This window comes from Dama dama, chromosome 26, assembly GCF_033118175.1.
Source record: "Dama dama isolate Ldn47 chromosome 26, ASM3311817v1, whole genome shotgun sequence".
NCBI lineage: Eukaryota > Metazoa > Chordata > Mammalia > Artiodactyla > Cervidae > Dama > Dama dama.
In genome coordinates this window covers 44,961,470-45,241,645 of record NC_083706.1, presented here as the reverse complement: position 1 = coordinate 45,241,645, position 280,176 = coordinate 44,961,470, and the positions used below count along the sequence as shown (strand labels likewise).

At 39.9% G+C, this 280,176-nt stretch overlaps 2 protein-coding genes across 4 annotated transcripts; one reads left to right on the top strand and one right to left on the bottom strand.

The window, feature by feature from the left end:
- Window positions 1-41,425: 41,425 nt before the first annotated feature.
- IPCEF1 (interaction protein for cytohesin exchange factors 1) lies at window positions 41,426-202,499 on the top strand. Of its 3 annotated transcripts, XM_061130183.1 has the most exons (13): window positions 41,432-41,565; window positions 62,051-62,157; window positions 83,223-83,266; window positions 110,507-110,559; window positions 125,320-125,359; window positions 125,979-126,148; window positions 157,259-157,332; window positions 158,762-158,833; window positions 165,536-165,594; window positions 166,905-166,993; window positions 175,737-176,109; window positions 189,578-189,771; window positions 196,333-202,499. In XM_061130183.1, the coding sequence occupies exons 4-13, from the start codon at window positions 110,527-110,529 to the stop codon at window positions 196,537-196,539; spliced, it is 1,311 nt and encodes a 436-aa protein (XP_060986166.1). In that variant the 5' UTR covers window positions 41,432-41,565; window positions 62,051-62,157; window positions 83,223-83,266; window positions 110,507-110,526; the 3' UTR covers window positions 196,540-202,499. The 3 variants fall into 3 exon arrangements, with proteins under 3 accessions (XP_060986167.1, XP_060986165.1, XP_060986166.1); XM_061130184.1 differs by lacking the exon at window positions 62,051-62,157 and having other exon boundaries at window positions 41,426-41,565; window positions 125,323-125,359; XM_061130182.1 differs by lacking the exon at window positions 62,051-62,157 and having other exon boundaries at window positions 41,426-41,565.
- A 40,198-nt stretch (window positions 202,500-242,697) lies between these two features.
- OPRM1 (opioid receptor mu 1) lies at window positions 242,698-279,490 on the bottom strand. The gene is made up of 4 exons (XM_061130237.1): window positions 279,198-279,490; window positions 246,742-247,094; window positions 245,351-245,871; window positions 242,698-242,871 (listed from the first exon to the last, which is right to left on the bottom strand). The coding sequence occupies exons 1-4, from the start codon at window positions 279,488-279,490 to the stop codon at window positions 242,698-242,700; spliced, it is 1,341 nt and encodes a 446-aa protein (XP_060986220.1).
- Between the last annotated feature and the right edge of the window lie 686 nt (window positions 279,491-280,176).

Genomic DNA, 280,176 nt, shown 5'->3' with positions numbered 1-280,176 from the left:
CTCTTCTTACTGTAAAAATTACTTTATAATTCTCTGGAAATTTCTCAAATGCTAAGTTTTGACTTAGGGATTTTATTTATTTTTGGCAAGAATTGTTGCTAGAAGTGTTCTGGTGTGTGACTGAGGTTTGGCAAACAAAAGTAAAGGAAAAAGTGATTACATCAAATTTGAATTTACTGGAGGGCCATGTATTTCTCTAGTTTTAGGAACTTGAGGCCTGTCCCAAACCATGTGTGTGTGTGTGTGTGTGTGTGAGAGAGAGAGAGAGAATTTTTTCTTGTTTCTTCTAAGAGAATTTTTTCCTACTACAAAAGTCCTGAAACAATGTCCTATGACCTATTGATTTTGGGAAGAGAAGAGGTAAGAGTTGTCTATAAGCAACAATATAATGTTACTTTGTCAACAGGGTGTCATAGACAGTATTTCAGAACCTTTGGGGCTCCTCTTACATAGAAATGCACCTAGTGCTGGGCTTTTAAAGTCTAGATTCTGGATGTAACCTGGTCATTCCTCAGTGTGTGGTAAAACTCTACGACAGTGTTTATGAAGCACATCTTCTAAGTCAAACATTTACTGTTCATGGGATGCCAGTTTACAACAGCCCACAGGGGTTAAAACACGTGAGGAAACAATGGAAGAAGAGGATGTTAATCTTCATTCTTTCCGGCATCTGACTGCCCTGGAGTCACTATGCAGAGAAAGGCAATTCCCAGCCTGAGGTCTTCATGTCATGCTTGCAGCTGAATATTGCACATGCTCTCCTTTCCCAAGCTTCTTGTTTCTCTGAAAAGTTGTGAAACTGGAACTGTAGGAGAAAATGAAGAAATCAACCTCAAAGGTGTTTTAAAAAGAAGAAGGACTCCATCACCCCCTCAAATCCAGGGATGTTGATAGTCTTATCATTTTCTGCCCCCTTGCGAGGAGCATTGTAAATCCTCAAATGTTTGCAAAGGAATGATTAAAAGGAGAGAAAACATCAGAGGAAAAAAAATCCTATTTTTTCCTTTGTTCTTTCATTGTCTAGACCCACTGAAAGGGATTTCCCATTTAACTTTATTTTTTGGATGACGAAGACTGAATTTGAGGATGCTTCTTCAACATTTTGACGTATCTCCGTGTGAACATTTTGATGTATCTTGAGAAAACAGGAAGGACTTTAAAAATGAACTTTTAATATAAAGTAATATTGTGTCTGAAGTAAGAAATTGTCCATTTTAATTTTGTGAGTATGGGGTTCTGTTTTCTTACTCATCTATACCTCTCTGTCCTTCCAGCTGAGGTCATGCCAGGGTAAGAATGGAAGGATTTCAGGAATTAGTATTAATTTAGAAGTCGCTGACCTTTGGAAGTTGGCATCCAGTAGTTAGAAGCAGTTGAGGGCTCAGCTTTTGAAGTTAGATAATTCAGCTGTCTCACTGTAGTATTTACAAGCTCTGTGACATGAAACAAGTTACTTGTCTCTCTGCTCTTCAGTTATCTATGAAGTGGGGATAAAAATAGAATCTCATTCGTAGGCTTACGGGAATTAAATGAGATAATGTTCGTAAGGCCTGTAGGATCCTCCAGCATCCAGGACTTAGGAGATGTCGACTCTTGTTGGAACACTTGAGTAGCAATGTTTGCTCCATCTTGCATGCATGCTCAGTCATGTCTGACTCTTTTCGACCCTATGGACTGTAGCCCACCAGGCTCCTCTGTCCATAGAATTTTCCATGCAAGAATACTGGAGTGGGATGCCATTTCCTTCTCCAGAGGATCTTCCAGACCCAGGGATTGAACCTGTCTCCTGCATTGGTAGGTGGAATCTTTACTACTGAATCACCTGGGAAGCTCCTTGCTCCATCCTAACCTCTAGGAAATAAGGCATTCAGTCATAAGTCATAAATCAATAGGCTTTTGTCCATAACCAGCAAAATTATGCTATGGCCACACTGTTAGAAGGTTGCTGTGTAGTCTGCAGCCTGGAAATGTGGCTTTTACTGGTACAGATCTCAATTATTCAGAAGTTTTGGATGAGTCAAAATTCAAAAATGATAAAAGTGTATGATTGGATGCACTCTGAATAATAAGAGTATTATTTTAATATTGGCTTGATATATCAGCATATTTTCTCTTTAACTGCACCCCCCCCCAACTTTCTTCAACAGAATAATGTATGAAATAAAGGAAATCTGAGCATTTCCCCATCTCCTAATTGACTGAATGACTTTTGCCTCCCATCCCTGTTTTAAAATGGTACCCCTAAATTTATTTCTGTGTTTCATATAGTTAGAAGAAAAGGGATTGTGTGGAATGGTTTCTGTGTTGGAAATTCTCATGCAAAAGGACTCTTTCATACATATAAAACTAAGAGATTGTGTTGCCTTTGTAGAAGGTGAAAAGGATTGTCCTCATGTGCTACTCCCAACTAATGCTCTGATAGGTCCAAGGAGACATACGGAAAGAAATTCCTTGAGATGGTCAAGGGGAACTAGAAAATGGTTGTTAGGCTTGACTTTCTTTTCTTTCTTTCTTTTTTTTTTTTTTTGCATTTTGCCTTTCAACCATCTGGACGCATGGAATGTATCAGTGAGCACACAGACCAAGAGATGTTAGGCTAATACAGATGTAGCAGCTCCATTCCTGCCCATCCTTGGTTTGTCTCACTCATCTGTTAAGCAGAATCATATGAATCGTGAATATTTGGCCATATTAGAATAAAAACCTACATAGCCAGCAGTCAGTTTGATTCCACCTGGTAGATTACAGATGCCCCAAGATCAGAGATCATGTTTGTTTCTTCTTTTTCAGTTCAGTTCAGTTCAGTCGCTCAGTCGTGTCCAACTCCTTGTGACCCCATGAACCGTAGCACGCCAGGCCTCCCTGTCCATCACCAACTCCCGGAGTTTACTCAAACTCATGTCCATCGAGTCGGTGATGCCATCCAACCATGTCATCCTCTGTTGTCCCCTTCTCCTTCTGCCCCCAATCCCTCCCAGCATCACGGTCTTTTCCAATGAGTCAACTCTTCGCATGAGGTGGTCAAAGTATTGGAATTTCAGCTTCAGCATCAGTCCTTCCAATGAACACCCAGGACTGATCTCCTTTAGGATGGACTGGATCTCCTTGCAGTCCAAGGGAATCTCAAGAGTCTTCTCCAACACCACAGTTCAAAAGCATCAATTCTTCTGTGCTCAGCTTTCTTTATAGTCCAATTCTCACATCCATACATGACCACTGGAAAAACCGTAGCCTTACTAGACGGACCTTTGTTGGCAAAGTAATGTGTCTGCTTTTTAATATGCTATCTAGGTTGGTCATAACTTTCCTTCCAAGGAGTTAGCGTCTTTTAATTTCATGGCTGCAATCACCATCTGCAGTGATTTTGGAGCCCCCCCCAAAAAAGTCCGACACTGTTCATGGATGTTAATTGAATGATACTCTTTAGATAACATAAAATACAAATGATCGTGGTGTAAGCTTTTGTTAGTGTGTTAGTTAACAACTAGTTAATTTTAGTTAATGCTATTCCAGAAATCCCTGCTGCTGCTGCTGCTGCTGCTAAGTTGCTTTAGTCGTGTCCGACTCTGTGTGACCCCATAGACTACAGCCCACCAGGCTCCCCCGTCTCTGGGATTCTCCAGGCAAGAACACTGGAGTGGGTTGCCATTTCCTTCTCCAATGCATGAAAGTGAAAGTGAAGTCGCTCAGTCATGTCCGACTCTTCGCGACCCCATGGACTGCAGCCCACCAGGCTCCTCCGTCCATGGGATTTTCCAGGCAAGAGTACTGGAGTGGGGTGCCATTGCCTTCTCCGTGAAACCCCTGACCTAGCACTTACTTCTGGGTTTTCAGCCTGAGGATGGACTCGTCCTACTAGGTCCAGCCCCCAAGGTGACTCCCAAGGTCATTGCTATGAAGCCTTCCTTGAACTTGCTCTGGACGGAATTCACTGGTCTCTGCTGTTTTTCTGTAGCATTGACTCCTTCTGTTAAATGTTTGGCTCTCCAGCTTGGACTATGAACCTTTCTGAGCAGGATCTCTTTAACTCGTATGGTAGGTAGAGTCAATATTATTGAGGTAACTAGACGGTAAAATTAATGACTGTACAGTTGGGAAAAAATTTTTTTAAAATTAAAGTTTTAGGTGAGAAAAAAGATTTTATATTAAGATTCTTTTTGCATACTACTACATATAGAATTTCATGACATAAGCTCTCATGCCAAAAGGAAAACATTATACCAGGTGTCAGAACTTCATCATATTTATAGGATGAATAAACTTAGGCTGTCAACAATAGCTCCTTTGCTTACAGGATTACAGTAACAGCTGAAAATGTAAGCATTTGCAGAAGTCTACAGAGGACTCATTTAAGAATTGTACAAGCAGTTTCAAATTAACCATAGGAAAATTAGTAGTGGGGAGTTGGGGCAAAAGGACCTTCCTAGAAATTTAGGCAAGATGGAGGCCAATTCAGTTGTGTGAGGTTTGGTCGAAGGAGACTAGTTTGGACCTGAGAAAATCAAGTGTATAAATACTAAAGCTATTGATGAGACAGTGAAATTCTGTCTAGAATTTCATCCTAAGAGATTCAGCGATAGAATTACTGAGAATATTGTTGCTGTGTTTTCGAGACAACCAGCAATGCTGCCCATACTGTCTTCAGACCTGAAAGTCTAGCTTTAAAATGATGTCCTCTGCTTGAGGCTACACCGGACTCACCTGAGCCTGTGGAAATCTACTCTGTTGATGTATGAAGACAAGCAGAAAATATGCTCCCCTCCGGAATCTGACTCTCCAAACGGATGACAGGTAGCAGGAGACATTCCACTAGGATGTAGCTGAAAGACCAACAATGAAGTTAAAAAGGAAGAAGTATCAGATGATTAAATAAACTCCTTTCCAGATCAAAATTAGTGATGGTGCTGATTCCTGGGCCTCTAGAGGGCTGCTTGCGCCAATGAAGACAGCTGTGTACTTTGAGTTGGGAAGATCCTCTGGAGAAGGGAAAGACTACCCACTCCAGTATTCTGGCCTGGAGAATTCCATGGACAGTCCACGGGGTCGCAAAGAGTCAGACACGACTGAGAGACTTTCACTTTCACTTTTCTTTTCTTCCCTTTGATCAAAAGTGCTCTTGTTGAATTAGCTGAAAATGTAGGCTATGCTTATTATATGGGAAGTGGGGTTGGATCCTCTTCTTGGCAGTGGAAAATACTTTGTGTGCTCAAATGACAGTGCCTACTCTGCTTCTGTCTCTTCTTACATGGGGAGCCCCTCCCCCGAGTGCCCCAGGAAACCCTGCTTCCTGCTCTGCTTGCTTTTCTTCCTCTTGCCCTTTTGCTCACCTTCACTCTCTACTTTTGGCCTCTTTTTCTGCTGTTTGTCCTTTGTGTTTTCTTGGTGCAGTTCAAACCCTGGCCACCCTTGTTCCTCGGACTTGCTCTTTTATTTTTTTTTTTTTTGCCAATTGGAAGAACAGGAAACAAGTACTCCAGCCCATTCATTTTCATATATGCAACTCGCAGTATGTTCTTTTGAATAGAGTGGAGAGATGGAAACATGTTTGACAAGGGGTCCAAGGCCAGGGTTGGGCAACAATTACCTGATGGCTTTTCTAAGGCTCAGGAATGAACAGTTGTCCCTCTGCTGAGTCTGCTGATTCTTTGTTTTCCATTTCATTGCTCTTTGCTTTTTTCTTTTCTCCTTCCATTTCCTTTGGGTTTTGCTGTTTTTTTTGTTTTTTTAATTTCTTGTTTTAGATTCATACTGTAACACCCCCAATATCTCACTGATTTAACACACCAAGAGTTCACATTTTCTCATGTGCAAAGTCCACAGTGGGTGTTCCAGGATGGAAAATACTCTACCATGGCCCTGCTCCAACCAGTGACTCAGTGACTCAGGCCACACTTCTGTCTCTGCTTTTTCCAACTTGGGGCTTCAAGCTCTCCCTGGCATCCTCCATCTGTTAGACTGGGGTATGAGACACGAGAAAGTGAAACTGAGTAGTTAACCGTGTTGGCCTAGAAATGACATTCGTGGCCACCTTACTACAAGGGAGATTTGGAAAGGGATATTGGTGAGAACTAATGGTCTCTGCCATGTTCCCTAAGTTGGATACTTAGTTCATTAATATATGATTTTTCTTGTCTCATGTTAACACTCAAGGCTATAGATTTCCTTCGAAGCATTACTTTTGCTATATTTTATAAGGTTTGGTGTGTAATGTTTTCATTATCATTGAATTCCAACTAATTTAAAATTTCTGTTATTATTTATTCTTTGGTCCACACATCATTTTTAGGCTTATATATTTTTATGACATTGAGATAAGGAAGGATTTCTTATACAAGACAATAAAAAGGTCAAGTATAAAAGACAACATTGAGACTTCCCTGGAGGTCCAGTGGTTAAGACTTCCAAAGCAGGGGCTACAGATTTGATCCCTGGTCGGGGGACTAAGATTCCACATGCCACACAACTTGGCCAAAAATAAAAAATTGAGGGAAGATAACAAATCTTAAAGATTCGTCTAGAGTATATAAATAATCCTTACAAATTGGTTAGAGAAAGACAAATCAGGACAAAAATGAGCAAAAAACATTTCACAAAAAAACCCACAAATCATCCATATGCACATGAAAAGCTACTCATTAGTCATCAAAACCACAGGGAGATAGTCTTCCGTATTTAACTGATTATCAGAAATGAGGTAACTGAGAAATATTATGGGGATCCGTGGATGTGCTCAGAGGGTCATTGCTGGTACGAGGTTGAATTAGCAGTGAATGTTCATACCGTCAGCTCTAGCAGTTTCATTCCTGGGAATATATGCTAGAGAATAAAACGGTAATGACCTGAGATGTAAATGGGCTTCCCAGGTGGCCCAGTGGTTAAGAATCCACTTGCCAATGCAGGAGACTCCAGAGATCTGGGTTCAATCCCTGGTTTGGGAAGATCCCCTGGAGGAGGAATTGGCAACCCACTCCAGTGTTCTTATCTAGAGATTCTCATGGACAGAGAGCCTGGCGGCCTACAGTCCATGGAGTTGGGTTGCAAAAGAGACATGACTGAGCGACTAAATGTGCACACAGGAGACATAAATACTAACAGGTCAAAGATTGATTCTTTATAAGCTCTTATCCCCGTAAAGGAGGTGGGCTCCTGCAGAGCTCCATAGAAGCTAACTATGACCTGTCATTTAGGGCAGTAAAATCTGATCATGTGCAAGGGTTCGAACCTATTTACCTGGGTCTACCAGGGGAATGAATGGCGGTTTGTTTCCTGACCCCCGATGGTAAGGGAGCAACTCTGCGGCTCAGCTGCAATCCTGCACCCTGATCATGCCAGGGGAGGGCCTGCTGCTTCCTTAAAGATGCAGCTTGAAAGCCCCACAGGTCAAAGGACTCTCTTCCAGAGACCGAGGTTGGGCTCTGTAGGACCTCTGTCTGCTGTTCTCTGTGAAACTGACAGAAAGACCCGTGTTCCTTCTGCTGCTTTTTCTGAGGGTCCTCAACACGTGGTCTCTAAAAGGCCTCTTTGTGCTTGCTTGCCTTTGTTTGCTTGCCTTCTGCTGATGTCTATCAGCAGAAAATGTTTATACTGTGGCTTATTCTTAAAATGGAACAGTCTGCAGCCAGTGAAAATGAATGGATGATAGCTGTTCACATCAAAGAGATGGAATTTTATCAATGTAATGTTGAGTGGAAAAAGTACCAGAATGCAGCATATAGTGTAACACTCTTTATCACATTCTAAGACAGGCAACACCAAAGAAAATATTATTTAGATATAACATATAAGTGAAGAGAGAAAAGAGAGGGGATGAAAACACTCAGTTTGGGCTGTTGGTATCTCTTGTGGGATGACAAGAGCATAGGAAATGAAGGAACCCACAGGCAGATATACATAATGAATTCTCATATAACTCAGCTCTCTCTGGAGTCAAGGATGAAAGTATTGATGCTTTATTTGCAAGTTAAAGCTCAGGGCAATTGGAGTGAGAAGAAAAGGAAGGGAGGCAGAAGATGTGAAGCAACAGAGTGTTATGGGCTGAATTGTGTCTCCCCCACAAATTCATGTACTAAAGTCCTAACCCCAGTATCTTAGAACAGAACTAGATTTGGGGGTCAGATCTTCAAAGAAGCAGTAAGGTCTTACTCAGTTAAGGTCCAAGTAGGATGGCCCCTACTTGGATCAATCAATGCTGTGTCCTTGAAAGAGGGAATTTGGACACAGACATGTATGTGCACAGAGAGAGGACCATGTGAAGACACAGGGAGAAGACAGCTGTCTAGAAGCCAAGGGGTGAGACCTCAGTTAAAAAACAACCCCGCTGACGCCCTGATCTCCTGGGCTCCAGAACTGTGAGACAATAAATTCCTGCTGCGTAAGTTGCCCAGTCTGCGGGACTTTGTTAAGGCATTTGAGCAGGCTAAAACACAAAGAGATACCCACGGTCACTTCTCAGATTAGCTCAGAAGACACACAGCGGGTCTCCAGGCAACTGTGTTCCACTCAGTGAGGCTCATCTGGAATCTCCAAGAGGGGAGGCTGAAGGGAGGATTTATCTTCTGGCTCAGGGCAGCCTGTGGGAAGTCCGTGTACTGTTTTGTTGTGTCACTTACTTCTCTTTAGTGACTGCTCAAAATGCCAGCACCCATGCTATGCTGCATAGCCTTTCACCCGAGTCCAGAGAGGGCAAGAATAGCTGGATGTGCAGGAGGTTCGCCCGGTTGACCGTGGTCGATGGTTAAGGAGATGCCCTGCCCTGACTGGCCCTGGACAGGGGACTCCAGAAGCCCAGCTGGGTTGGATTTGTGACTCATCAGTCATATTCTAGCCCTTGGTTAGCATAGTGGGTCTGTAGGTATTCGTTTCATTATTTTTAAAATAAAATTTAATGTACAAAGAATCAAAGGCTAAATGATGCTTAATTCAATCCTGTGTTTCTGAGGATGTGTGTTTTTCTGTTCGAAAGAGAATAGCAGCTGCTTTTCAATTCTGAGAATCCCTTGCTCTTCCTTACATCCAGGAAATTAGTTGGTTATTTTAAAAAAGCAAATTTAAACCTATTTGGGGGACAAAAGGTGTCAAATATCCAGTAAAAATTCAACTCTTACGTCTCGGACCAGTTTTATTCATGAGCTATTATTTCTTTTTTTCATTTAATTTTATTATTTTATTTTTTCCCAAAGTTTAAATTTTTTATTATTGAGATGTAGCCAGTTGACAATGTTGTGGTAGTTTCTGGTGAACAGCAAAGGGACTCAGCCATACTTTTACATTTATCCATTCTCTCCTAAACCCCCCACCCAGTCAGTGTTAAAAAAAGAATGTACAATGCATTTGATTATAGAAAATATTTCTCATTAAATAAGGCATAATAAAGTAATTGAATACATATGTTTCTAATTTCCACTGCTTGCCAGGTTCTTAAGTTACATTAAAAATGGAAGAATTGTTGCATGTGCATGTTCAAGTCTGTTGTGAATTACTCATGCGCCTTCAACAGGCAACAATCCATGGTTATCACGGATCCTGAACATGGCAAACATTCCTACTTTTCATAACATTCCTTTCCTACTGCCTCGATTAGTAATGTACACAGTGAAACAGCTTTCTTTAATTTTCTTTGCAGCAATGCCTTCGCTATTTCACGAGTTATGTAAAGTTGTGCATCCTGCGGTTGGCCTATTCTTTTCTAACTTACTCTCCTTTGTAAGACAGTGGACTGCTTGATGTATTGCTACGAAGGCTAAAAAAGTCATTGATGCCCAGTGCTGGTCATGGTCATTGCAGGAAACAGATGGCACCCTTGAAAGGGTCATGGGTGAGAGTCTCATGAGTGGGTTATTTGCAGTAGATGCGGAGATTCCAGAAGGGGTGGTGAAGCATCCCAGAATCAGCAAGAGGATGGAGGGTTAGGGGAGGGGGAGGTCCCTAGAACCCAGGGAAGATGTGGCAGCTGGAGTGGGGCTTACTCATCAGGAGCCATGACCTTTGGTAGAAGGTCACTGCCAGTGCAGAGAAGGTGGGCAGGAGAGAGAGGGAGGGGAGAATATGAATCCTGACCATTCTCTCCTTCTGTCAATTCCCCCCTGATTGGCAGGACCCAAACAGATGCCAGAGGGCTGAAGAGCCCCAGTGATGGAGTGGTCCATGGAGAGCAGCTTCCCTGGCACTTGGCACTGGTGGGAGGTTCGAAGGAGCGCAGGGTAGATCTGAAGGGACAAGCAGAAAGTATCCGACACACTCACAGGACACTTCTACAGGGCTAAACACATTTTTAATCATTCAAAAAGTACCTTACTCTCCATGTTTTGATAATTGCCATAATTGTTAGGAGACTTTTTTTTTTCCCTTTTAAATTTTAGGTTTTAGTGACTTAGTCCAATTTCAATAGTGAAACACTCCCCAGGGGAAACTTTCCTTTGGACTTTAGGGGACAGCTGTTACCATGTTTGATCCTGGGGACAAACAGGTGGAAGGATGATGTCTGAAATGATGTGCTGTTTGTTAGGGAGGAGGGACACAGGAGGGGGGAATGCTAATAATTTCATATGAATCTTTGTGACCCTGGTACTGGGAAAGAGTGAAGGCAAAAGATGGAAGTGGCTGAGAATGAGATGGTTGGATGGCATCATTGACTCAATGGACATGAGTTTGAGCAAACTCCAGGATATGGTGATGGACAGGGAAGCCTGGCTTGCTGCAGTCCATGGGGCCACAAAGAGTTGGACACAACTGAGTGACTTAACAACAATGACAATATGTACTTTAAAATTACTTTTAAATGGAAGGTTTGGGAATTGCTAGTCTGTAATGCAGCAATCCTGAAAGATGATGCTGTGAAAGTGCTGTACTCAATATGTCAGCAAATTTGGAAAACTCAGCAGTGGCCACAGGACTGGAAAAGGTCAGTTTTCATTCCAGTCCCAAAGAAAGGCAATCCCAAAGAATGCTCAAACTACCGTACAATTGCACTCATCTCACATGCTAGTAAAGTAATGCACAAAATTCTTCAAGCCAGGCTTCAGCAATACATGAACTGTGAACTTCAAGATGTTCAAGCTGGTTTTAGAAAAGGCAGAGGAATCAGAGATCAAATTGCCAATGTCTGCTGGATCATTGAAAAAGCAAGAGAGTTCCAGAAAAAATCTATTTCTGCTTTATTGACTATGCCAAAGCCTTTGACTGTGTGGATCACAATAAACTGTGGTAAATTCTGAAAGAGATGGGAATACCAGATCACCTGACCTGCCTCTTGAGAAATCTGTATGCAGGTCAGGAAGCAACAATTAGAACTGGACATGGAACAACAGACTGGTTTCAAATAGGAAAAGGAGTATGTCAAGGCTGTATATTGTCACCCTGCTTACTTAACTTATATGAAGAGTACATCATGAGAAATGCTCGGCTGGGAGAAGCACAAGCTGAAATCAAGATTGCCGGGAGAAATATCAATAACCTCAGATATGCAGATGACACCACTCTTATGGCAAAAAGTGAAGAGGAACTAAAGAGCCTCTTGATGAAAGTGAAAGAGGAGAGTGAAAAAGCTGGTTTAAAGCTCAACATTCAGAAAACTAAGATCATGGCATCCGGTCCCATCACTTCATGGGAAATAGATGGGGAAACAGTGGAATCAGTGGCTGATTTTATTTTTCTGGGCTCCAAAATCACTGCAGATGGTGATTGCAGTCATGAAATCAAAAGACGCTTACTCCTTGGAAGGAAAGTTATGACCAACCTAGACAGCATATTGAAAAGCAGAGACATTACTTTGCCAACAAAGGTCCGTCTAGTCAAGGCTATGGTTTTTCCAGTAGTCATGTATGGATGTGAGAGTTGGACTATAAAGAAAACTGAATGCCGAAGAGTTGATGCTTTTGAACTGTGGTGCTGGAGAAGACTCTTGAGAGTCCCTTGGACTGCAAGGAGATCCAGTCCATCCTAAAGGAGATCAGTCCTGGGTGTTCATTGGAAGGACTGATGTTGAAGCTAAAACTCCAATACTTTGGCCACCGATGCGAAGAGCTGACTCATTGGAAAAGACCCTGATGCTGGGAAAGATTGAGGGCAGGAGGAGAATGGGACAACAGAGGATGAGATGGCTGGATGGCATCACTGACTAATAGACATGGGTTTGGGTGGACTCCGGGAGTTGGTGATGGACAGGGAGGCCTGGCATGCTGCGATTCATGGGGACGCAAAGAGTCGGACATGACTGAATGACTGAACTGAACTGAACTGAATGCAGCAAGATGTATTTGGCAAATACCGTATTATCTCACTTATATGTAGAATCTTAAAAAAAAAACAAAACACTCAAGCTCATAAATGCAGGGAACAGATTCAGTGGTTCCCAGAGGCAAAGGGTTGGGGGTGAGCAAAATGGGTGAAGGGAATCAAAAGGCACAAATTTCCAGTTATAAAATAAGTCTTGAGATTTAATGACAGCTATAGTTAGTTATCTTATATTGTATATTTAAAAGTTTTGCTAAGAATGTAGATCTTAAAAATTCTTGAGAGAGAGTGAAGTCACTCAGTCGTGTCTGACTCTTTGTGACCCCATGGACTGTAGCCTACCAGGATCCTCCATCCATGGAATTTTCCAAGCAAGAGTACTGGAGTGGGTTGCCATTTCCTTCTCCAGGGAATCTTCCCGACCCAGGGATCGAACCCAGGTCTCCCGCATTGCAGGCACTTGCTTTACCATCTGAGCCACCAGGGCAGTTCTTGAGTCCCTCAAAAAAGTTCTCGAGAAAAAAATGTTGAAACTATGTTGGTGATGGGTGTTAACTAGACTTATTATGGTGATGATTTCAAAATATATACAAATACTGACTCACGTTGTACACCTGAAACTAGTATAAGGGTATATGTCAATTATATCTCAAAGAAGGAAGATGTTGTCTTTAAGAAATTTAGATATTGCGAGGTGGAAAAGACACAGAGCTCTGTTCCATGAACCTAGCTGCTTTTGCATTGTGCATTTTTCTTTTCAAAGAATTCTGAGAGTTAGATAAATGGAAGGAAGTTGATGCATATAAATTTAAGGATTAAAGCATTTGAGTGAGTCTTCAGTTTGGATGGGGTATGATTATATTTCTTCCTCAGGAAAAGAAGAAAGTTCCTAGATGTATGTACCCTGAGGAGTCTGTTTGATGTTTCATCTTCCAAGGGGTCTCCCCAACCCAGGGATCGAACCTGTGTCTCCTGCATTGGCAGGCAGATTGTTTACCACTGGGCCACCTGGGAAGCCCCTAAAGAGTCTATTTGGAAAGACATTGTTCCTGCCACTCATACTCTCCTTTCCCTGGCAGGTTGTCATTTCTGTCACTTGGACAGTGTTCCTTGCAGAGAAGACTGTGGGGGAGCTCTGGACCCACCTTCCTATGTAAATCACCAGGGGCTGAGACTTGCTTCTGGATGCTGTCATATCATAAAACCACAACACTGGCAGGATGAAAAGTCTAAAATCTGAAAGTAATGCCCGAACAGGCTCACAATAGATGTTGAGCAGATTTGGAGTAGATTTAAACAAAATCAGATTCCGAACATCTAAAATTTGAAGGGAAAAATGTTCCTAGAGCCAGCTCTCTCCAGGTGTGCTGTTCCCAGGAAAAGTGAGGGGCATGGTTGGTGGGGTGCATAGAATACAAGAGCAAGGCAGAGGTGTCCTTGAATTCCCTTATCACCAGATTTTATATCTTTTTGCAAGTTGATAAGGGGAAGTGGACATCATGAAAACACATCACAAGGTCAAAGGAGTTTCCCACACCGAGCTGTGATGTGTTGGCTCCTGAAGGGAAGGCAAGTCTTAGCTTTCTTATTATCTCCTGGAATTCTAGAAAATTGTCTGGCACATTCTGGTGGTAGCTTCATACATATCTCTTGAATATGATTATTCAGGAGGAGGAGGGGCTCAGAAGATATTAGTGATGTTGATGTGCCTTGTGGGAAGATCCATGGCTTCTTTATGCATTTGGCAACTGAAGTTTTATGTAAATATTTTATAACCACTGCTTTGTTGAACTTTGGCAGATTTCTGGCTTGGTAACCGAGCAGTGACAAGGCTAACATTGTTTTATAATTAAGTTTAGGACTTCCCACCTCCTTAGAAGATGGCAAGGAAATTCCAAAAGCCCTGCAGGTGCTAGCGTATCAGGGATTCCTGAAAGCAAAACAAGACAAAGAAATGGAGTCGGCCAGATTCCACAATTACGGTTACTGTCAGAAGTAGAAGGGGAAGACAATTTTTTTTTGTTTTCATTGAATGGAGCTTATTATTCTGTGGAAAAATAACTAACCTCCCAAAGCTCTCAAGAGACATACTTAGGAACCTTCCAATAACAACTTTCTGCCATGATCCTATTGTTTCTATCAACTTGGCTGCTCCTCAGTCTTTAGTCATGAAATGTAATTTCATTTCTGGAATCTCAGAAAGACGTAGGTGATAAGCCCCAAAGCTGCGAGGTTTCTTGCAAAAATGTGAAGTCATCATCTTTTGCACAGAAAATGTAACAGCTTACTTTCTGCTCTTTATTCAGCAGACTGGAGTAATTTACAAATTAGCAAGCTTCAGGTTTTGGGGGTCTTTGGCTTTAAATCCCTTTCATAGGAAAAGTATTTGCCAGGCTTGGTAGGCAGCCTAAGGGAGACCTCCAGTGAGGTCCATCACCAAGTGTTGAACCCCATGTGTAATTTCCTCCCACCCTGAAAAGAGAGGACCTGTGATAGCAATAGTGATACAGTGGAAAGGACAGCATGTGGTTTTTGAGGTAGGTCACTGGAGATGCGGAGGCCTCCACCTTCTTTTCTCTTGGACCACTCAACCTGGGGGAGGCCAGCTGCCATGTCGTGAGGGTACTCAAGCAGTCCTGTTACAGAGAGGACCACGTGCTGAGAAACCGAGGCTCCCAGCAGCACTCAGCACTGACTCACCAGCCATGCGAGTGGGCCAACTAGGAGGTGGATCCTCTGACTGGTCAAGTCTTCAGATGACTGCGGGCCCAGCTGACACTGTGACAATAACCCCACATGAGATCCGGGGTCCCTCAACTGTTCATCCCCAGATTTCTGACTAATATAAATGGGATGAGAAAATAAATGTTTATGGCTTTTCCAAACTGTTAGATTTTAGAGGATTTGTTCTACAGCAACGGATAACGGATACCAAGTGATGATTATTAGCTAGGAAATAGAATTAGTCATAAAGAATAAGGAGAATAGGACCTGAGATGAGGCACAAGTTCAGATAAAAAGCGTTTCTTCACTGCATAATTTTTACTAGGATTTTAAAAATCAAGGGAATGCAAGGCTCTTGAGTTTGGGAAGACTGCTTTAGAAGTAGTGCATGAATTACAGCAGGGCTTGAGTGAGTGAAGGATTAGATAAGAAATGGGGGAGGGAGAGAAGGGGCTTCCCTGATAGCTCAGCTTGTAAAGACTCTACCTGCAATGCAGGAGACCGCGTTTCAGTTCCTGGGTCGGGAAGATCCTCCAGAGAAGAGATAGCCTACCACCCCCCCCACCCCCCCCCCCCCCCCCCCCCCCGCCCGCAGGGTACACTCCAGTATTCCTGGGCTTCCCTGGTGGCTCAGATGGTAAAGAATCTACCTGCAATGCGGAAAACCTAGGTTCGATCCCTGGGTTGGGATCCTCTGGAGGAGGGCACAGCAGCCCACTCCAGTATTCTTGCCTGGAGAATCCCCATGGACAGAGGAGCCTGGCGGGCTACAGTCCATGGGGTCACAAAGAGTCGGACAGGACTGAGCAGCTAAGCCCAGCACAGGGAGAGAAGACGTTTGGTTTTTAAACTCTTACAATCTCGTTAGTAACTTGGGCTCTGAAGGTAGATTTAGGTAATCAAAAACTAATCCTTGAAGAGTGAAATACCAACCAACACACATTCATCTGAAAAATGCAGAGGTCGGAACTGAGGCTGTCAAGGCTAAATTCCTGGTGGGCTGTCACTCATTGCATGCCTACTCACAGTAGAAATTGAACATGCATTCCTGAGGGGCTTAGAAAAAACAATCCAAACTCCTCCAAGACAGAATTTCCAGTAACTACTACCAACTCTTCGAAACTGTCATAGATAATAATGCTCTTCAGGGGTAGTAGCATTTGAAGTAGGATTTGTTATAATCCTTCCTTAGAATATAGCCAGGAAGGGAGATTCCATTGCAAGGCCAGAGGCTAGAATTATGAAACCACAGACTTCCACTCATAACCGTTTGGGCTCCTAGCTACTACGAAGAACCCTCTTGCTACACGACAAATAAATCTTGCATTCATCACCGTGAAGATATTTTATAAGATGCTGGAATATTTATAAGAATGCATGAGCTCAGAAGGAGGAGAATGGACAGGGAAGTGTTCCTGAGGGCAAACTCTTAACATCAGTCCTGACATGTGGAACCTAAGCATTGTCCATATAACACAGAGTCTCACCCAGTAGGACTCTGAGGAGGCAAAGGTGGCCCCAAGTCATCACTCAGCTCTTAGCAAATGCAAGCACACACCCTCTTTGGCAGAGGCCTGAAGGAAAGAAAGGAAAGAGGATCAAGCAAGAACACACAGGTAGCTTCAAGGATATTGTGATAGTCTAGCTTTTAAATTGCAGCATGGATTGTGTTTGCATTTACATCATTAGTTACCTAGAGTTTGCACATGTATATGTGTAGCATTTTTATTTAAAGCAAATAAAATGCCTCCCTTACCTGTTCCCACAAACAAGATCATAGGACTGGAAAAGATCAGTTTTCATTCCAATCCCAAAGAAAGGCAATGCCAAAGAATGCTCAAATTACTGCACAATGCACTCATCTCACATGCTAGTAAAGTAATGCTCAAAATTCTCCAAGCCAGGCTTTAACAGTACATGAACTGAGAACTTCCAGATGTTAAACCTAGATTTAGAAAAGGCAGAAGAACCTGAGATCAAATTGGCAACATCCATTGGATCATTGAAAAAACAAGAGAGTTCCAGAAAAACATCTACTTCTGCTTTATTGACTATGCCAAAGCCTTTGACTGTGTGGATCACAACAGACTGTGGAAAATTCTGAAAGAGATGGGAATACCAGACCACCTGCCTGACCTGCCTCCTGAGAAACCTGTGTGCTGGCCAAGAAGCAACAGTTAAGAACTGGACATGGAACAACAGATTGGTTCCAAATTGGGAAAGGAGTATGTCAAGGCTGTCTATTGTTGTCCTGCTTATTTAACTTATATGCAGAGTACATTATGTGAAATGCTGGATTGGATGAAGCACAAGCTGGAATCAAGATTGCAGGGAGAAATATCAGTAACCTCAGACATGCAGATGACACCACTCTTATGGCAGAAAGTGAAGAACTAAAGAGCCTCTTGATGAGAGTGAAAGAGGAGAGTGAAAAAATTGGCTTAAAACTCAACATTCAGAAAACTAAGATCATGGCATCTGGTCCCATCACTTCATGGCAAATAGATGGGGAAACAGTGGAAACAGTGACGGATTTTATTTTTCTGGGCTCCAAAAATCACTGCAGATGGTGACTGCAGCCTTGAAATTAAAAGAAGCTTGCTCCTTGGAAGAAAAGCTATGACCAACCTAGACAACATATTAAAAAGCAGAGACATTACTCTGCTGACAAAGGTCTGTCTAGTCAAAGCTATGGTTCTTCTAGTAGTCATGTGTGGATGTGAGAGTTGGACTATAAAGAAAGCGGAGCACTGAAGAATTGATGTTTTTGAACTGTGGTGTTGGAGAAGACTCTTGAGAGTCCCTTGGACTGCAAGGAGATCCAACCAGTCCATCCTGAAGGAGATCAGTCCTGGGTGTTCATTGGAAGGTGACTATTCATCTTCAGTGAATATTCAGTGAATACTTTGGTCACTGATACAAAGAACTGACTCACTGGAAAAGACCTTGATGCTGGGCAAGATTGAGGGCAGGAGGAGAAGAGGATGACAGAGGATGAGATGGCTGGATGGCATCAGTCTGAGCAAGCTCTGGAAGTTGGTGATGGACAGGGAAGCTTGGAGTGCTGCAGTCCATGGGGTTGCAAAGAGACACAACTGAGCCACTGAACTGAACTGAACTGAACAAGCATTTGCTTCTCAGGGAAATACATGTCCTTCCCATTCATTCTCAAGATGGATTAGATGTCCCTCCCTCTGTTTTCAAAATACACTGGGCAGATCTCTGACACTGCACTCCCTGAATTGGGCTATAATTATTTGCTTGTGTTTCTGTCAGCTAGTTCAAACAGCTGACTCTGAGAAGATCATCTTTAACCTATCTTGACACATCCAATGACTGATAACAACCTTGTTGAGTGAAAGAATGAAATAAACAAAGAATGTCAACTAAGGGGTTTGAACTTTATCTGAGATATTGAGGATGCAGGAGAGGTTTTTTGTTTTTTTTTTTTAAAGGGCAATGATTTTAACTCACTTTTGACGACAAAGCGTTGATGAGAACAAAGATATGGAACTACTAGCTGCAGAGGCGAGGAGAGGGCTGGTCCATGGTCCACTTGGTGGAGGAGGTGGGAAGGCTTCTCGGAGGAGGTGTTGTCTGAGGTGAGACTTGAGGACTCAGTCATCCATTCATTTATTCAAAATGGATTTTACTGGGCACGTACTATTGGCTAGGCTGTGGCAGAGGCTAAGACTGTAAAGATAAACAGACAGGTCTCTGAGTTAGGCAATTGGACAGTGGGGGCAGGGCAGACATTCTAGAGGGGAAATGACTCTGTGACTATCTGGGCCATCAAAGAGCGAGGCATTTGAGTGAGTAGCTGGCATTCAGCACAGAAACAGAATATGTGAAAATGTAGTATGTGAGACTTGACTGAAGGGAGAAATTCACGCACATCCGTTATTTTGAGGCTGAGAATGGGCGTGAAGATGACAACTACGTTCCAGGTATATTCAGCTTGTTATGGGGAAAGATGCTTGAGGTGGGGGGCACCCCAAGTTTTAGCAATCTGTCTTTGAATAGCAGATGATCACCCAGGGGTGGTTACTGAAATAGTTTTCTTTATATGTGAAATAAGGATGATGATCCCCGAAAAAGGGCATTGAGTTTTCACTCTAACAGTGAGTTTGTTGATCTGGAGGAAGGATGATGCTGCTGACCATTAATTTTTTTCTTTTTGGGGAGAACATGTGGCAACACAAGGTAGGCAGGAGGTGATGTTGCCTTCGGAATTATCAAGAGCATACGTATCAATACCTTGGGCAAAAAGAGCAATTTATTTCCCCATTTTAAAAGGGTAGACAGTTCTTGCTTTGTACACTAGTGCAGGGCCATAGGTACGATCTTGCAGACAGATACCTTGCAAGGTGATCTTAATAATCAGGGGGCAAAGTTATAATTCTTCTGTGAACACTCAAATTTCCTTGTCAGAACATCAAATGCTCCCTTTCTGTCAGTTATGAATATATTGTTGTTGTTGTTTGGTTACTCAATCATGTCCGACTCTTTGCGACCTCATGGACTGTAGCCCGCCAGGTTCCTCTGTCCATGGGATTCTCCAGGCAAGAATACTGGTGTGGGTTGCCATTCCCTTCTCCAGGGGATCTTCCCAACCCAGATATCGAACCTGGGTCTCCTGCATTGGAGATTCTTTACTGTCTGAGCTACCAGGGAAGTCCTGTGGCTTCCCTGGGACTATAGGGAAATGAAAAAAAAAATAGTAAAATTGATGTATATATATATATATATATATATACACACACACACACACACACACACACACACACACACACATATATATATATATATTTAGTACCTAGTAATTTCAAATGTTAGAAAGATTGAGAATGAAAATATTTTACTTCTTTGTAAAAGCTATGTCAAAAATAGTTTGTACGGCTTGCCTTCTTTGGATCTTTTTCCCGTCTTAAAGAATTGTCATACTTCTTTTAAAATTGGAATCAGCTCTCAACATTTTATCCTTTGTGTTTTAACGAGGAATAGCTCTCAGAGTTCTTTCAAGTGACGTTGTTTTTTGCCTACATCACTTTGCTTCCCTGTTTTGCGTCTCAACCACGTCCTCACTCACGAGACTAACTTCATCTTCTTTAATCTTCTGGCAGCATGTCTGGAGTCTCAGGAACCAAGGCCACATCCATGTTCGTATGATCGACTCTTTCTTCTCTAACCCTGCATTTGCTTGGAAATTGACTTCCAGCTGTATTCCTTCTTCTTTCTTTGCTGCACTTTAACGTGTGCACATTTCACTGTCCGTTTTGGTACACACTTTGCTGACTCCATGTGACCTGAATAACAGATGCACAGTTAGACCCTCACTGATAGATGGTGGTAGAAGTGAGGTCACTGGTCTTGGTGTGCGCCTGCTAGTTACATAGTGATTAGGGGACTGAAAGCTTAGCTGTGAAGTTTTTGCAATTGCCCACAGTTAATACACTTCGGTACCTGCCATTTGCGCCATGTTATTGTACATCTGATGTCATCTGATTAAAACATAGTAACAGAAGTTTAGGCATATTGGAACTGTTGCATTATATAGTTTCGTGTATATAGAAGATTGCTGTATCTGGATGTGTTTCATTTCTTTATTTTTGATAAGGAAAATCATATTAATACAATAAAACCACCTATATTATCACCTTGGGGCTTCCCCAGTGGCTCTGCAGTAAAGAATCCACCCGCAGTGCGGGAGCCACAGGAGACACAGGTTCGATCCCCTGGGTTGGGAAGATCCCCTGGAGGAGGGCATGGCAACCCACTCCAGTATGCTTGCCTGGAGAATCCCCATGGACAGAGGAGCCTGGCGGGCTACAGTCCACAGGATCGCAAAGAGTGGACACGACAGAAGCGACTTAGCACGCAAGCGCATGTTATCATCTTAATATAAAATTTTAAGTTTACTTACAAAATGCTATCACTGCTGATAAGTTAATCTCTGACACCATTTCTCCTTCCATCCAAACACTAACCAGGACCTACCCTGCTTAGCTTCTGAGATCAGATGAGATCCGGCGCGTTCAGGGTGGTATGGCCATAGACCCATTTCTCCTCGAGCTTCTTTCTCTGGGTCTAAAATGATCCCAGTAGCACTTTTTTCCCCCCATGCTAATAATTTTAAAAACTGAGGTGTCCCTTACAAATGTGACCCTGAGTTCCACATTCAACTTCATGTTAATTTTCTCTTAGATGCACTTTGCTGCCAGTCACAGCCTTATAGTTATAATCTTAGTTTGGACTCAGTTTTTCAAACAGAGCCAGGATTTTCTGGCTTTGTTTTCCTTCTCCCAGTGCCTGCAAGGGTTTCTCTGTAAATTCCCGCCAGGAGCAAAACGTGCAGATTCCAGAGAGAGATGCTTGGACCACCCTGCAGGAGGGCCGTCTGGTGTTGGCCGCTCAGATCCAAGGGGGCTTGTGCAGTCTTTGATGGGAACTGGAGTTATGTCTTTGGCTCAGTGGTGGTGCTTGGGGCGTGTTTTGTGAGCTTAGTCACGCGTTTGGTTCCTTCTCTGTCCCTGCTTGCTGTCTGGAAGGATGATATCAGAGCAGCACAGGCCGGGGGGGTCATGCAAGGCTGAGAACAGTGAGCCTGCAGGAAGATGCCCTGGAATTCGTTTCTCCTTGAAATGTGGAGTTTAGCGTGCGTGCGTGCTAAATCACTTCAGCCATGTCCAACTCTTTGCAACCTATGGACTACAGCCCACTGGGCTCCTCTGTCCACGGGATTCTCCAGGCAAGAATACTGGAGTGAGCTGCCACCTCTGTCTCCAGCAGAGCTTAGAGCCACAGTCAGGATGCTGATGACAAATGGTGGAACTTTTCTATGAAAGTTTTCACTGTAGGAATCGCTGACTTGAGAGTTGAATGCTGTTAAGCCCTGGGTGTTTTTTTGCCCAACTTATAGGGCAGAATAGTCTTTTCAGCATCCAGTCTCTGGGGCTTCTCATGCTTCTCTGCTTTCTGGCTGTTGTAGCGTGAGCCCTAAATCTTACTGGTTTGGCTCTGATGTTCAATTTTTTCCCCCCAATTATAATCAACATGTGATCTTCTCCACTTTACTTGGGTCTGCAGAAATTTAAATCAGAAATGCCACGTTAAAAAAAAAAAAAAGACTCAGCTATATTTTAGCTGGTTTCAGTGTTTGTGGCCACCTAGATTTCCTGGCTGTGAACAACCTGTTTAGAACATACTGTGGTAAAGAGTCTGCCTGCAGTGCAGGAGATGCAGAAGACACTGGTTCAGTCCCTGGGTCTGGAAGATCCCCTGGAGGAGGGCATGGCAACCCACTCCAGTATTCTTGCCTGGAGAATCCCATGGACAGAGGGGCCTGGTGGACTGCAATCCAGTGGGTCACAGAGAGTTGGACATGACTGAGCAGAGAGACAAAGAGAGAGGGAAAGGCAGTAACAGCATAATGATTGAGAAGTTGTAAGTGAATATATTGGGCTTCAGAAATTTCCTGAAATTCCCTGAGTTAATAGCTGTGTTTTAAACATAATTGAGGGATGGCATTTTACCAAGAATTATAATCTAAATATACCACAATATTATTATAAATATTAAAAAAAAATCTCTAAATAGATCCAAACAAGAGAAAGGCAAAGGCAGAAAATAATGGACAGTGCCTGTATAAAAAGGAAAATGAACCATGTTGTGATTCTGATACTAGGCCCATCTCTATGTACGTATTAGCAGTTCTTTGCATCAGATACTTCTAAGTAGCTTAGAGGGGCTATTCCAGAACTCTTCTTTTCAAGAATCTTATTTTCCATCCTGTAATTTTAACTGTCTGAAGAAGTATTTGATCTCAAGTAGGAATGAGAATCATTTAAAGTTTTCTAAACAGGATTCCTAACCATATCTTAAAAAACAGTTGGCACATCAGCTTTATAAAGGTGAAAACATAATAAGACCAATTTGTTTATATTTGTCATAATTAGAGATAATTTCCCTCTAAAGACTGTTGTTTAGCTTGATGCCAGTGGCCACAACCGAGGAAAAAACAGAAGAGAAAGGTCAGAAGTCCACAGATCAAATACAGAATCTTAATTTTTAGTTCCTCAGTGCCACCTTGTTAATTAATGACTGCATATCTCAGCTCTCAAAGTTCTTGGTGACTCAGATGGGTAAAGAATCTGCAGTGCAGTGCGGGAGACCAGAGTTCGATCCCTGGAGAAGATCCCCTGGAGAAGGGAGTGGCTACCCACTCCAGTTTTCTTTCCTGGAGAATCCATGGACAGAGGAGCCTGGTGGGCTGCATGTAGTCCATGGGGTCGAAAAGAGTCGGACACCACTGAGTGACTAACACTTTCGCTTTCTCTTTCAGCTCATATATTCAGACCACAGTAATAGATTCTAGGACACCTGGCCCCTAGTTGCCACTAATTCTGTGAATGTAGTCAAGATGCTTCTTCTTTGTTTCTTTTGATCTTGCGGCCTGTAGGATCTCAGTTCCTGGTGTGGAATAGTCATGGTGAGGTTAGTGGCTGCATCCTGGACACTATAAATCATGAAACATTTCTGTCTTTGCAGGAAAATTCTGTTGAAGGAAGAACCTAGAGGTAGAGGTTTCCTCAAGTATAGCTGAGTTTGGGTGTTTGAGCAAAACCTCTGGCACTCACTTCTTTCTGCCTTTCAACTAGTTTCCTATGGTGTTGGCTCTGTTCTCATTCCAGCAAGGTGGATTACTGACTGTAATCTCACATCTTGACAAACTTAAGTTCAGCATGAAAGAGAGTCTCTTTCCAAGAAGTCCTGTACAAATGCTGGAAGCTGGCTGATTGGATCTGCTCAGATCACAAGGAAGTGTCTGATTGGCTTAGGCCTAGTCACTTGCTCTAGCCCTGGGCCCTGGACCATTAATGAAACACAAAGGAGCAGAAAGCATAAAACAAGCTGACAGAAGAGTAGATACAGCAGTTTTGAGAAACACAAGTAGATATAAAGTCTTCAAGTATGTTTCTATAAAGTATCAGACGATATCCTATGAGCAACAAAAAACACCAAAAAGGAAATTACTTAGAGGTGCAAGGAAAAAAGAAAAAAAGGTGGGCAAAGGTTAGAAAACAGAAAGACCCAAGAAAATGGGAAAAGACAATATTAATTTCAGATAAGATAAATTTCAATGCAAAAGCATTGGGTAAGACAGAATGTCATTTTAGATGAAAGATACAGTCTACAAGGAAGATGTAATACTCAAAAACCTATGTCAGCCCAAGTACATGAATCTGAAACATATTAAACAACATCTACTGGATATATAAGAAGAAATTGACAATACCCAATGTCATCAAAGTTAACAAATGTCCCTCAGTCTTTGACAGATCAAGCAGACAAAGTAAATAAAGGCTTAAAAAGCAGGACATAATCTGAAAGTTGAATTAATAGATGTAAATTATTTACAGTACAAAGAACTGACCTTTTAAAAAGCATTCATGGGACATATATGGTAATTAATCATAAACTTAGATAATACAAATCTATTTTACATAGCATAAATTGTACATCTTACAATCTAGTTATTATTTTCTGGTAGATGTAGAGATAAATAGCAAAACAATGATAGAAAATGATCAGTGCTCCAAACTTAAACATAAAAAAGCAAACCAAGACATCACTGCTAATGACTTTCGGGTTTAATATTGATACTATTTTTAGCTCATCCTTTTGTTTTCAAGGATCAGAGATTCTTGTAATTTATCTCAGGAAAAGGGGAACAGATTGCTAAGCTACAGGAACTGGAATAGGAGGAAAAATGCCTTTGGAACCCGTTCCCTGCTTCTCTCTGTTAGGGGGCGTCTATGTGTCCCCCTCTTCTTTCCTCCTGCCCTGAACCCCAACCCCTGTTACAGGTACAGAAAAGAATAATTAGGTTAAAGCCAATGTATAATGCGTTGCACTTCTTTTACCAAACAAATACATAAATCTGCTTTCAGGTTTTTCTGTGTGACTTGGTTAAGGTGAGTCAGCATCCTTGTATCCAGGAAAACCCCAAGGCAAGCGCAAAGCGGAGTTTCTTTGTCATAAGGATGGGCCTGATCCTGGATGCTGGTGAATTTACAATGTTACAGGCATGAAATTAAAAGATGCTTGCCTCTTGGAAGGAAAGCTACAACATTAAAAAACAGAGACATCACTTGGCCAACAAAGGTCCATATAGTCAAAGCTATGGTTTTTCCAGTAGTCATGTATGGATGTGAGAGTTGGATCATAATGAAGGCTGAATCCCAAAGCGCTGACACTTTTGAACTGTGGTGCTGGAGAAGACTCTTGAGAGTCCTTTGGACTGCAAGGAGATCCAACCAGTCAATCCTAAAGGAAATCAACTCTGAATATTCATCAGAAGGACTGTTGCTGAAGCTGAACCTGCAATATTTTGGCCACTTGATTCAAAGAGCTGACTCACTGGAAAAGATCCCGATGCTGGGAAAGATTGAGGGCAGGAGAAAGGTGGCGACAGAGGATGAGACGGTTGGATGGCATCACTGACTCGCTGGACAGGAATTTGAGCAAACTCTCATAGATGGTGAAGCAAACTCTGGGAGAGCAGCCTGACATGCTGAAGTCCATGAGATCACAAAGAGTCGGACACGACTGGGCAACTGAACAATAGCAGTAGCAGGAGACAGCCCTCCAGGCAGTGACTGGCTTTTCATGGCTGCACCAAGGGAAACAGACACATCATGTTATTCTAACTTCTGTGACAGCGAAGTTAGAACACGATAGATGGTTAAATTGTCAAAATAATTCTTGAAGACACAAACTTGAGTTGCCTTGAAAATAACCTTCTAGATTGTCATATTTCCTTTAATATCAAGAAAACAAGGTATTACTGTGTTTTGCAAGGCTGGATGTGGAAAATAGAAGGCAAGAACTGATTTCTATGGTGACACTCACAAGAATTTTTACTTCTTTTTTCCTGCTGTGATATAAAAATCCCATAAATTGCTGTTCTGGGTCTCAGCTCATCACTGAACCAATGAAGGTCTGAGACATTTCACGACCTTCCTTATGCTTCAAAGGCCTAATGGGAAGAATGAGAGGCTGCCGTGTCTGGCTTGCTGATTCAATGACAGCATTTGCCACATGGTGGCAGTGATCAGACCTGCCTGAGGAGTCGATCACAGACTCCTGTGATTCATCTGGATCCTGAAAATCTAATGTTATAAATATGCAGTATCCACTGTTGTGAATAACATATGAACTAATGGACCACTAACGGGTTTCCTTATAGAACGAAACATGTGAAATCCAATTAAAATAATTGAAATAATAAAGAAGGGGCAGATTCTTGATGATAGGATCTGGTTTTCAAAGAATTTTTTTTTTTTTCAAGTCAATATCTATTATCACCAGTTATGTTCAACAACTATTTCAGCAAATATTTCTTTGGTGTTATATACAACTCCTGGGGAGGGACAGATGTGTGTCTTTAAGGGGTTACTCGAATCAGGGAGGATGACTTGGCGAGACCCATTAGAGGTGAGGGGGTTGGTCGGAAAGGTATCACAGGTCTGCCGAGGACGAGACCTGCACGTGGAATGAGGTGGTTGGCAGAGTTGGAAGGAGATTAAAATGATAAAGTTTGGTGATTTACTCCTAAGGATAGATAGGGATCTGGAAAACAAAATCTAATGTCTCTCTTGCTTTGGCATGTTGTTTAGTCGCTAAATGGTAGCTCCATGGACTGTAGCCCGCCAGACTCCTCTGTCCATGGGATTTCCCAGGGTGGAAAATACTGGAGTCAGTTGCCATTTCCTTCCTAACTCGGGAATTGAAACCGCGGATTCTTTACTGTCTGAGTTGCCCAGTGATGTCCATGTTCTAATCCTTGTGTGTGCTAAGTTGCTTCAGTCATGTCCAACTCTTTGAGACACTATGAACTGTAGCCCGCCAGGCTTCTCTAGAGGTTCGTGGGATTCTCCAGGCAAGAATGCTGGAGTGGGTTGCCATGGCTGCCTCCAGGGAGGAGATCTCCCCGACCCAGGGATCAATGCACATATCCTTTTATGCCTTCTGCATTAGCAGGCGGGTTCTTTACCACTAGCATACCTGGGAAGCAGTCTATGTATATGTTATTTCACCTGGCAAAGGGACACTGCAGACATGATTAAGTTAAGGATCTTGAGATGGTGAGATTATTTTGGATTATTCTAGTGGGCCTGGTGCAGTCATAGGGTCCTTACAAGAGGGAGGTCAGACAGTCAGAGCAAGAGGTGATTTGACAACAGAAGTGGAGGTTGGAGTGATATGGGGACAGTGGGCCAAAAGTGAAGGCAGTCTTTGGGGGTGGAAAAAGCAAAGAAGCGGCTTTCCTTAGAGCCTTCAGAAGGAGTGCAGCCCTGACAGACCGTCCGGAATCTCTGGCCTTCACAGCTGTAGGACAGTAAGAGGGCTGTGATGCTTTAAGCCCTTGAGTTTCTGGTGATTTGTTACAAGAGCAATGGGAGGGACTTCTCTGGTGGTCCAGTGGTTAAGACTTTGCTTTCTAATGCAGGGGGTGTGGGGTCGATCCCTGGTTAGGGAAGTAAGATCCCACATGCCTCAGGTCCAAAAAATCAGAACATAAAACAGAAGCAGTATTGTAATAAATTCAATAAAGACTTAAAGGGGCTTCCCAGGTGGCGTTAGTGGTCAAGAATCCTCCTGCCAATGCAGGAGATGCAAGAGACAAGGGTTCAATCCCTGAGTCTGGAAGATCACCTGGAGTAGGAAATGGCAATCCACTCCAGTATTCTTGCCTGGAAAATTCCATGGGCAGAGGAGCCTGGTAGGCTACAGTCCATGGGGTTGCAACATGCCTCAGGGTCAAAAAACCAAAACATAAAAGAGAAGCAATAGTATAATAAATTCAATGAAGACTAAAAATAGAACACATGAAAAAATTTTAAAAAAAAAAAGCAATGGGAAACTGATGCATCCACTTACATTGTTTCTTTACTTCGTCCATCTTTCCTTCATTTTTTCAACAAATATTTATGGAGTGTCTGCTACGTGCTGAGCATTGTGAGATGTATCAGTGAAGAAGAGACTGGCCTTGGCTTCTAGGAATTTATAGTGTAGAGTGAATTATTATCATAGAAGTACTTCAATTTACTGTATCATGAATTTTGGGACTTGTAGGTTTTGAAGAAACTATCAGTAAGTCCTATGTCTAGATGAAACTTTGTACTTCAAAACTTTCTGTCTTCATTCTATATACTCTCTCTAGTTGCTAGTAACATCTTGAAAATTCAACAAACAATGTGTACTAGAAATCTTGCTGCAGATATATATTTAAAAATATTTCCAGCACCTACCCCATTGCTTGCATGTCCAATTCTTTGATCATCTATTTTGTGAGAGTCTCTTACCCTGCCTCCGCCACTACCCATCCTTTCAGGCTCCAGACTGTCTGCTGGTAGATGGCACTCAGACATGGCATGGAAGATCCAGTGGAGCTGAGCCTCTGAGCCACAACCATGGCTGGAAATGTAGGAGATGGGTAAAGAGTGATCAGGAGTGTTAGAAGGAGTCCATTGGGAGAAGCATTTGTGGCTGAGAGATGCGACCCTCACTTGTCAAAGGCCTGTTTCACTAACCAGCTACTGTGTGCCTTGGGTGGGCCCTGGCCTCACCTACAGAATATTGGCTTTGTCCTGTCCTCAAGACTGAGTGAGGTAAGTGTGGCTGAAATGTTGTGTCTCACCTGGGCATGGTCTTCTTCTTATTGATTACTGCTTGATTCAAAGGTGGTAATACAAGGTTCTCAACCAACAGCATTGCAGACTCCATGGGATTTGTCAGCAGCTTGCTAAAAGGCTAAAATTGCCCCATTTACCAACTCATTCACTGAAACAGGGAATGGTTATTTAAAATTTTTAATTCATAAGCATAGGGGTTTCTGAAAGCTGATAAACAACCCATTAGGTGAGACTGATACGGGGATCTTTGCTGGTTAAGATGAAGACTCCAAAAGAATCATGTTGGAGCTGTTGATTTTCCTATTAAGTAAGTGACTGAGGATTGGAAGGGAGAGAAAGAGAGCAAGGCCAAGCACCAAGCTTTTACATTCAGTCGTTAATACTGGAAAGTATAAATAATTCAACCAACATTACTTGATCATCAGATACCAGGCATTGTACATTGGGGTTTATAGTTAAAAAAATCCATGCCTTTCAAAATCTTCCTTATTATAACAAAGAGAAGATTTCCGTAGAGAAAAAAATAGAATATTAAGAAATTACATTGTATTCAGGATGCTTTTTATTCAAGGAGGCTGGGATCCTTCTATACAACTCATCCCACACCCCTTGGCTTGGCAGGTGAGCTGTGCCCAGTCCCAGCCATCCTTTCGCTTTTATTTCTTGTTACTTTTCTTTCTCATCAGCTTTAATTATCAACTGTGCCACTGATTCTCCTCCTTATCCAACTCAATGCTTTCCTTTTCTTGATAAAATATGTGGAAATGTCCTCTTTACTAGCTTGGAATAAGATCCATAAATGATACAGCTTACTTATTAGCTTAAAAAAAGCATCCTGTGTGTGTGTTAGTCGTTCATTTGTGTTCGGCTCTTTGTGACTCCATGGACTGTAGCCCACCAGGCTTCTCTGTCCATGGGATTCTCTAGGCAAGAATACTGGAATGGGTTGCCATTCCCTTCTCCAGGGGATCTTCCCGACCCAGGGCTCAAACCCAGGTCACCTGCATTGTAGGCAGATTCTTTACCATCTGAGCCACCAGGAAATCCTTTTTTACCTTTAAACTTAAACAAACAAACAGTGCAATCCAGTACAATAATTTGATTAAGGGCGGGAGGCCTAGAGCCAGCTTGCCCAGGTTCAAATCCAGCCTCTGCCATGGGAGCTTGGGCAAGTTACCTTACCTCTCTTGGCCTTAGTTTCTCCTCTCTGAGTCGGGGGTAAGAATACCCATCTCAAGGGGTTATTGTGAGGATCACAAGTGACTCATATGTGTAGCTCTTAAAATACATATGGCACACAATAAGCTCTCTGTTAACTCATAATGTCCTCAGTGAGATATAAGGAGGAAATAAAAGTAGTTTATAATAAAATAATTTATATTTTAATATAAGAATGCTCAGACATGATCACATTAGGAAAACAAATGAAATAGTCAGACTCTTACTCCGATTTATAAGGAGTAAGTTTTTATTTGAGTAAGATATTCAACTGAGTGTTGTTGATATTTGAAAGGATATTTGGCTTTTGAAGAACACCTAACTCACTGTATCCTCATACTTACGTCAAATCAGTGTAACCTGATGGCTACTAATACAAGTGTACACAAGACTGATTCCATAAGCAGGCCTTCCAGGGCTATGGTGATTTTCTAAAATGGTAACTTGTTCTTTATAAACTTCTAAACAAAAGAGATTTATAGGATACATTCGGAAGTAATGATACTTTAATGTATGTTAAAGACATGCCAAAAATACATTGTTTCTAGACTCAGGTAAAAATCTACTATTCATCTCTATGAATATCTGTTCATAGACTGGGCTTCCCAGTGGCCCAGTGGTAAAGAATCTGCCCAGCAATGCAGGAGACGCAGCAGACTTGGGTTCGATCCCTGGGTTGGGAAGATCACCTGGAGAAGGAAATGGCAACACACTCCAATATTCCTGCCTGGAGAATTCCGTGGACACAGGAGCCTCGTGGGCTACGGTCACAAAGAGTCAGATCCTGTTTGCTGCTGTTGTTCCGTCTCCAAGTTGTGTTCGACTCTTTGCGACCCCATGGACTGCAACACTCCAGGCTCCCGTGTCCTTCACTATCTGCTAGTGTTTTCTCAGATTCATCTCCATTGAGTCAGAGATGTTATTTATCCATGTCATCCTCTGCTGCCCCCTTCTCCTTCTGCCTTCAATCTTGAATACTATATAATAGTAATAAATAATAAATAAAGTAAGGGTTATTATGTTGATTAGTGGAAAAGGTTGAAAAAATATTTCAGGTCAGGCAGAAATTAGAGATGATGTCTTATGTTTTGGATGGATTTTTAAAAAAAATCTTGAATATTGATATATTTTCATGTATCACACTAACATTTTCACTTCACTGATATGCAGTGGCTGAGGTTCAGGAAGTTGAGTTATTTGTATATATGTTTTACCAACACGGTCCTAAATCAGTAACACAGCTGAGGGTTGTGTTCAAAATATGATCTTGAAATGATTTGCCTGCTTTTGGAATAAGGTTGTTTCTATCTGAACTGAAAGGATCTAACAAATTCCTATTGGTTCAGGTTCACTAGTGGAGCTTAAAGGCTGCCCTCCCAGAGGGACTGACAGTGAAGAGAAGGAAATGTCTTAAAAAGAAAGGAATAAAACTGTAATTATGGCATTTCAGCCACCCAAGAAAGAGTCAGAGATGCTTTATGGATGGTGTTAGGGTGATCCCTGGCATACTACAAATCACAGCTTTCCTGAAAGATAGATTATGTTCTTGGATCTTAGAGTATAAAATTATAGCCCTCACAAGTAAAATATGCATAAATATCAGTTATGAGAACAGTGATTTACTGAGGGCCTTATGCTAGTTTATGGGGATACAAGTTTAAAAAACAATCCATCCCTGCTTTCAAAGAGCTGACAGTCCAGTTAGGAGGCAAACTTCCAAACAGGGCAGCTGCATAGTTTGCAGGTCCCAGTTCAAAGTGAGAGCAGGGGAACCCTTGTCCATGGATTATTGAGAATTTTGAAAGGGTGAGCATTAAACCAGAACGGGGGCCTTTCTAAGGACCAGGACTTGAGAAGACACATGTCACATGTGCTTATAAACATAATTATAATAAAACCTAATTTGAGATTTTGTACAGAATGCTGTGAGAGCAACGAGGAGGGAATAGCTGTCTGAAGGATGGGGAATGCTTCCCTGAGGAAATGACTCGTGGGCTGAACCTTGAAGGGCGGTAGCTAGGTCTGGCGGGTGATAAGTCAAGGGGAGTGAAGGGACAAGCACTTGCCCTGTTTCAGCCCTCTCCACTCCAACCTGCTGACAGGCTTCCTGCTTAGCTCTTTTGTTTTTAATCCTCCTTGTGATTTCTTTACACCGTGTTCATGGTCTTTCTGTTGTTGTTGATGTCAATTTCAGATGTTACCTTTTGACCTCAGAGGACACGAGGTGAGGGTTTGGCTCACTTGAGAACACCATCCTCAGCGCCTTCCTCATCCCATGATAATACAAATCTCCATTTTTTAGTGTTTTATTGTTGGTTACTTGGGTGACTCCCCCCCGCCACACCCCCGCTCCTTTTTTTGGTGTGTGCGTTTTAGCATTAAAAGAAATTATTTATTTTTAATTGAAGGCTAATTGTTTTACAATATTGGTTTGCTTTCTGCCACACATCAACATGAATTAGCCATAGGTGTATATGTGTCTCCTCCCTCTTGGGAGGAGAGCCTCCCTCCCACCTCCTACGCTTTCCCACCCCTGTAGATTGTTGCAGAGGCCCAGTTTGAGTTCCCTGAGTCATATAGCAAATTTCCACTGGCTATCGGTTTTACATATGGTGGTATATAAGCTTCCACAATACCCTCTTCATTCATCTCACCCTCTTTTTCCTCCCCCACCCTTGTCCATGAGTCTGTTCTCTATGTCTGCATCTCCATTGCTGCTCCACACATAGATTCATCAGTACCATGTTTCTAGATTCCATATATATGTACTAATATACAATATTTGTTTTTCTCTTTCTGACTTCCTTCACTCTGTGTAATAGGCTCTAGGTTCATCCACTTTTTTCCCCCTTTTTTTATTGGAATAAAATTGTTTCATATTGTGATAGTTTCTGCTGTAACTTGGGTGACCTTTTTAAACAATATGCTTACACTTTGTAAAGATGCCTATGTAGCATCTCCTGACTCCTCACATAGTTAGCACCTCAAAGCTCTCCTTCCACTTTCCAAATTCTCCAGTGGAACTTTCTGCATTAGTGGAGATGGTTCATTCCTGTGCTGTCCAGTGTGGTAGTCACTGGCCACAAGTCATCTTGAGCACTTGAAATGCAGCGAGTGTGACGAGGAACTGGAGTTCTAAATTTCATTTCCTCTTAGTTAACTGAAAGTATATTTCAATAGTCAGTGGCTGTTGTTTTGTATAGCTTAGCATGTTTTAACTTTTATATCATCAAGGCTTATTTACTGTCTTTCCTAATTTTATATTTTCTCCATACCTTTATTCTCAACGTTGGAAATCTGCTGTGAGTATTGCATTGTCATGACTATATAAGTATTGCTTACTTTACATCCAAATTATATAGAGTAATCAACATTTAATTCTTTCACTGTTTTTATTTTTGAGGTATTTGAATTACTTTTTCAATTTGTATTTTCAATTCTCTGCTGACCCTTAGCTTGCTCCATATTTTCAAGGATAGTACCACAATCTGTGATTCCATTTTTTTCTCCCAGAAAGTTTGCTTTTGAAGACATTTTGCCCCATGCTTCAGTCTGCTGCACTGCTGTCTACATCAGCCACCTCATCGCTTCTCTTCACTCCATTCCTAAGCTTGGTCTTCTCTTCTCTGGATTCTGCCTCTTCGTTGTCCGGTTTACTCCCCCCATTTGCCAGGCTACATCACCAAAGAATTTCCTAGGAAAGGGTTGTGGGAGGTCATCTTTCTGAGTCACCTTTTCTGGGTCTGAAAATAGGCACGTTCTGCCTTCATGTTTAATTGATAGCTTAGTTCAGGATCAACAAGCTTCTGCCCATGGGCCACACATAGCTGCTTCCTGCTTTTGTACAGCTCAGAAGTTAGGATAGTGTTTGACGTCCTTAAATGAATGAAAAAAAAAAAAAATCAAAAGTAAGAAGAATATTTTGTAACACACAAAAATGATATGCAATTCAAATTCTGGTGACCATAAATAAAGTTTTATTGTGACACAGTCTTGTTCATTCATTGGTATATGGTCTATGGCTGCCTTCAGGCTGCAGCAGAGGTGAATAGTGATCTGTGACCATTTATTACTTAAATATTTACTATTTAACCCTTTACAGACAAAGCTTGCTGATTGCTAGTTTAGGTGGTCAGAGTCAGAACCCCGGTTCTCACTGTGACTCCATGCAACCAAGCCATAACTCTGTATGGCCTTCCTTCACTTTCCTGAATGCTTTTGCTCGACTCTGGTCAAACTCACCTTGCTGCTGTTCCTCTCGCCCATCATCACTCAGGTTTCAGGGTCTCTGGACTTCTGCATCTGCCCTTCCCTCTTCCAGTCATTCTCTTGGCTCAGATGTCTCCTGGTTCTCTCCACTTATTTCAGATCTTTACCCAGAGGTCATCTGCCTTGTGAGTCCTTCCCTGGACACCTCATCTAATTTTTAGCCTGATTCTCTCCCTGTATTCTATGTATTTCTTCAGTTCAGTTCAGTCACTCAGTCATGTCCGACTCTGCGACCCCATGGACTGCAGCACGCCAGGCCTTCCTGTCCATCACCAACTCCCGCAGCTTGCTCAAACTCATATTCCTCAAGTCAGTGATGCCATCCAACCATCTCATCCTCTGTTGTCCCCTTCTCCTCCTCCCTTCAATCTTTCCCATCATCAGGGTCTTCTCCAATGAGTTGGATCTTCACATCAGGTGGCCAAAGTATTGGAACTTCAGCTTCAGCATCAGTCTTTCCAATGAATATTCAGGACTGATTTCCTTTAGGATGGACTGGTTGGATCTCCTTGCAGTCCAAGGGACTCTCAGGAGTCTTCTTCAATGCCACAGTTCAAAAGCATCAGTTCTTCGGTCCTCAGCTTTCTTCATGGTCCAACTCACACATCCATACATGACTACCGGAAGAACTATAGCTTTGACTAGACGGGCCTTTGTCAGTAATGTCTCTGCTTTTTTATTTTTCCTTACCCTGCTTTTTCTTCCCTTTTTTTCCCCCCCTTCTTAGCACTTATTACTACCTAACACATTAGATGTGGCTTATTTTTTTTTTTTTTTAATTTTTTTTTTCTTTTTTAATTTTTATTATTATTATTTTTTTTCCCAGTGGGTTTTGTCATACATTGATATGAATCAGCCATGGATTTACATGTATTCCCAATCCCGATCCCCCCTCCCACCTCCCTCTCCACCCGATTCCTCTGGGTCTTCCCAGTGCACCAGGCCCGAGCACTTGTCTCGTGCATCCCACCTGGGCTGGTGATCTGTTTCACCATAGATAGTATACATGCTGTTCTTTTCAAATATCCCACCCTCACATTCTCCCACAAAGTTCAAAAGTCTGTTCTGTGTTTCTGTGTCTCTTTTTCTGTTCTGCATATAGGGTTATCGTTATCACCTTTCTAAATTCCATATACATGTGTCAGTATGCTGTAATGTTCTTTATCTTTCTGGCTTACTTCACTCTGTATAATGGGCTCCAGCTTCATCCATCTCATTAGGACTGGTTCAAATGAATTCTTTTTAATGGCTGAGTAATATTCCATGGTGTATATGTACCACAGCTTCCTTATCCATTCACCTGCTGATGGGCATCTAGGTTGCTTCCATGTCCTGGCTATTATAAACAGTGCTGCGATGAACATTGGGGTGCACGTGTCTCTTTCAGATCTGGTTTCCTCAGTGTGTATGCCCAGAAGTGGGATTGCTGGGTCATATGGCAGTTCTATGTCCAGTTTTTTAAGAAATCTCCACACTGTTTTCCATAGCGGCTGTACTAGTTTGCATTCCCACCAACAGTGTAAGAGGGTTCCCTTTTCTCCACACCCTCTCCAGCATTTATTGCTTGTAGACTTTTGGATAGCAGCCATCCTGACTGGCGTGTAATGGTACCTCATTGTGGTTTTGATTTGCATTTCTCTAATAATGAGTGATGTTGAGCATCTTTTCATGTGTTTGTTAGCCATCTGTATGTCTTCTTTGGAGAAATGTCTGTTTAGTTCTTTGGCCCATTTTTTGATTGGGTCATTTATTTTTCTGGAATTGAGCTGCAGGAGTTGCTTGTATATTTTTGAGATTAATCCTTTGTCTGTTTCTTCATTTGCTATTATTTTCTCCCAATCTGAGGGCTGTCTTTTCACTAGATGTGGCTTATTTTTTTAACTTTAACTTTTTATTTTGTGTTGGCGTATAGCCAGTTAACAATGTTGTGATCACTTTAGGTGGACAGCAAATGGACTCAGCCATACATACACATGTCTCCATTCTCCCCCAGACTCCCCTTCCATCCAGCCTGGATGTGGCTTATTTTGTGTAGAGATCACACCATCCTGATTGGAAGGCTCCTGAGGGCAGAGTTCTCCTATCGTTCAATCCCTGCTGTAACCCTTGGAATGATGCGCCAAGATGTTTGCTGATTGTATGAATGAATGAGAATAGTGTAAAATTAAGCAGAACTTCAGAGGTTTTATTCATTTGCCTTCTAACCCTTAGTTCTACTTCCAGAGAAGTCTGGAACCCTTCTGTTTCTAGTTTCTGTGGATGTGACTTGTTTTTTCTATTTGGGAGATTTTGGGATTTTCTCTTTTTTCTTTGGTGTTTGGGAATTTGACTGTAAGTTGAAACTCTTTCTCCTGGGCCCTCAATGAGGCTTTTTAATCCAAATACTCTTGAACCTCAGTTAAGGGAAATCTTTCATGCTATTTCTTTGATAAAGTCATTGAGTAGCATTTCCTGAAAGATTTACTTGAATTTATCATCGAAGCCTTCAATTAAAATCTTTATTTTGCAGTCATATTTATACTATCTAAGGGTTCTTTCTTGTTCTCAGATTACTTATCTTTCTTAACAGCCTGTTATTTTTTTTATGGATACACCATCTTATAAATATCTGTAAGGATACCGATTAGAAGGTCATTTTCTCTTCTTTTTTACATTTCTTGTTTACCCAAAAAGGAGATATGCTATGCTCCAGCACGTTCTGAGTGACACTGTCATTCCAGAATGTGGTGTTTTCCCTTTGAAGCACCCACATGCACATAATTGTCTGTATTCTCTGTATAATCTTAAATTTTTTAAAGAAGAATCCCTCATGATATTGCTCAGGGTAGGGTGAAATGCTGCCTGCAGGATTGTGTGTGCTTGCTGTGTAAAGGCTGGGCCGATAGAGGTATTTGGCAGAGGGGTATGGGAGAAGGCTAAGTTCTTAGAGACTTTCAATGAATCTTCCAATTTTCATTCTCCTTGCTTACTTAGATGTTCCACCTTCTCTTGTCTTTTTGAGTTGTGATTCTCTCAGGTATTCTGCATCACAGATGGCCCGTTTCTCCACCATGGTGTCCTGCTCACTGATGGAATTCTGTGACTCCCCTGCCCTCCTTCATCTCTTTCCCCTCCTCCGTCATCACATCTTCCGGAAATTTGTTGAGATCTCTCAAGCTCTAATGCTCTTCCTCCATTTTTGCTTCTGCAGAAGTAGCATTGTGGGCTCATATGTTTTTTCTACTTTTCCTATCATTTTAGGAGTCTTGGGAAGGAGGGGAAAGGGCAAAAAGAAAAAAAAAAAAGAAATCTGTGATAGGCCCATCTTGAATTGGAAGGACTAGAGGAGGATTCCACTTCTATAAATCAGATGATTATGTTTGGAGGATTTAACTGGCTCCAATCCTGGCCTCACAGTTGTAAATTACATGCCCTTTGAGAATGTCTTTGAAGATGGCATTTAAAGCCTGATGAGAAACAAGGCCCTGCTATTGATGTCACTAAATACTTTTCATATCATCTATTACTTTTCACTGCTATTGCCTAATGCAGAGCACTAGAGGACAACTCAGAATGGGGAAAAGATGAGCAGAACTGCCTAGAAATAGATGTTTCTAAAGCAAGAAGCCACTGGGAGAACTTTCATTGTATCCCTGGTCAAAATGTACAGCATCTTCTTATAACCCTGTCACTCCTCCACAGATTTGATTTAATTTTTATCATCTCATGAAATTAATATAAAGAAGTGAAAGGATGTCTGAGACCAGAAACTGAACTAGTTTTCAAACTACTATTTATTCCTTAAAGGCAAAGCTTTGAATGAGGTAGTAACTTGGTTATATATTCTCTTTCTTCGTTCCCTCAACACTTACTTATTTTTAATGCAGTTTTTATTGACATTGGATGGTGAGGTATGGGGGGTGTTGGAATGCAGACTATGTTTAATCTATAAATTAAATAACTTCTGAAAAAACAGAGACACAAACCATGCCTTACAGAGGATTTCCACTTTGCTTTTGAGAATGTTGCCCTTAATCTACTGACAAACTGCAAATCCAGTGACACTGGTCTCTGTCAGCTGTTATCAGCACCTCTTCACATTAGGAAGATCCAAAGTCAATTTAGGTCTTAGAATTATTTACTTCTCCACCAAGAATGACCCTTCTCTCCTCATCCCCAGTGGTTGTGCACCAGAAAACAGACCCTCTGTTTGTCCTGGTCTAAGTAGTTCATGTTTGCAAAGAAAGATGGAAGGAGTGACCTGCTTTTGTGTCTGGGGGCTCCATGCAATAAAACATGCCTTGTTGTCCTTGGAAGGAGCAGATTCATTGACCCTTAAGAGGAGAAGGGCCAGGTGTCAGGGAGTTTTGATCCTCATGGGACAAATGATTAAGGTGACTATATAAACCTATATAAACTTACAGAAAGGTCCAACTCTGGGCTTATGTTGAGGTTTTCTCATGCCTGTGGTTAGGTAAAAAGTTATACTTTTTTTTTACTAACTGAAATTGCTTCAGCCACCTCCCAGATTTTAGGCTAATTTTATAGTGTCATTTAGGATTTTCTCATGTGGTACTTTGTTTCTTGGAGATGGAATGATGGAGATCATTAGGTGTCCAGGGCTGAGCAGTGTGATCTTGGTAATGACTGGAGTGGGCTGCAGGCTGATTTACTGCCTGGATGAAAGTCTCAGATTTCCCGCTTGTTGGTATGTCTATACCGAGGATTATATCTTTAGGTGAGTCTTTCCTTTTGTTAATATTTGGATGGACAAGAACAACTTCAGTTTGGATACAATTTTGTATACTTTATCTAAATAAACCTGTGTGCGCCCCACCTCCTGGAATGAATGCTTTATAGCGTTCTCTCCCCCAGAGTGTGGACTGGATCAAGAAACTAGCTTCTAACAAGCAGAATGTGACAGAAGTATTAGGATATCACTTCTGAGAAAAGGTTACAAGAGATTATGACTTTTATCTTGCTCATACTGTCTTTCTGTCAGGAGGTCAGCTGAGCTGGGCAAGGGAGAACTGAGTTGTCAGGGGTTGGAGTAACAAGCCAAAAAGGAAAGGTCACTCACTGTGAAGGCACAGGTGAGTCTACAACTGGAGGAAGGTCAGAGAAGGGGCATGGTGGAGGGTCAGGACTGGTGTGGGAATCGTCTCATTGTTGCTATTGTTCAGTTGCTCAGTTGTGTCCAACTCTTTGCAACCCCGTGGACTGCAGCACACCAGGCTTCCCTGTCCACCATTTCCAGGAGTTTGCTCAAACTCATGTCCACTGAGTCGGTGATGTCATCCGACCATCTCATCCTCCGTCATCCCTTTCTCCTCCTGCCCTCAATCTTTCCCAGCATCAGGGTCTTTTCCAATGAGTCAACTCTTCGCATCAGGTGGCCAAAGTGTTGGAACTTCAGCTTTAGCATCAGTCCTTCCAATGAATATTCAGGACTGATTTCCTTTAGGATGGACTGGTTGGATCTCCTTGCAATCCAAGGGACTCTCAAGAGTCTTCTCTAACACCACAGTTCAAAAGCATCAATTCTTTGGTGCTTAGCCCTCTTTGTGTTCCAGCTCTCACATCCACACATGACTACTGGAAAGACCATGGCTTTGACTAGATGGACTTTTGTTGGCAAAGTAATGTCTCTGCTTTTTAATATGCTGTCTTGGTTTGTCATAACTTTTCTTCCAAGGAGCAAGTGTCTTTTAATTTCAGGGCTGCAGTCACTGTCCACAGTGATCTTGGAGCCTAAGAAAATGAAGTCTGTCACTGTTTCCATTGTTTCCCCGTCCGTTTGCCATCCCCAAAGAAAAGACAGAGCAGTTTTATGGCCCCGGAGGTGCATGTAGGTATGTGGGAGGAGGGCCAGGAATAGACTGGTCCTAACTGAGTAATGGGGATTTCCTACCTCCCTTTACAAAGAGGCCTCTAGCAGAGGCCTCAGAAGAGAACCCTGCCCCAAAGTCTCAGGTAAAATGACTCTGGAATGTCAATAGGCCAGAGAGCAGGGCTGACAGGCGGCCTGGGCCTTTGACTGCAACTCCCCTCAGATGCTGTGGTATCCTGCTGTCACCAAGTCTGGTGCGGGGAGGGCAGGATCCCTATGAAGCCTTCCAGGGAGAGCCTTCATAATTGCCTGTGATCAGGTCTAAAAGATGACACGTGGGGATTTACGACGAGCTGGGCTCCTCATCCTCCTTCACTCTCACTTATTTGCTCTGATGAGGAGCCGCCATGGCCTGAACGGCCTGAAGGGAGACCCACGGCAACAGCTGGCACTGAATCGAGGCCGTCAGTCCTATTGCCCTTGAGAAACTGAATCCTACCAACAGTCATGTGGGTGAGTTTGGAGGCGTTTCTTTTCCTTGGGATGGTTACAGTCTCTCCTGATTCCTTGGCTATAACCTTGTGGAGACTCCAGCTGAGCTGGGTCCAGATTCCTGGCACTCAGAAGCTAAGAAGTAATAGATGTCTGTTGTTTTCAGCCTCTAAGTGCTGGGGTCATCCATTACACAGCGATAGATAACTAATACACGTGCTAAGGATCTAGTGGCCACATTTTGGGAAATTGCATGGTCATGAGCCTGTTTCAAATGATTTGATTCCTTTTCGTTGAAAGTGGACCATAAGTACAATGAGATTATGTTCTTTCCTCAAGAAGGTTTAAGGAGGCGAGATGTTGGTATTGAAAAAGAGAAGTCGGAAGGCAGGCATTTATTGGTGGTGAGTTCAGGTCTCTCTAATTTTCCCCTGTCATTTTCCTTTTCAAGCATGTGAAAGAAAAGTTTTAAAGTTAGAGAATCTATTAGATATGCTACAGGAGAAAGGCAGGCTGACTTATTTTTAACATAAGATAGTTTTTGCACATTTATCTGTGTCATCTATTTAGGAGTAATACAAACACTAGGAGATGAGAAAGAGGGGAAATGCAAAAGAACATTGAGCCTAAAAGAGGTTGATGATAAAAAAAAAAGTGGCATTTCAACTAAACACACCGGGACCAGCTCTGCAAATGACCTTACCCCACCCCACCCCACCCTCGCCTGCAAATAAACATCTTTACCTCCAAAATGAGAATGCAAAACCATGTGATGTTTCCGACGTGTGTCCTGGAAATGAACATACCGAGTAGTGTTTAGTGATCAATGGAATCTGACAAAGGGGACGTAACTAATTTACATGAACTGTGTCCTGGGTTTTGGAATCAAGGAAGGCTTATTAACAATAAGAAGGAAGAACAATGAGATTGGGGAAGTAGAGATGACACTTCCTCTTCTTTCGAAAGAGCTTTATTCTCTGGCCAGCTTCTAATGGGCGTCCTGTGGAGCTGTCCGAGCTGTGGCCGAATACAGTGGAATCCTCAACCTTGACCTCAGAGTATTATGAATTTTCTGAAATCAGGGATAAAGATCTGGTGCTTGGATTTACTCTCTTTTTATTGCATGTAAGTAAAACCATTCCTTGGCTGATGTATAAAGTCATTGCTTGGCATCTCAAGATGGTGAAGCAATGGATACTCTGGCACTCTCTTTAAAATAGTGAGCTGTGGGTAAGATGTGACTCTTGGGATGTCACGTTTGCTCAGCTCTTCATAAACTTGCTGTTGGGAAGTCCAGTGCTATAGACACTCTAACTCTGTTAAGAGTTTTGAAGGAGAGAACTGTGAACTCCCCTTTCCTCTATTTCTGTAGTGGATGTTGTATTGATAACTGCTGGGACTGCAGACCACGGGTTTGATTTAGAAAAACACAGTTTAGCATGTGTGTGGTTCCTGAGGAATTCATCTGGGAAAACACTCTGTGGACACCCTCTTTTGAGAAAGTGTGTTCTTTGTAGAGAATCCTCCTTTGTATGCAGACCACGGGAGGGGATTTTAGTTTTAGATTAAAAAGTCACAGACTTGATAAGATATCTCTGTATGAAAATGGGAACTTAGGTAATGTTGGTTCAGAGGTTTTTACCCAGGACGTCTGGAACGTTTGGTTTTCTTTGCTTGTGAGTGTGTGAAAGAAGCTTAATTGTAAGAGACAGGATTATAAGCCCCCAAGGCATTGCTGACTGTAGTAGTGGAATTTATTAGTATGTAGGGGCCTCTGTGTTCTTAGGCATTGTATAGTCATACACAGACTCAGATTCCTCTACAGCTAATTAAAATTTGACTTGTAAATAGAAACAGAAATAACATAGGTTTTCTTCTGCTCACATCATGCAAGTGAGAAGAAAAAGGACTTCAGTTTGTGTACTTGTTGAAATACTCATTCTTTATTTTTAAATGCCCCTTTTCTCTCTTTATATATCAGGTGTCTTTTCTGAAGACAGTCCATGTGTGAACTCTAACAGGCAAGCTGTGTTAAGCAGTATGGAAATAGGAAGTTCTTTCCTGTGGTGGCTTGCTGTGGCAATAAATGATAAGAAGTTACTTCATGACTATTGCCTGAGACTTTCCTTTTTACTCGTGCATCCTTTTTGAGCAGTTCACTTCTGCTTTCCATCTGGTGTGGAGGCCAGGCAGAATGAGTTGGGAACTCAAGCAAGTTTAATGGGGTAAATGGTGTTGTTAGAGTGAAGAAAATCCTGTAAGCTCTTCGGTATTGATGAAAATCCTACAAATGGAAGAATTACTGGACGCTTCAGTGCTCAGAACTGTGCCTGTCCCATACTATGCTCTCAGTCATGTTTGTGGAACGGATGAATGAATGATTGGGATTGTTCATAAAATGAGTGTGGTCCAGCAGTATTTGCCTTGTCTCTATGACTCAGGCACATACGGAGTCCCGGTTGGAAAAGGTCAGAGTGAAGCAGGAGAGGAGAATATGAAGGTGGGAAGAGAAGAAAGGGTATATAGAAAAGAGATGATCAGAAACCTTAAGGGTGGCATTATGGTGGTATGTGTGGAGGTGTAGGAGTGGCAGAAGTGGTGGTGGTGGTGAAGGTGGTGGTAATGTAGAGTTTGAGCTGCTGGTAGAGATGATGGTGGAGGTGGTGGCAGAAGTGGTGATGACGAAGGTGATGCAGAGATGGTGGTAGAGTTGGTGGTGGAGCTGATGATGGAAATGTGTGCTGAAAGTGGTGATAATGGAAGTGGTGGAGATGGTGGAGGTGGTGGTGGAGGTGATGGTGGAGATGGTGGAGGTGGTGGTGGAGATGGTGGAGGTGATGGTGGAGATGGTGGAGGTGATGGTGGAGATGGTGGAGGCGGTGGTGGAGATGGTGGAGGTGGTGGTGGAGATGGTGGAGGTGGTGGAGGAGATAGTGGAGCTGATGGTGAAGATGGTGGAGGTGGTGGTGGAGATCCTGGAGGTGATGGTGGAGATGGTGGAGGTGGTGGTGGAGATCCTGGAGGTGATGGTAGAGATGGTGGAGGTGGTGGTGGAGATCCTGGAGGTGGTGGTGGAGGGAATGGTGGAGGACGTGGTAGAGCTGGTGATGGAAATGGTGTTGAAAGTGGTGATAATGGAGAGAGGTGTTGGTGAAGGTTATGGTAAAGGTCCATAGTTGTGAAGGTTGAGATGATAGTGGTAGTGATGGAGGTGGTGGTGGAAGAAGTGGTGAAGTGGAGGTGATGATGGGGGATAGTGTGATGTAGTTGGGAAACAGTCTGGAGATTAGACACATCTGTTTGAAATCTATATGCACCACTTACTAGCTCTATGATCTCTGAACCTTCAAAGTGATGGTTATAATAAAATGACCTTCTTGTGCTGTCATGTAAGGATTAGAAATGCAGTTGCATGGTGCCTGCCATCTCATAGATCTTTACCAGATGGAGTTGCCAACATATTTTCTTCAGTTTTTAAAACCCTATGGTCACACTTACAAATTTAGTCACCAATTTATCTTTTCATTTTTTGCTGTTTTCTAAATTTCATAAAATAAGCATGATTCAAGAATTATGGATTAAAAATAAATGTTGTATGCCTAGTTTTCAAGGTTGTTAAGTACATGATAGTGTATTAAAAAGACCATCAATAAAATGATGTTTATGAAATATTGTGATATACTAAGGTTAAGTTAACAAAAAGAAGAAACACAACTTTCAGCTAAGTTGTGTTTAACTAAACACTGCAGAGAAGCAAGACTGAGGTAAATATGTTACTACATTAACATATAATTAATTTGGTTTATGGGCTTCCCTCATAGCTCAGCCTGTAAAGAACCTGCCTGCAATGCAGGAGACCCAGGTTTGATTCCTGGGTCAGGAGGATCCCCTGGAGAAGGAAGTGGCAACCCACTCCAGTGTTCTTGCCTGGAGAATCCATGGTCAGAGAAGCCTGGCAGGCTACAGTCTGTCCATGGGGCTGCAAGAGTCAGACATGCTTAGTGACTACACTACCACCACCAATTTGGTTTATAGCTGATAGTTTTATTTGTCTTCAAGCTTTTCTATTTTTTAAAAAAAGTTTTCATTAGTGAAGCATATTGAGACTACCCTAATAATCTGAAAACAAAATAAATGTGGAATTAAAAAAATCAACAAAAATTTAACTCTCTTAATCTTCCACTAAGTAGTTTTTAGTTATAGTGTGCTAAAGTTTGTGGTTCCTTGCAGTTGAAATGACATGATTTATATTATTTAATCTTCATGGGTAATCCCTTTGAGAAGTCTGGTGCAGAATTGTGTGACAGCTCTAAAGAGAGAACAGTGAACCAGATCCCCTCTGGGGCTGACTGGTCTCCTTGGTTCCTAGAATCACATGAAAAAAGGCTATTTTCTCTAGATGATTTATAACTGCCTCTGAAGCTGTATTGGGTGACATTCTAGCAAGTTCAACAGTCAGTTGGAGAGTTCTAAATTAAGTATACATCTGCTGTTGTAAGAGTAACTAGTTTTTAAGGGAATATTGACTTGTCTTTTTCATGTTGGTATACCTGGGGAGAGATCAGAAAAATATTTTTGTAGAGTAACAAATACTTCTTCTTAGGATCTTGGCCATCCCACTCAGTACTGACCGGTCACTGTGGAGGAGGCCCTTATCAGAGACTTAACCAAAATCATTTATTTTGGCTTATAGGCACTGGAACAAATCTCCTATCCTTGTATTAGAAATGGTCAAGTGAGAGATTATTGGCAGGAAAGAGGCAAAAAATGAACAAATGTGAGCAAAAAACAGGTTTCTGAAACTGACACAGGAGCTGAAATGGAAAGCATTGAAAGGTGAAAATTTAACAAGTTTAAACTCATCCCCAAATTACTAGAGTATGGAGGAACTCTTAAAAAAATTCTGAATAAAAAATGACCAGTTCTTTAGTGAAAACTGAAATTTAGATTAGGGATGAAAGAATTAAACCAAACAGACAGTGAACCTTCTGCCCAGTTGTAAAAACCAGGTAACCCAGTCAGTATGCAATACAAATTGAACTAGAAGTAGCACCTTGGTAGACTCTGGAACAGATGGTCCATAGCATTTACTGAATGTTCATGTGTGGAGCATTGAATACAAAGCAAAGATATTATTGAACAAGGCACTGTAATCAACATATTTATTTTCACATGAACAATTGTCAAAGCAATATCTTTTCAAAACAACCCTGGAAAATGCTAATAGCATTGATGGTATGTCCACGAAGTTGAAGCTTCAAGAGTTAAAATAGCCTAAAAGCACTCGGCTAGGCAGGTACAGAGACAGGACTGAAGCCCAGATCTTTGTACATTTCTGAGCCAGTGGCGTAACTACCAGTGTACATGAAATTGCATTGATTTCATTTGCATCCAATATTTTCTTACATAAGATAGTGAACTGAAGCCAAGAATTGGGAGACCAAGGGAGAATATGAGCAGGTTCACTTCCTACTTTGAAATTTCCTTAACTGATATTCCTTTCTATTTCTTGGTTGAAGAGTTAATGGAAAGGAATTTTTCTTTTTGGTGGGGGGACTCCCTGTGTCCTGACCTGACGGCATGTATGTGGTTGTCAATATAGCTACTTCCTGGTGGTGGTGTTTAGGTGCTCTTGCATCGACTCTTGTCTGACTCTGGCGACCCCATGGACGGTAGCCCACCAGGCTCCTCTGTCCACGGGATTCTCCAGGAAAGAATACTGCAGTGGGTTGCCATTAGGCTGACCTAAAGGTTTATGTAGGGAGTACTTCTCAACCAAATGGAACGAATGAAGTCTGGAGAGCCAGTGGGCTTCATGACTTTCAGAACCATCCTTGGGTAGTCTGTGACCTTCGTCAAGAGACATAACACTTGACCATTGCAAGGGTCCCTCCTGTTGTTCTTTTGTAACAATGTCCTATTTAATTTGAAAAATAGTGATGATACTACATGTTAGGCCCTGTTTATTAGTGGGAACAGCACAGATGAAGAGGTTAGGAGGCCTGAGTATTCTGCCTGCGGCAGTATAAAGGTTGTGTGCTACCAAGCAAGGCCTTTAACTTCTCTACACTTCAGGTTTTCTCATCCATAAAACCTGAGATAAAAATACCTATCCAGTTTGTTTTGTTGTGTGGACCAAATGCAATTAAGTGGAAATGCTTTGAAGAAAGTGAAAACATTATAAACCAATGGGGCCTTCTGTCTTGGCTCAGATTTTATTATCTTACCATGTAGAGACTCAGTTGGTATATACGAGCTTTATGGGCAAAAGAGGATTGGATGAAAGGTAGTAGGGAGTGTTATGAGTTAAACCGTGCCTCCTCCCCCAAGGAAAAAACCTGCTAAATTTCTAACCTCCAATACTTCAGAGTGTGGTCATATTTGGAAATGGAGGAGTTGTGTATGTGATTAAGTTAAAGTCATAATGAAAGGAGCCCTGATCCAAGCAGACTGATGTCCTTATAAGAAGAAAGCCTTGTGAAGCCAGAGGTAGCCAGGGAGAAAGCCATGTGATGAGGGAAACAGAGATCCGAGTGATGTAGCTGCAAGCCAGTGGTCACCAAGGAATGGCCAGCCCTCCAGATGCGTAGGGGAAGGTGAGGAGGAATTCTCCCCTGTGGGTTTTATGGTGAGCGTGGCTCTGATGACACCTTGATTTCAGACATCTGGTCTCCAGGGTTACAAGAGCGTAAGTTTCTGTTGTTTTAAGCCACTTAGCTTGTGGTCTTTTGTGACTATAGCCCTAGGAAACTAAAGGGAGTAAAGAGTAAGAGTCATAACCTCATCTAATTGCTGGCAAGTGCTTCTAGGGACCAAATCCAGCATGACTCATTTCTCTGACTTTAACTGGTGGCTCTGGGCCTCAGACAGTAGATCCACTTCATCACTGAATGGGAATGAATACAGACACTGAACAATGGGACACATTAACAAAATGGAAATTAGGCTATTGTGAAATCTGTAAAAGAGCCTCCTTTCATCAGTTGAGTCTAGTTGGGGATTCCAGATTGTTATACTGTTGTGGTCATCTACTAGATATGGAACATGAGTGTCCGTTTGAGAGGATGTTTACTTCCTCAAGCTGTACAGCGAAAGAAAAGTTCAAATATTCTGAACTGGAAAATGATGTGATGTGATAGTGCTTTGGTCCCAACATAAAAACTCAAGACTTCAATCTACACATATAGCTAACAGAGACTTCCCAAGTCATTGATGTTGGGTCATTTTAGTTGTTTCAGCTATGGTTGTTGATCCCTTTGATACATAAAGTCAGTTTCGTATCTGCATAGCTGTTTTAATGGCAGCATAAATAGCCATGATTTTAAGTATACTCTTGGGTTTTTCTGCAATTTAAGAATCTCTTACATCCTCTTTTCACCAGTCCAGTTTAAATTACCCTAATCCCTATTACCATAATTATCTCTAGCAGAACAACATTCTTATAGCAGGAAAACATTACTGTAGGTTGGCTAGTTCATTTAATCTATTCAAAACTAAAAATATCTCTTTGTTCCTCCTCTTAATTTATTAATAATCAACTTTCTTTAGACTTGTTATTAATATTAGGTAATTTCTTTCAAAATGCTCAATGGAAACTTGTGACTGGTTAGATTCTTTCACACCAAACAAATTAGAATTTCTTTTTTTTCCCTGACTTTCATGAAGGGAAATACTTCCTTAGGAGTCTGGTGTACTAATCTCTAATATTACATAGGAATAGAACATTTAACCATTTATTGACAAATTTTTATATTGATACCAAACATATCTAAAGTAGGAAAATACAAGACCTCTCAGAAAAAGGAAAGAAATGGAGCTGACTCAAAATTCTTCCCAGGAGTCTCAATTTAACATTATCCACTCCCACAGAATATAATTCGGTGTAAGGTGTCACTTCTCACCCAGAAGACACTTGGCTATACTTATATTAAGTCACGTTTTAAGGAGGAAACCTTTAATTCTTCTAAAAAACTGAGAAAATGACTGGGAACATGAAAACCATGCTTTTTATGGGTATAAAGCTACTTGTTTATGATCATTCTGTTTGGATAACTCGGAGTATAAAACCATATAGGGGATGTTTGTACTCCTTTTTCTGGTCTGATGACTACGTGTTACCTCATCAACTTCTTGAAACTTCTGCGAGTTTAGCAAACTAATGGTTGTGGCAGGAACATTTTATTAAGTCACTTGAAGTACAGGTCAGTTAAAACAACTTAGTTCTTTCTACCTATTAAAAGCCTAAGGCAAATTATGCCAAAGGTCTTATTTGCTGATTCCTTGTTGAACCTTGAATTCAAGCCTCTCTTATGATCCTGATAAAATAGGCAAAGAATTGTTCTCACTCGTGAAAGTAAATATTAATCATATAATATGATGAAAAGGCCATGTTTGAATATTTAACATTCACCAAGAGCCTTTTGGAGATCTCATGTTTTCCAGGGGTTTTATTGCAAGAGAACAGACATGATCACCTTTTAAGTTCCCTTATCATCATGTGAATTAACATTACCTTTCCCTGGTTAGATTCAGCTACAGCCATTCTGTCAAAGAGAAGGCTCTGAACTTGAACTCTCTTGGTGAAACTTGGCCAGGATTTTCCAGCTCGAGCTGCATTTCACCCTGGAACACAAGCCACCAAGCTCCCTGGACTTGAATTTTCAACTTGATTAACCAACTGGAGCCGTTTTGCGTAGGCAACAGGGACTTAGAGGGAACTGTCGAGCAGGGTTGGAGGTAGGCACTAGAGCACAGTTTATTTTGTGGACGCTCACCAGCATTCCAGAGTGAGGTACAGATCAGTTGCCCTGAAAAGAGCGTCAGACCCCCAGCTATCCTGTCCTGAGAAGCCAGCAAGAGGAGAGAGACCCCAGACCACTTAGCGGAGTAAGTGAGCAGAGCAAGCCAGGCTCGGCTGTTCCTTCGGAAGGGACTTGCTTTTCAGTTTGGTGTTCCTGGGAGCAGCAGAGTCCTAGACGTGGGGTCGTTTCCACTTTGCATCAAACACCTACTCCTCTGTGCTCTACGCCGGGCACAGGTTGGCAAGATTCTCCTTTCAGTCCCGGGTGGAGTTCAGATATCGAGCACTGCCGTGTTTCTCACCATGGACCTGGGCCTTTTGCCAATGGATGGAAGCCCCTGGCCAGTGAGGTCTCCTCTAGAACTTCCTGGGCAGTGAGCGCCGCTGAGGTGAGCTTTCGAGTGAAGCCAGAAAATAGGGTTCATGAGGGCCCCTGGTTTCCAACCGTAGCTGCCGACGCAGGCTGCATTGGTTTCCACACCCCCACCTGTGCGTCACGTGTAGTTGGCATCACTGTTGTCACTGACTTAACGTGAACTGTCTACTTGCTGCCTCCCAGGGACGGTGTTAAAGGCAGTCTAATCTGTGTCTGATTTTCTCAATCAAATCACCCTGGAAGGTGCTACCTCCCCTTCACCTGATGAAGAGACAGGCTCAGAGAGTTTAAGAACTTGGCTCAAGGTCACACAGAAAGTGGTGTAGTCGGGAGCCCAACCCCAACAGAGCCCAACCTTTGATTCTGGCACCAGAATTTAACATATGGCTGCCTCGGGGGAAGAGGTAAAAGGATGCTACGAGAGTTCTTATTTTTAGATGAGGCTGATTTGTGCTTCTTGCCCTCTCCTCTCATCCCCGGGCTGGGAGTATGCGTCATCTAACTCCATTTAGGCTTGTTTGGGTGAAGAATATAATGTCAGGAGTGCTTGTCACTGATTTGCCCAAGTGCTGAGGAATATCTCATTTCTAAAGACATTTCCAGATCACAGCTGAGGAGGCTTGGGACAAAGAGATAGGCTCTTTGCTTCTAAGCATTCAGATTGAAAAGGAGAACAAAACAGACATTAAAAGTTAGGCAGGCAGGATTTTGAGGTGTGTTTGAATAGTCTCCTTTCATGATTTCAATTTATTATAAGACCAGAAGAAGTTCTTGAGAAAAAAGATTTGTAAATACCAAATTAGATAAAAGGAGCGTATAAAAAGATTTCTTTAGGCAAATACTTTGCATTCAACCTCATACTAAATTAATATTATCAACTGTCATGCTATTTACTGCTTGTTTTTAAAAATACTTTTTTTTTTTTTAGCACACATATAATACATGTTGATTGCCAAAATGCACATAAGCGAGGAAAAGATAAATATTTCCCATTTTCCTACCATGCTGAACTAAACATAGTTAACATTTTGGTGCAAAAATTTCAATACTTTGTCCTTTTTCTTTATATATGTGTGTACTTGAAAAAAAAAAGAGATACAACTGTACTCTGACATATTAAAATCATATTCCTATTACATTACATGTGTTTAGAATTGAATACTCAATATTCTCTGGCTATTCTCCTTATAGCCTTATGAGAATTCATGGAGAGTTGATCAAAACAAACTTGGTTGGGTATAATTTAAAAAAAATCATCAAGCTCTCTTTCCCCCTCATTCAGGGGTTAATTTTGTTTTGTCAAATCACACTTGTATTGATATTTTCTAGGTCAAGGTAGCTTTGTTGTCTAATATTTCTCTTCCTAGTTATTCAGGCAAGAAAAACTGTCTTCTTTTCCCCTACCTGTTGACCCAATCAGTAGCCCCTAGGAAATCTTGGCTGTGCCCTAGTCTTTTTTCTTTACCCTTACTTCCAGATTTCTGTGCCTCTTTTTCATGATTACCTGGGCACATTGGACTAATCCCTCTGCTGAACCCTATCAATTGCCTCACCTCTCAGCATGTGTCCTGTTTCCTGGTGTAAACCAGAGATTCTCTGACTCTTTTGATTCCTTGAATGTCTTGTGTGGTCTGGGGCTTTGAGTAAGTATGACAAAGACTTGGGTTTAGCAATCTTTTTATCATGTCATTGTTTCCAATGAAAAGTCTGCTCCCTGTTCTCTTGGAGAGCCTAGAGACAGTGAAGTGAAGTGAAAGTGAAATAGTCCCTCAGTCATGTCTGACTTCTTTGTGACCCCATGGACTATAGCCCACCAGGCTCCTCTGTCCATAGAATTCTCCATGGAAGAATACTGCAGTGGGTAGCCACATTCCCATCTCCAGGGGATCTTCCCCACCTAGGGATTGAACTTGAGTCGCCTGCATTGCAGGCAGATTCTTTACCGTCTGAGTCACTGAAGTTTCACCTATTGACATTTCAGTGTCCATATTTTACAAGTGGAAAAGTTGGAAGCGATTTACTCAAAAGATGTTCTTCTATCCTTTTGTTTGTTTTTGTTTTATTTTTGGGAAGGAGACCTTCTTCTAAATCCTAAATGCCTATTCATGTGGAACCTCTGAGCTATGATGTCTTTACAATCACCCAGGGGTGCTTGTGCACATTTTCTTAGATCAACTTTGGCTGTCTGTGTGCAGGGCAGATAGTAATGGACCCATGGAGGAAACTGAGGCTCAGAATGGTGAAGTGACTTGTCCAAGGTCATTTTACTAGTGAGTAACTGAACTGAGGCTCTAGTCTAGCCTATTGCTTCCTACAGGAGGTTTCTGCCTCTGGAGCATCCTATTGCCTTTTGTCAGTCAGTTGTCTCTACTGATTTATCATCTAGGTAAAGTTTGAATTCAAGCCTAATTATCTTCTGTTCCTCACTGTGTCCTAGCCTGGGTCATCCCACTGAGCAAGTATTCTTAGCTTATATTGGATGTTTCAGAAGGCCTCTCCCCACCTGTGTTGGAGGCCTGATGTCAATGCCTACTGTATAGAATCAGACACCAAACCTATTTTAGCTCAGAGGGACTGTGGACTCCATTTGGTCCCCATTTATCACTTTATGGATAGGGGATGGAGGTCCAAAGAGCTTTTGTGATTTTTCAAGTGTGAGCAGCTCGTTAGAGGTAACACTCAGTTCACTGCCTAGATTTCCTGACTCCCAGACTCTCCACTGGGTTAAATCTGGGTTAAAACGAGCACATTCTTGGAAAGGAAAAGTCTTTCAGTTGTCATGAGTTACAATACCATTGTGTGAATTAGCTGGTTCTGACTGGGAGCTAGTTTTGGTTGCCAAACCACTTGGCTCATCTGTCCCACAGCTTCAAGCTGATAAACACTTAGCCTAAACCCTCTAAATGTCAACTGCCCGGCAACAAAGACTGCAGCATTTATTCTTGAAGATTTGTTCAGCTTTTTTTCTGATTTAAAATGTCTTTCAGTATAATGCGGTATTGTCCTGTGTGTGTGAAGATAGTAGATTTCCTTCATTTCATCCTTCCTCTCTCCTAATACTCATCTCTGTCAAGGCTATGCCTGTACAAAGCACTAAGGTTGAGTCTGTGACTGATAAGACATCTAAACAGACTGGCTTATTTGAGGAGCCAACCCGCTACTGGATTTTCAGTAACACTCCAAAGGCCATCAGAAAAGTAAGTCGATCTGGGTTTGGGCACTTTGGATAAGAGACAAGCCTGTATTTCCACAAGGCAGCAGCTAATGCTGGCTTTTTCATTAGAAGAAATTTCTTTCAAGTCTTTCCAACCACGATCCCCTCCAGGGCACCCCCCACCAGACCTGCTTCAAGATCAGCTGAACATGGAGATGTTGTAAGGTTTTGGGGGAAACCTCCTGATTACACAGATCTTTACTGATAATTTTTCTTTACCTTGTAATGTGCTTTTTTTTTTTTTTCAACAGAGCCCCTACCCAATCTCCCTTTCTCTCCTCAGGCTCTCTCATTAAGTGACAACTTCTTTTGGGCTCGGAGGGTATTTGTGCTGACTTTTTGCCTGGTGGTTTCCCCAGTGATTTAGAAAGCTGCACAGATGGGGCTGGGGGAGGGCACCCAGCTGGCAGAGAAGACGTGGGAATTCAAGCAGAACTGGAGACAAAATACTTGAGTCTCCAGTTCTATTTGCCAAAGGAGAGAAATCTCTTCAAAGTTTTCAAGGTATTTTTTTTTTTTTTAAATCAAGAAGTTCTTAAGTACACCCTTAAGCAAAATGACCAGTTTTAGCTTCTTGATAAGCTTAGATTCTCAGATAAATATTTGTCACTCACAGGCTTTCACCAGAAGGTGAATTTGCCTCATAAAAAGTTATCAAATGTGAGGTCAAAGATCTCTCATAAAGTATGAAAATGTCATGGTCCCTGATTTTTCAGTCACGTATGTCCTGCGTGCTTGCTAAGTCACTTCAGTCATGTCCGACTCTTTGCCACGCTATGGACTGTAGCCCTCCATGGGATTCTTCAAGTGGAATGGGTTGCCATTTTCTCCTCCAGGGGATCTTCCCGACCCAAGGATCAAACCAGCTTCTCTTAAGTCTCCTGCACTGGCAGGCGGGTTCTTGACCACTAGCACAACCCAGGAAGCCCATGTTTGTCCTGCATCTGCATTAAGGAAATTGAAGCAGGATTTTCTTGGTGAGAACATCACCTTTAAACAAAAAAAATGGAAACAAAGAATTCTTTTATTAAGGTTCACCTTTAGCTAGTAGACTGTTTTGGTCCAGGAAGCTTTGAAAGCAAGGCGTAGCAATAAAAAGTCAAGAGCTAACAGAACTTTGGAAGGCTTGGATCCATGTCTGAACATACTTGTAAGAGAAAATTCTTGGATTCGTTTTAACATTTCATCCAATAAAACTTTCTTGGGCAGAGTGTTCGCTGAAAGAGAGGCTGTAATCTTAAAAGTCCCATTGGTATTCTGTTAACAGGAAGGTTGTTTCCCATCCTATTTTGTTTTGAGGAAGTGGTTTGAACTGGATCTCTTTTGTTCCATGCTTGAAAAAAATGGGTATTGCATTTGTTGTTATTGGTTATCGCTGTGTTCTCTCAGAGAGGATTATCCTTATGAGGAAGTAATCTGGTAGGTAGTATTGAATTTCAGTTGTTTTAAGCACACACATGTTCAGTCTTCACTTTCTTCTGCCAGGGGACCAAGAGTGAGCTCCTTGTGACAGAGGTATGTTATGCTGTAATTCTTACCAATAGAAGTTGGAAGTTAGCTGTGAGCTAATAAGAACTGACCACAGGACTTTCAGAGTAGGGCCAGGAAGTATGCTAGAGTTTGCTGAGAGGAAAGCAAAGGTTAAAAATGGAAACTTGTCCTGCTTTGAGCACAGATGATAATTTCCTCTGATGGCAGGAAATCTATTAATTAGCATAGAGAAGGAAGAAAGAAACAGAGGCTCAGAGTGAAGCACACTTCTTCCTTGACGAATTTTTTTAGGGGACTAATATGCTAACAGGTGCTGTTAATCTCCAACATGGGGAAAATTTTTAATTGTGGGGAAACTTAATAAGCAGCTTTTTCCAGTTTATTGGCCAAGAAATCCCTTTATGACCAAACACTGAGCAAGCCTTGTGCTCATCCACTGTATTTTAGAATATTGGTCTTTAGCTCACTCCATCCTTTAACAAAAATATACATTTTTAATAAGTGAAGCAAATTCTTAACAGCTATAATTTTACATTTTGTTGGCATAGTTGTTCTGTATCTAGAGAAAAAGACACAGAGATGCAACGGAAATGAAAACAGGCCACTGGTGAAAATTTTATGTGTATGAATGACAGTAAGTCTTTGGGGTGCTTTTTGTCCTGAATCTTGGTGACATAATTTAGGTTTGAATTCTAAAATAATGAATAATAAGCAATGAGGGAGGGAGAGGCTTCTAAACCCTCAATAGATAAATTGCAGAACAAAGGCATAGAGGTTAGAAATGTTTTGCTGCAAGGACAATGACGTTTTCCTGCTGCTGTTGAGTGGCTTCAGTTGTGTCCAACTCTGTGTGACCCCATACATCTATGGGGACCACCAGGCTCCCCCGTCCCTGGGATTCTCCAGGCAAGAATACTGGAGTGGGCTGCCATTTCCTTCTCCACAAGGAAGTTCTAAAATGGTATAAATACATATGGAGGTACGAATCATGTATCTCTTCTTGCTTCTTCTAACTTGACAAAGCCTATCCAACTTATGATGATGACAATTGTGTCAGCTCCACAGAATGCGTTTCTATAGTTACTATTGTATGTAAGACTCAGTATATTCCCTTACATTGAGAAGGGCACATAGCCAAAGAAAACATTTGTCAAGTTGCTGTCAAAAAATAACTAGACTGAACAGAATTCATTAGAGACTTTTATGGTTCTTCCCTCTGGAACATGTTACAGCTGGGGACAGAGGTTTATGTTGGTTTTCCATCACCTATATTCTTAGCATTTCAACAGTGATTGACACAAAGAAATATCTGTTGAATGTATTAATTTAGCTTTTTTAAAATCAACTAGTTATTTTTTCATCGAAAAGGTAATACAGACATCTATTTAAAAATTTAGACTTTATATAAAGCACACAGGATGGAAAGTTATATTTACTACTCACACAAGATTTCCAGGCTTCCAGTATAAAAACAACCACTGTCACCGGTTTATACAATGTTCTTCTAGAAAATTCTATGCATATAGAACATACAGATGTATTTCAATACATATGGAATGTATTTAAGCATAAGGCATATATGTGTATATATAGATACGCATGTAGATACATATTTAGTTATTTAACATGGGTAGAGGTGTACTATATAGATTGTCCTACATCTTAAATTTTTTCCCTTAAATACTCTTAATGATGTATATTTTAAGAATTGCTTTCCAATACATATAACATTTCAATTTTGCTTTTCATTTCTTTATGATTGAAGTTGACTGTCTTTTCATTTGTTGCAAACCTTTTGTGTTTGTTTTCTATGAAGCGCCTCTAAGTTCCTTTTTAATTTTTCTATTGGTTTAATGGTCTTTTATAACTGATTTGTAAGAGGTCTTTTTACATTAAGAAAATGAGCTCATTGTCATATGTGTTGAAATATTTTTCCCAGTTGATCATTTGTCCTTTGACTTTGCATGGTATTTTTTTCTGTGCAGAAAAAAACTTTTATGTCATCACATTCACTCATCTTTTTGGAATCTGGGTTTTGTGTATTGTTTAGAAAAACTTTCTCATCTCCAGAGGGAAATACATTTTCCTATACCTACTTTTAATAGTTTTGTTCTTTTATTTTATGCATTCAAAATTTTTATTTACCTGAAAGTTACATTGGTGAAACAGCTTTTTAAGATGTTTTCCACACAGCTAGTCAGTTGACTAAGCCATATTGCTAAATTTTAGCATATGGACTTTGTGACCCCATGGACTTTAGCCCTCCAGGTTCCCCTGTCCATGGAATTCTCCAGGCAAGAATACTGGACTGGGTAGCCATTCCTTTCTCCAGGGATCTTCATGACTCAGGGATCAAACCCAGGTCTCCTGCATTGTAGATAGATTCTTTACCATCTGAGCCACCAGGGAAGTCCCAAACATTTATTTTTAAAAAATCAACTTTATTATTATGGAAAATGCCCAACATATAAAAGTATATGGTGAACAGTGAGGAAGATGACCCGATAAGCAAGATTTTGACATTATTGACCATATTTAAGACTGGAAATGTTTATTTCTTTTCTCTAACAATTTCAGCTACATAAATAAGAATTAACAAAGATGTTTATTTAAACTGATTTCCTGTATTTCCCCCAAAAGTAAAATAAAACAATCATCTTCATTAGAAAGAAATTAGGAAAATTTTTCATAATTTTTACATGCCAAATAGGATGATTGCAGGGAACAAAATATCAAACAGTATTGTATAATTCCGTTTCCGTGCTTTCTATCTTTCTGTTACTTTGTGCTCCATGATTCTGGGGATGCTTACAATTACCTGAAAAGTCTGACTTACTAACAAATTGCACTGATTTTCTAAGAGTCTAGCTGGATTTCTCATCTTTCTTTAGTATATACGTGAATAGAAGCTATTTCTTAGAAAACAGTACATCTTAGCATATTTTGTTATTTTGTATTTCTGGTAATATATTGATTTTTATCTTATTCATTTTTGTATATACACCTAGCTAGATTTAGTAGACCGAAGGCATAATCAGTATCAAATAAGTGACATTAAAATATAATCATTGTCAGAGAATAAGACAAGCCACAGACTTGGGGGAAATATTTGCAAAAGGCATATCTGATAAAATACTGCAACCCAAAAATACACAAGGAACTCTTAAAATTCAACAAGTAGAAAACAAACAATGTGATTAAAAAATGAGCAAAATATCTGAACACATACCTTACCAAAGATACAGATGACAAATGTGTATGAAGACACTCAGCATCTTATCTTGTTAGGGAAATGCAAATTTAAACAAGGAGATACGTCTACACATCCGTCTGAATGGTCAAAAACCATAAACACTGCCAATACCAAATGCCTGTGAGGATGTGGAGCAATAGGAATTCTTATACATTGGTGATGAGAATGCAAAATATGTACAGCCATTTTTGGAAGTCAGTTTGTCAGTGTCTTACCAAACTAAAATATTCTTACCATATTATCCTTCAGTTGCACTCCTCGGATTTTACCCAAAGGAGTTGAAAACTTACATCCATATAAAAACCTGAATGCATGTTTATAGCAACTTTATTCACAATTGCCAAAACTTGGAGTAAACTAAGATGTCTTTAACAGGGGAATGGATGTATAAACTGTGGTTCATCCAGATAATGGAATATTATTTGATGTTGAAAAGAAATGAGCTATCAAGCCATGAAAAGACATTGAGGATTCTTAAGTGAATTTTACTAAGTGAAGGAAGCCAATCTGAGATTATATGCTATATGATTCCAACTATATTATATCCTGGAAAAAACTCAAGGAACATTTCACTTAAATGAGATCATATTACTGCTCTGTTTACAATCCTCCATTTGAATGTATTTCACACAACTGACTGAGCCTATAAAGACACATGTGGTCTGGCCCCGCTTACCTGTAATTTTGCCTTTTAATTCCCTCTCACTCATTGTGTTCCTAGCTACACTGACCTTCTTTCCATTTCTTAAATTTATGGACACTAATTTCATACTGCTGCTGCTGCTGCTGCTAAGTCGCTTCAGTCGTGTCTGACTCTGTGCGACCCCAGAGACGGCAGCCCACCAGGCTCCCCCGTCCCTGGGATTCTCCAGGCAAGAACATTGGAGTGGGTTGCCATTTCCTTCTCCAATGCATGAAAGGAAAAATGAAAGTTGCTCAGTCGTGTCCCACTCTTAGCGACCCCATGGACTGCAGCCCACCAGGCTCCTCTGTCCATAGGATTTTCCAGGCAAGAGTACTGGAGTGGGTTGCCATTGCCTTCTCCAAAGTTCATACTAGGATGTTAGAAAAAAGAAAAACAGCTTTATTGAGGCACATGTGCTGTGTTGCGCTCAGTCGCTCAGCTGTGTCCGACTCTTGGAGGCCCTCTGGACTGTAACCCGCCAGACTCCTCTGCCCATGGGATTCTCCAGGCAGGAGTACTGGAGTGGGTTACCATTTCCTTCTCCAGGGGATCTTCCTGACGCAGGGACTGAACCTGTATCTCTTGTGTCTCCTGCACTGGCAGGCAGATTCTTACCACCATTCTACCTGGGAAGCCCTGTACTGAGGTGTGATTGATGTTTAATAAATGGCACAATTTAAAGTGTACAGTTTGATAAGTTTTAACATATATCGACACCAATGAAACTATCATCACAATCAAGGAAATGTAATTGCTCTCACCGCCCTTCCTTATTTTCCACATCCTCAGGTGACCACTGATCTGCTTTGTATTATAGATTATTTTGCATTTTCTAGAATTTTATGTATCTTTTTTGTCTGACTTATTTTTCACTCATCATAATTATTTTGAGATATCCCTATTATTACCATGTATTGATACTCAATTTTATTTATTTTTACAATGGTGCAGTATTCCATTGTGGCCTTCCCTGGTGGCTCAGATGGTAAAGAATTTGACTGCAGGTCAGGAGACCTGGGTTCAAACCCTGGATCAGGAAGATCCCCTGGAGAAGGGAATGGCTACCCACTCCAGTATTCCTGCCTGGAGAATCCCATGGACAGAGGAGGCTGGTGGGCTACAGTCCATGGAGCTACAAAGAGTCAGACATGACTGGGCAACCAACACTTTCACTTTTCACTTTCAATATTTCATTGAATGGGTATACTACAATTTTGTTTATCCATTTAGTTATTGATGCATATTTAGGTTGTTTCCAGTGTTTGGCTATTTCAAATAAAGCTGCTACATACATCTGTGTATGTTATCTTTGAACGTACATACACTTTCATTTCTCTTGGGTGAGTATCCAGGGGTAGGATGGCTGGGTTGTAGTTGGTGTATGTTTAACTTTTTAAGAAACTACTGGTTTTCCGAAGTGATTGGACCATTTTATATTCCCACCGGTAATGTATGAGCATTCTATTTGCTCCGTTTCTCCACTGAGGCCTGAGATCAATATTTTTAACTTTAGTCATTCTATTGGATATGCAGGGGTAACATTGTGTTTTTAATTTTCATCTCCCTAATGAGTACCAGCACTGAACATCTTTTCAAATGCTTAGCTGACATTTGTCTTCTTTTGTGATTTTTCTGTTCACATCTTTTGCCCATTTTTTTAATTGAATTGTTTTCTTGAGTTTTGAGAGGTTTTTAAACATTCTGGATATGAACATTTCATCACATATAGTTTGTCATTTTATTCTCTTAAAAATGTCTTTCAAGAAATAGAAGTTATTTTAATAAAAGCTCCTATTTTTTCCTCTGCAAATTTTATACTTTCAGGTTTTACATTTAGGTCTGTGATTCCCTTTGAGTTAATTTTGTGTACAGAGAAAGATATAAAACAAATATGGTTTTTTTTTTCTTTTTTGCACCTAGATATTCAGTTGTTCCATCACCATTTGTTGAAAAGATTATGCTTTCTCTGCTGAGCTGCTTATGCAGTTTTATCAAAAATCAATTGACCGTATATTTATAGATTTATTTTTGGACTTTCTGCTTTTTTCCATTGATCTGTTTGCCTTGCTTCATGTCAGACTATACTGTCTTGATTACTTTAGCTTTATGAGGACTCCAGAATTAGGTGTGTAACTCGTTGTTGTTATTGTTATGAAGTTGTTTGTCTATTTTAGCTCCCTTGTATTTAATAAAAATAATAGTTTATCAGTTAAAAAAATTCTGTTGGAATTTTGATTGGGTGTGATTTGAATTGATAGATCAGTTCAAAGAGAATTAACATCTTAACAATATTCAGTCTTCTGACTCTTGGATAAGGTATGTCTTTCCATTTCTTTAGATCTTTAATTCTCCTTGTAATAGTTTTTGCATTTTATTGTTAAGTCTTTCACATCTTTTGTTAGATTTATCCCTATTTTGAGTGCACGTCCTTCTACTCTGCCGTATTGAACCAATCTCACCCCCCCATTTTATATTTTTTGATGCTATTATAAATTGCATTAGTTTATAATTTATTTCCATTTCCAGTTTTTATTGTTAGAACATAGATACAAAATTTATACTTTATATTTACCTTCTACCCCACCCTTTGATGATTCAGGTAGTTCTAAGAGCTTTTTTGTTTGTTTTAATTTCCATAGCATTTCCTTTCAAAATGTTCATGCCATCTGCAAAGGAAGAGTTTTTCTTCTTCCCTTCCATTCTGTAGAATTTGCTTAAAATTTTTTCTTGCCGCATTGAACTGGGTAGCTTCTTGAGTACCATGGTGAATAGAAGTGGTGAGAGTGTTTCTACCCTCACCTTGTTCCTGATCTTTTCACAGCGTGAGCCTGAGTTTTTGATGCGTACACTTTCTGCATCTATTGAGATGATCATGAGATTTTCTCCTATTATTCTGTTTATATGGTGATATATATTGATTGCTTTTCAGTTGAGCCTGGAATAAACTTCCCACAGTCATAATATAATATACTTTCTATATGTAACTGAATTCAACTTGCCAGTGTTTTATTAAGAATTTTTACATCTGTGTTCATGAGGGGTACTGGTCTACAATTTTCTTTTCTTATAAATGTCTCTGTTAGTTTTTCATATCTGAGTTCTGCTGCCTTCTTTAAAAGAGTTGGGAAATATTCCCTTCTCTACTTTCTGGAAGGTTTTAAAAGGCTTCTTGGGTCGTTTTGATCCTCATTATATTTTAATTCTCCAAAAGTTAAAAAAAAATGAAATGTATGTAGTATCTTTTTTCCTGAGATATTTATCTAGTATGTAATGACAGTTCATGGATAAAAAAGTTGGATCATCTGTAGGTTTTATTTATTCACATATTGTAATTCTTTACCTTCTTCTAAAGCTAGCATAGATATTTAAAGTGTCGGAATGCCAAACCAAAGCCAACATTTACATATATGTGTTTTACGTGTATTATTTTATTAACATATATTATGTAAATATGTCTATTTGTTTGTTTGAGGAAGTATATCCTAAGAGGTGCTTCTCTGAGTATATAGTGTGGTTTCTGGATTTGAGCAACTTTTCATATTATTTCTTAGCAGAATGTCTAAAAATAGTATGTCTACTGTTACACTTTTTAATCAGTGTGACAGGAATTAAGAATATTAAGGATTATTTAAATTCTCAGATGCACCAAAAGCTTTATTAAGCTGGATGTTCCAGGCTTCTTGAAAATAAAGCTTCTCCTCGGGGCTGTTGAGGTCAATTACACTCATTGTAGTCTCATCTCTCTCTTTTTTTTAAATCTCCTTTTTTTTATTCAATCACTTTCTTTCCAGACTGAAATGAGTTATGAAATGGCCAAAAGATAATCATGGAAAAGAAAAGAAAAGAAAAGAAAAGAAAAAAAAACCTCAAGATCTTTAGTTAGACACAATTTGGAAATGTAAGTCGCAAATCGTCGAAAACAGTTATTCTTTTTATTTTTGCTTCTTGACTACATATGAACTGATGTTTGCTTCCAGGATTTATAATGCACTCAAGAGTCTTTGCTTTCATTCTTTTCTATCTTGCTTTGTTATTGCTTATGATAATACATGAATAAAAGTGAGAAATATTTCTGGGTTAAAACCCAAAACAATAGAATGATAATCAGAGAGGATCAATTTATTCTAACAGTGTTCTAAAGAGTAGGCTCTCATGATTTAACTGTACCTTATATTTCTGGAAAAGTGTATGAACTTAAAATATGTTTGACTTTTAAAAATAAAGCAGGGAAGAATTAGGAGACATGTTTGTGTTGTGATTTGAAATTTTGGGGACCTAGGAATGATTGCCTCTTGAAAGCCAAGAATTTTCTCTCGCTTTTTTTTTTCTTTAATTTGGAAAACTCATGCTTGAAGTTGTGCACTGGGAACATGAAACAGGCTTCAGACACGTTTGAATCATCAGCAGCTTTCTTCAGATGAAGTCTTGCTAATCTTGGGGTTAGCCCTGAAGCCAGTTGTTGTTTGGGGGGCTTTTTAACTTAAATAAGATATTTTTGCCTTCATATCTCAACTTAATTTTGTGCTCTCACTCACTGATATAAAAAAGACATGATGCATACTTTGATTAAGCTTGGGACATAATGATTGGTAGCAAGAGAGGACCCTGAAGCCAGAGGAAGGGAATTAAGGAATCAGAGACAGGACATCTTATTTCTGTTTTCTTTATGCAGAAATGTCTCAAGATGAGATTAGAAACAATGTCTTGCACAAATATATTTTAAAAATGTTTAGCAGGCACATTTTCCAGTCATGTTATGATGAGAAACAGATGTAGATGCTGTTAAATCATGTCGAATATGAACTGCCTGTGTACCCCGTGTATATGTGTAAATATTTAACTAGAAAAACAGTCACATGAGAATGACTCTGGAGAAATCTTGGAAGCAGGAAGCCACAAATTATAGGTCTGAAATTTACCATGCATGGCTTAGGAGTCCAGATAAGTAAAACCAAATGAAGAGACAGAAAGTTTTATAAATAGTTCATGTTTTTTTGGGAGGGGGAGAGAAGAGAAAGGATTAGGGAGAATTTTAAAATACTTAACTACAGGCAGTACATTTAATTATAACCAGAGTGCTAGGAATCATATGATTGGAATTCAGTTATGTATTTGAATCTAGAGTATATTACTGACCAACTCACATAGGAAAAATTACTATGGACTTATAGCTTATCCTCTGTTGGTTTCTAAAGCCACTGTATGAGGCAGAAATCATACATTCAGCCTTATCCCTGACAGTCTTCCTGGAAGGCACTCTGCTGGAGACAGAGAGTTCTACTAACACAGCTAGTAGATCTGTTGGAACAGATCTTCATATTTCTGTAGGTTCTGGATGATGAAGTTGGCTTTAGTTCATGGGCCAGAAAGGGGCAGGGGTAGGTAATTACTGATTTTAGAAGCATGTTGTATGGAAAAGTAGAAATGAAGCCAGAATTGCAGCTTTCATTGCACCCATAATCTTGAGTTTACACTCTTTGAGTGGAAGAGTGAAATGGATTTGCCCAATTTTGTTTATTTTTTTAAGATGAAAAAATATAATTTTATGTATTTTTGTTTTTGGCTGTGCTGGGTCTTCGTTGATGCTCGGACCTTCTCTTGTTGCAGTGAGCAGGGGCTGCTTCTCTCGTTGCGATGTTCAGGCTTCTCACTGCAGTGACCTCTCATTGTGGGGGAGCACAGGTTGTCGGGTACACAGGCTTCAGTAGTTGCGGCAAATGAGCTCAGCTGCTCTGTGGCACGTGGGATCCTTACGGATCAGGGATTGAACCCGTCTCATGCTTTGGCAGGTGAATTCTTTACCACTGAGCCACCAGGGAAACCCTAAGGATTTTATTTTATTTTTTTGGATGTGGACCATTTTAAAGTCTTTATTGAATTTGTTACTATCTTGTTTCTGTTTTATGTTTTGGTTACTTGGCCGTGAGGCTTGTGGGATATTACTAGCTCCCTGACCAGGGATTGAACCCGAACCTGCTGCATTGAAAAGGAAAGTCTTAACCAGTGGACCGCCCGAGAAGTCCCTGAATTTGCCCCATTTTATTACTTTATTTGTTTTCAGGTTTAATTTTCATTTCATCAAAATGATATTGTCTAATTATCTCCTGAGCTTTAGGTTATTTGATGGAAGTATCATCCCCACGTAGTGAAATGTGCAGCTCAGAAGGGTCAGAGTTCTGTGAGTTTTAACAGATGCATGTTTTCATGTAACCCACACTGTTACCAAGATATGGAGTATTTCCCCTGTGCCCCATGACAATCAATCCCACATCCTCTCCTCTCCCCAGAGACAATCATGGCTCTGATTTCTTTCCCTGTAGATTACTTTTGTCTGTTCCAGAACTTCTTGTCAATGGCATTGAATGACATGTTCCCTTAGGGATCCAGCTTCTTTTGTTCATCACAGTATTATTATGTGTGGGATTAATTTTTGCTGTTTTATGTACTGGTGATAGTTCATTTCTGTTTGCTGCTCCCCATTCTATCATATGAGTACACCCTAATTTGTTACAGATGGAGGTTTGTACCTTTTGGTCACCTTCACCCATTCCCCCCTCTTCCCACTGGCACTGCCTTCACTGCCCCCTTCCCCTTCCTTCCCTCACCTCTGGCAACCACCAATATGCTCTCTGTATCTGTAGGGGCTTTTTCTTTTTTAAGAGTTTCTCTTACTATTCCACATGTAAGTGAGAACATGTAATATTTTTCTGTCTCTAACTTACTTCACTTGGCAAAATGCCCTTTAAGTCCATCCATGCTGTCATGAATGGCAGAATTTTCTCTTTTATGGCTAAGTAATATTCCACTATGTGAGTGTACACACACACATATACACACACGGTTGACCCTTAAACAACATGGGTTTAACTGCACAGGTCCACTTACATGCAGATTTTTTTCCATAAGTACATGGAGTACTACATGATCCAAGGTTGGTTGAACCTGAGAGGTGTTCAGTTCAGTAGCTCAGTCTTGTCTGACTCTTTGGGACCCCATGAACTGCAGCATGCCAGGCCTCCCTGTCCATCGCCAACTCTTGGAGTTTACCCAAACTCAAGTTCATTGAGTCGGTAATGCCATCCAACCATCTCATCCTCTGTTGTCCCCTTCTCCTCCTGCCCTCAATTTTTCCCAGCATCAGGGTCTTTTCAAATGAGTTAGTTCTTTGCATCAGGTGGCCAAAGTATTGCAGTTTCAGTTTCAGCTTCAGCATCAGTTCTTCCAATGAATATTTAGGACCGGTTTCCTTTTAGGATTAACTAGTTTGATCTCCTTTCAGTCCAAGGGACTCTCAAGAGTCTTCTCCAACACCATAGTTCAAAAGCATCAATTCTTCGGTGCTCAGCTTTCTTTATAGTCCAACTCTCACATCCATACATGATCACTGGAAAAACCATAGCCTTGACTAGATGGACCTTTGTTGACAAAGTAATGTCTCTGCTTTTTAATATGCTGCCTAGGTTGGTCATAACTTTCCTTTCAAGGAGTAAGCATCTTTTAATTTCATGGCTGCATTCACCATCTGCAGTGATTTTGGAGCCCAAGAAAATATACAGAGAGTTAACTAGGAGACTTGAGCACCTGGAGATTTTGGTGTCCTCCCTAGGCTGGTCCTGGAACCAGTTCCACCTGTATCCTGATGGACAGCTGTATACCACGTTTTCTTGACCCATTCATCCATCAGTAGACACGAAGTTGTTTCCATGTCTTGGCTATTGTAAGTAATACTGCAGCGAGCATGGGGGTGCAGGTATTTTTTCAAGTTAGAGTTTTCATTTCTTTTGGATAAATACCCAGAAGTGGAATTGCTGGTTCATATGCTAGTTCTATTTCTGGTTTTCTGAGGGACCTCCATACTGGTTTCTGTAGAGCAGACATTAATGTTAATCACACAAGATAAATACAAATTTGTGAGGTATTTGGAGTCCTGGGTAATTTAAGACAGAGAGCTCAGGAAAGAGCTCTATCTGAAAGACATTTTGGGGGAATGGAAAGGAGCTAGCACAGGATACATAATGTTTAATAAAGGTTAAGTTTTCTTTTTTTGGGGAAATCATATTATTTGGAAGAGACAGTAATGTTTTAGCATACATTAACCTTCTTCCCCATATGTCCCATTGCAGAACTTTCCTCATCTAAGATGACTTGTCATACTTGTAAAGGAGTTCCTTGTTTTTTTTTTAAAAATAATTGTACTTGTTTACACTTTAGAAATGGAAACTATGAAGACTGTGTCACTCACTTTTAATGGACTGCCCCATGTTCCTAAGTTACAAATATCATAACTGATCTTAAGTTGAAAAATATTCTTATACTGTAAAACTAACAACAAATTAGAACCTTCAGAAGTATTACTGCTTTATGGAAATTTTAAGTGCATATTACTGTTCCATTGTATTGTAGTAGGGGCTGGTATATTTATAGTTCTTTTACTAATGTCTTTTCTGAGGAGGTCTGAAGTTAATATGAAGCATACTTTATTCTTTGTTGTATATAAAAAGTGCTTTGGGAAGGAAGACTAATGTCTGATTAAGTTTGGTAAAAAAAGATGAATTAAGTGGTAAAATTAAAAATGTGAAGCACTCATTAAAATATTTCAAAAAGGAATATAAGCATGTGCATCATAGATTTTGGCCCCTTCTCATCCTGCTCTTATTTCTTTCCTCAATTCTCTTTTACTTTTCCCCCTCTCCCCTTAAGAAATGCTGAAGCTTCTAGAGAACTATTCACACTTAAGTGGCAGTTTTCAAAGAAACTCTGTGCCTTTCTTCTTTTCAACAGTAGGATTCTTATGAGAAATTCTTTATTTGCTGGTTGTAATATTTGTCAGTTGGGTGCGTGTGAGAGGGGCAAGTTAGGAAGAGTAACTCAGTATGTGGTGAGTGTATGTACTATGAGTGTAGTCCTTAGCACATAGATGGGCTTAATGCTGTTAGCAGACGTTAATTATTACTCACTGTTTTTAATGAATGTTTGAAGCAAAAGGCAGGATGTAGACAGCAATAAAGACATGGTGCATACCTTTCTAGGTTCTTCTCACTTTAAATTTAGATCTGCAAAAGAGTCTAAACCTTGTTAAATACTAATTTGTGTTATTATTATCATAATTTGATGAAAGAAATTACTTGGTGGGGGAGTGAGATTAAGGATAACAGAAGTAGAAGGTACAATTCTGGACTTCTGTTATGGACAGAATGGTGTTCTCTCCAAATTCATATATTATAGACCTAACCCCTAGAGCCTCAGAATGTGACCGTATTTAGAGATAGGGCCATTGAAGAGGTAATTATGTTGAAGTGGGAATGTTAATGGGAATCCTAAACTAACTGTGACATCTTGATCTTACACTTCAGCCTCAACTACCCTGAGAAAATAAATTTCTGTAGTTGAAGCCTCCCAGTCTGTGATATTCTGTTGTGTCATCCTTAGTAAACTAATAGAACCACCCACATGATGGATCATACACAGAGGGGAAGAAACACAAATGTGGGTTGTATATAGTGTGTACAGGTGGAGGGAGCAGGAAGAGAGAGAAATTAAGTGAGATCTGGGGGTAAACACATTGAGGTCTGAGAACTGAGTCTGGCATTGACTATCTACATGACTTTGAGCAAATAAGTTATTGGGTTGGCCAAAAAGTTAGTTTGGGGTTTCCCATAACATCTTTTGGAAAACTCAGATGAACTTTTTGGCCAACCCAGTGTTTGCCCTTCCTGAGTTTCAGATTTGTCCTTCATAAAATGGTTTCATTGTGAGGGTCAGGGCTGAGAATTGGAACTGGGAGGTGTTCCTGAGTGTTCATCACTCTGCCTCTTCATTGCCATGTATCTGCTTTCCTGAGAGCAGCTGTAGGGTGAGGGTATGGATGCTGAGACCTTTCTGCAGAAGGCTGTCACAGATGGTCTCTGGGTCTTGGTTTCTTGACTGCAAAGAAATAAGGGGATTGCATTGTACTGTTGAGCTTTAACCCAGGGTCATTTCTTTAAACTCTAAAATGTTACATTTTTAAGGAATTTAAGGAAATGAATTTGGATGAGAAGACATGTAAAGGGATTCTAGATAAAAGTCACCATGTATACTGAAACATTATTAAATGATGAGAAAACAAGCACTGATGAGGTTAATTTGACTGTCATGGAGAGCTTCCTAGAATCAGATACCCGAGTGGGTAGAACCGGAAAAGAAGGAAGTTGAAGGTAGTTTCACTGGTTGAAAGGAAAAGCTAGTGATAGAGAACTGTTATTCATTTCTTTTAAAATTAGTGAGATGTAATTTTTGTGAAAGCTCGTCCTAATATGTCTGTGTAAGATGGATAGATGCAGAAAGAGGAAGAAGGTAGAAATATAGGGAGAAGAATAAAGATAGACGGGCCTGGTGATGGTTGTGGAGATGGAAAAATGCTTGATGAAGAGTGTAAGGTAGAAATTACTAAGGAGTGGGTGTAGTAAGTGAAGGACAAGGGAGCCCAAGAAAATGAGAAGCAAGGGTGGTGAACCAGGGTCTTGAGGGGCAACTGGTTTTTTCTCCTAAGAAAGACAGCTGTCTGGGTCAGTGTAGAGATGGAAAGGGCTGAGTAGACAGCCCGGAAGTACCAGCCTTCTCGTTAGTTTTCTCATGACTTAAAAGACTATTTTAGGCATAGACAGACTGACTCTGTCTAGAAATGCAAAAGAGGATTTTTTTTTTTTTCCTTTTCCAATTTGAAGATAGGTGGGAGAGTTCCCAGGTTAATGTCATAACCATTTGTGGTACTAGGAGGTCAGCAGAGAGCCATCAGTAGGTGGCTGTCTATGGATCTGATCACCCTGGCCTGTTGTTTTTCAGGATCTCTGGCTTCTGTTCCAATGACTTACTCTGCTAGGAAGCCCTGATATAAGAAGTACCTCATTCAAGATATCAAAATGGTTCTTCTTTTTTTTTTATTTGTTCAGTGTTTGCTCCCAGTGGTGTTAGTGGTGAACCTGCCTGCCAGTGGAAGTAGACGTAAGAGATGTAGGTTTGATTCCTGGGTTGGGAAGGTCCCCTGGAGGAGGGCACGGCAACCCACTCCAGTATTCTTGCCTGGAGAATCCCACGAACAGAGAAGCTTGGTGGGCTGTGGTTCACAGGGTCGCAAAGAGTCAGACACATCTGAAGCGACTTGGCACGCACAAAGTCCTAGGTGATGGGCTGAGAGTTGCGAAGGAAAAGATAAATACAATGCAAACCCTTTCATCAAGAAAGACCTGGGCTGAGGGCTGACAGACTTGGATATGGACTTGTATATGCTCCTAAGGCAATGTGACTGTGTTGCTACACAGCTGCCTTCTAAACCTTATGAGGACTTATGCAGAATGACTAAAGCTGTTGGGCTGTTGATCAACGCTGACTCCAGATGGTAACTGTGTGTTTTGAAGGTGATCTATATAGTTGCATATTGCAGAGTCAACAAATAGAAACAAAGGAATGTGGGAAAAGAGCAACAACTAAGCATTATTAAGCATCAACAAAGTGCCTGAGACCAACTGGGCAAAGTCAAGGGAATTGTGTTACTTTGTCTTCACAAATGCCCCAGGTCCTAAATTAGAATCACTTAATAGATGCAGAAATTGAGACTTGGTAAGGACAATGGTTTCCCCAAAGTCCCACACAGCTAGTTGGAAGCAGAAGCAGGATTTCAGTGTGTGTCCACAGTCTTTCTACCACGTGGTGTGGTTACAAGTAAATGAGACAAATTAAGCATGGGTGAAAGAGGAAGTGGGAAAACTGAGTTTTGCTGCCTCTGTGAAAATGCGTGTGTGACTCAGAGATTTCTGACAGCAGGACCCACAGTTTGTGCAGTCAAGGTCTGGAAATATTTCAGTTACTAGATGCAGGAGATTTTTAACTCAGTGACAGAGGCTTGCTATCAGCCAAAAGCTGTGATAAGCATTTCTTTGAGCTGGTATAGAGATATACCTATGAGAGCAAGGTGGCCTCTCTGAATGTTTGACACTGAAAACCAAGTGTGGGTGAATCTCATTTATTTGGAAATTATCTATACCAGAAACTCATACATCCAGCATAAAGCAGAAATCAGCAAATCAGTAACACTGTGAATACTCAGATAGATATTGTAAACAACAAATAATAAATCCCATGCACTATAGTTTTTATTCCCTTCAAAATGACCTGAAGCCCTAAATTTCTTTCTTATTGCATATCTGTTTTCCAAATCTGTTGGGACATAGAAGAAATTTTTCACTAGTACTATTGAAAACAGGGAGAAATAATGTCTGACATGAAAGAATTAGACAAAAAATATTAAAAAAAAATATAAAAAGCAGCTATAAGAGTTCAGAGATCTCAGCATCAATTCAAATTATGGTCAAAGACCCTCAATGGATCCTAGGAATTACCCTTTGTTGACTGAAAAACAAAATGAACCCACTAAAAGTTGAGAATTATGTTTCATTCAGTGGACATTCTGAGGACTTCAAGCCCAGGAGACAGGACTCTCGGATCACTCTGAGGGACTGCTCCTAAGAGGCAAAGGAGTAGCCAGGATATATAGGAGTTTTTTTTACAACAAAGACTAGGTGATTGGAGCATCAAAAGATTGCTGTTAATTAAAGAAAACCAGGTATCTCAAGTTAATGAATTTAGTGCTTTTCTATGTATGGGGAGATGCAGGAGTCTGGGCTCACTGAAATATTCCTTTAATGTGCACCTCAGCTATCTAGGGCCAGTATCCTGTGTTTTTTCATCCTGCGTTTCACCCCCCACACCATTGGGGGCAGCTGTAGCAGTTGACTGCTGGATGTCAGGCATTCTGTTTCCATGCTGAGTTCCCTCAGAGCTCCCTGTAGGGGAGGCTGCAATGCGATGGCTTGATGGCTGCAGCATCCTTTGTTTACGGACAGGGCAGATGGCATTGTTAATTCACACCTTGTAATATGCCCATGCAAGAAAGCAGATTTTTTAAAAAATTTATTTATTTTTTAATTGAAGGATATGGTTTTACATAATTTTGTTATTTTCTGTCAAACATCAACAAGAATCAGTCATAGGTATACACATGTCTCCTCCCTCTTGAACTTCCCTCCTATCTCCCTCCCCATCCCACCCCTCTAGATTGTTATAGAGCCCCCCCTTTTTTTCATTTTTTTCATTTATTTTTATTAGTTGGAGGCTAATTACTTTACAATATTGTAGTGGGTTTTGTCATACATTGACATGAATCAGCCATGGATTTACATGTATTCCCCATCCCGATCCCCCCTCCCACCTCCCTCTCTACCCAATCCCTCTGGGTCTTCCCAGTGCACCAGGCCCGAGCCCTTGTCTCATGCATCCAACCTGGGCTGGTGATCTGTTTCACTATAGATAATATACATGTTTCAATGCTGTTCTCTCGAAACATCCCACTCTCGCCTTCTCCCACAGAGTCCAAAAGTCTGTTCTGTACATCTGTGTCTCTTTTTCTGTTTTGCATATAGGGTTATCATTACTTGTAGCTGTCCAGTTTCCCCAGCATCACTTATTGAAGAGCTGTTTCTGCCCCATCATATACCGTTGCCTCCTTTGTCAAAAATAAGGTACCCATAGGTGCATGGGTTTATCTCTGGGCTCTCTATCTTGTTCCGTTTGTCTATATTTCTGTTTTTGTGCCAATACCATACTGTCTTGATGATGATAACTTTGTAGTATAGTCTGAAGTCAGGAAGGTTGATTCCTACAGCTCCATTGTTCTTTCTCAAGACTGAAGAAAGCAGGTATTTTTAATGTTGACCCAGAGTCATTAATAGAAGATTAAACTACAGGTTACTTTTCTAAGTACATAAGAGGTATATAATGCATTCATAATACATTCAGTTGTGTAAAATAACTAACATGAAAAAAAGTGTCATTGCTTAAAAGGTAAGAAATCAGCCATCTGAAAACTTATTAGTTATGCAAAGTGAGGTATACTGAGAGGAGCTGGCACTTTATCATTTAACTATGAACTTTGATTTCCAGCTACAACTTTCACTGGCATAGGGGCAGGTGGCCTGGTGCTAATAAACTCCTGTTGGCCTGAAAGAGAGAGAAAGAGACTGAGAGGATAAACTCCACCTTGGCAGGGACACGCCATCTGCCTCAATTCCTGCTTCTCGCTGTAGTTTTCACGTGGAGTAATGTCTGCTCCTGCTGCTGCTAAGTCGCTTCAGTCGTGTCTGACTCTGTGCAACCCCATGGACGGCAGCCCACCAGCCTCCTCTCTCCCTGGGATTCTCCAGGCAAGAACACTGGAGTGGGTTGCCGTTTCCTTCTCCAGGGCATGCATGCATGCTGAGTGGCTTCAGTTGTGTCCGACCCTGTGTGATCCCATGGACAGCAGCCCACCAGGCTCCTCTGTCCACAGAGGGTGAGAGTAAATATCCCCGGTCAGTCCTTAGTCCCTCTCCTGACCTTCCATCGATGAAATTGGAAAGTAGGAACAAAGCCCCTAGCCCATGGCCTTTGTGGAGTGGTGTCACCACATGTATGCTACCCCCCCCGCAACACACTCATACAATGGCACAGCAGTAACTAATTTTCAAGTGTGCATTGAGTAATCATATTGACAGCCTTTTGTTTTAGTTCCTTATTCTTGTCCTACTCTAGTGGTGCTAAGAGTACCAAAGTATCTGATAAAAATTCAAAAGAAGGCTGACTCACAAGGGAAAAAAAAAATAAAAGGGAGGGGCTTAGATAATTTGCAAAGTGTATAATGAGTCTTCACACAGTACTGATTCTTAAGAGATGTTTTAAATGTCAGTTTTTTTCTCTCTCTGTCAGAGAAATGCTGACCCAAAGTTTCACAAAGCTGTTAAATGTCTTTTTAGAAGTTATAAGTACAGACTTAAGAAATGAATTTATTATGTCGGGGCTGATGGTGACCTTTAATGTCAAGGTGTCTATGAGACTCCTGCAGCTTCTAATATTCCCTTTTATTTAAAAGAAGATGCCTTAGTTCTCCAATTAAGAGAAACCACTATTTCCTAGGCATAGTATAGCTCTCAGAAAATATTTTCAAACACTTTGTAAAATGCTGCCTAAACAATTTGTGTGTATCAGTGTTTTGACTTCTTCTATGCCCTGGAAACCCTTGGCAGTTGGAAGAAGCCAATGGACCCTTCACCTGGGATATTCCAGGTGGCACAGTGATAAAGTATTTTGGGCTTCCCTGGTGGCTCAGATGGTAAAGAATCTGCCTGCAATGTGGGAGACCTGGGTTCTATCCCTGGGTTGGGAAGATCCCTTGGAGAAGGGAAGGCTACCCACTCCAGCATTCTGGCCTGGAGAATTCCATGGACAGAGGAGCCTGGCAGGCTACAGTCCATGGAGTTGCAAAGAGTCAGATACTACTGAGTGACCTTCACACTTCACACACATGGACGCTTATTCAAAATAATGGTTTTAAATGCATAAGACAAAATACAAAGGATTGCAAAGAAATCAGATATGTAAAATATAATAATAAAAATGTGTGATATAGTAATATGTGTGCTTCTATATTAATGCATTAAATAACAATCCAGCAGCAAGTCTGGTGACATTTGAATGGTGGTGAGGAGCATAAGTGATATTTGGAGAGAGCTGCAATAACTCAGCTGGAGACAAGAACACCTGTAGTTTCTATGGGAAACAAAATCACAGACACTGATGATACTTCTGTGGTTTGTTGTCAGTGTTTATATTTGAGGGAACTGTTAAATGTCAGTTAGAATTCAGTGAAACGGAAGGTATGTTTTCCCCATTTGAGTGTATAGAATCCCAGAGTTCTGTTCACAGGACCCTTGGAAGGTCCATGAGGGCCCTTAGAAGACGAAAATCATTCTCATGGAATTATGAGCACGGTTGAGATAGTTTCTTCAAAGAAATATTTGCATATAATTTCCAAAGCAGTTATGAACATTTATATTTTTAATTTTAAAATGAAAAGGTCATTCATTTATTCATTTCTATTCTTTTTTTGGTTCACTTTGTTTTTAATCTTATTTATTTATTTCTGGCTGTGCTGGGTCTTTGTTGGTGCATGAGGACTTTCTCTAGTTGCAGTGAGTGGGGGCTACTCTCTAATTGTGTTACATGGGCTTCTCATTGTGGAGGTTTCTCTTGTTGCAGAGCATGGACCCTAGAGTGTGCAGGCTTCAGTAGTTGTGGCTTCTGGGCTCTAGAGCACAGACTCAGTAGTTGTGGCCCACGGACTCAGTTGCCCCACAGCAAGTGAAATCTTCCCTGACCAGGAAAGATTTTTCCCTGATCCAACCTGTGTCCTCTGCATTGGCAGGTGGATTCTTAACCCCTGGACCACCAGGGAAGCCCTCATTTATATTCTTACTTATAATCTGACTTGTTTTCGAGACCATTTGAGGCAACTTGCAGAGATTCATACAGCAAACTATAATAAAATGGCAAGTTAGTGGATGAGAAAAAGGAAAAGAATGGTATGAAATGTAAATGGTATTGTTTGATTGTACCATCAAACAATGTGTATAAAGTTAATATACACAGTTATATGTGGGAAGTTAATATACAGAGTGTATGCGAGAAGGTTCTGGACCTTTACTAGAGTACAATGGCAAATTTGATTCTAAGTTTAACCTTCAATGTAAAGGGTAAGAAGCAATTAGCTATCAATTCATGATCACATCTCCTGAGATGCCCAGCTCTCTCTCTACTAAAACTAGACAACAATTCTTCTGTAAGCTTTGCCTCATACTCACTGTCTTAGCTTGAGCTGCTGTGGCAAAATACCCTAGACTGGGTGGCTTCAATGACAGACACGTATTCCTCACAGTTCTGAAGGCTGGCAAGTTCCATGTCAAGGTGACAGTTTGGCTGGGCTCCAGTGCAGACTCTCTGCCTGGCTTGCAGACGGCCACCGTCTTGCTGTGTCCTCACAGGGTGGAAAGAGAGTGATTGCTCTCTTTTACGTTCTTTTCTAAGGGCACTAATCCCATCATGAGGTTTCCATCCTTTTGATCTCTGAAAGGCCCATCTCCAAATAACCTTCACACTGGAGGTTAGACTTCAACATCTGAATTTGGGGGTGAGGGGGACACAATTCAGTTCATAGCAACAATACACTAGGGAATGAAATTAACAGTACATTTGAAAACTTCTTTTGTTTTATTGGGTTATCTCTTATAATTTCTCGTGTAAACCAATGACATGTTTCTACTGGCCCAGCTTACTTTAGTAATGGATTTTAAACTTTCCAGTGTAAATTTTTTAACCTTTGGAAGGTATGAAGTGTTGTTATTTATTTTTATTTATTTATTTTTAGTACCACCTCCTTGGTGGCACTTGATGTGTAAATTAGTGATTATTAACTTTCATAGACCAATTTGAGACTCTGATAAAAGCTATAAATGCAGATGCACATTAAATTCCATATACAGTTTCAGGGAATCACAGACCTTCTGAAGTTTCAGCACTCTAAGAGTAAATAACTGCAATGTAGAGTAATAGATAGGCCTTTAGACATATTATATAAATATTGTTTACTGTAACTTAGCATTTGAAATGGATTGAGAACCAGCCAGTTGGATTTAATGCTCTTGGCAAGCATGGGAATGCAGCTATTCCATGCTGCAGATTAAACAAATGCTTCAATAACTTGGAGAACAGGAAAGCTGCAGGCACATTTAACAAAATACAATGCTAATATTTCAAGGTTGGAGGGATATCTGGCTCACACAGACCCAAGTCTTGTGCCCAAGATTCTCATGTTGCTTGGAGAACATCACAAATCTCTGGCTACCACCATTTCGTGGTCCCAGGAGAGGACGACCCAAACATGAACATAATCCTCAACTCCTTCTTTAACCCCTTCTCCCCATCACTACCATTGCCCAACTGAGACCAGGCTGTAATGTGAGAAATTGGAGCTAAACAAGGTGCAAATATCATACAGACTTACAAAGAAAAAGTTCTAAGAAACTCAGTATTGAAAAGACATGTCAGAAATGACAATAAATTTCACATGTTAAAAAGCTGACAAAATACCAGAAACAGCACATTAGTCAGAAAATTAAGGTCATTTAAAGACTAACTGCCTAACAGATCTCTGAAATACTTTGCCCCTACATGTTTAGCTGTGTGTTCTTTGGTTGGCTTGTCACACGATTGTGATTTTAGAGTCATTTTTCTCTAGATAACGTAGAAAGATAATCCAGCCTGTCTGGCATAAGCTGATTGGACTTGTTTTTCATTTTTACTGATTGTTGAAAAAAAACTTCTTTGGGCATCACAGCTTATGGCTGATAATGTAAAATTTTAGGGTTTCTCTCTCCTGTTTCGTTTGACCGTGAGCTTTAAAATTTGGAAGGATTTCCCCCAAACTTGCTTCAGGTTTATTTGAAATCCTGTTTCCCTTCACTTGCCATAGAGACAGAGAGACACAGAGAGACCTATTTACACCATGATATGATCTCTGGTCCTGAGCCATCCTTATTGTGCCAGGTGAGTTGGCCAGTGGAAAGCAGAGTGTTTCTGGAAGTTATTACCACACTGAACAGCTGGCAGTAACCTGACTATACAAAGAAGAGAGTGCAAGCAAAATATATATCCCAGTAAGGACAAAACAAGTACATGCCTCTCTGTATGCCTGCTCTCTTAAGTCAGCTCAACCGTGTGAGAGTCTTTTGCTCTCCTCTCTCCCAGGCGGCTCAGTGGTAAAGAATCTGCCTGCAGTTCATGAAACGCAGGTTCAATTTCTGGGTCAAAGGATCCTCTGGAGAAGGAAATGGCAACCTGCTCCAGTATTCTTGCCTGAGAAATCCCATGGACCTGGCAGGCTGCCGTCCACAGGGTCACAAAGAGTCGGACACGATTCTGAACTAAACAGTGGACAACTCTCCGCCTACTCTAAGGCCTGCCAATATATGGCTGTGGCCATTTTTGTAACACCTCCATAGAACCTTCTAGTAAGTGTCCTTAGAGTCAGGTTCAAGACAGCCAAGCCAAGACAGAAAGACGAGGAAAATTTTTCTCCTCCTGATGATGCTGGTAACCTTAATAGGAATTACTCATTTTCTATTGAAAGGAGAAAAGATGTTCTTCACTCTTTAGAGAAAGGTTGCTGTCCACTTCCTTTGCTTTCTTTGGGCTTGCCTCATTTTTTTTTTTCTTCTTCAGTTGAGTTAACTGGGTACAGTCAGTTTCTTGTATGAACAAATTAAAATGTCCTCTTGATTGGAGATGATATAATTGACTATAATAACTCTTGAAATGTTTGGGAAGTTAGAGTTAAGCTGTTGGCCTAAATTTAGTTTGTTATTAAAATGTTCTTTACAAACCAACTCTAAAAAGAAATTTTGGGGACAGTTTAAGAAATTGTTAAATCAAAGTGGTGTGTACGTGAAATATCATCATAGTATGTTTTCTAATATGTCCTCAACAGTTTTTCTAAGAAAGTTTTTCTATAGTTTCCATAGTTGTCTAACACAGAACCAGTTGATCTTGAATCTGACGTTTTTCAGTGAATTTTGAGTGAAACAATCTTTGCTTTCTGTCATTATGTAGCTTTCTCCCCCAAAGAACACAGAAATGTTAAACAATGAATACTTGATATGGCACCAATCATTGAACCTTATAAGTTATTGGTCTTGTTCTCAAAAGCACTTCAGTGCTTTATGTGCTGGTTTCAAATGCTGAAAATGTCCATGTGGACTTTTACATTGTTCTGCACCCTAGGACCTCCTGCTCAACAACCAAGATAAGAAAAGAATGCTCTTCAGAGCATTACGGCTCATTAGGGTGCTGTCCAAAATCTCATACATGCCTGATAAAGTTAGTGGAATGTCAGGGCCTCTGCTGTGATTAAAGCATCTAAATGTGACTTGTCAAATAGCTCAAATATTAGCTCTAATCCCCATTTGCACAGAGCTCTGAGTTGAGGCTTTGTAGACACAAAGCTGTATGTATAGAACATCCCTTGTTATGTTCCAAATTTTCCAAATGAATAGAAGAAAATGGGGCAGGAATACACAACAAGTTAAGAGTGGGGGTATCTCTGGAGTTGGGCTCATGGATGATTTTTGTTTTCTTTTGTTAATGTTTTTCTTTTGCATTTTAAATTTAAAACAATGCAAATATATATGTTTTACTATCAGAAACATAAAAAGGGGAATTGATGCTATGGTTATTGGCAGAGCCACCTTGGAACAAGGACATGGTGGACAGAGGTCCTGAAGAGACTTTTTCCTTTGAACACTCAATAATAGGCACCATGTCAGACGTGCCTGTCAACTTCAGGATTAAAAATATGCTCGTGGTTGTTGTTTAGTCGCTAAGTTGTGGTCCGACTCTTTTGTGACCTCACGGACTGTAGCCCACCAGGCTCCTCTGTCCATGGGATTTCCCAGGCAGAAACACTGGAGTGGGTTGCCATTTCTTTCTCTAGGGGATCTTCCTGACCAGGGATGGAATCCTCATCTACTGCATTGTCAGGTGGGTTCTTTACCACTGAGCCCCCAGGGAAGCCCAGGCTCTTGGTGTGGGCATGCATGCTTAGTCACTTCAGTTGCATCTGACTTTGTGTGACCCCATGGACTGTAGCCCACCAGGTTTCTCTGTCCATGGGATTCTCCAGGCAAGAATACTGGAGTGGGTTGTCATGCCCTCCTCCCAGGGGATCTTCCCCACTCACCATTGCAGGTGGATTCTTTAAAGCTGAGCCACTGGGGAAGCCCATGCTCTTGGTAGGGATGGTGAATCAGGAGCCTACTCTTGCAAGAAGGACCAAGCAACTAGAAATGAGGTGGCTTTAGATCAACAGGAAAGAGAAGGGGGAAGCTTCTTGTATAATCTACATTTAGAATTTGCATCTCATTCATCCACCCTCCATCCCACCATCAGGAGGTGAGTAGGGGAGGGTGTAGGTGGGAAGGTCCTAATAGCCTCTCCTACTTTAATGTTCCTTCATCTTTAAACCACTGATGCTGATATTCATGAACCAGCCTTTTATGCAGAATACCCGTTGTGTTCAGGGGGAGGTACAGAAAGGGAGTCTTCCTAGGTCAGGAAGTTGACATAAGTGAATCTGTGCTCATGTGAGTTTCTAGGGTGTATGTTGGAACTTTGGCGCTAGTGGTAAAGAACCCGCCTGCCAATGCAGGAGACATAAGAGACGCGGTTCAATCCCTGGGTTGGGAAGATCCCCTGGAGAAGGGCGTGGCCATCTACTCTAGGATTCTTGCCTGGAGAATCCCACGGACAGAGGAGCCTGGTGGGCTACAGTCCATAGGGTCGTACAGAGTTGGACGAGACTGAAGCAACTTAGCATGCATGCATGCATGTTGGAACTTAAGGGAGGGCGGACGTAGGTAAAAGGTGTGATTTCAGCCTCTGGGAGGAGCAGAATAGGGAATGGCAAAGCTGAGAAGTGACTTTTGTGTTTCGTGTTTGTCTGTCTTTAGATCCTCTTCTGTGGCAGCTTCTTTCCCTGACCTCCCATGTCTGGCCCCATGCTGCCCTCTGGCTGGTCCAAGACCTACAATAACTCACTGTCCAAATCGCTCTCTTCCCCCTTCTTTTCTTTCTCCTTGTGCTTCCTTTCATTCTCATCAAGTGTACCCAGAGTACACAGCATATCAAAGCCCAGAAAAGTCTGAAAGTCATGAACTTCATACTTTCTTCATGGGACACAGTCTCTTGAACCATGTCAGGATGAGAGTAGGCCAACGCAAGTGGCAAAGTTAGTCTGTGGCCAACCAATCGCTAATGTATGTGTGCATGTCATAGCAGGGTCACTCCTGGCTGGCAGAGAGCGTCTGGCAAATAGCTGAGCAGCTTCATAAATGACTCAGAGGCATGTCCAGGTGCAATGCTCAGGGTCCAAGAGCCCTGGGAAGGAGGGGCTGAACTTATCTGCAGTTTCGGTTTAGACACGACAGACTCAAGTGATGAACAGAAAGCTTCCAAAAGCAGCTGGACTAGAGGGAACCCACAGCTTCTCCTACTTTAATGTTCCTTTGTCTTCACTCTAAACCACTGATGCTGATATTCATGAGCCAGCAGTTTATATGGAATACATATTTTGGGCAGGGCGAGGTACAGAAGGCAAGTTTTTCTAGGCACAGGAAGCAGACACAAATAAATCTGTACTCATGGGCATTTCTAAGGAGTGTAATGGAGCTTTAGGGAGAGAGAGCCCTGGGTACCTGGATAAAGCTGAGATGAGGGAAGTTTGGCCTCATGAGAGGAGGTGGGGGTGTGGATGCAGAGGTCACTGACCTGGATCCTCCCTGTTCTCTACACCTCCCCACACAATCCCTCTTCCAGGGTATCTGGGTTCTGGAGAGAAAGAAATACGATCAACAGAAAGTTGTGTCCATGTGGAGAGCCCACATCAAAGTACTGATTAGAAAAAGATGTATGTGGAGGTTTGTTAGGGGTTTGGGGCGGCATAGGGAACCGCCTATGAGCATTGGGGTGACAGTTGTTCACAGAGTAGTGAACACCAGCCCAGCCAGAGCTGCACATTTCAGGACATTTGTCTTCATCTGTAAAATGGGAATAAAGACAGCACCAACTTTACAGAGTTGTGAAAACTACATGATGAATGCATGTACAGCATCTAGCATAAACACAAATGAAATAATAATCAGGGCTTAATAAATGTTGGCTATATGATTTTCGGGCTTCCCAGGTGGTGCTAGTGGTAAAGATCCTGCCTGCCAATGCAGGAGATATAAGAGATGTGAGTTTGATCCCTGGGATGGGAAGATTCCCTGGAGGAGTGCATGGCAACCCACTCCACTATTCTTACCTGGAGAATCCATGGACAGAGGAGTCTGACTGGCTACAGCCTATATGGTTGCAAAGAGTTGGACACGACTGAAGTGACTTAGCACACACGAACATTGTGATTTTCCTCGTTGCTTCATTGTTCTTTTTGTGAGATGCCTCCTCTCTGCTTATCTTCAACTTATTTTCAAGTGATTGCAGAGCATTGATTTTATTTGGTACAATAAGATGGGTTTTGGCCATGCTTTTGTTTTTAATCAGAGAAATTACTTCTTGGAATGTTATAGAAAAGGGTTAGATTAATCCTTAAGTAGATCAGATTTGAGCAAAATTTTTAAAATGATTGTGGCATCTCCAGTTTGAATTTTTACTGAATAAAAAAGTTAGGCACTAATGTCATTTTCTTTTTGCTCTAAGAAGATTGTGAGAATAACTAATAACATTTGGTAGAGGTTAATATAGTATTGAAAGCAGTGATTTGAACAGTTTTGAACTCATTTTCAAAGACATAATTGGAATAATTTTCAATAGACATCAGTCCTTATTTCTTAGGAAATGACAATGATTAAATTAACCGCAGACAGCCTCTCTAATTGTTGTTTGAAGACAATGGGAGTCTGTTGAGAATTGGTGGGGGGAAAATGAATGGTACATGCTTTATTAAAGACTTCACTGCTGAAACATTTTTCATCCACTTTTTCTGTCTGGCTGAAACTTATATATTCAAGGCATGGTCTTCAAAAGCAGCTTTCTTTACTGTATTTGACCTACATAATGAATTCAAATGAAGGGTAAGAATAATATATCTTAGCCTTTGCCTAAGGCTAAGATATAGATTTTTCTTGGAGGGGGTGCATGATATGCCAACTCAAAAAGAAAATGATGTTACAATTGCAGCATTCTGTGGAAGTTGAAAGAATTTTGTTCCTTCTTTGGGTATTTTCAGGATTCTCTCTCTGCTTCCTTATGACACTGAGCACTGGATAAGGGTGAAATATCGCACTCGTTATTCAGGCATTTGAAATTACTTTTTTCTTTTGAAATGAGATATTAAAAGCATTGAGTGTCAGAGAAATTGTGCCTGGGTGGAAGAGTAAATGGATCTTAATCTGTCTTCTCAGTGTGAGGCTTTCTGGAGGTGGTGAAGTGGTTTTAACCAGTGGAAAATAGCACCCAATTTCTTTAAGATCTTCCTAAACTCAAAGTGATTTAGTCAGTACATCTGAGTCCAAATACCACCCAGATAAGAATCTGCAGTCACATTTACCTAGACATGGGTGGTATTACTTTTTAAATTTCAGTATTACTATAAAACTTGTCTGGCTCTTACGCCCATGAGTGCTCTTGATGGGAAAACCTGTTTGTGCTCTTTCTGGCTGGAATGTTTACTTAGAGATTCGTTCTTCTGGCTCTGAGCAAGTTACATGCACTGATACCTCAACTTTTCTTGAGTTTCCCTTCAACCAAACAATACCAGGATTGTGTGGTCCAAGAGTAAAAAGAAAAATTTTACAGCCAATTTAATATATCAATACTAAGAAGTTCTTGTACAAATGCTGACTACCACAGCGTGAAAGAGTGCCATTTTCACTGCTTTGAAAAGCAGAAAGAAGTGACATGGAGTCTGGTTGTGGGGAGAAAGATGGCTGGTTTACTGCTAGGTGCACTAAATACAAACATCAACAGAAGCCAGTGACTTGGCATTCAATACAGATAACATTCATCTACTTCTACCTTGTTTCTGGTGAGCTGTTATAATTTCAAATCATTGTACTTGGAAAATATTTAGGTAAAACATAACATCACATTACCTTGCAGTTTAAAATAACAAAGCTAGAAATTTAAGCCACAAAGTGTGAACAATGTGCAGGGCAGGCTGTAGAAGAGGAAAAAAGGATGTATGGTTGTGTTTGATATGAAAATAGAGGACTTTTTACTGTAGTGATGGACTAGATATTGTCATATTAAGTGAAGTCAGAGAAAGACAAATATCATATGATATTACTTATATGTGGAATATAAAATATGATACAAATAAACTTACTTACAAACCAGAAATAATCTCATAGACATAGAAAACAAAGTTATGGTTGTTGTCATTATGATTAAAAAGTTGCGATTTTGTTGCCTTTTCTTGGGGGTTGATGTGGTAGGACTTTGACCTCCTCCCATGCAGTTGTCTTGGCAGAAATCTGATGACCTCTTTCTTGACTTTTTCTTGTACAGATCTGAAGCAACAGAACTGGAACAAGGACCCTCATAACTTTTTGGTATGTAATTGAGAACTCTTCAGAACTAATTCTTTCTTTTAGTGATATTTGTGACTTGAACAGCCTGTACTCCACTTTGTTATTCTAATTTGTGTACCAAATTGTAGTAGCCTAGGTATATTTATCTCTATGGTAGAATTAATGCAGAGAGAAGCTAATAGAATTAATAAATAACCAGTTTTATTTGGTTCTCTGGATTTTCCTGAGGACCTGAAAATGGATTCTTGATAGTGATTACTTTTCAGTAAGATAGCTGTTTAGTAAAGCAGTTTATTTATGGAATTATCTTGTTTGGTCCCTTTAGTGGCCAGGAATGTACCATAACTATCAAATACCGTAAAACTATCATTATGTGAAGAATCTATTTTACAAGCAACTAGCTGTCCACATATAAATTACCACCATTTCCCATAGCACTTTTCATCTTGTAGAGCTGAAACTTTATGCCCATTAATCAATAACTCTCCCCTTTCCCCTCTCACCAGCTCTTGGCAACAAGCGTTATACTTTCTGTCTCATGAGTTTGATTACTCTAAATATTTCATATAAGTGGAATCATACAGTGTTTGTCTTTTTGTAACTGGCTTATTTCTTGTAACATAACGTCCTCAGGGTTCATTTATGTTATAGCATTTTGCAGAATTTCCTTCCTTTTTAAGACCGAATAATATTCCATTGTGTGTATTTTGCTTATCCGTTCATTTCCTTTTTGCTGGCATCCATGTTTTGAGCTTTTGTGGATAATGCTATTATAAACATGCATGTACAAATATTTCTTTGAGATTCTGCTTTCAATTCTTGTGACTACATCCCCGGAAGTCAAATTGATGAATTGTATGATAGTCCTATTTTTAATTTTTTAAGGCACCACTGTATTGTTTTCCACAGCAACTGTACCGTTTTACTTCCCACCAGTAGTCTTCACAGAGTACAGAATGCTTTTCTAATTATTTTGACATATTCTTGCTGGGCAGTGAATATTGTAAAGTTTTGTGTGAATATATTTTGAACACAAATGTGTTTTTTCCTATTCTTTTTTTTTTTTTTTTGCTGTGCCTATGAATATTATCTTCTAAGACCTACTCAATGTTAATTTATGTTTCCAGGTGATTCAGAATTTCAATAGAGTTTTTTCCAGTACAGAAATATGTAGGGCCAAGTCTCAGACTTCTAATGGAAAAACAACTTAGACTCCAAAGATTTTTATTTTAAAATAGACTCTATGTTAAAATCTGTTCTGGCAGTGAAGGAGTAGTTACCACATATGTTTCTTTCTTCTTGAAGACTTGTAATTCTTTTGCACAAAGTATACCATTTTGACCCTGGAGGAGGTCACGGCAATCCACTCCAGTATTCTTGCTTGGAGAATCCCATGGACAGAGGAGCCTGGAGGGTTACAGTCCACATGGTCACAAAGAGTTGGCCACAACTGAAGCACCGTAGCATGCATGCATGCCAGTGTGAACAGGGGTAGGGACTAAATTACAAAGAGAGGAGAAATTACTGAGAAATTACTTACATAGGTGTTATTCTTTGAAACAGAATCTGCAACCTCTTCAAATTATTGAGACAGCAGATTAACGTTGGGGCTGTTATTTTAACTGGTTAATGATATTTGTGCTTTCTTACATTTTGGTTCAAAATATGAACATAGCTTTCTAAGGGAAATCTGATTTTAGAATTTTAGAATCTGATTCTAAAACTGATAGGTATTAGCTGAATATTCTGAAATCTTTTGAGATTACTTGCACAAATTAATGGAGCATTTTCCCAGAAAATGTTCTGCATTTATTGTTTGTAGAGAGTGAGGAAAAGGGGGAGGAGAGAAATAAGCTTACTCAGGAAGCAAAACAGTTCCTATTTCAGACAGTTTCCTCTGAGTTTATGGTCCTCAGTAGAAATGTCAGTGTGTTTGCTAATCAAACACCTTCTACTAATGTGTTCAAGAAAGGAATTAACTACCTTGGGTATATGTCAGTTTACTTTACAAGAGAAAAATTTACACCTAACTTGAGTAAATTAGAGAAGTCTTTTGTTAATGATTAGAAAGGCAAAATAACCCTTATCAGGCCACGCTAGGCTGTGCCATGGTAGCAGATTAACTCTGAAGGCTCAGTGGCTTTACACAAGAAACTTTAATTTCTTATTTACACTATATATTCAATACTGGTTGACATGAGAAGGGGAGGGCTCCTCTACTCCACCCAGTCACTCCGGGATGCAAGCTCCACCCCCTGTGGCATCACCATGGCAACAGGTGGCTTCAGGGTTTGCCGTGACAGTAGAAGAGAGCATGTGGTGGACTTACACTTGTCTCCAGACGGGAGGTGTTGCACATCACCTCCACTAATGGCCAGAACTAGGCTTATGGCCACTCCTCACCACATGGGCTGGAAGTTTCTTGGGGGGCAGAGGGGAGAGGAAAACCGGTTACAGTGAGCACCAGTCATTTCTTCTTTGATGAATTTTGTTGGAAATCCTTGCACTCAGCACATATATGAAACAACTTTCTAACTCTGTCACCTCTCTAATTCTTTATATTTTAATATGCTTTCCTTTGGTGAGCAGTTTTAATCTTTTAAAATTAATTTCATGTTTTTTTACTTGCTGACTTTAGGTTGGGGAAAATAAAGCAAGTATTACTGACAAGGAATTAGGGATGATACAGATATAATCGACAATGGAAAAAAATGGCCCTCAAATGTTTAGATGTCTATAGACTCTATTTGTATTATTAATAATATCTATTATTTCTTCTAAATAAAACCATTACTTGAAATTAAATGTAACTCTAAACACAGAAGTTTGATTGCAAAATCAACTCACGGGACATCAAGCAAGAAATGTGAAACTAAGAAAAGTTTTAATAGATTGTCTTTCATAATTTTTTCCCATTATTCAGCTTTCCCTAAATCTTAATATCATGGTTTTTTCCTTTTCACTTTATTAGAGTATTTTACCAAGCAATACTTTTATATAGGGTACATGGGGAATAAACATGTCTGAGAAGGTATTTTGACCTCATGATTGATTGTGTGTTTGACTAAGTATTGAATTTTATGGAGAAAATTTATTTTCGTTTAGAACTTTCAAGGCAAAGCTCCAATATCTTTGACATCCCATGTTGCATATGAGAAAACTGATGTCATTCTTATTTTGTTTCTGTGTAGATAATACCTTTTTATCTTGTCTATAAACTTTAAGAATTTTCTGTATCTCTTACAAATTCTGAAATTTCTTAAGACATGTCCCTGGTGGCTCAATGGTAAAGAATCCGCCTGCCAGTGCAGGAGATGCAGGTTTGATCCCTGGGTTGGAATGATCTCCTGGAGGAGGAAATGCAACCCACTCCAGAATTCATGTCTGGGAAAGCCCCTGGACAGAGGAGCCTGAGTGCTACAGTCCGTAGGGTCACAAAGAGTCAGACTCAACTTAGCAACTAAACTACAAGATTCAAGTGTACATCTTTGGAAGTGTATGTGATTCAGCGTTTTGTGGCAGAGGAAGCTTTTTTTCCCCTTTTGTGCTCCGCTTCCCACTGTTTTGGTTTAATTCTCTAGTCTCTCTGCCAGGTTACCGAGATGGCCACTGTTAACTTCAGGTTTGTGTTGTATTATGACTAAACTCTCAGGAAAAAAAAGGACAAATCTTATCCTAATACTCCCAGAAGAATTTCCTGATTAGCCTGAGTTGGTTCATGAACTCCTTTCTGAATTGGTCATTTTGTCAAAGAAGTTAAGTATTTGGGTCCATCTACTTCTTATCACCTCTACTGCTTCTGCTTGGGCTCAAGACATTCTCACATCTTCTTGGGATGATCTCAGGGAACTCTTAACTAGCTTCTCAGTTTATATTCTCACTCCCTTCAGTCTCCTTCAGCGTTAGAGTCAGAGCTGCTAATGTGTTTGTCAGATCAAAACCTTCAAAACTTGCCTGTTTAACTGCAAGGAAAGCTGGAATCTTTAACCCCCATCACTTGAAAGACCACCAAGATCTAAAAGATGATACAAGAGAGATGCAGGATACAGCTCATGGAAAGCGACGTTGACAGATTTGTACCATGTCATAGAGTTGATGAGAAGCCTTTGAAGGGTTTTTAATTGACAAGTGACATGATCAGATCTTAGAAAGGTTTATCTGGTAGCAGGATTGAAGATGAAATGGAAACATAGGAACCAAGATAGGGGGAATCAACTAAAGTGGCCCAGGCCAGGTGATGATGGGCTGAACTACCCTTTGAAGCAGTGAGAATGGAAAAGAGATCAATTTCTATCTGTGATGCTAACAAAGGAGAATCAGTTGGTCTTTGTCACTCTATATGACCTTAGTTCAGACCCAGTTCTCACACCTACTAGATTTATGTAATTTACATAATTCTCAATTCAAATTTCTCTTTGACTTTAAAATAAAAATTATAATTCCTAATGCAAAAATAAAAAAAAAAAGACCACCAAGACCTGCATGCTCTGACTTCCCATGACCGCTCTGACCTCATCTGCTGCACTCTCCTTCCGTGGCTTACTCAGCCTACACTGCTGGACCGCTTGTTATGCCCTAACATGCCAGACACACACCCAATCCCAACCTGGGGCCGCTGCATTGACCGTTCCCTAAACCTGGGCTGCTTCACCCTAGAATAGCCATTGGCTGTTTCTTGACGTCTTTCAGGTCTTTACCCGAATGTCAGCTATTTAGTGAGTCCCTTTCTATCCATCTATTTAAAAATCACAACCCTCTATAATACTCTCTACTATTTTATTTTCCCCCATTTATCTCCACCTAATATACCATTTGTTTTACTTACTTATCTTGTTGTTTGTCTACTCCGATGTTTGTAGATCCCATGAGGGCAGGAAGTTTTATCTGTTCTGTTCAATATTGTATCTTCAGTCTGTTAAACTGCCTGGCATATGACCAGCCAGTACCTATTTGCTGAGTGAGTGACTGGTTGGCAAACCTAAGCCGTATACTTGCTCCTGTGTGGGAATGTGGAGCCATATGATTAACAGAGCCACAGTGAAGGGAAAGAGGCAATTTCTTGAAGTAAAAGGTGCTGGTCAGACAAAAATTAATAAATAGTCAATAAAAGATCCTTCTAGTGAAGGATTTGAGAAATGGGGGCCTGTATTTAAAGGGCCTGAGATTAATAGGTGAAAGAAAGCAGCAGATCTGAAACCAGATGGTAATTTGCCAATTTGCTTGATATTGAATTTTACATGATATAATTAGTTTTTAAATGTTAGGTAATTTTGCCTGAAAAAAATTATAGGGAAAATAATTTTCTCTGATTTTATGAATAAGTTATTTCATTTTCAATTATATTTTTACTCCCACTGATCAATGTATGAAAAATGTTAGACTTTGGCAAAGAATATTTTATTTCTCTCAGGAAAGCAGATTCCAAGATGGATTAATTGGGTAATATCTCTACAGTAGATTTCTTTCTTGACTATTTTTCTGCATTTGAATGAAATTTTTTGATGTTACCAATTTTGGGCTGAATAATTGGTAGATTAAGAGTTATAACTCAGAAGCTTTTATTTGCATCTAATTTTCCTCCCTTATCAGTCTTGTTGAATTTCTACTTTACTAATTTTTTGTTTAAAGAATTAGCTTTGTGTTTTATTAGTCTTCTCTATATTTTTCTATTTTACTGATTTCTGCCTTTATTTTTGCTATTTCCTCCTTGGGTTTGTTATTTTGCTCTTTTTCTAGTGTCTTTGTTAAGCTCTTAATCTGTTTTTATTCCTCTTGTGTTTTGATAAATGAATTTAAGGTATAAGTTTTCCTTTGAAAAATGCTTTAGCTGTGTTTCCTAAAACTTGATATGTAATGTTTTCAGTGGTGATAAATTCTAATTATTTCCCATTTTCTTTTTAATCCATTAAATTTTAAAAATATTTTTAAAGTTTAATTTTTATCTTTATATTGGAGTATACTTGATTTACAGTGTTGTGTTAGTTTCAGATGTACAGCAAAGTGGTTTAGTTACGTACATATACACATATCCGTTCTTTTTCAGATTCTTTTCCCTTATCAGTTATTGTATCGTAGAATATTGAGTGGAGTTCCCTGTGCCATACACAAGTCCTTGTTGATTATCCAGTTTTTTGTTTTTTTTTTTTTAGTAAGGCAAGATTTAGTTTCCAGACATACAGACTTTTTAAAGCTATGTTTTCATTATTAGTGGCGTTAGTCACTCCGTGATGTCCGACTCTTTGCGGCTCCATGGACTTTAGCCTTCCAGGCTCCTCAGTCCAGGGAATTCTCCAGGCAAGAATACTGGAGTGGGTTGCCGTTTCCTTCTCCAGGGAATTGTCTCAACCCAGGGATCGAACCTGGGTCTCCCACATTGTAGGCAGATTCTTTACCATCTGAGCCACCAGGGGCCAAAGTTTTCATTATTAATTTCTATAATTAATGCATTGCAGTCAGAGAACATAGTCTGTGTTAAACTGACTTTGTGAAATTTATCCAGACTTCTTTGTAATACAGTACTTTTATCAATTATTGACAAATACTGTGTATTTTGAAAATGAGAGTTTATCCTTTGTTTCTCAAGTATAGAGTTTATAAATTTGCTAATTTGTATCATCTACATTTCTGTTTATTTATTGTCTGCTTAAGCTATTGATATAGTTTAATGTCAATAAACTATGACATTTTATTTTTGTTAAGTTATCTATAACATATATATAATTGTTAAGTTATATATTTCTCTTTCCAGTTCTGAGTTGTGGTTTCTTAAGACAATATATTTATCTATTTATGCTGTTTATATTTTCCGATCTTAGTTTTTGTTATAAATGTATATATTTATCATGAATTTTATATTTTCAGATATTAAAATTGTCATCACAGCTTTCTTTTAGTTTATGTTTGCCTGGATATCTGTTTCTATCTTTTAATTTAACATTTCATATCTTTTTTAGTTAACATATTGCTAATTCTTACTTTTTAAATTTTATTTTGAAATAAAACTTACGTTAAACATATTAATAGAGGAGAGTGCACAAAACTAATTTGAATAGCTTGATTTATCACACAGAAAAAATTCTTGTAACTACTACTTGAATCAAGAAAGGATACTCTTAGGACCCCAGGACACCTTTTGTGCCCCTTCTATTACATAATCCCTGCCTTCCCTTAAAGATAACCACTTTCCTGCCATTTGTGATCCTTACTTCCTTGCATTTCTGTATAATTTTATGACCCAAGTGTACTTTGCTAAACACTGAGGTCGAGTTTTTCCAGTTTTATTATTTTGTATAAACAGATCATACCAGTTATTTTCTTTGATATCTGATTTCTTTCTCTCATTATAAGGCTGTGAGATGAGTTTCCCCCTTTTTATTGCTAAGTAGTATTCCATGTGTGACCAATCCACAATTTACTTATCCACTTTCCTGTTGATAGAAATTTGGATTTTTAAAAACATTTTTGCTATTATCAATAAAGCTGCTAGAAACATTCTTATACACATTTTCAATGTTTGTGTGCATGAATATCTGATGCATGTATACTTAAGAATAAAATTGATGGGTTATAGGCTATACTGGTTAGCTTTAGTAGATTTTGCCAAACAGTTTTCCAAAATGGTTGTCTTAATTTATACTTCCAGCAGCAGTGTTTGATTGGTTTCACTGGCTCTACAATATACTTGCTATTGTCAGTCTTCTGAAATTTCATGATTTTGATGGATGTTTAATGATGTTTCTTTGCAGGTTTGCCTTGCATTTCACTGACTGTTAATGAGGCTTAGCACCTTCCCATACATATATTTACTAGCTTATATCCTCCTTTGTGAAATGCCTAAGACTTTTTTCATTTTTCTTTTGGCTTTTTCTGTGTGTTTCTGATTTATAGGAGTTCTTTATACATTCTGGTATATAACCTTGTATAGGTTATATATACTGCACATATCTTTTCTCATTCATTTTCTTGCTTTTACAGTCCTTAATGTTGTCTTTTGGAAAATAAAAATTCTTAATTTTAGGGTTCCAACTTACCAAGCTTCTCCCTTATGATTAGACCCAACAAGGAAATGACAGTATTTTCAATAAATGATGCTGAGACAATTAGTTATTAATTTGAAAAATAAAACTAACCAGAATCAAAAATCAATTGCAAATAGATTATAGGTCTAAAATGAAAGACAAAAAATAAATAAATAAATAAAATAAAATGAAAGACAAAAACAAAAAATTTAAAATAAAAGGTAAAATAATATCCTATGGCTGTAAGATAATAAAAATAACAGCAAAGAAAAAGTTCTAACTGTAGTCATCTTTGCAATTGAGTCCTCTAATTAATGAACGTGATCTAGCATTCTATTTCTTTAGATCTTAAATTTCTTCCAATAGTGTTTTTTAGAGTTCCTCATAGAAGTATTGCATGTCTTTTGTTAGATTCATTCCAACAGATTTGGGATTTAATGATGTTGCTATATGCATATCTTCTTACAAATTTTATTTTCATGCTATTTGTTTCTGGAATGTAGAAAAGTTATTGGTTTTTACATACTGGGCTGGTATTTAGCAAGCCTTCTATATCCACTTTTAGTGTAAATAATTTGTGTTGATTCTTTTCCACATGTAAAATCATTGTTGTTGTTCAACACGTGTAAAATCATATTTTCTGAAAATAGATGATCTTAATTTCTTATTTTTTAATTATTGTAATTCTTACTATTTTTAAATGAGCACTTCTGACACAATGTTAAGAATCTTTGGTATGGTCCTAATATCCAAGAAAAGGTTCAAGATTTTGCCATCAAATACACTGTGGAGGAAAGAGCTTACTGAAAATGGTAGAGGACCTCATTGGTTTGCCCATGACAGAATTTGGGAAGGGCTTGGCTTGGCTTGGCTTGGGAAGCCTGGCAAGCTGCTGTCTGCTGCTGCTGCTAAGTCGCTTCAGTTGTGTCCGACTCTTGTGCGACCCCATAGACGGCAGCCCACCAGGCTCCCCTGTCCCTGGGATTCTCCAGGCAAGAACACTGGAGTGGTTGTCATTTCCTTCTCCAATGCTGCATTCTCTGGGGTCACAAAGAGTCAGACACGACTGAATGACTGAACTGAACTGAACTTGCTTGACTTGGCTGTTCATCTGTTGCATGTGGTTTCAGCTGGGGTGGTTGGGATGGAGGACCCACTTCCAAGACCACTTTTTCAACCACACATCTGTGTTCTTGGCTTCACCTGGCACTTTGTTCTCCTGGGACTCCACATGACTTGGCTTTTCCTGGTACGGCAGACTCAGAGTGAGTGGACTCTGTAAATGTTGTCTGGTTTCAATGTTGTCTGGTTTCCTCAAGAGCAAGTGTTTCTCTTTCAGAGCTAAAATTCTATAAGTTGGAGTCCATGCATTCACACACATTGAAATTTAACTTATCTATTTAATTAATAAAACATTTCTAAGTGTTGGACATAACCAAATTTCAGTAAAATGGGGTCAGGAATAGGTAAATAATTCCTTGCTTTCTTGTGATGACAAGACTTTTACTTTTGAGGTTAAGATTATCTAGGGCAGTGGGAGGGTGGCAGGTGCATATAGAAGTTGAATGTGAGAAGATGGGTATAAAACTGTGTGTAGGTGAGGTGTGGGTGAGAAGGGAGCATGAAATGAAGAGAGCAGGCAGGCCACAGGAAGCTGGGGAGACCACAGGAAACTGGCTGGAAAAAAAAAAAAAAAGCTTTACTTAATTAAAAGCAAGAATAAAACAACCCAAAGACAATGGAAAATCTCACACGTAAGGTCTGTGAAGAGGTGGAAACCAAAAATAAGCACATCTGTGTTCAGAGAAACACAAGTGGCTGGTCAGTTACATTCTGCTCTCATTTCTGTGTTATTTCTCAGGACTTTATGTGGATGATAGTCTAATTTAAAAAACAATAAAAGAGCAAAAATTTCCTGTAGAAATGAACATAAAATGATATTTTGTAAAACTTAGATATCCAGCTTTATGATTCCAGTAGTTTTAAAAACTGCTCAATTGAAGTCTAAAGCATGTTAAATTAGAGAGTCAGAATGATCTTTCAGTCCGTCTCCGGTTTCAAGCTCAATAGTGTACATATATGTTTGTCCACTAGGTGTCTCTTTGCATATATATTATGATTCCAGAGACAGCTAATCTAGTTCTGAAAGCAACAGTACATGGATTGTGTCAACAAATGTCTCAACTTGGGGGTATTTAAGAATGGCTTTTGGCTCAGCCGGTAAAGAATCTGCCTGCAATGCAGGAGACACAGGAGATTCGGGTTCAATCCTGCTCGGGAAAATCCTCTGGAGGAGGAAATGGCCACCCACTCCAGTATGCTTGCCTCGGAAATCCCATGGACAGAGGAGCCCATCGGGCAACAGTCCATGGGATCACAAAGAGACATGCCTGAGCAACTGAGCACGTGCGCGTGTGCGCGCGCGCGCACACACACACACACACACACACACACACACACACGAGAATGGGTTTAATAATTTAACAACTCTTCTTAGATAGTAAATAGATATGCATCTTGGCAAGAGCTCTAATACTTCTTTAAAAATTTTGGAGACATTAACCAAGAATTTGTCAGCAGACACAAAAATCAGGTACTTGCATCAAGGCTGTTGAGAGACTGATACAGATATTTAGGACTGCAACCAGGAAGTGAGCCCTACATTATTTATGAATGAGGTCTTGGCGAGAGTGCTTAATTTGAAAACAAATTGCGTTTGAGTCTCTGATGTCTCGTTCTAGGTACTATATTCCTTGCTGATCAGATCCTTCAAAATCACCCCATAGCAGCTGATCTGTAGCCCTTTGAGTGCATACTTAGTTGCTCAATCGTATCTGACTCTTTGCAACCCCATGGACTGTAGCCCGCCAGGCTCCTCTGTCCATGGGATTCTCCAGGAAAGAATACTAGAGTGGCTTGCCATTTCCTCCTTCAGAGAATCTTCACAACCCCAGGATTGCACCCATGTCTCTTACGTCTCCTGCATTGGCATGCAGATTCTTTACCACTAAGCCACCTTGGAAGGTCAGCCCTTTGAGTAAAAGATGTCAATTGTGGTGAGTCACATAAAGCTTCTCTGAATTGTTCAAATTTGGTAAATTGTTTAAGTTTATTCTAACTTGTCCTAAAGTAGAGGGAGGGTCAGAATAAGTCAACAGATATTTATTAGGTGCCTACTGTATGCCTGGCCTGGAGTGTCTACAAGAATTATGGCACTCAATTTATTCTCTAAGAATGTGATGAGATTTACTGTTTGCAGAAAAATTAAGCATACTGTTAAGGAGAAGTTGAAAAGGCAAAGTTTATTATAAGAGGCAGCACTGCTGATATCCAAAGGACCCCAAGCTGGGAGTCTGAAGACTTGAATTCAAATTTTGACTTTACGACTTACTAGCTATGTGAAGTAGCTAGTCTATGAGCTCTGTATATCAGTTTCTTTATTTGTGAAAGTATAGGTATTGTTACTTTACTGAGTTGATGTGAAGACTGCAAACAATTTTTGAGAATCCTGCCGAGTGTCACTGTATCTAAGAGAAGTTGCCTTTTTTTTCTTTTTTCTTTTTGGATAAAGGCTGTATCTGTGCTCAGATGCTCAGTTGTGTCTGACTCTTTGCGACCCCATGAACTGTAGCCAACCAGGATCCTCTGTGCATGGCATTTCCCAGGCAAGAATACTGGAGTAAGGTGCCATTTTCTCATCCAGGGCATCTTTCTGACCCATCTTTCTGTGTCTCTTACCACCTCCTCCTGCATTGGCAGGTGGATTCTTTACCACTTTTGCCACCCTGGAAGCCCCTTGGTTAAGGCAGCCTTTCCTATTTTGATGCACAGCAGGTTAGCTCCTTGTGGTCATGACCTCTGCTTTTGGATTGGGCCTCATGCACTATTTTGCAAAATCCTAAGTCCCATTGAAACAATATTTCCCAAGAAAGAATCAGCCAAACAAAAGAGGAATTTTTGCCCAACTCCAGAGCAATGGGTACAAACAGCAGGCAGCTTTTGTAATAGTTTTTCTAGCTTCTTTCTAGCCTGCAATGGTCCCATAGAAGAGGGCACTGCTGCGTGGAGTTTTAGTTACTTTCGTGGAAAGAGGGTTGAATGGAAGGTTGTTGGGTAAAGGTTAATTAAGATGACAGGTTGCCTCAGAGCAGTGTAAACACAGTCTGGATATCACAGTCAGAAACATGTACCTTCTTCCAGAGAGAGAAAATATGCCTGTAAGTCACATGGGGAAATTTAGGGCTGCAGATTGTGGAAAGGGAAGAGTGATCATTTGCCATTCTTGTCTGGCCCATCTTAGCACAGAGCATCTATTCTCTCCCCATACAGGCTGGAGTGAAGTGAATTTAGGGATCAGGTGTTATTACTAGGAGCTGCTACTGTGGACCAACAGGGTGTATTTCGGGACACCCTGTAGTGGACCTAACAACTGATACTTTGCGAGAAGGGCTACCAGTGGCTCCCGTGGCCTTGTCACGGGCCTCGAAGCCCTGTTCCTACTTGATGGAGCATCCTGGGGCTAGTCAGACCTTTGGGGAGGTTCCTTGGGTTTCCATCACAGATCTTATAAATCCAGCCTCAGCACACAGCTAGTTTGAATGCTAGAATGACTGCCTCCTAGAAGTTCCTTCCATCTGTCACTGGTGTAGGAGAGGAGGCAGGTACTTTGCAGGCTTTATCTGCATTGGTGCACGAAGTTGCTACGACGGTGTGTGTTTTTGTGCGTGTATGTGTTGAGGGGGTGGGTGAAAGTATATTTTGCAGGGCCTCTGCCTTTATACATAATTTGAAGAGCCCAAAATCAGTGTGCTAGTCCAATTCTGGAGGGCTGGTGGGATTAATCTGGGCTGGCATCATGGAATTTAAGACAATCACAGGAACAGAATCAAACCCATAGGGATGAGTCCCACTGGTCTCTGGGCATCTGGTTGACCCCGCTAGCTGCTAAAGGGAAAGTGCCTTCTTTGGAGCAGTGGGCACAGGGCACATGTGGGCAGCTCTAGCTACACCGGGAGGGGGATTGGCAGGGCTCCAGTCACTTGCCAGAGCCCTAGGGCATGCTGGGTTGCAGATCATAATCTGTGCATCTTTCGGGTTCTGGAAGCTGCAAAAGGACCTGTACGTCTGAGGTCCAAGATGTAAGGGAGCTTCATGCCTCACTAAGAGGAGGGGCCAGCAGCCTTCTGGGTTGGTGCAGATTCCTCCAAGAGGTAGAAGAGGGGTTGTTGGTCATCGCTTACAGTTTGCCACCTGCTTGTTACTATGGTGAAAATGATCATTCAGGGATAGAGATTGACATTATTGGCTGAAGGAAGGGCTTTTCCCTCTTAGATTTGTGGATTTTTGTGTCTAAATCGTGATTGTCAGGGCTGAAAGCTTTTGTGGTAAGGCAGGATGGAGAAGAAAAGATGAGGGCTGCCAATCTCCCCAGACGATGGATCACAGCATTTCAGTGGTGTTGAAAATAAAGTAATTTTAATTATAGTTTCTATTTAAAAAAAGCTGCGACTCTTAAAACCATCTGTCGGTTTATCCTCTAAGTGGAGAGACCGCAGAAAAGAAATGCAGTGAAATGAGTGGAAGAGTTAATGACAAAAAAGAGAAAATAAATGAAAGAAGAAGAATAAGACTTTTAAAACCTGTAGGAGAGATGGATTGGAACAGAATGACAATAAAGCTAAAAGGAAACAGTTTGCTATAATCTGAATAAATTTTTCCCTTTCGTAAATTTCCTGGGCAAAGTAATAACCACAGACAAGCCCACCCAATACACCCCTGCATGCATGCTCCCGGGGGGCGGGGGTGAAGGGGGGCATCTTGAATTTTGCTCCCTTCTCTCCTACTCTGCCTTAATAAGATATGTCCTGCTAAGGAGCAAAGCTAATGGATGGTTTCATGTCCTTCACTTTTTTTATCTGAGAAAGATGCATTTTCTCTCCTGCTTCCATGGTGTTGCTGCGATGGACAGTCACTTAACAGAAGATGCTTACAGGCCGGTGTCATTACTAGTTAAGTGTCTACTTTGTTGTCACACATTTTCCTTGCTTTTTGATGATTGAGAGTTCTGCCTTTAGGGTGACCAGGGTTTTTTGCTTCCGAAGAGCTCTAGTTTTGGGATTAAGAATGATGCACATTGTTTGCCTATGCTCTTGGATTGTCTATAAATCCATTTACTGTTCTGAGAGTGTCTTGTTGAATGCTAACACTGTAATTTTAAAGGATAAGCCTGTTGTGAATGAATCTGTTGGCTTTTAAACTTTTTGTTCATTACGTTGTTTTCACTTGAGGCTCCCTGGAAAAGAGAATAAGCCTAGCCCATAGTTTCTTTCAAACAGAAAACTAACTTGAGATCATAATAAATTGTCTTCTTTAAAAGGGTAGGCATGGTACTTGTTTTACTGCATCATCCTCAAGATTATAATTAAGACGGTTACTTTTGGATCAATGGAAACTATAACTGCCTTTAGTAACTTTTTTATAAGTTAAAAAATGCTAATTATTAACTGTCTGCTTTATCAATAGTGCATTTGTTGTGTATTGATATTCTTAATTTATTTTCTGGTTTTAAAATGATATGGGGCCAGAATACATATTTCTACTTAACTTGTTTACCAAAAAGTTTCTAAAATAAATTGCTAGAATGAAGTTTTATATTGTTAGGATGAAACAAAAAGGAATAATTCTTCACCAGCATCTTAGCTAGCTTGGGCTGCTGTAACAAAATATTGTAAACAAGCGGGCTTATCAACAACAGAAGTTCATTTCTCACAGTTCTGGAGGCTGGAAGTCCAAGAACATCGTGTCAGCTTGATCAGGTGCAGGTACGAGCTCTCTTCTGGGTTGCAGACTGCTGATTCTTCTTGTAGCTACACATGGGGAGAGAATGAGTCTGGCCCCTTCTTATGAGGGCACTAATTTCATTTATGAGGGCTCCCCCCATACTGCATCGTGACCTAATTACCTCCCAAAGTCCCCACCTCCAAATACTATCATGTTCAGAATTAGATGTCAACATATGAATTTTGCAGGGATACAAACATTCAGTCCAGAAAGCCAATAATAAATTTAGGAACAGTCTCATCTTTGGAATTGTAATGAAATACATTTCCACTTTTCAATTACAGGACTTACCAGAAATACAAATATTTTATTTGATTTCATTTCAGAAATACAAATATTGTATTTGATTTCACCTCACTGACTTAAAAAATAGTAATGACCTTAGTGTTTTTGCTAAGTCTCATGTGGTATTATGTTAAGGAATTGTTCTTTAAAGAAGGTAATTGTCTCAGATATGACTGAGAAAACTATTTCCTTAAACTCTGAAATAAGGTACCAAAAATGTCTCTAGGAGAGTAGGTTAGGGAGTTTATTCAACCTTGAAGTGGGAAAGCTATTTTATTTGATGAAACCTGTTATCTAACTTGTTCAAACGCTTTAGTTGTGTGCTTACTCCATTAGGAAGAATAGTTTTCTATAACAAAGCTATTTCTGGGTAATTGCACCCATTCTAGGTAATTGCTACCTCTTATTGAGCATCCACGTGTCTCCCATGTGATATTTCACTTAATTCTGACAAAATCCTATCAGCTGGTTATTGTCATTTCTGTTTAACAGATGAAGCTCCTACTATTTAGAGAAGTTAGGTGATTTTTTTTTAAAGTTTCCACATTTAAGTGGTGGAGTGAGATCTGTTTGGCCCTAAACCATGTGTGTGCAGTGATTTTAAAATATTTTTTTTGGTTGTGTATCTGTAAAATAATATGGAAACCCTACATACTTCCTCACATTTTAAGTTGTCACCCAGAGTTTTTATCATACATTTAAATAGTTGCAAAAGATGTAATTTGTGGCATATTATAAATCTTGATAGTGAAAAAGGTTATATGTGCATGCTAAGTAACATCAATCATGTCTGACTCTTTGAAATCCTATGGATTGTAGCCCGCCAGGCTCCTCTGTCCATGGGATTTTCCAAGCAGGGATATGGGAATGGGTTGCCATGCCCTCCTCCAGGAGATCTTCCTGACCCAGGAATCAAACCTGCATCTCCTAAGGCTCCTGCTACTGGGGAAGCCTGAAAAAGGTTATATTCTCTTTAAACATAACTTATGCAAAACCTTTGACTGTGTGGATCACAATAAACTGTGGAAAATTCTGAAAGAGATGGGAATACCAGATCACCTGACCTGCCTCTTGAGAAACCTATATGCAGGTCAGGAAGCAACAGTTAGAACTGGACTGGTTTCAAATAGGAAAAGGAGTACGTCAAGGCTGTATATTGTCCCCATGCTTATTTAACTTATATGCAGAGTACATCATGAGAAATGCTGGGCTGGAAGAAGCACAAGCTGGAATCAAGACTGCCGAGAGAAATACCAATCACCTCAGATATGCAGATGACACCACCTTTATGGCAGAAAGTGAAGAGGAACTAAAAAGCCTCTTGATGAAGGTGAAAGAGGAGGGTGAAAAAGTTGGCTTAAAGCTCAACATTCAGAAAACTAAGATCATGGCATCCGGTCCCATCACTTCATGGCAAATAGATGGGGAAACAGTGGAAACAGTGGCTGACTTTATTTTTGGGGGCTCCAAAATCACTGCAGATGGTGATTGCAGCCATGAAATTAAAAGACGCATACTCCTTGGAAGGAAAGTTATGACCAACCTAGATAGCATATTAAAAAGCAGAGACATTACTTTGCCAACAAAGGTCCATCTAGTCAAGGCTGTGGTTTTTCCAGTGGTCATGTATGGATGTGAGAGTTGGATTGTGAAGAAAGCTGAGCACTGAAGAATTGATGTTTTTGAACTGTGGTGTTGGAAAAGACCCTTAAGAGTCCCTTGGACTGAAAGGAGATCCAACCAGTCCATCCTAAAGAAGATCAGTCCTGGGTGTTCACTGGAAGGACTGATGTTGAAGCTGAGACTCTAATGCGAAGAGTTGACTCAATGGAAAAGACCCTGATGCTGGGAGGGATTGGGGGCAGGAGGAGAAGGGGACGACAGAGGATGAGATGGCTGGATGGCATCACCGACTCAGTGGACATGAGTTTGAGTAATCTCTGGGAGTTGGTGATGGACAGGGAGGCCTGGCGTGCTGCGATTCATGAGTCGCAAAGAGTCGGACATGACTGAGTGACTGAACTGAACTGAACTGATGCAATATAAACAGAAATTTTATATGTTAATTTTTTTAAAATAATCTTTGAAGTTTTAGATTTTACATAGCACTCTTCTCCCCCCAGAACTCATATCTTCATTCTGATACTCCATGGATTTTTGTACAATTATATAACATTTTTATGCTTAAAACACTAATAATACTGTAATACATCTCAACAATATATTGCTTATATTTAAAATGAAATTTATTAAAAAATTTTGAAGTGACATAATTCTTTAAACCTAAATGATTTCATTTGGAGTGAGTCATTATAAGTATTATTGGTTTGTAACTTAGCAAAAATATGAATATGTTACACATCTTGACAAATAATGATTAATACAGGGGTAAATATTTTTATTGAAGATTCAGTGTTTAATGACACAGATGAAACTTTCTTCCTAATTATGTAACAATTTTATTGTTCAATTGCTCAGTCTTGTCCAACTATTTGGGACACCATGGACTGCAGCATGCCAGGCTTTCCCGTCCATCACCATCTCCCACAGCTTGCTTCAACTCATGTCCATTGAGTCAGTGATACCATCCAACCAGCTCATCCTCTGTCGTCCCCTTCTTCTCCTGCCTTCAATCTTTCCCAGCATCAGGGTCTTTTCTAATGAGTCAGTTCTTCACATCAGGTGGCCAAAGTTTTGGGTATATAACTATACCCATGGGTATTATTTATTTCTAGTATTAGAGTTCAGAGCCAGTTTTTTATTGTTTTTTTATGGATGTGAGCACCTAAAACTAGTTTTCATATAAATAAATAGGTGGGAACTGAGCACTTTTTGAACTTCTTCCAAGAATATGCCAAATATCACATGGTAATCTATCAAACAACCACTTTTAATGATTAAGAGATTTAAAATAGATTTTTCTTCAATTTTGTTGAAAACAAAGATTTTGAAACTTGATTTATAAATGTTACTTGTTACCCTTGTTAGGCTCTTATATGTTTTTAATTCCTGGGAATTATACAAATTCTTTTTCAAAACATCAGAGAAGTTAACACTTCTTCCTTTAACTTTCACTCGTAGGCACCTTCCTCAAACTATTTTCAGAAAGCTTGGGACTATGGAAAAATTATTACTTCCAAAACACTTTTGCCAGCATTATTATTATTTTCCACAAGCTAATTTTATTGTGTGCTTTATAAATATTTTTATCGAATCTTGGTGCTACCTATTTTTTAGAGATACCATGTACCCTTTAACATCGTTAGCTGAGTTGGTTCTTTTTGTTCAGACTATAAGCAAGTGTATTTCCATGAGTCTTCATAAATATCATTCCACTTCCTAGTTCTTCTAAAATATGGCTATGTGCTTTGTATGGAAGAGGAGAATGTGGATTAAGCTTAGGTTGTTCTGATGATTCTTCTGCCCCACTTTGAATCATTCTGGTGACATTTTGGATTTCACATATGTCAACTACCTCAGGAAATATAGTACCAAAACTCCAAAACCACTACGTGAACTACATAAGTGAACACTCATGTAGCCTCCATAAAGGCACGTCGCCTCACCTGTGCCTCCTTGCACCAGTGTTTGCATATTATTTCCGCCCATTTGCTCTCTGACTCGGGGAGGTTTGACATCACACAGTCTCATTTCCACCTTCTGCAGATTGGGAAGGAGATGTCTCATGGGCTATTCGTGACAGTATTATTCCACTAAATGAAAAAAAATTAGAAATTCATAAGTTTTCTTTATGGAAACTCATCTGTAGTTTAGAGCTTTTATTGTTTGTATTTTAAGTTCATTTACTCAACAAATGTCTATTTAATCAACCACTATACAAAGACTGGGTACAGAGAGACAAAGTAAGACAGAATGCCTGCTGCCCTTGGGTAAGTTATTATAGTGGGTGTCAGATGCTAACAAAGTAATTGCAAAATTAATAATTCTGTGCAATTATGAGCGAGACCTTCTATGAATAAAATATAAGGAGTTATGAGAACATATGAAAGGATATTGACCTATAATAAAGATCATGGAAAGCCTTCTTGAGTAAATGAGAATTGTCCTGAATGTTGAAGAGCATGCACAAAGGTTCTGAAATGGGTAGAAACGTGTTTAAGGAATTGATTCTTAACCCCTGGGCTACCAGGAAAGTCCCATTATACATATTTTGCTGTAGATTTCTTCAGACTTTTCCTTCCAAGGCACTGATGTGTGAGTTGTATCATATGAACCTGTATTTTTATAATAAAAAGTGAATGAAGTTCCACTGCACATGTTTTCCCTACTTTTTCATTAAGAGTATTTTGTAAAACTCTTTGCATGTTTGGTATGGTGCTCAGCTGCTTCAATCACATCTGACTCTTGCGACCCCATGAACTGTAGCCCACCAGGCTCCTCTGTCCATGGGATTCTTCAGGCCAGAATATTGGAGTGGGTTGCCATGCCCTCCTCCAGATGATCTTTTCACACCAGGGATTGAACCTGAGTCTCCTGTGTCTCCTGCATTGGCAAGTGGGTTCTTTACCACTCGTGCCACCTGGGAAGCCCATAGTTGATGGCAGATAGTAAAGATTCAGCAAATGTCAGCAGTCATTGTGAATGTCACCGTTGTCATCAACATCACCTTGACAAATTGCCCTCCAGCAAGGCAATTGGACATCCCAACAACAAATTTTTCAACACCCTCCACCAAACTTAACTTCTAACAATTTTTTTGTGTATGCCAGTCTCGAAGATTAAAAATGGAGTTAGGCTGCTGTTTTACTTTGAGCTTATTTCATTACTAATGAGCCTGAATATTGTGGTTGTTTAGTCGCTAAGTCGTGTTTGACTCTTTGCGACCCCATGGACTGCAGCACACCAGGCTCCTCTGTCCTCCACGATCTCCTGGAGTTTGCTGAAATTCTTGAGTCAGTGATGCTATCTAACCATCTCATCCTCTGCTGCTTCCTTCTCCCTTTCAATCTTTCCCAGTCTCAAAGTCTTTTCCAATGAGTTGGTTCTTTGCATTAGGTGGCCAATGTTAGTCATTTGTATTTTTATGTTTTGAATTTTCCTTCACTTATTAGTTTGCTAATTATTTTGTTTTATAAAATTTTTAATATTTTTATTGAAGTATAGGTGACTGTTCTGTTAGTTTCTGGTGTACAGCAAAGTGATGCAGTTTTATATAATATGTACACATAATATGTATATATACATTTATATAGTTTTTCAAATTCTTTTCCATTTTAGGTTATTATAAGATATTGAATATAGTGCCCTGTGCCCTACAGGAGAACTTTGTTATTTATCTGTCTTGTATCTGTTCAGTTCAGTCACTCAGTCGTGTCTGACTCTTTGTGACCCCATGGACTGCAGCACGCCAGGCTTCCCTGTCCATCACCAGCTGTTGGAGCTTGCTCAAACTCATGTCTGTTGAGTCGGTGATGCCATCCAACCGTCTCATCCTCTGTTGTCCCCTTCTCCTCCTGCCCTCAATCTTTCCCAGCATCAAAGTCTTTTCCAAAGAGTCAGTTCTTCACATCAGGTGGCCAAAGTATTGGAGTTTCAGCTTCAGCATCAGTCCTTCCAATGAACACCCAGGACTGATTTCCTTTAGGTTGGACTGGTTGGATCTTCTTTCAGTCCAAGGGACTCTCAAGAGTCTTCTCCAACACCATAGTTGAAAAGCATCAATTCTTCTGCACTCAGCTTTCTTTATAGTCCAACTCGCACATCCATACATGACTACTGGAAAAACCATAGCTTTGACTAGATGGACCTTTGTGGGCAAAGTTAATGTCTCTGATTTTTAATATGGTGTCTAGGTTGGTCATAGCTTTTCTTTCAAGGAGCAAGCATCTTTGAATTTCATGGCTGCAGTCACCATCTTCAGTGATTTTGGAGCCCCATAAAATAAAGCCTGTCACTGTTTCCATTGTTTTCCTATCTATTTGACATGAAATGATGGGACAAGATGCCATCATCTTCGTTTTTTGAATGTTGAGTTTTAAGTCAAATTTTTAACTCTCCTTTCACTTTCATCAAGAGGCTCTTTAGTTCTTCTTTACTTTCTGCCATAAGGGTGGTGTCATCTGCATATCTGAGGTTATTGATATTTCTCCCAGCAATCTTGATTCCAGCTTGTGCTTCATCCAGCCTGGCATTTGTATACTGTAGTATTAATATGAAGCTCCTAATTATCCCTCCCCTTTCCCCTTTGGTTATCATAGTTTTGTTTTCTGTCTATCTTTGGGTCTGTTTTTGTTTTGTAAATAAGTCCACTTGTATCATTTTTAAAGATTTTGTGTGTAACTGAAATAATATGATATTTGTCTTTCTCTGTTTGACATTTCACTCAGTACTGTAATCTCTAGATTCATACATGTTACTGCAAATGGCATTATTTCATTCTTTTTTATTGCTGAATAATATTCCATTGTACACATACCACAATTTCTTTAATCACTCATCTGTCAGTGGGCACTTAGCTTGCTTTCTTGTCTGGCTACTGTAGGGTGCATGTATCTTTTCGAGTTGGAGTTTTCATCTTTTCTGGATGTAGACCCAGGAGTGGGATTGCTGAATCATATGGTAACTATTTTTAGTTTTTAAAAAAATCTCCATACTATTCTCCACAGTGGCTGCATGAATTTACATTCCCACCAACAGTGTAGGAGGGTTCCCTTTTCTCCACATCCTCTCCAGCATTTACAATTTGTAGAATTTTTGATGACAGTTATTCTGACTGGTGTGAGGCGATACTGCATTGTAGTTTTGATTTGCATTTCTCTAACAATTAGCAATGTTAAGTGTCTTTTCATGTGCCTGCTGGCCATTTGTATGTCTTCTTTGGAGAGATGTCTGTTTGTGAATAGGTCTTCTACCCATTTTTTGATTGGGTTGGTTCTTCCTTTTTTTTTTTTTTTCATATTGAGCTGTATGAGCTGTTTGCATATTTTGGAAATTAATCCCTTGTCAGTTGCATCATTTGCAAATATTTTCTCCCATTCTGTAGGCTGTCTTTTTGTTTTGTTTATGATTTCCTTTGCTGTGCAAAAACTTTTAAGTTTGATTAGGCCTATTTGCTTATTTTTATTTTTATTTCTTTTGTCTTGGGAGACTGACCTGAGAAGACATTGCTGTAATTTATGACAGAGAATGTTCTTCCTATGTTCTCTTCTAAGAGTTTCATGGTGTCATGTCTCGTATTTAAATCTTTTTTATTTTTTAATTTTTACAGTGTTGTGTTGATTTCTGCCATATGACAATGCAAATCAGCCATAATTATACATATATCCCTTCCCTCTTGAGCTTCCCTCCCCTACCCCCACCCGCCCCTCTAAGTCATCACAGAGCACCACACTGGGATCCCTGTGTTAGCAGCTTCTCACCAGGTATCCATTTTACACATGATAGCATATTTGTTGATGCTGCTTTCTCCATTCATCCCACTCTCTCCCTCCCCAACTGTGTCCACAACTCCGTTCTCTACATTTGCATCTTCATTCCTTCCCTGCAAATAGGTTCATCAATACCATTTTTTCTAGATTCCATATACATGCATTAATATATGATATTTGTTTTTCTCATTCTGGCTTACTTCATTCTGTGTAACAGGATCTAGGTTCATCCACCTCACTAGAACTAATTCAAATTTGTTCTTTAATGTCTGTGTAATATTCCACTGTAAATATGTACCACATATTCTCTATCCATTCATCTGTCTATGAATATCTAGATTGCTTCCATGTCCTAGCTGTTGTACATAGTGCTGCAATGAACATTGGGGTACATCTATCTTTCAGAACTCTGTTTTATTCAGAGTATATGCTCAGTAGTAGGGTTGTTAGGTCATATGGTAGATTTTTTTTCCTAGTTTTTTAGGGATTCTCTGTACTGTTCTCCATAATGGCTGTATCAGTTTACATTCCCACCAACAGTGTAGAAGGGTTCCCTTTTATCCATATTCTCTCCAGCATTTATTGTTTGTACATTTTTTGATGATGGCCATTTTGACTGGTGTGAAGTGATACCTCACTGTAATTTTGATTTGCATTTCTCTAATAATTAACGGTGTTGAGCATCTTTTCATGTGTTTATTGTATGTCTTCTTTGGAGAAATGTCTGTTTAGGTCTTCTGTCCATTTTTTAATTGGGCTTTTTCTTTCCCTGTCATTGAACTGTATGAGCTGTTTATATATATTCTGGAGGTTAATCTTTTGTCAGTTGTTTCATTTGTTTCAATATCCTCCCATTCTGAGGGTTGTCTTTTAATCCTGTTTATTGTTTATGGCAGAAGCTTTTAAGTTTAATTAGGTCCCATTTGCTTATTTTGTTTTTATTTCCATTACTCTAGGAGGTGGGTCAAAGAGGATCTCGCTGTGATTTATGGCAAAGTGTGTACTGCCTATGTTTTCCTCTAAGAGCTTTATAGTTTCTAGCCTTACATTTAAGTCTTTAATCCATTTTGAGTTCATTTTTGTGCATGGTGTGAGGGAGTGTTCTGACTTCACTTATTTACATGCAGCTGTCAAGCTTTCCCAGCAATACCTGCTGAAGAGACTGTCTTTTCTCCATTGTATATTCTTGCTTTTCTTGTCAAAGATGAATCAACCATAGGTCTGTGTGTCTGTTTCTAGACTCTCTATTCTGTTTCATTGACCCATATGCCTGGTTTCATGTCATTGCCATGCTATTTTGGTTACTGTAGTTTTGTAGTGTTGTCTGAAGTCTGGGAGAGTCTTGATTCTTATTCTTTTTCTTCAGGATTGCTTTGGCAATTCTGTGTATTTTGTGGTTCCATATAAATTTTAGGACTGTTTGTTTTAATTCTGTGAAAAATGTCATGGGTTATTTATCGGGATTGCATTGAATCTGTAGATTGCTTTGGATAGTATGGTCATTTTAATAATATTAATACTTTCAATCCAAGAGCATGGGGGTATCTTTCCATTTCTTTGAATTGGCTTCAGTTTCCTTTGTCAATGTTTTATAATTCTCCATGTTTAAGTCTTTCATCTCCTTGATCAGGTTTATTTCAAGGTATTTTATTTTTTTGACATGATTTTCAAAGAGATTGCTTTTTTCCTTCCTCTTTCTGACTTTTTTCTTTTCTTTTCTCCCTGTGTCTGGATATGTTTCCTTCTTTAGGTCTGGGAAGTTTTCAGGTGAATTTCTTCAAATACATTTTTGATTCTCTTTTCTCTCTTTTTTTCCTTCTGTTACCCTTATTATGTGTAGATTGGCATGCTTTATATTATCTCATAGGTCTCATATGTTGCCTTCTTTTTTTTCATTTTTCTATCTGTTTTCTCTTCTGATTGGGTGGTTTCTAGGTCACTTTTTTTGTTTGGTATTGTTTAGTTTGCTATTTATTGCTTTTAGCTCAGTTTTCATCTTGGCAATTGAGTTGTCTAATTTTAGCTGGCTCCTGTTTATAGTTTCTAGTTCCTTGTTACAGTGATCCCTATGTCTAAATCTCTTAATTTCCTCAGGATTTGTATTACTTCCTTTTTGAACTCAGGGTCTAGTAAACTGAAAAAGCCTGTTTCATTATTTGGTCTTTCAGGCTACTTTTCTTGTTCTTTTATTGGGGAATAGTTTCTCTGCTCCTTCACTTTAGTTATACTTCTGTGACTCAATTTAGGAGAAACAGTTATCTGTTGTGGTCCTGAAGGACCTGTTGTTGCTGAAGGACCTGAAGGGCTGTTTTTATGTGGGGAACAGTCTATATGAGTCTTAACTGATGCCAGAGCTGCTTTTGGTATGGTACCTGCCACATCGTTCTTTGGGGGTGTGCTAGCCAGTACCCCTTTTAGGGGGTGAAGGTTACGTTGTGGTGACCAGAGGCTGCACTGGGTGTTGGAGGGGTCTCCTCTTTGCTCTGCCATTGTCATAGCTCTGTCAACGGCGGGGGCCGTTCTCCAGGTGTTGGAGTAGAAGCTCTCGGATCTGGTTCAAAGCTGCGGTGTGAGGTAGGCAGGACTGGCGCACTTTTGCTGGTAAAGGAGCCCGTGGGTATTCTTTCGCCAGAGCGATCCACTGGGACATGTTCTCTGTGATATTCCCTGTCACCCTTGTGCATGCTCACGAAGCACGCTGTTGCTGAAACTGCCCTCTGCCCCACCTCAGCAAAGGAAAAGCCGGAAGTCAGCTTGGAAGTCCTTCCGGTGCAGTGCTCAGGAAGCTGCCAGCGGCCTGAATCTTCTGTGAAAGTCACGCGCCCACCAGGAATCAGTTCAGATTTCAGCCCCACCCTGCGTGTGGGCCACCCACACGTGCTTGTGTGTGCCCAGAGCTTGCAGTAGTGGAGCTCTACCCTCTGTGAGCAAGCTGAGGATGAAGCTGCTCTGGGCGGGGGCACGCCACTCCCTTCGCACGTGCCTTGACAAATCGGTTCCGATTGGTCCTGATCACACTTCCGGCGGCCTGGACCATTCTTGAGGCCCTTAGGATTGTCTCTGCATCCAAACCAAATCTTCTCCCTGGGTCTGTCTGCTGCAGTCCTGTGTACCAGCACTCAGCCTCCACCATGCCCTCCACCAGGGATGCATCTAGGGCTGGAGCGTGCAGTGAGGTGGCCAGGGCCTTCTGGACACGTTTCTCTCTGCCCTGATCCTGCAGGCTGGCCACTGCGTCCTCCTCTGAGGCCCTGAAACTCCATATCTGGTTGAGGGGTCCCAGAGTGAGAGATGCTTTCATAGCTCAGGTCCATCTCAAGCGTCTTTCTTTTGTCTGTTCATCCTACCCAGTTATCCGGTGGTCTTTCTTGCAGCGTTGGTTCTATGAGATCTTCAACCAGCATTCTGTGGGTATTCTGTGAGAACTGTTCCACATGTAGATGTATTTTTGATGTATTTGTGGGAGGAGGTGAGCTCCACGTCCTTCTATTACATCGTCTTGATCTCCCAGTCTATTTATTATTTTCTTATTGGCGAATAAGAGAACTCTTTATGCTGTGACTTTTATGTGTTAAATGAATACTGCAAATGTTTTCACCAGCCTGTGATTTGATTTTCCGTTTATGTTTTACTGTATTTTTTAAATAAGTGAGTTAAAAATTAAGTAAATTGGTCAGTCTTTTTTTATTGTAGTTTTTATCTTTGGCATTTTACAAATAAATGTATTATTCATATCTATGTAATATAAATATGGCATTTTTGACATAAAGAAGGGCTATGCATTTTTCAGAATTTGGGAACCATTTGTATAAGAAATAAAGTCACATGGAGTATGGATCTGTCAGTGGGAAGAGGTGAAAGGCTCTTTGCTTTGCAGAGAGTTTCAGCGGCTTGTGGATGTTTAACAAGTTTGTCGCTTATCAAAGTTTGAAGATGTGAGATTTTTTTTCTTAGTCTGAGGATATGAGATTTTCTTCTTTTTGTTTTCATCTTCTTTTCTTGAAACCAGAGTGTCTTGTTTCTCAGGTAATCCACTACAAAGTGCAATACATCAAAGGGGGCTCATCTTCATATTAAAGTTGAGATTTCTGAGGCTGAGGGATTGGTTACATTTTTGAAATTGTTCAGTTAATACCATCAGAACAATAGTAATGGATCAGATATGTCCACATCTTACATTATGTTTTTCATCATTAAGACGAAAATATTTTCACTTTTCAAAAATGTATGTTTATGTATGATACAATATTGTTGTTGTTTAGTTGCTCAGCCATGTCTGACTCTTTGCCACCCCATGGACTATAGCCAGCGCCTCTGTCCTTGGGATTTCCCAGACAAGAATACTGAAATAGGTTTGCATTTCCTTCTCCCGGAGGACTTCCTGACCCAGGGATGGAACTTGTGTCTCTTGCATTGTAGGCGGATTCTTTATCGCTGAGTCACCAGGGAAGCCCATAGTATAATATTAAGTAGATAAAATATATATATAATACATATTGCTGTAGACTTGAAAGAAATACTGACACATGTGCAATTAAAATTCTGGCTTATTTTATGAACTCTGTTTTTAACAGTTGGCTTATTCTGAATTAAAAGGCCTTGTAATGAATTGCTTTTATTGTGAAATCATCAATCAAAATACAAGTGCTTTTCTTCCTGTCAAGAAGATATATACTTTTTAAGAATGATTTACTCCAACATTTAACTGAAGATGTTTTTTTCTCTTCTAGCTTTTGTTTCTACCAATCCGATGTCATACATGGCTACTGATGGCAATGAGCTTGTAAGTATTCTTAGGAATACTCAGACTTTAAGTATCATTAGTTTGATGAATGAGTAAAAAATTAGGTTGATTTTAAGTTTGACTAGCTACTTATTGTCCAGTTCATTAGTCGTAATGGAATGAAAGAGCTTCCCTAGCAGCTTAGATGGTAAAGCATTTGCCTGCAATGCAGGAGACCTGGGTTCAGTCCAGTGGTTGGGAAGATTCCCCTGGAGAAGGAAATGGCAAACCACTCCAGTGTTCTTGCCTGGAGTATTCCATGGACAGAGGAGCCTGGCGTGCTACAGTCCATGGGGTTGCAGAGTCAGACACGACTAAGTGACTAACACACACAATAGAATTAAATGATCCCTTTGTTAGAGTTCGAAAGTTTCTTATGATCACCAAGCATTTGTTTAAGACCCCTAGCTGTTTAAATATCAAGAAACATAACCATGATTTTGACATACTGTACCTAAATTTGTCTCTATTTTCAATTAATTCTGGTATAGTGTAACCTCTCATGCCACTTCTTTGGGAATAATTCTGCTAATTATTATGTGCAAATTATAGCTTCCTTTTAAAATAATTGAGCAATTGAGCAAGTTTCCTCTATTAGATGAGGAAACTCATGCAGGGAAAGTAGAGATGTTGATGTAACATGATACTTCAGATGGAAGGGGATGCACAGACTGTAGCCCACCAAACTCCTCTGCCCTTGGAATTTTTCAGACAAGAATACTGGAGTGGGTTGCCTTTTCCTCCTCCAGGGGATCTTCCTGACCCAGGGATCGAATCTTCATCTCTCGTGTCTTCTGAATTGGCAGGCAGATTCTTTACCACTAGTGCCACCTGGGAAGCCCCCTTAGTGGTTGATTATGCAGGGAAAATAGAGAAGTTGGTATAAGTAACATGACACTTCAAATAGAAGATGCAGTGTAGTGTGGGATTGGATGGTGTGCATCTTTTGGCAAATCTAATGACTTCATGATGAATGCATAGGACAGAGTTTTTGGAGTAGAGCCAAAAGCAGAAGCAGAAGTGGGGTGTTGAGAAAATATAGTATAGACTTCCTGCCACACATTTTCCTGATGCACATTAAGAAATGGATGTCAAGGCAGGTTGTATTATCATGATAGAGAAATTGAGTGAACTAGACATCTCCTGGAAAAGACACCTTACTAAAAAAGCAGGACAGCATATTAATTCTCTTCTTGATAACAATTTCATATTCCAGGGAGAGAGAAGGCAAAGAGCACTTTTGTTTTGATGCTCCTTCTACTTGAGGAAATCCTTGCTAATGATGAAAAATGGTGGATAGTTTGGGAGACAAGGGTGCAGAAAACTAAAAATGAAAATTATAGTCACTTATGCAACCTAGGAAATTCACTATCTAAAACTTGCAGAAAGAGGGAAGTCTGATTTTTTGCACATGAATGGGTATGTGTTTGATAATAGAAATATGAATAATCACAGTGAAGATAGGGAAGAACAATTAAGAGAATGAATGTGGCTGCAATGGAAAATTTTTGTTAGGATTAGATTATAAAGCTGTGTGTACAGGATATTAAAGGAGGGTCTTATGGTCAAGGGCAAAAGCACACAGAGGTCACAGATCTGTAAAGACAGAATCAGGGAGACTCAGGTTTAGAGTAGCCAAGGTTTATGAGAAATTTAAAAAGAAAAAATGCATGTGATTATAAGCGTGTGTATGTGCTTATTTGGGAAAATGGCATGAAAAGAAGGAATTAGGACAGTTGAATCCTTGAAAAAGGTAATGCAGTGTTTAATTCTGATGAAAAAAAAACTGTAATTTTCCAGCTGGAAGGAGTTCATCCTATATGTTTAAGAGGAAATGGAAAGTAAGACAATGAGAGCACCTAAGAATTTCAAATGAATAAACTGATTCATTGAAACATTCATTTAATGTTCACTGATTACCTCTCCTGAGTTTATTATGTGTCAGCCACTGTACTACGTAAGAATTGGAGATTTAATGGTGAGTTGAAACAAGTCAGAATCTCCATGTCTTTAAAAAAAAAAAACATAGCCTTGGATTTTTGAACAAAGATGGCAGATCTGATTACCCAAGGACTAACGTATCATCCTGGAACTCCCAATCTAGGGCTATTACCGCTGTAATATGTAACCAGCTTCCCCTTTTGCTCTGGGCACAAGTGGATTCTGTTCTTCTTGGTGGGAACTATTTTTGGGCCTTTCTCATTTCATGAGCCATCATGCTCCACTCCCCGTGTGTGTCAGTTTACCTGTTATTTTTATCTCACAGCCATCAGTGTCTGGCTGGGAATGCTTAATATCTCTCTCAAGCATTTCTTCCAGCTGCTTTTCAGTGGTTACCCTCCTTTAGCTTTCCATTCAGAAAATTAGTTCCATTTTCTGCTGTCATTTGTTCTCTAAATAAAATGTAGCACCAGAGACCTATTTTTATGCTAGATAGTTTTGGTAGGCCTGACACATTTGACCTAATGACATCCCAAATTACCCTTCATTTCCACTAAACTAATATGCACTGAGCTGCGTGTGCTGAGCTCTCTGCTTGGTGCTGGGGTACTTAGAGGAGGAGCCGACCACCGGTGGGGACAGGGTGATACTTCTAAGGGACTTTTATTGATCCCGACATGATAGGTATCATTGAAGTGGTATGGTAAATAGTGCTAGTTCCAGAAACTAGACTCTATGCATTTGAACTTTTATTATGTGCAGAGTAAAAAAGCACTGTTCTTTTTTTGTTGAATTGTTGTTATCTGATAGTACCCTTCTCTTGCCTCTGATTTTCTCTCCTCTGAAGGGAAGCAGCAGGATTTTCAAAGCTAAAGCTTCACACAGAATCAAAAGGATTAGCTCATTAAGTTCTGTCTGTTTTAACACCTAAATGTTGGGTTGACCAAAAAGTCTATTCGGGTTTTCCCAGAAGAGGTAACAACAACCCAATATTTCCCCATCTTCACAACACTTGCCCTCCCCCTGCTCACTGGGCTCTTTGCCTCTGCCCTTGTCTCCTCCCCAGCCCTCAACTAACCTCTACCTCTACCACCCCAACAACAGCCAGGGTGGATTTGCCTACACGTAGATATGATTTTTCTACTCATCTTTGTCTATCTGTTCAATGGCTTCCATTGGCTTTCCGATGAACTTTGTACTTTCCAGCATAATTTGCAAGGCCCTTCGTGATGTGACTCGGCCCCTCTAAACGTGGTTTCCACCCCCAAACCTGCCCGTCCTCTGTGGTCCATGCCTGCTGACTTGTACCTGCATTTCTGTACCACATCCTCTTATCTTTATCTTTATCTGGAGGGCTTTATCTGGAGGGCCTGCCCTGACTCCTCAGTTCTAGGTAAGCACTGTGATGGGGTGCAGACCTTGTTATCCTTGCTCAGTTCTTTTCTGTTTCCCTGGAAGCTATGTTAAAACTTTCTTGCCACTGAATTGCTGGTCCTTGGCAATGAGTGACTTTGCAGTAAAGGGTGGGTGAATAAACAAAAACCATAATTTACCATATTGTGAGCTGAAAGAAAGTACTGGCATAATCACCTTTAGGATCTGGGTCAGAGATCTTGGGGAAATGTCCACCATTATAATTATATTTGGCGCAATCATTAAACATCCATCGTGTAGTTCTTATAAGGTTTTCTGTACTTTATACTGTGCTTCTTCATGTGGCTCAGTGGTAAAGGATCCACCTGCCAATGCAGGAGACGTAAGAGACTCGAGTTTGATCCTGGGTCGGGAAGATCACCTGGAGAAGGAAATGGCAACCCACTTTAGTATTCTTGCCCGAAAAATCCCATAGACAGGGGGGCCTGGTAGGCTACAGTCCTTGGGGTTGCAGAAGGGTCAGACATGACTTAGCAACTAAACAACAGCAAGCAGCATGATACTGTGGTGATTCAGCATTATATACTAAATCAGTATGCTTTGTTTTCTTTTATGTTTCATTTCTCATTAAAATAAATAGATAAATAAATAATAATGACTAGCATATGAGTCTTAAAGGCTTGATTACAAAGAAAAAAAAGGCTTGATTACTAAACTCTTAGATTTTAGTAACAGCATTTTAGTTAAGGAAGGAAAGCAGCCTTAATTTAAGGATGACAAGGCTCAGAGAGAATGTGACACAATATCTCGTTTACCGTTGTACACAATTCTTTTACCTAAAGCTTTCAAGAGTCGCTTTCGGGGATTGCTCTAGTGGGGAAGAAATGTCACAGTTCTCTTAGATCAAAACTTTATGACAGTGTTTTCTCAAAAATTGTTTAAAATAAATTTCCTTCCCTAAATGTCTCCTGGAAAAAAGAAATGCCAAGTGAAAACTTTTTGCTGAAATGAAAGTCTCTGCATAGAAATCACAGTTGCTTGGCTCAATCTTTCTGCTGATGAGGACAAGCTCACCCAGTGTGAATGGGCACTTACTTCCGGCACTGTGGTCGTTGGGTTTTCTGCTGTTGCTGGGACTGCATCTGTGCAACGATCTAACAGCAAACTGGTCCTTGATGTGTGTGCTTTACAAAAAACCCCTGCATACATCATTCACAGAACGTGTATTGCCTGGTCCTTCTGTGTGCTGGGAACAGCCGCCACGTGATTCCAGCCCCATGGGAACCTGCCCTGCCCCCCACTCCATCTCTGTGCCCATGGTGTGTGTCTCAAGGATGTGGAAATATTCAGAAACGAACCGAGGAATCTCTTTCCCACCTTTTTGATCAACTGGAAAGAGCTGAAATGTTGGCCGCTTGCTTTTTCGGCTCCATCAACAGAACGCTGTGTTGAATTGGCAGGGCCAATGCTGCTTTGAAGGTAGGAAGCTGCTGTGCATGTTTTCTGTCCCAAGTAGGACGTGGAGCGGAGAAGCACAGGACAGCTGCCTGGGGAACAGATGACAGGGTGGGGGCTTGTTGGCTACCTCTGGAAGACTTGTGTCCCTCCTGCCAGCACCTCTTCTCCACCCCATGCATTCCTGTTTCTTGGGTTCCAGATTCTTTGTCTTTGGAGGATATGGTTAAAGCAGGATGCCGAAGAGAGCTACTGTGGTTTTTCAGGCAGTAGTATTTTAGCTTGAAGTAGAGATTTGTCTGCTTCAGTCTCCTGTTGTTCTGAGCTTCCCTGGTGGCTCAGTGGTAAAGAACCCGCCTGCCAATGTAGGAGATATGGGTTCAATCCCTGGGTCAGGAAGATCCCCGGGAAAAAGAAATAGCAACCCACTCCAGTATTCTTGCCTAGGAAAGCCCATGGACAGAGGAGCTTGGTGGGCTGCAGTCCATGGGGTTGCAAGAGTCGGACATGATTTAGCGACTAAACAACAGCAAGAGGTTTGTCCAGCACAAGTCCATTTTACCTTTAAAGAAGCATCCGGGGTCATCTCCCCAGGTAAGTTCAAACTTAGTGTTAGTTGACCCCAGGAGCTTTTCCCTATGTATGTGGCTCTCTGTGGGGAGAAAAATGCAGAGCAACTTGAATGTTGCTTTTCTCTGCTGATGTTCGTGGAGGTATTTTCAGCTCTGAGTAATCAAACACTAGATGGCTTTCCAGATATTTGTTAAGTGTCCCCTTGTACCAAGCACTATCATTAAGGCATTATAGGAAATAAAAGTTGACATAAGGCACAGTTAACCTTTTGTTAAATATTTATCGAGTGCTCCCTGTGCATTAGGCATCAGGCTAGGCACTAGATTTTGAAGTCATGGTGTGTTCAAGAACATGGTCGTGGCGGATCATTCAATCTAAGCAGAGCTGTCATTTAATTATAGAGCTGATAAAGGAATTTGATAAACTTTAAGAAGCACCATTAACAGAGGAAGTGATTTAAGTAATTATGTGGGATGGAAGAAAAGCCTATATAGATTAACCACAGGTGCTGGTTTGGACCACTGGATGGATTGTGTCACCAGCACTTGTTACCACTGAGATTTGTGAACAGATAAGTTATCATACCCATTGGAGAGGAGAGGCAAACCATCGTGGAATAAAAAAGACAGAAGAAGTAGAGTAGCCTTGAGTTAAACAACAGACTTAGGAATCTGAATGGCCAGGTCTAGTGTTGGCTCTATTGCTAGCTCAATGTGATCTGAGGGAAGGTTACTTACCACACCAAGATGAAGTTCCTCCTTTGTGGAAAGGAAGGTAAACATAGTACCTACCATGAAGATCTTTGGGAAATAATAGAAATCAATTCTTAAAGTGACGTGATTGTAAAGCTCATTCCACATCCAGTGGCAGCAACCTCCAACTGATAAAGAGGGAGCCTTGGGCATAATGGGGGAAAGGAGAGCAGAGAGAGAGGGAAATGGAGAGAGAAAGAACATTGTGAATTAAGACCCTTCCCCTCACAGTTCTGCAAACTTAAGTTCCAAAACAGGTTTGAAAAATGCTAAGAAAGGTAGGCTATGAAGTAAAAATTGCAAGTCTAATTTTATTTTACATAAAAGCAAAATTTCAAAGCCTGACAAAATTTTTTAAGTGTGAAACTCAAAGAATCTTTTATATAATTTTGAAAGAAAGTGGGCACAAATGAAAAAGTATAAAACACAAGTGGGTTTTGAAAAAATTAAGAGGTATTAGAAAAGAAAACATAATTTTTGAAATAGAAAGCTCAGTAAATGACTTACATTCAACATTGGATACTTTCTAAATGAGTATTTGTAAATTGAAAAACCTGTACAGGACATGCATGGTACGGAGAGATAGACAGATGAAAAATTAAGACAAAGAAAATTAACAGTAAAACACAGTGGGATAGGAAAAAAACAAAAAAAGAATGGGTAGAGAGATGGCTGAAATTTTGAAAGAAAAGACCAAAACATATTCCAGATTGTAGAGAATTAAAAGTTTTATACATCACATGCATGCATACTAAGTCATTTCAGTCATATCTGACTCTGCGACCCTATGGACCATAGCCTTCCAGACTCCTCTGTTCATGGGGTCTCCAGACAAGAATACTGGAGTGGGTTGCCATGCCCTTCTCCAAGGGAATCTTCTCAACCCAGAAACTGAACTCACATCTCTTGCATCTTCTGCATTGGCAGGTGGGTTTTTTTAACAACTAGTGCTACCTGAGAAGTCCTTTCTTAATTGCAAGGATTATAAGTAGGACACTTTGAGAGCAATCGGGGGATATCCAAAAAATTAAGGATGCATACCATGCAATCTGCTGCTGCTGCTGCTGCTAAGTCGCTTCAGTCGTGTCCGACTCTTGTGCGACCCCATAGACGGAAGTCCACCAGGCTCCTCCGTCCCTGGGATTCTCCAGGCAAGAACACTGGAGTGGGTTGCCATTTCCTTCTCCAATGCATGAAAGTGAAAAGTGAAAGTGAAGTCACTCAGTCGTGTCTAACTCTTAGTGACCCCGTGGACTGCAGCCTATCAGGCTCCTCTGTCCATGGGATTTTCCAGGCAAGAGTACTGGAGTGGGGTGCCATTGCCTTCTCCGATGACCATGCAATCTACTTTCAGGTAAATACTCTAGCCCAGGGACACATGTGCCCATGTGTATTAAATTGTACAGTGAAAGTTATACAAAGTTGATTATTGCAACAATGTTGTGGCAGTGCACAGTTATATATTAAATGTGGGTTAACATGTGAGTCATGTATGAATGTGAGAGCTGGACTATAAAGAAAGCTGAGCACCGAAGAATTGATGCCTTTGAACTGTGGTGTTGGAGAAGACTCTTGGGAGTCGCTTGGACTGCAAGGAGATCCAGTCAGCCCATCCTAAACGGGATCAGTCCTGGGTGTTCATTGGAGGACTGATGTTGAAGCTGAAACTCCAATACTTTGGCCACCTCATGCGAAGAGCTGACTCATTTGAAAAGACCCTGATGCTGGGAAAGATTGAGGGCAGGAGGAGAAGGGGACAATGGAGGATGAGATGGTTGGATGCGTCATTAATTCAATGGACATGGGTTTGGGTGGACTCCGGGAGTTGGTGATGGACAGGGAGGCCTGGCATGCTGTGGTTCGTGGGGTCGCCAAGAGTCGGACATGACTGAGCGACTGAACTGAACTGAACTGAACATGTGAGTGGATAAATAAACTGTGAAATTTTCATTGACTGCAGTGCTGTCTTAGAATTACAACTACTTATCTCAACATGGAAAAAAAAATCTCAAAAATACAATACTGAAAATTAAACACCTCCTTTAATGCTATTTATTGCTTATGGTATTGTTAAATGCTGCTTATAAATACTAAAATTGTATGGGAATGATAAATATCACATTCAGTTTAGTGTAACCTGGGGTGGATGAGAGGGAAATGGAAAGGGGAAGTTGTATATCATGCATTCATATTTCATTCCCTTAAAAATAAAGTGAAAACTAAGAAGGAAAAGAAGGAAGTAAGAAATGTGTACTCAATGAGTTAGAATATGAACAGCTGAGACTTTTGATATCATGTAGTTAAATGGCTTTTCAGTTTCAACATCCCACTATCAGTGAACAAGTGTTTATCTATAGTTTACTGCAGGAGAGATTATAAGCACAGGAGCATGGTTTTGAAAACACATGTAACAATGTCTTTTGGCCCCAGGACTCCTGTTACCATCATGTCTCCTCTTTTCAGTCAAGATTCTGGAGAGACTTTAGTGCCCTGTTAACTTCTTCAATTCCCACTCCTCCCCAACCCACTGAAATTTGTTTTCTAGCCGACACGACGATGACACTGTTTTGCCAAGGTCTCTAGTAATTTTGTCTTTCTCTTTTTACACCCGGCAGTGTTTGATGGTTTTGGCTCACCTCTCCCTTCAGTCTCTCCCTCACTTCCGAGACAACCCCTCTCCTTATTTTCTTGTTTTCCTCTGCTGGTCTGCTCTGTCTCCTGATAGTCTCCATTCCTGTTAGTTCTGTGTAAACGCTTTGGTCTTCCTTTGGATTTTGACTTCAGTCCTTTGACATCCTACACATCTGAGTGATCGTACCCAAACTCAAGATTTCCACTCTCTGTACACTGATGATTTCTCATTTTACGTCTTTATTCCAGACTTCTCCCACATCTCTAGACTCGTAAATACTATATATGCTATTTTCCCATGTGTCTTATATACATCAAACTCAATATGTTTACTATGGATATATATGTACAGATTTATAAATGCTACTGTGTTAACTCGCTTCAGTCGTGTTTGACTGTGCGACCCTGTGGACTGTAGCCCACCAGGCTCCTCTGTTCATAGGATTCTCCAGGCCACACTGGAGTGGGTTGTCATTTCTCTATTCAAGCCATGTTCTCTATCAGTTCAGTTCAGTGACTCAGTCGTGTCTGACTCTTTGTGACCCCATGGACTGCAGCACGCCAGGCCTCCCTGTCCATCACCAACTCCTGGAGATTACTCAGACTCATGTCCATTGAGTCGGTGATGCCATCTGACCATCTCATCCTCTGTCATCCCCTTCTCCTTCCACCTTCAATCTTTCCCAGCATCAGGGTCTTTTCACATGAGTCAGCTCTTTGCATCAGGTGGCCAAAGTATTGGTTTCAGCTTCAGCATCGGTCCTTCCAATGAACACCCAGGACTGATCTCCTTTAGGATGGCCTGGTTGGATCTCCTTGCAGCCCAAGGGACTCTCAAGAGTCTTCTCCAACACCACAGTTCTCTACATTGTTGTCATTTATTCCACTGATTAAGCTAGACACTCTTTCCCTGACACGTTTCTCCCTCACTTTCCACCTTCTAGCCTCCTCCTTCTCACCCGCCCTCCTTTGTCTTCTCTTTCTTCTTTCTCTTCTCCCTAGTTCTTCTTTTATTTCTCCAATTTCTCTTCAATCTAGAAAGTGCCATTGTATCCAGCTTCCCTTCAAACTCCAATCCCTGCTTTTCTGTCCTCTTATTTTATATAACATCAACAACCAAAGCAAATAACCTTAAAGGTTACTACTTTGTGAATTTTATTCTTTGAAATAAATATATGTATTTTACCATTTCCTTTTGTGACTTTGGGCAAAACACTGAACCTTGATTTACTTCCGTTTTCTCCTCCGACCTAAATGGTGGGAAGGAAATCTAAAAAAGAGGGGATGTACGTATACCTGTGACTGATTCACTTTGCCGTATGGCAAGAGACTAATGCAACACTGTAAAGTGATTGTACTCTAATAAAAATTAATTAAAAAATTTTCTTCTCGGTAAAATGTGCATTATAATAACATCTAAGCTGTAAATGTTGTGACAGTTCAGTCCAAGTGTTTATGAAAAGACTCACCCTGGCTATGGCAAACACTATCTAACTGTAAGGTTTATGCTTCTTGGTTATTATTGTTTTCAATTATTGTCTATTGTTATTATAAAGTTATCTATCTTCATTTTTCACTATCAGAGGGTTTCTTTTCATATTAACTTAGTAATATCTAAGGTAGCTAGTCTTCTGAAAAAAAAGTAGCAAGTTTTTCATGTATTTTTACAGGTGAAATTTTAATATTTAAAGCTTGAAATTTCTCTTTACAAAATTGAGTTTAATTTTCCAGGAAAAAGGAGTGATTTTTTTTGGGAAGGGGGCAAAGGTGTTTTGTAGAGAAACTCCCTAGTGGCTTTATCAGCTGGAGCTGGTTTGGCCCTACAAAATGTAGGAATTTTTGTGGCTTGGTTAGTGGAGAAGGAAATGGCAACCCACTCCAGTATTCTTGCCTGGACGATCCCATGGATGGAGGAGCCTGGCGGGCTATTGTCCGTGGGGTCACAAAGAGTTGGACTGACTGAGTGACTAATACTACCCTAGAGCTTTGAGGCTCTTTGTGTCCTTCGGCTCAGGCTGCTGGCCACTTAAAGTATTGGTAGCTTAAAATTGACAGTGCTGTGAGGTTTTGTACCATGGAACTTGGCAAAATGCCACAAATCGGGACCCGTCATAGCATATCACCGTACAATTTTAAGATGAGATCATTGTGAAGTTTGATGTGATGACAAACTATTTTATGGTGAATTTTAATATGTCATGGGCAAATTGTACCTTTAAGATTTAATTGTTGCATAAATTAGTGAAGTGAAGTCGCTCAGTCATGTGTGACTCTTTGCAACTCCATGGACTGTAGCCCACCAGGCTCCTCTGTCCATGGGATTCTCCAGGCAAGAATATTGGAGTGGGTGGCCGTTTCCTTCTCCAGAGGATCTTCCCGACCTAGGGATCGAACCTGGGTCTCCTGCATTGTAGGCAGATGCTTTTACCCTCTGAGCCACCAGGGAAGCATAAATTAGAAATCAGTATAATAATTACCCTTAACTTGGATGTGAACACCATCATTCAATATCAGAGGAGGTCCATTTGTATATTTTACACTGGTTCCTTTGTATATTTATACAGCATGTGTTTTTGAGTGATTAATAACCAAGTGAATTTTTTTAAACCCCACCCTCTAAAAAGTAAAAGAAAAATATTCTTTTTCAATAAAAAGGAAATATTTATTTAAAAGAAAAATGTCCTCAAATTTTAGAGCCAAGTTAGGGCAAATTCAGAATTTTAAGTTTTACTTTTAATATCCCAATAGGAAGAAAATCTTGTGAGAAAAATACCTTGTTAGGCTTCAGATATTTGTTATGAAGAGATACAGGTTCAATCCCTGGGTCAGGAAGATCACCTGGAGCTGGAAATGGCAACGCATTCCAGTCTTCTCTGGGGAAATCCTATGGACTGAGGAGCCTGGTGGGCTGCCGTCTATAGGGTCACAAAGTGTTGGACATGACTGAGCATACTTACACACACATTTGTTATAATGGTTATAATTCCCTATCAAAAAAAATGGTTTCATAAAATGCTCACTGTTTGCTTGGCTTTTTCTTGCTCATCTAGTGGAATAAACCACATGTGAGATCTTTTTGAAACTGACGAGTTCGTGGGTTCCACTTCCTGTTGTGAGGAGTTAGACATATCTCAAACTTACTGAAGTTCTCAAGATTGTTTTCATTCTCTCATGTAAATCAATTTAGGTTTCAGGTTCATGTCGATCAAGTGAAAATGTAATTCCCTCTAATTTATCAATCCTGTAATATGCAGCTCTGCTTCTGGTTGGGGGAAAGTTTGAACACTTATGCAGATTTTATGATCATTTGCCCTAGGAAAAGTTCTGTCTGAGGTGTAGGGCTGACTCAATGACTAAACTCCTTGTCCTCGTTTTTTTTTTTTTTAAAAAAAAAAAGTCTGAATAAAGTCCTCTCAGTTTTGGGTGCTCCCCCTGCTTGAGGTATTGTCCAGCCTAGAGCCCCACTTCTCATTAGTCCAGAGGCAAGAATCTAGCATAGACCGAGGCCTGTTTTGGGGCCAAGTAGAGACACAGCATGCAGTTTGATAGAGGGTTTTCTCTAGAAGCAGCCATCAGCTTGTCTGGTAGAACTGGAAAGACCTTGTCAAACTGTGCTGTGCTGAGTCACTTGAGTTGTGTTAGACTCTTTGCGACCCCATGGACTGTAGCCCACTAGGCGCCTCTGTCCATGCAATTTTCTAGGCAAGAATACTGGAGCAAGTGGCCATTTTCTCCTCCAGGGGATCTTCCCAACCCAGGGATTGAACCGATGTCTCTTATGTCTCGTCTCCTGCATTGGTGACAAGAGATACCTTTATCACCAGCATCACCTGTTAAGCCTAGGAGCCCATAATTGAGGGATGGAGGAGATTCGCCTGCTCCCAGTCAGGAGGGATAGGGATGGAATGTGGGCTGCCTCCCTTCATAGATCCTACAGCCTCCGCTCCTACTTTCTCTTCTTTTCTAAGCTGTTCTTTTTGTATAAGCTAATGTGATTGACTTCGTTCAGATGGGCCAGAATGGTCTAGGACCGCCTCTGCCTACAATTCCTTTTTCTTCCTACTCCCCTGTGGTTCTTAATTTGTCTCGAGAGCTTCCTGGGGTCTCCTGGACCCCAGATTCTCTTAAATTGTTCCCACTGTCTAAAGTGACTTAGTTTCTTCTTTTTTAGTCCTGGTTCTCAGCTAAGTTCTAGCTATCCAAATAATATACATTATCCAAACAATATATTTGGGCTAAAATATTTTGTTAATGGGCTTTGCTGAACTCAGATAATTGCATATAGAAAAAACCCCAGGAGAAAGAACATTTGAGAGAATAGAGGGAATTTTAGCCCAGGATGCAGGTCAGTGTGGGAGATTATCTTACGAAGTGGAAATGACTAGAACTTGCTAAAAAGTGCCTAAATTTTAGTTGCCTGTCTTGACTCTGACATGTCTTCTCTTGCCTAAAGTTTAGGGCAGTTATTGCCTTTGTCATGTTCATTTTTCAAAAAGATGATTTATTTCTTCAGGGATAACATTTTATTCTAATATTTGTAAAATAAAAAGTCAGTATGAGGTTTCTCAGGAAATATAGTTTAAGGCACTTTAACTTCATCACTGAAGTTAAATATTGAGAGAAATATATCTGAGAGAAATATAAATCCTACCTATCTTAAAACTTATTAGGAAATTTTTGGTTATTAGGTATGAAGTATTTGTTTATATCTATAATTATATAATATTACAGTGCATACATACAGAATTTTTAGTTTTTAGTGCAATTTTGTATACAGTCATATTAAATACTTATGAGACTTACAGGATTGGAATTATAAATATCTTGATTTTACAAATGAAGGAAGTTGGTTTTGAGTGCTAAACTGACTTTTCCCTGGGTAACACAGCTACTGATTATAACAACTGTAAGTTGATTTCAGGTCTCTGAATTTAAAAATCCCATCTTACTTCCACTCGGTCATATTCCCTCTTCAAACATATAATAGAACCTTTGTAATTATTAGAGCAATAGTCAGATGCAGAGGATATTAGCCAGGTGCATCTAGAATAACTTTATAAGATCTTGTAATAGGATTGCATACCAATTTTTAGAACTCCTCTTCGATTATATACATTTTTTTTTTCAAATTCTCCACTCAAAAGATTATGTCATTTAACCCTGACTGAATTCAGCTTAGATATCACGGAGGAAAAAAAATCACACACACACACACAGAGCCAGTTGAAAGCATTTTTTTTCTATTTTTGTTTATAGTCTGATGATTTTACATGAATTGTTTAAAATGTACTGTGAAAAATGTGTATTTCAGATATAGCATCTTTTTTTCTAATTTAAATCTTAGAAGAGCTAGTATAAAATAGAAATTGGTAATTAATTTATCTTCCATAAGACAATATGTGAATTAAACCTGGCTGCAAATCAGAATCTCCCAATAAGGACGGTTGATAGGTACTTACACCTCACCAAAAGAGGTTGTGGGACTTCTTTTTCTGGGATGTTTAATTCATGTGGTTTACATGCAACCCCGTGGAGGTAGCAGGACCATGAATTTAGTAGTCTGATGTAAACCTGTAGTCGTGTGAGATTGTAATGGTTGTCTTCCAGGTTTATTTAAATAATTGCTGCTCTTTAGACATGGCACAAAAATGAAGCATGCTGTAAGTTTTTCTTCTCTCACAAAAAATGAAAGGGGAGATATTTTTTATTATTTTTAAGAACTTGAGAGAACACTATCCTGTCATAACTAAAGTGGTAGTGAAAAAGGTGACTGTGGGTGGAAACAGGAAACATTAGTGATAAACGCTGTGTTCAGTCTTTTTTTCAGGTGCAGCCAGATGCCTATTGATTCTAATTAGCACATTTTGTGCCTGAGCTAGTAAGCGCCCCTTTAGCTCTGCTTGGAGAGTTTTTTTTTTTTTTTTTAAGCTTCCATCCTGCTCATAAACACTGCCACCTCCTCCCTCCTTCTCTCTTTACAAATGTTACAACACAATCAGAAATTTCCTCTTTTCTCTCCTTCCTGCATTTCCAGCAGGTTCCCTTGCGTCAGAAGCAGAGAAAGAAAACTCAAGGTAATTAGATCTTTTGTTTCTTTATCCCCTATTTGTGTGTGTGAGTGTCGTGTTCTCCTGGATGTCTTCTTTGGGATCCGATTTTTGTCTGTCTTAATGCTAATACCAGGACGTGGATGGCAGATTAATGTGGGGTTCTTGTTTTTGGATCGATTTTATTTTAAGAAATGATGGCTTGCTGTTCATTTGGATTAATCCCCCGTGGTATGTCAATAGAGCTTACAAAGACTGGCACTGAGTCGGCAAGTGGCTATGTTTCTAGGTGGGCATTAACCCTTTTCCATCTCTTGCATAACTACTGCTATTATTGTTGAAACAAGCTGGTTAGTGCAGTGATGTGCCTGCCAGAATCATGATTTTCATGTGTTCAACTTACTCGATTGAAGAATGTTCTTAGACTTACACCTGCCTGTGTCTCACTGTTTCTTTGATCGTGTCCCTTCTAAGCCCCAAATGAATGTTTAAAAATAAAATCGATACTTTATGTTTCACATTCACTTTGCATAAATCTTGGTACAAAAATCCAACTTCCTGAAGGTAAACAGCGTACAGTTCCCTTTCACTCTGTCTTATAAATCAGGATACGACGTTACCTACTTTTTCATGTACTCATTTGCAGGTTTTTTCAGCATGAGTCGAAGGAGGATATCGTGTAAAGACCTGGGACATGCTGACTGCCAAGGGTGGCTCTATAAGAAAAAAGAGAAAGGAACTTTCCTAGGCAATAAATGGAAAAAGTTCTGGGTGGTCCTGAAGGGGTCGTCGCTGTACTGGTACGGCAATCAGCTGGTGAGTCCATTGTCTTCCTCCTCTTCCCTCTTCAACAAAGGGTGGGTCAGAGATCATGATGGAGCAGGTGGTCCCTATGGGAAAGATCATTTCAAGTTCTGGGACTTGGAATAGAGCAAGTAAACCAATAAGCTCTAGAAACTGCTTCTGTGGTTATGTAGGTTTTTCTGTTGTACTTGGAGGAGAAAACCATCGGGCTTGACTGATCTTAGGTTGGAGAGGAGCATCCCAATGTATACCTGTCTTAAAGAAGGATTTTGGGGCCTGTTAATGTTACTTTTCCATGAGAGATGCTAATCATTTCAGGATTTCCATGAACAACCTGTGCTATGGACACTTGACTTTGCTAAGATCTCTACTGAAAAAAGGGTCTCAACTTTAAGAAAAGTTGAGGGTATAAACTGATTCTGTCCACTGAAGCTGTTTCCATTTCTCCTCCTTCATTATTTTCTTTTCCTCTGACCTCCTCTATTGGGAGGTGTGTGTGTGCAGGGGTTGGTTTTGGAATCTCTAACCTGCATGCCGACATTGTGTTGGTGACTGTCATCTCTTGTTTTTTGGCGTATACACTGATGGCTTTAAACTAATGATCCTCGGACAAGTCTTGATAAGAAAGTTGCCTAATTTATCCTGTAACAGGCAGTGTACTTTTTTGCAGGCGAGTTTTCTGTTGGAAAGGGCTGGAAATAAAGTTATTGTTAAAATGTGTGATGATCAAAATTTTAAAAAAATGTGTGCTTATCTTTCCTGGCTTGAGGCATCCTGAAAACAATGATGTTGTTGAATATTGACCAGAGATCTTTCAAAAAAGAACCCTCTCCACTAACCCCAAGTAGCCAATTGCTGATCTCAGGAGAGCTTGTTTCCCATTTCTGTCGAGTGAAGGTCAGCAATGGAGGTCCTTTAATCTATTAAGGGGAAATCATTTAAAAATTGACCACAAGCCAGAACAGTTCTTTTTATGTGACGCCATTCTTTTAAAACGTCTTGTGTATGCCCATCTCTCGAGCAACAGAGCTTTAGGGCAAATAAATTTATAAATGTAAAATAAGTGCCCTGTGTAGTTTGAAGGTGAAATTTTCAGCTGAGAAATTTACATTCACTGGCCACTAATCGAAAACTTGTGTATCCACGTGACCCAAGGCACCTGTCCTGTAAGGATCTGGTTAAACTGGACTCAAATCCAACCCCAGTGCCCTGGAATCAGCTCCCTCTCTTGTGCCTCTCTCTCTACACCCCCCCATCCTGTCTCCTGCTCCCAAGTTTATTGCTTTGGTTTCACCCAAAACCTGGTACAAAATTCTCCACTGAGTTTTACAAAAATATATATTTTTGAGTTTTAGCAATTTTATCAAAGATTTGGGAGGTTCACAAGTAAGAACCACCTTGCAGAATATGTCGTCCTCCACTGTCTCCTTGGTCTCTCTTTTGTTCTCCTCTCCTGGATACATTCCTCATCTCATCTAGCATGGAATGGTTTTATTTCAATTAAGGCAACCTTGGGCTGGGCTCTCACCTTCTATCCTAAGGGTTTTTTTCCTAAACGAATACAGCTTTCTTCTTTTAATTTTTTTAATGAGAAAGTTTAAGATTTGTTTACTATAAACTTTCAAATATGCAATACAGTATTATTTACTATAGTCACAGTATTGTACATTACATCCCTATGATTTATTTACTTTATAACTAACAGTTTGTACTTTTATTATCTTCACCCCTTTGGCTCACCCCTCAGTCTCCACCTCGGACAGCCACCAACCTGTTATCTGTATCTCTGAGCTTGGGTTTGTTTCTTTCTTTTTTAAAGATTCTACATAAAAGTGAGAGCATACAGTATTCATCTCTGTCTAATTTATTTCCCTTAGCATAGTGCCTTCAAGGTCCATCCATGTTGTCGCAAGCGGCAGAATTTCATTATTTTTATATTTTTATAGCTGAATGTGTGTGTGTGTTAGTGGTTCATTGTGACCCCATGGACTGCAGTCTGCCAGGCTCCTCTGTCCATGGGATTCTCCAGGCAAGAATACTGGAGTGTGTTGCCGTTCCCTCCTCCAGGGGATCTTCCTGACCCAGGGATTGAGCCCAAGTCTCTTGCATTACAGGCAGATTCTTTATCATCTAAGCCACCAGGGAAGCCTGTCATAGCTAAATAATATTCTATTATTTACATATCTCAGTCAGTTGAGTTCAGTCACTTAATTGTGTCCAACTCTTTGTGACCCCGTGGACTGAAGCATGCTCACATCCTTTTAATCCACTCATCCATTGATGAGCATTTGGATTGTTTCTGTATCTTGGCTATTGTAAATAATACAACTTCCTTCTTATGAAGGTTAATAAATTAGGGTTAATATAACCTTCTCCTTCTCATTTATAATATTTTAGGCTTTTTCTTTTGGCTAGTTTTGGCAAGTTATAGCCTGCATCTTTTATGAAATGAGACGGCTTACTAATTTACTTTTTAATAGCTCTTTAGGAATTTTCTGAGACTGTTGGGAGCATTGGGTGTTGATGGAGCAGAGCACATCTGTGGGAAGTAAAAGAGCTCAGAAATAAGCCTGGCATTAATTTCCTCATTCAATCGCATTTTTCCTCAAATATGTTCTGGTTGCTGTTCCTATCTTCATAGAATTGAATCCCCTCTGAACCACACATAGTTACAGAGTTGGCTTATTTGGCCTCATCAGTTCATTTGGCTTATTTCTCTTAAGGGAGCAATGAATTACCTATTTTGGGCATTAGGAATCTCATGCTTCCATAGGGAAAAGCACTGTTGATGGAGACTTGATGAGAAGGAGGAAAAGGGGGGGACCATCAAACCCCCTCGAGCGCCCCTGTCCTCAGTTGCTGCCATACAAACACATAAAGCAACACTCAGGGAGCAAATCATGGATTTGAGTAGAAATAGAATTAGCAACGTTGAATGGAGATAACTTATTGTTATCTGGCCAGAGAATTATCCTATTCAGCTAGTGGTATATAACAGAACAACCCTTTCAGCTCCCTAATTCTATGCTTCTGTATTATAGAGGAGTCATCTCTACACACACACACACACACACACACACACACATACATACACCCTGACGTCTTAATTATATGTTTGTTTGGGGGAAAAAAGGCTACTCAGTGAATACTTAATTAAGAGTCATAGTCCTGCCATCCGTGTGAATATCAACTGTGAAGTAAGAGTCAGACACATCCCCTCAGGCTGAGAACATTTATTTACTTTAAGCCACTCCAGGAATTCAGACTCAATAAAGTAGCTCCCAAGGCATCTATACCGTATGAAGGAACTTCTTTTTCTTCTACCTTCTCTGTTCCCCATTCTTTTTCATACAGTAACGAAGCTGATAGTTTCATAGCCAGAGCCTCTTCTTATCAAAGGCCTGCCAAATGCCAAGGGAGAGTCGAAGTACCTTTCCTACATGCTTTTTTTTTTAAAAAACTCCTCCAAAATACCCTCTGAAGTAGCAGTTGTCACCACGTTTTGAATGTTGGGAGAAGGCTGAGACTCAGGGAACTCACACACATTCTCCAGGTGATCCAAGTCCTAATGGGGGTAAAGCAGATCCCCTTAAGCCCCTTAGACTTCTCAGCCCTAGGCTGTTGTCCTGTGCCAACCTGATCCCATGCCGGGACCAGGATAAGCTTGGTCCTATGTGGTTCCACCCCGCTATTGTCTGCCTTCAGTGGGGCTCAGAAAGAGCAACTCTAGAGGTGAAATGTGAGGCTGGGCTTATGTGCACGTCCAGCTGATGTCGTGGCATCCCTCTGCTTGTCGCTCTTGGTCCCTGACAACCTGAGGAGACAGCACTCTCACCTCTCTCAGGGTTTTGTTATTGTCGTTACCTAGTAACCGACACATGGTGTACTTCCTTCTTCTATCACTCTTTGCTGCTTTAAAAAATGCTACACAGATTTTCTTGAGAAAGGTCAAGTCCAGACATTCATCTATCGCTTTTCACACCCCATCTTATGTGCATAGAATCTCATGCTGCACACAAGAATTTATGCCATGTTTTACAAAACCATATTCAAGTTGAACAGCCTTAAAAATCCAGGCTGTTTAAAATCCTGGATTGAAATCCATACAAGTGCTTTTCCTTGCCCCTAAAGTACCAGTTCATTTCCTGGCTCCTGATAATCTCCTGGCCTATATCTGTCTTACTCTCCCCACCCTCTATATTGCCACCCAAGCTGCAACTGCAGAACTAATTTTAATTCTTTATTAATGGCATGTATGCCAGCTCTCTCTTTAAGCCTTTGCATATGCTGTTTATTGGCTCAGATAACTCTTTGTCTTCACCCCCTAAAGTCTTTCTCCCACTCAATCCCATCAAGCTTACTCCTCCTCCTAAGTCAAATTTTAGGTTGAATAGCTGATCCCCTTAATGTCCTTACCTTTCTTCTGACCCAGATTAGGCCCCCTCTTCTATGCCCATGGCAACCTATACTTAATACTTATTACACTTATCTTCCTCTTTGTACATCTTGTTGTGTGTTTAGTCGCTCAGTCATGCCCAACTCCGTGTGACCCTGTGGACTGTAGCCTGCCAGGCTCCTCTGTCGATGGAATTCTCTAGGCAAGAATGCTGGAGTGGGTTGCCATGCCCTCCTCCAGGGGATCTCCCCGACCCAGGGACTGAAGCCTGGTCTCCCATATTGCAGTTGGATTCTTTACAGTTCGAGCCACCAGGGAAGCCCGTACATGTTGTTGATCTTGCTGTTTTCCATAACTGATAATAATCTCTGTAGAGCAAGATTGCGTATATCTTTAGCACCTTAGGCAGTGTCTGACACTTAACAGGCACTCATGTTGTATTTGTTGGTTTTATAAATAAACAAGATTTAGGAATCACCAGCATTTACCTTACCCATGGGGGTTTTGAGAAATGGGCTGGTGAGTAAAGGTGGCTTTTGATGGAAAATAATTTTCCAGTAAAATTACCTCTATTAAAAATAAAATAGTCATACCAAGTCAAGTCTGTTCTTAAAAATACAGGACAAGATCCAATTTGAGATTTGCTAGAAGGGTTCCATGGTCCCAAATAGGTCCCACACAGCTGCTTGCTCCCATTTTGCTAACATCTTCCTAGAGTTTATTTTATTAGATTCTTTCTAACTGTGGCCTCTGGCTGAAAACAAGGGTTTATTGATCCAGATCACCAGGTTGGGGCAGAAATGTTGAAAGAGGAAGGAAGGCTTCCCAAGGAGTCCCCTCCACTCTAGCATTTCACCTGGATTCCAGGCACATCTGAAGACTGATGTTTGGGATCAGTGTCTCCTCTCTGGCAGAGGAGAGACAAAGTTTTGAATTATTGTTTTCTTTCATGCATGTTGCTATGACAGTGACAGGATAGGTCCTTAAGATGTGATTACTCATTGGTGAAAAAAGTATCTTATATTTTTTCAGCTTTTAGATTTCCCCTTTTGCTATAACTTATTTTTCTTTTCTAAGAATTCTTCATTAAAACTTTGCATAGTTCCTTGAGAAATATGTTGTAGATTTTATTTATACCCAAGACTGATCATGTGGTGAAAGTGAAGTCGCTCAGTCATGCCTGACTCTTTGCGACCCCATAGACTGTAGCCTACCAGGCTCCTCCGTCCATGGGATTTTCCAGGCAAGAGTACTGGAGTGGGTTGCCACTTCCTTCTCCAGAGGATCTTCCTGACCCTGGGATCGAACCCGGGTCTCCTGCATTGTAGGCAGACGCTTTACCATCTGAGCCACCAGGGAAGCCTGATCATATGGTAAATATTATATGTATTATTTTGTTATATAATCCACTTAAAATCAGTGAGGTTCTTAAACGTTTCTACTCACTGAGCATTTAGTCATCTTGGTGGTGTATCTTCTTACTTTATCTAAAGGCATATGTGAGCTATCAAAATTCATCAAGGGAACATAAAATTAGGCTAGTATAAAACTTGGAGGCATTGCCTAAACAATTTAGGCTTTAATTACAAAGCACAGTTTAATATTAATTGCAGATAACAGATATTAAAATTCTCTTTCTAAACGAGCCAACATGAAAAGTTTATCATCTATCCTTCCATTCATCCACCTACCCACCCATTTACATATCCTCCCATCAGTATTTATTGAGGACTTAAAAATAATTTGGACTAACTAGTAGATGTAGATGTTATAAATGTAGAATTAAAAATAAATGAGGGACTGCAATTCTTCCCTCTATTAAGAGCTTACAGACTTGTGGACACAAAAAGACCTGTGTAAATGACATGATCAAGGAAAAATTGGTGAAGAAAATGGCTCTGAGAGTGAGCAATATAGATGAATTCTATAACATTCGGGGTAAAGAGAAATATTTTGGGTTGAACGTGGGAGAGTTCTGCCAAGCAACTGTTATTCCTGGAAGATTCTTTTCCCTTTCTGTCTAGGAAGGTGTGTTTTTCCTTATCTCATCATTTTCCAAAGCTATGTGATTTCCTTGATCAAAGAGGCCAGCCTTCTTTACTGGATAAACACAATTTTCACCAACAAAAAAGGATTATTCCTGTGGATTGCAGTGAATTTAGAAAGTCTTCATGGAGAAGACTTTCTTAAGATCAGCCTTGGAAGACAGTTTTTATTATTTTTTATTTTTTAAGGACAGAGGGTAAGAGGGTGGGCATTCCAGTCCGGGGACTAATGTGAACAAAGGAATGAAAATATAAATGAACTGTGCCAACCCATTGTGTTAGGCATTATACTGAATTCTCATAAACTTCGGCAAGACAGTTTATTATTCCCATTTTTCAAGGCGTTTATTGCAGCTCAGGGAATTTAAGTAACTTGCTCAAACCTGGTTAAGGGGTAAGTGGCAGGACTGGAATTCGGAACAAGATCTACCGGTACTAAAGTCAGGCTACATGACCTCCCCGTTTAGAGGTGAGCGAGGATCAGTGACATGCACATGGTAGGAATGTGGGTTTGGTCAGTAGGCAGTAGGGAGCCACTGCAGATTCTTGAGTCTGAAGATGACCTCATGAAATTGGCTTGTGAAAACACCAACCAAACAGTAATATAGGGGCTATGTGCTATGCTGTGCCCAGTCACTTCAGTCGGGTCTGACTCTGTGACCTATGGACTGTAGCCCGCCAGGCTCCTCTGTCCATGGGGGTTCTCCAGGCAGGAATACTGGAGTGGGTTGCCATGCCCTCCTCCGGGGGATCTTCCCCACCCAGGAGTCAAGCCCATATCTCTGGCATCTCCTGCATTGTAGGCCATTTCTTTACCCAGTTAACTACCTGGAAAACCCATTAACACACTCAGTTAAGTTCAGTTCAGTTGCTCAGTCATGTCCGACTCTTTGCGACCCCACGAATCGCAGCACGCCAGGCCTCCCTGTCCATCACCAACTCCTGGAGTTGACTCAGACTCATGTCCATCGAGTTGGTGATGCCATCCAGCAATCTCACCCTCTGTTGTCCCCTTCTCCTCCTGCCCCCAATCCCTCCCAGCATCAGGGTCTTTTCCATTGAGTCAGCTCTTCACATGAGGTGGCCAAAGTACTGGAGTTTCAGCTTCAGCATCAGTCCTTCCAATGAACACCCAGGACCAATCTCCTTTAGGATGGACTGGTTGGATTTCCTTGCAGTCCAAGGGACTCTCAAGAGTCTTCTCCAACACCATAGTTCAAAAGCATCAATTCGTTGGTGCTCAGCCTTCTTTATAGTCCAACTCTCACATCCATACATGACCACTGGAAAAACCATAGCCTTGACTAGATGGACCTTTGTTGGCAATGTAATGTGTCTGCTTTTTAATATGCTATCTAGGTTGGTCATAACTTTCCTTCCAAGGAGTAAGCGTCTTTTAATTTCATGGCTGCAATCACCATCTGCAGTGATTTTGGAGCCCCCCAAAATAAAGTCTGACACTGTTTCCACTGTTTCCCCATCTATTTCCCATGAAGTGATGGGACCGGATGCCATGATCTTAGTTTTCTGAATGTTGAACTTTAAGACAACTTTTTCACTCTCCTCTTTCACTTTCATCAAGAGGCTTTCTAGTTCCTCTTCACTTTCTGCCATTTGGGTGGTATCATCTGCATATCTGAGGTTATTGATATTTCTCCTAGCAATCTTGATTCCAGCTTGTGCTTCTTCCAGCCCAGCGTTTCTCATGATGTACTCTGCATATAATTCAAATAAGCATGGTGACAATATACAGCCTTGACGTACTCCTTTTCCTATTTGGAACCAGTCTGTTGTTCCATGTCCAATTCTAAGTGTTGCTTCCTGACCTGCATATAGGTTTCTCAAGAGGCAGGTCAGGTGATCTGGTATTCCCATCTCTTTCAGAATTTTCCACAGTTTATTGTGATCCACACAGTCAAAGACTTTGGCATAGTCAATAAAGCAGAAATAGATGTTTTTCTGGAATTCTCTTGCTTTTTCGATGATCCAGAGGATGTTGGTAATTTGATCTCTGGTTCCTCTGCCTTTTCTAAAACCAGCTTGAACATCTGGAAGTTCACAGTTCATGTATTGCTGAAGTCTGGCTTGGAGAATTTTGAGCATTACTTTAGTAGCGTGTGAGATGAGTGCAATTGTGTGGTAGTTTGAGCATTCTTTGGGATTGCCTTTCTTTGGGATTGGAATGAAAACTGACCTTTTCCAGTCCTGTGGCCACTGCTGAGTTTTCCAAATTTGCTGGCATATTGAGTGCAGCACTTTCACTGCATCGTCTTTTAGGATTTGAGGTAGCTCAACTGGAATTCCATCACCTCCACTAGCCTTGTTCGTAGTGATACTTTCTAAGGCCCACTTGACTTCACATTCCAGGATGTCTAGCTCTAGGTGAGTGGTCACACCATCGTGATTATCTGGGCTGTGAAGATCTTTTTTGTACATTTCTTCTGTGTATTCTTGCCACCTCTTCTTAATATCTTCTGCTTCTGTTAGGTCCATACCATTTCTGTCCTTTATCGAACCCATCTTTGCCTGAAATTTTCCCTTGATATCTCTAATTTTCTTGAAGAGATCTCTAGTCTTTCCCATTCTGTTGTTTTCCTCTATTTCTTTGCATTGATCACTGAGGAAGGCTTTCTTGTCTCTCCTTGCTATTCTTTGGAACTCTGCATTCAAATGAGAATATCTTTCCTTTTCTCCTTTGCTTTTCGCTTTTCTTCTTTTCACAGCTATTTGTAAGGCCTCCTCAGAAAGCCATTTTGCTTTTTTTGCATTTCTTTGCCATGATCTTGATCCCTGTCTCCTGTACAATGTCACAGACCTCTGTCCATAGTTCATCAGGCACTCTGTCTATCAGATCTAGTCCCTTAAATCTATTTCTCACTTCTACTGTATAATCATTAGGGATTTGATTTAGGTCATACCTGAATGGTCTAGTGGTTTTCCCTACTTTCTTCAATTTAAGTCTGAATTTGGCAATAAGGAGTTCATGGTCTGAGCCACAGTCAGCTCTGGGTCTTGTTTTTGCTGACTGTGTAGAGCTTCTCCATCTTTGGCTGCAAAGAATATAATCAATCTGATTTTGGTGTTGACCATCTGGTGATATCCATGTGTAGAGTCTCCTCTTGTGTTGTTGGAAGAGGTTGTTTGCTGTGACCAGTGCGTTCTCTTGGCAAAAGTCTATTAGCCTTTGCCCTGCTTCATTCCATACTCCAAGGCCAAATTTGCCTATTACTCCAGGTGTTTCTTGACTTCCTACTTTTGCTTTCCAGTCCGCTATAATGAAAAGGACATTTTTTTGGGTGTTAGTCCTAAAAGGTCTTGTAGGTCTTCATAGAGCCATTCAACTTCAGCTTCTTAAGTGTTACTGGTTGGGGCATAGGCTTGGATTACCGTGATATTGAAAGGTTTGCCTAGGAAATGAACAGAGATCATTCTGTCATTTTTGAGATTGCATTCAAGTACTGCATTTCAGACTCTTTTGTCGACCATGATGGCTACTCCATTTCTCCTAAGGGATTCCTGCCCACAGTAGTAGATATAATGGTCATCTGAATTAAATTCACCCATTCCAGTCCATCTTACTCTGCTGATTCCTAGAATGTCGACGTTCACTCTTGCCATGTCCTGTTTGACCAGTTCCAATTTGCATTGATTCATGGACCTAACATTCCAGGTTTCTATGCAGTATTGCTCTTCACAGCATCAGACCTTGCTTCTATCACCAGTCCCATCCACAACTGGGTATTGTTTTTGCTTTGGCTCCATCCCTTCACTCTTTCTAGAGTTATTTCTCCACTGATCTCCATTAGCATATTGGGCACCTACTGACCTGGGGAGTTCCTCTTTCAGTATCGTATCATTTTGCCTTTTCATACTTTTCATTGGGTTCTCAAGGCAAGAATACTGAAGTGTTTTGCCATTCCCTTCTCCAGTGGACCACATTCTGTCAGACCTCTCCACCATGACCTGTCTGTCTTGGGTGGTTCTACACGGCAAACAAACAAACAAACATACCTCCCCAAACAAGGTCACCTCAATTCCCTGCCCTGCCCCACAGTAAAAAACATGAATATAGCAGTTCAGAATTCATCTTTATCTCCTACCTGCCCCATCAGTGGAAGTTTAAAGTTATGATTTTTTTAGACTTTCAAATTTTTGTATATAGAATATAAACTTGTATTAGATAACTGATTTTTTTTTAAAAATTCAGGTAGAGACAGAAGCAATAACTTTAAACTAACACCTTCTACCTTTTTTATTACTGTTCAACTTGCAAAATTTTGCAAATTTAGCAAAAAGCAAAATTTTCATGGTGTTTACCTCAAATCTTATTGCTTTACAACTGTGGCGTACCCTCTATTAAAAATAAAAAGATGAAACAGTCAATCCAGTGATTAATTTAACATGGCTTTCATTGGGAAAAGGGGGGAGGGGGAAGAGGGGGTCATGACGAAGAGGAGACCAATAGACAAAAAAGATAAATTAAACATACAATGGTTTTCTTAAAAAAAAAGAAGAAGAAGAAGAAGAAGAAAATGTTATTTTCAACAAAAGGGGAAAAAAGCATTGAAAGTCCATGAGTCAAGCCATAGCCAAAACCATATTCTCTTTTAAGTAGCTTTTCTTTTTTTTCCCCTCTTTTTTTTTTTTTCCTTTTTTAAAAGTAAAATCTCTCCCCAAACCATCATCACTTTTAATCTTCCCCAAACTGGGCTTCATCTTCAGTCTGGGGAAGATGATATAGGGGCTATATTGGAGTAATATAGGCGCTCTGATGATATAGGGGCAATATCGGATGATATGTATAGCCTATAGGATGATATAGGGGTAATATATAGAATGATATATATATATACCTCCTATAGGATGATATAGAGGCAATGGCAATATAGGGGCTATATTGGAGAATAAAGGAGCTTTCAGAGGGTCAGTTAGGAGATGGTGACAAAATCCAGTTGTTGAAACGTGAACTCCTAGACTGGAGGGGAAACTAAAAATTTAGGACACACTACACAATAAGTTGGAGAAGGCAATGGCACCCCACCCCAGTACTCTTGCTTGGAGAATCCCATGGATGGAGGAGCCTGGTAGGCTGCAGTCCATGGGGTCACTAAGAGTCGGACATGGCTGAGCGACTTCACTTTCACATTTCACTTTCATGCATTGGAGAAGGAAATGGCAACCCACTCCAGTGTTCTCGCCTGGAGAATCCCAGAGACGGGGAGCCTGGTGGGCTGCCGTCTATGGGGTCACACAGGGTCGGACATGACTGAAGCGACTTAGCAGCAGCAGCAGCACACAAATAAGTGGGGCTTCCCAGGTGGTGCGAGTCATAGAGAAGTGAGTGAAAGTTGCTCAGTCATGTCCAACTCTTTGCAACCTATGAGCTGTACAGTCCATAGAATTCTCCAGGCCAGAATCACTAGAGTGGGTAGCCTTTCCCTTCTCCAGGGGATCTTCCCAGCCCAGGGATTGAACCCAGGTCTCCTGCTTTGCAGGTGGATTCTTTACCAGCTGAGCCACAAGGGAAGCCCAGAAGTCATACAGAAGGGAAGCCAAGGGAAGTTGTAGAGAACCAGCCTGCCAATGTAGGAGATGTAAGGGATGTGGGTTTGATCCCTGGGTTGGAAAGATCACCTGGAGGAGGGCGTGGCAACCCACTCCAGTATTCTTGCCTGGAGAATCCATGGACAGAGGAGCCTGGAGGGCTATGGTCCATAAGGTCACAAAAAGTCTGACACAGCTGAAGTGACTTAGCATGAACACACACAGTAAGTAAGGGAAAGGTATGTGGAGCACTTGATATAGGACACAAAATACTTGAATCTAAAACAAATCCAAGTTTTATAGCATGGGGAGACTAGGAAAATAATATGAAAATTGAGGAAGTACAAGTCTGTTGGTAAAAATGTGAAGTTTCGCTTAGACTCATTGTCAGTGACTTTTCTGGTTTATTTTAGTTTTGTACACTCTGTATAAAACTACTAGGAAACCCGTGTTCTTTCGTAGTAAAGTAACCATTTACTGATGCCTTTTGTGCTGTTGCATCAGTGATTCAAGGGAGCCCAGGGACCCCTGGGCCTCATACAGAAAAAGGTAAATCACCAACTCTTTATTTCATAAACACTTTTGGTAAACTGGTGAGGTTTGTGTGTTAATATAGGGTTTAATGGGCTTCCCTGATAGCTCAGTTGGTAAAGAGTCTGCCGGCAATGCAGAAGACCCCAGTTCGATTCCTGGGTTGGGAAGAGCGGCTGGAGAAGGAATGGGCTACCCACTCCCAAGTGAAGTTGCTCAGTCGTGTCTGACTCTTTGTGACCCCATGGACTGTATCCTACCAGGCTCCTCCACCCATGGGATTTCCCAGGCAGGAATACTGGAGTGGGTTGCCATTTCCTTCTCCAGAGGATCTTCCCAACTCAGGGATTGAACCCAGGTCCTTCCCAACTCAGGGATTGAACCCAGGTCTCCCGCATTGTAGTCAGATGTTTTACTATCAGGGGAGTCACACTCCACTCCAGAATACCTATTATACAGACCTTGCAGTTCTTTGAGAATTCAACCTGCCAGCCCAAATGTGACTGACTTTCCCCCTCACTGCCTGAATGATTCCACGTGTGTGCAGGTTCAAGTAACCATGACTATATCAGATGTTTTCAATATTCAGCTGTATATTCAGGTCATGTGAATTTTGGAAGATTTTAGGTTTGAAAGGGATTTTTCTTAGAATCAGTTTTATGAGAATCTCTACAGAAAAGACTAATACAGAATTTGGATTAAACTGAATATACCTTTGCAGAAAAGTTTACTTGAAAGCCTGAATTTCCCTTTTTATGAGAAAACTGCTCTGAAAGTTTCACTCAATATAGAGCACCTTTTTTTTTTTCCACCATAAGAAAATAAGAAATGGGTTAATTCTCCCTTTGAAAGAGTTGTTGACGTTCTCTTAACTTTTATTAGTAATCACTTATTAGCATAGATTTTGGGGAAAATGTCTGAACAAGTTTAGCATAGGTTGAAAAAAATCTGTAGGAATTTATATTGCAATCAGAGCTTATTATATTCTTTTTTTCCTTTTCCCCAGTATAATAGGAACACCTGAGGGCATATATTTTATCCCTCTGCTTTTAACCGTGTCTCTAGAGACTTCCGTGGCAGTCCAGTGGTTAAGACTCTGGGCTTCCACTGCAGGGGGCATGGGTTCGATCCCTGGTCAGGCAACTAAGATCCCAGATGCTGCCTGGTGTGCTGCAGTCCATGGGGTCACAAAGAATCAGACGTGAGTGAACAACAATGCTGCATGGAGCAACTAAGAAAAAAAAAAGTCAGTGATCAGCATTCAGAGTTATCGTCCTTGAATACTGGTGACCACCTTGGTCTTGGGATATCACTGAATGTATAGAGTAAATGACACACCCAGAAAGTGAGAAAAAAAAGCCAAAAACCAGAAAATTGTGTCCCTGGAGCCTAGAACCAGTAGGCACAGAATAGGCACCAATCATTTTTTTAAATACAGTCACTTAATTATCACATTACATAATTGTCAATTATTTATATAAATCAATTAATCAAAGCATGTTGAACATCTGATTATTCCTGGAGTTCTACCATTCATAAAGGATCTTATGAATGATGGGCTTCTAATTTGTTTGATCTATGTCTTCATTGTTTTAGCCAACCAGCTTCTGAGAATATCCCAAACAAAATTCCAGTATTTAACAATGCTTCTTCAGTGAAGGCAATTCAAACCACTTAAGTAAAACGGATACACTTGTTGCCAACCGTGTTCCTGGAAATTGTATGGGAAGGGAGAATGAGAAGGTGAAATGTGTGGACAGGTCCACATAGGGCCTAAGATTTTTTAGCAGCTGGAAGTGAGTGGTTACCCGCAAGATGATGACTTGAATGAAAAGAGAAAATGGGACAGTTTAGGTACCACTTGAAAGCCTGAATTTAGGAATGACTGAAGACGTTTTGAATTCTTTTCCTTCCCTCATTATAATTCAGGTATGTGGAAAAGATCTTTAAAACGGTTGGTTTTGATTTAATGTATTTGTTGTCTGTGATGCTATCACCGTGTCCTAACGTTTATTTTCCTTGGCAGGCCCCTGAATGCATTTCTAAAATAATGGTTCCCCACCCATAGCTTTATTTATTTGTTAAAAATTTTATTAGTGTCGTTGCTTTATAATGGGCCAGTTTCTACTGTATAGCAAAGTGAAGCAACTAGAAGATATACTTGGGATTGACATATATCCAGTATTGACTCTAGGATAAAATAGAAAACTAATGAGAACCTGCTGTTTAGCACAGGGAGCTCTACTCGACGCTCTGTGGAAACCGAAATGGGAAGGAAATCCAAAAAAAGAGCAGAGACCTTCCACCCATAGCTTTATGACCAGGGCAATCTGTAACGGAGGCAGGCTCTCCTTTATGACTTCTTGTTGCTAAATTCACACAGTGTGGGAACAGTTGCTGACGTTGCCAATATTATTTTCCTTTCAATTCTTTCCAAACTTTGCCGAAGAAGTTGTGAAATACCAGGGCTGTGAAATATTTGACATGTTGTCTTGTTCTCAGAGCAGGTCCATGGTGTTTGGGCACTGCTGCTTTGACGGAGGATCCCAGGGGTCATGATGTCGGTTGGGCTGTCAGAGGATAGTCCTCAGCTCATGGCAGAGACTGGAATGCCCTCGGGAGATCAGCGTTATCTCGTCTCCTCTCCTCTGGTGGGCAGTGCCTAGTGCTTCTGCTGGTGTTTCCATCACCTTTCTCTGTTTTACTTCATCTTTTTTGGGTGGAATCCAGCTTCTTGCTTCTGAGAAATTTAAATAATTTTTAAAATGCCTTAAATAATTAAGAAAATGGCTTAAAATGTCAGACAGATATGGGGAGAAACACAAAGAAATAAGTGAATTGAGATCATTTATTTATTTAAATGAATTATGATCCCATGATCTTGATGCAGTCACTCCAAACATTTTGGTGTATGTGTTTCCAACCATTTTTCTGTATTTTCCAAAAATACAGTTATACCAAGCATGAGATCATAACTTGATTTTCTCACTAAGCAATTATTACAAAAATATTTTCATGTCTATATGCTATATATGTATATATATCCACAGCATCATTTCTAATGGCTGTATTACATACGGATATATTATAGTTCATTAATGCATAGAATTTGAAATCAGAAATCTTGGTTTTTAAAATGCTTTAAAACAGCTAACAGGAAATAGAATTTACAAACACGCATATACTAAGTTGAGTGTAAAGCAAGACGTGTTTAACTTATAGTGTATGTTTAACTTATAGTGTATGTTTATATGGGCTTCTTGGGTGGCGCTAGCGGTAAAGAACCCACCTGCTAATGCAGGAGACGTACAAGATGTGGATTCGATCCCTGGGTCAGGAAGATTCCCCTGGAGAAGGGAATGGCAACCCACTCCAGTATTCTTGCCTAGATAATTCTATGGCTAGAGGAGCCTCGAGGGCTCATGAAGAGTCAGATATCACTGAAGCAATTTAGCATGCAAGTGTGTTTAATATATGTGCATTTATATGGTTATTGATATACATATAAATATATTGATAGGTGAGTGTGAGTGTGTGTGTGTGTGTGTGTGTGTGTGTGTGTATCTCCATTATTCTTTTAAACGAGCAGGCAGGAAGGTGAGTTTTGCCAGCATGGGCAGGAAGGACAAATGTCACAGGGCCCATAGTCCTGCCCTTTCATACTAAGCTCTCTCATCCTATGTCAGTGATGTAACTCAGTATGCATTCATTTTCTTATAAGTACCTTTTGACCAAGAATACCGTCCCTACATAATTCTGAGTGGTTGTGAGAAGATTAAATGCATTTTAAGGCAATATATAAAAGATCAAAGGAATACATATAATGGCAAATTTGTGTACACTTTAGATGAAATGTGTGTGTATAGCATTGTGATTTTAGGATGCAGAAAGGTTGTGCTAAGGATTTTCTTCTTTATATATATATATATTTTTTCATTTATTTTTATTAGTTGGAGGCTAATTACTTTACAATATTGTAGTGGTTTTTCCATACATTGACATGAATCAGACTTGGATTTACATGTGTTCCCCATCCCAATCCCCCCTCCCGCCTCCCTCCCCATCCGATCCCTCTGGGTCTTCCCAGTGCACCAGCCCTGAGCACTTGTCTCTTGCATCCAACCTGGGCTGGCGATCTGTTTCACCCTTGATAGTGTACTTGTTTCAATGCTGTTCTCTTTGAACATCCCACCCTCGCCTTCTCCCACAGAATCCAAAAGTCTACTAGAAATATTTGCTTTTGTTTTGGCAGCAATGGCTGCCGTGTGCTAGAGATTCTAAAAGTACTCCTACTGACCCTATGTAAAGGGTGATTTTTAAGCCATAAAGCAGGAAAGTGAACTAGGAGGCCCTGGGGGGATTCTCCAGCACAGTAGTTCCTAACCTGGAGTAAGAGCTTAGGCAATATGTGATTTAGTGATGAAGGCTGTGTGCACATTTTCCAAACAATAAAATGAGAAGTGACCCATGGGATGAGCTGAACTTTTGGTTAGATTTGAGGATTTTCCTGAGAAGTCATTATTTGAAGATTTATCATCCCCCCCGGAGCAAGCTTTTTAAGGTCCAAGGGACCAGATGCTTCTACTGACAAGTTAGCTGATAAACTCATCTGTCATCGTCCTGCTATGTTTGGTTTTCCATAAAGCGTGTTTCAAGCACATTTTGAAAGGAAGCTATGCAGTGGAAGTGAAAAATATATATATATATAGAATATTTTTTAAAGGAGCCAGAATTTAGAACATGTTTGAAACAATGTCTTCAAAAAGAACAAAAGGGACTTCCATGGTGATTCGGTGGTTAAGACTCTGCGCTTCCAGTGCAGGGGGTGAGGGGTGTGGGTTTGATCCCTGATAGGGGAACTAAGATCCCACATACCGCACAGCATCCTCTCCTCCCCGCTCCCCCGCCCATCAAATAAATAAATGAAAAGGACACAAGGAAATGACATCTTAGAGTTGAAGTTGTCCCTAGAGTCAAAATCAGGAGGATGCTCACTCCTCTGATGCTGTAGCCACTCATCAACTTGGGCCAGCCCCCCACCCTCTCCGGGCCTTCTTTCTTATCTATTAGACTGGAATGGGAATCGCTGGCTCTTCCCGGGAAAGAGGCAGTCTCATGAACAGCGTGTTAACCGCTGATATTTTCCTATTGGAATCTTAGGAAACTTCCTGTGGCAAATGCATTCTCATCCTTCACTGACAAATAATGATTTTCAGAGGAGGATCACCACATTTTTTGGAATTTATTTTTGGAAAATTGTGGTACCTCAAACATAACATGCACTCTCCCATCTTAACCATTTTTAAGGGTATAGTTCAGTGGCATTAAGTACATTCATATTATTGCGCAACCGTATCCAGAACTCTTACCATCTTTTAAAGCCACAGTGCTATATTCACTGAACAATAACTCCTATTCCTTCTTACCTCCACCTCGGGCAACTACCATTCTACTTTCTTTCTTCATGAGTTTGACTATTCTTGGTACCCCATTCAACTGGAATCATACAGTATTTGTCCTTTTGTGACCGGCTTATTTCACTAAACATAATGTCTTCAAGGTTCATTGCATCATACTGTGGCATGTGTTAGAATTTTCTTCCTTTTTAAGACTGAATAATATCCCATTGTATGTGTAGGCCACATTTTACTTACCCGTCATATCTATTGATGGCCTCTTGGATTGTACCCACCTTTTGGAGATGGTGAATAATGCTACTGTGAGTATGGGTATACAGAAGTCTTTTTGAGACCCTTCTTTCAATTCTTTTGGCTACATACCCAGAAGTGAAATTGCTGGGTCATGTGATAAGTCTATTTTTAATTCTTTGAGGAACTGTCACAGTGTTTTTTTTTTTTTTTTTTATGGTGGCCATTTCACATTCCCACCAGTGATGCACAGGGGTTCCCTTTTCTCCGCATCTTCACCACCATTTGCTATTTTCTGGTTTTTTTGTTTGTTCTTGTTTTTGGATAGTAGCCATACTGGCAGATATGAGGTAGTGTCTCATTGTGGTTTTGATTTGCATTTTCCTAATGATTTGTCACCTTGAACATCTTTTCATGTGCCTTTTGGGCATTTATATATCTTCTTTGGACAACTGTCTTTTCCCAGTGGAGTCTGTTTGGCTGTGGCTGAGCAGTAACTTAATGGCACTCAAGAAACTCATGAAAGCAGTTTGAAGAGATTTGAAAGTTTCTGGAGTATTGGAAGATTTAATATGCATGGCGTGAAGGCACAATTATGTGCTATAATAACTGTGATTTTGAAACAAGTTTCCTTATTTTTCCAAAACTTCTAATATTGAAAGCAAACACACCAGACTTCAGATTTTCTTAAATGATGTTCCTTTATTTATTCTTCCCTCACTCCTGCTCTAGCCATGGATGGAAGATGAGCTTTATTGGGAAACAAGACACGTAGCTTATTCTATAATAGTGACATTTAGTCAAATGTCTTCCTGTTCATTTAAAAATTTTCCTTCCTGTTTAGTGCTGTTTCTTCCCTTTTTTTTCCTGACCATGCTGCCGAATAGACCAACTCTAAGTAGGTGGAGGTAATAGCGTCTCTAGGGTTTTAAGGTTTCTAAAAGACTGGTGGGAGTTGAAGCTGGATGTGGAAGATCACAAATGGCCTTCCGTGCTAAGGCTTGTGTCCTGTGGGGAGGATTTTATATTACAGAGTACAATAATAGAAGATTCTTTTATGCTATAATTTCCACCTTGCTCTGATAATGATATTTCAGAAGATAATGACTACCTTTGTATGTCAGACTGCCAGAAAATTCACTGGTAACTTAATTTCATTAAAACCATGATTTCATAGGGAGAGAATGGAAGAATGTAAATAAACATGGCTAGCTAGGGGAGCTGATTTACAGATCATAGAGTGAGATGCCAGTCACTTGTGTGTGTGCGTACTCAGTCACTGAGTTGTATCTGACTCTTTGAGACCCCATGGACTGTAGCCCGCCAGCTCCATAGGATTTCTCAGGCAAGAATCCTGGAGTGGGTTGCCATTTCCTTCTCTGGGGATCTTCCCGACCCAGGGAACAAACCACGTCTCTTGCGTCTCCTGCAGTGCAGGCAGATTCTTTACTACTGCCCCACCTGGGAAGCCCGTGGTCACCACTTAAATATGACCTAATATGATAATAAAAGAGTCATATCCTTGGGCGATTTTTAAAAGGAAATCATGAAGAGGGCTTCAGGTGCAGAGCAGATGGGCTGTTCATGAGCAGGAACCACTAGTAGGAACACTTTCTGTGAAAGGAACAGCATCGTGGTTTAGATTTCCCAGAAGCAGACCCTGAGAGAGAATTTAGGTACAAGTACTTTATTTGGGAAGTGATACCGGAAATATTTGGAAAGGAAATGAGGAAGTGAGAAGAGGTGGAAAGTTAGCTGATAAAGCTCTCTTGAGCATGCAGATCGTGACTGTGGGTAACTAAAGCTTAATTCTGCTGGAGAACTCTGAGAGTATGTGAAAAAGACACACCTCTGAGTTTCCCTCCCAAGGGACAAGGACCCTGGAATATATATACACCAAGTCCCACCAGTCTTTGGTTGAGGGCTTGTCCTGGGGGCAGTGCACCCCTGCACAGATGGGGAGCTGGAATCTGGCAGAGAAGTCTCCTACAAAGAGATGCAAGGGCCGGCAGTGCAGTCTGGCCAGCTTGCCCCGGTGGCCAGGACGTGGCCATGTGGCTGGGTCACCAGCAGTATTCTCTGCAAGTGGTTGGCTTCCTTCTGAGCCCTTTTCTTTGGAGCCCCAGCCTCTTCAGAACCGTCCTGATTATCACCACCAACACCTTCAGTCCATTTTTATAATGAATGACTGCAATCTGTGGGTTCGGTAAGAAATCAGGCCTTTGTGTTGATTAGTCAAGAACACTTGCCAAATGTCTCCTATGTAGGACATCTATTTCTAAGCATTTATAAGAAGAAAAATCTCTTTGGATGAAAATCTCATTATATGCAAAATACAGTGCTAGATAAACCCAAATGCAATAGCATTTAAATAAAAGCATACCCCAGATACTGTATGAAGGATGCAGAGAGCTTGCTAGCATTATTGCTCTCCAAAGAATTTAAAATATTTTTCTACAGCCATTAATTTGAGACAGAGGAAATGAGGAGAGTTTGGACTGAGAAGGAGATATTCAGAGGGCTCGACTGAGAGTGAGCAGAGTGGAAAACTTATTTTACTTCACCTTTGTCTTTTTTGGGTCATTCCTTCTCCTATTTTCTTTCCCGATTCTTCTCACTAATAATAAAATCTTAAATTTTATTTTAACAGTATAAAATTATACAGCTCTGACAACTTTACAGTGTTACATAGATTCATATTAGTTCTAATTAGCCTCGCTGACCCAAGAGGTTAAATGCTCTGCCTAGGATTACACAGTAAGTGGCTTGCTTCAAGATACTCTGATTCAAGTCCAGGATTCTTTCTTCTATGACATTTGTCAACTGCAGATTCTCTTCTATGATATTTCGTCTATGGTTGAGACTGAAGAAATTGTTGTCTAGAATTATTTAACTGACTTCTGGGTTCTGGTCTGAGTTCTGTCACTTTAATGAACCATATAACTTTTCTGTTGTACAATGCCAATCTATTTAATGGTTGTGCTGGGTCTTAGTTGTGGCATCTGAATGCTTAGTTCAGGCATGTGGAATCTAGTTCCCTGATCAGAGATTGAACACAGATCCTCTGCATTAGGAGTGTATATCTTAGCCACTAGAGCACCAAAGAAGTCCTGAATGCCAGTCTAGTTTCATGTGTAGGTTAAGTAGTGATCAATTTTGTAAATTCTGTGTTTGAATATGATTACTTTTTCTCTAAAGACTAAGATATTAGTACCTAGATGTCATGTGCTTAGTACTCAACAAAAGTTAGGTTTTACTAGATTTTACTCAAGATTATTATAATTACTATCCTTCTCAACAAAGGTCTGTCTAGTTAAAGCTGTGGTTTTTCCAGTAGTGATGTATGGATGTGAGAGTTGGACTATAAAGAAAGCTGAGCGCAGAAGAATTGATGCTTTTGAACGGTGGTGTTGGTGAAGATTCTTCCGAGTCCCTTGGATTGCAAGGAGTTCCAACTAGTCTATCCTAAAGGAAATCAGTCCTGAATATTCATTGGAAGGACTGATGCTGAAGCTCCAATCCTTTGGCCACATGATGTGAAGAACTGACTCATTTGAAAAGACCCTGATGCTGGGAAAGATTGAAGGCAGGAGGAGAAGGGGACGACAGAGGATGAGTTGGCTGGATGGCATCACCGACTCAATGGACATGAGTTTGGGTAGGCTCCGGGAGTTGGTGGTGGACAGGGAGGCCTGCTGTGCTGCAGTCCATGGGGTCACAAAGAGTCAGACATGATTGAGCGACTGAACTGAACTGACCAATACTTCTCACTGCCAGTCTTGCTTCTGATATCTAAAAGAAGAGAGAAGATCATTCTTTCTTCTTCCTTTGCAGTGCTTATCAAAACCCAGTGCTAACAATGTCAGCTGTCTGCCGGCAGGCCCACATGACATTAGCAGACTGGAGACGTCTGTGGTGTATAATCTTTCTAGTTCCTTTCCTGAAAGGAAGAGGGAGTGGAGTTGACTTTTCAGAACAAAGCAGCATCACATAGTCTGTCATCTAGAGAGAAAAGCCGACTCCACCCCCTCTTCCTTTATATTTCAAGGAATTTTTTGAGGGGAAGAAAAACTACTAAAACCACCTAAAAATACGGACAGTGTCACTACTAAAAGCTTTTAGACTGTGTTCCACTAACTATGTTGTAGCCAAAATTCTGTGCTCTGTTATTATTTGTGTGGGGTTCTGTCACCATGTTTATTATAGTCAATTAAGTTCATTTGTTTCTATTTGTTTTTAATTTTGGTAACTGCTTCTTTTTTGTTTGCATTTTTTAAAAAAAATATAAATCATTTATCCAATTTCAAAGTCAAAACTATATAACTAATTATAACCAGGTAAGACTTACTTTTGTCCCTGTTTCTCTACCCTTTTGCCTCCCTCCTTTTATGTTTGTTTTTAAAATTTTTTTTCTACTATTTCTTTTTACAAATAAAGATGAGTATGTAGGCATGAGCATATCCTATCTCTTTTTTCTTGCATGAAATTAGCATACTGTTTCTATTGTGCTATACCTTACTTTTTCTCTTACCTTGTCCTGGAGATTACTCTGTATGTATATATGTCATTTTTGTTAGTTATTCATTGTATGTGGATGCCGTACATACTTTATTCAACTGTCCCCTGATGACAGACATTTGGATTATTTACAGTCTTTGGTCCTGCAAATAATGGTGCAATTCAAGTGCCATTCAACATACTTACATTCAGGACAGATCCCAGGCGTAGGGTTTCTGGGTCAAAGAGTCAAATACATTTTTGCTAGTTACTGCTCAGTTTCCTTCCAGTGGCTTCCATTTTTGCATTACCACCAACAGTGTGTGAGTTCATATAAAGTTGTTATAAAATATTGGCTATATTCCCTGTGCTGTAAAATATATCCCTGCAATTTATCTATTTTTTACCAGGTAGTTTGTATCTCTTAATCCCTATCACCCATTTTTCTCCTTCCCCTACACCTCTCTCCACTGGCAGCCACCAGTCTGTTCTCTGTATATGTGAGTCTATTTCTGCCTTGCTGTATTTTTGTTCATTCATTTTAGTTTTTAGATTTCACATATAAGTGAAAGCATACAGTATTTGTCTCTATCCATCTGACTTAATCCACTAAGCTTAATACCCTCTAGGTCCATACATGTTGTTGCTAATGTCAAAAGTTAATTTTTTATGGCTAGGTAATATTCCATTCCATTATGTATATGTATACCACATCCTCTTTATCCAGTCATGTTGGTGGACAAGAAAACTGGGCAGCAATACTCATATCAGGCAAAGTAGACTTAAAAATATATAACAAAAGACAAAGAAGGGCATTATATAATGATAAACAATTCAATCCAAGAAGAGGATATATCATTTGTAAACATAAATGTATCTACTTTAGAAACATCTAAATATATAAAGCAAATATTAACAGACATAGAGGAAGACATTGACAATAATATAATAATAATGCAAGAGGACTTTAATAGCCTACTTATATCAATGGACAGATTATACAGTCAGAAAATCAATAAGGAAATAGTGGCCTTAAAAGACACACTAGATCAGATAGACTTAATAGATAGCCACAGAACATTCCATCAAGATCAGCAGAATACATATTCTTTTCAAGTGCACATGAAACTTTGTCCAAGATATATTACATGCTAAGCTACAAAATAAGTTTCAGTAAATTTCAAAAAATTGAAATTATTTCAAATATTTTTTCTTACCATAATAGTATGCAACTAGAAGTCAATTTCAGGAACAAAAATGGAAAAACCACAAACACATGGAAACTAAAAAACTTGCTACAAAAAAACCTAATGAGCTAATGAGAAAATCGAAGAAGAAATCAGAAAATACCTTGAGACAAATAGAAATACAACTTTTCAAAATCTATGGGATGCAGCAAAAGCAGTTCTAAGAGATGTTTTTAGTGATGTAGGCCTACCTTAAGAAATAAGAAAAATCTCAAGTAAACAACCTAAACTTTCCATCTAAAGGAATTAAAAAAAGAACAAAGCCCAAAGTCAGCAAAATGAAGGAAATAATAAAGATTAGAGAGAAAATAGAGACTAAAAAAATAGTTAAAAAGATCAATGAAAGAAACTAAGAGTTGTTTTTTAGAAAGATATTTTTAAAATTTGGTATACCTTTAGCCAGACTCATTAAGAAAAAAATAGAGTGAGACCAAATAAACAAAATTAGAAACGAAAGAGGAGAAGTTGCAACCAATGTCACAGAAATATAGTCACAAGTGAATACCACAAATAGTTTTATGCCAAAAAATTGGACAACCTAGAAGAAATGATTAATTCCTAGAAATGTACAATCTTATAAGATTGAATTAGGAAGGAATAGAAGATCTAAATAGACCAATTCTTGATACTGAAATTGAATCAGTAATAAAAAAATCTCCCAACAAATAAAACTATAGGACCAGATGGCTTCACGGGGGAATTCTGCCAAACATTAAAAAAAGAGTTAATCCTTCTCAAAGTGTTTCAAAAAATTAAAGAAGAGGGAATACTTTCTAGCTCATTCTATGAGGTCAACATTACCCTGATACCAAAATCAGACAAAAACACTGCAAAACAAGAAAATTGAAGGCCATTAGAATTTAGTGACAACTGTTCCCAAAGTGACATGAGAGTGAGCTGCTCTGCTTAGAGTTTAGACTTCACTTGTTTCCAACATACTGGGAGTTTCAGGGTAGAGCTGAGAAAACCACAGATTTATGTGGAGTACTAAAGTTTTGCAAATTTCCTGCTTTTGATATTCACTGGATAACTTCACTGAAGTTTATTTAAAGTAATTTCAAGAGTGTCAAATTCATATTCATGCATAACTGCAAAAGCATATTACAAAGAAGTCTATATTTTGTTTTCTAAACTATTTTTCTCTTGAATTTAAGATTCTATTCATTTAAAGACCTATACTTTATTGAATAACAGGATTTTGAGGGAAATGGTACAAGGAAAATACACATAGATTCTATGGTGCCTCTTGATTTCAGAATTATTGAAATGTTAAAAATCAGGCTTCTTAGAATCAAGGAAATAGGGTTCCACTGAGAATAGACAGATAATTATACTCTTTATTTTTAACCATGAAATACATAATAGTTTCCTATATTATACTTAATTTGTTTCTGGCTTGGTTTTCTTTGACCTACTTAGTCCCTGGGATATATTTATAACATTCTTATTTTTCTAGGTCTGCCCTTCTACTTTTCTGACATATGTAGGTCCTTAAGAACTGATTTTGTCTATTTTGTAAGGTTTTGTATTATGAAAAAGTCAAGCTTTATTGATGGCAATGAACACTTATTTTGCATTTAGATATTAAAACTTAACATCCTATTTTAATTAATTTAAAAAATATGTCTGACTGCAGCAAATTCCATGTAAAATATTTTTCACTCTAAAATTCCTATAGTCCAAAATTAAAGCAAATGAGAAATATTAACCTAATTTTGTGTCTAAAGTTTGAACAAGTCATATTGAGTTAGCAGCGGAGTCATCAAAGACATACTATTTTGCCTTCTTTTAAGTCTTACTGGTAGACGAACAGGAAAAATTTCATTCATAATTTTTTATTCCCCAAACTTTTCCTGCATCTCATATTTTTAAAAACAGCTTTATTGAGATATATTTTACATATCATAAAATTACACTATTCAGATTTACAACTCAATGATTTTTGGTAAATTTACTGAATGGTGAGCCATCATAAAAAATCAGCGTTAAATAATTTTCATCATATCAATAAAATCCTCTATGCCTATTTACAGTCAATCTTCATTCCCACACCAGGCAACCACTATTCTACTTTCTGTCTCTATAGATAGATTTGCTTTTTCTCTATATTTTATATAAAAGAATAATACAGTATTACATGATTTCTTGTGCCTGTCTGTCTTTTACTTAGCATTGTGTTTTCAAGATTCTTCTATGTTTGAGCTCATGTCAGTTGTTCACTAAACAGTATCCTGTTATATGAATATACGACACTATTTATTTACCAGTTGATGGCTATTTAGATTGTTTCTAGTTTTTGGCTATTATGAATAGTTCTGCTATAAATGCTTGCAGGCAGATCTTTGCATGGGCATATGCTTTCACTTTTCTTGGGTAGATATCTAGGAATGGAATTGCTAGATTGTATGGTAATTATTAATACGTGTTTATATTTTTTAGAAACTGCCAAACGTTTTTCCAAAGTGATTTCTGCCTCTCATTTTAGCACTTTATTGACTGAGGAAGAAGACCAAGTTTCTGTCCTTCCTTCATTCATAAAGCTCATTTCTTTATTTCACTTGTGTTGAACACCTTAGCTTATCTCAATAATTGATGATATAACTGTAAACAACAAAATTATTTCCCTCAAGGTGCTCAGTCTGTTGGAGAAACAGGGATACCTTGATAACTAAATACAGAAAGAGAAGTATGGTAAGCAGAGCCCACTGTGGGGGTTGGGACACAAAGTGGAGAGCACCAATTCTAGGCTTGGAGGAGCAGAGGAAAGTTTTGGTGAAGGTCACACCTAAGATGATTCGTGGAGACATATCTAGTGAAGTGAGAGAAGGGCTTTTTAAGCCTAGGAACAGAAGGCCTGCTGCCCTGCTTGCAGTCAGAACCCCTTTACCCAGATCAGTTTTACTTTTCTCCATAGTAATTATTGCTTAGAGTGTGCTATGTAATTTATGTGCTCATATGTTGAGCTATTGTCTCTTTTCTCCTTTAAAGTAGATATCTCTGTCTGTTTTGTTCACTGATAAAGCCCAAACATCTGACACAGTGCCTGACACAAGAAAACGTATTCAGTGACTATTCATTGAATAAATGAATGCATAACATGAACAGTTTTGATAAACATGTGTATTTCATGCTGCTAATACACCAACTGCAGATGAAACTTCACTAAGTTGAACAACATCAGAGTTGCTAGAAAAAGTAGAAGGATGAATACGTGAGATTTAAGACTGTAGAGCATCATATCACAAAGTGAAAAGCAGTGTCTTGTTTCAGAATGTTAAGTCTAGATCTGGCAAGACGAGTTTGAACAGTGACCAAAGGATGGTGTGATACTTCTGGTAAGAGAACAAGATTTTTGTTACATTAGAATCCAGGGGGAAAAATGCAGATACCAATGAAGAACTTTCAAGTAACTTTTCAGAAAGTTAGAAATGATTGAAGAGAAAGGATGCTCTTCGAGAAAGTTATTTCAGTTAATGCAATAAGGAACAAGGGATCTGAGGGGGTGGGAGGAGGGTAAGGAGGAGAAAACTGTCATTTCCTTAGGATTTTCCCACTGTGATTGTCATTTTTGAGGCATTTTTTGCAAGTCAAATAAGCAAAGACAATTTTTGACACAGTTATCTGTGGTTTTGAATACAGTTTGAACATGAAGTGAGAAATGCCTTTGCTCATAGAAGAAAAATTTACTGGGGAAATATTAAGGTATCTTTTACTCATTTTTATTTAGGCTCTTATTTGAAGAAATCTCAGCCATTTCAGTTTTGCCAGAAAGAAATCCACCAAAATGAAGATTCACAGTTTTTCTCTTACATATATCTGTATTTAGTTTTTTGTTGATTGATTTTTGTGTTGTTGTCATTTAAGATGGCCTTCTTGTACTGATAGCAGGTTATCTAGAGAGTAATAATGCTATAAATTTGGTATCAATTCTAATTCAGCTCAAGAGAAGTATTTTTTCTGTGTTTTAATTTTTTCATTTACTTTTGGTTGAGTAAGGGATAGGGACACTAGAAAAGATGAAACTATATAATTGTGAAAGTGAAAAAGTGAAAGTGTTAGTTGCTCAGTCAAGTCTGACTCTGTGATACCATGGACTGTAGCTCTCCAGGCTCCTCTGTCCATGGGATTCTCCAGGCAAGAATACTGAAGTGGGTAGCCATGCCCTTCTCCAGAGAAGATGAAACTGTACAATTAATCATGGCGTAATTGTGAAAGGCCTTTTATACTCTGCTTAAACACTTAAGGAAATGGCAACCCATTCCAGTAATCTTGCCTGGAAAATCCCATGGATGGAGGAGCCTGGTAGGTTACAGTCCATTGGGTTCAAAGAGCCAGACATGACTGAGGGACTTCACTTTAAACACTTTGACATTGTCCAAGAGCAATTGGGAACCATGCAGGATTTTAATGAAAGAAGAGGTTTGTGGAGTGAAGATTCGCTGTGATTGTGATTTGGACACTAAATCAGAGGAAAGAACAGAGCTATGGAGAGGGATAAGGGTTAATGGTTTAGAGGACTTCTGCAGTAATTCAGGTGAAAGTTCATGGTGGTCTGAAGGAGGTGTGGGTAACAGAAGCTTTGAAGAGCTGTGGCAGATACAGCAATGTTACAACTTAATGGTTACTTGCACAGATGCTGAGAAGGAGATTGAAGTGTCAAAGATGTCTCCCATATTTCCTGTTTTTGGACAACTGGATAGAAAGTGACATCATTCACTTCAGAGGAGAACACAAGAGAAAGAGAAGCAGGCATTTCATGGAGTGAGATGATGAGTTTGGTCTTGGATTTGTCACTCTTGGGGAGAATCTTAGTCAGTTTGTGATGCCACATAGCAAAATACCATAGTCTGCATGGCTTAAACAACAAACATTTGTTCATCAGAGTTCTGGAGCCTGGGAAGTCCAAGATCAAGTTCTGGTGGATTCCACACCTGATGAGAGGTTTCTTTCTGGTTGGAAGACAGCTGCTTTCTTGCCATATGTTTAGATGGAGGAGGCATGGGGAGGAGCGGGAAAGCACTGGTGTCTTCATCTTTTTATGAGGACACTAATTCCATCATAGGAGTTTCACCCTTAGTACTTCACCTAAACCAAACTACTTCCCCAAGACCTCACTTCGAATACCATCATGTTAGGGTTTAGGGCTTCAAAATATGAATTTGGGATGTGGGGGAGCACAAATATTGGGTCCATGACAGGGAGCCTGTGGAATACTCATTGAATAGGTACATGAGGCAGTTGAATCTTGGGATGAGTGCACTAGGACTGAAAGGAGTTTGTGGGTATAGGTTTCAGATACGTGTGTGCAAATGTGGTTATACATGCTGCCATGGAAGTGTGTGTGATCCCCTGTGGAAGGTATTGGAATGAGAAGAGAGTGAGTTTGTACTTAGGAATCTGGGGCATAAGAAACAGAGGGGGAAAGAAGACCCTATGAAAGAAAGCAAGGGGCAGTTAAATGGAGAAGAGGGCGAGGCTGCAGAAAGGCATTGTCAGGAAAGAGACATTTCGAGAGGGAGGGAGTGGGCTCTAGTGTCAGTTTCCAGAGTTCAATTAAGTGAGGGCTAAAAAGGGTACAGGGGATTTAGCAACATGAAAATCATTGTGGTTCTTGGTAACAACCCTTTCTGTGGACTAGTGGGTGTAGAAATCAGTGAAGGTAGGAAATAGAAACAAATGGTGAATATAAATTGTTTTATTCTTTCTAAAGTAATTGTAGGAATTTACATTAAAATACCCTAGCCCAACATAGCATTTTTTTATTGAGATAAAATTCACATGAGACTGTTGTTTAGTTGCTAAGTCAGGTCCAACTCTTTGTGACCCCATGGACTGGTGCCCACCAGGCTCCTCTGTCTGGGGGATTTTTCAGGCAAGAATACTGGAGTGGGTTGCCATTTCCTTCTCCAGAGGATCTTCCCAACCCAGGGACTGAACCCACATCTCCTGGACTTAACTGGACTGCCAGGGAAGTCCCAGACTCATTTATGTTTAATTTTGTGGACTGTATTTCTCCATTCAGAGACACTAGTGTAGATGGAAGATTTGAGTTCTAGCTGTCACAAGCAATCTCGCCTCCTGTGGTTCCGTTAAATTTTATTCATAAAGACTAAGAAATGTTTTAGAGGCAGAGCAATGATTACATTCCCTGTAAAAATTTTTGCTATTTTTTAATCTTTTATATTGAAGTCTCATAGTTTTTATATAAAATTTTCATAATGAATCAGATACAGTACAAAACTCATTAGATTTTACATAATGGTTGGAATAAATTAGGTTAAGTTGCTGAGCTGCCCAACATCTTTTATTATTTGTTGAGAAGATTTTTAAAATTTATATTTGAAACCCTGACATGCACTTTAAAAAAGAAAAAAACATTTTATTTTGTATTGGGTATAACCGATTAACAATGTTGTGGTAGTTTCAGGTGCAGAGCAGAGCACCTCAGCCATCCATATACATGTATCCATTCTCCCCTAAGTGGTTTTTAAAGTGGCATTCACTTTATGTCCTTAAAAGTGTCATTTTCCTGTGCACTCCTTCCTTTATAGAAAGAATTGATTCTGTAACTGAGATTTTCCAAGACATGGCTCTGTGATTTAACCCTCTGGGAACTTACTAAACTTGAGAGAAGAACAGTGTTTGTTGAGGATCTGTTAAGTGTTTTATTTTTCTGAGCTTATTTAAATCCTATAACAACCAGTAAGTGGTGGATCCATGATACAAACCTCAATTTTAATGAACTCCAAAGTCAGGCCTCTCTTCCTCATGTAATAGGGCATGCTGTTAATGACCGTGTCTGTGATGCTAATTAGGTTCCATCTTAGATACTTGGGGCTCACTAGAGAAGTAGGATGAGAAGGATGCTGAAGATGGCCATGAGCTCAAGAAGAAGTGGAGCTCTGATCAGTTAGCCCTGATGTTTTCTAGGAAGATAGGCAAGAAGGGGTTGGGTGGGTCCTACTTGTGCCACACGTTGGCTGCCCTAAACTGTGTCATGTTACTTCTCAGAGAAGATTCTGGATGCTTTGTCAGAAGAATATTAATTTCTCTTATAAAATGTGTGTCTGGGAGAAGTCCAATGCTGATTCAGAGAAGTATCTTTTGATCCTCCTCCATTTCACTTATTCTGTCTCTGTTCGACATATGATCTCAACAAACAAACTGCTCAGATTGATGCATTTATTCCTATTTGTGGTGTGTGTTTATTTCAGGCAGAAAAAGCCGACGGATTTGTTAACCTGCCTGATTTCACTGTAGAGAAAGCGTCTGAATGCAAGAAAAAGCAGTAAGTTGTCTATCATTTTCCACAAAATAATGGGGCCAGGATAACAGCCTTTTTTAAGCTCCTCAGGTGATATGGTGATTTGGAAGTTCATGATGATGGTATTCAAATGTCTAAAAATTTTGACTTTATGGTTTGGTACACCAAACAGTAATAGAAGCTTTTAACCTCTTGTTTTCTGGAATTTCACTTTGTGAAACAGATGGATCTTAAAACCCCACGGAGCCCTGGCAGGCCATGCTGCTAATGACCATGTCCATGATCCAATGAGAAACGAGCCGCCATCCAGGCCTGGCAGGGTGATCATATGTCAAGGATGTGTCCTTGTAAAGAGAATGGCTAGTTAAATAGAACTCACAAGAGCAGCAGATATGCTATGAGACCAGTTTCTTTTTCTTAGTTCATGAAATTGTCAGTAGCATTCTGAAATTGAATTCTCTGAGCTGTCTTAGACTTGGGGATTGCACCCTGATATACTTAAAGTTTAAGAGATTTGACAACCAACAGGAGCCAGAGTCCCCAGCCTAGACCAACTCTCCAGACTCCCAGTCAAGTGCTCTTCCTATAACAGGATCCATCTTCATTTAGTATATGTGTCTTTTTCATCTTTTACTTATTCTTTTGTTCTGCTTTTGACATCATTTCCTGTTTTGTTAGAAAAGGGCAGTTCCCTATTGACCTATGTTTCTAGTAGCAGCAACTGATGATTAAAAAAAAAAATTAACCTGTTGTGAGCTTTAAGTCTGTGCCATTGTGATGTAGCTGCATCAGAAAGTACCTAGTGATACACGAGGTTGCATCGATTCTTGTGGTTCTGACCAAGCTGGTCATGTGCAAAAACTCTGGTCCACACTGCAGGACTTCCTGTCTAAATGGTAAAGAGGAAATACTTTGTTATCTTCAATGTTTTATACTTTTCCTTTAAACTCAAAAATCTGCCTTGTAGTTTTTCTTTGCTAATAGATAGCTTGCTTAATGTTTTTGATGTGTTGTCACAGTGTAGAAATTTTATACTTAATTGTTTTTCTATAAATGCAGTTATCGTATCTGAATTTAAATACTTTGCTTGATGGAGTTGATCTGGGTACTGTGAAGTTGCACATCTACCACTTTATATTTCAGTTTATTGCCTCTATAACAAGCGGCAATTGAAAATAAAAGAATATGTCCATATGTTTTAAGTAGAGACTATTGATTAGTCAAGACTAAGTCCTGGTTGAATATCCTGATGTGATGAATTCACCCTCTGCTCCCTACATGTAATAGAGATTAGACAATAGACGTCTAATGTAATTAAAAATTCTGCTTTTGTAAATTAACAAAGAAAGCAGATGAACTTGCCATATGTATATTTGACTGTTTTACTTTTGACTGCATTGTTGACTGCACTAGTCTCTAACTTCTCATGTGTCTGTGCTTTTCCCCTTCCAAGTGCTTTTAAGATCAGTCATCCACAGATCAAGACCTTTTATTTTGCTGCTGAAAATGTGCAGGAGATGAACCTGTAAGTAGAGAAAAATCACTCGATATAATCTTTATAGGATTCGATTATTTTGGTTAAGTGTCTGAATTTTAAGCTTATGTGCGTATCAGTTATTGTTTTATTTGTTTCTGCTGCTTTACGGCCTAATCTCCTTAGTGGTTATAAAGTCTTTCTGCTTTCTTTCCTAGTATTTGGAAGCATTTTGGAGTACTCCACAGGTCAAAATGGCTGTTTTAGGAAGAAGTAATAAGGTTCTTCTAAGGGAAGCTCTCAGACACTAAACTGAGAAGGGAATAGACAGAAGACATTGTAAGAAAATGTGAAAATGAGAGTTAGCATCACAGGGAGAAAAGCCTGAAAGAATCGTGTTACAGGTCCCACAGCTTTCAGAATTCTGCATGGGAACTATCTGTGCAGGACTTCATATGTGCTGTGTGATTGTCACGGTGACTCATGTTTATCATCTCTCCATGTTCTATTCTGAACATTTTGCAGCACGTCTTTGTTCAGAGTACCTCTAATGTAAAAATGTATATCACTAACTCCATTTCCTGTTTGCTCGGGTAAAGTAAGTGGAATATCCTGGTAGAGGATTGCCTGCCTTGCAACATCCCCTGCTGGTTTAGATTACCGTGTGATCCCAATGGGTCTTATTTGAATGAAACTATATATATTTGAGGTGCTTGTTGCATTGGAGGGCATTTTCTTTAATTAAGTCCTATTCTCAGAATTGTCAATATTTCATTGCTTTCAGTTAATTAATTAACAATATATCTATGGATTACCTATGATGTACTCCCTTGTAATAGATCCTGGGCATTAAAAATGAAGAATACAGATTTAATATCTCCATTCATAGAGCTTATGGTTTAATCTATTTTTAAATAGATTTATATTTTTGTATCTAATTATATCTATTAATTTATTTAGACATAATGACTTTATCCATTTACTCTCTGTAATTTCTTTTTGGCCTGTTGCTCTAGAAGCTTAAAGAAAAAAAAACTACTTTTCACTAAGCATGCATGAGCAAGAGTACACACACACATGCACACACACACACACACACACACACACAGCACCTTACTCTGTATCCCCACAGAAGCCCTTTGTCACTAGAATCATTCTCATCTGTTCCCTACATTTACCTTCCCATTACAAACCTTCAAATGAGGGCAGAATGGCTTTTTAGCACAAAGTAAGGAAACCCTGTATTAGAAATAACAATGCAACGTATTGACAATGGAGTCTTCCAAACAAGTCTTTTATTTACTTGGACAAAGGGAGAAATAGTTTCTATCCTCTTTTGATTTTAGCTTTTCTCTCTGGCTTTCTCAAGCATCTGAAAGAAATAGGAGCAGATACACAAAAGGAGGACGAGATGGTTAGATAGCATCACTGACTCAATGGACATGAATTTGAACAAACTCCGAGAGACAGTGCAGAACAGGGAAGCCTGGCGTGCTGTAGCCCGGCGTCACGAAAAGTCAGATATGACTTAGAAGACTGAACAACAACATAAAAGGAGAAGATAGAAAACTTGACAGTCAAAGTTCTTTATTTCTCGTTTTATTTGCGTTGGTAACTCTAAATCCTATTGATTAGCAAGGTCTCAGTTCAGTTCAGTCGCTCAGTCATGTCCGACTCTTTGCGACCCCATGGACGGCAGCATGCCAGGCCTCCCTGTCCATCACCAACTCCCGGAGTCCACCCAAACCCATGTCCATTGAGTCAGTGATGCCATCCAACCATCTCATCCTCTGTCATCTGTCATCTCCTTCTCCTTCTGTCCTCAATCTTTCCCAGCATCAGGGTCATTTCAAATGAGTCAGTTCTTTGCATCAGGTGGCAAAGTATTGGAGTTTCAACTTCAGCATCAGTCCTTCCAATGAACACTCAGGACTGATCTCCTTTAGGATGGACTGCATTCTTTGTGGAGTTATTTCTCCACTGATCTCCAGTAGCATATTGGGCACCTACCAACCTGGGGAGTTCCTCTTTCAGTGTCCTATCTTTTTGCCTTTTCATGCTGTTCATAGGGTTCTCAAGGCAAGAACGCTGAAGTGGTTTGCCATTCCCTTCTCCAGTGAACCATGTTTTGCCAGAACTCTCCACCATGACCCGTCCGTCTTGGGTGGCCCTACATGGCATGGCTCATAGTTTCATTGAGTTAGACAAGGCTATGGTCTATGTGATCAGATTGGTTAGTTTTCTGTGATTATGGTTTTCAGTCTGTCTGCCCTCTGATGGTGAAGGATAAGAGGCTTATGGACGCTTCCTGATGAGAGCAGCAAGGTCTAGATGTGTGGAAAACTTAATGTCTTGCCCAGAGAGTTGTCAGTCTGGAGCCAAACCATACATCAGTCTCAAGTGGTCCTTTCTAAACGGTGTGTGTGTGTGTGTGTGTGTGTGTGTCAGTTGCTCAGGGGTGTCTGACTCTTTGTGACCCCATGGACTGTAACCCGCCAGGCTCCTCTGGCCACGGAATTCTCCAGGCAAGAATACTGAAGTGGGTAGCCATTCCCTTCTCCAGTGAGTCTTCCTGACTCAGGGATCAAACCCAGGTCTCTTGCATTGCAGTTGGACTCCTTACCTTCGGAGCCGCGAGGGAAGCCCTTTTTAAGCTTTGCTGGTGGTGAAATAGAGCTGCCCATCAGCCACCTCTCCCCACCCCCGTAGGCTCCTGCCAGTACCTAGCTTCTCCCACGAACTTCCTGTATCTCCAGCTTTCTTCCAGTCTGTATCCTTTCTGTTCATCCCAGGGCTGGTTCTTTCAAAGTGGTTCTGTTCACTCCAACAAGGGGAAAGTAAGACTGACTTTACCAGGGAAACGACTGCAGAGTCTTTTGTCACCTAGAGAATTTCTCTACCTACGTGGTGAAACCACATTTTAAACCAGTAACAGGATGAGACGCTTACAAGATTATCTGAAACTCTTCTATTTCAGGCATATTTGCTCTCTCAATCACACATCAGAGCTCTTTAGCTCTTGCTCACCCACTACTCAAGTTTTGCTTACCTATCTGGACCATTCATCTTCACTTTCACATTTTCCCTTTGCAGTAATCCCCAGTTATATGAGCATTAGCTACACACTCTGCCTATTTGACTATTACATCTAAGCCTTTCACAGTTTTCAAAGCCAGGGTCTTAGGGCCTTTCTATGTTGTGAAGATCTGTGTTACTTGAGATTATTTTAGCATTTATCTTTCCAGTTTACAAATAAGATTATAAATTGAAATTTAAGTGTGAGGTGTCCTGGCTCCTTATTTTTGAATCAGTGACCTTTATACACAAAAATTGTCTAGCTAGCCACTCATAAGTAAATGGCCCATTTTGTCAATGCCCGAATGTACCATTATGTTTCATTTATAATATCATTATTAAGCTTTGTTATTCTGAAGATGATTTTTTCTAGTAGCTAACAATGCAGAATCCCTTTGGGATTGCCAGTTAACCTCCTCCTTCTCCCACAAGCCTAAGCAGAGGATGTTTAAAGATTTGCTCTGCAGTAGCCACCGAAGAACTTCCTTTCTTACTGATGAGGTGTGTTGGAGCCAGGACATAATGCCTCTGGGTATTAGTGAGGCGAAGAGGTGCTGGGGAACAAGGGAGTGATATTTGGAGAGACGGGGCCTGTTTTAGAAGATCCCCTCTTTGAGAAGCTGCCTTTTTGGGTGGTGATGTTTCTCATGAAGGAAAAGGTAATTAAGTTTAAGAAATGCTGTGTGTTCCGCAGGGACCCTCAATTTACAAGTGCAGGGGTGAGTAATTAAGGGTAATGTAAAAGTTGGTTTCTAAACAAAGGCTGGTGGTAGCTGCCTTTCTCAGGCAGTGTTTGTGGGAAGAATGTTCTCATTTTGTACATCAATTTCTTAACACTTGTGCTTCTTCAACGCACACATTCACAGCAAGTTAACATACAACAAACTCCCAGGAAACATCTGTCGTCTTCTTTTACATAAATATAAGTCTTTTTGCATCTATTTATTTAGCTACAAATAGAAAGTTTTCTACTGCCTAGATATTTAAAAAAAAAAGTTCTTAGCAAAGATGGTACTCTAAGCCTGTGCGTTCTAGAAAGAAAGCAAACAAGATTCTGAACAATCTTGAGTTTTGCCAGCAAGTAACTGATAGTGTCAATTAAAGGGAGAAGAGTTTTGAGTGAGGGCTGAAAGGAATCTTTTCTTTACTGTCAGTATTCTTCTGTTCTGCACATTTCTGGAAAGGAACTTAGGAATGTCTTTTCTTGATTCAGGCATTCTCAATTCATCAATTTTTTTTTTGTATTGATATGTTAAAAAAAATTTTGTCTATTTCATTTTGAGATGCTTTTTTTGGGGGGGGAGAGTCAAATGCAATTACAAAATTATGAAATCAGGAATAAACTAGGAATTAGTTAGCCATTAAATTCACTGTGCTTTGCCTGATCAGTTTTTAAAAATGTATTTTTAAGCATTTTAGTTGAGTAATGTGTAAAATATATTCTTGTAAAAAAATCTTGTAATACAGAAGTGTGTAAAATGAAAAACCTCCCAAGCCATTTTTCACAATATGACTATATCCTCTCTGATGACTTTCTTTGCAAATCAAGTCATGCACATAGTTTTAGAAGCACATTGATGACATGTATACACTACTATGTATAAGTAGGTAACTGTTGAGAACCTACTGTATAGTACAGGGAACTCTATTCAGTGATCTCTGGTGGCCTAAATGGGAAGGAAATACAAAAAAAAGAGGGGATATGTGTCTCTGTATAGCTGATTCACTTTGCTATACAGCAGAAACCAACAGAACATTGTAAAGCAATTGTAATAAAAATTAATTTAAAAAGCACATTGAATCAGGATAAACACTTTGTTTTGTATTTGCTTTTTTTACTTAACACTATGTTAGGATTTTTCCAGGTCATGACAAGGCTCCCTCACCCAACCTCTGTCTTTTTATTAGTTTCTTTATAACATGGTACTGATGGAATTGGTACCATACTTCATCCATTTTTCTGTTAATGGACACTTCTATTGTATCAGTTTTTTTTTTTTTTTTTTGTCATTGCAATCCTATCAAATTAATATTCTTCCACATTTCTTATATATTTGAAGATGTGTTTTGACGGGTAGATATTTAGAATTAGAATTATTTGGTGAAGGGGAACGAATATTTATATTTTGAATAGTATCATCAAATTAACTGCTTAATATTGACTATACCAGTTTTTCAGGGTCAACTCAACAAAGGATGAGACTATTTCTCTTAAAATCTAGAAGTTAGCAAAATTTAAAAATTTTGCCAGTCTCATGGTGAACATTTGCTTGTGCTTGAATATGCATTTTCTAAAATATTGAGGCTGAGAATTTTCCCCTATATTTATTAGCCATTTGTCGTTTTTTTTTTTTTTGTCATTTTCCATTTCTTTGTTTTGTTTATTTTGCGATCGAGTCTTGATGAACGTTTTTCAGTTCCTCTGGCATGATCTGGGCTTGGGTGTTGGTCTAGTTTTAAGTGGCCACTAGAGACACGTGTTTATCATGATTCAAAAGGGGACTTCCTAAATGAGGCTGAAATTCATCTTCCTTCTTATAGAAAGTTCTATTTTATTTTTAAAATAAAATTTACTTTGTATTTCCTATTAAAAAACTATCTAGACCATGGCAGGTTGAGGGCTGGGTAAAGATTCCTAATTTGTTGACAGTTGCTGACTTGGGAATATGGAGTGTTTATGCTTTGGTGGGGGTGTAGCTGGATGGCTTATGGTTTATTGGACTAGCAAAAATAAAACATATGTAAGTCAATAAGTGCATAGCATTATTATTGTCATTTTGTTGATAGTTGACTTAGGCTACTTATGTTTCAAAGAAAGATGAATATGTATTATGGAATATTTTTTTAAAATAAGGAAAAGTGGAAAGAAATGGAAAATAGGTCATTTAGATTATCACTGTCCCAAAATAGTATTTTTCCTTTAAATAGGTTATATAGCTAGGAACATATGAAATGGATACATTTTATGTTTTTTAAAAATTTGTGTATTAAAATAAATTTCTAACTGAACCCTTGGCCTGAAGTCATAAGCCATATTTGCATTCCTTCAGGTTTGTCTAGTTCTATTTTTGTTATGGATGTGTAGTTGAAATTCATTGCCAATAAAATGGTAAGTCAATGGAAGATGAGACAGTGTCAATTTTACCTTACATAAAATTTTTCAAGGAATTGAAAATTTCCCTAGCTTAGGAATAACTGTGAAACTCTGGCCAGATCTTTTTCCTTATTGATATAAAGATCATGGTTTAAAAATAGATCATCATCACTTTTTGTGAAGTAAGCTTACATTTTAAGAATTAAACAGATAGAACTTTAAAGGTCAAGTTATGAAATTCATTTTGATGGTTGTGAAAGAATTTCAAATATGCAATTACAAAGCATATATTTATTTGTATATTTAGAGTATCTAATGTAGTTACCCACTTTAACTAGCTGTATAGTGGGCCACCTCATATCTTATCATATTACTTACGATATGGACTATAGTGTGAAACCAGTGGTCTTAGGTTTCCATAAACATATTTAGGCTGTTTCTGAAAACATTTACACTGATATAGCACATGACTTAATTTCATTATGAAGTCTGGTACAAGACCTTCCTCTAGTGTCTAGGGTAAGGGTGAATAGGTGAGGGACCAATCTCCCTGGTCAAACATCTATTTTCTATTTGAATTTTAGGTGGTTAAACAAATTGGGATTAGCTGAAATCCACCCTGAATCCACTTCAAAGGATGAAGGTATGTTCTGTTTTCAATTTCTGAAAATTTAGCAGCGATCTTAGAATAGGGTGAAAATACAATGTCAAGTTCTATGTAGAGCCTTGTTCTAATGAAACATACTTTGTTATTTAAAATTATCTGAAAATATGTAGAGACAGACATAGTCACACTGGCTCACCAACATGGAATAGAGCCTCCCAGGCTGGCTAAGAATGCTTTTCACACTTCACCCACACGTTAGCAGCTGTGGGCTTCATGGAGATCGCAGTCAATTGCCAATGCAAATGTTTTATTGTCCCACTTACTGAATTCTTACTCATCGGTGTGATCTTGTCATGATCTAGACAGATAACTTTCAGCCCACTGTTTCCTCTCTGATATTTTAGTATTTTCACCAGGTGTGTGCCAAGACTAATTACCCTAAGTTTGCACCAGGAGCCTGAAAGTCAGCCTGGGATAAAGGCCATCTTTTTAGTTCAGTCTATAGCTTTCAGTGTTCAAAAGCTCCAGGAGTCTAACTCTTCTTAATGATGCGATTGCTCCTTAATATTGAGAAGAAAGATGTCTGTATGTGTCAGGGTCACAGAGTTTTGACACTGTTTCTGAAATTCTCAGACCACATAAAACTCAGGATTTAGAAGTAGGGAGTTATTTCTTTGGAGAACAAATCATAAAATCTTAAATTTAGAAATGGAAAAGTGGCAACTTGTTTTAGAATAAAGAAGTATAATAGGATACTGTGAAATCAGTGTCCTAACCATCTCCTTGGTCCTCTTTTTCATAAAATAAATTCTCATGGTATATTTGCAGTACTTTATAGATTGTGAGCACAAAAATAACTACACAAAACCCTCTTCCTTATCCTGTTATGTAAGGCCTTCTGTGATACGACATCAAGCCACCTTTCAGCTTTGTTTTCCACCCTGTCCCTTAGGGAACTCTGGATACTTGGCGCCTGGAACTCGCATTATTCTGTGTGCATCATTGATGGTTTACTTATCCTGCCATTTTCAGCTCATTAAGATTTCTATGCTCAAAGTTAATCACTGCTGATTTTATACTCCCTTAGTGTATGACTCACACCTCTTTTGAGGAATTAGTTTTATTTTCCCTGAGCTATGATTAGTCCTCTTTCTGCCTAGTGGACACTCTTTGAGGGCAGAAACCCTAACAGAGAGAAACTCTTATGTATCAGGTAGCCCACTAGATGAGTACTTTCTGAATTGGATTGGAATTGCAATAGCCAGATGGAGAAGAACCTCTGCTCATGCATTATGGAATGAGTGATGATGGCATTGAAACATTCAGCATTTTCCTTTTTGTTCTAGAATGCTACAGTGAGAGTGAACAGGAAGATCCTGAAATAGCTGTCCAGACGCCACCCCTTCATCACTCTGCGGAGAGTCTCTCTCCTTCGGTAGGTACCAAATTAGCCTGTTGCTCATCGATCAAATGACATCATGTGGATGTCGTTCCTTTCAACTGGGTAGAAACTACCTTGACGGATACATTTTTAGAGCAGGCTAAATAAAGGTATTGCCAAAGAGCAAGTGCAGTTCCCAGGGTGCCATAGCAACCCATTGGTATGACAAATTTGGTGCATTTGTTTGTGACCCACAAATGTATTGTGCCCAGAGGATTCATGCTAATGCAGAGGGCTTCTAGGTAATAGGCCGATGCTTGCAAAGATTTATTTTATAACATTTATTTATTCCCTACTTGTTCTCAGAAAGAATTAAAAATGCCTTTCCTGGGTGCAGGCCCTGTAGTGGTATGAAATGAATGTAAAGGGGATGAAGGCAAGACCATGAAGAGAAATTTAGAATCAGAAAGAGAGCAGGAAGCCAGGAGTGGGGTTAGCGCATTCAATCTGCCTATAGAATGACTCGGTATGTTCACTCGAGAGCAGTCCAAGTTTGATTTGAAGCTTTGGAATCATCCAGTGTAAGTTCAGGTTATTGATGGATATTAAGACTTTGAAAGTGAAAGTGTTAGTCACTCAGTCGTGTCTGATTCTTTGCGACACCATGGACTGTAGCCCACCAGGCTCCTCTGTCCATAGAATTCTCCAGGTAAGAATACTGGAGTGGGTTGCCATTTCCTTCTCCAGGGGATCTTCCGACCCAGGGATGGAACCCACGTCTCTTATGTCTCCAGCATTGGCAGGGGGATTCTTTACCACTAGCGCCGCCTGGGAAGCCCGCTGTAGCTTTATAGTATATGCCTTTTCCACTGTACCTTGACACTCGTTCATCCACAGACCCCAGTAAGGATAAGTTCTCATAGGTTACAGCATCTCCTTTGCTGACCAGAACTCTTGTACCAGAATTTTCTGTTTTGCGTGATAAGGTTTTTAATCTTCATTTGCATTTTGCCAGTTCCTGGGTTAAAGGTGTTAATATCATCTAAATAATGACCTCTTACTGCTTTTATCTGCTGTCAGTGGAGAATTATGGTCACATTTCGAATTTACTTGGCTAGCAGTCAAGACCATTGGAGAGGAAATGGCACCCCACTCCAGTATTCTTGCCTGGAGAACCCCAGGGACAGAGGAGTCTGGTGGGCTGCCGCCTATGGGGTCGCACAGAGTCGGACACGACTGAAGTGACTTAGCAGTAGCGGCAGCAGCAGTCAAGACCAGTAATAAATATTTGTTGAATGAATGTTTATTTAAAATTTCTATTAAATAGGATTAGCCAAAGTTAAGCAAGATATAAGTAAAATTAAATGTTGACTATGGTAAAATGTTGACCAGTTTTTGAACTAGACATACAATATAGCCTTTCTTAATATGTAAATAGCTTTCCCTTGATGTAGTCTGAATCCTCTTCTAAAGTCAGTTTTTGCATTTAGAAAAAATGAAATAAAAAATGAAATAGATGTGCCTTGTTGGCCTAATGGAGAAGCCTATATTTTTGTTTAGTTTCTTTCTTTGTCTCTTTCTTTCTGTGTCTCTCCTTCTCTATCTCATTTGAACTATTTTAGTTTTAAAATATTGTGATTTTCAGTTTTATAAATGGCAAACTATATCACAGATTCAGTTCAGTTCAGTTCAGATGCTCAGTCGTGTCCGACTCTTTGCGACCCCGTGGACTGCAGCACGCCAGGCTTCCCTGTCCTTTACCATCTCCCAGAGTTTGTTCAAATTCATGTCCATGCAGTCGGTGATGCTATCTAACCATCTCATCCTCTGCTGCCCCCTTCTCCTTTGGCCCTCAGTCTTTCCCAGCTCTTTTCCAGTGATTGGCTCTTTTCATCAGCTTCACCTTCAGCATCAGTTCTTCCAGTGAATATTCAGGGTTGATTTCCTTTAAGACTGACTGATTTGACCTCTTTGCTGTTCAAGTACTACTTAGGATAGTGGTTCTCAATAAATATTAAATGAATAAGCATATGCATGATAAAGTCGCTTCAGTCATGTCCGACTCTTTGCAACCCTATGGACTGTAGCCCACCAGGCTCCTCTGTCCTTGCTATTCTCCAGGCAAAAATACTGGAGTGGACTGCCACGCCCTCCTCCAGGGGATCTTCCCAACCCAGGAATCAAACTCTAATCTCTGGCAACTCCTGCATTGGCAGGTGGGTTCCTTACCACTGAACCACCTGGGAAGCCCAAATAAGCATATAAGCAGGATCAAGTTACCAGACAACACTTTTAAAAAATTAAACTTGGAGGGAAGATATTTGTAACAAATTTTTAATGAACTTTGAGCTTTTAAATCACTTTGTATCATATAAAATTAATGAGTTTGAATTATAATGAGGTCAGTTCTGAAATCATGGGTGGTGATTTTCACAAAGGATCTTCCAAAGTGAAACCTACAGAGTCCCATCTATCTTAAGCCTGCCAAAAAGCTCTCCATTTTTAATTTCTCTGTAAATAAATGGATGTCCTTTCTATTATCCATCCTGTGGGGCTGTCTCAAGAAGAATAGACATGAACAGATAAATCTCTTATTTACTCAAAGACCCTGTAATATTCCTCATGCTCTTTGTGAAATGTGGTTTCACCACTTAGAAGCATAAGTCCAAACTTGTCTGGTGCTGAAATCTTATTGTTCATAGAAATCAAAATGATTAGACATAGAATTAAAATTTTAATTCAAGATTTTATCATTTTTGAAATAATTTTCCAGAATAGTAATTATTTTATACTCATAAATTCATTATTCCAAAATGAAAGTTCATTATCCCAAAATTTGAAAAAAAAAACAAGAACTTGGAAAAGATTTGGGTGTTTGCTTTTATTTTGTCTTGTTCTTTTGCCTAGGTTATATAGCTCAGTCATGGCCAGCCTATGCCAGATTCAGCCAAAACAATGTTTGCTCCTGCTCTGTACAAACGTTACCATAATTTTAAAAATTTCATCTGTTTAAATAAAAAGCTTAAGTGTTATTTTAACCAAGTGTCTAGCATGTCTGCTTTTCAGAAACAAGAGAAAACAAAAACAAAATCTGCCTGGGATATATGTGAGCAGCAGCAACACATTGTGTTTCTAAGGAACATAAAATCTAACTGTTCAACATTTATCTATTTCTAATACATTCCTTCAGAAAAATAATGTTAGCCTTAGTGGTCTTCCAGACAATGCTTAACTTAGAACTTTAAGGAATAACATTTGATTGACATTGGGAATAACATTCTAAACACTGCTCCCATTTCAGTGACCTAACTTAGTGGTCTCATGTCCATCCTTTCATGTATTTGTATTGAAACAAGCATTCTCTGGACTCCTACTGTAACATTTGGTAAGACCATCACATAAACTCAGCATTAAAAAAGCTAAGATCATGGCATCCTGTCCCATCACTTCGTGGCAGATAGAAGGGGAAGAAGTGGAAGGAGTGACAGATTTTATTTTCTTGGGCTCCAAAACCACTGCCGACGGTGACTGTAGCCATGAAATTAAAAGGTGCTTGCTCCTTGGAAGGAAACCTGTGACAAATCTAGACAGCACCTTAAAAAGCGCAGACATTACTTTGCTGACCATTAAGGACTTTGATGTTTTGAGTTCCTCAGCCTTGGGAGTTTTGAGCAGAGGAGTGATGTGATCAATGTCCATTTTAAAAGGACTACTCAGGCTACCATGTACGAGAGACTTGTGACATAGGGAGAAAATCCAGAAGCAAAGAAATCTAAGGAAAAGTGTGCAGTCATCTAGCATGAGAAGTGAGGATTGGGGTCAGCGTGTAGTTGAGAGATGGAATGGTTGGATTTTGAACATGCTTCTAAGACCAATTGGTAGATCAGATATGAGAGAAACTGGGAAGATATTATCATCCCAGATTTATGCAGCTCATGGAAATTATTTTAACATCATAGTCCTTAGATTTTAATGCTTTCAAGAAGTACAGTTCCTTTATATCTAAAAGATGGGGGGGGTGGCGAAAATCAACTAAAACAAATCAAAGAAGCAGTAAGTAGAAACAAACTCTGCACATTGTGGCTCATTGGCCCGTGGCAGAGGAAGAGGTCAGAGATTAAACACAAAAAAGGGTAAAAACAGTTCTAGAAATTCAAATTTAATCTTAGTAGGATAGTTCTTGCACAGTTGTTTACTAAAGGACACGATCTTTCATTGTGTGTACTATATGTAATAATAGAAATGTTCGCAAGGGAGATAATGTGGATGAAAAATCAAAAAATTTTGGATGAAAAATAAGTGGATTTAAAATTATTCATGCATTACTTTTGTATTTTCATGTACTTTGACTAATATTGCTTAAGATTTATATGCTGACTCACTCCTTTCTAATTACAGGCTTTTGGTGGCCATTTTAAACTTTTTTCGCTATGTCACGCTTGTGCTTTAGAAGCAATTCAAAGAAAAGAATTTTAGAGCTAATCAGCTTTTTAACTAAGCTTTTTCAATGATTAAAAAATGTCTTATACAGAAAATGGGGAAAGACAGTATCAATTATTTTATTTAATAAAGTGCATAGTTTCCTCATGAAAACTAAGATTTTTAAAATGTCCTTTATTTTCTCATTAAAAAATAAGATTTTAAAACCCAAATGTTCTCAAATAAATTAGATGGAATACAGTTATTAAGGGAGTAAGTGAAGTCACTCAGTCATGTCTGACTCTTTGTGACCCCATGGACTGTAGCCTACCAGGCTCTTCCATCCATGGAGTTTTCCAGGCAAGAGTACTGGAGTGGGTTGCCATTTCCTTCTCCAATACAATCATTAACTGATAATAAATAAAATAATTATGTTTGAGATTGTGAAGACATTTGTGGGAATATTTGCATTGCAACACGTAATCCTGGATCTTGGGATTAGGATAAATCATCCATAGCACTTTACAGAGAATTTCAGGGTGCTCCTGAGTAAGAGACTGAACTTCTTTGGGCAGTTTTTTTACACACAGCTGGCTGTCTAGACCAGTCTTTGTAGCGTTGGATTATTTGTTGCTGTTTGGTCGCTAAGTCATGTCTGACTCATTCCATCATAGCCTGCCAGGCTCTGTCCATGATATTTCCCAGGGAAGAATGCTGGAGTGGTTGCCATTTCCTTCTCCAGGGGATCATCCCGACCCAGGGATCGAATCATATCTCTTGAGTCTCCTGCATTGACAGGCAAATTTTTTACCACTGAGCCAGCTGGGAAGCCCTTTTAGTTTATTACCAAGTACTAATTTATTAATGTCAGGCACAAATGCAAAAAAAATGGAGATGCAAAAATGATTAAAAACAGCCTTCTCTCAAGTAACTCACCAAAAAAAAAAGAGGAACAAATTGATCAGCAATTACAGTAATAGTTGACAAATAAAATGATATTCCACCTGATATGATAGAAGTAAGCATGGGAGAACCAGGCAAAGACGCCTGCCTCTCCCGGAGGCAACCAAAGAAGGCTTCCTGGAGGAGCCAGCCCTTGGATGGACACTTGAATGGTTGATAGAATGCACTGGGCTAAAAGTTCTCTGTTTGACTTGTAGTTATGGGTAGCTGGAGAGTCATAGAAATAATGAACCGAGTTTAGCACCACAGGCTTTGCAAAGCTCATTCCCACATTGATTCTCTGTGGCAGTATTCCAGGTAACTTTAGATTTGTGTCAGTCTCTCTTTGAATGAAAATTCCCTCTGACCTGGTACATATCATCTTTTTCTCATTTGTTTGTCCTTCTTTCTAGTCCTTTTCTTAATCTCTTTTGCCCCTCACCCTTCTTTTCTCTGTTCAAATATCAACTTTGTAAATGTTGCATGGCGCTGAAAAAAGTGGATTGGAAGCATTTGCTGTGTGTTTGAGGAGTACCACAAGAGAGTACATTTCCTAGAAATTTCTGGTGCTCGTTGACTATGTCCTTCCTCAGTCATTTAAGCAAAGTTTATGGGTTCAAAAAGGCTTATAAAAAGTGCTGCAGCAACAGCTGTTTGTACAAATAGCTCGTTTTGCTATAATCAAATTACAGTAGTATCAGCGGGAGCAACAGGAAAAGCTTGCACTTGATCTCTTTTCAGAAAAGGAAACTGATCACACTGAAGCCAAGTTTGACTAAAATACCTCACAATAGGGGACCATGTCAGCACTTGGCCTGAATGGGTATTTTTGATAATATTTATTCTTGTAGATCTTGTTAAAGAGTAAACAAGTCTTGGCATTTATTTGGACAGTTTGGTAGGGAGTGTATTAACTCCTTCAGATTGCTAGGGTTTTCTTGTTTTTTTGTTTTTTTTAGTGAATTGCAGATCTTGGATCTCCCAGTTAAGTGATCGAGGTGGTTGAAGGCAGTCAGTTTGAAAGCTCATTGACATTCCTGAAAGGAAAGTTTTCATGTCATGACAAATATTTTGTTATTAGGAAGACGTGTGTGATGAGTTAGTATCTTCAGGCAGTTTAGTTCAGTCGCTCAGTCTGACTCTTTGTGACCCCATGGACTGTAGCACACCAGGCTTCCCTGTCCATCACCACTCTAGAGCTTGCTCAAACTCACATCCATCGAAGTGGTGATGCTATCCAACCATCTCATCCTCTCTCATCCCCTTCTCCTTCTGCCCTCAATTTTTCTCAGCATTAGGGTCTTTTCCAGTGAGTCAGTTCTTCACATCAGGTGGCCAAAGTATTGAAGCTTCAGCTTCAGCATCAGTCCTTTCAATGAATAGTGAGGACTGATTTCCTTTAGAATTGACTGGTTGGATCTCCTTGAAGTTCAAGGGACTCTCAAGAGTCTTCTCCAACACCACAGTTCAAAAGTATCAACTCTTCAGTGCTCAGCTTTTGTTATGGTCCAATTCTCACATCCATACATGACTACTGGAAAAACCACAGTTTTGACTGGACAGACCTTTGTTGGCAAAGTGATGTCTCTTCTTTTTAATATGCTGTCTAGGTTGGTCATAGCTTTTCTTCCAAGCAGCAAGTGTCTTTGAATTTCATGGCTGCAGTAACCATCTGTAGTGATTTTGGAACCCAAGAAATAAAGTCTGTCACTGTTTCCTCATCTATTTGCTATGAAATGATGGGACTGGATGCCATGATCTTAGTTTTTTGAATGTTGAGTTTTAAGCCATTTTTTTTCACTTAGTATCTTAACTAGATGCTTTAGTGCCATGGCTCAGTGGGTAAAGAATCCACCTGTAATGCAGGAGTCACAGGAGACACAGGTTCCGTCCTTATGTCAGGAAGATCCCCTGGAGGAGGAAATGGAAACCCATTCCATTATTCTTGCTTGGAAAATCCCATGGACAGAGGAGCCTGGCAGGCTATAGTACAAAGGGCTGCAATGAGTTGGACATGACTGAGTGATTAAGAATGCATGCTGCTAAAAAGTGGATTTATTGCTTATTTGACCATCTGTGTCTAGCTTGCAGCTGGCCAGGCATTCATTGGATATTTACTATCTTTTTCCATCAGAGCATAGAGCTTAGAACCTGCAAAATTCTTGGGAACATATTAATTTATAACAAAGTCAATTATCCTGAATTAGTTGCAATCATTCTGAGTTTTTTAGGAGAGGATCCTACTTTGCTCTTTGGCTTCTTCACTCTAACAGTTCCTCCTACCACTTCCTCCACTTCCTTGGAGTTCTGAATGCTTGAAACTGACAGGAGTATCTCATAGGATGGCGTAATGAAACAGAACCAGAACATAGACTTCTCTATCTTATCTGCCACTGGAGATATAGGGTAACCCCAGAGCACTGGTGTTTAGACTTTTGGATTTTTATTGACCAATAAAATTAAAAATGGAGGACCAGCATCTAGTTGCCTAGTTGCCAAATCTTTATTTTGCCATGCAGAACATTTAAAAAGCTCCAAAAAGACAAAAGGTAATAGCTACCATTACCATTTTCCAAAAGAAAGCATCTATCTTAACACCAACATATAATAAAGATAAAATGTCAGAATAAATGAAGTCTTTCCCAAGAGAGGACGTTGGAGATGTTGCATTAATAGACTGGTGAAAATTTTACCAAGGTTGTCATTCACCCTTGGATTGTATGTCAGCAACTGCTTTCAGAAGATACTACATCATCAACCCATTTTTTCATAGTTCTTGGTTTCCTTTAATGAATTAGGACCCTGTATATGTATTCTTGTCTGTTTTGGAGAAAGTTTATTGACATTTTAAAATTATTGAAGAGTGGATGAGTTAACATCTGTTCACCTAATTATGTAGTTATGAGCTGATACTGGTCATGTGCTAAAGAATATCTGAAAAATATTTGAGGGTGTAAATATATGTGTTTTGTCTACATCACTGGTCTTCCATTCAATTCATATTATTGTGCTTCCTGTTTGGCTCCAGCTTTTGCTTTCTTTTAATCACATTTCTTGAGAGTTTTTGCCCAAGCAGTGAAAATTCAGTGATAGATTGTAATCTACCTTTTGCTCAAAGTGTCCTTCAGTGTTCCAAAGAATTCCCCAAATGGGTCTTTTAAGTGTCTGGAGAGCATTGAAGGACAGAGTAAATCATGATACAGAGATTTTTTTCAGATCCTAGAGTCATGAATTCAAAGTTATACAAATTAATTTGGGAAAATGACATCATCATGCCTATCACACAGATATAAACACCATCTAATTTTCTTTCAACTCTTTTATTATTGGTGCCTTTTTGACACACTGGCATTCCTTCATTGAAAATGAAAAGTAGAGGATGTTGACTTAATCATGATTTATTTCATGCTCTTTTGGTTTTCTTTGTGAAAAACAGGCTGCACAGCAGGCATCTTCATCTTCACCTAAATTGAGTGAAACATCACGTTCCTTCTCTTCCATGGAAAACATAAAAAAGACTCCCAGCAGTTTGTCTTCCTCCGTATCGAGAGAAAGACAGTCCTGGATTGATGTGGTCAGCAGCTCGCCTGCCACTGAGGATACGGGACAGTCTGTGACGTGTGCCGTGCGGTTGCGCTCACCGGCCCCCTCAGAGGCGAACGGTCGCGGGGCCCTGGAAAACAACGCTGATGCATCAGAAAGTGGATTTTTGAACTCTCTATCGAGTGATGACACTTCTTCCTTGAGTAGCAACGTTGACCATCTTACCGTCCCAGACAAGCCTATTGGATCAAAGATGACGGACAGAGGTAAAAGCAAGAAATTATTATTTTTTTAGCATAATTTTATTTATTTATTCATTTAATTTTTGGCTGTGCTGGGTCGTTGTTGATACGTGGGCTGCTTTCTCTAGTTGCAGCGAGCTGGGGCCACTCTCCAGTTGTGGTGTGCGGGCTTCTCCATATGGTGGCTTCTCTTGTTGCAAAGCATGGGCTCTAGGTCATGTGGGTTTAGCAGCTGTGGCTCCCGGGCCCTAGAGCACAGACTCAATAGCTGTGGCCCATGGGCTGAGTTGCTCCGTGGCATGTGGGATCCTTCTGGACCAAGGATCAAACCTGTGTCTCCTGCATTGGTGGGCAGATGCTTTGCCACTGAGCCACCAGGGAAGCCCTAAAAATTTATTTACTCTTTTCAGAAAATGAGTATTTGTATGTGGATGTAGAACGCTCAGGTGGATTGTAGAAGGAATGTTGAAAGTCTTGAATGATTTGATAATTAAACAGTCAAGTGAGGCTAAGTCTGGAGGTTACTTCTGTAGAGGAGGTTGCATGTGGAAAACTCCAGCTTCAAGGCCGTTCATTGCCCACTAGCATTGCTTAGTTGCTCAGTGGTGTCTGATTCCTGCAACCCCGTAGACTGTAGCCCTCCAGGCTGCTCAGTCCATGGGATTCTCCAGGCAAGAATACTGGAGTGGGTTGCCATTCCCTTCTCCAGCCCACTGTAAGTGTCACTAACCAAATGCTTGCAACTATGAGACATGTGTTCACAAAATAATGATACCTTTATACCAATCCGAGATAAAAGTTTGAGTTTTCTTTGTTATTTGTTTTAATTCATTATTTTTTTTGAAGGATAATTGCTTTACAGATTTTTGTTGTTTTCTGTCAAACTTCATCATGAATCAGCCATAGGTTGTTTTTGTTTTGTTTGGTCCCATGTCCTCTGCTCTGGAGCTTGTGGTGACTAGCTCAGCATTTTGTCGATGACATCACCTCCTTGGTTCAAAACATGCACAGAGCAACCACCTTCCCTGAGCTATCTATCACCACAGATAAGGGCTGGGTCCTAAGCGAGTCGGCTCCTGAGGTGCCTGCCCATTTACTTAACAGAAAGAGACAATCTGCGTGTACTATGGAGAGCATCACTAGAACTTTAAAACCAAAGGAGAGCACAGCTTATGTGTTTAAAAAAGAAAAAAAAAATCATTTTAAGTCTTAGCAAAAGAAGGAGTTACTGGAGTGTAGAAATGAAGAGTGTGGGCCTTCTTAATGTTGTTGTTGTTAAGTCTCCAAGTCGTGTCCGATTCTTTGCAACCCCTTGGACCACAGCACGCCAGGCTTCCCTGTCCTCCACTGTCTCCTGAAGTTTCCTCAAGTTCATGTCCATTGAGTTGGTGATGCTACCTAATACTTCTTAATATTCCATGGTGATTGGTCCTTATCTTTTGTCCAGACTAACTTTAAAACAATGATTAGTTTTCAATCATGATGGGTTGTTCCTGATGGTCTGTGCCTTATTCATTCCACTGTCAAACAAGCTTACCTGATAGAAGATACTTAAAAATGAGAGAATGATGAGTTGACCGGCTAAATTTCCAGGATCGCCAGCCACGGTGATCTGATGGTGTAAATGACTGCTTCGCCCCCTCCCCCAGCTTCATCAAGGACAGTTCTTTAAGTTCTCAAATTTTCATAGGTACCCTATTAATTTAATATTTGGTATCAGAGTAATTTTGGAGAAGGAAGAGGCACCCCACTCCAGTATTCTTCCCTGGAGAATTCCATGGACAGAATTCCGTGGTGGGCTACAGTCCATGGGCTTGCAAAGAGCTGGACACGACTGAAGTGACTTAAGACAGCACAGCATATCAGAATAATTTAGGCCAAGGATTAGAACTCTACAGACCTTGGTGTGTGTGTGTGTGAGTGTGTGCATGTGTGAGTGTGTGCATGTGTGAGTGTGTGCATGTGTGTGCGTGTGCATGTGTGTGTGTGAGTGTGCGCGTGTGTGTATGTGTGTGCATGTGTGTGAGTGTGTGCGTGTGTGTATGTGTGTGAGTGTGTGTATGTGTGTGAGTGTGTGCGTGTGTGTGTGTGCGCGTGTGTGTGCATGTGCGTGTGTGCATGTGTGCGTGAGTGTGTGCATGTGTGTGTGTGTGTGTGAGTGTGTGCATGTGTGAGTATGTGTGTAGCCTTTATTTGGATTCTAAGGCTGGGAACTCCTCCAAGTCACCACAGGTGTCATCACTCCCTATAGCCTTATCTGAAGATGCTTCACACAGTTGAATTACCTGCCAGGCCCCTGATGGCATTATATTTTCAAGAAAGCTTGAGAATAGGCTATTTTATTTTGTTAATTTATTTAGTTTTCTGGCCATGCTCCTGAGGCATGCGGGATCTTATTTCCCTGACTTCCCTTGTGACTCAGATGTTAAGGAATCCACCTGTAATGCAGGAAACCAGCATTCGATCCCTGAGTTGGGAGGATCCCCTGGAGGAGGGCATGGCAACCCACTCCGGTATTCTTGCCTGGAGAATCCCATGGATAGAGGAGCCTGGCGGGCTGCAGTCCATGGAGTCGCAAAGAGTCAGACACAACTGAGCGACTAACACCTTCACTTTTAGGGATCGAACCCACACTCCCTGCGTTGGAAGTCTGGAGTCTTAATCTCTGGGAAGTCCCCATCTGATGGCATTTTTGTTGGATACCCTTAATTAATGCTAATGATCTACTTTACATTAGTAAATAAAGTTATTGCCAAAATAACCTGCTCCTAGAGGTGAACGAGGTTGGGTAGGGGGGAGAATGGAAATAGCACCACTAATGAGTAAGGGGAGATGGGTCAATATTGGACTGTACACAATAGAAGGCCGGAGATTCAGGCTGGCCTCAGTTTGGGGAGGTGCTGTCATATGAAGGTACTGGACTTAATTTGCACCTCTGTGGAAGTTTGAAATTGATGTAAATTTTGAGGCCAGTGATTCACATAAAAAGGAAATAATTTTCAATTCAACATTAGAAACTTCTTTTTAACATTGAGAATTGTTCAAAATTGAACAGGCTCCTTGGAAAGTAATGCGTTCCTCATTGATGAAAGTGTTTACTCTTTCTGAAGCAACCATTTTCATTGGGTATATTAATTGCATATTATGTGTTGATTACAATTTTTGGTCTTATGAAGATATACTAAAGAGGGAATTTAAGCATCTTGAACTAGATTGCTTCTAACTTGTTATCTAGAAGATCCTTCCAGGTACAGGATGGGGGAACTAAAGAAAATAATGAAAAGGACCATATTTACTTTTTTCTATTACCAACTCTTTAATTATTGGACCATTGGTAGGACTTAAAAGTTTCACGCATGCACAAACTTGCACACATGCACACACATACAACATCTAGGATGAGGATGGCTTCAGAAGCAAATGAGAATAAAATTCCATTCTCGTTCATTCTCAAGAGGTAACTCTGCAGATTGAGTTTTCCTTTAGAACGAATGATCTGATAGTCATGGGAAGATGCCTGCAGTTCTTGTCCGTGTCTAATGTCATTCTGGGCATGTGTATGCTACAGAGCCTGGCTGAGTACCAACAGCTCTTTTAATCTCCAGAGGAAGAAACCAGGTATTTTAACATTTTGAGTTAGGTGCACAGTGACCAATGAAATCTGGGTGCTTCTTCAAACAGCTGCACACAAAGGTATTCCTTTGGGTAGAAAGGAAGAGAAAATAAAACTATTTTTCCCCTCATTGATTTGTTGGCATTTGCCATATGGTACAGAATGTTTGCTGATGCTTTTCTCCTACTGCTGGGGATTTGGTCAAATTCCCAGCAGAGTTAAGCCACAGAAAGTCATTGCTATGGAAACAGCAACCCAGTTTTTGCTTGCGTTTGCGATGACATGTTGAGTAATCAGGTTGTGTATTTCTGTGTGTGTATGTTTTACATATGTGTTTGTGTGTTGGAAAAGAGGTAGCTTTTCATTTTTCTGATTTCTAAAAATTATTATTTTTTATCTGCAAATTGAAAAAGAAAAGTGCTAAAATTCCTATGTCGGAAATATGGTTCAGGATGCTTTTATTAATATGACAGGGATTGAAGTTTCAACAAGGTCTATGATAGGAGTTAGGATTTTAGATTAAGTCCCAGTCTCAAGATGTGTTTGCTGGAGAAAAAGGCTTTTATCCTAGAAAAGATTCTTAAAGGTTAATAACTGAGCCCAGAAATAAGCAGACAGCATGTATTATAGCCTTCTTTTTATTTAAACAATGAGAGAAATATTTTACAGCTGGTATGCAATTAAAATTGTAGTTGCTAGAATTTTATACTGAAGTTATACCCTTTTAGACATCTTCCTCCACAGAATAAACTGTTTAAACAATACATGATGTTAATTGCATTCTATTGCCTTTCCACATTGGTAGATCCAGAGGTCTTCAGATGCTTCACTGAGTCTTTCCACAAAGCAAAGCGGGGAAAGAGATGATGAGTTTAATGGAATGTTCATCTCAGCTCAGTTTTATCCTGTACTGTTTCTTTTCTTTTATGAAAGGTTATTTGGCCCATGACTCATGCCTGTGTGATGATGACTCACAGTGTCTTTTTCTACTTATATTATGTTGACAGTATGAGACAGTTATACTTACTCCATGAATGAAGTGGCCATACCCTGGATGCTGACAAGTTGAATAATCAGTAATAAGTGTGTGTGATAAGTTGTGTCTGACTCTTTGTGACGCAATGAACTGTAGCCCCCATGAACCACGCTCCTCTGTCCATGAGATTCTCCAGGCAAGAATACTGAGTGGGTTGCCGTGTTCTCCTCAATCAGTAATAAGACTGATACCCAATTTATGCAAATAAACTGTCAAGTAGAAGTACAGCAAGATTGAATGTGGGAATCATTTTGAATAGAATGCATTTTTAATGAAGATATACACATAACTAGAGGATGCATGACATCGAAGGAAAGTGACATAAATGAGCCAAATTTGGAATTTAGCAACTACCCAAAACCTGACCAAATACCAGTTTTATGTGCATGGTGATGTTTTTTGTCTGCTTAGAGCATGAGCAGATGTAGACATTTTTTTGTCTGCATTAACTATTTCACCTAATCCAAGGTGCTCTTATGATTGGAAGAATATGTTTCAAAAACAAATGGAATCTTTGTTTTAAAAATGTAAAAAGCTACGTATTAGAATCTTGGGTAATGAGCTCAACCTCAGGTTATTTCTGAAAGTCACTGCCACACAGGCAATAATAATAAAACAAAAAAACAGCAGACACTGAGGGTCTCCCCATGGACTAGGTTTATTCTTATCAATAAAAGCAATGATATAGTACAGGGGTACTAAGTTATCTTGCTTAATAGAAACATCAAATATCCATGAGAAAATATTAATAGATATCTGACTGGTAGAGAAGGTAAATCAAGTATAGGAAATGAGAAACCAAAGTAAAATTAGTCTCAGAGTTACAGGAACGCAAGATTATCCTTGGTTTATACTCGGATGCTGTCTCTGACTTTCTCTCAATCTGTTTGATTTTTTTCTTATAGAATTTCCTTTACCTGCCATCATTTTTTTAGACCCTGACTTTGCATTCTCCATTTCTGTGCCCTTATACCTTTGTTGTTTTGGGGGTCCAGCCTACCCTGATAGCTCCTGATGTGAACTGGTTCATTATCCCCAGGTGCCTGGTTCAAATGCCCAAGCAGAGAATCTGATTCTCCAGCCTGTGTCTTAAGTTGCTCACCAGCTTATGAATTTCGTCTCCTAGGACTGAGTGCCCTGTGAGAACAGAATTTAAGGTATAAAACCTGGGCACCTCAGAAGCAGGGGCTCTGGGTGGAGACTTTTCCCTTGGAAGACAAAGTTGAGGGGCCAGAGATCTGAGCCTTGGTCTTGCCCGCTACCATCTTGATGACTATGCATTATCTGACTTGAAATCCTCTTCCTTGAATTTCATTCAAGGACAGTGTATCAAATATTTTTATAGCATAAAGCATAGTGTTTAAGGCAATGAGCTTTGGGTCAGAACTTAGATTTGTTTCTTTGTGAATTTTGTCAAAGTTTTTGATCTTTCTGTGTCTTGACATTCTCTCCTTTATATCAGGATTAATAACACTTCCTTGTAGGGTTGTTACAAAGGAATTAAGATAATGTTGTTATAGTAGTTAACTGCCTGTTACACAGATAAAAATTCAGTAGGTGAAAGCTATTTCCACCAGCATCAACAGCAGCAGAGATAAATAGTCAGTCTGTCTCTAAAATTATACTATGCTAATATTCTTGGTTAGTAGTATCCCTATGAGTAAGATGAGTTGTCCAGATTTATCTTAGTTGCATAAATTAAATTTGTGTGTCATTATGATTCTAAATTTGACTGTCATTATGTATTAGAGCTGTCAGAATCATTAATTAGATGAGACCTGTAAAATGCTTTTAATCTCTTTGCATCAGGTGCTATTGTTGTTTAGTCACTAAATCGTGTCCAACTCTTTAAAACCTCATGGACTACAGCCTTCCAGGCTCCTCTGTCCATGGGATTCTCCAGGCAAGAATACTGCAGTGGGTTGCCATTTCCTTCTCCAGGGGATCTTCCTGACCCAGGGATCGCACCCACATCTACATTTGGAGCAGGATTCTTTACCTCTGAGCCACCAGGGAAGCCTGTCAGGTGCTAAAGTGAATGACATTTGTAAAGTCTTAAAGTCTGAATGTCCAAATGACTGTGTAGTTATATCTTCTCTTTGTAACAAGTAACTTCCATAGTCTTTCTTTTCTCAAGTACTTAGAACACTGCATATGAAACAGGATATACTGTTTTCTATGTAAACTTTTTAAAGTGTTTCATATTTAGGAATGACTGTCTTCCTTGGGAGATCATTTAGATTTTTCCAACCTCAAAAAGTTTCCCTTTCAAATTCTGATATGAAATAGGAGGTGTGAATTCCCCTCTTGTCTCCTGAAGTCGGCTTTTATGTTCTGAACAGAAAATAAAAAGCCCACAGTCTAGAAAGCTCAAGGAAGCACCAAAAATAAGCTAGTGGGGGAGGCCAAGTTGACAGTGCAGCATTTAAAGAGATAATCTTCATACAGTGTTCTCGACAACCAAATTCCAGACTTACTGGAGCGTGTGTGTCCCGTCAGAAGCACACAATAGGCTGAGTACGTGGGAGGTAGCAAGAGAGGAGTGCATGCCTTTGGCATCCTCTTGGAAAGGAAGGAACTAGTAACTATTCGTTGAAAGTGTTGTTTTGTCTTTTGTTCATGTCAACAAGAAAGATCTTGTTAAAAAAAAATACCATCCCTTTCTTGAGTCTAAATCATTAGATTATTAACCTAAATTTGGAGAATGTTTTATGTCTGACCCCTTCAGACATTCTGAGTGAGTCCAACAGAAGTAAAGGGTTACTAATATTAACCTCAAATTCCTACCAATTCAATGTATGAGATAATGATGCTTTAGAGCAAGGATTCGGGATCCTCCTTTGAGCAAGCCAGATTTTTTTTTTTTTTAATTAAGCTATGGTGCAGAGAAAGAGATGCTGCTTTCTGGATGAGTCCCAACTTTCTGGTTGTAATTTCAGCCCCTTTCTCTTCCAATGAATTGAGACAGGTTTTGTGTGACTAGCTGTTGGGAAGCAACCCAGCCTTGCTACTCAAAGGATGTCCAGGAACCAGCCATTCTGACATCACTGAGGAGCTCGTTAAAAATTTAAATCTCAGTGCCTGCTGTCCTGGACTGAAGCAGAAGCTGCATTTTAACAAGATCCCTAGGTGATTGCTTATTAAAGTTGGAGGAAACTCATCCAGAAGCGCACAAGCCTGCACAGCGTGGAACTGAACTCTTGTTCCTAATTTTGCACCGATTTACATTTTGGAAAGATTACATGCTGTTTTTCAAGAATCTCCACATTTTTTTCTCATCTGTAACGTAAAAATAGTTTTCATCTTCCTCGGCAAGGAACTTGTAAGGCTTGATGAGATAGACTACAGCGTGCTGTATGAGAAGAAGGAAATTAAAGTCCTGTTATTTTATGTAAGAAGAATAAAATAGGCGCTTGAGAGGAAGGATAGCAATTGCATGGGAAACACTTGATTGTCAGACAAAATTCATTTTATTTTGCCACAGAAGACAAAGGAGGTGAAGATAATGAACTTGGCTTCTGTTTACAGTGGGAGAGAGACCAAATGCCCTTCCTGCCAATCATTTTTTGTTATTTTGCTTTTTTTATAATCTGGTAAAATAAGGGAATAATCTAGTGTTTTCTAATATGAAATTAGAATTTAGAAAAATATTTACATAAAAAAAGATGAAAAGGAGATTAAAAAAAAATACTACTTTATTGAAAAGCCTTTGAAAGGTGTGGGGGTAGCCCTGTAAGATTAGCCAAGCAATGCTAGTCTTCATGTAGTGATTAGTAAGGACTTTCATTTCTGCTTTGAGGTGGGGTGTAAGCTGTCTTTGATATGCTTGTACCCTTTGGGTCCTTTTTTGTCCTATGCTCCTACTTATCATCTACTTCCATTTTTATTGGATCTTCTGTTTATGGTCCTATGAAGACCTAGGCACCAGCCATTAGCAACAGTAAAATAGTGTAAAATCCCCATCTAGGTCATGGACAAGGCTGGGTCACAGGTCTTACCCCTGAATATCTAGTAATATGTTGTGTATTCCACAGATTATTATGCAAAAGAAGCAATCAGGGTATTTTCTTGACTCTTAACATCATCATTTATTATCTTCTCAACTTTACCTTTGTGAGTGATTCTGGAATCAGGTAATTAGAAGTCAGACATATAGAGTCTTCTAGTCTCAGGTTTCTTTTGAGGAGGGATGAAGAGATGAGAGGTAGAATGTAATGGTAATCTGAATTCATTTTTCTCCATTTTTCCAGCAGCTTAAAATTTTCTATGAATATACTCACTCTTTACTACTATCTCCAATTTCTAAGTGAATCCCAATGAGAAAGTGTATGTTTTTTGAACATTGTTTGGTCATATTTTAGGTAAATTGTATTAACATTTTGTAATTACAAAAGGTCCACTTTACCTGAATATTAATTTGAAACGTCCACTATTTCTAGGAGAAGCAAGTTACACACACACACAGACACTCACATACACATCCCCATGGCTAGTGCCCTGAAGTTTAATTTAGCGAAGGAAATGGGGGTGGGGGTGGGGGGAGAGGGAGATAACGTGTGATTTTTTAACTTAAAGGTAATATATATTCATAAAAATGTATTAAATAATATAAGATTATCCAAATAAGCCATCTTCTTGTTCATTTAGGGAATGTACTTTATACCATATTATTCCAAGATCCTAAAGCTTATTTTCATCCTTACTGATTTATTGTCTGTCAAATTGGATATAAGATCTTATAATCATTTTTACTCTGGCATAATTACAAATTAACGTGCTAGTCAAAAATAATTTTATTTTCTATCACAATCTTTAGCAGCACAACTGAGCATCTTGGTGCACACAGGGAAAATAAACCTTCTGTTTATTTTTGTTGTATACTTATTTCGCTGATTTCTTACAGTTTGTTGAATATATATTATTTTAAAAATACTGTGGTATTAAAAGCTATGTGAAAAAAGTAAGTGAAAGTGTTAGTCGCTCAGTGCGGTCTGACTGTTCACAACTCCATGAACTGTAGCCCGTCAGGCTCCTCTATCCATGGAATTCTCCAGGCAAGAATACTGGAGTGGATAGCCATTCCCTTCTTCAGGGCATCTTCCCAATCCAGGGTTTGAACCCGGGTCTCCTTCATGGCAGGCAGATTCTTAACTGTCTGAGTCACCAAGGAAGCCCTAAAAGCTATATATTCACACTTTATTTGAAGTAGAGTCCTGCCTGCCTATCTGTAAAAAAAAAGATGTATAAAATTCTTGTGATCTTGTGGGACTGAAATCTCGTGGAGTCCTCAAAGCTAACGTTACCCTCTAGGAGTCAGATGTCTTTTAATTTCAATTTCTTAACACTTTCTAATGTCTCCAGCTTAACTCCAGGACTGTTACCAAGCTTAGTATCGTTCCTATGCAAATGTCATCAGTTATCATGATAATCTTATTAAAGCCTAATTTTTAACAGCTTTATTGAGATATACTTCACATGTGCATGCTTGTTCAGTTGCTCAGTCGTGTCCAACTCTTTGCGACTGCATGGACTGTAGCCCACCAGGCTCCTCTGTCTATGAAATTTTTCAAGCAAGAATACTGGAGTGGGTTGCCATTTCCTTCTCCAGGGGACCTTCCTGACCCTGGGACTGAAACTGTGTCTCTTGCGTCTTCTCATTGGCAGGTGGCTTCCTACACATACCATAAAATTCACACATAAAAAACAGTTCAGTGGTTTTTAGTATGTTCATAGAGTTGTACAGCTCCACAATCCAGTGTGAGGTGTGGATCACACCACACCCAGGAAAACCCCATACACATTAGTGGTCATTCCCGCTTTGTCCCCTCCTCAGCTCCAGGCAACCACTAATCTACTTTCTATATCTATGGATTTGTTTATTCTGGAAATTTTATTATAAATGGACAGTACGTTATGTGCCTTTTGTGACTGGCTCCTTTGACTTCAAAGAATTTTTCGCAGTTCAGCCATGTTTTAATATGTGTCAGCACTTCATTTCTTTTCATGACTAATACTCCATTCCATGCCTGTACCGTATTGCAGCAGTCGATGAACATTTATTTACACTGTTGTACCTTTTGTTTGTATCTTTCATGACATTCATGCACAAGTTTTGTGTTAACGTATGTTTTTAATTTTCTTAATACATAGTTAGAAATGGAATTGATGGGTCATATGGTGGCTGACAGTAAAGAATCTATTTGCAATGCAGTAGACACAGGAGACATGGATTTGATCCCTGGGTGGGGAAGATCCCCTGGAGGAGGGTATGGCAACCCATTCCAGTATTCTTGCCTGGACAATCCTGTGGACGGAAGAGCCTGGTGGGCTACAGTCCATAGGGTTTCAAAGAGTCAGACATGACTGAAGTGATTTAGCACACACACACTTGGTAACTCTACAGTTAGAATTTTGAGAAACTACCAGATTGTTTCCTAAAGTGGTGGGTCCATTTTACGTTCCCACCAAGGACTTTAATGTTCCAATTTCTCCACACTTATGTCTTTTCGAATTTATCCATCCTGGTGACTGTGAAATAGTATCTCATTGTGGTTTTGATTTGCATTTCTCTAATGACTAATGATATTGAGCATATTTTCATGTGCTTATTGACCAAAGCCTACTTTTGATATCTGCACCGACTGAGCCAAAAAGTCTGTGTTCAAATGTAGTTTTGAATATTTCCCTCCTTTTTTGATATTGTTTTGATAGAAAACAAATAATTTATTGACCATTACTGTAATTTAATTGCAAAGTTAACCCAACATCTTTTCTGTCCATTTTATGAAAGAGTACTATACATGCTTATGGACTTTCTGGTAGTAGAAGGGGGAAAAAACATTGCCTAAAGACACTTAATTTTACAAGAGTAAACTGTGAAGGAAGTGAGTGTGCTTAATTTTGATGCTCCTAGACTACTATTGTATGATTTTTTATCCCCTTTGGAGAGACTGTTTTTTAGTTCTCCTAAGGCCATGCTTTCTATATGATCGTCTGTCAATCTTGTTCTCAGGACAGGAGCCAAATAGCATAAGTTCCTGCGTGCATAGAGAAAACTAAGGACTGCATGGTAGAAAAAAGTCTTACTGTCTAAAAAACTAAGGACTGCATGGTAGAAAAAAGTCTTACTGTCTTATCTTTCCCAAGACTGTTTCAGAGACCAAAGTGAACAAAGGACTGAAGTTCTTAGTAAGAAATTAAAGCAGCGGCAGGAGATGATTTTCTTTGAGTAAATTTCTATATCATCTGAGACTCTTTCAGTTGCATATGACTGAAAACAGCATCCAGAGTATCTTAACGAAGGCAATGGATTGGCTCTCAGGAGCTCCGAGGACACTAACGGTATCACCAAGATCCATGTCTCAGTTGTATCCTATGGGATTGGCTCCATATTCATGATTCTTGGCATGATTCCTGGAATCTTCCAGGTCACATCATCACATCATTCAGTTTAGGAAAACAGGGAGATTGATTGCCTGATACTCCAAACCGAAGTCTCAGAATTGAGTCTCTTTGGCCCCTTCAGCCTGATCTGAGATCCACATGCATCCCTAGATCAGTGACTGTGGCCAGCATGATGGGACTGCCTAAATATATAGGGTCCCCCTGAATACTGGGTGGAGTCAGTTCACTGGAAGCATTTGTGCTGAGGCTGGCAAGGCCTCAGGAAGGAAGAGAATGGGGCATCTGGCGTAAGAAATGATTATTATCTGCTCAAAGCCACAGACCACAGGCAGATTCCTTCTTTCAAAGGGCAGTTCTAGGAAGGACATTAAAAAGGGATCTGAGACAATGGTTCTCATGCTTTAGGGTGTATATTGGTTTGCAAAGGTTTTCCTGTCCCACCGTTGTATTTGAGAAGCAGAGAACTTGTTTGATTTCACATGTTCACAGGTAAAGAGGAAATTTTCCCTAGGATGAATCTTCCCCTGAGTCCCACCACTCTGATTTAGATGATATTTGGACAAGACTTAGAGTTGACTTAGAGTTTGAGACTTAAAGTTGAGTGTTGGAGTGGGTTAAGACTTTTGGTGATGTTAGGATGAATGAATGTATTTTGCCTGTGAGGGGAACATGAATTTTGGGAGGCCACAGGGTATATACTTTCTAGGTAGTGCTAGTGATAAAGAACTTGCCTGCCAGTGCAGGAGATGCAAAAGATGCAGGTTCGAGCCCTGTGTGGGGAGGATCCCCTAGAGAAGGAAATGGCAACCCACTCCAGTATTCTTGCCTGGAAAAGTCCATGGACAGAGGATCCTGGTGAGCTACAGTTCCCGGGGCCACTAAGAGTCAGATGCAACTGAGCACACAGCACAGAGGGTGTACTGTTATGGGTTAGTTTTGTCCTTCCAAAATCCCTGTGTTGAAGTCCTAACTGAATTCATCTCAACATCTCCAGAAGTCTGAATCCATTCCAATTATCAACTCTCAAGTCTTAAACTCTAAGTCAACGCTGAGTCTTGCCCAAATATCATCTAAATCAGAGATTGATGTCCCCCTGATCAATATGACTGGTGTCTATAAAAGGGGATATTGGGACACACCGACACGCCCACCCTAAGACACCAAGTGAAGATGAGTCCTGCTGCCAAGAGCCAAGGAACCATCAAAAGTTGGGAGAGAGGCCTGGAACAGATCCTGCCCCAGAGCCTTCAAAGGGAACATGGGCTATCGTGACTAAGTGCCATCAACTGAGTGGCTTAGACAATAAAAGTGTACATCTCACCATTGTGGAGCCTGGAGGTCTAAGATGAAGGTGTCAGGAGGATCTTGTTTTAGGGCCACAGTGTCAAATGTTCTGTCCTTGATTAACTGGGCGTATTGTTGTTTTTTTATTTTAATAGAAGAGACAAAAGCATCTGAAGATGACGAAATGGAGAAGCTCTACAAATCGTTAGAGCAAGCTAGTCTGTCTCCTCTTGGGGACCGACGACCTTCAACCAGAAAGGAGCTGAGAAAGTCCTTTGTCAAGCGGTGCAAGAATCCATCCATAAATGAGAAACTCCACAAAATACGAACTTTGAATAGCACGTTAAAGGTAAGAAGTTCCAGACGGTGGATGAACTCTGTGGATGTGGGGTGAGAAAATGTTAGGTGTGTGGAACAATCCATGCTAACCTCAGTGTGTTTATGTGGCTAGAGGGTGGGGAAAGGCAGTGAAGCCAATACAGTCTCTACAGGGTGAGTTGACCCTTGACATTCCTAAGGCCCTAGGGAATGCGATTTTTACAATAGGCCTTGACTTTTGCATTCACTCTGGCATAAAATCTCAAATATTAAGCTTCAAGATGGCAAGGATCATGTGTAACTTGTTTTTGTACCCTTCTACCTGGAATAATAAATGTTAGAGAGAGTCTGAGATAGTCAACTGGTGGGAGTACACAGTAATATTTAATAAGATCTTGGGATTTCACCTGATTCATTAAAGGAGGCCATTCTTCTATACTAGATCCAGAAGAAAATGTCTTCATTTTAGAGACAGCAAAAACTTGGGTGACTTCAAGCTGTTGGATTTGAAGCTACAAAACACCATGAGAGCAGGGCAGTGGGAAAGAGATACTTCCTGGTAGCAGGGGATTTCATCATGAGAATAAGGGGTAGTGTACTGGATGTACTGGAGTTATTTCTAGGGCCTCCTGTAACTGAAAGGGTTCTTTGTAGCAAGAGCATCCTGCTTTCACATTTAGACGGCAGCAGAAACAAGGGGAGGCCAGAAGACTTTGTAAAATAGTTCTGAATTAGCAGAAGATTTAGAGATTCTGAAAAGCCTTGGCAGACCTGAAATTTAATTCTGTTTTGTACATGTCCTTTCCTATCTTATGAACATGAATCCCTTTCCGGGAAGAAGTATCAGCAAGCAAAAAGACAAGGCTATAAAAGATGACTGAGTGACTTAGTCAGATGCCCCTGTTCATCCATAGAAAACCTAAGCACCCTAAAAGCCTTGCTAAAATGTGGCTGAAAAATAAAAGGCAAAGGTGTATTTTATTTATAGAAAGAAAGCCCAAATGTCGAGAAATTTCCCTAGCATTTAATGATGAAAAACATCACTAGCACTCATTTCAAAATCAAATATGTTATATTCTGTCGTACTGGGTTGGCCAAAAAGTTCATTGGGTTTTTCTTAGGATGTTGCTGAAAAACCTGAATGAACTTTTTTGGCCAACTCAATATTTGCAGAGTTGTGGTTCTCTGTGACCTCTTGTTCTTCATGTACTATAGCCACAGAATTGATGAATCCAACAGATTTTTCTTTTCTTCCCAGGTTTTAGTAATCTTTTAACTAGGCGACAAAATACCCCCAAACACAGCAGCTCCAGGCACTAGACATTTATTGTCTCACAGTTTCTGGAAGTCAGGAATTTGGGTGTGGCCTTCAGTGTTTCTGCTTCCATGTCTCTCATGAGGCTGTAATCCAGGCACCAGCTGGGGCTATCCACATTCCTCCACTGGGGGAAGGTGTGCTTTCAAGCTCTTTCATGGCAGAGTTCAGTTCCTTACAGGTTGTTGGACTGACGGTCTCAGTTGTTCATTTGTTCACTGTCTGTGGGCTGGAGGCCACCCCCAGTTCCTTCCCATGTGAGTCTTTTCATAGAGCAGCTCCCAAAGTAGAAGCTCACTTCCTGCAGAGCGAGTAAGGTGGGGAGAGTGGGCAAGCAGGGTGGGTCATACCCCAGCCTCAGGAGAGACCTCACATTGCATTTACAGTGTTCTATTCAGTAGAAGCAAGTCGCTAGGTGAGCCTCCCTACAGTCAAGAAGGAGAATTACAGAAGGGCATAAATACCAGGGAGCAAGGAACATTGGATTATTTCAGCCCCACCCAGCTGCACTCTCTGAACATCACTGGAAAGAAGGCCTTTCCACAAATCCCTTAGGCTGGGGCTGATGAGATATATTCCACATTGTGTATTCCTGTGAATCTCCTACAAGGTCAGAGGGCAGGATGACGTGGAAATTGACCTTGTTGGAAAAAAGAAAAAAAAAAACAACACATCAACCTCTTCATTAGAGAATGATCATTTGGGACAAGCATGCTCATTCAGGTCAGAAAGCTATCAGAATAATTTTCTTCTAACTATCTTTAATTTTTTTTTTTCATTTATTTATTGGCTACACTCGGTCTCCATTGCTGCATGTAGGCTAGTCTCAAGTTGCGGTGCGTAGGCTTCTCATCCCAGTGGCTTTTCTTGTTGCAGAATATGGGTTCTAAACATGTGGGCTTTATTAGTTGCAGCACACAGGTTCAGTAGTTGTAGCTTTCAAGCTCTAGGGCTCAGTAGTTGCAGCACACAGGCTTAGTTGTCCTGGGCCATGTGGGATCTTCCTGGACCAGAGATTGAACCCATGTCCCCTGCATTGTCAGGGGGATTCTTAACCACTCCACCAGTCTTTAAAACTCAAGCTGTCAGGATAGTGGTCACCTTTGAGGAAAAGGGGAGGATATAAACTGGGCAGGACCACAGTAAAGCTTTTGAAATGCCAGATAAGAGTCTTTCCTTGACTGTGACAGTGGTTACACAGATGTGTTCTTTTTGTGATAATTTTATTAAGTCCAGACTTTATGTGTACATTTTGCTCTGTGTATATTACATTGCAATATAAATATTTATTTAAAAAAGTACTTCAAAGCTGGAGTGTGGACAAGTGAAAAAAAAGCAGTTTCATGCAGAAACAAGGAAACTATTTTAATAATAATGTTTATAGTAGTGGTAAGCACATTCCAGAAATAAAGAAAAATCCTTGCACTGGGATTGTATTGGAATGAATACTGTTTATGGAAATTCTTTTAGGAAGTTGAGCAAACTATCGCGTCACACACTGGAGATCTTTAGTTCTTTAAGAGTCTCCGAGAGCTCCACCTCCCCTGCCTTTTGGCTAAGCCTGTCTTTATTTTTAAATGAATGATTAATGGAATGATTAATGAGTCCAACTGAAACTTTCTCCGAAAACTACCCTCACTTGTATCTGAAGAGGAACAGACCCTTCTTTGCCTAACTGCTCTGGTAGAATCCATTTCCAATGCTTAGGTCTTGATACAAGCCATGCACTGAATATTTGGAGTAAAAAAATGAAAAGATGGTATTTTTCAGAACTCCTATCAGACCCTGCCTGCCTGCCTGCCAGAAAACCAGAAGGATGTCGTAAAAGTAGTTCAAAGCATTCAGCAAGCCTCTTGCTCTACAGGGGTGAAGCAGGGCTTTTGCCTGATGCTCTTGACCCCGGCTTGCCAAGCCTAGGAAGGAGCTCAGAGAGTTTTATTGTTTTGCTAATTTCCTTCCTCTCTATTCTTATCTCAGTTTTTTTCTTTTATCCATAAAGGAACTAACACAGACTTGAGCTGAATGGGAAGAAATTTGAATTATTTAGAGCTAGAAGCCATATGAGAAGTGTTCGCCCAAAGTTGAAGAGATCCTTTCCTAAAACCTTTTATCCCCTTTAGAGGGGTGGTGAATTCATTTTTGCCTTGAAAAAATCAGTTTTCCAAATTTTGTTGATTTGCCAAGATCTTAATTAATAATTTCTTCAATAGCATATTAGGATCTCTCTCTGAACAGATGTCAAGATTTCTTAAGAACAATGTAAAATTCTTAAGTGACGACTTATGATAGTACTATGGTAAGGGTAGAGAATAGAAGCATATTTTTGGGAGTGGGAAAGATTGTTTTTTGCAGTGTTGATGCTGGACTCAGAGAGAAAACTGTCTTGACTCTGTTTGACTTTTTAGCAATCCTTCCTAGTTACCCACTTAACTTACTTACTTACCTTTCTTTCCTCTGTTTCTTGGTCTTGGCCAACCTCTTTGTTATTCCTCTTTGGTTACTTTCCTTCTGCACAGTTTTTCTCTCCTTCCTGAGACCCAAATGTATCTTTTAACCTCCATCTATCACCACACTCTTGCTTTTGTGATTCAAAATGATAAATCTCACTACTCAGATTACTATGTGTGTGGACCTTTTCCCTTGAAATCCATATTATTCTGGTTAATTTAGAAACAGGAAAAGAAGACAAGAAAATATAATAAAACAGTCCAAATAAAGCATAAGTTAAAGCTGAATGTAGAGCACAAACAATACATTCATGTGCCAGTGGGTCTCAAAAGGCGGGCACAAGGACATTGGAGACAGAGAAGAATGGAAGAGGGAAGGGGGTCAAGGAAGGGCTTTTATGGTGGGAAAAATAAGAGCATACGAGTAGGCCGGTGACAATGATCACCTGGAGATGGGAACCTGATGAGTCACAGCAAAGGAGTGAGAATTGCTGGAGCCAATTTCTTGGATGTACGAAAGAACGTGCTTTTACAAGTAGAGAGATGGGTCTTTGCTGGAAGCACAGATATTTCACCCGAGTGAACAGGAAGGAAGGCAGCATGTATCTGTGCTGATGCAGATAGAAGGCAACAGGAGCTTGGGAGAACTACTGTTGTGATTGTTTCCATTTCCTCAAAAAAATAAAGAGCCGGGTCATCAGCTACAGGGGAGGGTTGGGGAAGAGATCTGAGCAGAAATGAGAAACTCTGAAATAGTCATTTAGGGGAGTGGGGAAAAAAAAAGGGATGAGAAAACATAATTACTGAATAGTAGTGAAAGTCCACTTAATGGCAGTGGGCGTGAGTTTGAACTTTGACCAGTGAGCACAGTAGTGAATGTTCACCTCTGTACCTGCTGCCCCGGATCTAGCAGAGATAGTTCACAACTGAATGTCTAGCCGGCACTCAGCCCTGAGTGAGGTACAGGAGAATACAGGAATGAATAAAATATGTTCCTTGTCACCTTCCTTTAGAATAGACGACGTGACAGACCCATGAACATCTAAGTGTGACGTGATAAGTTCTAAGAGGGTTCCAAGCATTGGAAGGCATGCAAGCATGAAAAAAGCATCTCAGTTCAATCGGGGGGTTCAGTTTTTTGGAGAGCATGATGCCTGAAGTGAATGTACATTTATGAGCTGTAGTAAAATCCATTAAAAAAGAGAGAGAGAGAGAGATTGGGCAATGAATGTTCCATGTGAAAATCACTCTAGGAATTAGGGTCCACTAGGTGAAGAAGAATGAAGAAGGTCCTATGCCTGAAATGAATGTACATTTATCAGCTGTAGTAAAATCCATTGAAAAAAAAAAGAGAGAGAGAGATTGGGAAATATTCCATGTGAAAATCACTCTAGGAATTAGAGTCCATCAGGTGAAAAAGTGGAGAAGGAAATGGCAACCCAGTCCAGTAATCTTGCGTAGAAAATCCTGTGGACAGGGGAGCCTGATGGGCTGCTGTCCATAGGGTCTCACAGAGTCGGACACGACTTAAGTGACTTAGCATGCATGCATGCATGCATTGGAGAAGGAAATGGCAACCCACTCCAGTATTCTTGCCTGGAGAATCCCAGGGATGGAGGAACGTGGTGGGCTGCTGTCTCTGGGGTCACACAGAGTCAGACACTATTGAAGCGACTTAGTAGCAGGTGAAGAAGGTCCTCTGTGTAACATGTCCTGGGGTGGTGAAGAAGCATTGTGTGGGGGAGAAAACCCACATCAATACTCCTAGAGAGGAAAGGAAGAGGCAAGTGGACAATCAACAAATGGGCTCATGTCTGTGGAAACTTGGGTGAGAAGGGAAAACTTTAAGAGGACTCAGAATTTCAGGGGGACCCCCTGGACTGTCGGACAGAGGGTGGATACAAAGTGGGGGCTGGAGGCAGGACCCTCACTTGGAGGCTGTAGCAGCAGATGAAGGGTGATAGGTGAGCCTTTATGTCCCAAATTGGGATTACGGTCACAGAGATGGAGGAAGCAGGAATAGATTTGCGATAAATGTGTTAGGCTGAGAAACCTTTTTTTTGAATGTGGAGACTGATACGTCGTATGTTTCATTCCATTTCTTGACTACAGAAAAGTCCCCTAACCTGAGACTGACATTTCAGAAGTGTGTGTCACTGGTTGCAGAGGAGGCAGGGTGAAATGATATGAATAGACTATTGGCTTCATTGAAATACACCTTGTTTGGATGGAAGTTTAATGATATCGTCTTTGAATAAAAAGATAGCCTATTTAGTCTGTATACATTAAATAAGAGTGTGAAATTTATTTAAAATTAGTACAATTTAATAGAAAATAAAAGAGAAAAAAAAAGAGAGAAAAAAAAAAAAAGAAAAGAAAAGAGAGATATTTTGTACTGTCTTATGTCTTAGAAAAAGTACTGTGTCCCAACTTCATAAAGTTTGGATGGTCAACTACATGGTTATACAGTTATCCATTCCGGGAGGAATAAAGCTCACACTGAGATAGAAATATGACTGTGGTGTGGAACACTGGATTCATCAGGAAACAGTGACATAGGAGACCTGGGTTCTGTGTCCAGTTCTTCCCCCAAGCCTTGTGTGGGATGTTTATCTCTGTGGTTAGCCTATATAAATGGGCAGGTGTCCTGCCATTTCTCTTAGGACTATTGTGGGGATTTGAATATTAGTGTGTAAAAACACTTTGATAATTTTACGGTCAAGGTATATGTGCATTTATTTGCAAAAGGCTGAAGATGGTTTATCGAGATTAAGATCATTATCACATCTCACCCTCCTCTCTCTCTCTCTTTTTTTCCCTACTTGGACAGTGTAAAGAACACGACCTGGCCATGATTAACCAGCTGCTGGATGATCCGAAGCTGACAGCCAGAAAATATAGGGAGTGGAAGGTCATGAACACCCTGCTGATCCAGGACATCTATCAGCAACATCAGCAGAGGCGAAGCCCCACCTCTGCCTCCGAAGGCTCCCCCCAGAAACCACCTTCCTCTGCCCGCCTTGAAAATTCTATCTGAGAACAAGCCAGGATACTCTCCCCTCCTGTCTTACCCCTCAGGCAACTCTTCAAGACGTTGCAATAGCTTCATATTTTTCCTTGTAAAGGAAAACTGAAACCCAGTTTCTGGAAACACCAGCTCCTCCTAGAGGGATGCGGTTGGGATGAAAACAAACAATGATGCTGCCTCACCAATTCCAGTGCTCCCATCGGACTGGAGGGATGGAGTTCAGCTGAGAAATCTGTGTCTGTGTTCCTTCTGGGACCGCTGGTCACACTGGGTTCTAGGTGGGATATGAGAACCACATCTTCTGTTTCTTGTTCTCAAGAGAAGGACAGCATTCCACGGACAAAAGATCACTTTTGGCAGGGATACTTCTTCATAGAAATATTCTGTTTTCTAAAAGAAGAATGTACATATTCCATCTGGTTGGGTAGCTGAGTTCCCCAAATCACCTTTTGAGTGGAGGAATGCTTTCTATAGAGCACCCGGAGCAGGACAGATGTGGTATCGTGGAACCCAAGTTCCTTGCCTTTGGTCCAGAATGGTGGTGACTTTCCCACGTGTTGAGAAATGCTTCATTGCAAATGGTGTATGGGAATCCTCAAGAAGGAGACATGTTCTGTATTCCACTCATTCAAAGGACAGCTTAATATTTTCACACTTTATCCCGGTTGGGGTAGGGGACCAGATTCATGTGTCCTTTCCACACAACAGCTAAAGACAACTCTCTCATCACACTTGGACACTTCTATTCCGACCTAAGCTTTTCTGAACCAGGACATAGTAAAAACATCCAGCGAGGAGTGTTTCCTGCCATTGCCCTTGGGTGTGGTAGCTATGCATGGTATATGCATGCAGGGAGTTCCCTGGTGGTTCAGTGGTTAGGACTCCATGCTGTCAGTGCCGAAGGCCCAGGTTCAATCCCTGGTTGGGGAATTAAGATCCCACAAAAAGCACAACATGGCCATTAAATAAATAAATGTATATCCATGATCCCCAGGATCAATATTGACAAGGTGATTCTGGTGTCTGAAACTTTTAGTATCTTTACTCCAAAAAAAAAAGTTAAAATTGTTTTATTTTTGTATGTGTATGTGTCACTATGTGAATAGCTATATATAATATGTTTATTATTTAAGGATATTTATAGAAGTTCAGATTACTAGTGTCTTAAAAGAGGCTATATACTATAGTATGTTTTGTTCAGTATATATTTCAAAGTATATCCTTTTTGCTTGAGAAAAATAGAAATACTATGGATTCATTGGAGTTATGATATTGCACTATAATGTCTGAGGAATGCTCAGGAAATCTTGTGGGATAAATGTAGGGCATGCATTGCTGATGATAATCTTTATTTTCTGGCTTTTCTCTCTGCTTCTGTCTCTGTCTTTCTGTCTCTGTCCCGAGAATGCTTAGCTTTCTATCTGTTGTAAACCATTCTCCTAACCAGAAAAGGACTTTCCTCTTACATCATCCCTTCTAGTAAATACACTTTAAGTTTTATGCCATTTATGCCCACACATCCTAAACCAAATGAAGCACAACTAATGCAGTCTTCTGAAGACTAATAGACCAATACCCTTAAAGGGAACTCATTTTATTAGAGAAACAGGAGGCAAGTCTCCACTCACTAATCACCACGAATACTTCTCTCCATAAGAATAACCGCAACACCTCAGAGACCCATTTCAGCCTGACCTTGAGCAAATTGTCAACACAACCTCATTGCCTTTGTAGTGTCAGAGTGTGTGGCTTGACATTCAAATGGAAATAACCCCACCCTGAATTTTAAATGCAAACTAAGTGGAAATAGTTGTTAAAAATTTCCGTAAGCTTTACTAAGAAGTCTTACTATTTTGTAAACAAAAAACAACTTTAGCATTAAGAAGAGGAGGGGGTGGAAACCAAGCAAGAAGCACATTGTAATACTAGAAGCTTCTGAGAGATAAACGCCATGCTGGTCAGTTTGACCCAGTAAGCATTAAGGTACTGTTGCCCCAGGTGGAACTGTTGGCCCCAAGAGAAGGAATGATTCAGGTCTTCAGGCTGGACCCTGAAGCTTCTGGTTTGAAGACTGGTGTTTCATCCTCTTTACTCTAGAAATTATCATTGATTCTGCCTGTAATTCAGTTCAGTCAGTTCAGTTCAGTCACTCAGTCATGTCTGACTCTGGGACCCCATGAATCGCAGCACGCCAGGCCTCCCTGTCCATCACCAGCTCCCGAAGTTTACTCAAACTCATGCCCATTGAGTTGGTGATGCCATCCAGCCATCTCATCCTCTGTCGTCCCCTTCTCCTCCTGCCCCCAATCCCTCCCAGCATCAGGGTCTTTTCCAATGAGTTAACTCTTCGCATGAGGTGGCCAAAGTATTGGAGTTTCAGCTTCAGCATCAGTTCTTCCAATGAACACCCAGGACTGATCTCCTTTAGGATGGACTGGTTGGATCTCCTTGCAGTCCTAGGGACTCTCAAGAGTCTTCTCCAACACCACAGTTCAAAAGCATCAATTTGTCAGCACTCAGCTTTCTATGCTTGTAATTAGCTGCATCTAATTCTTCCTGTTTCCATTGTTTCCCCATTTCCCCGTCTATTTGCCATGAAGTAATGGGACCAGACGCCATGATCTTCGTTTTTTTGAATGTTGAGTTCTAAGCCAGCTTTTTCACTCTCCTCTTTCACTTTCATCAAGAGGCTCTTTAGTTCCTCTTCGCTTTTTGCCATAAGTGCGGTGTCATCTGTATATCTGAGGTTGTTGATATTTCTCCTGGCAACCTTGACTCCAGCTTGTGTTTCATCCAGCCTGGCATTTCTCATGATGTACTCTGCATATAAGATAGATAAGCAGGGTGACAATATACAGCCTTGATGTACTTCTTTCCCAGTTTGGAACCTGTCTGTTGTTTCACGTCTGGTTCTAACTGTTGCTTCTTGACCTGCATACAGGTCAAATTCTTTCTGTAATCAGAAGGTGGATTGTTTAGGGTTCTCAATGGAAACAAAGTGGTGAGAAAAGCTGATAAATCATGGAGGAAAAGATATTATGATATATGTTCTTCTGCCTTATTTCTCTTTGGTTTCTAGCACCACCTGATAGATGTCAAACCAGTTTTCCCCAGGAGGAAGTGCTTCAACAGCTTGCAGATATATTTTAATGCTTTACTGTGACTTTTCGTTAATATATACATGTAACTGACCTTTTCAAGTCCACTGGTACCACCCCAATTTAAAGGCAAAATAGATCTGTGAGATGACTTAATCCAGTCTTTCAATTACTTTTCAAGGTGAAGTCAGTTGACACATTTTTGCTTTGTTAGTTGAAACAGCTACCCTACAGAACCAACTCCCCCCCACCCCCGTGAAAGTTAAAACTGAGTTGCAGGATTTCGCGCCCAGCTTTTCTAGACCAGACTCACATGCTCACTTGTGACTTCCCTTCTGGGGATGTGTTCAGTCTGTGTTCTGTTGTGCTAGGAAGTAGGGGGGCAGCAGCTCTGAGTTCCCACCTTCAGCTGTGGTTGAAGAAGAGGGCAAGAGAAGGGAGAACAGGAGGGTGACGTTCTTCAGAAGTAATGCCAGTAAGTCTCTCTGTGCATGAAGCCATTTTTTTCTTATCTGAGGGATACCGAGAAAAGTGGATTACTTCCGATTTATTCCTGAGGACTGGACCATCTCTGAAATGGATTTGGGGCCATTTCGTGTGGGTCTAAGGGGAGGTTCCTATACCCTTTGCTGTTGTCAAAGTTTACTGTTCCTCCCATACTGATCTGCTGCTGGGCTGGCTGTGGATTGGGGTGTAACTTATCATTCTGCTTCCTTTCCTTCCTTCTGTAAAGTACATTGCTTGTTAGGAGCTGTGAGACCCTGGGACAAAAGAGATCTGTTGTCAAGGGCTGTGGAACCGCACACCACCATGACCACTCAGGAAGTGGAGAAGCTCTGAGCGTAACTGGGTCTGAACCTATGGCACCTGCCGTGGACTAGGATCTGGCTTGGACTCCTCTCTGGGGTTGTTGTGGGTCGGGGGACTGCTTCCCTCCACTGCTTGCCTTGTGCATGATGTGATGCTTTCACTGATCGGACCACTGCAGGATCTGCTGAGTCGCGTCCCTCACGTGGAGGATGTCTGTTGCGTTGAGTAATCCTGAGTTGTGTCACAGTCTCTGTTACCACACCCCTGGCCTACAGCCTTGGACGAAGACTCTAAAGCACACTATGGTGAAGACTCCCAGAAGCAAGCTTGGGGAAACGCTTGTGCTGGAGTCAGAGGTCAAGGTGACATGATGGTGCCTTAGGTTTAAGTAGCACTTTGTAGTAGTTTGCAAATGGATGTGTTTCAGGTTCCCCCTCCGCCTCCGGAGGAGTCTCTGTAATACTCGGGATGGCTGTGGATTATCATTCCTTCTGGCCAAGGAGTGCAAGTGCCTTGGGGAGGCCCCCACGTGGTCTGGCCAGGACGTGAGCGTGAGTCTCCCTCCATCTCTGCCTTGCGCGGTGGTGTGGGGGCCCAGCAGGTGAACTTGACTGTACATGCCCTTGCACTGCCGTGGCCCAGGGCCATGATGGCTTTTCCGAGGTCATCCACCAGAAACCCGAGGGCCCCTGTTCCTTGAGTACAGTCTCTTCCTCGCGGCCTGAAAGTTTACTGTTCCTCCCATACTGATCTGCTGCTGGGCTGGCTGTGGATTGGGGCGTAACTTATCATCCGGCTTCCTTTCCTTCCTTCTGTAAATTACACTGCTTGGTAGGAGCTGTGAGATCCTTGGATGAAAGAGATCTGTTTGTTTTTCCTTTTTAAACGTGTCAGGAGAGGCCAGACACTGAGCTTAGTGATTAAGGGTTAGGACCTTAAGTTGCTCTCAGCTCTTTTTTATGTCATTATGCTAATTTCCTTAGATAGCCTCTAAATCATAAGCAGTATCACAGAGGCAAACCAGACACTTTCAAGTCTTTTGAGGAGAGGCACTGTACCAGTTCCAGCCATATATAAATTTATGGACATATACCTCTTTGTATGATACTCCAATTGATAATATTTTGATGAAGTCCACAGAAGATCAAGTGAGTAATTTAGGTGCAGAAGGGGGCCACCCAATAGTCACTCTGTGTTGCAAAGCCGCCATGTCTAAATGAAGTTTTAGGATGGATCTCCTCTTCCGTCTAATATTTGATATTTGATTGGGGTTTTCCAATTGACTTCACCATATTAATTTTTTGGGGGGGGTATACTGATACTTATATATAAGAGAAATAGAGTCCTAGAAATGTGGAGTGACTGCCTCCCTAGGGTTTTGTAATATGTCACAAAAATGGAAGCCCCCGAAACTAGATTTTAAGAACTCATAGGAAATGGACTGAGGTGGATCAGTCATTCCTCCAGCACCCGGAGCTGCTGTCTCAGTGAACAAGATAATGAACTCGTTTCTGTGTGTTGTGAGACAGGAAGCCTTCTCTGCACATCTTCACCCTTGCACACATCACCACAGACCACAGAGAAAATGAAGAAATGGATTCTACGTTTTGAATAATACTTCTGTTTCTTGTGCTGTGAGAAGACTTCACTGCCCTGTTTTGATATTTCTTTACCTTGAATCCAAAAGGGGACGCATGCCCCAGGGAGACGATTAACATCTCGTCATAAAGCCCAGGATTTTATTCCACCGTGTCTTTTAACGTCCTTGCATGATGGGGATGTGACTTTTTGCACTGCATGATGTTTGCGGGCAAGATGTTACTGTCGAAACAATACCTTCGATCTCATACTCTGTCATCTCCCCTCTTGGAACGAACTGAAAAAAGAGGCATGACTCATTTCTCCTGCTTTCTGTGTTTGAGGATGACTTGTCAGATAAAAATAAAAACAGGAGAAAATATGTCTAGTAAAATGACATGGGAAACAGTGGAAATGTTCTGCTCGTGTTCATTTTCTGCCCTGCAATGTTGCTTGGTCAAAATAAAAATTCCCTGGGAAGTATTGAGTGGCTGGGCTTTTATTGTCTACAAAGATTAGGGCGCCCTCTGGTGGCAGCTTTAAAATAATTGCTTCTAGACGATTTTTTAATTTTTAAATGAAAGTTTACTGAGAAATCTATTTCAACAATAACTAAGGTGACCTTCTCCAGTGGTCCTCAGCTGACAGCTTTCTTGATACCGAGATATTTACACTTTTCAAAATTGTTGATGCACACAATTTACCTCATCATTTTTATGTACCCACATTTTGTTTAGAGAATCTTAAAAATCTGCAGATTACAAAAATTACAACCAGTAGCACATAAGCTCCTTAAAACACATAAGATATCTCTGTGAAAAAGGGACAATGAAAATACTGAAGTAGCATCATAAATTGCCTTTACTCTGATCCACTGGCTGTAAACCTCCATTTCAAATATCCTGTTTAGTCCCCCTGAACCATCGGTGTCTTCCCCAAATTTCAGAATGTCTAAGTTTTAATGGCAAGCATGGAATCCTTTGTCATACCATGTGGCAAATTTGGTTTCATCAAAATATATCCACTTTAGGAAAAGTATTAATAATTCCGTTTTTATGAGAAAGGGGGAAATTTTTCTCGTTTTTAAACTGACACATACTCAGGTGTGACAGGTACAGGAGTTTCACAATTAGATCAAGTTTTAACAACACCTGCATTTAAAGACAAAGCATTAGAAAGTTGCTTTTGAGAACTGAATATCATTTAGCAGAGGGTGACTTAGGCCTCAACATCTTAGGTATATGAGCTGCTCTGTGCCAGGTCCTAGACTGCTCTCACAGGAATGAGTCCAAGAGTCTAGTTAGAGTCCATGATGATGTTCAAATGTATCAAGAGGCGTAGAATTTGCATTGATCTTGGCCCTTGTAAATCACTATCTGAGTACTGTATTTGTCTTTTCTCTTTGAACAACCCAAACAAGCCTGTCTTTATAGGTAATTCCTTGATGCCGGTCTGCTTGTTTTTCTAGTCTCATGCTTTAGGAAGTCATAAGCACTCTGCCTGCCCTGAAGTCTCTGGTAAGTGTGTTGGCAGTTTTGTCCGGAGCAGGTGGTGTGGGGAAGGGACAGAACTCCCAGGCCAGTGGGGTGCCTGGATGCTTCACTAGTTACTGTCCTGGTGCCAAAGATTATTGTTGTGGACGCTGTGGAAGCCAGCCCAGACCCCTTCACTTGTCCAGAGTTGTTATGCCTCAGGATTTGCAGTTAATAGCATCCCCCTTTTCCAGAAAATGGTCCTCAGCCAAATGAGACCCACTTAGGCCAGGATGTTATTTATGCCCTTCATTCTCGACCAGGGTGGCTGTGGCCAATAAATGCCAAGGCCAGATGGCAACACTTAGCAATCACAAGCAAGGTAGTCAGAATTAGTGCAATGGGCAAACAGCGACAGCCTGGGGCTGGTGCTGACCATATGGATCTTTGGAGATTGCTAATAGAAAACGAGTCTCCAGACACAAAATACACGGGAAGACAGTGGTATGCAGAAATACCTTCAAGGGAAGTTTGATAGGATCCAAATTGTTGCTGATTCCCAGGAACCCCTTCCAAATAATATGGCCACTGGGTTAGGGGAGGGAAGGGAAATATACAGGCCAAGTGATAAATGGCCCATGTCCTCTAATTTCCTTTTTCTTCTTTAAAATGTTTGACTGCACCATGTGACATGTGGGATCTTAGTTCCCTGACCAGGGATTGAACCTGCACCCTTTGCAGTGGATGTGTAGAGTCTTAATCACTGGACCTCCAGAGAAGTCCCGCTCATTTCTAAATGTACAATTGGAAATGCTATACTTGGAAGCTGGAAGAATTCTCACGTCAGTTTTTGACCAGTAATAGGTATTGCAGTGAGAAAGGACAACAGAAGTCCTTGAAGCTACCTCTTTCAGAGTAGACAATAAATGAAAACCAACATTGCATCCGAGGGAAACGGCAGAGGTTAGTGTGCCACTAAAGGACTTTAAGGTACAGGGGTAGTGGTGCCCACTCATACCTATTCAAGTTACAAGTTTGTCTCCTAAAAAAACCAAGAAGAATCATGGCAAATTATGATGGATTCCTGTTAACTGAACCAAGTTATAACCCTCTGACCTGCAGTGTTTGCTGTGGTCTCTTTACTAGAGCAGATTACATCCACAGCTCTTGGCTGGGAAGTGGATTCTCTTCAATATCCTTCAGTTCACATCTGTATGGAATGGATGACTAAATGCATTTATGGTCTTGACCCAGGACTATATTAATTCTCTTGCTATGTGTCATGATATAGTTAAAAGGGACCTGGATCATTTAAACATTCCACAGAAAATCATATTGGTTCACCATATTGATGGCATCACATAACAAGCAATAAGAACTTGATGAGCAAGAAGGGGCAAGTGCTTCAGAGGCTATGGTTTGACATAGGAACTCCGGATAGTGAGAGACAGATTCAACAAAGCCTCAAAGTCTTGCTAAATGTGTGAAATATCTAGAGGTCCAATTGCTTGGGGGAAAGCCAGGACATCTCATGCAAAGGACAAAATTATTGTACCTTGTGTGTGTATGTGCTCAGTCATGTCCAATTCTTTGCAACCCCATGGACTGTAGCCCTCCAGGCTCCTCTATCCACAGGATATTCCAGGTAAGAATACTAGAGTGGGTTGCCATTGCCTTCTTCAGGGGCTCTTCCTGACCCAGGGATTGAACCCCTGTCTCCTGTGTCTCCTGCATTGCAGGAGGATTCTTTACCACTGAGCTACTTGGGAAGCTTAGATGTCTACAATAAGAAAGAAGCATTATGCTTGGTGGGTCTGTTCAAGTTTTGAAGGCAACATGTCCTGTACTTGGGAAGATTGTTCTGACTTCATTCATTGACATGGGAATCTTCTAGAACCCAGAACAAGAACGGGCTCTACAGTAAGAATAGACTGTAGTGCAAGTAATCCTTCTTGTGCTTGGGCTATATGACTTGGCAGATCCCACAGTAGGTAGTAGAGATAGATACAATACAGAAGGGAACAATGTGGAGTCTGTGACAGTCTCCATCATGAGAGTCAAGGCACAGATCCCTAGGATTCTGGACCAAGGCCATGCCATCTACAACAGGGAATGAGTTACCATTAAAAAAAAATAGTACCTGGCAAGCTATTTAGCCCTGGTGAATACTAACTATAGACTGTCTAACCAAGGCACATCAGCTGGCTTTGCAGCCAGAACTTATCACCAAGTGGTGAGTGTTATTTAAGACGTATCTTTCGAGTGGTCCAGAAGTAATTTAGTGTAAAATGGGAGTGGCGTGGCTAAGATTGGCCTTCCGCAGCTCTAGAGGGCTCCAGGAGATGTCATAAACAAGTGAATCAGACACTTATATCACTTACTAAGTTTACATAGTCATTGCTCCCTGGGTTCACACATTGTCCTCCTGGGGAGTTCTCACTGTCAGACCAAAGAGGAAACTGCCCAAACCTAGGTCATTAGTGGGTTGACTTTATATGTGAATTTGAGTCAAAAATGAACTTTTCAACTGTCCTACAGCCTCACTCTGAAAGCCAGTGGTGAGCAGAAAACCACCCAGGGGTCAGAGCTTCAGGCCAGGTCACTGGTCGTCCACTTTGTGTGGAGAGAGAGGCGGCCCCAGCAACACTGAGGACAAAGAGGCCTGGGTTAGGGGAGTGGGTTTTGGCACAAGATCTGAGGATCTGATCTTTGCATTGAGTTAATCCCAGCAGAGAGCACCCATTTCAGAAGAAGCACTCAGCAACCAAGTGGACAGGATGAGTCAGCCAACTGGTATGTGCTAGCCTCTGTCATGACCCACCCCAGGGCTTGCACATGGGCTCCCGGAGAGAGAAACCCCAGCGGCAAAGATGAATGTTAACCACGGGCCCTGAATCACGTGCTTCCTCCCCAGGGGGGAAAGCTACTGCTCCCGCTGAACGTCTTGCCCACTAGGAACAAAACAAATGCTGGGTCCCAAGAAGGTGCCATGCTCTGAGGAGATGGAGCAGCTACGTGTTGGCAAGTTGAAACAGCTACGTGTTTTCATCCTTAAGGTCAGGCTCTGTGAGTCTCCAAGACCTACTTCTGCAAGGGGTGGGCAATGAGAGTCCCAGAAACCAAAGACTACACCATGTAGTTACTTAGAACTCCTCAGGCTGGAGGCCAGCAGGCCCTGAAAAGGTCTACCATCCTGGCAGGGATTATTGACTATGATAACTTGAAGGAAACAGCTACATGTTTCCTTCGATCTGGGAAAAGGCAGTGCTTCAGCCCGACTGGGATTGACAAGGATCCACATATGGATTCATCCGAGGCTCACAGAATGTCTGAGGGACAATCCCGCATATCATCCCTGTTATGGACTGAATGTCTGTGTCCCTCCAAAATTCATAGGTTGAAATCACATCCCCAATGTGATGGTATTTAGAAGTGGGACCTTTGGGAGGCTGTAGGTCATGAGGATGGCACACTCATGAATGGAATTGTGACCTTATAAGATGTTTAATCTCTTCCCACCATGTGATGATACAGGGTGCATTCAGGAGTCTGCACCCCAGAAGAAGGCTGTGGCCGGAACCCTGTCTTGCTGGCCCCCTGATCTCAGACTTCCAGCTTCCAGAACTGTGAGAAACAAATTTCTGTTGCTGATAAGTCACCTCACCTGTGGCATCTTGTCAGAACAATCTAAGACCATGACCTTAATGAGCAGCCCCCTGGATGGCCAGTGAACTGAGGCAGTGGGCACACAGCTATGGGCCCTGGTGGTTGTATCACATTCTATATGTTTAAGAGGCTGCTGGCTTGAAAGAGCTTTGGAAAAGTCTCCTGAAGGGGCAGCTGAGACACCTATTGGTAGGAGATATATCAAGAGAGCGGAGCCCCACCCTTCAGAATACAGTGTACTTTTAAGAGCCAGTGGCCATTGTATGGTACCCTAAATTACATAGGTAAGGAAGCAAGGGGCAAGAAATAGAACTGGCTGACTCAATGTCACTCCAAGAGATTCAGCTGGGGAATTTGTTTTCCATCCTTCCAAGGTCAGGCTCTGTGGATGCACAAGTCCTACTTCTGCAAGGGGTTGGGGGGGGGGGGTGGCCATGAGAGTCCCAGAAACCAAAGACTACACCACCTAGTTACTTAGAACTCCTCAGGCTGGGAGACCAGCGGGCCCTGAAAGGCTCTACCATACTGGCAGAGATTATTGACTATGATAACCACAAGGAGATAAGATTGTGGGTACATAGTGGAAGAGGGAAAAATACGTTTGGCACTCAGACAATCCACAGGGACATCTCTTGATCCTCCATGGCTGATTATAACTTGCCCAATGAAAGGGCAAGAGCAGTCACTGGCCTGAGGAGTGTATGGTGGCCAGGAACTCAGAGATGAGGTTTGGAGCATCAGGAAGCCGATATGCAAAGAAATGGCGCCTAGGATGTGTGCTGGAGGAGGGAGATAAAATGTCATGGGAGGCCTTGGGACCCACAGCACAGCTGGGCTACAGTTCAGCATTCTAACTTGCCTCTTGGGAGTTCGTTTAGAAATTGTGACTGTGCCAATATGTAGCAAGCTTAATATGACAGTGAAAAGCAAGAGCTCAAAAGGAGGGTTCCTTTGAATGTAGATGGTACCCTGTTCAGATCCTTATCCAGACAGACTCAAGCCCCAGTGAATATTGGCTGCTAACAGCTCACAAGTGCCTCTTTTGCCAGAGACTGGCCTTTGGTTGAATAGCAGCTGCCTTCCCGAAGCTTGTTCTCTTGCTTTCTTTTTCCCACTTCCCCCACAGAAGCCAGTGACCATTATCAATTAATCTACAAGGGGACAAATTTGTTTCCCTTGTATTAAGACAAGACCAACTTCATGGTGCAATGTGTGCTTCAGAGTAGCCCTTGTGAAGACACTTGCTCCTTGGAAGAAAAGTTATGACCAACCTAGACACCATATTAAAAAGCAGAGACATTATTTGCTGACAAAGGTCTGTCTAGTCAAAGCTATGGTTTTTCCAGTAGTCACGTATGGATGTGAGAGTTGGACTATAAAGAAAGCTGAGCACTGAAGAATTGATGCTTTTGAACTGTAGTGTTGGAGAAGACTGTTGAGAGTCCCTTGGACTGCAACAAGTCTATCCTAAAGGAAACCAGTCCTGAATATTCATTGGAAAGACTGCTGCTGAAGCTGAAACTCCAATACTTTGGCCACCTGATGAGAAGAACTAACTCCTTGGGAAAGACCCTAATGCTGGGAAAGATTGAAGGTGGAAGGAGAAGGGGATGACAGAGGATGAGATGGTTGGATGGCATCACTGACTCAATGAACATGAGTTTGAGTAAACTCTGGGAGTTGGCGATGGACAGGGAGGCCGGGCGTGCTGCAGTCCATGGGGTCACAAGGAGTTGGACACGACTGAATGACTGAACTGGACTGACATGGGGACAACTTTGTTTCCCTTGTATTAAGATGAGACCAACTCCATGGTGCAGTATGTGCTTCAGAGTAGCCCTTGCAAGCAGATTAAAGCTGGTTTACATCCAGATCTCTTTTTGTTCATTAGCTTTCTTCTCCTTCCCTACCCTACTTGCCGAGGTCCCTTCTGAGGGCACTCCTCTCTTCATCACTTCAACAATTATCTCTGTCTCTGGTCATGCTTCTATGGAACCTGATCTAAGGCAGCTGTCCACCTCTCTGCCTGACTTTTTCACATGGCGGGGCCCTTTTTGTTCTGTGCTGTGTACGGGTACCCTGGGAAGCTTGGCATAGTGAGGACTATATTGTTTTTCTTCTTGCTCAATAGTTTATCAGCCCTGAGAATGAGTCCAGAATGCAATTGCTCTTTACTTCACACACCTAACCCACCACCTTAGTATACTTTAAGTATCATCTAATCCATGAGTGAAAGTCAGAATCATTCATTAGCAACCTCACAATACATCTTGATTTTATACATTATGCACAAAATGCTCCATTTCATACCTTTCAAACATTGATTGGAACTTAAGTATTTACCCTTGTCATCACCTGTCTTTACAAATTATTGACCAGGGTTAGACCATGAGATTTTCTTTCTCACTTTACCTAGACATCCAAGTTAAGCAAATATCTCTTTAAAAATGCTTACTGGGGGAAGGGTGAGGGAGAAGAATAATTAGGGAATTTGGGATTGACACGTACTTGTCGCTATGTTTTAAATGGATAACCAACAAGGACCTACTGTATAGCACAGGGAAGTCTACTCAATATTATTAACAACCTAAATGGGAAAAGGATTAGAAAGTGAAGAGATACTTGTATAACTGAATCACTTTGCTGAACACCTAAAACTAATGCAACATTGTTAATCACCTATACTCAGTGATAAAGAATCTGCCTACCACGATAGGAGATGCAAGAGATTTGGGTTCAATCCCTGGGTAGGGAAATTCTCCCAGAGAAGGAAATGTATTCTAATATTCTTGCCTGGAGAATTCCCATGGACAGAGGAGTCTGGTAGGCTACAGTCCATGGGGTCACAAAGAATTGGACACGACTGAGCGACTGAGCAATACTCTAATGTATAAGGTAAAAAGTTAAAAAAACATACTGCCTTGCAAAAATGTCCTAATATGACTTTATCATTAGCCCATTTTATTAAGGACAGTGTAGTATTTGTTATACAAAGCGTGATGCTTATGAACCTTTTAAATTGAGGTTAATTTTTGCTTATGGATGTCCAGTGGCTCCAGAACCGCTTGTTCAAAATGCTATCTTTCGTTCATTGAATTTTTGCACGTTTGTCAGAAATCAGTTTGGTGTATTTGTGTGGATCTATTTCTAAGTTGGTTCTCTTCATTTCCTTTCTGTGCATCTCCCTCTGCCTGTATCCCACAGTCTTGATTACTGCAGCTATATAAATAAAAATTGAATTCTGGCAGACTGCTTCCTCTCACTTTCTTTGCTTTTTCAAAATAAGTTAGCTATTCTAGCTCTTTGTATTTTCATCTAAATTTTAGAATAATCTTGATTATATCTATGAAAAAACTTATTAGAATTTTTTTGCCAGTTTTATTGAGATGTAATTAACAAATAAAAATTGTATATATTTATGGTATACAATGTGAAGTTTTGATATATGCATATGTTGTGAAATGATTACCATGATCAAGGCTAATAAACATATCCATCATCTCATGTAGTTATCATTTTTTGTGTGTTGTGTGGTGAGAACATTTAAGATCTCTCATAGAAAATTTCAATTATATGATACAGTATTATATTGACTACAATCACAAAGTTGTATATTAGATGCCCAGAAATTCTGAGCTTTAAAGTTCTTTGACTGACATTTCCCTATTCGCCCCACTCCCTACCCCTGGCAACTGCCATTCTAATCTCTGCATCAGTGAGTTTGACTTTTTTAGATTCCAAATATGACTGAGATCATGCAGTATTTGTCTTTCTGTGCCTGCTTCTTTCACTTAATGTCCTTCAAATTCATCTGTGCTGTCACTAATGGCAGAATTTTCTCCTTTAGGACTTTTTTTGTCTATAAAACTGTGTCACTGCCAAGAGAGACAATTTTACCTTTTTCTCTCCAATTTGGATGCTTTTTGCTTTTCTTAAGATGCTTGCTCCTTGGAAGAAAAGTTATGACCAACCTAGACAGCATATTAAAAGGCAAAGACATTGCTTGGCCAACAAAGGTCCGTCTAGTCAAAGCTATGGTTTTTCTAAGAGTCATTTTAGATGTAAGAGTTGGACTATAAAGAAAGCTGAGTGCTGAAGAATTGATGCTTTTGAAATGTGGTGTCGGAAAAGACTTGTGAGAGTCCCTTGGACTGCAAGGAGATCAAACCTGTCCATCCTAAAAGAAATCAGTCCTGAATATTCATTGGAAGGACTGATTTTGAAACTGAAACTCCAATCTTTTGGCCACCTGATGAGAAGAGCTAACTCATTGGAAAAGACCCTGATGCTGGGAAAGATTGAGGGTAGGAGGAGAAGGGGATGACAGAGGGTGAGATGGTTGGATGACATCAGTGACTCAATGGACATGAGTTTGAGTAAACTCTGGGAGTTGGTGATGAACAGGGAGGCCTGGTGTGCTGCAGTCCACAGGGTCACAAAGAGTCAGACACAACTGAGCTACTGAATTGAACTGAACATCTATGTTAGTTAGGAATATTAGCCTAAATATTTTTTGTATTATTGTTGTCTGGCTTTGGTATCAGAATAATGTTGGCCTTGTAAATTGACTTTAAGTGTGTTCTTTCCTCTTCTTTGTTTGGAAGAGTTTGAAATGGCCTGGCATTAATTCTTTAAATATTTGGTAGAATTTACCAGTGAAGACAGTAGGTCCTGGCATTTTCTGTGTCTGGAGGTTCTTTGATTACTGATTAAATTTCCTTCCTCCTTACTGGAATATTTATACTTATCAACTGGTCAAGACAGGGACCAGCTGGTGACTTAACGGCATGAACACATACTGCCCATGTATTATGTGTAAGGCAGTATGCATTATACTATTATTAGTAGTACATTATCTCTTTTATATGAAATAGGTTTCTTTCATGTGGTAAGTGGGCAAACTAAGCTCAGAATGATTAAATACTTTGCCTGAAATGGTGTGTCCAGTAAGAACCGGAGGTGGATTTGATTGATTTCAATTTGACTCTGGCTCCGTTACTGAAGCTCTGACCAAACTAGAGGATCCAGCACTCAAGAGCTGGGAGCGTAACTGGCTCATCTGCTCATTCTTGCTTCTACAGTGTCTAATGTTGGTCTACAAACAGAAAAGACCCTGATGCTGGGAAAGATTGAAGGCAGGAGGAGAGGGGGACAACAGAGGATGAGACGGTTGGATGGCATCACTGACTCAATTGACATGAGTTTGAGCAAGCTCCCGGAGTTGGCGATGGACAGGGAGGCCTGGCGTGCTGCAGTCCATGGGGTCGCAGAGAGTCGGACATGACTGAGCAATTGAACTGAATCAGAATGTAACAAATAATAACTGCTTTGCCCACATCAGAGCAGCAAATAGTTATGAGGGTGTGACACAGGGGAAGCAGTCTGCAGGAAGTTTGAAGAAAGGGAATCCTTTCCGGAATGTAGTCACTGGGGGGTAGTGCAGAGTGGCGCCCCCCTGGCAGCTGACCTATTAAATCTCTGTTCAGTAGTTTTTTAGAGCTTTTTGAGGCTGCATGTGATTCTTGGGAGACCCATCTGTGAGCAGCTCTTCATAAACACATAGCTGAACTTTATATCATTTTTAAGGTTGATGGTGGAATAAATCATAGGTCTGGGAAGCGTGTGAGCTTGAAAGTTGGAGTTCTTAAAAATCGTACTTCCTCTGGGGAGGATACATGGTGTGGTTCTTTTGTTGTGATAATGACAGACTGTCACTGTCTGTCTGCCGGCCGGCTCACTGAATAAATGCTGGTAATTGCTAATTACTTCAAGAAACTGACTCATAGCCTGCGACTGACTTGCATATCAATGTTGCAGGCCCCTTGTGCTGGTTTTCCTTTGAGAGCTGAAGTCTTGTTACCAGAGTCTGCACACTGATTTCTTCAACTTCCTGTGGGTTAGGATTGGTTCAAGTGTGACTTTTTTTTTTCAAGTGTGACTTTTACATGGATAACATTACCAGGAAATTTAACATGTCGGCAGTGGGGTTAATGTTCATTGTTTCTGGCCATTTCAGCCTGCAGATCATGTTTTTTCATCCCATAAATAGTGGAGAACTTGAAAAGCTTTTGATTAAATCTCCGGTGAGCTGGGCATTAGGGGCTGAGGTAAGTGGCTACCCACATTCGCTGGGTCTTTCAGTGTCTTTAACTCTGACTTCTCGGAAACTGTATTATCCTACCTCAGTTTGATGGCTGTGTTAGCCCCACCTGCCTGGAGGAAGGCATGGCCACCCACCCCAGTATTCTTGCTTGGAGAATCCCGTGGACAGAGGAGCCTGGTGGGCTACAGTCCATAGGATCGCAGAGTTGGACGTGAATGAAGCAACTGAACAGGCATGCATACAGCCATGGTGACATCTTTCCTTTCCTTCAGGACAATTCTAAACTTAAAAAGGGTGTTCCCAGGGCACACTCTGCCCTCCACATTAGGGACTTTTCCTAACAGTGACCAGATCAGAGTGAGGGAACGTGATCAGAATGAAGATGGTGTGAAATGAAAATATCTCCTGCCACGTGTGTTAGTCTCTCAGTCGTGTCCAGCTCTTTGCCACACCATGGACTGTAACCCACCAGGCTCCTCTGTCCGTGGAATTCTCCAGGCAAGAATACTGGAGGGGGTTGCCATTTTCTTCTCCAGGAGATCTTTCCGACCCAGGGATTGAACCCAGGTCTCCTGCACTGCGGGCAGATTTTTTACCATCTGAGCCACCAGGGAAGCCATCTCCTGCTGTATCAATAAACAAAAAATATCACAGCCATCAGTGATTTCTGGCCTCCAAATGTGAATAACGGCTCCCCAAACTGATCCAGTGTATGCTACCACCCCCCACGGTGATTGCTGAAGAGTTGGGGGAATACAAAAAGCATGGTGAACAAGGAAACAGGACTGGCCCCAAATAGCTGAGGTGTATTTGAGAGGGATGAATTCAGTGCGCCCAGAGGCTTGCGTCTTCCCACATATAGAATGCTAAATTCCTTAACTTAATACCTGATCTGTGATGTTGGGACTGTCGGCTCTCTTTGTTGCAAATTTGTCTAGAGCCTGACTTCCCCTCCTGTCACCCTGGAGCAGTTTTCTTAGAGCTTCTGAGATGCAGTCTCCAGGACTCAGAGTCCTAAACATCACCACCAACTAAAATACCTCTCTACTTTCAGGTTGTAACTACATTTTTTAGTAGACAATGGATAGGAGAACACTTGAGGGCCACTGGTCTTGATTGCTATCCTTTCCCATTGCATCTGTCCAGCTCTGTGCAAATTTTCTGGTTTGCAGCTTGCTCCTGGTTGGAAGAAAAGTAAAAGGCAAGAGAAAGTAAGTTAAAGTAAAAGTGGAAAACTCAATGAGTTTGAGATACATCATAAAGGGGACTCTTTTTTTTCATATCCTTTAAGGGAGAAAAATAACCTGGCTCCCAACCTCTCCAGTGTCTGTTACGCATCTGATCTTTCTCCCATCTTTTCTGCAGGACTCTGATAGCTGCTAAACAAGGCAGGACTCTTCAATTCCAGGAGGCCCACCTTGGCTGTCTCCCTGCCCTCCAAGCACAGTGGCAGAGCTCCTCATCCCTTCTGTGTATTCAACCGGGAAGGCACATGTGTAGGACTTACCTGTTCAGTTCAGTTCAGTTGCTCAGTCGTGTCTGACTCTTTGCGACCCCGTGGACTGCAGCACGCCAGGCTTCCCTGTCCATCACCAACACCCGGAACTTGCTCAAACTCATGTCCATCGAGTCGGTGATGCCATCCAACCATCTCATCCTCTGTCGTCCCCTTCTCCTCCCACCTTCAATCTTTCCCAGCATCAGGGTCTTTTCCAATAAGCCAGCTCTTCACATCAGGTGGCCAAAGAATTGGAGTTGCAGCTTCAGTATCAGTCCTTCTAATGAATATTTAGGACTGATCTCCTTTAGAATGGATGATTGGATCTCCTTGCAGTCTGAGGGACTTTCAAGAGTCTTCTCCAATACCATAGTTCAAAAGCATCAATTATTCAGTGCTCAGCTTCCTTTAGAGTTGGACTATAAAGAATTACCTGGGGAACTTCTAAAACATCCTGATGGTCAGGCCCCACTTCCAGACACTTAACTGATGTAATTCATCTGGAGCAGGGCCCAGGCATTGGTATTTTTTATTTGAAAACAGTCAGACGATTTAAATGAATAATTGAGATGAGAATTACTTCTATATGAAGACACTTTAAAATATTAACACTACCTAAAGCCACATAATGGCCCCTTTTTATTATTTTTACTGAAAGCTTTCTGTATATTGTCTAATTTAATCCAAATGTCAGTTCTTAATGATTTTGCAGTGGCAGAAACAGGCTCAGAGAGGTTAAGAATATGCTAGTGAGTAGAAGGGATGAGGGATTAAACCTGGTCAGTGTGGGTCAAAAGCTCAGAATTTTAATTGCCTGTGACACCATTCCACATGCTGCTTGGCCACTGTCTCTAGGGATGCTGGGTCAGTGGGGCAAGAGGGCTCAGGAAAGGGGCTGAGGGGCTGAAGGTTTAGGTGGAACATGGGGTCCCCTAGTCATTCTTAAGAGGGAGCATAAAGTGAGCATAGCGATTTGGCAGAGCTTAGTCTGCAGGATCACTTGGCTACATCTCGTATCTCTTTCTACATTATTCAGCTGAAAGTTGATGCCATTGTTTTACAAGAAGAGTCAAAGATAGCTGGATATCATAGATTCCCATAAAGGTTTCTCTCATTTCTACTTCTGTCCTTCTGCCTTGCGCAGAGTACTTTTCGTGTGAAATATGAGCCTCAGAATGGAACTTTGGTGCAGATGAGAATGGGAGGAGGCGGAGGAGTGGTGATAGAGAGGAGAAGCAGGATCTCAGGAAAACGGCACCGACTCTGACACAGGTGAGATTGTGCACATGGTCCCTTTGATATGGCTTCTCACTCTTTGAGGATAGCCAGGTCCCAACAACTTTATCTGGTCATTTCCATGTGACCAACCAGACCTCTCTGGGTATAATGACTCAGGCTTTCTCGATGAGCAGAGCCGAATTGTGTCTTTACAAGCCCTAAGCATACAAAAGAGAATGGTTTTCCACCTCCCATATGTAAATTCAAATAGTGAAAATACTCAACACTGCAGAAAGTCCAGTGAGCTTGAATCTTTCTATTACGATTGTGTTAGTGCTTCCTTAGGGAATATTAAATATCAGATTCTTGCTATTTCTCTCTTGGTGTTTTTACTAAGCTTGCTTTGATTTTCTTCTAAGAAAGGGCATGTCTAGTTTCAGTGGGGAGGCTTGGGCGCTGCTCCAGTATCAGGCTGCACTAGGAAAAGTTTGAAAGGAGCTCCAACTCCTGGTTCCATTTTCGGGGAGCATCCACATCTCTCTGCCAAGGCTGAAAGGTGCCAGGAACCTGTATATGAGGGCCGGGTGGCTCAGAAATGTTGGGCAGTGTGACTGGTCCAAGCCTTTCATATACTGGACGTGGACCCTGTCCCTAAGGTAGAGACAGAAATTAAAAGTAAACTAAAGTTCACCTTGGATTTGGACAAAGATACACTCTATCAATATCTCTTAGGATGGATTGTTGTTGTTTACTCACTAAGTTATGTCTGATTCTTTATAACTCCATGAATGGATACACAGAGTTAATAAGGGAAAATATCTGTTCTCATAGACTTCTAGTCAGTCTGGTCTATTTTGGTTTTGCAAAAGGCATCTGCAATCAATTCCCCGATACACACAGTGAACAAAGGTTTATCTGAAAAATAGATTATCTGAAAAATAGAGCTGAAAAATAGATTTGATCTAAAGAAGTGATCTCGGGTTCAGTGGGTCACCAGACTGTCCCCAGAAGTCCCATAACCCCAGAGTGGGTGGGTGGGAAGTAAAGAGGTCTTCTCAACGTGAAATGCAATTTATTTATTTAAGAAATATTATTTTTTTGCCTGCTCCGGGTCTTCATTGCAGCAGGTAGGTTGTTTTAGTCGGGTCATGTGGGATTTAGTTCCCTGACCAGAGATTGAACCTGGGCCTCCAGCATGAGGAATGTGGAGTCTTAGCCATTGGATCACCAGGAAGTCCCTGAAATCTAAAGATAGGTAGTTTCTGCCATCGATTTTTGATTAGTGAGTTAACTGCTATGCCCATTTCCTCTTCTCAGAGAGTGTTTTCCTTTGACTCTTGACCTGAGAATGCATATGGATTTTCAAACAAGCTATTCAGCCAGTTAGTTTCTGGGGGAGAGCTGTCTGTACTTTTGCAAGACTGCCTGACTGGTCCTGCTCTCTGGGTGAGAAGTTGGAGCGGAAGGAGCCCGAGTCATGGTTGAATATCTTTTAACAAGTTGCTGTTTTGTGCACATTTTCTTGTACAGAATGTGGCTTTTCAATGTATTCTTTCTCGAGCACTTTCAGCACTGAGTATTTTTCCCACCTCAGTCTGGATTTTAAGGAAGGAGAAGGGATGATATGTAGTCAAGGATGGGTAATTCGGGCACAACTGAAGCCTCAAAGCCATTGTTTCTGCTCTTATTGTCTCAATATCCCAGAGAATTCTGCATCTCCACTACAGATATAAAGTGATGGTTTAGAGAGGATAGCCTATCTCTCCTGCCTCTTGGATCAAGACTTGGACTGAATTTTGGTGCATCAGAAAGGAGCATGTTGCTGGCTGTGTTTAATACATAGGGAGGACTTTCATCCATTACTCCTACACACGAAACAACCTCTCTGCTGTAGGTGCCTGAATGAATAACTCATTTCTCAGCACCTGAGTATGAACATAACCCTACTTTTAACATCGGCATCTGAGAATTAAATGGATGGAGTTGGGTATGGATGCTGCTTCCTGGTCATGTAAAAATTACAAATCTAATCATCTGACTTCCTTGCTTAAAGATTTCTGATGACTGCCACTGGCTACTGAATAAAGCATATTCTTTTTAAATAACATCCAGTACCTACCCAGGAGAAATGCATATATGTGTGCACCAGAAGATATGTATATACTAACTTTGTTTATGAATGTCTCAGACTGAAAACACCCTGACTGTCCATCAATAGCTGAGGGATGAATATGTTGTGGTATAGTCCCACAAAGTATGAAGACCCTTGGATATCATGCAAAGAGGTTGGACTTTGTGAATTTATTTTTTTTAATAAACTTTTTATTTTGTTTTGGAGTATAGCTGATTAACAGTATTGTGATAGTTTCAAGTGAACAACAAAGGGACTCAGCCATACATGTACATGAATACATGTATTCATACTCCCCAAATTCCACCCTCTCTTTCAGGTTGCCACATAACATTGAACAGAGTTCCACGTGCTATACAGTGGGTCAAAGGGCCTGAACTTTAATCATTAGGTAATGGATCACCATTCAGAGATGCTGAACAGAGAACAGAGCTGTGAATGAAGAAGTTACTATGATGCAGAGAAGATATTTGCACATATTGGGATTTGGACAAAGGTTTTTCTTTTCAAAAGGTCTAGGTTTAAAACTATTTTCAATATGTAATCTAGAGTGATCCAATGTTACTTTGAAATAATTTTTTCCTCACCATGAAGTGTTTTCATGTTAAGATTGCTTCCACATTAAAAAATTATACTTAATAAATTAAAGTACCCTCTAAATTTCACCCTGTTGAACTGCCTAGTTCTTGTAAAGAATTTTGTTGCTTAAGATACTGACTTCATTAAAATATAGACTAGCAATGAATATAGTTATGCTCATTTTCAACTATGGACTTTACAACAGAGGATTTTTTTCCCTCTTTGCACTGATTGGTTCTAGCTGAAGGAGTCATGAAGTTAGAATTAGGGATATTTTGGTTCTAAATACAGAAATAATTCATAGAGAGGAAAAGGCCCACTTCTTTCATTGATTTTGAAGTGCTTATTCAGTGTCAAAGTCATCTGTCAGTATGATTCTTAAGCTCCTTATGTACATTGAAATATTTACCTGGAGAATATTCTTTTTAAACTGGTCAGTGATGCTATATGAATGAGAAAGACAAGAGGAAAGTCTAGATTTCTCTTATTATTAGGTTTTCTTTATTGGTCACATATATAATCATATTTTACATGCAAGAAAATCACAATATAGACCAAAACATATATGTATTCTGGCATAAGAGTAATACAATGCAAACATCTGTTTTTATACACAGTGATATTAAACAGTCAGATAAGAATAAAGTAAAATGAATTTAGTGATACGCTCATTGGTTGATGTACGGATCAACATTTTGATCTGCGTGTGAGACCATTGTGATTTGACAGTTCATTCTTTTGAAGCTACAAGCAGATCATCCTGTCCCATTTGGAAATATTCAGTAAATGATAGTTTAGTCTTTTCTTCAAGTGAAAATATTTGTTTTTCAACAGTGAAAAAGACATTCTCATGGGATAAACAAAAAGCTAAAGAAAAACTACTAGATGATCAAAAGGAAAAGAATGCCATGTATATTTTAAATGTTCCTCTTTGTGTGTTACCATAACCAACAATACATTCATTTGTCTCTATTTCCCTGGCAGGGGCACATAGGTAAAATACAGTACCCGGAAATACTTTTGTCTTATTGTGGTGAAGACAGATGTGTGTATGTATAGGGGGGAGGAGATCTGAAAAATGAGTACAGGAAGCATGTTGTATTCATTGTTAAATCCATGAATTTCTTGCTGTGTTTCGAAAGACATGGTTGGACTTCCATTTACTTGGATACGAAATCTGTAAAACATGAACTATTCTGGACTTTCTGTTTATGTTACTGGTTGGCATCTCTGCTTGCTCTTTGAATAGTTAATGCTGCAGGGAGGCTTAATCCATAGGCAGAGCAGCAGATCAGTTTCTTTTCTTTCACCCCCAATACTTTCAAGGAAAATTATCAACTCTGCCCTTCTCTCAGACCCTGAATGGGAGCCACTTGAGTGAGATTGATGGATGGAATTTGACTTGAAGCTATAGAAATAGTAAGTAACAATTCTGCTGCCATTTCTATTGCTGGCGAGAAAAGCAGCAATGATAGAGAATCTCATTTAATGAAATAGATACCCTTATAATATCTTTTTTTCACAGAAACATGATGGTCACCTTTATAAACTGTTTTTTAGCTACCTGAATTTCCAACATATTTGAAAGCGTGCAGTACATCTTCTCTTGTCTAATGGAAATTATCTTTAAAAAGCAAAAATGTGTCAATACTGCTACAAAAGATTTCTCAACAAATGTCAGAGCACCTACTGTTTAGATTTACACTTTTTAAAAAGATCTTTTTCTATTTTATTTTTCTTTTAGAGCTCCACTTGCAAAATGGTTTCTTTTTTCCATAACAGAACAAAATTAAAACTTGTCATTTTGAGTTTTCAGAATTATGTCAGTAGATGAAAAGTTCAGAAAATGTTTTAACGAGGGAAGGATGAGTTAGTAGAAACTGGCATTTCTTCTTTAACTCACATTAAGTTAATGGGAACTTATATGGTGATATAAATATATAGGTATGTTTATATCAATATATGGGTTTCCCAGTTGACTCAGTGGTAAAGAACCCACTTGCAATGCAGAAGACACAAGAGATGCAGTTTTGATCCCTGAATCAGGAAGATCCCCTGGAGGAGGAAATGGCAACCCACTCCAGTATTCTTGCTGGGGAAATCTCATGGACAGAGGAGCCTGGTGGGGTACAATCCATGGGGTTGCAAAGAGTTGGATACAACAGCACACACGCATATCAATATATATATTCCCTTTATATACTCAAATTTATAATGAGATATATAATGGAAATGCATATTCATATACCTATATTTCTAATTTGCTTCCCAGTAAATTAATGGGAATTTATATTCTGATATTCATAGACCAGAAATTTTATCGTGGAAGTATTAAATTATAAACAGTAACACTGAATTTTATGGATTCAGGATTTATGACCATTCAAATTTTTCACAGAAATTGATGGTCTGAATGGAGATCATAGCAACATTTAAAGTTCAAATTAAGATTTAAATAGAGAATGTGTAGTTGAAAATATTTTCTAAATTCATTTTGAGTTTATAAGTAATTTTGATTCTGGAGTGTCAAATAAGGAGCTACGTTTTTGATAAATTTGATTTTATTGATTGCTTTCTATTTTGATTAAAATTACCATATAATTTCCAAGATTTCTTTTTGCTATGGTGTGTGTGTGTGTGTGTGTGTGTGTGTTGGTGTATGTGTGTGCCAGTGAAAGTTATTTTAAAGGATACTATATAATGTAGCAGACCTGATTGACAATAGAAACTTCATCCAAACTAGCCACTTTTAAAAATCACAGAGTTCTCTGATCCTCAAGAGGCTGCAGAGCTATTCCTAATAGTCTGGAAGTCATAATGCTTATCAGGCCATGACCTAAATAAATATGTTTGCGAACAAGCATAGAACTATCTTCCCAAAAAATGTAGATGCTCTTAAGAAAAAGAAAATCCAATCTAAGAGTATGATTGATGTTTTAGTTTTTCCAGTATGAATTTTCTCAAACAGAGGGCACTCCAAATGATATTTGTATGTGGGAGTCTCCAGCATTATATCATGTTGAGATGAAACTTCTTGGATTTCAAATGTTATGAAGTACAGACACAGGCCAGACAATGCTCTTTTAACGTGATAGGGTCAAATTGACTTAGGTTATAGATCCGACCAAACATTAATTTCCTATTATTTACAAAGATATCTGCATGCTATGCAAAAACAGAGCTAGAGGAAGTCCTTCTGGTTTTTCAGTTTATGTCAGAGACTGCACGGCTGTTACTAGGCATTCTTTCCCCTCTCCAGTCCCTCAGCCCTGCAGGAAGGGTAAGGCAACTTTTTTCCTTCTCATGGTGTCTTTAATTGCTCAGTTTTTCAGTTGTTTCTAAATGAGAAACCAGCCAGTTAGAAAGCAATTAGCAAGATTGCTTCAAGATCTTTAGGATCAATAAGAAAAGTAACCAAATTGGTCTCCCAGTTTCCTACTGATTGGTATGTAATTGATTATGATCAGATTTAGTGTGCTCCTGGACAAAGAAGGATTTCATAATAAAAGTGAAAAAGGAGTCATGTAATCAGGATGAACACCCCCCACCCTGGGTAGTAAATGGATTGAGTTTATTAAAATAAACAAAATCATTGGTCAGTTTTTCACATCAACCCGTTATTTCACTGTTGTTATTTTGCCCCGGTCCACGCAGAAGTTATATGATTGGTTCACAGACAAGCAAGTGGATCCACATGCCGGGTTCTACTATTTGCAATATTGAGTTTATAAATCTTGAAAATACAGTCATTTGAACCTAATTTATATAGATGCAGTCCCTCGCATGGAAAGTACCCGGCTGGTAGGAGGTCTATTGGTTTTCTCCTTTCCCTTGAGAAATAAGGGCCACGAATTTCCATAAAGCAAATGAGTTTTGAATTAATGCAGCAGTGATCAGTAGCAGCTTCCCACTGAGTCAGAGGGCCAGGTGAGCCTGGGAGCAGATGGGAACAAATTGTCTCAGCCAGAGACAGTAGCAGGAAGACTTTGTTATTTTTTCTGAATGGACCCCGGTGGAGGCTGGAGCAGAAATCAGGCTTCCCACTTGCAGAGATGCAGCTGGAGAATCATCTGATGGGTTTCCTGTGCTAGACAGGATATAGGAGATTGAATTCTGATCAGTTCTAAAATCAAAATGATGTAGGAGAGGGGGCCGTTGTTTGGCGAAAGAATGAATGTAGGTGGCCCCACCAGGATGTGGAACTATCCGCAAAAGTGTGCCTCAGTTTTACACTTTATTCCAGTGATGCTAAACTCCTCCACTGGTCATTACAAAGGGAAATCCATTCAATAGGGAGAATAGAGGCACATGAATTTGTGTGGTGACAAACATTCCAAAGAGACCTGAAAAATCTTCAACAGCAGCAACAAAAACCCACACATCATCTAGCCAACCAACCAGCAAACAAAAACATCTCCAAGGGTCAACAAATGAGGAATAGGCATTCTGAAACACCTAACTGACCCTTTTGTTTCAAATTCACATTATAAATGGGAACTCTTATCTTTTGGAAGTCTTTAGTTATCAGAAAGCTTAGACAATAATATGCACGTGGTCAAGGCATCAGAGCAAAAGACACATGTTCGATCTCCTGCACATGACTGTAGGGTGAAGAGCAAAGTATATTTGATTCATGACATAGCTTTGAATGATAGCAAATCATTAAAAAGTGTGATCATGAAGATGTACAGACAAGAGCCAAATTTAGTTACTGAGAAAACCATCCCCTTTTATGAGATGTACTTATATACTTATAACCAAAGTGTCAAGAACCATTGTTGCAAAACAAAAACTGAAGAGGACACACCATCTGAAAAACATAAACATATTTATACTTCCATTGAAAAATTGGAGGCTGCTTTGATGCATATTGGGCAATTTTTACATTAACATAGGGCTGTTTGTGCTATTGCCACAAGTACAGAGGTTTTCCTGAAACACTACTCGGACTCAAATGTGGTTGTAATAGGTCTTGCTTCTGGTCTGATGGATCCCATAGACTCTTTGAATAGACTGCTACCAGCTCTATAAAATATCTGAGTACTTTTTAGAGATAATCTCTTTGCATAAGGGCACTACTGTGGGAATTCCCTGGTGGTCCAGTGGTTAGAACTCAGTGCTTTGACTCCCCAGGTCTTGGGTTTGATCTCTGGTTGGGAAACTAAGATCCTGCAGGCTGCGCAGCATGGCCAAAAGAAGGAAATGTGTCATTTTTATAGATTCCACATATATGGGTTAATATAAGATCTTTGTTTTTCTCTTTCTGACTTACTTCACTCTGTATAATAAGCTCTAGGTTCATCTACCTCATTAGAACGGACTCACATTCATTGCATTCCTTTTTATGGCTGAGTAACATCCCATTGTATATATGTATCACATCTTGTTTATCTGAAAAAGAGGGGGTGTGTGTATACATATAGCTGATTCATTTTGCTGTACTCTAGAAACTAAAGCATTTTAAAGCAACTATACTCCAATAAAAATTAATTTAAAAAAAAAAGGATAACAATGTCAACTACTTTCTCTGAGTGGCAGTGAAGTGTTATGCTAATTCATTTTAGTGATTATGGTAAAAATGAATAAACTCTCTCCTTCCTGCTTTACCCCATATTGATTCTTCTTGATGCTTAACTCACTTATTACAAATAAGTAATAAAGCCTTCCCATTGTCTCACACATAGTAGCACATTTTAGGAATGTCTTAATCTATAGCTATAGAGTTTTACTTTGTCTTTAAGTATCTGAGGAGCTCTTGGATGTGAATGGAAAGAGACTTGCTAAGTTTCTTGAATTTGGGAGAAAAGAAAGGAGATAATGCCTTGTACTACATAAGATTGTAGAATTATTTTTTCTAGGCTTGGGGTCTGGAACATGGTGGATCTTAGAACTCTAAGCATTAGCATCCAGATGACTTTTCTATGAAATGCAAGCCTGAATTTCTCTCAAAGTTCAGAGGAAACAGTAACTCTTCCAATTTCTCTCTAACTTTGTTGAGTTTAAGTGGAATTTCAAGTGCTGACTTCAGTGGAATTCTCTTCTGCTACAAGCTGATAGATAATGCAAAGTGAGTTGAAAAGTACCTTATCAAATTTCTATTAAATGTGTGATGGGGGAAAATCCACTAAAATTTTTCTTTTCTCTGAATATGTGCCCAGGGTCTAGAATCATCTTCATGTACGTCAAGAGATGCTGTCAAAGATTGATAGATTTAATTCAATGATTTCTGAACTCAAAATTCCTTTAAAATGCATATGTAGCTATTCAATGTTACTTGAAAAGTATCCTGTTGTTACAGGATTCATTTTCAATCACCTGCAAGCCACTTTTTGTAATCTTAAAATTTTAGTGTTGATGGTCCTTATGTTTATAACCCAAGGATCCATGACACAATAATATTGGTTGAACTAAGCTGAACTTGACTCCTTTCAGAATCACCATGGTGTTAAATAATAAGAGCTTGGATATTTGCCACACCCTGTAGCACACTAAACTTTGGGCATTTGGTTTTGCTTAATTTTGAACAGTGAGTAATGTATATACTCCCTAAAATTTTTAGTATTTTGGTCTCAGTGGAAAATAATGACTGCAGGTTGAAATTATTTTTAATTAAATTCTATTGGCTCCTGGCTGAATGTCCCAAAGTTAAGCTTTTTAATTAACTTGTCACTTTAGGCCCAAGGTCCTAATGACAATGGTCTTAAATATAATCTGGATGCTGAGTTCCATGATTATGAATCCTAAAGCATCTCACACCAGGGGAAAGAATGGTCGTTATGCATTGATGAAGGTTCATGTTTGTTCTCACCCTCTCCCTAATCCAAGCAATATGGTTCATGAGAAAAGAATTATGTTGAGAACCTAGACAATAATTTTGTTGCTTCTATAAGGGCAATAAGGGTTCTCCAAGACATCCCTTTCCTGTTGGTGAATATTCTATGAAGAGGATAGTGTTTTTACTTATGTCCAACCTCTGGAATTGCACGGAACAGGGGCATGTGTGACATGTAAAGAGGTCAAGATGCTGAGGCTGCCACGTCCTTTTCTCATTTTGCTCTGGTTAGAATGCTCTAAAGTTTGGACAACCCCAAGGGATAGCATCAGCTTCTGTAGTATTCATGTCTGAAGCTGGAAGGGTCACTTGTGAGCCATCTCATCTTGGTAATTACCAGTAGACAGAGCATACGTCTGTATAAATGGATTATCTCCATTACATGAGAGATGCAGCACATGTCTTATCATTTCCATGCATCTTGAATGAAACAGTCCAATGTTTATCAAGAAGATTTTCTTTTAACTTTTGAACATATAAATATACTTGACTTAAGGACTTTGGATGCTTTGGGGGATCTTTGTGATAACTATGATCAGAGAGATTCTTTTCAGAGGTACTTTCTTTGTATCTTAGTTATAGTTCCCTAATAGATTTTGAATCTGTGCTTCTGAAGTTCAACCTTTGCCTGGATCCTGAGACACAAAGTGTTGGCTGTGATAATGCTGGAAATTGAACTCTGTTAGCATCATTTTTTTTTTTTTTTGGGGGGGGTTAATATTAAACAAGCTAAGTGTGCTTTTTTCAACAATGAAATTTGCAAGTGAATGGATATCAGTTTTAGCAAGACCTGTCTTATTATTTAAGAAAATGAATATCCTGTCAGCAACTCAAAGATTTTTTTTTTAGATGAATTTATTTTAAAACTGCCAACTGTCTATTTCAATGTTGAGAAGTATTTCAAGTGGAAAAGTTGAGTCCCATCCTTCTGATGGCACAGTTGAGATGCCATTCCATCACAGTAAATTCTGCTTGAGATACTTCCTGCCTTCTCAAAAGAGGTCCCTCTCAGGGTTCTGTGCCAAGGGTGATTAGAGGTGATTTCCAACAAATTCACCAAGTTACTCTAGCTCTTTTTTTTTCTCACATTGATAGTGTTCATGTATAATATTCACTACAGATAGGAAGCATTTGCTATGCAGTAGGTCAAGTTTTTTATAAACGTTATCTGACTTGATCCTGAACACAACTCAATAAGGGTACTATTATAGGCCCTACTTTTTAAGAGAAGGCTAAAGTCAAAAAGCTGAAGTCTCTTACTCAAAGCCACAAAGCCAAAAAATGTCACAGTGTGTTTTCAGACATGGCTCTAGATGAACTAGAATCCCAGACTTTTAGCCTCTCTGCTAGACCCAGTAAAAGTTTGACATCATCAGATTGTTAGGGTGGATCTAGAATATTACAACAAAAGTTTAAAACAGAAGTGTGATCAGATCCCCTTCCGAGGACCCCATCCATCCAGCAGGGAGATTGGCAGTGAAGTCCTGATAACTCATTTTTGCTCCAGCCAAGTCTCATCTGCCTCTTTCTTCCTCTCTAGTGACAGACAGGGAGAGAAGGCCGGAGCAACATAACAGTGAAGGCAGAGACCAAAGAGGAAAGACCGCTAACTACTGGTGAGAAATTCCACAGCAAGAAGTCAGACAAAGAAGCCAAACTTCCGCTTCACATTTAGAGTCTGCATTACTGGAATGCCAACCTAGGAAGACATTTCGTCCATAAGGACAGAGTGAAATATGAAGGAACAAAGCAGAACATTACATTTTCTCTATCTTCAAATTTTATAAGAAGCTTTAGCTCATCCAGCTGGGTCTGGGCTGTTATTTCTCTCTTTGCAAAGGTAGTTCTAGCAAATTTATGATAAAAAAGAGCAGATACATGCACGTGTGCAACTGATTCACTTTGCCGTACACCTGAAACTAACATTGTAAACCAACTATAACGCCAATAAAAATGTTTTTAAAAAGGAACAGAAGAAATGTTTCCTTTAAAATAAAAAAATGGTTTCAAATAAAACATATAAAAAGCCACTAATGTACTGTTTACTTTAGAATGTCTTAACTAAGAGCTGGTCATTAGACAGAAACAATGAATACTGAGAAACAGTCATGAGCAGAAAGTAGTGCTATGACATCCCTTGAGAAAACCCCTGTTATTATGGCCCATTAACAACAAGAACTTTCCTCCCCAATACACCAACATTTCATTCTCCCTTATTGGGGGTGTTTCATTTGAATTATCACTTTTACTTGTGGAAGCTCTAGTAGTGTGTATATGTGTATAATGCACATACAACAAATGCATTTATTCACCACTCTAAAACTTTTTAAGGCCCCAATTTTAGTTATTTTGATCTGAAAATCTAAAAAATAAAAAAAATAATGCATATCCATACTGGGACATTATATTTGAGAAATGGAGATGATTAGAGGCAAATAGAAGACTTCATAGAAGGAAACACTAAAACACTCATCTTGTATCTTTTTTTTTTCTCATCCAACAGATTCATGGGCCATATCCACATATGGCCACATAACTATAGCCAATAGGACCTGAAACAGTAAATTCATTTAGTCCGATCTGTGACAGCTGTCTTTCTTAAACATTGCCCTTGGATAGCTGGTGTGTATTTGTGCCTTGTTAGAGTGAAGAATGAAGACAAATTGTAAGGTTGAGACTATTGGCAGACCATGGATTCAGGAATATTCTTACAAGGAAAGCTGGCACCCCGTTTTCTGCTGTGTCTTCACAGCAAAATGATGTATTTGATTCATTTAATCAATGCAGACAACAGTTCAAAGTGGAGAGCTTTTTGGCATAGACCATCTAACTCGATTGTCTGTATAAATCAAATAAAATGGGTGGGCTGCCAAACCTCTAACTGTATTTCATGCCAAAGAAAACCTGTCAAAGAGAAGAATTGTCTTAGAGAAACTACTTAGAAGACTGACATTTTACAAAGGAAATCTTGACATTTAGCAAAGATCAAAAAGACCAGCATATTGGTGATGACATTATAGAAACATAATCTTCAGGAAAATATTCTTGGGTCATTGTTAATATATCATATCCAAGGAACTACACAGAAGTGAAAAGTAGATCACCCATTTTTCTCCACGGTCCTTTGAGTCTTTCAAGTTTGAGATTAAGCTTACTGGATCCGTATTTTCTTAAAGAGTTTAAACTGTTCTGAAAACCAACAAAAAACTGCTGTCATTTTATCGTGTTGGTTAAAAAGGTGTAAGTATTCTGAGAAGAGTTAAAAAAAGAGAGAGAGGAAGTATGATGTAAAGAGAGCATTTAGTAAGAAGAAATTATGAGAAATAAAGAGTCCATTTTAGGGCTTGACTTCCTGTGGGGATAAAGTGATGAAATGAAGGTGGAAACTATATTTTAACTCCGAAGATAATTTTGAGGTTAACACCAGAGGATAAAAATGGGACAATTAATTCTCTTACAGACACGGAAAGTCTTGGATGTTCACATAAGGTGCTTTGATCAGAGGTAGCATTTAAATTACATTACTATGATGAATTTAACAAGTGATGGTTTTCCTTTGATGAGGCTGTAAATATTTGCTTGAAAACAGAATATTACATACAGTGGGGCCATCTTCCATGATGACGTTAATGCACATACCACAGCAGGGTTCGGTCCTGTGGGGCATCTTCCTCGCGATTATGTACACAGAAACTCAGGGTGGTTCAGTTCTTTCCTCCCTAATGCCTGATTTAGTTTGGATGTCCCTCTCATGGGCAGAGTGGAGGGTCCAGAGAGGAAAGAGTTTTGATGACTTAGGGTAGGAACAGGCACTTTCCCAGGAAACCAGGGCTTTCCACGTGTTCTCGCAGTGACCTGCTTCCACATAGATGGTGGCGTCTAAGCTCAAGTGAGGGTCTGAATGGTATGAGACCCAGTTAGGGTAACGGAGTGGTTTCTGCTTCCAGATTTTCTAGCTGAAAGAAGAGAAAGTGCAAAGACAGTGAATATTTCAGGTTGAGTTGCAGTATACAGTTATTGGACATCTTCTGTGTCAGAAAATACATTGAGAATCTTCATGTATACTTCCATCTGCAACTCTCAGTTTTTCCTAAATATCAAGGCATTATTTAATCTCTTGGGTCTTTAATACACTGACGAATAAGAATTATACACTAGTCATAAAGGAGATATGATATGATGGCTTCATGAAAAAAAATAGTTTAACCCAAATTCTGTTTCCCTCTGTCCTTGAGCCTCTTCCCTCCTTATCTTCAAATTATTCATGATTTGATCAAAATTTCAAAAGAAAAGCCATACCTCTCTTTGTAGTACCTTTTACGTTCTTTCTTTCTAGATGAAGAACTATTCTTTTTCACCGAACTCACTAAATCAGTGGAAATTTTTTCCCCTGAAGCCACTGATTTGCAGTTCAGAGATATTCCTCTCCCCTCTCCCCCACCGTAAACCTAGCATATCTGCTGAACGCTAAACCGGACATTTGTTCACACACAAAAATGTGGCTTGATATTTTCTAGTAAGGGAGGAGGATCACAGACATGAAGCGAGTTTTACGATGAACAAATAGGTGTTGCTGTCATACTGGTTACTTTCATCGAGAAAAGAAGGAGTTGTTTGTATAGTAAGTGGAAAGAGATGAGTTTTTTTTTTTTTTTTTTTTTCTTTAACTTTATTTTGGTAACTTCCACACTTCAGGAAAAGTACAAGAATTAGACTGGTATTAATACAAAGAACACTTGTGCACCTTTTACCCAGATTCACCTACTGTTACCATTGTACCCCATTTGCTTTACCACTTGCTTCCTCTTCTTTTTTTTTGCTCCTTCAACAGACACACAGACATACAGACACACACATACACAGATGGACACATTTTGTCTCATTGAACCATTTGATGCTAAAATTTGATCCCTAAATATTTCATGATGCATCTCCTAGGAGTAAGGAAAAGAGAGCTCACTCTGGGAACGCTGTGGGAGAGGCAGAGTCTGCATGATCCCTGGATGCTCCTGTTCATGCTTGCTGATGGTAGGACTAACTGATCTCTGACCTGGAACCATTTCTGCAGTGGTAGCATAGGTGATTAAGTAGGTCAAGGTGACCACGGCGTTGATCACTGTGTGACTGCTTGCTCCTAAGAGGCTGCTTTGTTGCTTGTTACCAAAGGGACTGAGACGTTAGCTCTGGTTCCTCAACTGTGACCCAATCCACTGTGTGTGCAGCCACCATCTGGTCCCATTGCGTCACCCTTCACAACAGCTAAAGTTTCTACTGTTCATTGTGCTGTGACCACCTAAGTATTTTTATCTACTTTTGGCACCTATGGACCTGTGGCGAGACAAGCTGCTTACTTGCTCTGTCATCTTCTCCTTTGGGGTCTTGTTACTTCTTGTCCTCTTCTAAGAGGCTGAGGTTCTTCCCCAACTGGTACAACAAGCAGTTTGTCAAGATGGATGATGAGTTTTTGAAGGAGAAAAGACAAGGGCTCATGGAAGCGATCTGAGGATGTGAAAAAACTCCTCCGGAGCTGGTGGCAAATGTTCTGGCCCACGTGGTGCAGAGAGAGGGTGTCAATGCTCCACCGCGTCCTCTGTTATTGTTCCTGTTTAGTCACTGCGACTTGTCTGACTCTTTTGTGACCCCGCAGACTGTAGCCCCCAGGCTCTTCTGTGCATGGGATTTCCCAGGCAAGAATACTGGAGTGGGTTGCTGTTCCTTTCTCCAGGGGGGTTTCCTGATGCAGGAATTGAACTTGAGTGTCCTATATGGGCAGGCAGATTCTGTACCACTGAAGCACCAGAGCCACCCTGCCCCGTCTGTTCATAAACAGGAGTTGAGTGGATGGATGGAGGCTGAGCGGTGACGGGTGAACTCTAACCAGATGCCCAGGTGGTGCCATGGCTGCCGTTCGGCCTCCTGCGGACTAGGGGACTAGGAGAGCACTCTGAGCCCCTCTAGGGAGGAGAGTACAGCTACATGCAGTCTGAAGTCACAGGTAGAAACATCTAGAGGACAGTAAGTCCCTATATTGAGCGCCAACCTATAGACCCTTAATGAGAGGGAAAGGAAGCAAGACCAGGAGCATTTTGATCAACAGACAGAGCAACTTGTAGACCCGTGGATGACAAAGGAGTGAGGAAAGTTATGCTCTTAGACAGTGAATGAAGCACCTAGGCTATCAAAATCTTGAATGGACTATGACTCAAAAGTGGATTCTGGAGGCAGTAAAGAAAATATTCCTTGCACTATGACATAATGTAGCCCAGCACTTAATTGCACTGCCCAGCTATTGGAGACGATATGTGCCTTATCCATGCATGCATTTTGTTGTCTGCAGGTTAATCAGATAACCTGTCAAATCTGGCAGAAGACCTAAGCAGCAGGTGACACTCTGGGGCTTTTCTGAACAGATTTCTGTAAGAGGAGGCAGCCTCCATGAGGACGGTCCCTTGGAACCTTCCTGGGACCATCATTATCCACTTCAGCTGGGGAAGGAATAGCTCAGGCTTTGGAGCTACTGGGACGGGAAAATGACTAATTCTCTCTTTGTCTCTAAATTCCAGGCTGCAGCCTGGCAAAGTAATCACATGGTCCACTGGACAGGGAGCAGCTCTGATAGCTAAATCGATCTCCTGCAGGGTTTATCACCCCTGTCTGTGTGCTGTGAGATCAGAGGAACTCGTGTGGGTTTGGCTGGTCTTGAGTTACTCTATGATGCCTAATGTTATTAAAGGCAGCTCTTAAATGTGATAATCTTGTACATGTACAAACACACACAGATAGATGCAGCCATAGAGTCATAACTAGCCGACCTGCTTAGTTGCTAAGATATCTCTCTTGAAAACTTGCAACTCCCTGACATTTTCGAAGACCAGGCTTCTTTCCTGACTGTAATCACAGTGCTGTTATAAATTCAGTAAATTTAACGTTTGACATAGATACAATATTTTAATCTACCATCAGCTTTCCATTTTTTAAAAGAACTCCTTAAACTGTTACGTTTTCCAGAAAGTCAACCAGCAAATCCCCTTGAGCTATTTTTTAGCCTACTTTGAAAAATAAAGTTTCCAAAAGCTTTTAGGTTCAAACTGAAGCTTATTTGAGGCACTTTTAATCTCTAGTGATACAAAGATTGGTACGTGCTTCCTATCCCTGGAAGGAATTTAAGAGACTGCCTTTTCCCATTTTATTAATCTCTGGGAGGAAATAGAGGTCTTGAGAGGTGAAGTGACAGGCCCAAGAATATTGGTGGGGGAAATCCTGTTTAATATTTTTATTTTTACTCTTTGTAGCCCTCTCTTCCACTTTTATTTTCTCTTTCCCAGCCTTGATGTCACCAAAAGTTGCAGTTGAAGCCAGTTCCAGACTTGGGGTATTTCTGAAGCTGATCAATGTTTCAGTCAGTCATAGATTTCAAAATCCCATTCATTACAGAATCCATAAAAACAGAGCCACCCACCCACAAGAAAACTTTGTGAGTGAATGACTCATTGGCAAAGGTTTCCATTTATGTAAGCAGTAGAGAACTCACCCCCTCTTCCATGTTTCATTGCTAGAATCAGACACTTTGGAATGTAGAGTGTAACAAGGGGTCATGCTTTAGTAAGGGGGAATTCAAGGAGAGGTGGAATAATCTGATATATCAAAGGATGCTGTTTAACTGCTAAGTCAAATCTGACTCTTTGTGACCCCTTGGACTGTAACCTGACAGGTTCCCCTGTCCATGGGCTTTCCCAGGCAAGAGTAGTGGAATGCACTACCATTTCCTTCTCCAGGGGATCTTCCTGACCCAGGATCAAACCCATATCTCTTGCATTGGCAGGCTGATTCTTTACCACTGAGCCACTAATCCGGACTCAAATATGCCATTTGCTTCTTTCTGCTTTTAATATGAATTTTTGTTTAATATAATAAATTCTTTTGCAAAAGGAAGTTTTGGTGATTACCTCTTTTGTTGATTACTAGGAGTAGCTAGTCTCAAGAGCCTGAATGGGGGTAATTAATCAAGACCAGAAATGAGCTAGCTGATTCATTGGGTAGCAAAAAAAGGTGGGAAAGTCCTGTTTGGGAGGAGGTCCCCTAGGCAGCCAGTAGCACGAGATGCCAGACCCACACAGCTGGCGTGAGAACCAGGTTTTTTGGTTTCTGATTTTGTATTGTTTCACAAGAAAGATTGTAATTATTTAAACTTTGGTATGGTTTTCACAGTTAAATATAGATCACTCTTAGAAGAAACCTGTTTTCTAGTGGGACCTTGCTGCATAGTGCAGAGAGCTCTGCTGATTCTCTGTGAAGACCTAGATGGGTAGGGTGGGATGGGGGTGGGAGGGAGGTCCAAGGAGGGGATATATGCATAGCGTTAGCTGATTCTGTTTATTGGTCAGCAGGAACTAATACAACATTGTAAAGCAATTATACTCCAAAAAAAAAGAAACACATTTTCCTCAAAGATGTTTCATTCAAAACAAAAGAATGTGTCAGTTATAAGGCTTCTTACTAGCAAGGTGTAGTTTAAAGCACTGAAAACATATCCCAAAGCAATGTAGATTTCTTCCCACTTTAGGATGGTAACCAGAAAGCAGCAAACTTCAAAATGAAACAAAACAAAAGTGAAGACCCAAACAAAAGACAATCTGTTCTATTTTCAGAGGTATAAAGTTTCATTATCTTGTTTGTATTTAGACCGAATGTTTTGAATGAGAGAGAGAATAAGAGATCGATAATCAATTTTAGAATCCTGGTTAATGCCTAGAACTATGAGACCTTGTCATTCATTCTAGTAAAACGAATTTGAAACAGATTTGTGCCTAACTGGAACTAATGATCTGTGGTGGGCTTTTTGAAGTGCTTAGGGAAACCATTCTGTGATTTGTTAAAGAGAAAAACAAGAATTATATATTAATACATATATGTGGAATCTAGAATCATGGTGCAGATGAACCTGTTTGCTGGGCAGCAATAGAGATGCAGACATAGAAAACAGACATATGAACACAGGGAGGAAAGGGGAGGTTGGGACGAATTGGGAGTTTAGGACTGAGATATATACATGACTGTGATTAAAATAGATAGCTACATGCTAGCAAAGTTATGCTTAAAATTCACCAAGTCAGGCTTCAACAGTACATGAACCGTGAATTTCCAGATGTTCAAACTGGTTTTAGAAAAGGCAGAGGAACCAGAAATCAAATTGTCAACATCTGCTGGATCATTGAAAAAGCAAGAGAGTTCCAGAAAAACACCTACTTCTGCTTTACTGACTATGCCAAAGCCTTTGACTGTGTGGATCACAACAAACTGTGGAAAATTCTGAAAGAGATAGGAATACTAGACCATCTGACCTGCCTCTTGAGAAATCTGTAATCAGGTCAGGAAGCAACAGTTAGAATTGGACATGGAACAACAGACTAGTTCCAAATAGGAAAAGGAGTATGTCAAGGCTGTATATTGTCACCCTGCTTATTCAACTTATATGCAGAGTACATCATGAGAAACGCTGGGATGGATGAAGCATAAGCTGGAATCAAGATTGCCAGGAGAAATATCAATAACCTCAGATATGCAGATGACACCACTGTTATGGCAGAAAGCGAAGCCTCTTGATGAAAGTGAAAGAGGAGAGTGAAAAAGTTGGCTTAAAAGGTCAACATTCAGAAAACTAAGATCATGGCATCTGGTCCCATCACTTCATAGCAAATAGATGGGAAACAATGGAAACAGTGACAGACTTTACTTTTTTGGGCTCCAAAATCACTGCAGGTGGTGACTATAGTCATGAAATTAAAAGATGCTTGCTCCTTGAAAGAAGAGTTATGACCAGCCTAGACAGCATTTTAAAAAGCAGAGACATTACTTTGCCAACTAAGGTCCGTCTAGTCAAAGCTATGGTTTTTCCAGTAGTCATGTACGAATGTGAGAGTTGGACTATAAAGAAAGCTGAGTGCCGAAGAATTGATGCTTTTGAACTGTGGTGTTGGAGAAGATTCTTGAGAATCCCTTGGACTGCAAGGAGATCCAACCAGTCCATTCTAAAGGAAATCGGTCCTGAATATTCATTGGAAGGACTGATGTTGAAGGTGAAACTCCAATCCTTTGGACACCTGATTCGATGAACTGACTCATTGGAAGAGACCCTGATGCTGGGAAAGATTGAAGGCAGGAGGAGAAGGGGACGACAGAGGATGAGATGATTGGATGGCATCACTGACTCGATGGACATGAGTTTGAGTAAACTCCGGGGGTTGGTGATGGACAGGGAAGCCTGGTGTGCTGCAGTCAATGGGGTTGCAGAGTTGGACACGACTGAATGACTGAACTGAACTGAACTGAACTGAGTGGGAAGCTGCGGTGTAGCACAGGGCATTCAGCTCGGTAATCTGTGACAATGTAGATGGGTGGGATGAGGAGTGGGTGGGAGGGAGGTCCAAGAGGGAAGGGGTCTGGGTATATGGATAACTGATTCCTTTTGTTGTACAGCAGAACTTAACACAGCATTGTAATGCAAATATATCTGTGTTAGTCTCTCTGTGTTAGTCTCTCTGTCGTGTCCGACTCTTTGTGACTCCACAGACTGCAGCCCACCAGGCTTCTCTGTCCATGGGATTCTCCAGGCAAGAATACTGGAGTGGGTTGCCATTCCCTTCTCCACAGGACATTCCTGACCCAGGGGTTGAACCCTGGTCTCCTGCATTGCAGGCTGATTCTTTACTCTTTGAGCTACAGGGAAGTCCCAGAATTTAAGTACCCCACGGACTATACAGTCCATCGGATGCTCCAGGCCAGAATACTGGAGTGGGTAGCCTATTCCTTCTCCAGCAGATCTTCCAGACCCAGGAATTGAACTGGGGTCTCCAGCTGAGCTACCAGGAAAGCTCAATTAAGAAAAAAAACAAAAAACTGAGACTGTATTCAGATAAGTTTGAAAAGTTTAGCTTAAAAACAAGATGTGAGTACATATACAGAACTAAATGCAACACACACACCTATACATAAACACACAATAGGGCTTTTCAGAGCCTTTAAAATGCTAATCCACAGTATCAGTCCTCATGACATGTATAAGATATGCAACATTTCTGAATATTTGCCTAAAACCTATTTTTTCATAGACCACATATTAGCATTTCACTGTAATAGTGTTCTGTAAGAACTCAGTGGAACTTGTAAAAACAAAAAAGCTTATGAAAGAGTCATTGTTCTGATTCCCTAAATATCAAATCTTAACACTTGAATTTTTGTAGCATCCTGTTTTATGTATGCAAAATGTGATGTTTGGACTTTTAAGACTGCCAGTGGCAAGGGAATCCTTGTGTCTCTAGGCTTAGAAAATTAGAGATTCCCATTCAGTTCAGTTCAGCTGTTCAGTTGTGTCCAACTCTTTGCAACCCCATGCACTGCAGCATGCCAGGCCTCCCTGTCCATCACCAACTCCCGAAGTTTACTCAAACTCATGTCCATTGAGTCGGTGATGCCATCCCACCATCTCATCCCCTGTCGTTCCCTTCTCCTCCTGCCTTCAATCTTCCCCGGCATCAGGGTCTTTTCATATGAGATCCCCGTTACTGAATTTCTAATTCTCTATGCTAGTCATTAAACATCATTTGACTGCTTACTTTTACACACAGATACAAAAATACACTATGAGTACATCTAAACAAACTTATATAAAGGTCCTATGGCATTCAAACTGTCAGTATATAAACGCTATAATCTAGTTCTCAAAGCCACCACTGAGTGAAGGGGAAAACAGACTGGGAGGCGAGTAGGGTATATTAATTAAGAGGTTTATAATATCAAATTCAACTGGATTCATTCCTCAGTCACTACTTTTTACCTATGACCTTGGGCGTGTTAATTCCTTAAACATTGATTTCCTCAACTGTAGAAATAACCCACACTTTATATGATTAAATAAGATACACTGATACAAAGTGGTTATTTCTAACAGTCTTATTTTAGATAAGCCTGAATTTATCCAAATGCAAATATTGTAATTCTGTTTCCTTCTTTTCTTTTTTTAGCCATTTTAAACTGAAGTATAGTTAATTTACAATTTTGTGTTAGTTTCAAGGATACAGCAAAGTGTTTCAGTTATATATGCACACACACATATTTCTTTTCCAGATTCTTTTCCATTATAGCTTATTACAGGATATTGACTATGGTTCCCCGTGCTGTACAATAGATCTTGCTATTTATCTACTTTATGTATAGTGGTCGGTATGTGTTACTCCCAAATTTCTAATTTGTCTCCTGCCTCCTGCTATCCCCTTTGATAACCATACATTTGTTTTCTCTGTCTGTGAGTCTGCTCCAGATTTGTGGCTCAGCTGGTAAAGAGTCTGCCTGCAATGCAGGAATCCTGGCTTCGATCCCTGGGTTGGGAAGATCCCCTGGAGAAGGGAAAAGCTACCCACCCACTATTCTGGCCTGAAGAATTCCATGGACTGTATAGTCCATGGGGTCGCAAAGGGTTGGACACGACTGAGCGACTTTCAGTTTCATTTGGATCATTTGTACGTAAGTGGTACATATGCTATTTGCCTTTCTCTTACTGACTTATTTCACTTAGTGTGGTCATCTCTAGGTCCATTCAAGTTGTTGCAAATGGTGTTAATTTAATTCTTTTTTTTGTGACTGAGTGATATTCCACTGCATATATATACCACATCCTTATCCATTCATTTCTTAATGTACATTTAGATTACTTCCATGATTTATGTTACTATAAATAGTGCTGCAACAAACACTGGAGTGCGTGTATATCTTGAATTAGAGTTTTGTCTGGATATGTGCCCAGGAGTGGGATTGCAGGATCATATGACAACTCTACTCTTAGTTTTTTAAAGGAACCTCATACTGTTCTCCATAGTGGCTGCACCAGTTCACATTCTCACCAACAGTGTAGGAGGAGGGTTCCTTTTTTTCCATGCCTTCCCCAGCATTTATTGCTTGCAGACTTTGATGATCATTCTGATTTATGTGAAATAATACGTCATTGTAGTTTTACTCTGCAGTTTTCTAATAATTAGTGATGTTGAGCATCTTTCCATGTGCCTGTTGGTCATCTATATATCTTCTTTGGAGAAATCTCTTTTCAGGTCAGTTATTACTAATAGCCAAATATTTTGTGGGAATAAATACATTTCCAAGTAAGCAATATTTTCTTTTCCCAGACTGTAGTCAATTTACAGAAACATAAGTGTTTTTTCTGCTACTTATGAAAGGGGGTATTCACTTTAAACATAGACTTACTTTAGTACTACACATGCATAGAGGCACAACTATATCATGCACACGCATGCTCTCTCTCTCTCACACACACACACTCATAACTGGAACAGTTTTCCTTTTAAGTCAAAGAATGGCAAGTATAGCCACTTTGACCCCATTCAAAAAATATGCATTAATGTATTCAAGCATGGTAATTTTGCAAGCTATTCTCATTTTGGGGCTTTTGTCATGGAATTGAAATACTTTTCCATCTTAAATTGGCTCTCCACAGATGTCTTGTAGAAAACATTGAGAGCTGACTTTTGAGAATGATGTAGTCGATCTGACAAATTAGGCTTCTGCTTTTAGTTTAGCTAGGGATAATACAGTTTTACAGTTAATACAAATGCAAAGTAGGTAGTTTCTTGACCTGCTACTTTGATTAAGATGTCAAGAAACTGGGAATACGTGTAAATCCATGGCTGATTCATATCAATGTATGACAAAACCCACTGAAATGTTGTGAAGTGATTAGCCTCCAACTAATAAAAAAAAAAAAAAATAGTAACCCAAGGGTTTAGGAATGGGCTTGCCATATCGATGAGGAGTTAACAGGAGGTGACATAGCGTTAGCTTTATCATTGGTGTGTTACTTTCTCCTCTAAGACTCACTGATTGATATATTAGAAAGTTAAGGCTTTGTCAAAGGATACCTATATTATTTTGTTAAGCACAAAGTTAATTTGGTGAAAAACATTGCGTCAATCATCTCGACTGAACGGTTTACTCAAGTTAGACACATCAGTAACTGTGATAGTGTTTGGATGAAGTCATATTTTAATTCAGAGTTTTCAGTATAGTGTTTTATTCAACATTCAGATTTTTGGACCCTACCCTGACTCAGTGAACCAGGCTTTCTTCGAGTTCTCCGAAAGTTATTCTGGAGCTCATAGTAAAGTTTGAAATCTTCTGCCTGAGGCCATTCCCTAATATTTGAGTGCACAATGGTGTTTTGTGGGATAACAGAGGAAAGCTTTGGATTCGTATTAGAATTCTATCTAAAAAGAAATGATACAAACAGACTTATTTACAGAACAGGAAAACACTCTCAGAGAATGAACTTATGACTGCTAAGGGGAAGGATGAAAGGAAGGGATAGTTAGGGAGTTTGGGATAGACATGTACACACTGCTATATTTAAAATGGATAACCAACAAGGACCTTCTGTATAACACAGGGAACTCTGGTCAGGGTTGTGCAGCAGGCTGGATGGGAGGGGAGTTTGGGGGATAATAGATAAATGTATATGTATGGCTGAGTCCCTTTGCTGTCCGCCTGAAACTCTCACAACATTGATAATACTCCAATACAAAATAAAACTTTAGAAAATATTAGAATTCTACATGTCTGTCTGAGTTGTACCTCTTACTGATGGTTTGATATTGCATAATTATTAACCACCTTGAACATTTATTTTTTTCATGTTTACCCATTAGGGTTATTATTAGAAGCTGATATGATAAAAGCACTTTTTAATCTGCATGCTATCATATAAGTAAGATACCATTATTATTAATATTATAGTTATAGTTAATACAAACTCTGAATATTAATAATAATCCAGTAGATATAATAGAATTCTCTTTTACAATATAGCGTTATGCATTAAAAATCAATCTCTTGTCAAAACAAAAATGCATTTGAGAATGTGATTAGAGTGGAAACCACACAGGAAGGCAGGTCAGTAGTGGCTGACATCTCAGGTCTGAGCTGGACCTGGACAGATTTGAGCAAATGATGGAAGTATTTTGAAGTCAAGTAGAATCCAATGAGGACAATAACAGGGTGATACATACACAAAGAAGTTAAACTGCACTGACAGCAAATGGAAAATGAATACCTTTACCTAAGTCTACCTAACAAAGATTTAGTAAACATAAAGACAACAAGTTGAACATAAATCACACATTATGCTGGAGTAGTAGGTTGGACCTTGGAATGCACAAAAATATATGAGCCTTTCCCCCCGCTCCCCACAATGAGCCACGGCATGACCTCTTTAGGGCACTGAGTCTGGTTCTTGATTTCCTCATCACTATCATTTATTTAAAATTAGAAGACAAGCATAAATGTAAGAAAATTTTTGAAAGGTGTAACTGGATTAGAGGACTAAAGACTGGAGAGAAAAAAATGAAGAATCCCTCCTGTGAATATTTTTCTCTTATTGAAGGGTAAGTATGAAATAAGTCAGGATGTCACACGATCCTTTAGCTTGTCAATCAGTTCCAAGAAAAGGATGATTCTGGCCCCTTCCATATCTCCTGAAATAGCAAGAGCCTTCCAAGATCTTTCATGTAGTTAGATACTGGAGGTACAAGGAAGAGTGAGGCAGATGTGGTTTGTCCTCTCAGGAAGCTGTGACTTGCCTGTCCCAGGCAGCGTGTGCTACTGTAGATGGTGATCAAATGTGGCCACAATGACTTCTGTCCCTACATCCACATCCCTTTGCAATGTGACTGCAGCTCTGAACATCAACAGGTGGAGTCTGTTTTCCCACCCTTTGAATCTAGAACCTGTGATCACCATGGGAACATGCCTGGGCTAACATGAATGACAGAAGATGCGGATCCATGAGGAGCCAGCCATTCTCTCTATGGCCACTAGATCAGCTGGCTGACAGCCCAAATGACTGGGGAGAACTGTCTATCTTAGCCCAGCCCATATCACTGATCAATAGAATTGTAAACTAAATAAATGGCTTCTTTCAGCCAATAAATTTTGGAATGATTTGCTATGCAGCCAGAACTGACCAAGTTGCCCTTACCTATCTATATGACTCAAAGTTTATTCTGGGCACAAAACTTTCTTATAAGGCTTATTGAATTACCTTAATAACTTCCACCTCTCCACTTGACTTTGCATTGCATGGACATGGTCTCAGTATACAGTTGTCAGAATACAGACACCCTGGGAAGGTTTGATACTGGATCTCTGATCTGCAGAATATGAAGTTGACTAATGTGCTTGAAATGTGACATAGATAGAATAATACATTTCTTGGAGAAAATACAGACAGAGTCAGGACATAAATATCTACAATGGTATAGATTTAAAACAAGCAGTTAAAATGTTAATATGAATCCAGTTAGCTTTGTCTCATAACATGATGGCTCATGAGTTAAAAGAAGAAAGGAAGAACAAAACCTGCCTGTCAGATACTGCATTTGTAAACTAATCAACTATGTCCTATGTATTCTATGTGCTCAGTTGCTCAGTTGTGGCCAATTCTTCATGGCCTCATGGACTGTAGCCTGACAGGCTCCTCTGTCCATGGGATTTTCCAGGCAAGAATACTGGAGTGGATTGCCATTTCCTCCTCTAGGGGATCTTCCCGGCCAAGGGATCAAACCCATGTCTCCTGTGTCTCCTTCATTGGCAGGCAGATTCTGTACCACTAACCCCACATATACACAGCCATAAAGTCTCTAATTTTTTCCTCAAATAATTTTACCATTTTGATATATTATTAAAGGGATCATCAAAGGCTCATATATTGTTCTAGATGTATGTGGGCAGCTGCCTTGATTCTAATGATGACACATCAGTGGAGATTACTGAAATGGATCTTTGATTTATCTTAATTTTCAGATATGTCAGTGTGTCTTTTCCCCTTTCCCCAGGAGTGGCTCTTCTCTGTCCAACTCTCCCAGCTGGGCATTTTGGGAAAGCAGCCAGCTCCAGGGCTAATGTGTTTCTGCTGTTATCTGACACTGATGCTGTTTCATAGAGGCAGCAATGAAGATAAGCCCTAATTGGATGTATTTTTAAGGCAACCCTTTTAGTTACTCAGAACAGAGCTCCCCTAATTAGCTTCCTTTTTCCTCTCTCTGCCTGTGCAAGGACCACACTGATGTGGAAACGCAGGATTTGGAGGGGGCTCAAGGACAGTGGCCGGATAGCTGGAGGACATTCATGGTGAATTCAGGAAAAACGCTCCACCAGACAGGCTGGGAGCTGTATTGCCAGGAGAGCAAGGCAAGTGAAGGATGCTCAGAGGATCAAATGTGACAAGCAGCCCCGGCAGTGGTCCAGGGTATAAGGCCAACACCCACACTCCAAAGGAGAGGGAAGGTATGAGCTGGTGCTTAAGAAGAAAGAACTAATCCTTTGTAATGTCCATCGTCTTGCTCCAATGGAAGTATATTTCTCCAATGTAAAATATTTGAACCATAGTTTAGGACTGAGAGTTTGAAGTTGCATTTGTTAATGTATTATCTTCACCTTAGAGAAAAACTGATTTAAATGCCTACCCTCTTGAAGTTATTCACAAGATTTCCATAGCCACTGAGAAGGAGCACTGCTTAGCAAAAGGAACAGGCTTAGAGGTCTTGATGATGAAGGAAAAAGAAAAAAAAAAAGGAGCAGTGTAGGAAAACATTTCTTTCTGGCTTTCCTTTCGGAAATGGAATTAGAAATGAGACATAATAAGTTAATCATTTCCCTTTGGTTGGAATTGGGTCTGCCATCATTACCTCATGCTCCCTAGGGCTTGCCAGTTCCTGGGTTCATTTGAGCGTGATTTAATGTCGAGGGTATGAGGATTAATGCCCCTATGGGCCATATTGCATTAGTCCTGTGGTCAATTAGAAGGGTGAGCTGGGTTGGGTTGGGTTGGGTGGCGGTAGTGGGAGAAGAAGAAAAAGCAGCTGCATCTTAAGGGAGTCAGGCTCTCCTTCTGGCCCCTTGATTTGGCTTCCGGGTGTTTTTTATGAAGCCATCTGTTCCCACGGCTGCTCCCTGATCCTAGAAACTTTATCTAAGCTTTCGACATGACGATTTGCTTTCAAAGGGAGTTTGAATTTGAGCTCTGTGTTATAAAATTACATAAGCTGTGATTTGGGGGATGCCGGCATCATTATTTGGAAATTTACTTGCTTACATTAATAAGTAAGTGACTGATTTACTTAACAGATTAGAGGCCAAATTTTTGAAACCAGAGGCTGAACAGGCACTAGTAGCTTTGAGACAGATGTTTTTCTCTTTTCTCTTTTTTTTTGATTTCTTGTGTGATTATACTGCTGCGTGTAAATCTGGCCTCTTCCCTGCAGATACCCATCTGTACTCTTTTATGTGTAGGGATACATCTTCCAGGGAATAGTCAGTCCTTATGACATTGACCTCAAGGGGCTTGTTGACTGGGCTTCCCAGGTGGGTTGGCAGTAAAGAATCCACCTGCCAATGCAGGAGACACGGGTTTGATCCCTGGGTCAGAGGAATCCCCTGGAGGAGGAAATGGAAAACTCACTCCAGTATTCTTGCCTGGGAAATCCCAGGGACAGAGGAGCTTGGTGGGCTACAGTCTGTTATAAGACTAATTTAGTTTATAACTAATTTTTATATTAGTTTATAACTAACTTTTATAACTAATGCTGTTATAAAGCTAACTTGGTTCTAAGAAGTAATAGGTTTGAGGTCAGGTATGAAAATTTACAAGTCAATGACTCAACAAAGGTGGCCATTTGACTTCCTTTTCTCCTTTTCTGTGACCCTGGGAACATCGGCCCCCATTATCACAGTGGGCAAAATGCTGATGCTTTCTCTGCAACCGCAGAACCAGAGAAGGACTGGCTTTGGAGAAGTGACAGGGACTTTGCTTGGGGGCAGAGGTAGATGCCACGGAAGCACTGTGGCAGAGCTAGTGGTCACTTAATTCTACACCCCCTGCTAAATTTCCCAGCCTTCCTTGCCCTTGCTTAGGGCTTTGTGACCAGTTTGGGCCAAAGGACTGTAGTTGAAAGTCAAATGTGCTACGTCAAGGTTAAGGCAGTTAAGAGTCTGTGCGCCTTCCCCTGCCTCTCTCTCTCTCCTCATCCCCACGCTGATCTTCATCATCGTCACGTTAGTCGCTTCAGTCATGTCTGACTCTTTGTGACCCCATGGACTATAGCATGACAGACTCTCCTGTCTGGATTTTACAGGCAAGCAAACTGGAGTGGTTGCCATTTCCTTCTCCAGGGAATCTTTCCAACCCAGGGATCAAACCCGGGTCTCCTGCATTGCAGACAGACTCTTTACTAATCTGAGCCACTAGAGAAGCCCATCAGTTATAAAGCCCATCTCTTCCTGGTGGAATATCCATGAGCTGAAGGAAGGCAGTGTGTCCTCCGCTGGGCTCTGTATTCTAGTGAACAAGAAATAAAACCATTGTATTCAGCTAAAAAAAGAAGTGACAGGGATGTTGGAATGATATGCATGAAACATCTAACATTAGGGGAAATCGGAATTCTAGATTAGGATCTCTTTTTCAATGCGCTGAAGTCATTAATCTTGCATAGATGAAAAGGCTGCGGTGACACAGACTTCTAGCAGATTTATGGATTTCTAATTGGAATGTCTCTATATCTAAATGATTATGTGCAAAATACATAGAGCTCGGTTTATATAATGAAGTGTCCCTTGGCCACAGTGATCATCATTTCCTCCTCTCCTCCCTCCCTCCTTGTACTGCCCTCAACCTCCGAGCTACTGGTCCACTTCTAATGGATTCTAATGTTGGACTTTAAAAAGCTCTGTAATTTTTATGCCATTCCTGGTAGGTACACCCAGTCCTAAAAGCTGCCTACCTGATGGTTAGTCCTATCCACCGTGTTGGCTGTGGAGGGGTGGTCTCTGGTGTTCTGACGAATTCGAGTGGAGTTTTGCTGCTCAATGGTAGAGGAAGTTGGGATACAGAACTCTCTGAAGCATCGTTTGAAGTTTTCATCCAGAAATGCATAAAGCACGGGGTTCAGGCAGCTGTTGGTATAACCTAGAGCAATGCAGAAATGCCAGGAAACGGTCTGGAAAGTAGTTTCCGGGATTGTGATCAAGGCTTTAATGATGACGTAGATGTGAATGGGCGTCCAGCAGACAATGAACACAGCCACAACCACCAGCACCATCCTGGTGATTCTTCGCAGGTTCCTGTCCTTTTCTTTGGAGCCAGAGAGCATGCGGACACTCTTGAGGCGTAAGATCATCAGCCCATAACACACTGTAATGATGAGGATAGGCATGATGAAGGCAAAGATGAAAACACAGATTTTCAGCAGGTTTTCCCAGTACCACGCTGGGTGAGAGAATGTTAGTGTACAATCTATGGAACCTAGAGAAAAAGAATTATAAGGAAGAATTAGCAGCAACATTTAATGCTATCATCAGGTGTTAATATTGCCATTTTGCTTTCAAATTTATAGCCTTGACCTGAGCTAACTTGTGGCTATTGATACACAAATCCGGGAAGGAAGATTTAAAGAATTCATGGAAAAAAATTCAGATCTCTGTTGATTTTTCCAAATATGTCATTTGGTTGTTCACTTTGATAATGCTATGTATCTCTCAAGGTGAGCTCGATTCTCTATGGAGTCTAAATTGACATAAAAATATAATCGCTGCCAGACTCTATAGGAGTTTCCAGCTACTGGGTGCCTTCCCCACTTTGTTTTTTCTTTCTTTTTTTGGCTGCCTGAGGAGCTTGTGGGATCTTAGTTTCCCTACCCAGGGTACCACAGTGAGAGTGCCAAGTCCTAAGCAATGGACCACTAGGAAGTTCCCTTAACTCCACTTTTTGATGGCTAACTTATCATTCTGAAACGAGGTCTAAAAAGATACACTTGTCATGTAGGCAGTCACCTGACATTTTCAAACGAGCCTCCACTTAATGTTCTTTGGGTCTAAGCTCTAATTCCTCTTTAAAGATCTGTGTTCTAATGCTGCCATTGTTTGGATGAAGTAAGTGAAGAGGAATCAGGAATGAATAGATTTTGGTTTATATTCTCTCTAAAATGTTCACTGGACTTAAGATTTTAGGGGAAAATTCCTACTTCAAAATATTGGAAAGTATTTTATGAGAAAGAATCATGAAAACTACAGTTTGCATCACACTGGACCACTCTGTAAATTCTACTTGGCTCATGACGTCACCAACATATTTATCTGTATACTCGCCAGCCCCCAGGCCCACAGCATCACTCACCTTGCCGGTACTTTGTCGTTGCCATGAACATGACAGGCAGACCAATGGCTGAAGAGAGGATCCAGTTGCAGATGTTGATGATCTTGGCATTACGGGGGGTGCGGAAATCCAGGGCCTTGACAGGATGGCAGACTGCGATGTAGCGATCCACGCTCATGGTGCAGAGGGTGAATATGCTGGTGAACATGTTGTAGTAGTCGATGGAGATCACAATCTTGCACAGGATGGTTCCAAACGGCCATGTTCCCATCAGGTAATTGACACTCTGGAAAGGCAGGGTACTGGTTGCCAGGGCATCTGCCAGAGCAAGGTTGAAAATATAGATGTTGGTGGCAGTCTTCATTTTGGTGTACCTAGTAGAAGAGGAAAAAGCAGTGGCAGAGTCAGGAAAAAAAAACAAAAAAACAAAACCCCATCAATGTGAAATGCAATGAAGTTTTCAGTAAAAAAAAAAATTGGAAACTAAAAGACAAAAACCAAACAACCCTCCCCAAACCAAAGCAAAAACAATTGCAAGGATTAGTGGAAAGCATCTTAGATTAGATACAAAGGAACTCTTTCATAGTACTAGGTTGGCCATTTATAATTATGTGCCTATGGGCTAAATATATCATTTCTGTACTTATCAGTTTTGCTATCTGTAAAATGGTTATAAGAATAGCTGCCATACTGATTTATTGGTCTTTTTTTAAAAAATGTGCCAGGCACTGTGGTAAGTTTAATAGACTCAGGGAGCACTCAGTCAAGTATCCACACAGAGGATAATAGTACATTTAATTCTGAATAAGTAAGAGAAAATTTCAGATATACAGCTAAAACTATGGAGCAATGTAATTGTGCAAGAGTGTATATATATGTGGGCTTGCGAGGTGGCTCAGTGGTAAAGAATCTGCCTGCCAATGCAGGAGACATGGGTTTGATCTCTGGGTCGGGGAGATCCCCTGGAGAGGGACCTGACCACCAATCCAGTGTTCTTGCTTGCAGAATTCCACGGACAGAGGAGCCTGGTGGGCTACAGTCCATGGAGTCAGATATGACTTAGCGACTGAACAACAACAAAATAATTGTAGAAGTGTCATTACCTCCAGAAACACTACCCATTTTCAGATTTGGGGCCTTTTGTTTGCTTGAGAAGTTTCAAAGGATGTAAAAGGGAAAAGATAGAGAAAGTCATTGAACTTGAGGAGGTAAACCAATTTGATTGTAGCGTGCTTGTGTGCTAATTCGCTTTAGTCATGTCTGACTCTTTGTGACCCCGTGGACTGTAGCCCGCCAGGCTTCTCTGTCTATGGGATTCTCCAGGCAAGATTAATGGAGGGAGTTGCCATTTCCTTCTCCAGGGGATCTTCCCAACCCAAATCTTCTGAAGTAAAAAAACAAAAATGAAATAAAAGATATAACTTTTAAGACGTTTGAGTAATTGACCTTGATGCTCAAGAAGTTTTAAGTTTTTTGATGTTGTTTATTAGCAGAAATTTCCCCCTCAAAGCAGAAAGAAAACAAAAATAAGCCAACCTCCCAAAACGTTGCTAGCTATACCATAGCACACTCAACTGCGTTAGTCACCGTCTCAGTCAGTAGACGTACATTCCACAGCTTATCTTTAGTAGAATGTTTTATGTTAAATAATCAGTTTCTTTACTGTCAGTTTATGACTCATGATACTTGTAACCTTTTCTTCAGGCTCATCTTAGCCCTATGTGCTTATTAATGTATGATTATTTCAGTTAAAAAAGCCTTTCCTCCTCTAGAATGAGATGTTTTGTGAAACAAAATTAGGATAGGGTCTCACATCATAAAAGGAAAAGTGAATATTTATCTATAAAAGTTATTTCACTTGGCATCTTATGGGAACAGTGATGTTTAACTTTCTCCATTTATTCAAAAGCTCCTTCCTCTAAAGATAGGCAGTATTCTTATCTCAGTTACTCACACTTTGAATCACAGCAACGTATAAAAAGGGGTTCAGCCATTTCCAAAATATGTGAAAGAATAATACAAGACTAAATGTCTGAGAATTCCAGTGGTTTCCAGTATAGCTTCAGAGGCTTCAATCTAAAGTGATGATCTGATCAGAAAAGGGGTCATGCTGTCCAGCAAACATGAGCTTTTCATTTTGTTCTGTTCTATGTGGTCGTGTGAACATTGCCCCTGGAAAGTGACATGAATGATTAGACTCACACAACAAGCTATAGGAGTGTATACACCAGAGTTAGCAAGCATGCCAAAGAAGGGAGCCGAAGGGAGGGTCACCTTTGCTGTTGTTTACCCGGGTGGGTCTGAGTCGAACTCCTGGATGTCAACACACAATCCTTCACCCATCCTTTGGGCCTTTTGCTTCTGACTGAGTCAGATGAAGTTGGTGGCAAAGTGGACAAAACAAACTGGGAGGGATAGGTGACATATTCCCAGAGTGTCTCCCCTGGATTACAGGGCCTTCCTGACATTGATCATTCCTGCTATAGTCACTGAATTGGGTCTTTTCCTCTAGGTAGTGGGCCAAGCTATTTTTTCCTTCCTAGTTATCCTACAGAAATTTTCCTAGTATGTATTTTTGAAATTTTGTTCTAAGTGATCGAGTAGCTTATTTGCAATATGAATTCAAAGGAACTGCCATACAACTATTTAAAAAATATACTCTCAGAACCTCCAATGACTGATCCAGTAGAGTGATTTTTATGGAGCTTTCAGGTGATATAGTAGGGAAAGGGCGTCAGGAAGCCCACTTCATGGGCAGCTCACATATTCTCCTGTGCTCTATACATATCTTTTGTTTGTAAATGCCCTTCCTTGTTTGTGGCTACAAATCCTATTTATTCTCAAACCCATTCTTCAAACTATTTCCCCCATTACCAAAACCTCATTGAATTTTGACCCACATGTGCTAAATGAAGCCACCCTGAGTTAACTACTTTTGCAATGAGATAGGCTTTGTAAACCTTTTGTTATTCTATTGTGTTTTTGAGTTAATTCTTGAGTGGTGATGACCCTGTCTTTGTCCAGAAACAAAAAAGACCATGGATGATGAACTTCTCTGGTGGTTCAGTGGTCAAGAATCCATCTGCCAGTGCAGGAGACAGAAGAGATGCAGGTTCCATCTCTGGGTTTGGAAAATCCCCTGAAGGAGGAAATGGCAATTCATTCCAGTATACTTGCCTGTATAATCTCATGGACAGAAGAGCCTGGTGGGCTACAGTCCCTGGGGTCATAAGGGGTTGCAAAGAATCAGACACTATGAGCACTACCCCACCCACATTCCAGAATCCGTCTTGTCAGTTTCGTATACCATCATGTGCTTCACAGGGCTCTCTACCTATTGTAGAAGTTCACAATAGAACCAACTGGGATATACAGGGTGTTTTTACTTTTTGGGAGGCTGATTTTCTGCCCTTTGATGTTTTTGACAAATGGAGTTTTTCTTTTTTTTCTTTTACTGTTTATCTGTGAAGAAGAAAGCTATCTAACTCTGCGAGGATTCAGTGAGCCCCTTTTCTATGTTAATCATTGTGCTTGGATACTTTTTCACATCTGTTATGACTTCTAGATCCACTTACATCATCGACTCGATGGACATGGGTTTGGGTGGACTCCGGGAGTTGGTGATGGACAGGAAGGCCTGGCGTGCTGCGGTTCATGGGGTCGCAAAGAGTCGGACATGACCGAGCAACTGAACTGAACTGAACCCTCACATAGAAAAATTCACACTTTTAATGGAGAAAAAAAACCTCAGAGTGTCATCTTTAGATACTCATGATTAATTGCATAAATCCAATGAAATAAAGTCACTTGTCCTACATTTCAAGTTATTATTTAGAAGAAGAAAGTAGACATATGAGTAACCACCTGAATCTCTCTTCTATTATCTAGACCATTCTGTTGTCTCAGGCAAATATGTGTGTGTGTGTGTGTGTGTGTGTGTGTGTGTGTGTGTGTGAGAGAGAGAGAGAGAGAGAGAGAGAGAGAGAGAGAGAGAAAGAGAGAGAGAGAAAGGTTGAAAACAACCAAAACCTATGATACTCTCTCATCAGGCATTAACACAGAAAGAGACCACATATTAGTTTATTATTTTCCGTTAAGTTCTCCACTAGCTCAGTGGAGAAAATGGGAGATTTCTCCCTTTACTATAAAATATTCTAAAACATTTCATTTACATTTATTTCAGGTGGTCTTATGTGGTCAGTAACCAAATTTCCAATGAGTTTATATTAGCAAAAGGAGACAGGAGTATTCTCAGATCTCTGAGCCCTGAAGGCAGAAAAATGACTATTGTTTGCTAATTCGCCTCAGAAGAGAAGACCAAGCTAGGTTTACAGGAAATTAAACAAAGACACACTGCCTCTTTCTGCCCCTGTATCAGGAGAGAGTAACAACCATGGGTCTTTTTGATTGAGTGGTGCTCTCTCTTCATCTACACCTACTTTTTTTGCTGTTCTCTGTATTCCTACTTTCTTCTTACTCCATGATCCATTAATGACAATTCAAGGAAAAAATAGCCTTCAGATGGAACAGGGACAAAAATCTGCTTTCTTCAGGCAATGCATGTAGTTTATAAATAGAAAATGTGAAACAAATAACTGATCATGTTTTTATTTTTGCATTTGGTGCTAGAAAAAAATCAGAGTAAAATGTGTGGCTCCTTTTAATAATTGCATAGAATTCTAAAGGCACTAGAATCTAATATATTTCTATTGTATTGAGTCTCTGGCTAATCTCATCATTTCATTCTCTTTTGGCTTCCAATTTGCCTGTTTTCTTTTTCACTTCTCTTATTTTATTGCATGCATTTTAAAAGGCTCTTCAAATCCTCTTGTTGGAATTGGAAACTGCGGTGGAGGATTGGGAGAGAACAGGGAGACACATCAGTGCAGAGGAAAGAAAATGAAAGCAGAGACTTCCATTATGGCCAAGAGACTCTGTTTAATAATTTTTTGCATTGTGCCTTTTGAAACTGCTTATTTCCTGCTTTTTTTGTTTTTGATTTCTGAAAATTTTACTCCAGCACATTTATCTCATCAAAAGTTTATATGAAAAAACATGTTTTTCCTTGATTCCCATATTCTGTGATAGATAACATTGATGTATTATAGAAACATATTATGATGCTAAATCCTCTGATGTGCGTAAACCATTGTCATTGAATGAAATATTCTTATCTGTGACTTTAGATTTTTATTTCCTGAAGTATTGATTTTATCTCTTTAGACCAAATTACTTGAAAAACAGTATTAGAATATCTACCTCAGCTTTTGCTTCATAGATAACAATGTTTTATTTTTATTCTAAAGAACTAGTTTTTAAAGTTTAGAAACAGTTTAGCTTTCAAATTTGAGAGTGCTAAGAGAAAAGGAAATTCTCTTATTTTAGAATCTGAAAGTTTTGGACATAAAAAATTATCAAATGTGTTACCACTAATATCAAATTATGATATATCCCTAGGCATTTCTTTAATATTGAAGGAACAACAAAGAAAACCTCAAAATATAATAAAAAAATTCTATCAATGTCAATATTAGAAGACTGCTTTTTGAAGAAGCTTAAGCATGTGCTGTAGACCATACATTTTTAGAGAGTGTAGACTATCAGTAGAATTATTATCTACTGCACTGAGTGTAACAAACATAAAATTTGTGGTGATGATATTGTGCATATAACCACTCAATGCAAGTATAATATGAAAGACAGCATGAACAGAAACATTTAAAACCATAATAGATTATCCATTCAGCATAGAATCCAACACAAGACGGGCACCAGTAAATGAAGCTGAATACAGGAAAAAGGGCTTGGGTTATTTTATATTTTCATGGTAAGATGAAACAAATTTTTTACAGGAACCAATGGCTTTTGAAGTAAAAGTGGCCATGGAATATTCTCTTTTGCCTTGCCATTCGGTTGTCAAATTGAGAACAACTTTGGTCACAGAAAGTCATGAACGATGAGAAGCGAGGTCTGAGAGGGGCTTTGAGGACCACATCATTTGATCACCTTCTTTTATGGTGGAAGAAACTAAATATAGAGAGATGTACAAATGTTTGAGACCTTTTCTCTGCCCTGCCCTAGGCTCCATTTAAAACTGAAATTACCTTCTGGGCAGTAACTGCATCGTGTTCCATGTGTATTTCTGGATGTGCATTGCTGATATACTCAGCCACCAAGCAGCTAAGGCAAGGTAGGCACGCAAAGGTTTTTAATCTTCTTTTCAAAGATGCCCATGCTGGGAGTATACTGGGAATTTTGAGATATTGTCTCATTATATGGAATGTGGTAACAGAACCATATTTTTAAAGGAGAACCAAGTTTGCTCCTTTTCCTTTTTTTACTCTCTTACAATCCATGATTTAAACCTATCAATTCCACGTAGTTGACTTACAACCTCTCTCTCAAGATCCATCACTACATTTCCAGGTTTTTTTCGGGACATCTGTAATCTGCTCTAGGCTTCTCAAGTGCAATGATTCTCAAAGTGTGCTTATTCTTTCTTACACACCACAAACACCATGACCATCATCACAATCAGTAATCGCAAAATAACCAATGACATCACTGACGAAGATGTAACGAATGGTGAGTTGAGATAATTAGAAAGGGAAAAGCTAATTATATTTTTAGAAATAGAGAGTAAAGGAGGAAGGGTGAAATAGAACTCCCAAATTACAGCATGCAAGAATGCATAGAGAGTAATATCATTATTTAACAGAGAAGGAGAAGAAGAAAAGGAGATTTGGTTTTGATAAAGAGTTCAATTTTGAGTGTATTATGTTGTGTAGCAAAAGAAACATGACTATTATACCTGGATATATGTTTGCAGTTCAGCTGGGAAATTTATTTATAAGTCATCAAGCTCTAGATGGTATTTCCAATCATGTAAGTGGATGAAATTGCCTTTCTGTAGGATGAAAAATGTGAAGAATGTTGAAGGCAGAGAACAAAGTTTCATAAAGGGACAGAAAAGAAGAGAGGGAGAGAAGGAGAGAGGATATGAAGAGGTTATATAATGATACAATACTCTCAATGTGAATGAGAAAGAAATGCATTTTTAAAATGTCAGAGCCAGAATCTAGTCTGTGGGAAAAAAAAAGTCTAATCAGAGGACACACTTTTGTAAATGAGGGATTTGATTTTTTATGAATATCCAACAAAATGGCTCTTTTCTATTATTATTATATTTGATCATACAACATAAAATGCATTTATTCATAGACTATAATATTGATGTCAATTGTTTGAAATAGAATTTATCAGAATTCTTGCTTTTGAAAGAACACATTTGTAGCAGTACCACAGCTACAAGTATGTCTATATGTGAACCCATACATTTTATATATTCTAATATATTAAATCACATTTATACCTAATTTCCTTATAAATCTTATAGCTCATATAAGGAAGAAATTTGATAGAAATTTCCACAAATTTAACAGTATTAAAAATTACAATTTCAATATAAACTTGTAGAATGGGAAGATATTTTTCTATAGTCTTAATAAAAATAAATAAATTTTGATCAATGAAGCTAGAGAAAAATTAAATTATTTTTCTACTTTCTTATAGAAAATGATAAGGCAAAATTGTTGTCAAAAGGCTTTAAAATATCTACCAATCTGTGAATGATATAGAATGTGTCATTATCATTTTAATTAAAATTTTAATGATTGTTCTATAGGTTGAAAATAATTTAATGTATTCCTTGATGAGTTATATTGCCTTTTGTATTAATTTGTTTTTACTTTTTGCCCATTTTTGGATCATGTTTTTCTTATTGACTTGTTAGCAATTAAAATGGATACTGTAAATATTTCTTCTCAGGCTGCTAGTGTTTAATTTTATTTATCATGGTTTTCTGTTTCTTAAAACTGTCAAATTTAATTCCTTTATGGTGTGTGTATGTATGTGTTTTGCATCTATTTTTCATAAAGACTTTTCTTATTATGTGGTTGCTGAAACATTTTTGAAATTTCCTTTTAATAATTTAAAAATATAGATTTTCTTCAGAATGTATTTTTGATTTTTTTAAAAAATGTGGTGCTTGCTTATTGTAAAAATAAATAATACAGGAAAGCATAAAGGAAAATAAATGGAATGCTATAATCCAGAGATATAATTTTGGCTAATGTCCTTCTAAATTTCTTCTTATACACGAGAAGAGTAACATTCATTTATACCGGCTACTGGTCTGGCATTGCACTAAGCAAATTTCTAACATTGAGGGGAGAAGCACGTTATCATCCCCATTTTACAGATGAGCAAACTAAGCCTCAGAGATCTGATACTTTACTCAAAGTCACAAAGCCTGTAAGTGACAGAACTGGAGTTACCCTGGGTCTGTTCACTCATCCATGCTGCCTCCCTCTAACACACAGAAAGATCCCTCAGGTGGAATTTGAGTCTTGCAGCTCTTCCAAGCCCAGCACATAGGAGACACTAAAAAATGCTTATTTTTATTTGGTTATCTAAAAAATGTATTTGATCCATATCAAAAAAACAGCTGAACATAACTTTATCCTTGGGATGAAAAATGACAATTTCTCTTCTCCCATCACATTTCTATTGTTCATGTGGTCATTTTCAGCATTTGTAACTTGCCTCTGAATTTATAATTTGAGAGTAAAGTCATCAATAGCCCTTAACACTACTGATCTCTCTGTTTCATCATTTACTCTTTTCAAAAGGAGTAACTTACCCAGTTTATGTGTTTAGGATAAAGAGTTGGTTATGTACAACTCTGCCACTTTTCCTATCTCTTTCTGAAATTCAGCTGCTAAAAGGGAACAGGTTACATTCCACTGATCCAGGTTCCAAATTGTAAAGGGGCTGGTCCCCACATGGGGAGGTTGCCAGTGGGCCAGGCCTGCGGGATACTGTATTTCATTCTGGGTTTATACTTAAGAAGCCATTATTATTGCATAACTACATCACATCAGCTAAGTATTTTTCAGTAATAAAGTTGACTTTTTTCTTTGCTGATTCATCTTGTGCTATCTCTCAGTTGGTTCAAACAGCAGAGAAAATAGGAGTGACATTTAATAGGACTGTTTAAACATTCATATTGCCTACCGGGAACTTATCTATAATTTTCAAAAATTGATTTCATTGATTTATTGATTTTTAACTTGTATTCTTTTAAAAAAAAAAGAAGAAAGATTTCTGAAAGGTGTTCTGGAGTACAGGGGCCAAAAGTAAAATCTTGTGCCTGTTCTCAGTAATCTTAAAAATGAAAGATTATTTTGTATTCACTTTGAGTATTTAATACAGGCAAATCTTGTGATATTTATGAACTTGAGAATAAATTTCAACCTTTTGCAAAGCTTGCACATGAAATCTTCGTGCTATGTGATATATGTGTGGATTTTATTAGGATTACCTGTATTGTTGTTTTTCTGTAAGTTTGTGGAGTATAGTGAACAGACTCAATCTGTATTCTGCAATGTGTCTGTCTGAACAACAGGATCAATTTCCCTGACCCTAAAGCCCACATCTATATAATTTCTTTAAATTTGAAATTCCCATTTATCTCATGTTTTTAAAGTATTCCCCACTCCATGAGAACAAATCAAAAATAAATTATACCTCCCCATCCCATGTCATCTTATCATTCCCTCATTGATCACCATTTTCCCCCCCTCCCCTATTGCCAAAGGAAAAGAGTGGATGACATATGAAAGTAATGAGACTGAATGATAGAAAGAAAAGAAGCCCCTGACAGCTTTCAGGAAGCAAGTCTAGTTACTGACAGCTGGGTTGTGATATTTCTTTATGGAACACAATTCTATAGAATATCAGCCTCAGAGAAAACCTCTTCATGATTGATTGTGATGCAATAAGACAAAAACAGGTGGATCCTGTAATCATGCCTGGTAAGAGATAAAACCAAAATCACCCAGAACCATAAAAAAGGCAGACATCTCCCTTTCCTGGTTAGCAGTAATTGACAATTGCTTATTAGTCAGTGATAACTCTAGCCCTACTCTGTTAATTTTGCCTCCTATATTAAAAAAATCTTTGATGCCCATGTATCAAACTCCTCTTGCTTTGAGACGGCATCCTATCTAGACAGAGCTCTGCTTTCTTGAATCCTCTTCTAAATCACCAAACAAAAATTAAAATCCCTGTGATTTTGCTGCAGCAAAATTAATAAGTCTAATTTCATTTTCCTCTAGGTATATTCCCAGGGGCTTTTGGCTGGTAAGCACTGATAGTCGAGTGTGCTCGCATCAGGAGGGATCAGCAGCAGCGGGCCAATAGCAATCAGCAGTTGGGGGAAGTCTTAGGAATCTTCCAGTGATGTCCATGGATGGGCTACGGGGCACGGTAGCTACAACAGCTGCCTGCACCCTTGCAATCTTGGCAAATATATTTACCCAGTGTTTATCTGTAGCAGGCAGAATCCATTCCTGGTGGACCTGGGGGCTCTGAGAGCTCACATTGGATACTCTCTCACCTTTTTTTCAGGGTTCCTCCCCTCTCTCAGAGCCTACGATCATGCACTGCTTCCTTAGCTGCCTCCTCAGGGTGCTCCAGGCTAAGTCCGCTCACCTGTGATGCATTGCATCTCTACAAGGACTGTTCAATGTGCGTCTTTAGGTCTAGATGTGCCCAAAACAAAGACCTACTTGCCCAATTGTAGTCATTTGGTTTATATCTATCAGGTTTATTTTCAATGTCTTTCAGAGACATTTTGAACTTTAAAATAATTTATCATTTAAATCATTCCCTGGGGCTTCCCTGGAGGACAAGTGGTTAAGACTTCGCCTTGCAATGCATGATCCTTAACTGGGGACCTAAGAGCCCACATTTCTTGAGGCCAAAAATTCAAAACGTAGAACAGAAGCAATACATAACAAATTCAATGAAGACTTTAAAAATGGTCCACTTAGGAAACAAAAAAGTAAAATGACTATCTGATGTTCTTTTAATTAAAATCTTAAGTGTTAGGAGCTTAAGAAACAAAAATCTTACCTTTCAAGGTAAGACTATACATTTGTGGCAATTCTCCAGTCATACCAATTGTTTACTTAATCTTAAGAGCAAGGCCAACCCTATTTAAACACTGCATCTACACAAGAGCGAGTAACTAAAACTACCTTGATTTTGTTAAATTTTCCCAAATTTGACTTCTTAATCATGTTAGGAGTAAGACACTCCAGCATAGCATAGAGGAAAGAATATTGGATTTGGAAGTAGGACACATAGGTCTGAGGGGCTTCCCTGGTAGCTCAGCTGGTAAAGAATCCACCTGCGATGCAGGAGACCCTGGTTCGACTCCTGGGCCAGGAAGATCCCCTGGAGGAGGGATAGGCTACCCACTCCAGTATTCTTGGGCTTCCCTGGAGGCTCAGATGGTAAAGAATCTGCCTGCAGCGCAGGAGACCTGGGTTTGATCCCTGGGTTGGGAGGATCTCCTGGAAGAGGGCTTGGCAACCCACTCCAGTATTCTTGCCTGGAGAATCCCATGGGGAGAGGAGCCTGGAGGGCTGCAGTCCACGGGGTCGCAAAGAGTCGGACACGACTGAGTGACTAAGCGCAGCACAGCAGACAGGGCTGAGCACCATGTCCTCTGACCTGCGGGAAGAGCTGAGCTTCAGTTCTCACAACTGTAAAAAGGTGATTGTATCGCCACTAAAAATTACCATTAGACAAATTAAATTATGATGGTTTCAAGTGTTATTTTTTGAGTATTATAATTACAGGTGGTATTTACTGAATGGTTACTCTGGGTTAGGTATTGCTGCAAGCAGTTAACTTGAATTTTCTTAATCTTTGTAACAGACTTATAAGGTGCACTTTATCACTTCTTTTGTCGATAAATAAACCAACTTTCATGAGAGTTAAATAACTCTCAGGAATAACTGTGGCAGAGGCAGAATTTAAATCCATATCTGTTATAGTTTATGCTTTTTGTTACATTACACTGCACAGTATGTACCATGGGATATAAGCTATCTATGTGAGAAATAATAACTTTTATAAAGTACAGTAAGGCTTACAAACACTTACATATACCTTTGTGTAAACTGATGCTCACAAAAATCTTACTAGTACCTAAAACAACTATGATTATTATCTTTACTTTTTAAAATGAAATTTCTTTTTAAAAAATGTTAATTTAATTGTATCTTTTAAAAAAAATTTTGGCCACACCGTGTGGCATGTGGAATCCTAGCCCCCTGACCAGGGATCAGATCCAGGCCCCCTGCGTTGGAAGTGTGGAGTCCTAACCACTGGATCGCCAGGGAAGTCCTTATCCTTGTTTTAAAGGGAACTGAGCTTTAGAACAGTTGTCAAGGACAAAAAAGTCTTGATATCATACACTTGAAATATTTGGGTGCTTGTTGCTATGCAAGTAAAATGCCTGGATAGTTTGAAATTTTTTTACTGGGAGTGTGTGTATGTGTCCTGTAGATAGAACCCTTCATTGCATTTAATATTAGCACAACATGTTGGAGAGAATTATACATTAGAATACTGTGTAGGAAGTTGAAATAACGTTCTCATTGCTCCTGAGTTTTGCACCAGAGATTTAATTAAGATCCGTGAAGACTCAATTTAAAATTCCATTTGTCAGAACTGTTGATGAGCATTCCCTGTTTATCCCCTTTAATGTGTTATAGCACCTGCTGATATCTAAATATTTTGGCATTCAATTAATTTCTGCAACAGTAACTGTCCAAAATCTTTAAGGACCAATTGAAGGAAATAGGAAGGTAATGCAATTAGTGCCTGGAGATCTTGGCTTATGTAAAATAGTGTATTTATAATAATTGTTTTCCACCCAAGAAGTATATAATCCTTTATAATTTAACTATCATGTTGACCTAGCATTTTTATAGGAAACAAAAAACCATGTGCTGAGATCTTTTAAAAAGTATTTTCAGGCAGAGAGATTTTTGGTATTTTTCCTTCCCCTATGGAGATTTCAACAGTACTTGTTAGCAGAAAATATGATTCATGAATAAACTAGTTATTTGGGAAAGCAAATAAGTCCCATTAATTTTTAAAATTTGAAATTTTAGGCTTGTGGTGCAACAAGGGCTATTAAATCAATATAGAATTATCTTTCAACTTGGACTAAAATCACTTGGCACTAACATTTTTAGTCACAGATTAATGTATTTTAATATAGGGAAACTGCAAACATGATCTTGAATTATCTTTGGTGAAAAAGCTCTTTAATGCAATATTTTATCACTTTTCAGGATTATCTATTACTTTTGAAGTTTTCTCCTCTTTTATTTATTTTCTGTAGTTTTCCTTATACTGTTGTACATCCATTTTTTTTTAGAATCTGAGAAATATAAAAAGTAAAATACAAATCACCATAAGTTTAATAGGTAGAGACAAACTGATAACATTTCATGTTTAACACTCTATGATCAAAGTTATATATTTCACATTTCTTCTAGCTTAATACTTATATTGGACTTTATGTATGAAATAGAATATCAAGCATTATAGCTTGTTTTTAATTTTCATAACTACATTTATATTTTCAAAATAACTTTTTTTCATCATAAAACCCTCTGAGTGTCAACACCGAGTCAAACAAGCATTTACTTAACACCTTTTTATTTTTGCCAAATACTGTGCTGGGCAGTGGTTCTCAACTGAAACAAGTGTTGGAGGGGCATTCAGTATGGTGAGAGACCAGAAACCAGTGTTTTCCAAACAGTGTGTGAGGTTTTATGGCATGGTAGCTGATGATGTGGCAATGTTGAAAGAAGTATCTCACCTATATTCAGGCTTCAAGAAAGTTACCATTATTCAACATTTGTTTCATCACATGTAGAGTGCCCAGGGAAGTATTAAATTTGCTTCTGGAGTCACATGCCTGGCTCAGGCTGCCAAGGATTTTGTCTCTGATTGTGGCAGGAAGGGGTTAGTAGAAGACTGACTGTAAATAAGTCTGTCTATTTTGTTTGTTTTTCAGAAATAAATGTAAATCTAGTTGTTTTCCAATTAGTCTGTTTCCCAGAAACAATTACAAACCTATGTTAAATGCATTTAATTTAGAAATTTTACTACCATTTTGGGTTTCCGAGGTGGCAATAGTGATAAAGAACCTCCTTGCCAATGCAGCAGATATAAGAGACACAGGTCTGATCCCTGGGTTGGGAAGATACCCTGGAGAAGGGCATGCAAGTCACTCCAGTATTCTTGCCTGGAGAATCCCATGGACAGAGGAGCCTGGTGGACTACAGTCCATAGGGTCCAGAGTCTGACATGACTGAAGAGACTTGGCACGTATGCATTATCGTTTCAGTTGTTCAGCTACCCAGTTGTGTCCAATTCTTTGTGACCCCGTGGACTGCAGCATGCCAGGCTTCTCTGTCCATCACCATCTCCCAGAGCTTGCTCAAACTCATGTCCATTGAGTCAGTGATGCTATCCAACCATTTAGTCCTCCGTCATCCCCTTCTCCTCCTGCCTTCAATCTTTCCCAGCATCAGGGTCTCTTCTAATGAGTCAGCCCTTCGCATCAGGTGGCCAAAATATTGGAGCTTCAGCTTCAGCATCAGCCCTTCCAATGAATATTCAGGATTGATTTCCTTTAGAATTGACTGGTTTGATCTCCTTGCAGTCCAAGGGACTCTCAAGAGTCTTCTCCAACACCACAGTTCGAAAGCATCAATTCTTTGGCTCTCAGCCTTCTTTATAGTCCAACTCTCACATCCACACATGACTTACTGGAAAAACCAAAGCTTTGAATAGACAGACCTTGTTGGCAAAGTAATGTCTCTGCTTTTTTAATATGCTGTCTAGGTTGGTCATAGTTTTTCTTCCAAGGAGCAAGCGTCTTTTAATTTCATGGCTATAGTCACCATCTACAGTGAGTTTGGAGTTCAAGAAAATAGTCTGCCATTTTTCCATTGTTTCCCCATCTATTTGCCATGAAGTAATGGGACTGGATGCCATGATCTTCATTTTTTGAATGTTGAGTTTTCAGCCAGTTTTTTCACTGTCCTCTTCACCTTTATCAAGAGGCTGTTTAGTTCCTCTTCACTTTCTGCCACAAGGGTGGTGTCATCTGCTGTCTGAGGTTATTGATATTTCTCCCAGCAGTCTTGGTTCCAGCTTGTGCTTCATCCAGCCTGGCACTCCACATGATGTACTCTGCATATCAGTTGAATAAGCAGGGTGACAATATACAGCCTTGACATACTCTTTTCCCAATTTGGAACCAGAACATTTTTCCATGTCCAGTTCTAACTGTTGCTTCTTGTCTTGCATATAGGTTTCTCAGGAGGTGGGTAAGGTGGTCTGCTATTCCCATCTCTTTAAGAGTTTGGGAATGATCGGTTTGTTATGATCGACACAAAGACTTTAACATAGCCTTTGAAGCAGAACTAGATGTCCTTCTTGAATTTTCTTGCCTTTTCTATCATCCAACAAATGCTGGCAATTTGATCACTGCTTCCTCTGCCTTTTCCAAATCCAGCTTGAACATTTGCAAGTTCTCAGTTCATGTACTGCTGAAGCCTAGCTTGGAGAATTTTGAGCATTACTTTGCTAGTGTGTGAGATGAGCGCAATTGTGCAGTAGTTTGAACATTCTTTGGCAGTGCCCTTCTTTGGGATTGGAAGGACAGGATTCCAGTCCTGTGGCCACTGCTGAGTTTTCCAAACTTGCTGGCATATTTCATTTTACGGATAGTGGATAATTATGCTTTTTACCAGTTTATTTTCTGCTTTATGAAGTGGGACTTCCGATTCTTGGCCTAAACTTTGTGCTTTTAAATATCTGTGAAATGGTAGGTTCATAGCAGAGGCCAGAAAAGTCCCTTTAGTCACCTAGGGTGACCTCTCACATGACACAACACCAAGATGAATCCATGGCTGATTCATGTCAATGTATGGCAAAAACCACTACAATTAAAAAAAAAAAAAGATGGATCTGAATTTCTCAGTCTCACGTTACCTTGTGATTTCTCTTCTTCCACGTCCTGGGAAGAGCCTCACTGCCATTGTCCTGATATCATAGCTACTGTCATCTCCTTTCTTCTCCTGGGGAGTCATATATCCATTGGTTTTTCAGGGAGAAAAAGAAACTTGTCCATTGAGGATTCCTCTCAGAATGTTTGTCTATCCTATTGATAGAAGAAGCAAAATTCCATGCCCTGGTCCTCTCCCTGGATAATTCATGTTCTTCAATCTGCTTCAAAAGCGTGGGAGGTGAAATGAAGTAGAGTGGAGTCTACGGGAAGACTTTGGTTGTAGAAGTGGAATAAAATAGGATTCCACATCTTTTCATAAGGACCTGAGAAGCAAAGAAAGACTTAAAGGCGAGAGCCATGTGTGAGAGGGAGGCTTGCCAGTACTTTCGACATCTGTTTACCTTATTTAGGCTCTCTGGAGTGAATACTGACGTGCCTGGTTACTATCACTTGGCAGTAATTCCAGTTGACTTGCCCCTAGCCTGTCTGTCTGGTGTTTTGCTCAGTAGAGAGACAGAGGAATGGACTAAGATGCTTTTCTTTGAATTTAATTAGGCAGATGATTTAGCAGGATCTTTCAGTCAAAGTGTATCTTTTCTTACCAATTGATTCTTCTCAAATTCTTCCAGATCCAATTTTTCTCAGTCTCTCTTATCTCTCAATAACCCCTCTCCCATTTGGATTCCTGGGGACGGTGAAGTTGGAGAAGGAAAAGGCCAGGACTCCACAGACCCAGGTTCTCATCTCAACCTGAATATGGAAACTCTTTTTGCTCCCCAATTAAACAAAAACTGCACATGTTATAAGAATTTCACTTTGGAAAATTACAAGTTTCTTTCGGCTATTAACACTCAGAGAAACAATGTTCTACAAGTTCTTATTTTGGCAAACCAGAAATGGGACACTGAAACACAGAGGGCTGAAATAAGCATGGCATTAACATAACAGTATAATCAGTATAATTCAATGTACTGAAACATTTCAGCTCCATTATGTCCTATTACCCTTTGTTACTGTGTTAAATTCAGGGGTGGGAGAATGTTTTAAAAAAAAAAAAAAAAAGATAGTCTCATTCTCCAGGAGCTTACAATTTTGCAATTTTGTAAATTTCGGTTTTTTTTTTTTTTTAGAAATGTAAAAAGGGATCACTGAAGTAAAGGAAAACATGAGGATGGCCTGGTGTTTGGCTGAATAATAGATCCAAAAAGCCTCCTTTGATCTGTCACTCACAGTACTGAGATTGGCATCCCGGCTGTCTCCTGATCAGTTTGTTGATGTGAATTGTTAGCATATGCTGCTCACAGCATAAAATGATGCTTCCAGGGATCAAGGAAAAGAGTACCTCTATATCACAATTGAGATTTTGTAGTTAGAAGTTCCACAAACAATTAATGGATTTTATTATTATTATTATTATTCAGGTTGAAGGGCAGACTCAATCAGAGACCTGAATCCAGTTATTCCAGAGACAGAAGCTCAATCCAAAATGTCACAGCTTAATATGAAGGAAAAACTCCAGATTTTGACCTCTCAAAAGCCAAGTTTCCTATTTACTTTATTCTCATTTCAGTGGGGGCACAGACTATCAATAAAGAAAAAGTCATGAAGAGGTTATCAATTAGGGAACATTCTGGGAAGTATGATAGGTAAGGTAGGATAATAGGCTAGTCAGTCATCCTAGTGAGACTTCAAAAATTAGCTCAATGAAACTAAACCTAACAGTTTTGAAAGACCTTAAGTTTTTCAGGGCCATATAGGTCTTGTTTCAGATCTTAGTATTGAACTTCCCTGGTAGCTCAGATCTTAGTATTATCATTTATTAACTGGCAAATTTGGACTTATTACTTAAATTTTCTGAGATCTGCTCTCTTCATTTGTAAAACTTGAAAGATATCAGTATCTTCCTTAAATGGTTGATGTAAAGATGAAAAAATTTCAATAGTATGTTTAAAGATTATTGATATAGAGGCTAATGTATACTGTAACTTTCAACAAATGTTAGCTCAGGTGATATAGATGACGATGCCTCTTATGGGTTTCAAATTTAAAGAAGCAGATACTATGTGCTCTGATAAGACAGAGGTTAAATGTTTATACTTATAAAAGTGTTAATTTTGCTCTGCTTGTATTAATTTTTTAGAATGTTTTCTCAGGTGTGCTAAAGGTAACTGATGCATCAAAGCCTAGATTTTTCTAAAATCACAGCAATTTTCCTTGATTTCCCCAATGATTTGATATGTTTAACTTCACATCTTCATCTATCTTGACTAGAATGTTGACTAGAATATATTATTTTCAAATATCAACTTAACTTCAAACAACTGTGTGGGCAGAATATCTCAGCTACATCAAAGCATGAATTCTATTATTGTTTCAGGAGACTAAATTTTCTGATAAAGGACATATATCTTTTTGTAAAATATGTTTTAAAAAGCAATTAAAGTAAGGATGTGTGGAAGGTCATGTTAATTCATTCATTCATATGCTCTTATTTTTGAGTTTCTAAGTGCTGAAAAAATAGTACTCTTGTGGAAATTATCATTGGTTTGGTTTATATGTCTTAATATATGCTTTGTGGCATTGACTCATGTACCAGTGTCTTTCATGGAAATGTGACACATTTATTTAAAGACTGAAAACTTCTGTTTACTTTCAGAGTAATGATCCTTTTTCAAATGATGACATCAATTTCTCCTTCGATACTTGTACCCTAAATTCTACAAAATGGATAGCAATTTTAAAGAACAGAAGATTTGAGTTTGACTTCTAACTTGAGCTCTCTGCTGCCTGTGTTTCTAAATGACAGGGTGTTCAGAAATAAAACAGACATTGTTTCAATGCAGGGACACACTGATGAATGTCTTCCAGCAATGGCTCTTGAGATTTTCTTTCCGTGAGTCCCATTCATTCCAGACTCCACTCTGCCATTGCATTATCCTTCATACTTGTGGAATGTTTGTAATGTCTGCTTTGAGAAATACTTATAAATCCTAGTCAATGGGGTTCTCTCTTTCACTGTCTGTGAAAATTAACCAAGGCCCGCTCCACTCACTTTTATCTTGTCTCTGAAACGTAAATAATATGTTTAATGAAATTTGGAAAATTAAATAAAGACTTAAATAAAAAAGTATCCCATTGCTTGGCTCGGTAATGGAGGAAGGTAAACTACCATAATTGCAATAAACCTTGGGAAGAGTGTTTGTCAGATAGTATGATTGAAGAACCCTGGGTCAATTACCATAGTCCTACCTTGGACATTTATCAGCTGGTGAAATGGTTTAATATTCTTCTTGACTAGACTGTACTTTTAGAGATAGGTAGAACCTGATCTGGGCTTCCCAGATGGCTCAGTACTAAAGTATTTACTTGCCAATTCAGGAGACATAGGTTTGATCCCTGGGTTGGGACCAAACCCAGGAAGAGGCAACCATTCCAGTATTTTTGCCTGAAAAATCCCATAAACAGAGGAGCCTGGCAGGCTACAGACCATGGAGTTGTAAAGAGTCGGACATGGCTGAGCGACTGAGCATGAGAACTCAGTCTATTTTTCTCAATGGCATATTTTGGAGCTTCTAAGTGGGTGCTCTGTAAGCAGTGTTCAACAAACATGAGCTTCAAATTCATCTTCTTTAGTATTAGTTTGGTTTACAATGTCTTTCCCTGTCTATACTCATATTTTTTATATGTTTTGTTTATTTTGCAATGTAGTTAAATAAGCTTTCTTTTGTCATCAGAAGGAAAGACTGTTTGAAGGATCTCAGTATTGCCTGCTTTTAGTAGGACCTCTTATCTTAGTGGCCTTGGATCACCAACATCACCAGAAGCATGCTCATATTCAATTTCATTCAACCCATGTGGTTTCCTCTTTAGAACTGATGGGAACTGAGTACGTATGAAATTATAATGTTTATAATAATTTCCCTTGTTCTTTTTGGCGGGCACAATCAGGGTCTGATAGTCAGGTCACACTGCCAGCAGCATTTTTCAATTAGCATTTAATACTCCCCAACAAAATGCTCAACCTTTCGCTGGCACTGAACCCAGTGTTTCAGTGAAAAATTGCTCAGAAGCAAAGGCCTTTTCTTTCATTGATCTCCTTGTTCCCCTACAGTTTCTGTACTTGGAATACTCTCAGCTTTCAGGGACACTGTAGATCTCAAAGATGTTATTTTCTACTTTGTGCTTGCTTTATTTGTAGCATTTACTGCTCTGATTTTAAACATTGACAGGCATTGCCTTGCAAGTCCTGGAAAAACCCATTATGAAGGTGTTAGGAACAGACATTCACACAGACTCACTGTACCATCATTAATGCATCCTCCATGAAGAGTTCCATCTTTTTCACCTATTTTACTGTGATTAGTGAGTCAGACTCTAACAGAAGCCAGGACTTTTCACAAAGATGTTATTTTAAATTTCTAAATTTTCAAAGCTTGTATTCAGAGGACATCACTATTATAAGTTATTTTCTTCTAATTCAAGTAAACTATTCTGCTGAGTAAAAAGGAGTTTCATATGAAGTCTGTGTTTAGACTTAGATTCTGCCTTAGACACTTTGACTATAATACCAGTTTAAGTGTGAAACATCTAAGTTAAAAATAGCTATTTTTTTCCCCAAAATAATTGGTTTGTGTCTTTTTTCTCTATCAAACTTTTTATATAATATAGAGAGGCTAATCAATAGGGAGTTGAGTAAATTGTGGTTAAATGTCCTTAGAATTCTGTCCTTAGAATTATGTTCATCATCTTAGTGCCAACAAAATGAAATTGGAGTGATCCAGGGCATTGGAATGAATCAAAGAATGATAACAGGGACCCCATGCAATGCCTTGCCTTGCCTCTGCAGAAATCGTGATTCCAAAAGGCTAAGCTGTATTTCAAAGTGTAATCATATGATTGATTTATGAGAAGGCAAGAATACTGAGTGAATGTTGAGATCTTGCGTGCTGATGAAGTGAACCCAGTGGGAGGGAGGAGAAGAAATTCCCAGAGGGAGGGAAATTGAAAGTGAAAGTCGCTCAGTCCTGTCTCACTCTTTGCAACCCCATGGACTATATAGTCCACAAAATTCTCCTGGCCAGAATACTGGAGTGGGTTGCCACGCTCTCCTCCAGGGGATCTTCCCAACTCAGGATGGAGCCCAGGTCTCCCACATTGCAGGCAGATTCTTTTACCAACTGAGCCACCAGGGAAGCAAATAGCTAAACTCTTTACTATTACATAGCGCTTTTAGAATTTACAGCACATTTCCATAATTTGGACCTGAACTCCAAGTGAGGTTGAATGTGATTACCATTCCTTTGGTAAAGTTAACTAGTGAGGCTAAGGGAAACTCTGTGGCTCTGATAACTAGTGAGAAGCAGAGATTCAAACATGAGTCTCCTTGTTCTAGGGTTAGCACTGTGTCCATGCTAGAACGCCTACTATTAATGGAGCCGATTGGTCAATTTCAGGGAGATTTTTAAGACATCCTGGGCTTTTGCTTTTCAGGGAGGTAGTTTAATTTACTATTTATTCTATAAACAGCTTCTTAACATTCAGAGAAATTAAACATATGGACAGATCTCTTAAACCTCCTTGCCCAGCAGGACTGTTTTCTCCTCCATGAAGTAGAGGTCCAGATCTGTGCACCTCAATCTTGACTGTACACTAGACTCATTAGACTCACCAGGGAAGCTTTTAGATCTATCTATGCCCAGGAGCTTGGAGTGTCTAATTTCATTAATCTTAGGTGGAAATGGGTTTTCTTTCTTTTTTAAAAGGCTTCCCAGGTGATTCTAGATTTCCCTGCTGGTCCAGTGGTTGGGAATCCACCTGCAAAAGCAAGGAACATGGTTCGATTTTCAGTCAGGGAACGAAGATCCCACATGCCACGGGGCAACTAAGCCTGTGAGCCACAACTACTGAAGCCTGTGCACCCTCAAATCAGTGCTCTGTGATGAGAGAAACCTCCACAGTGAGAAGCCCGTGCCCAGCAAGGAAGAGTAACCCCAGCTCTCCATAACTAGAGAAAGCCTGCGTGCAGCAACAAAGACCCAGTGCAGCCAAAATTCATACATACATAAATAAATAAAATCACTTTTTAAAAAAATAATTCTTCGTAGGTGATTCTAACATGCAATCAATATTGAGGACCACTGGAATAGAAGATCCGAGAGATTTTCTTGGTGTTTAAGTGTATTGCAAGGGTTTCTGCAATACCTCGGATGCTCCATGAGTTAACTCGAAGGAGACTCAAATTTGAGTATTCATTTTATCCTGCCTGGGTTTCTCGCTAGAATTTAGCTCCAAAAATCTCACGGAAGACATTCTGGGAACTGTAGCATTCTTCAGCTAGACTATCTTACTCATCCAGTTGGATCGCTTCCCTAACTCGGCTCTCCTTGCGGACTTGTACCTGGTGGCCACCCAGCTGATCTAAAGAATCCCTGTAAATTCCAGAAAGTTTTCTCTGAGCACAAATGATCAAAGAAGCAGTCATCTGAATACAGATGGGGACTGAATTAAAGATGTGAAATCAGACAAGGAAGAGATTCCAGGGTATTTTAGGAAATGACTGAGCAAAACCAAGGGCAGGAAGCCAGAAGATTGAAAATACCGCAGAACACCTAGGCTGCTCCTAGTCCTCTTTATCCGGCTGGACAGTCTAAGTTTTAAAACACAGCCAATAACTGTTTTCAAAACAACTTTTGAAAACCACTAACAACAAATTTTTAAAAAATGATCAAGTTATGTAAGTCAGAAAGAAGAGGAAAAAATTCCAAGTGATGAGCTTTTGTGCTTCAAAATGCCTATGTAGAGGTGGAGGGAGATGAAGCTGCCAGTCATCACCTGGGTGCATGGGGGTGGATGTGCGTGCAGGTACAGGTGGCTTTGAGGATAGATTTCATACTTGCTAAGAAGCTAATGTGAATTTACAGGTGATGGTTTCAATTTTTCCTGAAAGCTTCAAATGACTGAAGATGAAAATACTGTGAGAAGGCCTAGAAAATTGCACTGATTTAAGATAACCACAAAGCATATCTAATAGATGGAAATTTTTCAGAACCACTATTTTCTAAGCACTTACTCCCTAATCCCTGGTAACGGTGGTAATAATGGTAAGAGTGGTAAAGAATATTGTAGATTGTCTGGATCAGATGAAGACTAGGAGTTGCAGATGGCCACTGGGGTGACATGGAGATGGTCCTGTGTGATTACTTTTTTGACCCAACTTCAACATCCGTTTCAGAAAAGCAGTATCCTCTGTCATAAAAAAGTGGTATTCTCTTTCCAAAAAATCTATGAGCGCTTTTCAGATTTGTATGTATCAGGCTTCCCTGATAGCTCAGTTGGTAAAGACTCTGCCTGCAATGCAGGAGACCCTGGTTTGATTCCCGGGTTGGGAAGATCCCCTGGAGAAGGGATAGGCTACCCACTCCAGTATTCTTGGGCTTCCCTTGTGGCTCAGCTGATTTGTATGAAACCTCATTTTGTACGGATATTTCTTCTTCTTGTAAAACACTGCAAGTTGGTACTAGATATTTTAACAATGCTTTGCTTCCATCTAGTAAATAACAAAATGCAATCAAATTTGCCAAAGAAGAAGATATGCTCTTTTTACAACCACTGCAAGACCATGAATTCTACTCAGCACACCTGTACCAGAGTTTGGCAAATCACAGCTTGTGGGCCAAATTTGTCAGCTAAGCATGGTTTTCTGTCAGAATGATTTTACATTTGTAATTTGTATTTTGATTTTTTATATGTATAATAATTAGCTTGGCTGTTTTTAATCTGAGGCTGCTATAAGGAAGTAGATTGGTAACACTTATTTATGGAATAATTTGCATTATAGATTGAAGTAAGCCAAAAGAAAGGTTTGTATTATTTTGTACTGAAAGAAGAATCATTTCATTCTTGCAAAATGAGTCAACAGAAGAACATATGGCATGATTATTTTCTGATAATCAAATGTATGGATTTTCATAAAATTCAAAATATTATATTCATAAAATTCATAAAATAGTAGGTAAAATGATTAAATATGCTATTAGAAAGTCAATTCTTTTTTGTTATTAATGAGAAATATTTTAGAAGCTAAATTTTTCCATGTCTGCCTTCTACATCTGTTTTAGTTGGAATAACAAAAGCCAAAAATAAGTTTATAGGTAGTTTTATATTTTTAAGTGGTTGAGAAAAATAATATTTTGAGGCATGCAAAAATTATATGGAAATTCACATTTCTGTGTCTACATAAAGTTTTATTGGAACACAGTCATGACCATCTATTTTCATTTTGTCTATGGCTACTTTTGGGCTACCGCGGCAGAGTGGAATAATTGTGACAGAGGCCATGTGGCAACAACGCCTAATATATTTACTTTCTGGCCCTTCACAGTGAACATTTTTAACCCCTGGTCTAGACTGCGAGGCCATCCCTCTTCATCTGATGGGTGTCAGCTGTGTGCACATATAAATGTAGCAAAATAAGGTGAATTCTTACCTTGGAATCATTTAAATTCAAACTTTACATTGGCTTATGAAAACATCTTGGTATAAAATAGATTTTTTAGATTGCAGAATTGCCTCCCCACTTCACTGGTGCATTCCCAGCCTTCTCAGAGTGGAAGGACCAGGCTAATTCACATATCTGGAACCATTAAATTATAGGCAGTTTAGCTTTCTATTGAAAACTAGGGTAAGAATTTTGTGGCTGAAAAATTACTCCAAACTTTGTTGAATATAAATATCAAGTACACTATATAGAAAGCAATGAACAAGGACCTACTATATAACATAGGGAACTCAACCCAATATTCTGTAATACCTACATGGAAAAGAAACAGAAAAAAGCATGGATATAGGTATGTGTACTGTGTGCTAAGTTGCTTCAGCTATGTCTGACTCTTTGTGACCCCGTGGACTGTAGCCCACCAGACTCCTCTGTCTATGGGATTCTCCAGGCAAGAACACTGGAGTGGATTGTCATGCCCTCCTCCAGCGGATCTTCCCAACCCAAGTATCAAACTCTCATCTAATGTCTCCTGCATTGGCAGGCTGGTTCTTTCCTGCTAGTGCCACCTGGGAAGCCCAGATACAGGTATGTGTTTGCTGTACTTGGTCGCTCAGTCGTGTCCAACCCGTTGCAACCCTATGGACTATAGTCCGCCAGGCTTCTCTGTCCATGGGGATTCTCCAGGCAAGAATCCTGGAGTGGGTTGTCATGCCTTCCTCCAGGGGATCTTCCCAACCCAGGGATTGAATCCAGGTCTCCTGCATTGCAGGTGGACTCTTTACCATCTGAGGCACCAGCGAAGTCCAGATGTAAGTATATGTATAACTAAATCACTTGGTTGTACATGTGAAAGTAGCAGGTCATTGTTAATCAACCCTACTCCAATATAAAATAAAAATAAAAAAAAATGGCCCCAGATGTAGTGCTGAAGGGCTCTGCAGTGTCCTAAACACAAGAGGACTGTGAGGTGCCTAACAGAGAGAGTAGACATCGTAGATGTTTCATGCAGATATTATAGAGGTGCTGGTCATGAGTTCAGAGCCCTTGAGTCAACAATATATATTAAATAAGATGCCTTTTAACAGGAACACACATAACAGAACATTATGTATTGATTAGTTGATGAAAATGTAACTGTATGCTCACAAGATCCTCCCCCTATATTTCCTCCAGAAGCAAGCTTCAGTCTCCTCTAATCATTAGATAAAGTGAATTCATAGGGGAAAAAAAAAAACTACCATGAAAAATGAGAATTGATTATAGTAACTTTTAATTTTTTCACTCTTTAAAATTTTACTTTCTGTAGGTAAATTATAAGACTAACAATCTATTTCTCATTCAAAGTTTGTGGGCTTGTGTGTAGATATATATGTGTTTTATTTGAATTTATTATTTGCTGATATCAATCCATTGGTACAGGTTAGTTTTCATAGCTCAAGTCATAAAGGCTAACTATGCATGAACAAGGCAATGAATTGAGGGAATTGTCTGAATTAAGCTTTACATTTGAATAATCTGAGGCATATCTGCTGTGCTGAAAACTTTGAATTACATTTTAAAGATATGCAGCCCTGTTATTCAAGTCTGAAATGTTGAACTTTTTGACTAACAGAGAGATCTACAACTGTAGATCAAATTTTCAAGGATAAGCATCAGATATTTTGAAAAATTTATGAGAAAATGCACAGATTTTTCACAATAGTAGCATTTATTATGGATTACACTTCAGGGAAATTGGTGGTAAGAGTACTTTGAGGAGGCTTCAAAGTGGAATGGATTTAAATTGGGACTCGAAGAAGAAGAAGAATTTTGATAGAAGAAAGAAGTATTGAGATCATGAGGGAAAATAGAAAAAGTAAAGAAAAGGTATAAAAGAAATTTATATGTAGCACTTTTGAAAACAGTGAGTGGATCAGCTTGGTTTAATTTATTCCACATTAAATTATACTAATACTTGTTAGTACATTTTAATGATTACTATTTGAATCACTTCAGCACACTTACTTATATTCAACTGATAAACTAATACATGATTGAATTGAAAAAGCAAATTTACTTGAAAATATCCTTGCCTGGACAGAAACTGATGTCCAGAATAGAATGATCTCCTTCTCATTTCATAGACTCCACTGCATGCTTCATCCTGTGTGATAGCCCTACCTGCCCTCCCCAGTGGCTTACAAAGATTCACTTGGTTAGGCTTGGTAGAATCTCTCTGATAAGTTTTACAATGCAACATCCAGAAGGTGATTAATTCCTGAAGGCAAATATTAAAATGATTTCTGAATGAATTAAAGAGAAAATGAAAGAGAGAAAAAGAGATAGAGAGAGATCAGAATTTAAGCTGAATCTGAGAAGTCTGGGTCCAGGTCAGAATCTTCTGTGTGATCTTTGAGACTCAACCACAGGCAATCACAAAGGCTCTACCTGGCAGGCTTCATGGGGGGAAGCATCCTTCCTACCACTACTTAGTATACAATCTCCAGGGAGTTGTGGGCAAGGAATTGTGCCCCTCTCCCACCTTTACCAACCACGCTCTTGGGTGTATATGCATCCTTAGCCCAACCACCTCCATCTGGAGACCTTCAGGAAAGGCTTTAAGACACTTTGCTTAATGGATAGGGAGTAGGCAACAGCGATGGACAGTATTCAGCATAATTCTTGAGGTCAGGGAGCCCTTGGTGCTTTTGGTGAGACTCTTCCCAGGTGTCTCTCTGGAGACCTTCGTATCAGGGGTCCTTGAAGAAATTCTTCTTACTCTGTGCTTTCCCACTTTTACCCCATCCTTTCGTGTTAGTCCTGGCCCCTAGGTCCATAAAATGAGAGTATCCTTTGGTTTGGGGCTCCTTGTGCAGTGAGATGATGACCTCCTCTTTTCCCCTTCTCCACATCTGTGCTCATACATGCAAACTGGTGCCTTTCTGTGGGGAAAATGGAACACTGAGGATGGCATCTTTCCTGTTTAACCTTTTGCTTATTCTCTCCCTGTGAGTGAGGAAAGGCTTGAAAGTGACTTTCAGGGTCGTTCATTCTTAATCAGCCACTACAACATCTGGCAACTCAGCATTTTCTTTCTCTGACAGATTCATTTGAGCTCATTTAGAATCCAAGGAAGTGAGATGGAATGAGAAATTATTTAATGTTGTAGATAACTAGCTTTTTTTCTCCAGATAGTAGAGGTGGAAAAACTGTGGAGAAACAGTCCTTGAAGTCACCATAGAAAATGTTAGTACTACTAGTTACCAATTAGACTAGATGTTAGTCTAGGTGACCCATTTGGCAGAAGAGGACTATTATGCACTGAGAGTTTGAGGTTGAACCATTATTGGCACTTTTCTTCCATGCCACTCTTTCATTCTGGATTTATTTCTTGGCTCAAGGACTCTTAGACTGAGGTACTGGTGGGGAAGGAAATAAGGTGGCCTGAAGCAAGAACAGATTGGTAAAGAAAGGAGTTTCAATGACAAGATCATTAAATGATGTTTCTTGTATGTGGTGCTTCTTGTGTCTGTTATTTCACTTCACTTTCAAGGGCCCTGACATTTGCTTGAGCTTACCTGTAATGAGTAGTATTGCAGTTATTACACAACAAGGGATCAGCGGAGAAAGAGATGGTAGTTTGTGTCTTCAGAGAGCTTTCACTTTCTTTACATATCCTACTGCTACCATCACCCTGACCTCAAGAAGTATACTGAATACTATCCATGGCTGTTGCCTACTCCCTATGCATTAAGCAAAATGTACTAAAACCTTTCCTGAATCCTGAGGCAGAAAAAAATTGAAAGGAAAAGCTTGGTTTATAAACTGTCTTGGTAGTTCTGACTGGAGTTGTATAGAATTTTTCTTAAGAATTTCTAATTGTCAAGAACAATTAGAGTAGTAAAACAATTAGTGTAGTAAACTTACACTCAATGAGTTCATAAAGCTCTAATTATTAACCAGAATTTACATTGTAGCAAGTTATAAAATAACAGAAATGATGAGCTTTGCAGTGCTTGAGATAAGAACTTGGGTGAAGGTAAGTCATTTTGGAAAGAGATTTCAGGGAACCGAGGTTGGAGGAAGGCTGAGTACTGAAGAACTGATGCTCTCAAACTGTAGTGCTGGAGAAGACTCTTGAGAGTTCCTTGGACCCCAAGGAGATCAAAGTAGTCAATCCTAAAGGAAATCAACCCTGAATATTCATTGGAATGATTGATGCTGAAGCTCCAATACTTTGGCCACCTGATGTGGAGAGCCAACTCATTGGAAAAGGCCCTGATGCTGGGAAAGATTGAGGGCAGGAGAGGAAGAGGGTGACAGAGGATGGTTGGATGGCATCACGAAGTCAATGGACATGACTTTGAACAAACTCCAGGAGATAGTGAAAGACAGGAAAGCCTGGTGTGCTGCAGTCCATGGGTCGCAAAGAATTAGACATGACTTAGCTACTGAACAAAGAACAGCAAAGGTAGGAAAGAAGAAAAATGAAACAGAAAAGGAGGAAAAGCTAGCATATGGCTTGAAATGGTCATAATGTGGACCAGACCTTCCAATATGCCTTGTGATCTGTGCAGAACTGTGCATTATTTTGATTGATTTTTTTCTTTAAAACATTCTTGACAATAATATACTACTATCCCACTTTAAACAATGGCCACATTCAGCCTGGATGGGAGAGGAGTTTGGGGAAGAAAGGATACATGTATATGTATGGCTGAATCCCTTCACTGTTCACCTGTCACAATATTATTAATCAGCTACATCCCAATAGAAAATAAAAAGTTTAAATTAAAAAAAGGAAATTAAAAAACCCCAACAAGTGGAAGATGTCACCATTCTTCACGCCAGAGAAGACCACCTGAGCCCAGATTTAAGGAACCAGAAACGCACCCCAGGAGACCACCTGAGACCAGATTCAAGGAGTATAGGTCCTTACATACACTAAACTTATCAGCAATCTGACCTTTGAACTATTGCTATAAAACTCATCAAATCCTCCTATGTGGGACTGCACAGTTTCTGGGGCAGAAGTCCACTCTGTCCCCCTTTGCCTGGCAAAACAATAAAACTATGCTTTTCTACTTCCAAAAAAAAAAAATGATTGCCATATTTTGTAATATTTTATCACCAAACTTTTCCAGAATATTTGTTGTGATTTTTATAATCTAGTTATCCCACAAGTAATTTTTTTCTTTAAGACCAAAAAGCCTTTTAGATAATGAATAGTTATAACACTCTATCATCTAACATCTGGATTTTAAAACTTTAGATATATGACATTATCTCTTTTTCTCCCTTATGTTTCTTAGAACAACACTGTAAGAATGATACTTAAGTTATGTCATTTAATAATGTTGTTGATGAAGGTATGATGATGATAGAGTGAAGACACAGGAGAGAAAATAACTAATCAAGGCATCTATAGTATCTTTGTTGTTATTTTTGCTGTTATCTTTGTTGTTATTTTGCTGCCATTGTCATTGGAGCCTCATGGTTTAGTCAATGTAATAAGACATTCTAATAAATGTTATGTTTATTTGGTTAGAAAACCCTAGCTACTTAATAATTCAAAAGCATTTGTTGAATTTTGAATAATAGCAAGAAGTATTTTATCTCAGTACCTTAATAGATACAGCATTGTATTAATCTTTTTAACAGAGGCAATAATATCTGTGAATTGATCACTTTGTAGTGAAGTAACAATAGCATGGAGATAGTCTAGTTAAATATTCTCAGCTAAATAGATATAGTTCCTTCACTCCCTAGAGGCTTTTCTCATTACTTCATTGGTTACTGAACTATTTTTCTGTTTCACAGTTGTATTCCCAGACAATTACCTGACCTTGGAATTAAACACCTGACTTTCATAGGTGGGTGTTTGAGGTGCCTTTTCAAATAGTACTGTATTCTGGTTGAAACTTTAAGCACAGAAAAATAAAGCATAATATCATGTTCTCAGTAAGAGACAAGGTCACCATCCTTTTCCAAGTCATCGAAAGTTCAGAGGTAATACCTTTAAGACAAAATCACCCAACTAGTAATATCTTCAGCACTAGAATAAAGCTAATCTGTTTATTCCACAGCCAGTTGTTGCTCTATTGGCTCTCTGCTTTATAGAAAAGCATAAGCCAGAGAGGAGAAAAATGAGGACGGAAAATACCAAGAGAAGCAATAAAAGCATAAATGATTGTTTTAGACGACAGCATTTCAAGATGGTTTTATGATTTCTCTTCATTCTTCATTCTCCAGGATTACAGACATAAATTTGGATTAATTTATTATTTCCACATTACTCTGTCAATCTTGTAGTTGAATTAACTTAAATCATGAGCCACTCTAATAAACAGAAAATTACATTGGCTAAGAGCAATTCCATGGTATTGAACTAATGAACTTCTCTGTCCTTGGAGAAATCATTTATATTTTCTGTGCCACATTTTACTCACCTAGCCTAGAAAACCTCTAGGTTCCCTTATGGCCCTATAAGCTTATGATTCCATGAATTTTCTTAAGAGAAATGAGAAATTTTTCCTTCATGGGGCAGGGATGTAATTGCTACTTTTATTATCATAAATGCAAAATAAGATAGTTTTTATATCTGATAGGAAGCTTTGTTTTGAATTACATAAAGTAAATGTTTTAAATTCTTCCATTGATTCTCTTCCTGCATTTTTCCTTCTGTTGTTAGCTTTCTTTGCAATAGATGGTGCTCTTTACTCAGAGAAACTACTTATATGATTCCTCATCAAAAGATCAAGAAAATTAGCTTTAATCTTTAACAATCATTAATTTAAAAAATTTATAAAAAATTAAAAAATCAGACCTAAAAGTAGAAAGAATTGATTACAAATAACTTGTAGCACCTTGATAATGAAAGCATAATGGAAAAAATGATTGTTAAGTGATTTAAGAGCTCCACTGAAACCTGCAGTACTTGCTGAATAGATGAAGCCAATATTGCAGCTAAACGTGGAAGTACCATAGAACCCCTAGTAAGAAGAACATCCTAAATCAGGAGCCATTTTAAAGTGTTAAAATAATTATCTACTTCTCAAAAGTTAAAATATAGTATTCCATATTAACATGTAGGATTTGAATAGGCACATCAACACTAACACAATCTACATCAATCTCAGCTAATATTGAACTTGTACACTTTTTGCCAAATAAATCTGAAACATCTGGACAAATAGAAACTGGGCCACAGAGTCTTCTGAAATAATCTCATTAGATGAAGACACTTTTTAATTTTTCTAGAGCAACCATTACAACTTCCTATGTAATAGTTTATCCTCCAGAATTATGCTGTTTTTGGTCACTTCTAACTTGTTTCAACTTTGGGGGGCATCGAAAAACAGTCATGTCCTGCAGTTCCAAACCACCTGACCTATTCCTGATTCAGTTTGTGACTCCCCTAGCAAATCTGTAGCTGCCAACTGCAAACTGGTCTAGGCAACACAGCCGTCACATTACAGCAAAACAGCACCATTTACTGTGGAAAGACGCCAGAAAAACTTCCTCTATGAGTGAGGAAGAGGAGGGTGCAGCGATGGTGCAGCAAATACACTGGAATCAGCAGGAGCAGGAAAGTCGCCAAAGTTCATCTCTGAAAAGAACAGAGAAGGAAATCGGCCCCTCCTCCCCCCAATTAAGGATGAAATAACTAGAATTTCTCTTCTGTTTTCCACAAATTATTGTTTCCACAGCTCCTTTGGAAGGGACTATGGGACACTGTGCCTAAGAGCCCAGAGCTCTTTTGGCTCAGTATAAGCAAGCTGCAAGATTGAGGGTTTTTTTGTTTGTTTTTGTCTTGCCAGAGCTTTAGAGCTTTTACCAAGACAACTTCTCTGTTTCTGAAATTTTGGATTCTTTCTTTACTAACGGAGGGAAGAATAGAAAAGTCGGCTTTTGTACTCAAGTAGCAACCACTCTACTTTCACCTCTGCGTTCTCCCCTGTTTTACCTCCTTTTTTCTCATCCTCCCCGCCCCCCACCACCCTTTATGCCTCGATCAGCCACCGAAATCCAGAGCCCTCTGGCCTTCCTTACCTGACAATCACATACATGACCAGGAAGTTTCCGAAGAGCCCCACCACGCACACGATGGAGTAAAGGGCCATGATGATGACGGCCGTGATCATGGAAGGGCTGCCGGCCGAAGGGCACAGGATGTCGCTCCCGCCCAGCTCGGTGCGGTTCGGACCGCAGGGGTCGGACAGGTTGCCTTCTAAGTGGGAGAAGTTGACCCAGGAGCTGGGACTAGGTGCTGGGGGGCAACCTGAAGGGTGTGTGAAGGGGTCAGTGCAGTTGCTGGCGTTCGTGGGGACGGCGCCGCTGTCCATGGTGCTGACCGCCGGCCGGGACCACGTTGGGAGGACCGCGAGCACCCTGACTTTTCGGGCTCCACGCGCCAGCCGCTTCGTCTCGCCGCTGCCACAGCTCCTGTTATTTCTTACAGCGACCAACCCCGGCGGAGCCAGAGAGAAGCGTCAGGCAGGCGAGAGCCAAGCATCTGACATTATCCTCTGCTTGTAGCCCCCTCCCACCTTAGAGGCACACAGACAGGGCTCCGGCCCCACACCGCCGGGGGGAAGGAGGGGAGGGCTGTGCGGGATCCGGAGGCTGGAGCCGAGGGAGGAGAAAGAAGTGGATTTTGCGCAAAGCGATCCAAAGACTCGATTTCCCCGAGTTGCACTCCTCTGTGCAAACACCTCTAAGGACAGGCAGGACCAGGAAGGGAGTTGGAGGGAAGGGGTTGTGAGTGAGACAAAAGGAGAGTTTTTGGCGGATGCAAAGCGTAAGGAAGGGGGCTGACCTCACATTTTCCAGTGCCGTTTTCTCAGTGTACCATGACAGAAAAGACACTGGTCTGACGCCACCCTGACATCCCAGACCCCAGCGCTCTTCTGTCCCTGCTGCCTAAGCAATCATATGGGGCAGGGTACATAGAATCCTCTTCTGTAGCCCTCCTTGCCTCAGACTTCTGTCTGCAGAAAAAGTCATCGTGTCTCATTACTAAAAGAGAATT

Bases quoted from the DNA above. Each gene is read 5' to 3' on its own strand.
- IPCEF1 (XM_061130182.1), top strand. From the start codon at position 110,527: ATGTCATACATGGCTACTGATGGCAATGAGCTT. The intron at 110,560-125,319 runs GTAAGTATTCTT...CTGCATTTCCAG, and splicing joins CTACTGATGGCAATGAGCTT to CAGGTTCCCTTGCGTCAGAA. The intron at 189,772-196,332 runs GTAAGAAGTTCC...CTACTTGGACAG, and splicing joins CTTTGAATAGCACGTTAAAG to TGTAAAGAACACGACCTGGC.
- OPRM1 (XM_061130237.1), bottom strand. From the start codon at position 279,490: ATGGACAGCGGCGCCGTCCCCACGAACGCCAGCAACTGCACTGACCCC. The intron at 245,872-246,741 runs GTGAGTGATGCT...CTTTTTCTCTAG, and splicing joins AACGACAAAGTACCGGCAAG to GTTCCATAGATTGTACACTA. The intron at 242,872-245,350 runs GTAGGCAGCTTT...TTTCTTCTTAAG, and splicing joins TGGATAGGACTAACCATCAG to CACCAGCTCATACCTTCCCT.